This window comes from Carcharodon carcharias, chromosome 11 (genome assembly GCF_017639515.1).
Source record: "Carcharodon carcharias isolate sCarCar2 chromosome 11, sCarCar2.pri, whole genome shotgun sequence".
Lineage (NCBI taxonomy): Eukaryota > Metazoa > Chordata > Chondrichthyes > Lamniformes > Lamnidae > Carcharodon > Carcharodon carcharias.
This window is the reverse complement of record NC_054477.1, coordinates 148,543,159-148,831,516: the sequence shown is the minus strand read 5'-3', so window position 1 is coordinate 148,831,516 and position 288,358 is coordinate 148,543,159. Positions and strand designations below refer to the sequence as shown.

Here is a 288,358-nt window from a genome sequence, read left to right as displayed (position 1 = left end):
TACCTGGATGAGCACGTCATAACATTCAAGGCAATGGGCCAAGTGCTGGCAAATGGGATTAGGTAGGTAGGTCAGGTGTTTCTCACATGTCGGCCTCATCTGCACTGTGACTCTGTGATTCAGTGTGATTCTGTGACACTCAACTGGTATTTTCTTCGATTATGATCCCTTAAATTTAGGAATTTACTTTGAAGAAGCGTGAGAGGGACAGACATCAAACACAGCATCAAACCTTTTAAGGGGTGCCATTTAGTCGTAACCTGTGTTCTTTGAATTGCATTACCAGTACCCTGCAAAAGACTCTTAAACATTTTCCCCTGTATCAACATTGGAGTAATCAAGTTGTACTTCAATGACTCATTTCTTCCTTCATTCTTAAATATCAGGATGATAAGTGTATGCTGCTGGCAAGAAGCCTTCTAGCTTACAGCATGTCCTGCCTGTGATTTTCTATTGAGGCAACTACCAGTACTATCAACTTGGCCGTCCACGTCTCAAGCACTTGCTGAGCTTTTAAGGAGCTACAGTCCATTACCAGCCACTTGTCAATTGATAATTCAAAGACATGTTCCGCATGGTCCAATTGCCATGTAAAGAATTAAGAGTTTGAGGGGAAGGAATTCATTCTAGTAGTATCATTTGTTGACATCAAGGCTTCTGTACAAATAGTCGCTCCTAGACATAGGTGCACAAGTAGGCATTCTCCTTGGAATACAGGAGAACTTGGAGAATCAACAGAGCCCACACAGAGGATGCCAGGCTTTCTGGAAGAGGGTGGACAGGGAGCGGGGAGAAGGACTCTCAACAATTTGCTAGGTCTGCCCAGGGTGTTCAGTAAGAAACTCACCTAACTGAAATTTAGGAAGGAACAATGTGTGAGACATCTGTATTGCAGTAAGGGCGTTGCCACTGAAACCTGGCACCTGATACAGCCACAACTGCAACCTCAGAGCAGGGCAAGGAGCGTATTGCACACTGACTGTGAAGGTGAGTGTGGTGATGAACTTTTATGCATCTGGCTCCTTCAGGCTGGAGCTGGAAATATTGGCAACATCTCGCAGTTTGTTGTCCACTTTTGTGTTGTGAGATTCTCTACGCAACGAGAACTAACAACATTTCACTCTCTCTTTCCAGAAGTCAGCAGATGAAGTGACCATGTGATTTTGTCAGGATTTGATTGCATCGCTTTGTAGGTGCTGCATGTTAATCTGCCCTATATTAGAACTGAAAAGGATTCCACTCCCTCAATGTCCAGCTAGTGTCTGTGACCATAGGCAGAGAATCATGCAGGTCAATGCATAGAATTCTGTCAGCGGTCACAATGCCTTCATTCTGTGGAGTCTGCTGTGCTGACTGCATTTGAAAAGCCAACACAAAACCAAAGGGCAGCTATGGATGACAAGAACTATCTCCTCTCTACCTGGCTCGTGACTCTGGTGTTCAACCCACAAGCGCATGGGCCCTATACAGACAATAAAAACCAGGCTGCCATGTGAAATGTGATGGAGTGTACCACTGGGGCACTTAATTAATGCTTCAGCTGCCTGGATTGCTTTGGAAGAGCCCTGCAGTTCCTGGAAGAGTGGGTGTTAAGTCGCACTGAGGTCTGCTACAATCTGCACAACCTCACGATCATGAGTTGACAGCCCTTGCTACTAGCTATACAGCAAGCAGGAACGGAAAGAGGAGGAAACAACCTAGATAGCCCCTTTCTGGACCAACTTTCAGTGACTGCGATACCAGTAACCACAACCCAATTCCCCATTACCATCAGTCCCACACCTTTACTTCCCTCTGTCAAAGACCACCACAGTGTTTACTTGGCCACAATGTAAAAACAAAAAGCCACTGCAAAATGAATATTTCAAACCAAATTTATAAAAGAAATTATTCCATATAATAGCCAACTCATCACCCTTGTGCCTGTTCCGCTGCTCTTTTTCTTTCTTTATTCATTCACAGGAATTACCCATTGTTACCATTCCTAATTGCCCTTAAAACTGAGTGGCTTGTTGGGCTATTTTAGATTCAACTACATTTCTGTGGGCCAGACCATCCAGGTAAAGTTGGCAGATTTCCTCCCCTAAAGGGCATTAGTGAACCAGATATGGTTTTTAAGCAACAATCAATTATAGTTGTCATGGTCATCATTACTGAGACTAGCTTTATAATTCCAGATTTATATTAGCTGAGCTTAAATTCCACCAGCAGCCACAGTGAGATTTGAACCATGACCTCATATATTACCCAGGACCGCTACATGACTAGTCCAGTGACATTACCACTACACCACTTCCTGCAGCGTTAGCCTAGCAGCTGCAGGAATAGCTGGTGGTTAGCACTGACTAGCTAAATGCTGGATTATTTCAAACAGGAGACACCATCTAATGTTAACATGCTACCTGCATTACATTGAACAGAACCGCGTTAATTGAGCATCTCGATTCCTGTGTCCATTTTTGGGCCGTTGCTTTTTGCCTTCTTAGCACTTTGATTATTACTTTTGAAAAGATATAGGTTGCATATAGTTCTGTGCTTGAAAAGGTGAAACAAACATGTGTTTTAAAGGTGAATAGAGCAAAGAATTACATGGCAGAATTTTATGCCCTACAGGCGGGTGCACACCCAACCCAACTGGGCATAAAGTAGCGCGCGATGAAGTCTGGCGCACATCCCAGCATCATCGCACACTCGCATGATATTTTGGTCGGTAGGCACGTGTGGGAGTCGGCAGCACGCCCGCTGACAATTAAGAGGCCTATTAAGGTCATTAAAATAACGATTGACAGCGATTTTTTTCACTGCTCGTCCAACCTTACAGTTGGCGGGCGGACGAATCGGCCAGGTGGCCTTTGCGTTTTTAAGGAGGCCTCGACCAAGGGCGGGATGAGGTTTCCGTGATTAATTTTTTAAAAATTTAAACGTTTTGAAAAAATCTTCATCATCTGTATGTTGAGGTATCTCCTTCTGACGCGTGGACATTTTTTTTCCCCGGCTTTACATTCTGTTTTTATTGATTTTAAAGTTGTCATCTCCCTGAGGCAGCTCTCTGCCTTCGGGGAGATTTCCTTGCGCGCTCCCTCGCGCCCGCGCTGACTTCAGCGCCTGACCTCCTACCTCCCCCCCCCCCCCACCCCGGCAGCGCTGAGCCGATCAGGGGCCGATCGCTGTCGGCAGTCCGTTCCCTGCCCGCCGACCGGAAAATTCTGCCCACAGATTTAAATATGTTTCAAAATAGTTAAGGCCTTTAAAATGTGCACCATTTGTCCGACTGTTTTTCGTAAATGATTACGAGAAGTGTCAGTTTTTGTGCGGTTTCATCATTTTTTTACATTCTTGAATTTTACCCTTTGCTTCCCCTTTAGTTTTGACCTCATGCCAATATTGGCTGTATAGTTAACCTTGTCCTCTCTGTGGTTGGTAGACAATTGGCTGCCATTCAACAACTCAGCTTTGTAACGTAACTTGAGACTGGGAGCTCATTAAAATGGGAAATCATTAATACGCTTAAAAATTGGTGGTATTGATGGCTGGAAGATATCCAGTAATTATATTAGAAGATCAAAACTTGGAGGGATCAGGGGAACTGTTTGGATTTGATCAAGGAGTTCAACAATGAGAAACAATTGCACATGGGCCCATCTCCCCTCTCCTTTTCCCTTCGCCACCCAGCCCTCCTTTCCTCTCCTCGCTCAAATTCCCATTTATTCACTACTGGCTGCATCTTTTCCACCAGCTCTATGTTTAAAGACAGCAGCAGAACTACACATCCCTCCCTGAAGCAGCCTAGTCAATGGAGGGCAGTTTTAGTTAATGTGGATCCTAGGAGGAGATTGTGGTGAGGTAACAGCGTTCTAAATTGATAGGTATTAGAATTACATACGCCATTACAAATCTGCCAGTGGGAGGAAAATCCAAGCCTTTATCCAAGCTCTAAGCTTTTGGACCTTTGACATTTTCTAATTTGTTATCAGCTTAATAATGAATGCTACAAAATCTGTCACATCTGTGATGCATCTCTCTCTCATCAACTGGCCTATAACTTTCTGCTCCATTTGACATATTTGTTTCCACTGGATAGTCACACAACAAGGATTACATATGAGCATAAGAAATAGGAGCAGGCCAAAGGCTATTTAGTCCCTTGAGCCTACTCCACCATTCAACATCATGGCTGATCTGATTATGGTCTTAACTCCAGTTTCCTGCCTCCCACGGCCGACACCACGCCCCCTCTACCCTATAATCCTTGACTCCTTTGTAGATCAAAAGTCTGTCCAGTTCAATCCTGAATGCATTGAATGACCCAAGCTCGCTGCTTTCTGAAGAAGAGAGTTCCAAAGATTAACATCACTCTGAGAGAAGAAATTCCTCCTCATCTTGATCTTAAATGGGAGACCCTCTGGGGAGAATTTTCCCCATGTCGGGTGGGCCGAGCGGGAATGGGTGCGGGTGGGCACGGACCTGATCACCACCTGTGATCAGGTCCGCGCTGCCATTTTATGTGGGTGGGCCAGTTAAGGCCCGCCCAACGTCCTTCAAGACTCCCGTGCATTGCGGGAGTGGGCGGGCAACGGCGGGTGCGCTCAGACCGCCGGGTCGAATGGCGACCCAGTGGCCTGTATAAAGGAAGGCCTGGCAGCCTCAGAAAGGCTGCTCACAATGGCTGGGCGAAGGGCTCCGCAGAAGAGCAACGGAGGTGACACATGTCCAGAGGGTAGGCCATCGGGGCAGGCCAGGCCGGAGGGTAGGCCATCGGGGCAGGCCAGGCTGGAGGGTAGGCCATCGGGGCAGACCAGGCCGGAGGGTAGTCCATCGGGGCAGGCCAGGCTGGAGGGTAGTCCATCAAGGCAGGCCAGGCCGGAGGGTAGGCCATCAGGGCAGGCCAGGCCGGAGGGTAGTCCATTGGAGCAGGCGGGGCCGGAGGGTAGGCCATTGGGGCAGGCCAGGCCGGAGGGCAGGCCGCTGGGTCAGTGTGCCCTTCGTTTTCCAGACGAGTGCCTGGCTGCCATCCTGGAGGAGATGGCAGTGCGGAGTAAGGTCCTTCATTCAAGGGACAGGAGGCGGAGGCCTCCCCACCAGACCAAATGTGCCTGGGAGGAGGTGGCTGAGAGTGTGAGCTCCTGTGATGTGGTGCGGCGCACATGGCTCCAGTGCCACAAAAGATTCAATGACCTCCTGCACTCGGGAAGGGTGAGCGAGTACCATGTTGCCTCAAGTCCTTTAATGCAGCTGTCAATTTTTCACCCCAAACCTCCCCCCACGCCCCCACATCCCTACCAGCTCTGAGTACAGTAATGGCATTGAATCCCTCACGACATGGATCCCTCGCTGGGTGTGCCAGCAAATATTACCCATGCCCAGTTCACCCTGAGAGGGTTGAGCTAGGATGTTTTCTGCAACTGCAGCATGTGTGACACTGACACCCAGACTACTGAATGGGGTTGAATGTCAAGGGATGTATCCAGGCAGAGTGCTGGAACTGGGAAGCATGTCAAAGTCAAGGTGCTAACATGCTGGGAGGGGAGCTTCCAGTTGGTGGGGCACCAATCCATCTGCTGGTGTTTGTGCTCCACGTGCTTGTGCCCCCTGGCTTTGAAAAGTGGCACCTTGTGGTGCCACATGTGGAGGAGGCAGCATTTGAGCAATGGGCAGTGGGTGGTCAGCCCTGGCTTGTTTGGGTGAGTGTGCGGCAGCTGCCGGGTGACGAAGAACTGGAGTCCTGCAATGTCCCACTCTGGCTGTGGTGGCAGGGATGTGATGGGAATTCAGGTGCAGGCTGGACTAATCGATGCTCCTCTCTCCTTTTCAGGAGAAGATTGCGCACAATGCCTCTGAATGAATGTGGACTGGCGGAGGGCAGGCCCAGTTCGTCATTCTTACACCTTTCGAGCAGCAGGCCATGGACCTTAAGAGACGCCATGCCCCCAGGTCCACCAGTGGCGGTGAGGCTGGGGTGCCACAGGGAGGTATGTTTCGCGAGCAGTCAGGTCACCATGTGGGTCACAGAAGCCACAGCACTGCTGAATGCTCCGTGATTGAACTGAGCAACATGGGTTTACCCTTGATCATTGAAGGATGAGCGCATAATGATCGGGGGGGAACGGCATGCAAGTTGAGATTGTCTGCACTGTAACTAATCAAATGTCCTTTTCCTTCCTTTCAGCATCACCGGAGCAGGGCTGGGAGGTGGAGACAGAGGGCCCACCCCTCACCCCTGAAGCCCCAGGGCAAATCCACTCACCAGCATCACACCATCTCAGCCAGACAGGCATCAGAACATGTCCTAGCACCTCGGTGGGAATTAGATATTCGGCTAGTATCCCGCGCCACAGCAGTGAAGGGACTTCAGACTGGCTTGAGGTGCAGGCAGAGACAGAGAGTGTCCAGGGCGCCGGCAGTCGGAGGACTGGAGGACTGCTGGGGACTAGGTATTTGCTTGGTCGGTGGCTGATGATGGGCCTCTGGAGTCGTCCGGGAGGCCGTGAACGCTGGAAGTCCAGCAGGGTATGCGGGACGACCTGGCTGAGATATATGAGGCTATGCATGGCATGGTGCCCATGCTTGAGGAGTCCATGTGGAGCATCGCCGATGCAATGAGCCTCATGGGTGAGTGCCATGCTATCACATGGAGAGAGTGGTGACTCTCGTGCAGAGGCTCCTCCAGGAGAACAATCAGGGCCTCCTGGGGTTGTTCTTGGACCTGCAAGCCCTCACAGTGGCATTGGCCACAGTTGGTAAGTGCCAGTGTGGGAGATGGTCTGGGGACCAAGTATTCCAGCTCGGTGCCCATCCATCCACGGTGAGCAGGGAGGTCTGAAGTGACCTCACGTCAGCGCAGCAGCTGCCTTTCATCTCTGTGGGCTCTTCTCAGGGCATTCCACATGAGGGCGGCAGCTCCTCTGCCCCTCTGCCTGTGATTATAGGATCCGATGAGGCTGCAGCGACTGGGGAGATGTCAGTTGTGGAACTGGCCGCTCCCTCCCAGGCGGGGCCATCAAAGGCTCCACGGGCCAGAGGATGTCTGCCAAGGTCATTGAGGCCAACAGGACAGCGCAGTGAGCTGAGTGTCTCAGATGCCAGTGCCAGCGAGGGGACAGCACCTAGACGTAGCACCCATAAGTGCAAATTTAAGGCACCTTAGGCACACCATGAGTTTCTCACTGGTGCATTTATGTTGGCCTATAATACTTAGTCGAAGACTTGGTATGATGTCCAACACTGTTTGTTTTACTTTATGAAGTTACATTTGTTTACTCAATAAATTTTGACATGTTGCCATGCCTCAGGGTGATTCCTTACCACTGCAAGTGGACTGGAAGCCATGATGTTATGAGTGAGTCGTTTGACATTGAGCTTTAGTGACAAGCACCTTAGTTCATGTTAGTGTCCAGGCTGATTTATCAAGTATGGAGCCTGCAGCCCTGGCGTGTGTTGAAGGTCCATATGTGGTGTGCTAGCTGAAGGTTCTTTGGATTAAAGCCTCCCCCGGGTGTCCCTGCTTCCCTGGAGTATGCCTGGGTCAGCGTCTACCCCCTCAGCATTTCCCCATGCGTGCTCATCCTTGGACTCAGTGCTGGACTCATCGTGTGCAGCCACAGCCACTGCATCGACACCCTCATCGTCCACAGCGTGCCCCCTTTCCAGCGCCAGATTGTGGAGAGTGCAGCATGCAATCACTATCACCAACACAATCTGGGGGGGTACTGGAGTGCGCCCCCTGAGCGGTCCAGGCATCAGAAGTGCATCTTGAGAAGACCGATGGCTCACTCCACCACAGCCCTTGTGGAGGCGTGGCTCCTATTGTACCGCTGCTCAGCTTCTGTTCTTGGATGGCGGAGAGGCGTCATGAGCCTCCTTCTGAAGGGATAACCCTTGTCACCCAGCTGACAACTATCCAGCCGAGCCAGAGCACTGAAGAGCCCCGGCACCTGGGAGTGTCTGAGTATGTTGGGAGCTGCCTGGGTACCTTGCACAGACTTGTAGAATCAGCATCCTGTGATCACACACTATCTGCACGTTCATGGAGTGGAAGCTCTTCCTGTTGATGAAGGCACTGGGCTCACCTGCTGGTGCCTTGATGGCCACATGTGTACAGTCTATTGCACCCTGGATGCGGGGGGAACCCAGCAATGGCCACGAAGCCTCTGGCTCGCTCTGTTTGACTGGCATCGTCCCAGCGGTAGTGGATGAAAGTCAATGCACACCTGAACAGAGCACCTGTCACCTGCTTGACACAAGTGTGGACAGCTGACTGAGAGACTCCGCAAAGATTACCCACCGACACCTGGAAAGAGCCAGAGGCACAGAAGTTGAGGGCAGCTGTGACCTTCAGAGCCACTGGCATGGGGTGCCCACCCACACAGTTAGTGGAGATCTCAGGCCCAATCATCTGACAAATGGAGGTGACTGTCTCCCTTGAGAGAAGGAGCCTCCTTCAGCACAGCACATCAGACATATTAAGGTAGCTGCTTCGCTGCCTGTAAACCCTGGCAGCAGGATATTGGTGTCTTCTGTGGCCCTTTCAACCTTGGACTTCCTCTTGGCCCTGCACCCCTTGTGCCTGTGCCTCTCCTCCCAAAGGTGGCTCCCCTGGAGGCGGAATGTGGACTCCTGGCTTCCTCCCCCTTCTGGCCCTCCCACCTTCCTCAGAGGAGGTGCCTCCAGTGGAGAGAACAACTCCCATTCCCAGACTAAGAGAAGGTTTCCTGAAAGCTGCAGGTCCCAGAAATGATATTTACTGTCGAGTCCTGACCAAGGCTTTGACTCCTGTCCTAGCAGCTGGTATGAGTTTTGAAGTCTTTGTGCTCACTCAGGCGAGTAAATGTTACTTTCACACTTAAGTCCCTCAAACATCACATTCGCAACCTCTCTCACCCCTCTTATCCTTTTCGTGGATGAGGCTTATACAAATGTCTCCTACCCGCCTGCCCGTTGCGCCTATGCAACGTCCTGAAGATCGCACTGGCTGCGAAAAATCGAGATCAATTGCTGCTTCAAGGGCCTTAACTGGCCCGTTAAATGAGGGCGGGCGCACATCCAAACTTATAGTGCCCACCTTCCCAAATATCGCGATGGCGCACGATGGCGTTGGGTTTCTCGCCAGACGTCACCGTGCATCATTTCACATGCAGGCGTGCGGGGCCCATCTCCACTGGCCAACCAGAAAATTCTCGCCCTCATTTTGAATCTGTGTCCCTTAGTTCCCGATTCCCCCATGAGGTGAAAGATCCTGTCAAGCCCCCTCTGAACCTCTTATATTTCAATAAGATCACGTCCCATTCTTTTCACCTCCTACGAGTACCTCAACCTTTTCTCATAAGACAACCCCTTCATCCTAGGAATCAGCCAAGTGAACCTTCTCTGAATTGCTACCAATGCAAGTATATTCTTTGTGTGGTAATGAAGCCAAAACTATACAAAACTATATGCTTCAGGCCCAGCCTTAGCATTGCCTTGTACAGTTCCTTTTCATTTAAGGGATGTGGGCTTCGCTGGCTGGGCCAGCATTTATTGCCATCCCTGATTGCCCTTGAAGGTGGTGGTGAGCTCCCTTCTTGAACGCTGCAGTCTATGTGTGTGTAGGTACACCCACAGTGCTGTTCGTGAGGGAGTTCCAGGATTTTGATCCAGAGACAGTGAAGGAATGGCGATATATTTTCAAGTCAGGATGGTGAGTGGCTTGGAAGAGGGCTTCCAGGTGATTGTGTTCCCATGTGTTTGCTGCCCTTGTCCTTCTAGATGGTAGGGGTCATGGGTTTGGAAGGTCTAAGGAGCCTTGGTGAGTTCTTGCAATGCATCTTGTAGATGGTACATACTGCTGTAGCTGTGCGTTGGAGGTGGAGGGAGTGAATGCTTGTGGATGGGGTGTCAATAAAGCATGCTGCTATCTCCTGGATGGTGTCAAGCTTCTTGAGTATTGTTGGGGCTGCACTCATCCATCACACTCCTGACTTCTGCTTGTAGATGGTGGACAGGTTTTGGGGAGTCGGGGGTGAGTTACTCACTGCAGGATTCCTAGCCTCTGACCTGCTTTTGTAGCCATAGTAATTATATGGCTAGTCCAGTTCAGTTTCTGGTCAATTGTCACTCCTAGGATGCTGATATTGGGAGATCCAGTGATGGTAATGCCATTGAATATCAAGGGAAGATGGTTAGATTCTCTCTTGTTGGAGACGGTCATTCCCTGGCATTTGTGTGGCATGAATGTTACTTGCAACTTGTCAGCCCAAGCCTGGATATTGTCCAGGTCTCGCTGTATTTGGACATGGACTGTTTCAGTATCTGAGGAGTTGCGAAAGGTGCTGAACATTATGCAACCATCAGCGAACATCTCGATTTCTGACCTTATGATAGAAGGAAGGCCATTGATGAAGCAGCTGAAGATGGTAGCAAGGCTGTAGTTGTAGCAAGGCTTCCCTACTTTTATACTCCATCTCCCTTGCAAGAAAGCCAACATTTCATTTATCTTCCTACTGTCATTGTGTTTATTGTCAAACAGAATCAGGATGAGAGCTCTAATTCCCATTGTGAAAATATCTCTTTCCCATAAAATCCAGAAGCAATATCGATCGGCACAAGGTCTGCAGAGTGTGGGACTGATATAAATGAAGTTTGAAGTTTACATGTTTAAATGTTTAATCAGCCTTGCACCAGCTGCCAGCGCAGCGTTACAAGTCCTTTCATTTCTCTTCGGTGCAAAATACCTACATGACCAATTTTTTGACACATGCCCACACCCCACAGGATTTTTCTAACCTCCTGAACATTGGACAATTAACACTCTGATATATTAGATATCTCAGATAACACAGCACTAAGCACAAAGTCAAACAGTATAAAAAAAAATCATGATTGTTTACATATCTTACAAAGTCTGTTTTAAAATGAAGCCTGTGAAACTTTCTTAATTCTCAGGACATGGGGCACATGTTGTCTAAAATAATTCAGATAAGAGTTTGGATGTTCCCAGGGTTTTTCCAGCTTCCCAAGTTCAATTGTCTGTTGAAGCAAATGTCACTGTGGAGCCTAACCACAGGGAAGCTGTTTTATCCCGTGTCTGCTTTGAAAGCTGAACTGAGATGCAGGAATATTAAAAAAGTTAACTTTCACAATTTCATCAAGCTGGTAAGCACATTAGGATCAAAGATGAGTCTTTCTCAGTAATTTATCTTCAACCGCATGCACCCTTTCAAGATTAGCATTTGGACAAGTAAGATCAGCTGTGAATCCCCTTCATAGCCAGCTAATCAATCTGTAAGTGTTTCCGTATCTAGGTGGGTTTAGCAACAAACACACTTTGGCAGCCCACCCAGACAGAGTTGACTCATCCACGCCTTTGAAGTGGCAGCCTGCATACCAGCTCAGCAGTGTGGATTCCCTTCAGTACAGAGCTACCAGGCAGCTAAGGGAATCGCCCCTAAGTAAGAATTCACAGAAACCACATTAGAGCTGCTGCAATGCTGATGCAGCTAAAGAATTCTATAAAGGAATATTTGAATGTAAGTGTAGATTTAGATTGTGAATTAAGGAATGGAGATTCAAAGACCCCAAAAGCATTTCCATTAATTAAATTTAATCATTGTTAAATCACACAAGGTTGATTAACTCCACACCTAGATTCACAATATGTGTTTTCAGTGGACAAAGCTCTCAGCTAATGATACAAATTCAGAAAATTCACTCTGCAGGATTTATGGATGACTATTTTTATTGTTTCATTTTGGGACAAAAAACACTATTTCTTCCTCATTAAGCATTCTTGCACTCAAAATGTAGAGCTGTTTCCATGGAAACTACCGGGCTAGTTTTACAAAACTGTGCTCCAGGGCAGGGAGTCTCATCCACTCAGTGAACTCATGAGGAAATCGAGGCTAGTTTGCATTTGTAAAGTCAACGTTCATGCATAAGCAGGTACCTATACATGTCACCTTGGCATTGCTGTGAGGTGGCATTAGAGATTGTAAACGCCTTGATTGGTTCCCTCAGCAAGAGGATTATAGTACCACCTATGGATCAGTGGATAACATTTCCTCCTCCTGAGTCAGAAGGGTGTGGATTCAAATCTCTTCCTGGAGACTTGAACACAAAAACCCAGTCTGACAATGCAATGCAGTACTGAAGGAGTGCTGCACTGTCAGAGCTGCTATCTTTCAACAGAACATATAAATTAGGAGCAGGAGTAGGCCATTTGGTCCCTTGAGACTCCTCTGCCATTTAATAAGATCATGATTCTGGCCTCAATGCCACAATCCTGCCTGTCCCCAGTACCCAATGATTCCCTTGTTAGTCAAGAATCTATCCCCGTCCAAAAAATATTCAATTACCCTGTCTCCACCACTCTCTGGGGAAGAGAGTTCCACAGATTCCTGACCCTTTGAGAGAAAGAAAATTCTCCCCATCTCTGTCTTAAATGGGAGATCCTTTATTTTTAAACTGTGTCCCCTAGATCTATTCTCTCCCACAAGGGGAAGAATCCTTTCCGCATCCTCCCTGTCAAGCACCCTCAGAATCTTATATGTTTCAATAACCTCTCATTCTTCTAAAGCCCAATGGATACAGGCCCAACCTGTCCTACCTTTCTTCATTGGACAACCTCCTCATCCCAGGAATCAGCGGACTGAACCTTCTCTGAACAGCTTCTAATGCAATTATGCCCAATGAAGCATTAAATAGAGGCCATGTCTGCTCCTGCAGGTCAGCACAAAAGATTCCCTGGCACTATTTTGAAGAAAAACAGGGGAATTTTCCCTGGTGTCTGGGACAATATTTATCCATCAACTAACAGGGAGAAAAAAGGTGGTTTGGTGATGACCACTTTGCAGTTTGTGAGAGCTTGGTGTACAACAGACAACACTTCAACAGTATTCCAACGGCTGCGAAGCTCTTCAGGTTGTGTTGAGACCATCAAAGTCACTGTCAGTCGCAAGTCTTTCTTTATTAGGAGTTATTAAGGGGAAACTTTCCCGGGGTTACAGGGATACAGCAAACATCAGAAAATTGGGTATGTCAGAGTGCATGTCTTAGAGGCGGAGCCTGCCCGATTATCCCCAGTTTGAATTATACATTACTCTTGCAGGAAAGGTTAGCACAAAGTGCAAGAGGAGAACAGCAGGCTACAGATGGAAGGACCACCGCCCAGTGCCTCCTGCACCCCAACACCCCCACCAGACATCCTGACACACCAGGTAGCTGTCTGCCTCGGAAGGAGGGAGGGTAGTTGCTGGTGTAGTCCTTGTGTGTCTTGCTGTGGGACTGGGTTGCCAACTACTTCAGGGGAAGCTGCAAAGGAGTCAAGGTTTTTACTTCTTCAGTTTAAATTTAGTAGTAAGGCCCAAGGGTTGAAATAATAGCACCTGATATAGTAAAGCCACTCCTTCCTATTCTTGTGAAAAATATATCTAACTATAAATGGGTTCCAGTAGGTTGCTGATGGCTGAGTTGGGCAAAAGCACTGCATAGGGTAAAAATGAGCTGTACAGGGGCAGGAAGGTTTTTTGCTGATCCCAGCACAGTTAGCGGTAGAGGAGCTACAGTTAATCTCAAAGGCTCTTTATGAAGAAGAATCAGCAGAATTTCACTCCTGATCTCTGTCTGCAGGATAGAATGGAAACAAAAATAAAAACAAATATAGCTGGAAAAGCTCAGCAGGTCTGACTGCATCTTCGGAGAGGAATACAGTTAATGTTTTGAGTCCGAATGACTCTTCATCAGAACTTCTTCTGATGAAGAGTCATTCGGACTCGAAACGTTAACTGTGTTCCTCTCGGAAGATGCTGTCAGAACTGCTGAGTTTTTCCAGGTATATTTGTTTTTGTTTTGGATTTCCAACATCCGCAGTTTTTTGCTTTTATCTTAGAAAAAAATAGCTTGGCAACACAGAAGTCAGTAATAATACCTTTGTTTTGAATGTTTTCTGTGTGACAAAGGCTAACACATTGGGCAGAATTTTTAGGTCAGTGTGCGAGTGCGCACCCGACTCGATCGGATGTGAAATTGCACGGCTCTCATGATATTTCGGTCCGTGTATGAGTGCAAAAGTCAGGAGCGCACCAGCTGACAATTAAGAGGTCACTAAGGTCATCATGTACATGTTCAGGTGACTGATTGTGATGCCTGGGCATTTTTCTCCTGGTTTTCACAAACATTGTTTAACTGCTTTCAAGTCTTCAGCTCCCTGAGGCAGCTCTCTGCCTTCGGGGAGCTTTCATGCAGCGCTCGCCCGCGCCCGGGCTTACGTCAGCGTCCGCCCTCCTCCCAACCCTCACCCGGGCAGTGCTGACCATTTCAGCACACGCTTCGCGCTGGGCTGGCCGTTAATTGGCCGGCCTGCGTGAAATCGCGGGTGGGGGGGGATCGCGGTCAGCGGTCCGTTCCCCGGCCGATCCCGGACCCACCGATCGCGCCCGCCCGCCAACCTGAAAATTCTGCCCATTGTTTCAATTAGGCTCTGACAAGAGGTCGCTGCCCTGAAATGTTGAACCCCATATCTCTCTCCATGGACCCTGCCTCATATTCTGTGCTGGGACAATTCTGTGAACCTGTGTCCTTTTCTTCAGGTTGCTTGACTTATTTGACCTGCAAGTATTTCTAGAATTTCCTGAAGGATTTCCTAGGTATGCCGTTGAGTAAGTGGAAGCTGAAGTCGGTAATACAAATCCTTAGGTGCACCCTAAATTGTGTAAGAATTATAGCTAGTTTGGAGGCAACATGTCTACAATTCCACAGTTATCATTCTGTTAAGGTGTGGCAATTATAACAATGCAACGTGGTGATATCATCGACATACCTGACATTAGTGTTGCAATGAGAATGGGATGTATCTAGTGTGACATTGCCATCTAGTGGTGTAGTAGCAGATGGCGCATAAAGATCACATCACAACGAACTCTACTGAGAGGGTTGATCAAGTCCATCTTGATGTATAAATCAGCTCCCTTTCAGTAACTCTGGGAGGAATCATCCCAGATTTGCATTACGCGCAGTAGCGGGTGGGTAAAGTGACATTTTACCCACTGGCCGCAATGGTGACTTTTCACATCGAATTGTCCCAAACCTGCCGTATTAGTTATGCATTCCCGGGAAACACAGTTTCCATGGTGGGGGGGGGGGTGGGGGGGGGGTGGGGGGCGGACTCTCATTCACCTGCCACGCCATCATCTCACCGCCTCATCACGCTGGGCACCATACTTACAGTACAGCTGCGTGCACCTCTCAGTGCTTCCAGCCTGAGTCTGCTGCAAAGAAGGTATGGCCCTGAAAGGTAAAAAGATTGCAGCCCCCAGGTTCAATGGCATGTCCCTCGAGAGCCTTTTGGATGCAGTGGAGGCTCAACATGATGTCCTCTACCCCTGTTCTGGTTGAAAGATGGCAGCAACGTCTGGCTTAGGAGGCAGTGGCAGCGGTGGTCAGTGCCAATGCCCTGCAAAAGAGGGCAGCCACCCAGTACCGAAAGAGGATGAATGATCTCCTCCGTTCCGCCAGGGTAAGTCACTCTTCCCATCACTCTCAACTCACACACTCACAAACCCATCACACATCCACAGGGCCCTCACTCACTGCCAGTTCAAGGGACATCACCATCCACTCATTCACTCTCACTTCATTGTCCACACCCTGTCCATGGGACCACTCGCTACCCACACGTGCCAGGCATACTTATCATCTGGCCTGGCAGGCATCCTGCTTACACTCTTTCCATCTCTATTCATGTAGGGCAAGCTGGCACACAACAAGAGGGAGAGGTTGCAGACCAATCGTGGAATGTCTGAAATCAAGGTCCTCACGGACTTTGACAACAGAGCCATCTAGCTGGCCGGCGATGACCGGGACATGTCCTGTGCTGACAGTGAGGTCAGCGCTGCTCTACCAAGTGAGGATCCAGCAGTGCAACATCCATCAGACACTATTTCACCCCATTTCTCTTTTTTCCTTAGTTCTGATGAAGAGTCATATGTACTCGAAACGTCAACTGTATTCCTCTCCGCAGATGCTGTCAGAACTGCTGAGTTTTTCCAGGTATTTTTGTTTTGTTCTAGATTTCCAGCATCCGCAGTATTTTGCTTTTATCATACTGTGAGTTATGTGTCCTCTTTCACAGGCCACTGCCATGCACTAATTATCTCCCCTTGCTTCTGCAGGCACATCTGGGAAACAGCTGACAGAGTCCATGACCCACAGCCTCCAATTAAGCTCCGAAGAAACCTCTGAAGAGGAATATGAAGGCACCCTCCCTGAAGACCTGTCACAGCGTTCACTCACACCCTCCACCAGCACAGAGACACATACCTTGAGGAGACCTAGCTTTACAGTAGCCTCAGGATCACAATCTGGTGAGCACATTGCACTGTCTGATCCACAGTAGGCAGCGGCAGGGATATCTTGAGTGCCTGGCACTCGGAGGACTGCTGGACTTAGTCATGTCACAGTTGCTGGAGCTGCAAAGGCAAGCTCAGAAACATCAGGAAGGGATGTCTGCTCCACTTCTCAGATTGTAAGGCAAGATGGAGGAGTCCGTCCACCTTCAGGCTGGGGTGATAGTGCCGGCATGCCAATGCACCGAGGTCAACACTAGCTGGCTGGTGACTGCCATGGATACCTTGGTCCAGGATATTGCTCCTGCACTGTTGCGCGGGCTGAACTCCATCGCTGATACCATAGTTGGCCTCCAACAGTGTCTATGTGAGAGGGGTGCGGGGCAGCACGATCTCACTCCAGCTTCCCCTTCCCCTCGAGGAGTCAGCCAGGGGCTCTTGGGCACCCATAGGGAGGAGGATCAGCAGGTGCTCACCCTGGAGCCATCGACCCAGGTGACTCCGGGAGTGACCGGCCCATCCGAATACCCCCTTCCTGTGACCTCAGCAGCTCCAGCTCCACAGGCCGAGGAGAGTACCACTGCCACACAGCGGGACCCTGAAGCCAGGCCAGGGCCCTCCAGATCTCGGCCCTTCAGAGGACCCCCACCAAAGTCATCACAAACTTTGTCAGCAGTCAGTAGGCTGTCTCCACCTCTACTGCGGATGTTGGTGGAGCACCAAGATGTAGCAGCAGGGTTAGGAAGGTTAAGAGATGTAGTTGCACAGCCTGGCCATGATGTTAATCGCTCGTACAAAATGTTCACTATTGTCAATAAACTCCTAAGACTGTCTCCCTGCCTATGGCTCCTTGTTCTGATGAGCAGTGTTCATGTCACTCAGATGTGAAACGTTTCTGCACAAGATAAAGGCAGGTGTCTCAGTCCAGGGCCTCTTCCCTGTGCTCTGTGCAGCCTTCAGACCAAAGTGATGGCCCCATGGACATGTTGCTGATGCCTGCACCTCAATGGTGCTGGTCATTGCTGCCAGAATGTGGTGGGCAGGTGCCCCAGAGTTCTCTCATTTTCTCTGTGTGCTCTCAGCACCTTTAAAATGGGGTTGGTCCCGATCTTTACAGCATCTGTAACCAGTGACGCTGTGCACCAGCTCCTGAAGGGCTCAGGTGCTGAAGGCGGACAAAGAATCAGATGCTATTAAAGTTTCATGGCTGTGTCTCTATGATATGACCCTGATCACAGAGTGCAAGTGAGCTGCCCTTGGACAGACAGGAATCTGACATTCTCAAAGGTTATGTGAGGATCAATGGAGTGGGTTCACTGCAAGTTGTTATCATGCTCCCGGAATCGAGGGACTATCAAGGCCTCCACTGCATCTCCATGACAAGAACATTATCACAGAGGATATGTACGCTGCCATAAACCGGACTGGAGTCAAACGTTCATAGATGCAATGTGAGGATCTATGGGGTTTCCTCACTGCATGTCGTCATCATCCTCCACAAATCTAGCAGCTTTGAGGGCCTTCCGAGCATGTCTGCCTCACCTGGCCAGTGTGAGGACCTCATCCCTGTTATTGTCACCTTTGGGGACCTCCTCACCCTCATCCCCATCGACATCCTCCTCATCGGAGGAGATCTCCAGCTCCTCCATCTCCTCCTCAGCCAGCTCCTCTCCCCTGTTGCAGCACCAGGTTGTAAAGGGCACAGCAGATGACAATGATGCATGACACCCTCTATGGACTATATTGCAGGGCTTCACCAGACTGGTCCAGGCACTGGAACCTCATTTTCAGAATCACGATGGTCTGTTTCACCAAGTTGCGAGCTGCAGCACGAGCCTCATTGTACCTTCGCTCTGCTGCAGTCTGAGGCCACCACACGGGTGTCATCAGCCACATCGTCTGTGGGTAGCCTTGTCTCGGAGGAGCCATCCCTGCAGCTTGAGAATGTAAGAGTCGTGCACACTCCCTGGGAATCGTACACAGATCTGCAGGATGCGTTTGTACTAGTTGCACACCAGCTCTACATTCAGTGAATTGAATCCCTTGTGGTTGACAGTTGACCACGTGTTGTGATGGCGACCTGAGCGCCACATGAGCGCTGTCAATGGCACCCTGTGCCTGTGGGAAACCTGGGATCTGGGCAAATCCAACCACTCTTGCATCCTGGCTCTCCTGGTCCTGGGTGAAATGCACAAAGTTGTGTGCCCTCGCAAAGATGGCATCCGTAACCTCATGGATGCATTTGTGGGTGGAGGTTTGTGAGATCCCACAGAGGTCACATGTGGAGCCCTGAAAGGAGCCACAGGTGTAGAAATTGAGTGCCACGGTCACTTTCACAGCCACTGGCAGTGGATTCCCTCCATGTCCCCATGGTGCCAAATCCTGCAGTAGCTGGCAGATGTGACCAACCAGTTCCCTAGACATGCATAGTCTTCAGCGACACTGATTCTCGGTCACCTGCAGGAATGAAAGGAGGTGTCCATAGACCCTGGGTCAAGCTGGGTGCCTGTTATGATGCAGCAGGTGATATGTGCCAGGCAGCCCAAATCCATAAGGAAAACTTGGCCACGCTATCACAACGGTTTTGCAATTTTTACTTATTGCGAGAAGATTTGTGCACTGAACTCAAAAGTAATGAATCCACTGCACCTTCAGAGATTTTAAAAAATGAATTAAACCTATGAACTAGGAGCAGGAGTAGGCCACTCAGCCCCTTGAGCCTAGTCCGCCATTCAATAAGATGATGTCTGGGCTGAATTTTACCTCAATACCTCATTCCTGCCTACCCTTGATAACTTTTCACCCGCTTGTTAATCAAGAATCTATCTAGCTGTACCTTAAAAATATTCTAAGACCCTGCTTCCACTGCCTTTGGAGGAAGAGAGACCCAAAGACTCACAATCCTCTGAGAGAAAACATTTCTCCTCATATCAGCTTATTAACAATAAAAAAGATTTCAAGCACGTATAAGATTACAGTTCCTTAATAATATAACAAATCCGAAAATTCCTAACTAACCTAAGACCCAACTACACATCCCTTTTAAGGCAAAATGGATTTTAAATTTAAATAGCAAGTTTACCACAGCACCCACTCAACAGTGGAATTCAAAAAGCTTTCCTCCACCTTTGGTTACTGGAAACCAAACTTCTTCAGACTTCTTCAAAAGTGGCTGGAAGCTCCCCCAATGCTGTTTTACACAGTCCTCTTAGATACTACATGGTCCCCCAACATCACCTTCCTTCTTTCTTTATATATGTTTTTCTCTCTTTAATCTGTAAATTCCATTATCAATGTGTCTTTGGAAATGTACTTTTCCCATAATTTTCATGTTGCCAATACGGTCAGTATCTTTTGGGAAAAATAAACACACTGCTTGGTCTTGCTTATCTTGTTAGTTGTAAACATCCTATCATCCCTTTGAAACCTAAACAACCCCTTCACTTATGTAAAAATGCAAATTTCCTTATACCCTACATGCTGCCCTCATCCACGTTTACTCATTAGCATTTCAAATGCCTTTTACCCCTAACTTCTTTTGATAAATTCAAGATTGTAGCCTATCTGACTCTAATTCAATTAAATCACACAGACAGAATCATATATGCCCACACTCATAAACCTACTTTACAATAATATTATGAAAAATATTACAGCTTCGTGACACATTGACCAGCAACAGCTCACTGTGGCTCTTTGGCAGCGTGTGCTGGAGCCCCAGCCGCCTCTTTTTTCAGAGGGTGCTGCTCTTCCCTCTACACAGCTGGGTGCCCCAGTCACTCTCTTTTCTGTTGCCTTTGGTCTCTGTACACCATGGGTCTCCATGATCCTGATGTACTCCTGCAGGATGTAAGAGAGAGACGTGTGGGTTAGCTTGAGTGTACTAAGAACCTCTCTTGGTTAAGTCTGAAGGCCCCTTAACACATCCCGGAGAGGGCTGGCCACCACTTGATGGCCAGCGATTAGTGCGCTGCATGGCTGCCTGAAACCCCACCTTCTACCGCCCCACTCCACCTGACCGATTGGCAGCAGCTTTGCCCATTGGACTGCATGCTGTGCTCTCAGCTCAGGCACAGGCATTCTCCTAACCTGTGCTGCAAGGCTGCACTGTTAGCTTAAATCATGGGGGAGACTAGTCCAAATCGGGATGATGACATTGCAAGGGGCTGTGAGCACCACCACCAGTGACTGCTCCATGGCCAGCTTTAGCAAGGAGATTGTACAACGTGCCCCATCATCCAACTGTTGTGCAGTCCACTAAGATGCTCATTAGTTTGCAGTCTGTGCTCAAGGGCTGAAAAGCTTTCGAGCACTTGGTAGACTTTGATGCCTCTGTGTTGCTTGAGTGGGCAGAGAAGCTAGAGGCCTGACTCCAGTCGTATCAATGTGGCTGCATCTGAACTGTCTCAGCTGCAGAGGAATGGTCACTTTATACAGGGCGTCTCTAATGCGTGGCTGCTTCCCTCACCCACCACCTCCCCCACTCCGCACACGCTTGTGCGCTACCTTCAACCGCAAGCCTTTGCCCCCCACCCCGCCCAACAATATGCCTCAAGCTTGAAATCAAACTGGTGACCCTCACAGGCCCTGCGCAACATTACTGTGCACTCACCTCTGAGTTCCCCTCAAAGTGCAGCCCGCCAAGTACACGCTTTTTATACGCTGCTGTGATACATGTCAGTGTGCAATCACGCTGATGTGGGCGGACAATCCAGTGAAGGGTGGGGGTGGGTGGGGATGAGTCCTGCGGGCTGGCCTTATAATGATATACAGATGTATTACAATGAGGCCTCTGATGTCCGATGGTGGGAAACGCGGCGCACCATCGACGGGCAGAGTTGACGATCGCAAGCTGGTTTCATGACATCATGAAACCCGAATTTTGTCCTCCTCACCATATTGTCTCACTGAGAAGGAAGTGCCGCCTTAGAGAGCTGCCGGCCAATGTGACAAGAGCTGCAGTGGGCAGAAGAGGAAGTGCTTCAACATGCCAAAGCCTAAGTCTGGGACTGGACGGCAAGGTAGGTTTTGCAGGGGGTCCCTGGGCAGGGAAGGACGGTGGGGGAGCTGGAAAGTGGACAATTGGGATGCTGGGTGGAGGGAGGTCCAATGGCCACTGGATCTTCAGGGACAGTGTGCAAAGTCAGAAGGGGGCTTCTGATGGAGTTGCCCCGCCCCACCACTTCACCCCACTTCCTGTCTGAGATCTAAGCCTATTCATTTTCGGGCTTTTCCCACACTAGGTAAACCCTTCTGCCAACCTAAAAATTGAGTCTGGGAGGGAAAGGGCTCAGGGCCTCAATTCGGCCAAGAGCGGGCCTTGCCTGCCTCATCATAAAATTGCTGCGAGGTCGGGGAGGGTGGGAACCCAGAGGGAAGCCCGTTCCTTCAGTTTCATGCTCCCTGTTATGACACAGCAGTTATTAAAGGCTGAGTTATTTAAAATCCCAGAGGGAAACTTTAAACAACTATCGTAACATATATTTTCAATTGGTACGTTTTGAGTTGCAGCTCTAAATTCAGGAATAAGACCACCAATTCTTGAGAGGTTTTTATATCAAATTAAATGAAACATTTATTAATTTACAACAAAGTAAATACATACACATGGTTACAAATTACTACTATCATTTTTAACAAATTCCCAAATATGAACTGCGTTAGTCCATGTGGTGTAGGTACACCCACAGTGCTGTTAGGGACTGAGTTCTAAGACTTTGACTCAACCACAGTGAAGAAATGCTAATATAGTTCCAAGTCAGGGTGGTGTGTGACTTGCAGGTGGTGGTGCTTCCATGTGTCTGCTGGCTTTGTTATTCTAGGGGGTGGAGATCACGGGCTTGGAATGTGCTGTTGAAGGAGCCTTGGTGAGTTGCTGCAGCAGTGAGTGAACAGCCAAATTATCGTGAACATGCCCATTTTACCAGCATGAAGGCACACTGATTAGGATCTTGGAGTGAACACTCAAGAAACCTGCCAAAGAAATGGTGAACGTAAAACAAAACCAAACGAAATTCCTGCTCGCAGCAACTACCGGCCGATTGTTTTTAAGGCCCAGCTCCGAAGCTTTGGCTGCTCTGCCTGGACAATGACCAGAACTCCATTTACAATGAAACCGGGACCCTCCCAGCCCCCGGCCCTGAAGTTCTGCACCTTACGCATTCCCTCTCCTGGGCCCTGGTCAAGGGCAGTCACTCTCACCTCATGTCTGAAATTCAACTCTTTTGAGCATGTTTCAATCAAGGCTGTAAAGATGCAGCCTGGAGCCAAGTGGTCGAGCAGGAACCCAAACTGAACATTCCTGCATCTGGAAAAAAAATATCTGACTGCAAAAATATTCCTTGGAGCAATTCTTCAAAGGCTTCAAAAACAGAAGGACAATTAGTGTCCAGAAGGTGTCACTACGGATAGCTGTTGTGATTCTAATTGAATTATTTGCTCAACAGAAAGTGTTCACTAAAGATAATCAAAGTAGCAGTTAGCAGGAAACTTTGTATGACAATCACATTATCAATGTGCTAAACATACAACCATAAAGCTACAGTTTTGGTCACTGCATTACAGGAAGGATGTGATGGCACGAGAGAGGGTGCAGAGGAGATTTCTGAGGATGTTGCTAGGGTTGGAGAAATTTAGCTCTAAGGTGAGAATTAATTGAGTTGTATAAAACTTTGAGGGGCCTAGATAGAGTGGAGAGGAAGGACTTATTTCTCTTAACAAAGAGGCCACAACAAGGTTTAAACATAGATTTAAATGAGTTGGTGGAAGGATTAGAGGGGAGGACAAATTTTCTCACCCAGAGGTGGGGGGCTGGAATTCACTGCCCGAAAGGGTGGTAGAGGCAGAAACCCTCGTTGTGTTTTAAATATCAATTGGATATGCACCTTAAATCCTATAACCTACAAGGCAATAGACCAAGAGCTAGAAATTGGGAATCAGCAGGATAGATCATTTGTGGCCAGCATAGGCACAATGGGCCAAACTGCCTCCTTCTGTGCTATAAATGTCATTGATTCTATCCCAATGCATACATTCTACAGAAGTGATACAGTATCAGAGTAGATCCTGTAACATTTTTAATAGTGGTGTAACTTTTTGTTTAACATGGTACCCTATTTTCATTATTTTTGTGTATTTCGTGTGAAGTTTACTTCAAGGGTGTCAGTGTAGAGTAAGGTCACCAACCCTGGTTTTCCAGTGGGAAAGCTGCTTGAAAGGAAATGTGGATCACAGTTGACCTAAACCCTTGCCTGGGAGGATGGAACCTATGCTTATACAATCATCCAGCATGTTGAAGACACCAAAGAGAGCATCTTGATGACTGGAGATCAATTCCTCCTTATTTGCCTATTAGCATTAATGAGAGATGCTTCACTGTGCCTATGAAGACCTTGCTGTAGAGGCCAGAGAAATTGCTTGTTAGTCCATGGGGAACTGTGATACAGCTCACCCCAAACCGCATGGATCTGGTTTGTGGGCTCGAGTCTAAGAGCGCTATGATTCGAACCTAGGTTCAGGGGTCCAGCAATGCTTTGAGGAAGGAACCTCACCACGCAGCCCCCCAAAAATCTTGGGATGTCACTTCCTTAGCCGGTGTCTGGTGTTTATTGAAACAGCAGCTAACCATTTGGCCCTTTGAACCTGTTCCATTGTGTAATTAGGTTGTGGCTGATTTATATCCCGACTCCATTTGTCCACCTTGGTTCCATATCCCTTAATACACTTACATAACCAAAACGCAACAATCTCAGTGTTCAAATTTTCGATTGACCCAACCTCAGCCGTTTTTCGGGGCGATCTCCAGGTTTCCACTACCCTCTTGTGCGGAGAAGAGTTTCTGTGCATCACACCCAAACAGCCAAGCATCACTTTAAGGTGATGGCCCCTTGCTCTGAACTTCACCCACCAGAAGAAATAGTTTCTCTTTATTAGCCCTAGTTACGTGGGGGCACAGTCTCAGGATAAGGGACTGATCATTTAGGACTGAGCTGAGGGGAAATTATTTCACTCAAAAGGATTGCGAATCTTTGGAATTCTCTGACCCAGAGGGTTGTGGATGCTCCATTGGTGAATACACGTAAGGCTGGGATAGGCAAATTTTTGGCCTCTCAGGGAATCAAGGAATTTGGGGAAAGGGCAGGAAAATTGGAGCTGAGGCCCAGGATCAGCCATGATCGTAGTAAATGATGGAGCAGGCCCGACAGACCACATGGCCTAACCCTGCTACGTTCTGTATTCAAAGGGAATACAAACCTGGTCGAGGCAACAGACACTTTTAATTTAACTGTTTTAGCCACAACACCGTTCTTGTTAACCTGCACTGCACCTCCCACCAGGGCCAATCTATCCTGGTGGAGGAGCTGTGCCAAGAACTGAACGCAGTTACTCCGGATGTGGTCAAAGCAGAGCTTTTTACAACTGTAGCATGTTATATTCCAGCGTCATCAGATAATGGCTAAAATCCTATTGGCCTTTCTGATCATTTTTGGACTAGTTCATGAGCTTTTGGTCATTTCTGTACATGGACCCCTCTATCTATTTGGTCCTCCACACTTTTCAGTTCCTCATCATTTATAAACACCCTGGGTGATCTTTTAGGCCCAAAATGAATGACCTCACTTTTCTCCCCATTGAATTCTATTGCTTACAGCTTTGCCCACTTACTCAATCCAAAAATGGCCCTTTACAACCTCCTGCTGCCACCCACACTTTCACTGTGCAGCAAACTTGGATATATTGCTCTCTATTCCTCCATCAGTGTCTCTGATAATATGACTTGGCATAACACTTTGTTCTTACAAAACCTCAGACTCACCAACATCAATACCATTTATTAGAACTCTTATTTTAGAGTGTTCCTATAAAGTAATAATTAATTATTTCCTCCTGCCAAGCTAATTCACCATTCCTGCTTGTAATGCCTTTCCAATTAGGAACGTACTCCTTTCTCATGGAGTCACTCCGAGTATTCAAAGCTGGCCTCTTGCCTGACACTGCTGACTGCTGCCTTCACTATAATCCCCCGACTCAATGACCTTTGCAGTGATCTCAAGCTCCCACCTACCACCCTCATTGTAATCCAATTAATCCGAGCCAGATACTCGCTGCAGCAGCCCCAGTGCGCTAAAGAAAGAAGCATTTTAAGTTAAATAGATGCTTTTAAATGTTTTGCTCCCTCTTAAGAGTCCATAACCAACTTATAGCCAATGCCTGGTCATAACTTCTATCCTGGGGAACACAGTTCCCAAAATTGTTTCGACAGCGCTCTGCAAAGGGTTTATTGTTTAAATCCACGAGCAAATCTAATTTGATGCTTGTCAGTAAGTCAGAGGATTTGTTTGTTTTATAAAGTGGGGGGGCTTCTACCATGGAAGGAGGGGCGATATCAAAGCCTCTGATTTACAGTGATTGAATAAGTCAAATTCTGTTTTCATTAAATGGTATCCTGAGATGTTTCCTGGTGCCTTACGAATTGAATTCCAAGCTCCTGTCCGTTTTATTTTGTGAACAATGTGCATGAGTGTCCTTTCTTTGTTTAGCTCTGTATTTAATTCCTATACCAACTCTAAGATTGAAAATACACAGCAGCACAGTGAGCAAGAAAGCAAGGAAGGGGCATTGGGACAGTGTTGGGTAAGTGAAGTATGGGGGCAGTCTTGGGCTTTGAGGATGTTCTGAGCTATGGTAGCACTGGGGCATAATTTGGTAGGACTGGGGTTGACTCTGAGCTATGGTAGCACAGGGAGAATAGTATGGTTCTTTGACTTTGGTTACACAGGGGTTGGTTCTGGGTTTTGGAAGAACTGAGGTGGAGTCTCTGGATTTTTTTGGTAACACTGCATTGGCGCTGCAAGGGTTTGGGAGCAGAGTGGGGATCTTTCCATCTGTCATCATCGTAAGTGTGGAGTTGGATCTGGGATTTAATAGGACTGTACAGTGGGAGCATGAGGATTGACACAATTTGGGGTTAGGATGTTTATAGAGATACTCGTGGCATCTGTGAGGTGAAGGAGGGGGAGGGCTTTGGCCTGATAGCAAAGTGAATGCTGTTAGAATCATATCTCTCAAGTCTGATTTTTCTTTTACAAAATGGAAGGACATGGCATGAACTATATATTTGGATGCTAACCTGGGATTTTTTTAAAAAAGGTCATAAGTTCACCTTGGACCTGTCAACAAGCAGGCCTCTTCCAAGAAATCACCTCACCTTGATGGTACTTGAGGAAGATCTGGTTGTTTGTTTGAGCCGCAATCACTTTAATTGATGGGGGAAAAGACTGAAAAGGCAAAGGTTGGTAACTTGCTGGAAATCACATGGGAGCACAAAAAAATCTTAGGTTGTGAACCTGCTTGGTTTGAAGGCAGCCTTGTTGGGGAACAAGCTGAGGAAGGAAGGCTACCCTAACTGGCTCTCTCTCTCTCTCTCTCTCTCTCTAGCTTACTGAAAATTTTGTGTGGCTATCAACCTGTAGATAGGGAACCCTCACCTGAGTGTAACTGGCCTGCAATTGGACCTGCAAAACTGAGACCAGTTGGTGAGAACTTCCAGACGTCCATCGGGACCAGCAGCCTGTCTTCACATGAGGGAACTCCAGGTCGACAGCATCAAGACCATGCGAACTTTATCCTTTATTTTGTAACACCCGTCCGCTAAAGCCCATCTCTGCAGGTATTCTATCTGTTTGTCCTTATGTTTGTCTGTGTGTGTGTGTCTGTTTATTGTGTGTGTCTGCTGGAGGATTTCTTTTGGAGGAGATTAATAGTTATACTTCCTGATTACAGTTGTGTGTTGACCGGTACTTGCAACTTGTTAAAAAGAAGTTGTGTTTTATAATGAACAATTGATCTGAGTTTATGGAAAGAGGCCTGGCTGAAGACTCTTTTATTCTGGAAACCAGTCAGGGAAATAGATGATTGGCTATTTTGGTGAGAAAATTAAACCTTTAAATTAATGATATGGCCTGCGGAGTAGTGTGGCTGGATCATACGCGGACTCCTCCCATTGTGGTTGTAACAGTCAGGAAAGCAGGGTGCGGCATGGTGGAACTACCAACACTGATTTGCGGTTTAATCAGAGATTTGTACAAATATTAAATTTTTTATTTGTAGCTGGTTGTTAAAAGTAGATCTTGGAGTCTGCCTCTCTTTATCTCTCAATATGTATCTGTGTTTCAGTTGTTGGTAATCATAATGTTTACATTTTTTTAACAATAAAATACAGGTCGAATTGAATAATAATTAAACGATTTGTTCGTTCTCCTAACTCAATTTAAACACCAAAGTGTTACAGCAGATATGTTTTGTCTCTCCCTCTCTTGGTCTTACATGCACACTGTAACATAATGAATGTTACTTGGGGGAAAATTTTCCCCATGTCGGGTAGGCCATGCAGGAGTGGGCGCAGGTGGGCGTGGACCCATCGCCGCTTGCAATCGGGTTCGCACCGGCAGTTTACGCGAGCGGGCCAATTAAGGCCCGTCCAGCTTGGTTTACGACTCCCGTGCATTGTGGGAATGGGCGGGAGCACTCAGACCAGCGGTTCCGATGGCGACCAGGCGGCCTGTTTAAATGATTGCCAGGCAGCCTTGGAAAGGCTGCTCACAATGGTTGGGAGAAGAGCACATCTGAGGGGCAATATTGATGACGCAAGAGTGTGCCCCTCTTTTTACCGACGAGTACCTATCTGCCCTCCTGGAGGAGGTGGCAGCGCGGCAGGAGGTCCTTCTGCCGAGGGATGGGAGGCGGAGGCCTCCCCACCTGATCTAATGTGCGTGGGAGGAGGTGGCTGAGAGTGTGAGCTCCCATGAGGTGGTGCGGCGCACATGGCTCCAGTGCCACAAAAGGTTCAACGATCTCCAACACTCAGGAAGGGTGAGTACCATGTTGACTCAGGTCACTTAATGCAGCCGTCACCCTTTCCCCCCAACCCCCAGCCCCCTCCGGTAACTCTGAGTACAGTAACGGCATTGAATCCCTTACGGCATGGATCCCTCGCTGGTTGTGACAGCAAATATTACCCGTGCCCAGTTCACCCTGAGAGGGTTAGGCTAAGATGTTTTCTGCATCCGCAGCATGTGTGACACTGACACCCAGAGTATAGAATGGGGTTGAAAGTCAAGGGATGCACCAAGGCCGAGTGCTTGAACTGGGAAGCGTGTCGAAGTCAGGGTGGGAGGGGAGCTTCCAGTTGGCGGGGCACCAATCCATCTGCTGGTGTTTGGGCCCCACGTGCTTGTGCCTCCTTGCTTAGCAAAGTGACACCTTGTGGTGCCACATGTGGAGCAGGCAGCATTGGGGCAATGGGGTGGTCAGCCCTGGCTTGTTTGGGTGAGTGTGCGGCAGCTGCCGGGTGACGAAGAACTGGAGTCCTGCAATGTCCCACTCTGGCTGGGGTGGCAGGGATGCGATGGGAATTCAGGTTCAGGCTGGACTAATCGATGCTCCTCTCTCCTTTTCAGGAGAAGACTGCACACAATGCCTCTGAATGAACGTGGACTGGCGGAGGGCAGGCCCAGTTGGCCATCCTAACAGATTTCGAGCAGCAGGCCAGGGATCTGGAAAGGCGCCCCACGCCCAGGTCCACCGTTGGCAGTGAGGCTGGGGTGCCACTGGGAGGTATGTTTCACGAGCGCTCAGGTCCCCATGTGTGTCACAGAAGCCACGGCACTGCTGAATGTTCAGTGATTGAACTTAGCAACATGGGTTTACCATTAATTATGGAAGGATGAGCGCATAGTGATCGGGGAGGAGCTGCATGCAAGTTGACATTGTCTGCACTGTAACTAATCAAATGTCCTTTCTCTTCCTTTCAGCATCACTGGAGCAGAGCCGGGAGGAGGAGGCAGAGGGCCCACCCTTCATCCCTGTAGCCCCCGAGCAAATGCACTCACCAGCATCACATTATCAGCCAGACAGGCACCAGTGCAGATACTAACACCTCGGTGGGAATTAGATCTTCGGCTTGTGTCCTGGGGCACAGTGGTGAGGGTACTTCACACTCGCCTCTGAGGTGCGGACAGAGACAGAGAGTGCCCAGGGCGCCGGCAGTTGGAAGACTGCTGGGGACCAGACACATGCTCGGTTGGTGGCTAGCTGATGATGTGCCTTTGGAGTCGTCTGTGAAGCAGCAAACGCTGGAAGTGCATCAGGGTATGTGGGATGATCTGGCGGAGATACATGAGGCAATGAGTGGCATGGTACCCGTGCTGGAAGTGTCCACGTGGAGCATCACTGATGCAATGAGCCTCATGTCTGAACACCATGCTTCCTCCACGGTGATAGTGGCGACTCTCGTGGAGAGGCTCCTCCAGGAGAACAATCAGGGCCTCCTGGGGTTGGGCTCGGACCAGCAATCCCTCACAGTGGCATTGGCCTCAACTGATCAGTGGCAGTGTGGGAGATGGTTTGGGCACCAAGTATCCCAGTTCGGTGCCCATCCATCATCAGTGATTAGGGAGGTCCGAAGCGACATCACATCAGCGCAGCAGCTGCCTATCACCTCTGCGGGTTCCTCTCACGGTGCTCCCATTGAGGGCAGCAGCTCCTCTGCCCCTCTGCCAGTGACCGTGGCATCCAACGAGGCTGTGGCGATTGGGGAGAAGCCAGCTGTGGAACTGGCCGCTTTCTCCCAGGTGGGGCCGTCAAATGCTCCGCGGGCCAGAGCACGTCTGCCAAAGTCACCAAGGCTGACAGGACAGCGCAGTGAGCAGACTGTCTCAGATGCCACTCCCAGCGAGGGGACAGCACCTAGACAGAGCACCCGTAAGCGCAAATTTAAGGCACCTTAGGCACACCAGTTTCTCACTGGTGCTTTTATGTTGACCATAATACTTAGTCGAAGATTTGGATGTGATGTCCAATACCGTTTTTGTTTTACTTTATGAAGTTACATTTGTTCACTCTAAATTTTGACATGTTGCCATGCCTCAGGGTGATTCCTTACTTCATCAAGTGGACGGGAAGCCATGATGTTATGAGTGAGTTGTTTAACATTGAGCTTTATTGACAAGGGCCTTAGTTCATGTTAGTGTCCAGGCTGATTTAGCACTTGGGTATCGAGTGTGGAGCCTGCAGCCCTGGCGTGTGTTGAAGGTCCAGCTGTGGTGGGTTAGCTGAAGGTTCTTTGGATTAAAACCTCCCGGTGTCCCTGCCTCCCTGGAGTATGCCCGGGTCAGCGTCTACCCCCCCAGTATTCTCCTGTGCATGCTCATCCTCAGACTCTCTGCTGGACTCATCGTGAGCATCTGGAGCAACTGTGTCTACGTCTTCCTCATCCACTGTGTCACCCCTTTCCAGCACAAGATTGTAGATAGCGCAGCATGCAACCAGAATTGCAGCTTGTGATCACACACTATCTGCACGTTCATAGAGTGGAAGCCCTTCCTGTTGACGAAGGCACCGGGCTCACCTGCTGGTGCCTTGATGGCCACATGTGTACAGTCTATTGCACCCTGGACATGGGGGAAGCCAACAATGGCTGCGACGCCTCTGGCTCGCTGTGCCTGATTTGCCTGATCCCAACCGAAGCGGATGAAAGTCAATGCACACCTGAATAGAGCATCTGTCACCTGCTTGACACAAGTGTGGACAGATGATTGGGGGACACCACAGAGATCACCCACTGACCCCTCGAAAGAACTGGAGACATAGAAGTTGTGGGCAGCTGTGACCTTCAGAGCCACTGGCATGGGGTGTCCACCCACACAGTTTGTGGAGATCTCAGAGCCTATCATCTGACAGATGGAGGTGACTGTCTCCGTTGAGAGATGGAGCCTTGTTCGGCACTGGCCCTCAGACATATTGAGGTAGCTGCTTTGCAGCCTGTAAACCCTGGCAGCAGGATATTGGCATTTTCTGCAGCTCCTTCCACCTTGGACTACCTGTTGGCTCTGCGCCCCTTGTGCCTGGGCCTGTCCCAAAGGTGGCTTCCCTGGAGGCTGAAAGTGCACTCCTGGCCTCCTCCCCCTTCTGGCCCTCCCTTCCTCCTCAGAGGAGGTGCCTCCAGTGGAGAGTACAACTCCCATTCCCATTACTGTAGAGTCCTGACCAAGGCTTTTACTCCTGTCCTAGCAGGTGGTATGAGTTTTGAAGTCTTCCTGCAAGTAAAGGTTAATTCACACTTAAATACCTGAAAGGTCACATTTGCGACCTCAGTCACCCCTCTTATCTCACCCGTTAATGATTTTTATACAAATGTCTCCTACCGCCTGCCCGTTGTGCCAGTGTGATGTCCTGAGATCGCACGGACTGTGAAAAATCGAATTCAATTGCTGCCTGAAGGGTCTTATCTGGCCCGTTAATTGATGGCGGGCGCGCATCCGAACTTATAGCCGCCCCGGCTTCCCAAATATTGTGATGGCGCACAGTGACTTCGTGATGCCCGACATCACCAGACGTCATTCTGCCCTTGGAGGTTCCGCTCAAAAGCACTGGTTTTATCGATGTAATTCACTCTACTGGTGTAAAATATCACAGAATTTTAAGCACAAATTGCGTTCCGGGCAAGTGCAGTTGCCGTGATTGGTTTACGTACACCTCAATAGCATCACGCTAAATTCAGGTCCTGCATGAAACTGGCCCCCCTCCAAGGTGAATCCATCACTATTGGGAGTATCTGCTAGTTTCACTCATTTTTTAGACCCTCAAGGAGGCTCCAAAAATTAAGTTTGTATGTTTTGAAAGCCTTTGAATTATTTAAAAAAAAAACTATTCAGGAACAGACTACTGTATTCGTATATAATTAGGCAATGTTCTTTTTAATTTTCTTAAAGCCATTTTAAGTAGTTTAAAAATTGTGTTACTTACAGACGGTGGATTAATACTGTGAAGTAAAATGCCTATTTTTGTGATAATTGCATTTTCAGCTATATTAACCAATCTGCTCCGAGCTATCACTGCTAAATATTTCAAAGAATGTATTTTGCAGTCATTTTTTGAAAACATATTATGTTTCAGAACATTGCTGGTTGTCCTGGTTAATGGCATATTTTGCCTTTGGTAATTTAGAAGTGAGTTTCAGCAGAAACTCTTGGTGAAAGACACTTTATAAGGATGCAATTTGCACTGGAATAGCCAATTTTGTTGGGCGATTGTGTTGAGGTTAAACCTGATCTTACTATGTTTAATGACAGCCATATAATTTTACCTGTATAAAGTCACTGAGATCTGTCATCTAGCTATCTTTCAATTCATTTTGTTAGGGATTGAAGTGTTCTGGTTCCTGCTGGTAAATTATGTGCACTGAGCACTCTCAGACTCCAGGGTCTGTCTTCCCCCTCATAGAATCATCACACTGGGCAAAATTCTCAAGTTCAAATCCATCATCTTTCTCACAATTGCTCCCTTCCAGGATCTCTCGCCCAGCAGCTCTCCTCATCCATGCTCTCACACCCAAAAACCAACCTCACATCATTGCCGTGCTCTTACAGTTTCATTTTGGTTCACAACCAAAGCCACCTATTTTCCTCTCTGTGGCATTACTCACCCATATCCCTGCTGGTCTTCACCACCACAGAAATGGTCACCGACAGCTTCAGCGTCTCCTTTTCACTATGCTTAGGTCTTCCAGCCTTTCATAATCTCGTCACTGATGTCACATCCTCTGAGCTCCCATCCTGGCAGCACTCAAACTGCAACCTCCGTGAGTACTTCTGGATCTCAGGAATTCCCCCCACCCCTGCATTATTCACATGTCCCAACAATCATGCCCTAAACCACTCTTCAAACTTTGCTGTAAGCTGGAACATCTATCCTTGGTACATCTCTGTATATTGGACACCTCTTCCACAGGAATTCCCCACTACCTGCACTACCCCTCCACCCCACCATGCTCTCAAACAATGATATAAGTCCACTTCTGTCTTTTAGTCATCAGTAATGAAATACGTGACATCCTCCTATAACTATATTCATAATTGTAATGTAGTCCTTATCTACCTGCCACCTGGGACAATTTCCTTATCCTCCTCTGCCTTCAGGTACCTAGCCCTAAGAGGACATTGGTGACCATGAACTTCATCCTTAATTATGCTGGCAAAGTGCTGCAGCAGACTGTGGTTGCCTTTTGCACTGTGGCTGACTGGGAAACCCTCCCACTCTATATTGCCTGCCATTAGGCATACTGGAAGGGTTTACAGGCTGATATTCAACCTGTTAGGCCACATTATGCACACACCTTGCATGGCTACCATGTCCTGGAGTGGGACTTGAACCTAGAGCTTCTAGCCCAGAAATAGGGACACTACCACTGCACCACAAGACCTCCCTATCTTTTCAAAATCATTTCTAAGTATAAAAAAAACTAAGATCCTCAACATTCCTTGGGAGGTATGGTGACTTCTTTTGAATGTAGTGTTTACATGGTAGATAGTAATTGCAGGGAACTGAGGTATATTCACATCTTTAAGGATGGATGTATTTCTCCAATCTAGTCCATCATCAGAACCATCTACTGTCATGTTCCAGTATGTTATGAACTTTCAGTCAATGGCTTATATTTTTTTAAAAAACCACAAAAGGGACCAAAGGCTGTCTGCCTGAAGATCATCTGATTTCTCTTGTGGACTGAAGCATCACTCCTAACTCTCCCGCTGTCTCAAGAGGCAACCGAAGGAACTTCCCAGAATGGTGTTGACAATGCTTTTTCCTGAAATTAATTCAAAAGGCTAATTTCAAATTGAATGGATCATTCATATACAAAGACACCAGCTGTCTCAAACTCTCAAAGTGTGACCACTACTATCTAGAGGGACAAGGACAGCAGGCACATGGGAACACCACCACCTGGAAGTTCCCCTCCAAGTCAGTCACCACCCTGACTTGGAAATATTTCGCCGTTCCTTCACTGTCGCTGGGTCAAAATCCTGGAACTCTCTTCCTAAGAGCATTTTGAATGTTCCTACCCTCACAAGGACAGCAGCAATTCAAGAAGGCAGCTCACCACCACCTTCTCAAGGGCAATTAGGGATGGGAAATAAATGCTGGCCTGGCCAGCGAAGCCCACATCCCTTGATTTAATTAAAAAAAAGTTATCACCACAGGGTGTGTAATTGACCCAGCCACACAATTTATTTGGAAAAGGACCTTGGACTTGTTACAAGTCACATGATGAGACAAGCATGTTTGTTGCCTGCTTTTGAAACAACAAGAAACTGTTCTGCGAGACAGATTCCATTGAAAGCCATCAACCAACTGCAAGTCAACTGAGCAATCAAGGTAATAAACAGCCATACCTTGAAAGTGGGAGAAGGACTCTCCCCAATCTGTTCCAAGTTCACCTGAGAACCAAACTCCTAGAAAGTCGATTTCAAGAGGCTTGTCAGCTTACTGAAAATCCTATGCTTTACAGGACCTTCACTTCAACCAAAGCATCAAGACACCTAAGAAACTATAGGCCTGCTATGAAAGAGCAATCGTAAATTGTAATTACATTTTTTCCTTCATTTGTGTCTAATCTATGAGTGAGTGATAGTGTGAGTGAGTCGAGTGTATGAAACGACACATTTTAAACCCTTGAGGCAAGTGTGTGTCAAGTAACCTTCCTTATTTTAAAATTCACAGAATGTTTGCTGCTTGAATAGTTTAACTTGGGACAATTGCTCTCAGGAAAATAAAACTCAAATCCCTCATGTACAATACTCAAAAGATCTCTGGCAGTAAGAAAACATGTAAATTCTGTCTATGACACTACTTTCACCCATTGTAATGTCATTTGCTCATAACTTTACTTTGCCTCACCAGCATGGAAACCTTCAGCCATCTGAAGCTTGATAGTTCCACACTGCCCTCCTTACTCTGTCCTGTATCAATTACAACCCATCAGGAACTCTGGTGTTTTTCTCCCATTTTGTAAACAATTTACCCACTTCGCTCACAAACGAATATAGACTCCACGTTCCCCAGTGTATCAATTTTAAAATCATGTTCCTTATTTTCCAATTCCTTCCTGATTTCAATCCATCTTCCTGCTGAATCTGCACCAGCCTATGTCCCAGAGCCCACCCTCCATTTCTCCACCTGTGGCCTACTCTGCATCACCCTCCCCAGGGGTCCACTCTCAGTGACAGGCCCTTCAGCCTCTGCACTCTGGAATTGTCTACTGCAATCTCTCCACCTTGCCACTTTTTTGCCTGCAGTTAAAAGTCTCCCCCACCCACTTCCCTGTTTGGCATCCCCTAATGTCCTTTAATTTGCCTTGCAACATTTGTATTTAAAAAAATGTAAGTTATTATTGCTGTCATTAGGCAGTGAATTTTACAAGTGCACACTTCCATCAGGAATACATTTATTTGTTCACAGGATGCAGGTATTACTGGCTAGGCCAGCATTTATTGCTGACTCCAAATTGCCCTTGTTCAGAAGCAATTTAAGAGTCAACCTCATTAAGTGGGCCTGGAATCACATGTAGGTAAGGACAGCAGATTTCCTTCCATAAAGGACCAGATGGATTTTTATAACAATTGGCAATGGTTTCATGGTCATCATTAGGCTTTTAACTACAGATTGTTATTGAATTCAAATTTCACCATCTGCTATGGTGGGATTTGAACATTGGTTCCCAGAGCATTTCTCTGGAATATTAGCCCAGTGACAATACCATTATACCATCGCCACCCCCAGTGGGAAAAATAGGTACCATGAGGTTCCATATTAATTTCTTCCCTTATTTCCCCCTGGGTTATACTGTGTCCTGACTCCTTTTGTTCCATGACATTTCCTGGGCTCTTCTTTCATTGCCAAAGATTATTTTTGCAATTTCGTGGCCAAGAAACAGCACGCTTACAGACCGGATACTGAGAGTCTCTGCTACACCTGGTTGGAGGTGTCAGTGATTTGGGACTTCAGGTAGTTTCTTTTTCTGCAACCTCAATGGCAACTTCCGACAATGTTGGGAGCAGTGGTGATGTTTTACAGATCACACATGCTGTGGTAACAGGCACCTTTTACATGCGTGCTGTAGTCTGGCGAGGTGATGGTAGCGGCTCCAGCTTTCTTTCCATCACGTGGATAGCAGAGCCTTGGAACTGCTCCCCTCTGTTGCGGGTATCTTCTCAGGAAGTGTGAAGAACATTCTGTGCATGTGCATAAACCGAGTTTCCAGCAGAGTTATAACAACAAAGTGGGAGCAAATTCAAGGAAATTTCCAACCCGAACACGTGTCAAGTTATGTGGTAAATTTGAATTTTGTTTGATAAGGAAAAGTGGGTGATGGTAAGTTAAAAGAAAGGCTTGCAGTTATGTAGCTCTCTTCACAAGCACTGGATGTCTCCAAGCACTTTACAGCCTTAATGAAGAGCTTCTTTTGTAAGGGTAGTTACTGTTGTGATGTGGGAAATGCAGCAGCCAATTTGCACTAAGTAAACACCCACAACCAGCGCCATCTTCGTCGCCGGCTGTTCCTTGATTCAAGGATGTCATCCAATTAGGGTCGGACATTTCAGCCATGCGTTGTCGAGTAACTGAACAGGCCGGTTCTTTACCCACGGATCTTTGGGCACATGAAGCAGCACATCCCATGAGGGAGTGGGATCCAGAATGCAGAATTTGTTTCCTTTTCTTTCCTTCGCTACTGCTGCTCTGCCTCATGATTAAGGCGTTTAGGCTCTAAGCTTGATGGACAATTGTCGCCATATTGAATGATTGGTAACAAACTCCTCCTAGTCATCAATGTCAATGCTGCCACATTTCAAAGGCGAGCTACTGTTTTGTCCTGCCTTGGAATGCTGGCTATTTGAAAGATCAGAAAACAGGACCTAACAGGGAAGTGGTTTTCAGCCATCCAGACAGAATGTCCAGTCCAGTTGATTTTGCAGGAGTCTTGCCTGAACCTTGTGGGGCTGGCTTCAAGAAGGACATTAGCATTTATTTGACGGTCCTCCTAGTGAATCCAGAGGATGCAGCAGGGGCATTGTTAATTGAATTTTTCAAGCACTCTTATATGTCACTGATACACAGTCCAGGTCTCACTGGAATACAAGACTGTGGTGACAACAACTGCCCTGTACTCTATGAGGTTTTTGTTGTCAAACATTGCTATGGTTGGTAGAAGGCTGATCCAGTGTTGCATCTCCTCATCAGTGGTGGCCTTTTGAGAGAGATGGCTGCCAAGGAAAACAAATAGCAATGTGACAATGTCTTTTGAGGGATAAATATTGGCTAGGACAGCTTTCCTGTTCTTCTTCGAAATATAACCATGGGATATAATCCACCCAAGCCAGAAGATGTGGCCTCAGCTTAACAGCACCTCTGACAGCTGAGCACTACCTCAGTACTGCACTGGAGTGTGAGCCTTGATTTCTGTGCCCGAGCCCTGGAGTGGAACTTGAACCCAGAATCCAACGACTCAGAGACCAGTGCGCTATCAACTAAGCCACAACTGACAGCTTGCTTTTTTTTTTGCTCCATTGACTTCAATAGAAATATTTTGTAAAATTTTGGGAGAGATGGAAACAGGCTGCAACTTATTATCACTCCTGTTACAATGTTGCACATATGCAAAGTTGCACCCCTTAATTCCAATTTTTACTTTGGTGGAAAATCATTCTTAAAGAAGTTAAAGATTTTGCAACCAATGCAGTGTCAGTGGTTATAGCATTAACATGCCTTTTCTTGTGAATTTCAGCCATATCTTATGGGGTGACTGTACACCAGACAAAGTTGCCATCTGATATCAGTGCATTGTATTTAAAGCCTTTCTGACTCTGTGAAAGAAAATATCTAGTTAGAAGTGCTGGCATAGCTCAGCATTTTCATTGTATAATACACAACAGTTTGCATATAGCACTGTTAATGGAGTAAACACATTCCAAGATGCTTCACAGGAATGTTATCAAAGAAATTTTGACACTGAGCGGCATATGGAGATATTGGGACAATGTGAAAAAGAAGAGGTTTTAAGGACTGACTTAGAGGAAGAGACAGGGAGATAGAGAGGCAAAGAGATTTAGAAAAGTATACAGGCTACTCGTCTTTATTCAAAGTTGCTTATTTCAGACTGACTATTCCATTTGTACTTTAGCACCATATTCCCACTATGGTGCACTATTTATGGTGCTTAATTCAAATTATTGGATAATTCAAATTTCCTTTGTTATAGAGGTGCCCTAAGCTATCGATAGTCTGCTGCTTATGAGCGATGGTTTGACACACTACTCATCCAAACGTGTGGACCTAGTGTTTGTTCATGCTCTGCGCTGTTAGTTGGGGCCTCTTGTTTAAATGATGTCAGATACTCTTTCTTCAGCTCTACTGTAATAGATAAATTCACATTTCCTTTGGTTGTAATGAACACACTAACACTAAACTTGAGCAACATTAACAAACCACCCCATAAAACACACATAGCATTCCAAAGTATTATCTTTTAAAAAAATGAATCAGTCCAAACCACAAAATGCAGTTATATGTGTTAAGCTACTCCACCCACAAAGGCTTTCGCTCAACAACAGCCTAGAATGCAGGTTTATTGCAGCCACTCCTAGTTACAGGTCAACGTCAAGAAACTTCAGCATTTTTCACCTTCCTGTGAACAATAGTCAGTTTTGTTTCTGTAGCAAAAACAGATCAAGCATTCTCATTGAAAAACTGGTTAAACCTGAAATGCTTTGCTGCCATCATAACTGCAGAATGTTTTAAAGATTCAAACAGCACACCCATATCAAGTTACATACCCTTGTTATATTATTTGCACCAGATTCTTTCTCAATAAATCACAGGGGTTTCCAGCTAGAGTAATTTCTATTTAAGAATTAGTTTGATCCATATGTTGATCCCACCCCACCCTGCCCCACAGCCCGCCCAACCACTTCTCTTCCTTTGCTTTGACAAATGGCTCACGTGTAAAACAGATGTTAGAAACTGCAGTGCAGCATTATGCTCAAAGTGATCTATCTCAACCACTTCTGATACATTTCCCAGTGACAGCCCAACATGGGAAAATGCCCTGTGTGTTTGAGGAGAAATATGCTTTATTTCAAAAGCACACGCTGTCGTGTTCAAAGATGTTGGTTCCTTTGTGTTTTCTGCCGTCTAATTGGATAGAATTGCAATTGCTTTATTTGAAATTGCTTTTTTAAAAATTCTTTAAATGTGATCAATTAGTTCGAAACAAGAATCCATCATGAACATCAGTCATTTTATTGAATGGCCACAACATGAGAAATTTACTCTAGTAAACTACTGGACACTCTAGCAGGCTTTTCCTACAGTACTTGCATCATAGTCACCTCAAGCATGAACCCCAGACAGAAGCGTTTTCTTAAATTTGGAGGCAGAAGGTGTGTTGTTGGGGCGGGAGAGGTGGGGGGGGGGGGGGGTGGGTGGGGGGTGGGGGTAGCTGTTTTCTGTGCGCCATATGTGATAAAGCCAGAAACCTGTTATTTATAAATTGATCTGCAATTCTGGGGCACAAATAAATAGTTATGTATTCTCCTTGGTGAGTCAATTTGGTGTGAAAAAGGAAGGCTCAGAAAAAAGGCTGCTTGAAATGGAGGCTGGCATCGCCACATAACCTACTGAGTCATTCTGCGATATGGTCTTCATAGGCCAAGCTATCTCATAGAGAAGTACAAAGAGCTTCCCAGTTATTTGTTTCATTGCAGATCACAGTAAAAATAGAGAAAGGCAATGCCATTCAGCAAGAATGCTCCGTTCTGCGTAGTGCCGTTGAGCATCATGCAGAATCAAAGGCTTCTGCTGGAAGAGACCTTAGCTACTAAGGCAATGAGTATCGCCAGCCCACTGATGCTGCTATACTTAACACTATGATCAATAAAAGCTGACTCCTAGGGACAGAGGGACTCTAATATTATGCAGTGGTTAACAATTCTTTCACTATAACTCCGAACCCTGAGGGAAAGCACAGCAACAGCCGGATCGCAGAACTACAATCTAGAGAAGCATGAATGAGCGATTCACAAGCCTCACTTTAATTCAAAAATCTGTGCTCAGGCAGATCAATGGTTAATGTGAAGACTTGGCTTTCAACATAGGATTGTGGGAAGAAACACAGAAACATATTATACTGCAGCGCTATACTGCAGTATAGCACCAGTCTCTGTTCTGGACAAGTAACATGAGAAGTTTGTAAAACCACAGGTGCTACAGCTGAACTGGAATGGAATATTTATGGCATATGTATGCAACCTCCTAGTGCAAGTGACGTATTATGGAACACGATCAATTAATGAGCAACTAGAAGCCAATCCTCTGCAGAACTTGCAGGAGGCTCCAAACCTACTCCTTCCGGTAGAATATCACATGGAGCAATGCAGTAGAATGACCACAAGGAGCAACTACACACACCACATGGGGGAGGTACAGCAGCACATGCACAACACATTTGCCAGTATCTACAATAATCTTTAAAGTATTTAGCCTCGATAAGTATAGAGGCTCTAGGCTTAATTCCAGAAGAAATCCAGAGGGGCACATCAGAATGTAACAGGGCTGAGTTGTTTTGGCCATGATTCCTGGGTTTCTTGGCCAGCTTTTTAAGAAGGCAAATGTTTTTTTGCCTCTTTCAGGTCAAATAATGCCCAGGTTCCAGCCCTGGTGGTACAGCCAGGCTTGATAACCCCATACGCCAGGGGTTCCAGCTTTCCTGGCTTAGCTGGAACTCAGCACTAGACTAGAGTTCTATGTGTCAAGTGAGATGATGTGTTCCAACCTCCAAATGGTCAATGAGCATGAGGGGGCTAGTCCCACATGTAATTGATGCTATCCTGCTGATCTCCAGCAGGTTGGGTTCTGGAAGGCACCGTAATCAAGGCCCACAGATTCTTGGAGACCTATTTCAGTAATTCATTTATCCATATATTTGGAATTGCAAAAACCAGAAATGAAAAGAGAACAGCAAAGCAATGTAGCTTGATGTAATGGCTGCTCTTCTGTTAGGACCTTGACTTCCTCTTTCTCATCCTGTGCTATGATTTATAGCTGGTCTCGATCCATAAGCAAGAATATGCTTTTTTTCCCCCATTGCTACAGCATCAAACAAATTATAATAAAATGCATTTTTAATAATGCTGTTAACAAACTAAAACATATACTGAGACCAAAAATAGCAGATTATACTAAAGTGATATTAGGGCTGGTTGAGGGGGTCATTTGAAAGGAGAGAGAAGTGGCGAGGTGAGGGTGAGGGGGGAGGTTAGAGAAGGAATTACAGATTTTAGGATCCAGGTGACTAAAGTCTCTGCCACTTATTGTGGGACAAGGAGGAATTGATGCATAAGACCATAAGATGGAGGAGCAGAAGTAGGCTATTCGGCCCATCAAGTCTGCTCTGTCATTCAATGAGATCATGGCTGATCTGATAATCCTCAACTTCACTTTCCTGCCTTTTCCCCTTAACCCTTGATTCCCTCACTGATTAAAAATCTGCCTATCACATCCTTGAATATACTTAACGGCCCGGCCTTTACAATCCTCTGGAGGAACAAGATCATGGAGAGATTTAAAAAGGAGCAATGAAGATTTGAGGCATTGTGAGATGGGGGCCCAACGTCAGTCATTGAGTTTTGGGAAGATGGATGAGCAGAATTTAGTTTGGGACATGATTTAGGAGGATAAATTTTGGATAAGTTGGGATTTTATAGACATTAGGAACATATAGATATAGTAGTAAGCTATTCAGCTCCTCAAGCCTGTTCTGTCATTCCATTAGATCATGCCTGATATCTCAACTTCATTTACCTGGCTTTGCTCCATATCTCCAGGTGCTCTTTCCCAAGCTAAAACTCATTGACCTCAATTGACCCAGCAACTGCATCCTTTTGTGAGTTCCGGAAGTCCACTATCTTTTGTGTTAAAATGCTGTAAATCAGGTCAGGCAGCACCTGTGGACAGAGAAGCAGAATTAGTGTTTCAGGTCAATGACCTTCCATCCTTTCCCACTATTTTTTTCCCTCTCTGCTTTCCTTTCCTATCAGTCATTCAGGGACATGGTTCCCGGAGAGCAGCAGCCTTTCCAATTCTTATTCTTAATGCATAGGTTGAACGGTGAAGACCCACATATCACGGAACTGTCAACAGGACTTATTAGATAGCCATCAAGAATAAAAATACTGGCTGATTGTTTGTCTGCCTAGCTTTGTGGTGCTGAGGTCAATTGTGGTAACCCTCTGAATTAGCTGAAATCAATTTATTCAGCTGAGGCAAGGGTTGAAATCAGAGTCACTCCCGATCTCTGGGCTTCAGTATTGCACCATTCCAATGTAAGTGTTGAGAGTTTGAGGGGATGCCAGTGAAATGTTTCCATTAAAAAGTTGGAAAGTATAATTAAAGTTACGGTTGGCTATGCTACCACATTTCATTTTCTGTTTCATACAGTTCTTATGATAGAATCACAGAATGATACAGCATGGAGTGGTGCCTATGCAAGCTCTTTGAAAGGGCTACCCAATTAGTCCCACTGCTCTGCATTCATAACCCAGCAAATTTCCCCGTTTCAAGACTTTATCCAACTCCCCTTTGAAAGTTACCAGAGAATTTGCTTCCACTATTATTTCAGGCTCTGCATTCCAGATCATAACAATTCACTGTGTCATATTTTCCCTCATGTCCCTTCTGGTTCTTTTGCCAATTACCTTAAATCTATGTCCCCCATCCCAACGCCCGTCTCCCCCTCCACCTAAACACGCCCCCGCCCCCCCCACACCACCCCGCACACCCCCCCAACCTCCCCTGCGACCGGCAGCAGTTTCTCCTTATTTAGTCTCTCAAAACCCTTTGTGGCTTTGAATCTGTCTATCAAATCTTCCCCTAACCTTCTCCGCCGAGCGGAAGATCAGAATGCTGCGCAGTGACGCCGGGACACACGCACATGATTTTACACATCGGCAGGTGGGGCCCAGTCCCGCACACCAGCCAGAAGATTCTGCCCCGTTCTAGGATTTGGACCCACAATCTCCTGACTCAGAGAGAAGCTGACAGATCTGCCATGCCACCACTGCCCCTTTAATCCAACGGGGTTCAATTTATAAACAAATCTACTATGTGGTACTTTATTAAACACTTTTTGAAAACCCATATGCACAAATGCCAAATGCATTAGCCTCATTAATCCTTTCCATTACTACATCAAAGAACTCAGACTAATTAGTCAAACGCAATTTGCCTTCAACAAATCTGTGTGGCTTTCATTTACTAAACCATGTATTTAAGAGTCTATTAATTTTGTCCAGATTAATAAATTTCCTCACAACTCATATTAGGCTGACAGCTCTGCAGTTGCCAGGTTTAACTCACTCCCTTTTTTTGGACAGAGCTAAAACATTTGCAATTCTCCAGTCCACTGGCACCACTTCCACATGTTTTTTTTTTTAAATTCACTTACAGGATGTAGCTGGGGCCACCATTCCTTGTTGCCCTTGTTCAGGGGCATTTAAGAGGCAACCATATTGCTGTGGGTCTGGAAGTTACATGTAGGCCAGACCAGGAAGGACAACTGATTGCCTAATGAACCAGATAGGTTTTTATGACAATTGACAATGGTTTCACAGTCACCATTAGGTTTTCAAGTCCAGATTTTTATTGAATTAAAATTCCACTATCTGCCATTGTGGGATTCAAACCCAGGTCCGCAGAGCATTACCCTAGGTCTCTGGATTACTAGTCCAGTGACAATACCACTACACCTTCGCCTACTCCATATCTCTTAGGAGGTTTGGAGGATTGTGAACAGAACCTCCAGAATTTCCACCCTTGTGGTGGGAACAGCATTCTGGAACTGACACACCAGTTGGCACCAGGATATTCAGCCCCCTCCCCGGCCTCTATTCCCGCCTTCGGGGGGGCCCCCAAAAATTCAGCCCTTTTACTCCAAACTTCTTGCAATAGGGCAATGCAACTTGCCTTCCTAATTATTTGTTGTACCTGCATGCCCATGTTCTGTGTTCTTTGTACAAGCACTCCCAAGTTTCTCTGAACATCAACATTGAGTGGTTTCACACCTTTTAAAAAAATATTCTGCTTCTCTATCTTACAGCCAAAGTGAATAACCTCATACCTCCCACATTATATTTCATTTGCCACCTTGTTGCCCACTCACTTTATCAGTCCATATCACTTTGTAGCCTATTTGTCTCCCCTCACAGCTTACATTCCTACCTCTCTTTGCATCATCAGTAAATTTGGGTGCATTGGTCTCAGTCTCTTCATTTAAGTCATTAATATAAATTGTAAATAGCTGAGGCCCCAACACTGATTCTTGTGGCACTCCACTAATTACAGTTTGCCAACTTGAAAATGCCCTGTATACCTGCTCTGGGCTTTCTGTTAGTTAACCAATCCTCCATCCATGCTAATATATTGCTTCCAGCTCCATGAGCCCTTATTTTATGTATTAAGCTTTTGTGTGGCCATATCTCCTGCCTTCACAAGAAGATCTCATTTTGGTCCCTGATCAGCTCCACCTTTCCTTTAATTACTATTTATATATCTCTAAGCTTAATAATCACCGAGCGGATGCAGATTGGGGCCATAGCCAGTCTGAGGGGTTCCCAGTGTGTATTTGGAAGTTGAGTCGGCGTTGAGGGAATGGATTTTTTAAGACTTTTGAATTTCCTTTTATGTTACCTGCTGATCTATTCCCATTTACTTTCTTTGCCCCTTGTATTTTCCTTTTTCAGTTCTCCCCTGCAATTTGTGTATTCAGCTTGATTCTCTACTCAGCAATGAATCTGACCTTCATCAAAAATCTTCTTTTCTGTCCTGCTTTAATCTGTATATGTCTCGTCACCTTGCTTCGAATACTTTTCCTTTCCATCTCACGGGATCGTGTCTAGTCTGGGTCCGAGCTATCCCCTCTCTCTTTGAAGATCTCCCATTGCTCACTTACTGTTCAATCTTTCAATCTTAGGGCAGAATTTTTCTCTGGTCAGGCGGATGCGCGCCCGACCTGAATGAGCATAAAATGACACGCGGTGGCGCTGGGTGAGCGTCCTGATGTCATCGTGCACTCGCGTGATATGTCGGTCAGCAGGCACACATGGGAGTCGGCAGCACGCCCGCCGACAATGAAGCAGCCTATTAAGGCCCTTAATCAATTAATTGGCTAGAATTTTTCACTGCCCGTCCAATCATTCAGTTGGCGGGTGGGCAAAAAGGCCAAGCGGCCTTTGTATTCTTGGCGAAACCTCATCCATGGGCGGGATAAGGTATCGACCAGTGATTTAAAAAAAACCTTTTAACACTCACATTTAACATGTCTCTGCTCATGTGACAGAGTCACATGAGGGGACATGTTTTCATTATTTTTTAAAATCTTTTTTTAATTATTTTAAAAATCTTCAGCTCCCTGAAGCAGCTCTATGCCTTAGGGAGCTTTTACTACGTGCACCCTCGCGCATGTGCGAACCTCAGTGCTCGCGGCCCTCCTGCCCCCACCCCGGCAGCGCTGAGGCTCTGAGTGCACGATTCACACTGGTTGGCTGTCAATTGGCCAGCCAACGTGAAATCGCGGTCAGGGGTCCGATCGCGGGCAGCGGTCAGCTTCCCGACAGCCCCCGGGCCTGCCTGCTGAGCCCGCCCAATGACCGGAAAATCCTGACCTTAGATTCCAATCCATCTAGGCCAGACCCCTTTTCAACTCACTGAAATTAGCCCTCCTTCAGTTGAATCGAGTGTAACAAGATTTGTCCATTTATTATAAGGCAATCGTCAAGAAGGATTGGTCACAAGTGTTCATTCCTACCTTTCATTGCATAGTTGACAAGATATATCTGCATTGCGTATGTTTGAAAGCATCAGATATATTTGGGCCGGAGTTTTCTGGCCCCATTTTGCGTCAGGCATCATGACGAGCGGTGGGCGACAATATGTTGAGACAGTCAAAAAACATTTTTATGCCATTGTGAAACCAGTTTGCGAGTGTCTGCTTCACCTGTTAATGGCAGGCCGCATTTCCCACTACCACACATCGGGAACCTAATTTCAATACATTAGCATCTCAATATAAGCCCTGCTTGCTGGAATCAACCCCCTCGCACTGGATCATCTGTGCACGTCGTTGTGTTTCACAACTGTACATAAGCGACATGCACCTGGTGAGCTGCACTTTGCTTGGGACTTCAAGGTTTGTTTGCCTATCTTGCTTCGGGCAGCACTCACAGGCATCAGTACCAGGCTTCGCAGGCAGCACCACAGCACTTTTAGGGGGCTCATGGGCAGGTCTCTAGCTACCAGGCCAGCTGTAAGGCGGGAGTGGCTTTACAATGGCTGCTGAGCTAGAGCTTGCTTGGGGAATGGGGAGAAGTGGCCTCAGGCAAGGGAAGAGGCTGCAGGGTGAGGGCTGTACTTGGAAAGAGGAGCATCCCAGGGCGTGTGTGGGGGCACATGTTGACCTGTGCAAGTGGCCTCAAGATGGTGAGGAATGAGGAGGCAGTCTCAAAGGAGATGAGGCCAGATTGAGATGTGAGGGTGTGTGTGAGAGAGTGAGTGGTGATGTCACTTGAGCTGGCAGTGAGTGAGATGCCAGCGAATAAGCGATGGCCTTGCGAGTGTGTGAGTTCAGAGTGATAAGATGGCTGCCCTAGCAGCACGGATGAGTTCATTCATCTATTTTCTGAACTAGATGGCCAACCTCTTGTGTGCAGCATTGGCACTGACCACCTCTGCCACCGCTTCCCAAACCGGGGTGGTGAGGCTGATGGGCCTCCTGTGGCCAGAGCTGGGGTAGAGGACATTGCAGTGGGCCGCCGCAGCATCGAGAACACGTCCCAGGGATGTGCCACTGAATCAGGAGTCTGCACCCATCTTGGCTTTTGGGGCCATGTCTTCACCGGAGCAGTCCTGGGCTGCAAACATTGAGAACTGTGCGCATGACTGCAGTTTAAATATGGCTTCCTGAGTGGGGAAGCAGCGAGGTAACGGCGTGGCAGGCAAATCGGAGGCCGTCTGCCAGCAAGACAACATGTTTCCTGTGGCTGCATGATTAATGAGGCGAGAATGGGATGATATGGTGCGAAATTCCACCACTGCAGCCAGCGGGTAAAACAAATTTTTTCCCACCCGCTACTGCACTTTGTGCAAATCTGGGATGGTTCCACCCTTGGGTACATCCCTACCCCACGAGTTGTTCAAAAGGAGCAAAGCAAGAGCGCAAAATTTGATATTTCAGTCCCTAGCAAAAACAAGCAAAGAAGAATTTGCCTTCTGGAGTCCAATGAAAGAAATGGGCTGGTTCCTTTAAGGTATGAAAGAATGTGAAGCACTAAATATTCGAGTAGAACCGGTGTGTCTGATTGATTTACTAGGAGTGAAATAATAATCACAGGAACTAAAGGCAATGATCACCACTTCAGGAATGTGACGGAGGATCATGTGACTACAAAAATGCTCTTTGTTCTTCTGTTTAAAAATGCGATATCCTAGGTTATTCCAAATTTAGCAGTCTGAGCATTTTTATTAGTCTGTATATGCTGTTAAAAAGAACAGAATGTTAACACCACTGCTGTTATTAATTAGCAACTTGATCAGGAGTTCAGGGAATTAAGAGATAAAGCTTGAGTTACAAATCTCTAGAACTTGCTGGTCATTTTACGCAACTCTTACCTTTGTTACGATTCCTGTGGGGGAACCATAAACCAAAATAACCAGATTTACCCCCAAATGAAGAACTTGCCAACTAGATTTCACTTTTTGTAACTTTTACTTTAACACAAATCAGAGCCAACGCAAATTAATCATGATATAACGGGCAAATGATACTTCAAATAAAAAGATGAATTTCACTTTAGATAGCCAATACAATAAAGACATGTATTTCACAACCACAAGCATTCTCCTTCAGCATGATTGGGATTAGGTAGCTACACAGTCCCACAATATGCTGCTCCTTATTTACGCAGGGTAGGTCAGGAGTCCTATCCAACAACAACTTTTGCATCTGTATTTCATGGATATGATTAAGACCCGCAAGGCACACTTCTAATAATCCTCTCTCCCTTAGGTCACAACAGTCCTAGCTTTCCTAACAGTGTAGCTTTCCAGAGTTCCAGTGACATTACCACTGTGCCACCACCTCCCCTTCATCACCATAAGAATGAATTTTAAATTTTGATGCCAGCGCAGTGGAGAGGGTTGTGTGGGGAGGGGGGGGATGGGTGGGTGGTGGGTGGAGGTGGTGGAGGGGGTGGGTGAGGGGGGGTGGTGGCGCAGTGCTACTCTTCTAAGATTGAAGCCATGGCCTGCTTTGTGTGGTTGGATTAAAGGGAGCACTGCAGGTGGCTGTAATTGATATTGGCACCGGGCAGCAAAACTGACAAAAGTGTTTCACTGCCCACATTCTTCACATTGGTGAATATAAAATTCAGTCAAACTCAGGGGGCTGACCTGCTGGCCTTATGAATAAAGGCGCAGCTAAGTGAGCTACTAAACTACACACATGGGAAGTTCCCAGCCTACACTGAGTTCACATACCTCAGCTGGATCAGCAGTTAGGACAACAAACTTGACCTCATTGACCAGGTAAGTGAACTTAGCCAAGGTATCCAGTCCTAAATGTTACCTCGTGACCTCAGCTAGGATGTGTGTTTATAGATTTTGGATGAAAATTTTGGACGAATCTGATGCACTCCACATTGAAATAACCGGTTCACTTTTGAACCTCGCAAAAGAAAATTTGGAAAAAGAGATGGCAACTTACTTGCATGTTCAATTGTGAAACTTGCAGCACATAAATATGCACAAATATGTGACCATGCTGCATTCTAGGAAAAAAATAGCTTTACATTTTAAAATGCTCCTCCCAGAATATATCTGCCTACTGATCTAAGTAGTATCCAGAGTGAAAGCTTTCTCAATAATAGGTGTGATGTTATCTAACTTGGTTCATTGGTGTTCTATTTGCACTTCATTAAAGAAATTGGATCTTTCTAGTTACAACATTTCTAACCATATGAACCAAAGCTTTGGAGCCAGTCAACTGCAGTAACCCAAAACTATTCAAAATGTCTTTGAGTGACAGACACCATCCATTGTGACACCATTATTATAGTGGGCTGCAGAAGGGTGGTTCTCACTGAAAATCTATGTGAGTCGTCCAGAATTAGTTGAAGTAACACTGGAAAGGAATTGCATGCCACCTGTGGCTAGTTGGTTGCACTCTTGCCTGTGTGAGTTCAAGTCCCACTCCAGGAACTTAAGTCAAGGCTATTACACCAGCGCAGTACTGAGGGAGTGCAGCACTGCCAGAGTGCTGTCTTTCAACTGAGATCTCTGGTAAATGTAAGAAGAAAAATCCCACGGTACTACTTTGTGTAACTTTGTGGGCAAGATATCCGCGGTCAATATTTATCCCTCAACCAACATCTCCAATGCATATTACTTGGTTGTTATCAAAATGCTGTTTCTGGGGCCTTGCTGTGCGCAAATAGGCTACTCCGTGACCACACTTCAAAAGTACTTGAGCTGCGGTAGAGTGCTTTAGAATTCCTGAGATTGTGAAAAGTGCTCTATAAATGTTTGTCTCTTTTTTCTCACTCTTCCAGTCTTATTTCTATGCATATAAAATGGAGGACCTATTCACGCCTCCTCCCATCCCATTTTTTCATTTTTTTCCTGGCTGTGGCAAGGACAACATTCATCAATTATAAGGCACACCTTCATACATTGTAACACTCATGGTTAAATAAGGAAGGAATGAGGTATTTCAACCAGGAAGGGTGAGTGGGTGGGTGAGCTAATAATGAAAGGAAAAATAGTTTGGATAATGTGTATGCAGAAAGTATGAGGGATATGCAGCAGAGGAATAAAACCAAGCAGACTAGTTGCAAAAGGTGAAAAGGCTGAAATAAAAGCAAGCTCAACATAAATTTAAAAAATTAGAAGAATGTTAAATAAAAGGTTAAAATGCTTATGCTGCAATGCACAATGTGTGAAAAATAAATAGCAGAAACTGGGTGTAACTGTCTTACAGAAAGACCGAGACTTGTCCACATTAACAAAAATTTGATTGAACTGGAGAAGAATGGGAAATGAATAATTTGTGCCATATTTAGGACAATTAGAGAAGAAAGCAAAGGAGGTGAAGTTTAAGAAACGACCCCAGGATGTGGGAATTGATTGCCCTTCCCTGGTTGTGTTACAAAACTTGCTTGGCAACTTTAAAGTCACTCTCATTAATATAAGTCGGACACGGGGTAAAAAGAGTTGGTTTTCTTCCTAAAAGCACGTGAGTTGTTTTTTAAACAACAATCTGATAACTTTGTGATCAACTTCTCCCTACTTAAGGAAGGATGTCATTGCATTAGAAGCACTTTAAGAGTGTGAAAGTTACTCATACTTGCTTGAGTGAGCAGGAAGACTTCAAAACTCATACCAGCTGCTAGGACAGGAGTAAAAGCCTTGGTCAGGACTTGACAGTAAATATCATTTTTGGGGCCTGCAGCTTTCAGGAAGCCTCCCCTTAGCCTGGGAATGGGAGTTGTGCTCTCCACTGGAGGCAGCTCCTCTGAGGAGGAAGGGAGGACCAGAAGGAGGAGGAGGTCAGGAGTCCACATTCAGCCTCCAGGGGAGCCACCTTTGGGGGGAGATGCACAGGCACAAGGGACGCAGAAGACGCCACTATCCTGTTGTCAGGGTACACAGGCGGTGAAGCAGCTACCTCAATATGTCTGAGGTCCAGTGCCGAAGAGGACTCCATCTCTCAAGGGAGACAGTCACCTCCATCTGTCAGATGATAGGCCCTGAGTTCTCAAAATGCAAACTGTGTGGGCGGGTACCCCATACCAGTGGCTCTGAAGGTCACAGCTGCCCTCATTCTATGCCTCCGGCTCCTTCCAGGGCTCGGTGGGTGATCTCTGCGGAGTCTCCCAATCAGCTGTCCACACATGTGTCAAGCAGGTGACTGACACTCTATTCAGGTGTGCATTGACTTTCATCCAACACCGCTGGGACGAGGCCAGCCAGGGGGAGCCAGAGGCTTCGCAGCCATTGCTGGCTTCCCCCGTGTCCAGGGTGCAATAAACTGTACACATGTGGCCATCAAGGTGCCAGCAGGTGAGCCTGGTGCCTTTGTCAACAGGAAGGGCTTCCACTCCATGAACGTGCAGATAGTGTGTGATCACAGGATGCTGATTCTACAAATGTGTGCAAGGTACCCAGGCAGCTCCCATGATGCCTACATCCTCAGACACTCCCAGGTACCGGGGCTCTTCAGTGCTACAGCCCGGCTGGATGGATGGCTGCTGGGTGACAAGGCCTATCCCCTCAGAAGGTGGATCATAACGCCTCTCCACCACCCAAGAACAGAAGCTGAGCAGCGGTACAATAGGAGCTCTGGTGGGGAGCTGTGGTGGGGAGAACCATCGGTTTTCTCACGATGCGCTTCCGATGCATGGACCGCTCAGGGGGTGAACTACAATACCGCCCAGCAGATTGTGTGTCACTGATAGTGGTTGCCTGCTGCGCTCTCCTCAATCTGGCCCTGGAAAGGGGGGATGCAATGGATGAGGAAGACATAGACGCAGTTGCTCCGGGTTCTCACAATGAGTCCAGCAGCGAGTTTGAGGATGAGCATGCACAGGGAAATGCTGGAGGGGGTAGACGCTAACCTGGGCATACTCCAGGGAGGCAGGGACACCTGGGAGGCTTTAATCCAATGAACCCTCAGCTAGCACACCACATATGGGCCTTCAACACACGCCAGGGCTGCAGGCTCCATACTTGATAAATCAGCCTGGACACTAACATGAACTAAGGCCCTTGTCAATAAAGCTCAATGCCAAACAACTCACTCATAACATCATGGCTTCCCGTCCACTTGCAGAAGTAAGGGATCACCCTGAGGCATGGCAACATGCCAAAATTTATTGAGTGAACAAATGTAACTTCATGAAGCAAAACAAATGGTGTTGGACATCACACTCAAGTCTTCGACTAAGTATTATAGGCCAACATATAAGCAACAGTGAGAAACTTGTGGTGTGCCTAAGGTGCCTTAACTTTACGCTTCTGGGTGCTGCGTCTAGGTGCTGTCCCCTCGCTGGCACTGGCATCTGAGACAGTCTGCTCACTGCGCTGTCCTGTTGGCCTTGGTGACCTTGGCAGACATGCTCTGGCCCGTGGAGCATTAGATGGCCCCACCTGGAAGGGAGCGGACAGTTCCACAGCTGGCATCCCCCCAGTCGCTGAAGCCTCATTGGATGCCATGGTCACTGGCAGAGGGGCAGAGGAGCTGCCGCCCTCATGTGGAATGCCCTGAGAAGAGCCCACAGAGATGAAAGGCAGCTGCTGCGCTGACATGAGGTTGCTTCGGACCTCCCCGCTCACCGTGGATGGATGGGCACCGAGCTGGGATACTTGGTGCCCAGAGTTTCTCCCACTCTGGCACTGACCAGCTGAGGTCAATGGTGCTGTGAGGGCTTGCAGGTCCAAGTGCAACCTCATGAGGCCCTAACTATATTCTCCTGGAGGAGCCTCTCCACGAGAGTCACCACTCTCTCCATGGAGGAAGCTTGGCGCTCAGCCATGAGGCTCATTGCATCAGTGATGTTCCACGTGGGCTGTTCCAGCATGGGCACCATGCCATGCATTGCCACACGTACCTCTGTCAGATCGTCCCACATTCCCCGCTGTACTTCCAGCGTTCGCTGCTTCCAGAGGCACATCAACAGCCATCAACCGAGCATATACCTGGTCCCCAGCAGTCCTCCGACTACTGGCGCCCTGAGCACTCTCTGTCTCTGCTCGCACCTCAAGCGAGTGTGAAGTGCCCTCACCACCGTGCCCAGGGACACTAGCTGAATATCTAATTCCCACCGAGGTGCTAGGACCTGTGCCTATCAGAGATGGTGTGATGCTGGTGAGTGGATTTGCCCTGGGGCATCAGGGGTGAAGGGTGGGCCCTCTGCTTCCTCCTCCCGGCCCTACTCCGGTGATGCTGAAAGGAAGAGAAAGGACATTTGATTAGTTACAGTGCAGACAATTTCAACTTGCATGCCGTTCCCCCCCCGATCATTATGTGCTCATCCTTCCATAATCAATTGTAAACCCATGTTGCTAACTTCAATCATGGAGCATTCAGTAGTGCCATGGCTTCTGTGACCCACATGGTGACCTGAGTGCTCACCAAACATACCTCCCAGTGGCACCCCAGCCTCACTGCCAACGGTGGACCTGGGCGTGGGGCGCCTTTCCAGAACCCTGGCCTGCTGTTCAAAAGCTGTTAGAATGGTCAACTGGGCCTGCCCTCCGCCAGTCCACATTCATTCAGAGGCATTGTGTGCAGTCTTCTCCTGAAAAGGAGAGAGGAGCATCGATTAGTCCAGCCTGAACCTGAATTCCCATCGCATCCCTGCCACCCCAGCCAGAGTGGGACATTGCAGGACTCCAGTTCTTCGTCACCCGGCAGCTGCCGCACACTCACCCAAACAAGCCAGGGCTGACCACCCACCGTTGCCCAAATGCTGCCTCCTCCACATGTGGCACCACAAGGTGTCACTTTGCTAAGCAAGGAGGCACAAGCACGTGGAGCCCAAACACCAGCAGATGGATTGGTGCCCCGCCAACTGGAATCTCCCCTCCCAGCATGTTAGCACCCTGACTTTGACATGCTTCCCAGTTCCAGCACTCTGCCTGGATACATCCCTTGACATTCAACCCCATTCAATAGTCTGGGTGTCAGTGTCGCACATGCTGCAGTTGCAGAAAACATCCTAGCTCAACTCTCTCAGGGTGAACTGGGCATGGGCAATATTTGCTGGCACACCCAGCGAGGGATCCATGTCGTGAGGGATTCAATGCCATTACTGTACTCAGAGTTGCCGGAGGGGGGTTGGGGGTTGGGGTTAAGTGATTTGAGGCAACATGGTACTCAACCTTCCCAAATGTAGAAGATCGTTGAACCTTTTGTGGCACCGGAGCCATGTGCACCGCACCACCTCATGGGAGCTCACACTCTCAGCCACCTCACGTACGTTTGGTCAGGCGGGGAGGCCTCCGCCTCCCTTCCCTCGGAAGAAGGACCTCCTACCACACTGCCACCTCCTCCAGGAGTGCAGCCAGGCACTCATTTGAAAAGCGAGCGGCACACTGCCCCTCTGGCTTACCCTCCGGCCTGGCTTGCCCTGATGTCCTGCCCTCCGGCCTGGCCTGCCCCGATGGCCTACCCTCCGGCCTGGCCTGCCCTGATGGCCTACCCTCCGGCCTGGCCTGCCCTGCTGGCCTACCCTCCGGCCTGGCCTGCCCCGATGGCCTACCCTCCGGCCTGGCCTGCCCTGATGGCCTACCCTCCGGCCAGGCCTGCCCTGATGGCCTACCCTCCGGCCAGGCCTGCCCTGATGGATACCTTCCTGTGTCAGGCACATTGCCCTTCTGATGTGCTCTTCTCCCAGCCAATGGGAGCAGCCTTTCCAGGGCTGCCAGGCAATCATTTAAACAGGCCACCGGGTCGCCATTGGAGCTGCCAGTCTGAGCGCGTCCTGCTGCCGCCTGCCTACTCCCGCTATGCACGGGAGTCATGAACTATGCTGGGTGGGTCTTAATTGGCCTGCCCATGTCAAATGGCAGTGATGACCTGATCGTGGGCAGCGATCAGCTCCACGCCCGCCCGTGCCCACTCCCGCATGGCCTGCCCCACATGGGGAAAATTCTCCCCATAACCACTAGAACATGGTACCTGTACAGAGTGACACCATTGGTTAAAGAGGGGGCACATGCTATAGGGGGAGTTGATAAAGACAAGGAAGGGTTATAAATGGAGACAAGGTAGTCAGGACTCAAAGATAAGAAAAGGACATGCTACATTATTAGGACCATATTACAGATCTCCAAATTGTGGGAAGGAAATGAAAGATGAAATCTGTAGCTGGATTCAGGGCCAAATACTGTTTTGACTGTTCTGGAAGATCTTAATTATCTTTTGGGATGGCATTGGTTACATAAAGTGTCTATTAGAAAAGTCTTCTTGGTCTTTGGTATGTTAACCACAAGTCTTTATTAACCACTTGCAACTATATACAGATATACAGTTAAGTGTATAGGCATGGAGCTAACTCCATCTCTAGGTCTTAATACATCTTTGTCCAACATCACACTGGCCCTGGTTTAAGTCATGTGCCTTCTTCCATCACTGTGTAGGCGGTACTGTACTCAGTACCACCCTGTATGTACCAAACTCTTATACTACACCACCCCCAAGTCTTTATCCCATGGTTATAGAGTTACTTTAGTTTACTTCAAGTCTCACATTTTTATAAGTCTAATGTATTTACCTTATTGTTCCAACCTTAATGCTATTCCAACGTTATTGCTAATACACTATTAGCATTGAGAACATTCTCAGTACCCCATCTCCCACCTTCAAGTCCTTGAGGTTAGAGGTTCAGGCAGTCTGGTGGCCATATAGCCCTTCCACATCTTGTTCACCGTTCTGTTGGGAGAGTGGTACACTCTGTTGGTTTTGGTTCTTGTTGTGGGATTGGAGGTGGGACTGGCATTTATTTATCCTCATCAATAGTCCTCCAATATGCAATGGAGGGAGCCTGTCTAGGGAGAGGCTGGAGACTCTTTCTGTTGCATCTGACTGTGCCCTCTGGTATGCCAATCTGGTAGTGCTGGGATTGGTCCTCGTTCTGTTGGAGGACCATTCCTTGTCTCCCAATGGTCAAGATCCAGACCTTGTCACCTTGCTGCAGCTGTATTAAGTGTCTGGTGCGGTGCCATCTGTTGTAGGTAGAAGCTTGCTTCTGTCTGTAGGACTGCTTGCATGTCCTGGTCATTCTTGGCTATCAAACCTGGCAGGAGTTTCTTCGGCAGGATCGGGATTTGTGTACAAAGCTTCCTGTCCATCAGGACCTCGGAGTGGGACAGGCCGATCTGTAAGGGGGTGGACCTGTAAGTGAGCAGTGCGGTGAGGAAGTCCTCGTTTTTCTTCAGGAGGGCCTTTACCATACGGGCTCCTCATTCCACTTCACCATTTGATAGCTGGGAAGTCGGTATAGTGATGGAAACTGGCTATGGCTGCAAAGTGTGTGAAGCATTTGTTACAGAATTGTGAGCTGCTATCCGATATGAGCTCGTCTGGGATGCCATTGCTTGGAAACATCTTTTTGAGTGCTTTGATGACCATCTCCACGGTGATCATATGAAGTTGATTTACCTCCACCCCTGGCTGGATAAGTAGTCAATGACAATTAGGAAGGATTTACAGACAAACAGGTGTGCGTCCAGCTTTTCCCATGGCTTGTTGGGAAATTGTATGGGAATGAGTGGTTCCCTTTGGTCCTGGTGGTGCATTGCAGAAACCTGGCAATTTATGATAGTTGTCTGTATTGCTTTGGAGATACCCAGCCAGAGATGTTGGATTGGGCCCAGGCCCTGTATTTAGTGATGACCAGTTGACCCCAGTGTATCTTCTGAAGGATATCTGACCACATAGAGGCCAGGATGACCAGCCGTTTGTCTAGACCAGGAGGTCATCTATGACTGCAAAGTGACTCTGCTGTTCAAACCACATTTGGCTGAACACCACTTGGTCTCTGACGAGGCCACCCTTGTTGGCAGCAGGTATGGATGCGGGCACACTCTTCATCGCAGAGCTGCTCTTGGCAGAAGCGTAGTAGACGGGTTGCCAACTGCCATTCATTTGCTCCCGAAAGAGAACTGCTCCAAGGCCTGTGGACGAAGCATCGGCCACTATGGTGGTGGCAGAGCTGGGTTGTAGTGGGCCAGAATGTTGATGGAGAGCACATCTCCTTGATGCGAGTGAATGCATGCACTTGCTGGGAACCCCAGTACCACGCTTGGTCTTTCTTGCGCAGGTGTCTTAATGAGTCTATGACTTGTGCCAAGTGAGGCAAAGCCTTTGCCAGCTGGTTCACCATCCCTTGGAAACGCTGGAGATTGGCCGTGGAGGAAGGGTGGGGAATTCAGTGGTCGCCTTGGCTTTGTGTGGGTCTGCTTTGATGCCTTTGTTGCTGACAAGGTGGTCCAGGAACTGGATGGAGGTTTTGGTAAACTCTTAGTTATCGTTCAGTGTCAGTCTTGCCTCTTGCAGTCATTCCAAGACTGCCATGAGCCTTTCATTGTGCTCTTCCATCATGACCCTGTGAAACAAGGCATCGTCCATATGCTGAAGGCCTTGCAGGATGTCTGGCCTCAGGCACTGGAATATCTCTGGCGCCAACATAATCCCAAAGGACAGATGGTTGAAGTAAATTCTTCCAAAGTGGGGTAATAAATGAAGTTAGGAGTCAGGAGTCCTCATCAAGGGAAGTTGACAGAAATTACTGTTAGTATCTAGTTTGGAAAACACCATGACCCTTGGTTAGTCAGGTTCTCGTCCACTGAGAACATGGGATGGACCTGCCTGGCTAAGGCCTTGTTAAGCTGTGTGAGGTCTGGGAAGATGGGGAGAGACCTGTTTGGTTTTTCGACTGGGGTCACCCCGAGCACCATGCAGTAGTTAATTGACTGGGGAAATGACTCCCATGTTCACCCCCTTGTCCAGCTACCGCTGTGCTTCCTTTATGAAGGATGGGGAACCTTCCATCACACCGGCTTGGCATCACTCCTGAGCGTGATCCTGGCTGCATTTTTCAGGCAGCCCTGTCCAGTGAACAGCTTCAGGGACTCTCGTCTGTATTTGGAGCTAGACCCGTTCTTCTTGGCCTTATCAATCTGTTGCAGGAAGTTAAGTTTGTTACAGGCACTGCAGCTTAACTGAGAGTAGTCCTGGTTGTGGACCACGAAGAGGGTTGCTTGGATTGTTTTGTCCTTGCATCTCAGAATCCTCCTGCCACGTGAAGTGAAGTGTCCGTTGTTTGTTTGAAGTTGGAGGTCTTTGAGTCATGGTCCCTTGTCTGACAGGACAGTCACCCTGACACCTGAATCTAACTCAAGGTTTGTTAGATGTCCATTTACCAGGATGTCAGCATTCCAAAATGAAGAACCACAATCATTGACCTCACCCAAGAAGCATGGCTGCGTGTTCTCTGGGTTTTTTGGTCTCGACCTCGTGGATTAGCTTTGGGATATCTGAGCAGTGTTGGGCTTTTGACTTGCACAGTTTGCCAAAGTGTCCCTATCGGTTGCAGTGGAAGTTTCGGGTTTTACTCGCAGAACACTGATCGCTCCTGTGAAGGCACTTCGCACTGCAGCGCTGGCAAGGTCACTCTGCTGGGCGGTTCGGGAATTGCTTTCCCTGACTCGGATTGTCCCTGTGTCTTTGTGACCTGATAAACTGTACTGAGGACTGGTTCCTGCCTCATGTTAAATTCTCTCCCCGTGGGACTCTCCTGTGTAGTCCATGTACTTCAGACAGTCTAACTAGCTGGATTGCCTTGTCCAGGGTGAGACAACTTTTACCTTGCAGGTCTGCAGACTTTTTTGCTGAAGTCTGGAGCATGCTGTCCCATAAAAATATTTCCATCCAAAGACTCAAATTTTGTGACTGGTCTGGGTCTTGGATGAGTCCCAGTCGAATTGGAAGCGTGGAATTGTAATCCATGTTGAAGATTTTTAAAGTGTGGGTACAGCTTTAAGAGCTTACAGTCTTCCAAGATGGCGTCGCCGTTCACTGCAGCACAGTGGGTTTCCTGTACTTGCTGGTTTTGGCAGGCTTCACAGAATTGCGGCTGTGCTCTTTGGGAAGAAGAATTTCCAGAAAGGGCTGTACAACTTTGCGGTCTGCCGACTTGATTTATTCAGCACTGTAACGTTGCGAGTAGCGACGTGTTTAAATGAACTGCAGGCTTGCTGTTTACAGATTTGTATGGCCACGAGGCTTCGGAGAGTTGTGTGAGTTCATTCTTAATGTTTTTATTCCTGTTCAACTTGGAAACTGTGTGTCGAAGCTCAGAGTTGGGTGTTGGGATTAGCGACGGGTTTCATTCAAATGGAACTTTTGACTAAATTTAGTAAAAGGGGCTTCTCAGGACTGGCTGCAGCCTGGAAGTTAAATAAGATTTAGCTCATCTTTGCAGGTTATGAACTGTGTGCTGAAGCTGGAGTTCCAAGGGAGATCGTATGGAGTCTTCAGCTGCAGTAAAACCTCTGTCTTTAGTTTCCACACTCTCCTCTCTGGAGCTTTTTCTGGCAAATTTTCTCAGCACCTGTAGCTTCATTTGGGAGCTTCTTTCAGTTCAGAATCCATTGAAGACACTCAGTTTCTTAGCTTTTCAGCACTTCTGTGAGGCTGAGTGTTTTCGATCCAGAGCTGCCACCATGTTGGGATGGTGTTGGTTACAGAAACTGCATGTTAGAGAAGCCTTCATAGTCTTCTGGATGTTAACAGCAAGTCTTTATTAGCTACTTGTAACCATATACAGATATACAGTAAAGTGTACAGGCATGGAGCTAACTCCATCTCCAGATTTTAACACATCTCTGGCCAACACCACACTGAGTCTATGGCCGAGAATTTCTGGCCAAATTTTCCCTTCCTGCCTACGATAATGCCTGCCTGTTTCAAGGCCAGAAAATCCCGCCCTTATGGCCTGAGTTATTTGCCTTCTTACCTCACTGTGTGGGCGGTGCCATCCTCAGTCCCACATTAACCCTGTATATACCAGACTCTTACACTAAATTATTTACTTATTGATTGAGACATGGGGAGCAAAGATAATTGAATTTCTGAAATGTGTACAAGACTCTGTTCTCAATCAACAATCAGTCTACAAAGGCGACCTTGCTGGATCTGGTTCCAAACAATGAAAGAGATCAGGCAGTTGAGCTTATGAGGCCTTGTGGTGCAGTGATAATGTTCTTGCCTCTGAGCCAGGAAACTCCGGGTTCAAGTTCCACTCCAAGGCTTGATAACTGCGGAAAGTGTGCTCATGATGTGGGCCAAACAGGTTGAGTATCAACCTGCAAATCCTTCCAATAGACACCAATGGCAGGTGGTAATAGTGGGAGCGATTCCTGGACAGCCATGCGATGGAAGGAAAATTGGAGCCTCTACCATCGCTATTCATAGGTTTGGACTACAACATGCATGTTAAAAGCCCATGTTGTGGTAGCAACTCGGACTCCTTGGGAGGCTGGTTGGCTGGATGGCTGGTGTGGATTAGTTTGCTGCCAACATCTTGGGGTTCGATCCCCATTCTGGCTGGGGTGGATTCGGCACCTGCCTCTTTGCCTCACCCTTGGTGGAGGTAATAGTGCCATGGGTTGGACCTGTCTGAAGACAAGGAACTAAGCTTAATGTGAATGAGCAGCTTGGGAACAAAGTACCACAATAAGATGAGGTTTAAGATTCGACTGGAAAAGGAAGATAAAACTAGAAGGCCAGATTGGATTAGAACAAGGAACAAAGAAAAGTACAGCACAGGAACAGGCCCTTCGGCCCTCCAAGCCTGCACCGATCATATTGCCCGTCAAGTAAAACATTTTGCACTTCCGGGGTCCGTATCTGTCTATTCCCATCCTATTCATGTATTTGTCAAGCTGCCTCTTAAACACCACTATCGTACTTGCTTCCACCACCTCCTCTGGCAGCAAATTCCAGACGCTCACTACCCTCCATAAAAAACTTGCCCAGCACATCTCCTCTATAGTTTTCTCCTCTCACCTTAAATCTATGTCCCCTAGTAATTGACTCTTCCACCCTGGGAAAAAGCTTCTGACTATCTACTCTGTCCATGCCACTCATAATTTTGTAAACTTCTATCAAGTCGCCCCTCAATCTCCGTCACTCTAGTGAGAATAATCCGAGTTTCTCCAACCTCTCCTCATAGCTAATAACCTCCAGACCAAGCAGCATCCCAGTAAACCTCCTCTGCACCCTCTCCAAAGCCTCCATAACCTCCTGGTAATGTGGCGACCAGAATTGCACCCAATATTCCAAGTGTGGCCTAATCAAGGTTCTATACAGCTGCAGCATGACTTCCCAGCTTTTATACTCAATACCCCTGCCAATGAAGGCAAGCATGCCATATGCCTTCCTGACTACCTTATCCACCTGCATTGCCACTTTCAGTGACCTGTGGACCTGTACACCCAGATCCCTCTGCCCGTCAATGCACTTAAGGGTTCTGCCATTTCCTATATAATTCCTGCCTGTATTTGATCTTCCAAAATGCATTACATTGCATTTGTCTGGATTAAACTCCATCTGCCATTTCTCCGCCCAAGTCTCCAACCGATCTATATCCCGTTGTATCCTTTGACAATCCTCTTCACTATCTGCAACTCCTCCAAACTTAGTGTCGTCTGCAAACTTATTAATTAGCCCAGTTACATTTTCCTCCAAATCTACAAACAGCATGTATACTACAAACAGCAAAGTTCCCAGCACTGATCCCTGTGGAACTCCACTAGTCACAGCTCTCTATTCAGAAAAGCACCCTTCCACTGCTACCGTCTGTCTTCTATGACCAAGCTAATTCTGTATCCATCTTGCCAGCTCACCTCTGATCCCGTGCGACTTTACCTTCTGTACATTCTGAGGATGAGTGCAGGTTTCAGAAAATTGAACCGGTTTGCTGAGATGATAGGAGAAGTTGACACACGGGACTATAGAGGACAGTGGGATGATTTTCAAAAGAAATGACTAAGGTACAGAACCAATATATTGCATTCCAAAAGGAGAAAAGATACCAGTACTTTTATATTTACATGGATAAATAAAGAGATTAAGAGTGTTGGAACATAAGAAATCCTGAAGATGCAGAGAAAGACACAAATCCCACACTCCCCAACACCCCACCAATAAAAACAGAGAAGTAAGGTATTTTGCAAGTTTTTAAGGGTGACACAGGACCCTGAGAAGAGAGCGTTGTCAAGTTGCAAAAGAAAGGGGGAGTATTTATTAAGGTTTTACTTACAGTGGCCTTTACAAAAAGGGAAGATGTTAGAGATATAGAGATTTATCCTGATATAGATGAGGCCACAGAAATGTCTTCAGAGGCATCACTATGTATTAGGAGCCTAATTAGCATAAATTTTATAAGGCTGCTGCCCAAGTTAAGCAGATGCCTCAGCCCAGCTTTAAATTAGCTGAGGGCTGGAAAAAAGACAGTAAGTGAACCATTTTGATTTCAACTCCATTACCATCTGGTCTCTGTTGGTTCAGTGACTTAAAATCTCTCCCTATATTTCAGGGCTATATCAAATGTGGATATGTGCCAGAGGATTGGAGAATAACCAATGTAGTACCCATTTTCAAGAAGGGGGACATTGCTGAGGTGGGTGATTACAGCTCAGTTGGCTTAACGCCTGTGGGAGGAAAATAATTTAGAGTTTATAATTAAGCATAACGTTGTCATACATCCAAGAGAAAATAGCTACAAATACTCAGCATATGCTTGATAAACTTCAGAATTCTTTGAGGAGGTAACAGGTGTGGTGGATGAGGAATTGCAATGGATGAGATGTAAATAGATCTTAGGGAAGCCTTTGACAAGAAATCACATTGGAGATTAAGGCATATGGAATTAGGCCGGGCTGATGGCAAACTGGATTAAAACTTGGCTCAATTTTACTGTTCACCATGTACACCAATGATTTAGATATAGGGTTAGAAGGTGTTGAGTCAGAATTTGCAAGTGGTACCAAGATAGGATTTCCAGCATCCGCAGTTTTTTTGTTTTTATCTCTGAATACATTTAAGGCTGGAATAGATAGATTTGGTCTCTCAGTGAATCGAGAGATATGGGGAGTGGGTGGGATAGTGGAATTGAAACCCAAAATCAGGCATGATCATATAGAATGGCGGAGCAGGCTCGGTGGGCCATATGGTCTACTACTCTTCCTATTCCTTGTATTCTTGTGTTGTATCTTGAAAAAATTCTTCAATGCCAGGATGAGTTGCATGGAATTTGTAGTCTCAGCTTGCTCCTGCCCCACAGAACTCATTTCTCGTTATCTTGACTCCCTTCTCTCTCCCCTTGTCCAGTCCCTTCCCACCTACATCCGTGATTCCTCTGACACCTTACGTCACATCAACAATTTCCAGTTCCCTGGCCCCAACCGCTTCCTCTTCACCATGGACGTCCAATCCCTCTACACCTCCATCCCCCACCAGGATGGTCTGAGGGCCCTTAGCTTCTTCCTCGAACAGAGGCCCGAACAATCCCCATACACTACACCACTACTCTCCTCCGTCTGGCTGAACTTGTTCTCACGCTGAACAATTTCTCCTTCAACTCCTCTCACTTCCTCCAAAAAAAAGGTGTGGCTATGGGTACCCGCATGGGCCCCAGCTATGCCTGTCTCTTTATGGGGTATGTGGAACATTCCTTGTTGCAGTCCTACTCCGGCCCCCTTCCACAACTCTTTCTCCGGTACATCGATGATTACTTCGGTGCCGCTTCATGCTCTCGTCGGGACTTGGAAAAATTTATTAATTTTGCTTCCAATCTCCACCCCTCCATCATTTTCACGTGGTCCATCTCTGACACTTCCCTTCCCTTCCTTGACCTCTCTGTCTCAATCTCTGGTGATAGACTGTCCACTAATATCCATTACAAACCCACCGACTCCCACAGCTATCTCGACTACAGCTCCTCACACCCCACTTCCTGTAAGGACTCCATCCCATTCTCTCAGTTCCTTCGCCTCCATCACATCTGTTCCGATGATGCTACATTCAAAAACAGTTCCTCTGACATGTCCTCCTTCTTCCTTAACCGAGGTTTTCCACCCACGGTCATTGACAGGGCCCTCAACCGTGTCCGGCCCATCTCCCACGCATCCGCCCTCACGCCTTCTCCTCCCTCCCAGAAACATGATAGGGTCCCCCTTGTCCTTACTTATCACCCCACCAGCCTCCGCATTCAAAAGATCATCCTCCGCCATTTCCGCCAACTCCAGCATGATGCCACCATCAAACACATCTTCCCTTCACCCCCCTTATCGGCATTCCGTAGGGATCGCTCCCTCCGGGACACCCTGATCCACTCCTCCATCACCCCCTACTCCTCAACCCCCTCCTATGGCACCACCCCATGCCCACGCAAAAGATGCAACACCTGCCCCTTCACTTCCTCTCTCCTCACTGTCCAAGGACCCAAACACTCCTTTCAAGTGAAGCAGCATTTCACTTGCATTTCCCCCAACTTAGTCTACTGCATTCGTTGCTCCCAATGTGGTCTCCTCTACATTGGAGAGACCAAACGTAAACTGGGCGACTGCTTTGCAGAACACCTGTGGTCTGTCCGCAAGAATGACCCAAACCTCCCTGTTGCTTGCCATTTTAACATCCACCCTGCTCTCTTGCCCACATATCTGTCCTTGGCTTGCTGCATTGTTCCAGTGAAGCCCAACTCAAACTGGAGGAACAACACCTCATCTTCCGACTAGGGACTTTACAGCCTTCCGGACTGAATATTGAATTCAACAACTTTAGGTCGTGAGCTCCCTCCCCCATCCCCACCCCCTTTCTGTTTCCCCCTTCCTTTTTTTTCCAATAAATTATAAAGATTTTCCTTTTCCCACCTATTTCCATCATAAAAAAAACCCCACTAGAGCTATACCTTGAGTGCCCTACCATCCATTCTTAATTAGCACATTCGTTTAGATAATATCACCAACTTTAACTTTAACACCTATGTGTTCTATTGTACTATTGTCGTTGACATCTTTTGATGATCTGCTTCTATTACTGCTTGTTTGTCCCAACAACCACACCCCCCCCTCCACCTCTCTGTCTCTCTATCTCTCCGCCCCCCACACACACACCTTAAACCAGCTTATATTTCTGTCGAAGGGTCATGAGGACTCGAAACGTCAACTCTTTTCTTCTCCGCCGATGCTGCCAGACCTGCTGAGTTTTTCCAGGTAATTCTGTTTTTGTTTTAAATGTATTCAGTGATGGAGCATCCACAACCCTCTTGGGTAGAGAATCACAAAGATTCCCAACTCTTTGAGTGATGTAATTTCCCCTCACTTCAGTCCAAAATGATCGGCCCCTTATCCTGTGACTCGATGTTTTCCCTGACCAGTGAAAACAATCTCTCAAGCCCCTTCAGAATCTAGTATGTTTCAATGAGATTACCTCTCATTCTTCTAAATTCCAGAGACAGTAGGCCCAATTTACTTGGCCTTTCATCATATGACAACCCCCCCATCCCAGGTACCGATTTATGGAAATCTTTGCTGTATCACCCCGCCTTATATATGGAGATAATAACTGAACACAGTATTCCAGGTGTGGTCTCACCAAAGACACTCATAAACCATCTTCATCTTCATCTTCCTCTCATTATGGTAAAGCTATCTTTCTTCACTTAAATCAGGAATCTGATCTTTTTAATTTGTTAATGTTCATTGCACTGAGTGGCAATTAACCCCTTATGTTAAACTCTATTTAGGCTCCTGGTCTAAACATTACCTATTGAATCCTGCATTGTATTCATATGAGGAAGGCTCATTCCTAAACGGCCATGGAGAGGAAAACAAGGTAGACAGCTCTGGTGTGGAGTCTCTACCCACAAATGCCCATGGGAAGAACTGGACCTTTGACTACAATAGGTGTAGACCAAAATTATGGTAACTGTAGCTTTAAGGAATGTGGTAAATGTAGCTTTAAAGAATGTAGTAGCTGTAGCTTTAAGGAATGTAGTGACTGTGAATGAATCAGCCCTAAGCATGGGAAACTATAGGGATGGAATTAGTGTCTAGTTGCTCTTCTTGATGGAAGCATATAACTGCTGCTGAAGCCCTGTTCATTGTTTCTTATGAGAAACCTGTCTGGAAAATCAAGTCCATAACAACTGGTGACAAGGATAAACTAGTTCTGGTGCTGTCCCTTGCCTAGTGAATGTCAATATCTTGTTTTAAACAGGAGAAGGGAAATATATGCTCACCAGATGTGCCACTTTTTGGCAGGATCGACCCCTTCGACTCATCCACAGAGGACTGGAGTCGATATGTAGAATGCCTTGGTTTCTTTCTCCAAGCAAATGAAATAACAGTAGAGGAAAAAAGGAACGCAATTCTCCAAAGCGTCTGTGGGAGTAGAACTTACAATGTAATCCGTAGTTTGACGCCCCGAATGCTCCTGATTCAAAGGCCTTCAGTGAATTGGTAGCCATTGTAAAGGGTCATTTTCAACTCAAACCCTCCGTAATCGTGCAGAGGTTCAAAGTTAATTTGAGAGTAAGATCCTTGGGGTAGGCCGTAGTAATATATGTAGTGAAGTTGAAACAGCTAACTGACTATTGCAACTCCAGGGAGACCCTAAATGATGTGTTAAGGGTCTGTGGTGTGCACAATGACACCATTCAACAACGGTTATTAGCTGAAGTAAATATCGATTTTTAGAAGAGCTTTGGAAATAGCTCTTGCGATGGAAAGTGCTGAACGGGATCTGCAGCCTTACAGAGTGTACAAAGTGGTACTGTTTTCCAGTTGGGGTGGCAACAGACTGCAGGGCAAGGCACTAAAACCAGGGAGTGAGCTGCGAAGTGGGAGACAGTCCCTGTTACCTGAAAAGTTTTTAAAAATTCAGGAGACAGCTCAGCAGCAAATCTAAAAATGAATTGTTACCGATGTGGAAGTGACCATATCCCTGAAACTTGCCATTTTAAAGAGGTGGATTGCCATTATTATCATAAAAGAGGGGACCTACTGAAGCAATGTAAAGCAAGATTGAGACAGGTTCCCAGGCAACAAACTAAACTGATCAAAGTAAATCATGTGGAAGAACCAGAAACTACTAATTCTGATGTTTTTCTCTATTTAATGTGAAAGGAGGGAAAACCGAGCCAATCACTGTTACTCTGCAGTTCAATGGAAAACCTTTAATTATGGAAGTGGATACTGGTGTATCAATCACTGTACTGCAGGAGCACACATTCAAATATTTAAACAAGGGCACTCAACAATTGCATTTGGAGCAGACTTCAGCCAAATTGAAAATGTATACTGGTGAAGCCATACAAGTGAAAGGTATTACCTATGTACCTGTTTATTACAAGCACCAGACAGCACAGCTCCCTCTAATTGTCATGGAAGGTGAAGGACCAAGCCTTCTAGGTCATGACTGGTTGAAAGAAATTAAACTAAATTGGTCTGAAATTTTGCAGCTGAGCGCTGAAGGACTGCCAGAGCTGCTAAAGAAATATGACAAAGTCTTTTGAGAGGAACTGGGGAAAATCAAGGGCCTGCAGACTAAGATCTATGTTGACTCTGAAGGAGCTGCTCATTTTTTTAAAGCCAGGACAGTGCCTTATGCCCTGGGAGAGAAGGTTGACGCTGAATTAAACCTTTTAGGGAAGCTGGGTACCATTCAGCTCGTTCAATTTTCGGAATGGGCAGCACCCACAATCCCTGTTTTGAAACCTGATCAGACCATCCATAACTGTGGGGATTATAAGTTAACAGTAAACAAGGCTGCCAAGTTTGACAAGTATATCCCCAGGATTGAGGATCTCTATACCAAATTAGCAGGAAGGAGAACTTACACAAAATTAGATATAAGTCACACATATCAGCAGCTGGAACTGGATGATATATCCAGAGAATTTGTAACCATAAACAAACACAAAGGGTTATGTCAATACACACGCCTGCCTTTCGGTATTTCTTCCGCCTGCGTGATTTTCCAAAGGACGATGGAGAGCTTGATGGATGGACTACCTCAAGTCGTAGTCTACCTGAATGATGTCCTAATAACTGGGTTAACAGAAGCGGAACGTTTGGCTAACTTGGAAGAAGTTTTAAAACGATTCTTCGAAGCAGGGGTGCGCTTGAAAAAGGAAAAGTGTATCTTTCAGGCAAGTGAAGTCATTTACTTGGGCCACCGATGGTTGCCCAAGAGTTACCCTCAGTAGAAGAAAAAGTCAACATTTTTAAGGAGGTGCCCTCGCCTCCAAATGTCTCTGAGCTTAAGCCATTCTTGGGTATGGTTTATTATTATGATTGAATCCTACCAAACTTATTTAATGGTCCTGGTCCCCCTATATTCATTATTAAAGAAAAACCAATGTTGGTCTTGGAAGTCATCTCAAGAAGAAGCCTTCATGAAAGTTAAACAGCTCTTGCACTCTTCAAACTTGTTAGTAAACTATGACACGATGAAAGAATTGGTGCTAACTTCTGATGCATCTGCCTATGGCGTGAGAGCAGTAACATCTCATATGATGGACGACAGTTCAGAAAAGCCAATAGGTTATGTAGAAGCTCAGTCATCAAATATGTTTAAAGTAGAGATTGATAGATTACTGATTAACAATAAAGTAAAGGGTTATGGGGATAGTGTGGGTAAAAGGCATTGAAATGTTTGATCAGCCATGATCGTATTGAACGGCAGAGCATGCTCAATTGGCTGAATGGCCTTCTCCTGTCTACGTTTGAGAAGGGTTAATCACAAATCACAAGAGAGAAGGATTATCAATTATTTTTGGAGTTAGAAAATTCCATCAGTATGCACATGGCCGACATTTTACCATATTTCTGATCACAAACCATTCTTGGGTCTGTTTAGCAAAGAGAAAAACCATCCCTCCCCCGAGCTTCCGCAAGAATTCAAAGATGGGCTTTGATTTTATCAGCATATGAATATAGTTTTATGCACAGACCAGGGATGCACATAGCCAATGCAGATGCCCTAAGTCACCTTCCTTTGTAGGAGAGCACTGAACATGCTCAAACTCCCCAAGAGATCATATTAGCCATGAATTTGCTGGATTCTTCACCAGTCTGCGCAAGACGAATATGAAACTAGATGAACTGTGATCCAGTCTTGGTCTAGTGTACAAGGCCAAGTGTTGAAAGGATGGTACAGGAACCAGTCCCCGAAGAATTGAAGCCATTCTTCACTCAAAGGAATTAATTGAGTAGTCAGGATGATAACCTGTTAAGGGGGGCATGAGTCATCGTTCCTTCACAAGGAAGGGGAACTTTCTTAACTGAGTTGCATAGTGCACATCCTGGAATTTCCAAAATAAAAATGCTTGCAAGGAGCTATATTTGGTGGCCAGGTATAGACAGTGACATTGAAAAAAATGAATAAACACTGTCTCCAGTGCCAGCAACTGCAGAAGTTGCCTGTTGCAGTTCCACTGCACCTGTGGGAATGGCCTGGTTGACCCTGGGTGAATCTGCATACAGATTATGTAGGTCCATTTCTAGGCACCATGTTTAAACTAATAATTGATGCACTTTCCAAATGTTTAGACGCGTATGAAGTTAGATTGCCAATGTCAGATGCGACTATAGAAAGGTTATGCCAAAGTTTTTCTATACATGGATTGCCAGGAGTCATTGTCTCAGACAATGATACTGCATTTACTTGTGCTGAATTTCAAAGATTCATGAGCCTAAATGGCATCAAACACATAAAGGTAGCACTGTATCATCCATCATCTAATGGATTGGCCTAGAGAGCAGTACAAACTTTTAAAGTTGGGTTGAAAAAATTATTAGGAGGATTATTGGAGGCTAATCTTTCACGTTTCCTGTTTCACTAGAGAATGACCCCTCCCACACTACTAGGGGTTCAACACCTTCAGAATTACTTCTGAAGCACCACCTTTGAATGAGATTAAGCCTGGTACTCCCCAGTTTGAAGAGGAAGGTAGAGAGCAGTTGAGGGGATCAAAAAGTGATTCATGATTTGCATAGTTGAGAGTGAGAATTTAATGTTGATGAAACAGTATTTGTGTGAAACTTCGGTAGTGGATCAAGTTGGTTACCTGGTGTAATAGTTACTGTGACAGGACAGTTGTCATACCACATAGAAGTGGAGGGCCGGACCACCCGAAAACACAGGGGTAATTTGAGAAGATCGGAGATACCCCAACAAACTGATGTTCCACCTGTAACCATGTATGCCTGTAGCCCCCGTTATGATTGATCAACCGAGGATAGACATACTATATGTCTCAGTTGGAGTGGGTAACACTGAACTGCCTGTGCCTAATGTGGTACTTGATGTTGCTGCAGTTCCAGAAACTGAAGATTCAGTAAGAGGTTCTAAAGTTGTGGAGCTACGACGCTCCACCTAGATCAGGAAACCACCTGAGAGACTGAACTTATAATTTCTTAACCCGTGTATATATTTGTAATGTCATGAATGTAGTTGTTCTTATAAATATAAATTGCAAAATAAAATGTAAAGGGGGAGGAACGTAGTAACTATAGCTTTAACAAGTGTAGTGACTGTAGCTTTAAGATTTAGTGTACTGTGTAGTATCACGTAACAGTGTGAACGAATCAGCCCTAAGCGTGAGGAACCTTAGGAGTGGAGTTGGTGTCTAGTTGTTCTTCTTGATGGAAGCATATAACTGCTGCTGAAGCACTGTAAATAAAGCTCACTGTTTCTTATGAGAAACCTGTCTGGGAAATCAAGTCTATAACAAAAATTTCCATAGACAGGAGACCACAGGGACAATCCCGCCCCTCCTTCCCTACTTTTCTCTTGCTAAAGCCAGAGAGTATCTAGAGGCAGCCCAAAGAATGGCAGTACACAAATCTACATAGAAATTCCTGCATGGAAACGGTTTAAGTCAGCCCAGTTTTGGAATTGAGCATTATTTCTTTGCATCTTGACTCCCCTGTTGAATTTGTGATTTTTTTGGAAGCTGAGTGACTAACCAATTGGCTATGCGTAATGTGTAATCAATGGAGTCAAAGATCATGGGGCGTAGGCAGGAAGGTGGAGTTATAGGCACAATAAAATCAGCTATTACCTTACTGAATGGTGGAGCAGTCTCGGTGGGCTGAATGGTCCTACTCCTGCTCCTATTTCTTATGATCTTATAATCTTATGATGATGAATGCCAAAATGTGGAAATCCACACACTGTCTGCAGAATAAATTGTGCAAATGTGAATTTTGATGTGGGGCATATTCATTGAATATGCGTCCTGCTACAGTAGTGATAAGCACAGCAAATAATGAAAGACCTTCAAGATCGAGTGCTTTAAATGACGAGGCGGTAAAAGAGAAACAGGTTTATAGGTGGAACTTGGGATATGCAACCTCCAGCCATCTGATGGGCACCAAACACTTTTAGTCTTACCTCTGACTTTCTTTGTGTCTACTAACTTATGCATTTGTTTCCAAGTCCTGCCTAACAGGAGAAGGAAACTGGACTTTTGTAGCCATTATCTCCTGGGATTTCTCCGTTTCTGTCCTCCAGGGAGGTTTGCCTGGAATGCCCCAAAAGTGCAATCTTTCTTGTATTTATCACATTTGCACTAACAATTCCGATAACTGGTGCACCTCGGGCCTACCTGTTCTGGCACATGCAGGGAACAATCCTATTGATGTAAATTAATTTCTAGTCCTGTGTCCATAGATAACAAAGGCTTGGAGGGGATTTCAGTGGTGGCAGACAAAGATAGTGCAGAGATCGTTGCTGTTGCAAAGGTGGCACTCGATACAATGATGAGATGAGTTTCAAGCTGAGCTCTGTCAGTCCTGTGCAAGGTCTGGTTCATCCTGTGCATGTAATAAGGAAAGGAGGGACTTTAAAACTGAGTTCCTCCAACCTGAGCCTTGTGCAGATTTTAGACCCTTCATCCGAGCATTGTCAGATGCACCTTCTGCTGCCAGACCCTAAGACCTGCCCAGAGCCCTCTCTGCCTCCCAAACCTCCATCTCCTTTGAAACATTTCTTAAAACCCACCTATGTGACCAGGCTTTTAGTCACTTCTGCTAATCTGTGCTCGGTGGTAATTTTTGTCTGATTATGTGTCCATAAAGCTCTTGGGAAATGTTAGACATTAAGGTTGCCATAGGAATACAATTCCTACTGTTGTTGTCAGCAAAAATTCACGAGTGTGACACTGCTATCAAGAAAGGGTAAAAAAATAATCTTTGTTTTTACTGGAATGGGGAGGTTGCTGGGAACCTCCTGGAAGTTTTCAAAGGTTTCGAAAAATTGAACATTGAAATATTGTAGCCCTGAAAGTAAGTTGGTCTGACATTCGGGCCTGTTCCTCTTGGCTCCACAGGTTAAGTGAAAAAAGGAATTCCTCTTTGGGCCTTTTCTGTTGGCAGTTCCCCTTCCTGATCGGTTGACCTGGCAGGTGAGCCACAACAGCTTCCCTGCCTTGGGTCCAGGGTAAAAATAGTAGCCAGACACCACATTTCTCTCCTGTTCAGAAGAGCAGGTTAAAATCGCAGCCTGCCAGACACCGGTGGGTGAATCACCTGGAAGATTTTAAAATCACCCTTTGTTTCCTCTGGTTGGCAAATCAGTAGCAACAGGGTATAGACTCGGGAGTACTACTGAATAAACAAAGGGCTGGTAAAGAGACATTTTTTATAGGAGAGGTCATTTGGATATGGAATTCTTGAGCATAAATGATGAATTAGTCAGGGGCTTTAATGTCATTTAAATTTGAATTGGTTAGGTACTTGAAAAGGTGCGATATTAAAGTGTATGGGGGAAAGGACAGGGAAATAAAGTAGATAGCTCTGCTTAAAAATTTGGCACTAGTAATGTCTGCTTCTTATTAGTACACATGTGAAAAGAATCAACAGTTTGTAATCTCATTTGAAATTCCAGGTGCCTGTTTAACTGTTCCTCTGGTTTCTGACTTGTATTCATTCTTGGATATCAGTTATTCTCTTTTTCTTTAAATGGTATCAACAAAAGGGCTCTGTCAGGAGCAGAGATAAAAACAAAAAAACTGCGGATGCTGGAAATCCAAAACAAAAACAGAATTACCTGGAAAAACTCAGCAGGTCTGGCAGCATCGGCGGAGAAGAAAAGAGTCGACGTTTCGAGTCCTCACGACCCTTCGACAGAACTTGAGTTCGAGTCCAAGAAAGAGTTGAAATATAAGCTGGTTTAAGGTGTGTGGGGGGAGTGGAGAGAGAGATCTCTCCCCCCCCCACCACCACACACACACACCTTAAACCAACTTATATTTCAACTCTTTCTTGGACTCGAACTCAAGTTCTGTCGAAGGGTCGTGAGGACTCGAAACGTCGACTCTTTTCTTCTCCGCCGATGCTGCCAGACCTGCTGAGTTTTTCCAGGTAATTCTGTTTTTGTTCTGTCAGGAACAGGTTGATTCTCACTGTACCTTGCAGACAGGTGTATACAATGGCTACATTGCAAATACGTTTAGGTGGTGGAATCTGCTCAGGTGGAGTTGCACTGATATGGAAGGAATGCAGTTTAGTTGACCTGAGAGGGAGTGGCGGAATGTGGAAACTCTGCTGCCAATCTAGTGTTTTTTAAAGTGCTCTCTGCTTGACGGAGGTTACAACGTACCCTCCCTTTTCTCCACCCAGAGGGAGTGAGAGTGTGAGTCAGTGCCACTGGGGTGGAACCCTGTCAATACAGGAACAATTAAACTGGGAGTTAGCTCTGCCAGCATTACCTTCACCATTACTCTTGTCAGCTCCCTGGGACACGGCAGCAAAGAGCATTCAGCGCATAACACTGGAAGCAGAGAAGAAACTCCAAAGGAATTCCTTTAGAGAACAAAAATCAAATAGGTGAGTTCAAGATATTAATGTTTGTATTTCTCTTAATCGACCTGACACTTTGATAATTTTGATAAGATATGCTCCAAGTTCAACTAGCAACATACATGTGTCCTCTTGTATGTAATATGTAAAGAGACTAAAGAGAATCTGAACACTTTTAAAATGGCTCAGATGACAATATTATTTACCTGGCAGAGGAACCTTTCTTTTCTACTTGGGGGCATTGTTAGCATTAATCCAGTATCTGCTGATGGATTATTGTTTTGTTGGATGTGAAAAGTGTTTCCCTCTTCTTAAGATGGCATTGTATAGGTTATAAATTTTAAGATAAACTTGAATGCTGTGTAAACTAATGAAATTACGGAATTCTGAGGACCATAGTCCTCTAAGCCAAACATATACTTGGTCCAGATATTCCCAGTAGACTTGTCAAGGAAAGTGAAATTTAATTTATTTTTGGAATTGTAATTGCTTTGAAGTACTTGTTCAGTCGAGTAGTATGACTGTAACTACCTTTCAAATAAGTTATGACATGGAAAGCCTCTGCCTTTATTTTGGTATATCCTTAATCATTTTGGACAATTGAGGAAACAATTGGAAAACAGGTAAATAATAGCAGTGCTTGTGAAATAGCCATAAAGCTAAAGGTGATTTTTATGTTCAGGTGTGTCTGTGTTTGATCGGGCAGGAACAAAAATGTGTTTGAAAAGAAAGGTTCTTTTTTATGTTGATGATTAATCATGGATTCAGTGGGCATGCATAAAGTAGCTCAGGGAAGAGATGATTTGGGCAGTCAGGTGCCTAACATGCATCGACATCCATTACAATGGTTAGCGTCTCCAAACCATTCTGCTGGGAGAGCCAGATAAGTTGAATTTTCCAATATGAGGTGAACGCCTGCATACCTCAGTTATCTCTGCTCAGAGATTATTGGCACAGCTGGAAGGAGACAAACCTTAAGAACCTCAAGCATACAACATACGTTGGAGTTTAACTCACAGCATGTGGCTAAGTTTCTTCCTGATTGCCCACCTATATCAGGACCACCATATCTGTTTTTGGAGTTAGCTTACAGGGTGGAACAGAAAGGGAAGAATTTTAACTGCAGTAATACGTCTGCCCCTCCAAATTCCCATCATTAAACTGGTCAGCCATTAGAAGCAGCCTGGAGTGCTGCCTACCTGACTCGTTCAGGTATTGGATGACTGAGGGTGTCACTGAGTAACAAGTTAGTTGTAATCTTCTATCACAAGTCATGCCATCTTGGATCCAACTTGATCCTAAAGAAATCCGACTTACACCCTTATCAAGGAAGATAGTCACTAGATGGTCGCTAGTGACACATATGGGTTCAAGACTTGTCAGACATACAGAAGCTACTGGGAACTCTTTCCAAGAAACATAGTCAGCTTAACCAAAGTGTGAATTCCCTACATACTGAATGCCGGTGGCAGTAGCTGGAACTGCACAAGTTCAGCATTAATCAAATACCAAACCCTGAACATGTTAGCGTGAGTTTGCGCCTTGGAGACTCCAGTGCAACTTCATGCAAATGGGTTCCAAGCCTCAGAGCTTCCTCATCAGTTATATGTTGGAGATTTACCTTCAGCAAAGGACCCATGCAAGACAGCTTGTGAGGTGTCAGCCACCCTGATGTTGTAGCTGCCCAGGTCCAGAGGCAGGTGTCAGGTTTGCACATCAACATCTGGTCATGATGAAGGTCCTTATGGAAGAGGCTTGGATAAGGAAATGTTTCCTCCATGAGACTGACTCCTCCTCTAGAGCACTGAGAGAATCCACACAAACCAAATACCTTCCCTCCTGAAACAGTTTCCAGTTTTGACCATAAGTTTACTTCACAACTTGCTCCTGTTCTGAAAGAATAAATTATAAGTCTGGGGTCTTTGGGATTGAGGAGCTGAGAAAGAGATTCATTTTAAAAAAAATAAATGATACAAGCTACAATTTATGAAAACTAGCTTCCAGTGTCAATTGATTCCTTCCTTGTTTTTTTCATTTTGAAACACTATTTTGCAGTCCACTCCTGACAAGAGTTCCATGTACTTTTTTTTCAGTTTAGGTACAATGTCACTCATATCACTGTAAATGAGATGTGACGTGAAACAAAGTTGAAAATAATTTAGGTTTACATATTCCAGAAGAAAAGCTTTGGACTTTAGAAGGGTGGAATGTTTTAACTCCACCCCGTATTGAGAATAAAATAAAATGGACAGCTTGGAGGCAGTGTGGTTGTTCAGTGGGTTGGATCCTATTGGATGTAAGTCCACAGCCTAACTACTCTAAATTTGCCACAGGGGAGCTGGTGTCTATTAACATGCTGAAGCTCACTGGGTAACACTCTTGCTTTTGAGTCCAGATTGTTATGGATTCAAGTTCCACTCCAGGACTTGGGCATGTAAATCAAAGTTGATGCTCCAATGAGGTGTTGCATTTTGTGTGGGACATTAAACTGAGGCCCCCATCTGCCCTGCTAGTAAACGATGTAAAAGAACCAATGAACTATTTTGAGGAAGAGCAGGTGAGTTATTTCTGGTTCTTGACTAATATTTATTCCACAATCAACATCACAAAAACAGAGTATCTGGTTATTACCATATTGCTGTTTCTGGGAGCCGCTGTGTGCAAACTGGTTGCCACATATCCTACATAATAACAGTGACCGCACTTCAAAAGTACCTCACAGCTGCAATCTGCTTTGGGATATTCTGTGGTTGTGAAATAGGTGCTATTTAAATGCAAGTCTTCCTTTTTTGACATCATTGCGTGAGTCAGTGAGTTGGAGACGGGCCAGGACTTACAGCTGATTGTGCTCAAATCAAACAGTGCATTTTATAGCATGAGTCTATTCAAAAATAATGTCTATGAGCTTCAGCAAACAAAGCTCCTGCATAAAATCAATTCCAGTTATTTACAGCACTGCAGGCTCCAGATGTGATTGGAAAAGAAGTTACCCAATTGTATCCATTCAGCTGGGAATATTGGTAACAGTTTAGGCAGATGACAGAGGGGTGTCTAATAGGCAATCTCAATCAGAGAGAGAGGTGTGAGAAATAAAATATGTGACCATGAGCAGACTACCATTGTGACTGGGGAGTAATTCTTCCATCTGTTAGTCATATTACAAAGAAATGCTTAGGGACACCAGGCACCTTGTCTCTAAAATGAAAAATTGCATGGAGCACCTTAATGTTGCTGCATCCAATGGAAATTCTGACCAGGGTGTGAATACATGTAAGAGACTGAAAAGATTTCTTTATTTCTGTTGCTGATGGATGAGACTCTTGTTGGATTATTTTTCATCATCAGAAAATAGTATAGCTCTGAATTGGAAAATGGATGAGACATAGGTTGATGGAGAAAGATTATGTGGAGAGTAGAGTACCATATTATGCCAAGGACTTAGGTATGAATCCAGTGAGATGGATTGGAATGCTGTTTCCTTTCTCCTGTAGGCTATAATAGCCCAATTTTGCCAGCTGGCCAGATATGCATTAGACTTATACCTAGACCCTGGCCATCATTTGCCACATGGTGGCTAGCTGCAGCCTTGTGCAGAGATGCAATAAACACGATGGTGTGGAAAATGCAAAATGTTTCACTGGCACAGGAATTGTTGGTCTCGATTTGAAATCTCATACCTTTGTCTGGAAGAGAGTAGAATAGTTTACTTTGCACTTGGAGCTCCACTTGGCTCATATGGGGCATAAATGCTAGTTGGAATGGTTAGGCCAAATGCCAGTTTCAATTCAGTTTATCCTATATAATTCAATGTTAATTACTATACCTGTGCGATTGATACTAGCACTGAGTGCTAGAATTCTGTTTCTCTCATATGGTTATCTCTCTCAAAAAAAGAACTTGCATTTACACAGTGCTTTTCATTACTTCATAATTCCTAAAAGCTTTTCACAGACAATGAAAGACTTTTTGCAGAGCAGGAAAGACAGCAGCTAGCATGTGTGCATCATTTATTTCTCTGCTGTTTGCATTCACAAGCTAGCAATGAGATAAATGATCACCTGATGTATTTTGGTGGTGATTGATCAGGGATAAACATTACCTGGGACATATCAGTAGATTTCTCCTGCTTTGTGAATAGTGCATGGGTTCTTTTATATGGTAAAAAGGGCCTCAGTTTAACATCTTTCACATCTGAAAGATGATACAATTTTTAAAAAGTATTCTTTTATGGGTTGCGGGCAAGGCCCAGCATTTTTTGCCAATCCCTAATTGCCTTTGTGAAGGTTGTGGTGAGTCACCTTTTGACAACTGATTCACTTCTGTGGCCAATTCAGAGGGCAGTTAAGAGTCAACCATAGAGTCATAGAGAGTCACAGAGTCATAGAGTTATACAGCACAGAAACAGGCCTTTCAGCCCATCATGTCCATGCTGGCCATCAAGCACCTATCTATTCTAATCCTAAATTCTAGCACTTGGCCCATAGCCCTGTTTGCTATAGCGTTTCAAGTGCTCATCTAAATAGTTCTCAAATGTTGTGAGGATTGCTATGGGTCTGGAACCACATATAGGGCTGGCCGCTTTCTTTCTGTATAGTGGCATTGGTGAAGCAGGTGGGCTTTTAACACAATTATTTTTACTAAAACCAGCTTTGTATTCCACAATCATTTAATTAATTTTAAATTCCTCAGCTACCATAGTGAGACTTGAGCTTTTCCAAATCATCAATCCAAGCCTCTTACTAGTCCAAAAACAAAACCACTATGCTATCATTTCCCCTTTCAAAAAATAAACATGGAAAGTGTAAATCTACTGCAATTAGAAGCATACAGGTGATAATGGCCTTTAGCGTCAAAGCAGGAAAGTGTTGCATAATAAAGCATTTCTGTCAAAGCCCTGTTAATTTGTAGTTTCAATTAACCAATGTTCCTCTGTAATTAATGCAACCAAATGCAATTTACCTTGATCCAAGTTAAGAACAAACCCAACAGAATTTAATAACAGGGTAATAATAACAGAATAAAAAAATTAACAAATTGATTAGATTTAATGAAAAATTTGCATTGGCTATTAGAATAGGGGAATAAAGGTGTACCATTGGTGTCATTCTGGTGTGCATATAACCCCACCCAAAACTTGCACAACCGGTTTAGATAATTTGCAAACACCCACACACACACACAAACAAACTAACTAACTCCTTGTTTTAAGTTTTCATTTTAAAGAGACAGTTTTTCATCACCCAGATAATTTTACTGCATGGTTTCACATCGATTGGATATGTAAGCACAATCTCTGAATTTGTTGTCACTGACTGGAAGGGGTTTCAGATGAAACCAGTCCTGAATACAAAGCAGGATATGTGATCAGAGCAATGAGTCCTAAACATGTGTTTAAGTGTCAGCCTATTAACTAATGGCCCTTTTCTACTGTCCGTCAGGGTTTGAGAGAATAGTTTTCAAGTGGAGAGTTGTGGCTCCTCAGCACAGTGTCACTTGTTCTCTTTTTAGAGTTTTTGTGTACCTCTGCTCCTTGTGTTGGGTCAGTTGAAAGAGACTTATGTTTTCTATGCTTCTGATTCTACTGATTAATGGGAAGCTCCTTGGAGCCATTGAAAGAGCAATTCTTCTTTATCTTATGGAGGTTAAAGCTCGGCTAGGAAATTTAAAATTATTTTTCGTGAGAAACACAAGCATTGTTCTACACCTTGCCCTAGTTTTAGAGTTGACAAAACAAAGCTACTTTTAATCTAGCGGTAGGGGGCAAACTGTACCTTTAATTGTTCATGTTCAACAGTCTAATGGAATCGCAGAGGTACATTTTAAGTATCAGTTCTCTTCTGCTTGTGAAGAATCTAAGCTCACAGGCATTCTATTCATGATATGCTGGGCCACTTAACAATTAAATACTAAAAGTATCATCCAATGTTTGTGGTGGAGAAACAATAACTCATTATGATGAAAAAATAATGCAGACCTGTGTTTATACCAGTGACTTACCCCTAAATTTCTTCATTTGGATGCTGACCATTTATACACAGTGAAATAGATTGTTGGGCCTATTTTTGCTGGAGCGGGTCATCTTGTGACATATGCCGTTAGACATTTTCCTGCTCAGCTCAACAACAGCAACAACAAATTATTACATTTATATAGCACCTTTAATGTAATAAAGTGTCCCAAGGCATTTCACAGGAGTATTATAAAACAAAGAATGACATTGAATCGCATTAGAAGAGATCAGGTCATATGACCTGAAGCTTTTTGGTCAAAGAGGCAGGTTTTAAGGAGTGTCTTAAAGCAGGAAAGCGAGGTAGAGAGGCTGTGGGGTGACGGGAGGGAATTCTAGAGCATTGGGCCTCGGCAACTGAAGGCACGGTTACCAATAATGGAGCAGTTTGATTGGAAATGCACAAGATGCCAGAATTAGAGGAGCACAGATATCTCAGAGGGTTATGTGGTTGGAGGAGATGATAATAGGAAGGGGCAAGGCCACGGAGGAATTTGAACATTTGAACAATTAAGCTCGAACGTTATTTGCAGCGTAATTTACTGGAAGTGTGAGCTGATAATGATACAGTGATGGCAAGGGAGCATCTGGAACCTTAGTGCACAAGGAGACTGACAGTCTATTCTCTTAGCTAATGTGACTGAAGGATTGAGAAAGAAATAGGAATGATGGACATGGAAATAGGGGTGAATTAGTGTCTAATGAGGTTTACGAAGAGAAATAAGGTGAATGAAAGAAGGATTGGACTAAGTAAGAGAGAAAAAAAATGAGAAGGAAAAGTCAGAAAAAATGTAAACAATTCAAATATTGAGTTTTTTTTAAATTTGCAGGAGTGAGAGTCAAGTTTAAATTGTTCCCTTTCTGGATCAGAGAGATTGATTGGCATTATGTTGCTCAAGGGGTACCCATGCTGTTAATGATGAGCCCTAACCTTGTGTGACATGTTTAATGGGCAAGTTCTAAGGGCGAGACAACATTTGTGTGAAACAAATGGCAGAGTGGCATAAATTGACCAGAAAGTTTGAGAGATTTGCAACTTAAGGGGTATCTCTTTTTCCCCTAAACTTGCTGACAGCTTTATGCATTAAGAATGGCGTATGTCTTGAACACAATGTTACCTTCTGCAGGAAGATTTGACCCATCCTAGAGTATCATCATCATCGTCATCATGTGTGCTCTGCCCGAAGGTCCTTGGCTCATAGCGGTCTTTCCATGTCTCTCTATCCTGTACCAGTTTTTTCATTTGCCAATAACTTCAGTTTTCAAGCCATCCAGCACTGATATTGTCTTCCTCTTTTTGCTTGAAATCTTCCTTCCATAATGTTCCTTACTAGTCCGTTTCTTCATAAAATGTGCCCACCCAGTCTCCCCGCTTTTTGCTAATTACGCTTAGCCAATTTCTTTGTTCATTCACTCTCCTCTGCATCTCATCATTTGCTACAGTTTTCTGTCCAGCTGATCCTTTCCATTCTCCTCCAAATCCACATTTCAAAGCTATTTAGCAAGTTTATCTCCTCCTTCCGTTAGGCCCAAGTCTCACGCCCACACAAACCAACAGTCCAAATCAAGCTCTTTAAAAACTCACTTCTTGTTGTTTATTCAGCTTTCTGGTTAGCAACTGTCTCTTACAAATACAGCCTTTCCCATTGTTCCTATTTCTTTGTTGCATCTTCCATCTGCAGATATGCTTCTTAAATACTTTAATTCTTGAACCTGTTCTTGTTCTTTTCCATCTCTGAACGTATGCTATGAATATTTCTTGGAAATTTGTAATTGAAAAAGACATTTGACAGGTGTGTTATTTATCACTGGTCCTCTTCAACTTCAATGCAGAAGTGCATGTAGGAAGTGCATGAAGACACAGAACTTGGCATTAAGATTGGGTGGGAGAGGGATGATAACATCAGTTACATTTGCAGATGACAAAGCACTTGCAGCAAGCACAAAAGAAGGATTGCAAGAACTAATAGACAGACAAGTAACAACAGGCATGAACTTTGGAATGAAGGTGAACATTGGCAAAACCAAAGTGATGTATCCCTCAAAGTCAACAAGGAATATTCATATATTCATGGAGGAAAAGAGCTAGAGCAGGCATAATTGCTAGAATAATTCTGTTTACATCCAAATCAAAGTCTTATAAGCAGGCAGAGGATGACACCAGGCTGAGCATTTGATTGCCTGCCAATTTCCTCCGAGCAGTGGAATGCCATTGTGGAAAAGTGCATGTGTAAATGATACAACTTGTAACCTTCACCTAGTAACTCCTTCCTTAACCAGTTGCGCGGGAATGGAATCTGAACCTCTGCACTAACTGGTTTAAATACTCCCAGCTAATGATGTGGCTCAAATGTTTTCACTTTGTTTCATGAGCTTACCAGAAGAAAAAGCTTCTGGCAACAGAAAAATTGGCCGTGGAATTCATCTTAGACAGTTGTGCAAAATGAGCGGCAATGCCTCAGCAGCACTTTTGACGCTGGAATTTCGTGTCCACTGACTGGACATGAAGAAGAAAGAAAGGCAGATTATAAAACAGGCTGCCCATGCACGACAATAAAAGCAAAATACTGCAGATGCTGGAAATCTGAAATAAAAATAGAAAATGCTGGAAATATCCAGCAGGCCAGGCAGTATCTGTGGAGAGAGAAACATGGTTAATGTTTCAAACTGAGTATCACTCTTCTTCAGAACCTATTCAATTTGAAATGATAACTCCTTTTCTCTCTCCACAGGTGCTGCTGTATTTCCAGAACTTTCCATTTTTTCACACTATAGTTCATTTTGCATTAACAGCAAAGATAAGCTTCACCTGCATAATAAATAATCCAGCTTTCCTAATCCATACAAATGATAAAGCTTCCATTATTTAAGGTCAACAGCATCTGAACAATTCAATGACAAAAGTCAGGTTTCCTTTAACGGCACATAGTCTTTTCACAATGAAGTGTGAAATTAATCTTCAGTGGCACTGTGAAATACGTCATATCATAGCCCATTTTTTCCATTGATAGAAATTGCATGTATTTAAATTGTAAAAACACAAAAAACACAATACTTAATTTACATCAGCTGGTAAAAACCACCCCTGCTCTTTTATTTGAGTTCTTTAACTTAAATGTTTTTCAATAGCTCTGTTTACGTCTGAACAGTGATTGAGCGAGCGCTGACAACAGCTTGCATGGGCTGCAACATAAAACAATCATGTACTATAATGAGGAGCTCATCATATGTTCATGATATATTCTTTAACTCAGCTACCCACCCCAACAGAATTCCTCATTGCTGTTTGATGACCGTTTGCATTACACATCTCAATACTGAAACAGATCAGGTTCTTTAAAAAAATTAAGAATTGGGGCGCGGGGATTGCTGGCAAGGCTTATTTTTGTCCATCTCTAGTTGTCCTGGAATAGGTGATAGTGGGCTTCCACATAAACCCTTACTGTCTGTCCGTGTTGTTAGGTAGAGAGTTACAGGAGTTTGATGTATGTCCAATGGTGACATATGTCCAAGTCAGGAGAGTGTGTGACTTGTAGAACTTGGAGTTGATGGTGTTCTCATGCACCTGCTGCCCTTGTCTTTCAATGTGGTGGTGGTTGCTGTTTTGGATGTACTGCTGAGAAGCGTTGGCAAATTGCTGCGGTATATCCTGAGACTACTATACACTGCAGCCAGCGTATGCTAATGCTGGAGAGAATGGCTATTAAAGCCAGTGTATGGGTGCCAATCAAATGGACTGCTTTGTTCTGGATGTTATTGAGTTTTTTGAGTATTGTTGGAGCTGCACACATCCACGAAAATGGGTGTATTCTATTATATTCCCGACCTGTGTTCCGTGGATGGCGAGGATTTGTAAAGTCAGGGGGCGAGTTACTCACAGTGAAGTAGTGAGTCTCTGATCTGCTACAATATCCCAAACATTTATATGGGTTTCCAGTTCAGTTTCTGGTTAATGGTGACCCCTATGGTGATGATGGCTCCAAAACCACAAGCCTTCATAAGGCCCAGAGTTAACGATGACGACTCCCACCAGACTGTATACCACTGTGGTCCTACCTTTAGTGAGCCCGTCCTGCTTGTGTGACAAAATATAACCAAGGATGGTGATAGAGGAGTCGGAGACATAGGTAGGGATTTTCTGGCCTTGTCATGGGTGGGACCCTCTGCAGGCGAGGCGGTGCCCCAGCCAGAAATCCATTGACTTGCGGCGGGTCTGGAAGATCGCGGAGGGCAGGTGTGGAATATCCCGCCCTTTGACTGATCCCGATGTCAGGTTATTGCTTGAGTAGCTTTTGAGGGAGATCTCTCAACTCTGGAGCCAGACGCAGATGTTAGTGAGGAGAATTTTGCGAGGTCATCTAGGCTGAGTGTGCTGTTATTGTGTCCTGATTCAATACCTAGGTAGTAGCCAAGTGTCCAGGTTTTATTCTTCTTTTTTCTGGTGGTTTGATATGACTGAGTGGCTCACTAGGCCACTTCAGAGGGCACTTAACAGTCAACCATGTTGGTATGGGGTTGCAGCCTCATAAAGGCCAGGTTGATTAAGGATGGGCGGTTTCCTATCCTAAAGGACATTAGTGAAACATTTTGGTTTTCAGTGTGAACCATCCAGTTTGTAAAACAAATGAATCACTCCCCATGTAGTTGATACATCCTCCTGCCCTCGAGCCTGTTCCACTAAGACGAGCACCATTTGTAAAGCATAGAACAAAAAAAGATACAATTGTTTTCAGTTGTTAATTTGGAAATGTCAACCTTAAATTTTGTGTTGCAGATGACAGCTTGTTATGTGAAGTGTTGTTACAAATGTGCAATGCTTCTACTGACCATCAGTTCATTAATATTCAACTGCTTTGCCCAAAAGCACAGTCATATTTTTAGCACCTTAGATCTGTTACTAGAAATTATCATTATTAATAGTGTTCAGAATATAGTAGAATAAATTACTGTAGCTATTATTCTTTTGTCCATTTCAGCATTAAAATGCTACTCTGACTCACATTAGTCTTATAACAAGAAGGATGTCTTAATAGGGAGTTGAGGGAAAGAAAGACTTGCATTTATAAAGCACCTTCTGCAACTTCAGGATTAGCTTTACAGCTAATAAAGTACTTTTGAAGGACAGACACTGTTGTAACGTAGAAATGTAGCAGCCAAATTGCACGTAGCAAGCTCCCACAAAAAGCAACGTGATAATGATGGTACTCTATTTATAGTGATGTTGATCGAGAGTTAAATATTGGCCAGGGCACTAGGAACAACTCCCCTGTGCTTCTGCAGAATAGTGTCATGGGATTTTTAAAATATCCTCCCGAGAGCCTCAGTTTAACCTCTCGTTTGAAAGATAGCACCTCTGACAGTTCAGCACTGTCCAGAACTGGAGCACTGCCTAGATTTTTGTGCTCAATTCTTTGGAGTGGGACTTAAGCCCACAGCCTCCTGATTCAGAAGTGATAATTCTCCCAATTGAACCATGGCTGAGAATACAGCTACAAGCAATTCCTTTTAACATATTTTAGGTGAAAATAGGTTGCCACTCTAGTAGCTCCAGTTTCAGCAGTGAGGGCTGTGATGTTAAAAAGGTAATGCTAACAACTCCAGTGATGTGGATCTCTATATGGGAGGGGGTTTATTTTGTTTTTACTTGTGGTGCTGGCTGTAACTTTAAAATGACCCCTTATCATTACTGGATGTTTCTGATGGCTATGCTTTCAGGCCTGTATTGATTTTTTCCTGACATTGGGAGGTTTCCTACTCTGACATTGTGGAGTATACCTGGACAGGATGTTACATTTACAAATGCAACTGCTGAACGGTTGCCCACATACAATATAGCAGATCCCGAACACTGGCGCCCTGAATCCAGCAGTGCCGTGCAAAAGGGACAATCTAGCATGCCCAGAGCCAAAACAAATAGAATGTGTCCATCATTCCGATAAACCAAGTGGAGTATCCTCTATAATGTCTTTGTCTTTAGTTCTGATATCAATAGTCAGAGCTGGATTTTACCCTCCCTCACTGACTTCAAGGCATGGGGGTGGGGGGAGGCAGGGCTTGTTAAATCCAGTGGACGGCCTGCTCGCCGCCTACTCACTCGCCCCTTCCTCCGCCACAATTGTACCAGCAGCAGGGGTGGCTTTGGGTGGCTGCCCGCCAGTGGGCCAACTGAGGGATTTAACTGCAGGCGGGGTGGGCCTTGGTACCTGACTTGGTACTAAGCTGGCAGGTTTCCCCTGTGACAGCCGGTGGTGGCCATGGGGTGTGGGGGGGTATGGGGTCTCTCCTTAATGGGAACTCTGCACCCATTCCAGGCCCCCCTCCACCAAGGTGTTACCCCTCCCCAGGTTGCTGTCCCACTATGGCCTGTCAAAGCCCCCCCCGCCCCACCAACACTGCCCCCCCTGGCTCACTCATCAGGGCCTGCTAGCTGGACACTTGGTGAAACCCTCAAACACTGACCCACATCCCGATCCAACATTGCACCCCTCTGTCCCAAAGTGTTGGAGAGTTCCCGGTATCTGATTGATTGGCAGATATCTGAGGCAGGACTTCCTGATCCAGAAGGGTGGGGGAAGTCCTGCCTCAAGTCTTCTAATGGCCAGTTGGCCGTTAAATGATTGCGGGGCAGCTTGTGTTCTGTCAGGGAGCTCCCCACTGACTTTTTTAGCTGGGGGGGGCAGGCAATCCAGCGCCTCATATTATTCAGCCCTAAGTTTCTTTAACCTTCTAGCTTGGATATTGGCAGAAAACACTTAATTTCTTCACTGAGGGAGGTAGCACCACATGTTGCTCTCACAGGACATCCTCTAGACCTGATCCTGCTTAATTGAGTTTGAAAGTGCAGCACGTAGCTCATCAGAAGGCTACATGCCACAACCTCAGGACTGAAGCTGCATTATTGGCCCATGAGCAAAAGAATAAGGAAACTCGCCAAGGCTCCTTCAACAGCACCTTCCAAACACATTACCTCTTCCGCCTAGAAGGACATGGGCAGCAGACGAATGGGAACACCACCACCTGGAAGTTCCCTTCCAAGCCACACACCACCCTGATTTGGAAATGTATCGCTGTTCCTTCACTGTCGCTGGCTTGCAATCCTGGAACTCCCTCCCTAACAGAAAGAAAGGCCAAAATATCTGTGAGATTAGGAAAAGAAACAATCATTATAATTTTGAAGTGATGTGGTCTCCAGGGAAAAAAAATAATATTCAAACTTTTATTTTGTTTGGAGTGGCAAAAGTTTGACAATTCATGTCTCAGTTTGGTTCTCTACTGGTATGCGCAAGAGATGTGTTTCGTTGAGACTTACCTCCATGCATTGTGCACTTGGACACATAAACTGAAGAGGTTTGCTGAATGCTTTTCACTTGATGCTTGTACTTTAATTACAGAAAAATCAGTTAAAAATCAGGTGCACATTTGTGTGAATATCTGAGATACGGAGTTAGAGATATTTATCCAATGCTTGAAACATTACCTATTTTGAAACTGATCTGTAAACTCTTAGAGTTTTGCAGAAATGTGCTTTTGTTTGTGCTCAGAATAGTTTGTCTGCATGCAAAAGACTGAACAGTTTTTTTGTGACATAGCAAAAGTGACTATATGGATAACATTGGTGTATTGCATTCTAAAGGTATACCAGACAATATTGGAAATGGAGGGTAAAATTGAACACCAATCTCCTGACATTCTTCCTGCAATGTGTAATTTGATATACAGGGATAATTGCTAATATATAGCTACACTTCAGATAAAGGACAGGTAACTTTGCCAGGGTTCACACAACATGGAACATTGCCCAAAGTTCAGACAACACATAATGCTAACACTTCCTATAACTCAAACAATGCACATGCCAACACTCCCTGGACAAAGCACAGTGCTGACGCTCACACAATTCAGACAATGCACAGCACGAACAGCCTCAACAGTTTGGACAATACACAAAACAAATGTTTTAATTTTGAAAGTAATAACAGAGTAGAGGCACTAACATAGCTACAACACTGGCATCTACCCAGCAATGTGGAAAATTGCCCAACGTATGTCCTGTACACAAAAAGTAGGATAAATCCAACCCGGCCGATTACAGTCCCGTTAGTCATCACTATAGGAGTTCCTCAGCATAGTGTCCTAGACCCAATCATCTTCAGCTGCTTCATCAATGACCTTCCTTCCATCATAAGATCAGAAGTGGGGATGTTCGCTGATGATCGCACAATGTTCAGCACCATTCACGACTCATCAGATACTGAAGCAGTCCATGTCCAAATGCAGCAAGACTTGGACAATATCTAGGCTGAGGCTGACAAGTGGCAAGTAATATTTGTGCCACACAAGTGTCAGACAATGACCATCTCCAGCAAGAGAGGATCTAACCATTGCCCCTTGACATTCAATGGCATTACCATCACTGAATTCTCCACTATCAACATCCTGGGGGTTACCATTGACCAGAAACCGAACTGGACTAGCCATATAGAGACTGTGGCTGGAAGAGCAGGTCGGAGGCTAGGAATCCTACAACAAGTAACTCACCTCTTGGCTCCCCAAACTCTGTCCATCATCTGTAAGGCACAAGTCAGGAGTGTGATGGTATACTCTCCGCTTGCCTGGATGAGTGCAGCTCCAACAACACTAAAGAAGTTTGCCACCATCCGGGACAAAGCAGCTTGCTTGATTGGCACCCCATCCACAAACATTCACTTCCTCCACCACTGATGCACAGTGGCAGCAGTGTGTACCATCTACAAGATGCCTTGCAGGAACTCACCAACCCTCTTTAGACAGCACCTTCCAAACCCACAACCATTACCATCTAGAAGGGCAAGGGCAGCAGACACATGGGGACACCACCACCTGGAAGTTCCCCTCCAAGCCACTCAGCACACTGACTTGGAAATATATCGCTGTTCCTTCACTGTCACTGGGTCAAAATCCTGGAACTCCTTCCCTAACAGCACTGTGGGTGTACCTACACCTCATGGACTTCAGCAGTTCACCACCACCTTCTCAAGGGCAATTAGGGCTGGGCAGTAAATCCTGGCCTAGCCAGTGACACTCATATCCCATGAATGAATTTAAAAAAAACACAGCTAGCCATTAGAAGCAAGAACCACTCTGTGCTAGCTTGATTCCCAACCTTATTTGGCTTTGGCTCAAAAAACTATTGCCCGTTTTTCCAAAAGCCTTGTGTACTGTCTGCAGTAGCTTTTAAAAGAAATCGTGGTGGTGACAGAAAAAAGTTGATTAGGCATTCACAAAGGTGCAGGAGAGATATATAACTAGAACTACTCTCGATGCTGAAGTGTTGCAGTTCCTGCTGTAAGAGGTTTACCAAAACAGGCTGTGGCAGAAGACTACTTTCCAGTCAAAGTATAGATGCAAACTGTACTGAGTAAGGTTACTGAATGAAGCAGTGCAATTGGTCCGATCTCAACTGAGGAAAATGTTTCCATTTAAATGTAACTGTACTCAATTTTGATCACACTTCTAGTATGGTATGTGTGCTCTGCCTGAAGACAGCTCCTTGGTTCATTGCCTACTGAAGCTTCATCCTGAGCTGTTTTTCCTTTGCAGTTCTTGTCACTGGTGATTTGCCGTTGTTTTCAATAGAGGCAGGGTGAGGAGGCATGTCCCAAGTCCACCTCAGCCAGAACAGGAATCAAATCCCTGCCGTTGGCATTATTCTGAACCACATGTTAGCCATCTAGCTAATTGGGGTAACCAGCCGTCACACTTCTTGTGGGGCCCAACAAACATGAAACCCTAACTGGGAACTCTTCACCCGCTGGCAGGAACCATTTGGAACAATGTACCATTAGCCTTTTGCTTACATGATCTCTTTAAGCTTGCACATACTAAACAATAGCGAGTATATGAATCCAATTACTGCATAATCAATTTGTTTGGTCAGGGCTTAGGTGGGGCAAAGTAAGCTGCAGTGAGCTACAATCAGATAGTCAGGTAGGTGAAAATTGAGACCTATAAATCAATTTAGCTGATAAACCTAAGCATGTTAATGCAATTAAGTTAACACTGTTTGTACATCTGCTTAGAATATACAGTTGTATTATTCAGGAACACTGAAGAAAAGTTGTTTGTTGTCAAAGTTTATACATTAAATATTGTAATCTACTAAAAAATTCAAGGTGTAGAGAAATAGATACCTTAGGGTATAAAATTAAGAAAAACAATTCCTTTACAATATGTTGTTTGTGGATGTGTTTTTTTTCTACAACCAATATATTTACAATAATTCGTGGCAAAGAGTTAGTTTACTCTTGAACTTGATTGTCTGCTTTTACAGATTCATTATCTGTTGACATTCACGATTTTTTATCTGAAATGAGACTCCCACATCATTTTCATTCCAATTGCCAAATTCTCCCCATTGTGTCTAATCTTTCCTTTTCCCTTCAACTCTTAACAGGCTATAAGCCCCAATTTATGCAACACCTGAATCATATAGTTAGATTTCTAGACTCTAAAAGCGTCAAGAGGTATGGGGAGAGAACGGGAGTAGGGTCTTGAGTTAGAGGATCAGCCATGATCATATTGAATGGTGGAGCAGGCTCGATGGGTCAAATGACCTACTCCTGCTCCTACTTTCTGTGTTTCTATGATCCCATATTTAGGAATGTAATCTCTCAAATTCGCAGATGGATTATCTGGTGGGCAAGTCTTCTCTCGCAAAGATAACATCCAATCTCTATGGCTGTTGCAACCTTTTAGGCTTTTCTTTCATTGTCAATGCTACATTTTCCATTTGATTTGTACTAACATTGTTCCTCTAAAGTGTATCCTGTGATTCATAAATTGAACAGATAGTGGACTATGAATTTTGGCTAAACTTTGCCTTATTTGCTTGTAGGTGAACCTGTCGAAGAGTTTATCTTCATTGAAGAAGTGATAGCGAGTTCAAACCTTTGAAAATGTCAATATTTCGCAAACTAGCAGACTCTTTCTCAGATGCAAAAACCACTCGAGCAGGTTTGTAAATTTGATATTTCTTGCTAGGATTTATGCACGTATACACGATAGGGCAGAATGTTATGGCCCCATCGTGGCGGGCTCAGGGCCTGAAATTCGGCAAGCATTCAAAAGTCCATTGACTTTGGCAAGACCGGGAGGAGTCGTAACATTCCATCCATTTTTGGATCCACTTGTAAATATGTAAAACAGAAATTATTTTCCCTATTGCTCGCCAATGAATGTCAGTAGGGATGTCATTGAATGATTAAGTAATGTAACAAAGCATCTAAAAGGTGATAGAACACAAGGACCACCACTTAATGGATAGTGTGAGCATTGATGCACCTGATAGTCTCTTGTCATCCTTCTCTTTAGCTATTCTTATGTATACCCTGAGTTACGTCAAGAGTAGAACAAGCAAATATTGCCCCTATAATAGTGAGGCAAAATCTAAGGATAAATGAAAAATAAAATCGTCTTTTTGTTGGTCTACATTTTTTGAAAGCTTTTGCCCACTGATGCATTATAACAAAGTAATATACAAAGAATTGCAAAGTGATCAAAGACGTTCCAATGATTACGTTTCCTGTTTTATAGAATCACCGTTCAAAAATTATGGGCTGGATTTTCAGTAGTAGATAGTGGGAGTCGGGAAAGTTCCTGGCTTGGACCGCCCGCTTCGGGGGCAAGTGCCTGCAGGGATGTGATTTTCATCGGGCGGGGGGGGTGAGGGGAGGAGGGGGGTTAGTGGGGGTGAAGGTGGTGGTGGGTGTGGGCTACTGTCACATCAGCCGACCCCGGGGAAAGAGTTTGCAGGCAACCACAGGGGCTGTTGGGTTCCAAGATGGCTGTTTTAAAGCCCAGCCTCGATGTGCTGGGACTTGCTCACATTTAAAATAAAAATTGAAAGGCCCTTCAGCCGTCATCCCTCACACCCCCTCACACTCCCCTATGCCCCATTCATGCCACCTCAGGCCCCACGCACCCCCTATGGTCCCTCATGCCAAGCCAAGCTCTCCAAACAATTGCTAAGGCCCCTCTTGCACCACCATGCCAAGCTATGGCACTTCTATGTCAATTCATCCACTATACACTGTAGAGAAGAAATGAATCCTATCGTTACAGAGGAATGGTGAAGAAACCTTTTAAAGACAGTCATTCATTGATCACTTTCCACTATCTTAAAAAAAAATTCCTTTTTATTACAGCCTAATACAGCCAAGAATACATAAGAGCTCAGACATCCATTAGCCTGGGGCGCAAGGGGCCCTAGGGTTTGTTTGGATTGGCATAGCTTGACTTGTGGGGCATGAGAGGACATTGGGGTTGTTTAGGAAGCTTTGTTTGCCATGAGGGTGGGGGCTTATAGGGTTTGTTTGGGAGGCTGCACGTGGTGCATGAGGAGGACCCCTTGAATTTACCTTTCCAGAGGTTCCCTCATGCAGACTATGGTTTACGATACCTCCTGAGTTGCCATGAACCATGCACCTTTGAAAAGCTGGCCCTGTTCCATGAAGATTGAGGAGAGCCAGGCCTATCGCCTAATGGAGCCAGCCATGTTGGGAGTGCAGTGTGTGGGCTATTGACCTGAACCAGCCTGCACACTTAGAAGGCACTTCTGAAAATCAAGAATCACTGGGAATGGGGTTGGCTGTTATTTTTAAAAGGCTTCCAAGTCATCCCTGTCATGTGTGTTATAATGATATAAAAGCACCAATCACTCATAAGGGATTGTGCAAACACACTGTGGGTATATTTACAAAAAACAGGCACACGCGAACTTATATACATGGATATAACGCTTGAGGACATCAGCAGGAGGGTTCTACTCCAGGCCAAAGTGAAACTGAGGGTGGATCACATGACATGCTTTCCTTAAAGTGATAGCATGCTGCTATTCCTTAAAGACACATTACAACATCCCTCTTTCTTTTTAAAGATACTTTCCCTCTTTCTAAAAATGTATAAATATTTACAATACATGTTCATGTTTGGTTACAATTACATGAGTTTATAGGACTCATGAATCTATAAAACATAGAGGTAATCTATTGGTAGGTCCAGATCTTGTAATGGTAACCTTGTCTGGAGGTTTCTTTGATTGCTCACGGTGATCTGTGGGATTGTCATTCTTAAATGTTGTTCCTGGTTGCATTTTGGATCTTGTCCTAGATGCAATAGGGCCGCACGGTGGTTGAGTAGCTGGAATGGATCTGATTTGTCCTTGGTTATGTCTCCCCGTTGCGCCTTTGTGTGATGACTTCATAGGGTCTTGGTTCCGAAGAAATCCTTGCCACTTCAGTTGGTAGCCATGTAACTTCTGTGGGATACTGGATGCAAATTTGTTATCCCAACTGTAAACTTGGTAATTCTGTACCCACATTTTTATATGGCATGTTGGTCATCCTCTTTTGCAGTTTTAACAGTTGTTTTCTAGTTTCTGAGAGAGTAGAATGGGTAAGAGAAGGTAAATTGGTACATGCTTGTATGTCAAACATAAGCCCTGCCGGTGATGGAATAGCTGCACTTAAAGGTCACTCTCAGATGTAACATTGCAATGTGTAGACCCGGATTGGTGTGTCTACATTTGAGAATTAGGGATTTCACCATGTGAATTATTCATTTGGTCTTCATGCCATAGGAAAGGCACATCCTTAATAATTCCCATAGTGAGGACAATTTTTGGGCAAAATTGGTAATGTATGGATACAGGAAATTAAAGAGACCTGGACGTCTTCGAAGATCATCCTTATCTTGAGGAGTTGGCATGGCTTTAATATCCTATATTTTGCCTGTATCGGGACATATGCCAGCAGTGGAATAAACAGAACCAAAGTGATTGAGATGCTGCACATTAATGGCACATTTCAGCCCGTTGAATACCACTCCTTCACTCTGAGCCACTTGCATTAATAAGTGCAGATCATGGTCATGTCGTTGCTTTGTTCTTCCCACAACGGCAATGTCATTGGCGATACAGATGCATCCTGGCACAATGCATCTAATACAGTCCATTTGAGTTGAAAGAAATCTTGGCTAACAGCCTGAAAAGAAGTAATTGAAAATAGTATTGTCCAAACAGGGTACGAAATGTGATAAGTTCTTGGGACTTCTCCGCGAGATATACTGACCAGTAGCTATAATTCTCATTAAGTTTTGAGAACAATTTTGCCCCTGCAAATCTTGGATTTAACTCTTCTAATGTGGGTATTTTGTAAGGACAATGTTTTAAAGCTGCGTTTAAACATCATGGATTGAGGCATAGTCTCAATGATCTGTCCTTCTTTATGACACACATAATTGAGCTACACTGGTCTGTGCAATCTTACACTGTTCTAGTGATTCTGTCTTTCCCCATTTTGTGAAGTTTGATCTTCAATTTGTTTTGTAAGTGGATGCCACAGTTACACAGTGAATCAATGGACAGACTTGCATTCTCCTGCAAGTGTAATGTTGCAGCTTCCTTGTAACTGCCAATTTTGTCAAAACTATTCTGGATATTTTGATGTTCGGTTGTGAATTGAGATGATAGGAGTAGTTTCTGAGTTTGATTTGCCATATGAGGTCTGACTAATTCGGTGGATTGTCATTATTGTGAGGCCTTGGCATGCTGATAGACTTGCACTTGCCAACTTTTAGCCTCCATGATGTAGAATATCTGTGGCACCAAGGAGGATTAATTATACTTGCATTCCAGGGCTATGGAACCTTCACATGGAATTAGTAAACTGTTGTAAGTCAAAAATTTCACAGCAGCTGTTTTCACCACAGCCCTCCATGTCTGTGAATATATGTTTTTAGAATTCACACGGATAATGTGTTGGCACTTGCCCCTGCGTCAATCTTGGACAATAAAGAATAGTTACCAACTTTCTTAGGCCGGGTATTTTTAAGCCAGGATTTCCCTGTCGGCGAGTGGGGGGGTGGGGGGGCAGGGCCCACTCACCGACGCCTAAAATGAGGTGGGATGATGCTGGGTGGAATTCCCGATGTCACTCCGCTCCATTTAAATTTTCAGGTAGGTGGGGGCTCAGCAAAATCAGTTGTCCAACAGCCGACTTGTCAATGGCCAGTTGAGGCCATTGACAGAGTTATTAAAGTAATTAATGGACCTGCCCGTCCAACCTTAAGGTTGACGAGCAGGCCAGGAGCCTTGGCGGGCATTAGAAAAAGAATGAAACCTCATCTATGGGCGGGATGAGGTTTCACGTAGGTTTTAAAAGATGCAGTTAAACAGTATTTAAAAGTGATGGACATGTCCCAACTCATGTGACAGTGTCACATGAGGGGACAAGTCAGTGAATTTTCTTTTTCTATTTTTCACGATTTTTACTGTAGAGCCGATCTCCCTGAGGCAGCACTTAGCCTCAGGGAGACGAGTGTGCTCTTTTGTGCACATGTGTGAAACAGCACACCCTCAGCTCAGGAAATCCCACCACACCCCCCCACCCCCCGCCAGCACGGGCAGCGCATAACGCTTCTGTGCAGATGTCACACTGGGCAGGCCTTAATTGGCCAACCCACATAAAATGGCAAAGCGTCCCCAACTGGGCACGCCTCCACACACCCGCTCTTAAACTTCTACCCCACTACCCCCTGACGAGGGGGGGGGGGGGTGGAATTCTGCCCTTAATCTTGGTGTGATAGTATCTATGTTTTCTACAAAATTGATTGTGTGAAACATGTGTTCACTGCTCTTCAGCTTGTCATGCACGTCATCGTCATTTCCTGGTTTGTCAATCACCTCACGTATATGTTTCTGACAGGATATCGGATGGTCATCCTTACTGCTTGAAGACACCCATTGTATACGGTCTGTGTGGATCACCGCGCGGTTCTTTGTAGCTGCATCAACCTTTGTTCTGGTGCGCTGCTACCTCCAATGCCCCTTTCGGCCACATGCTTTGCAGTTCTGATGGAAAGCTAGGAATTTCCCTGCTGCATGCAGAAGGCCACACCTTCCACGTGCCTTGCTAGGTGTGCGTCTTTTATTAAGTACATCAACAATTGAGGCTGTACCTAGGACATGTAAGCTCTGCCGACCTGTGAGGACCGCTTCATACTTGTGCCCCTCCTCGAGTAGCTCTTCGATGCTGCCCTTTTTGGGCTTGTCAAGCAGATCTTGCTGGGATGCTTCCATGGGAGTGGATGCGATCACCAACTCAACAATTCTGTCTGCTAGTTCTGCATCTGAAAAATCACAGCATGTACCCTTTTCTCTGCATCTGCTAATGAAATGGCCTATGGATTCTGTAGGCTATTGTGGAAATGAGATGAACTCTAGTCGATGAATATAGAAGTTTAACCTGATTCTGAACTGGTCTTCCAAAGTAGTCCATATCTTTTGGGGATCCTTCAGCTCTTCTGCTGTTAATCCTGATGTGTTCAGTCTGTGCATAACGAATTGTGCAAACACAGTGTGGGTTCATTTATTAAGAACAGGCACATGTGTACATATATAATGGATATAAAGCTTGAAGGCATTAGCAGCAGGGCTGTGTGTCTGTGTTCTACTGCAGGCTGAAGTGAAACTGAAGCTGGATCACATGGCACACTTCCCTTAAAGTGATAGCATGTTGCTATAGCTTAAAGGCATTTTACAACAATCCTGACTCATTGAAAACCCAGCCCTATTTATTTTAGCACCTGGGACTTCCACTGTTAGGATAAAGTGATCAAGACTCACAAGGTGTATCTGATGTTTGTATTAGCAACAGTAGCAGAAAGATGGATTATTATTGGATAAGCTGAAATGTCACCTTCCAGAATCACTGGCAGGAATGTTTATTTTAATTTCTGAGCAATTCATTTTCAAAAGTATGGAAGAAGTGATTCTCATAGATCACCACCTTTTTGAGTAGGTTTTAATTCCTGCTCTCTCAAGATTTGACCAAATGGCATCCATGTTCAAAGTGAAAACACCTCAAGGGTTGGACCTCTTTAATTACTCTTTTGATCAGAAATTGTATTTGTATTAATTATAAGCAATTGAAAAAGATCAATTGACTTACTTTAGACAGGTGTGCAACATGGTAGGTGAATCTGACACTTGTACTCTATAGCTAAAAGCTAAACATGTAATTTGGAGCACAAGTACTTTGGGTAGATTTTATGAATCAGTGCTCCTGGGATACCAAGACGACATCTTGGGAAATCGGGTAGGTAGGGCAATGTGGCCTACAAAATTTACCCCCCATTTAAACTCTGTTCTGATTATAATTTATTTCGCTCTTCCAATAGGCTTGTTGACTGGGCCTTTCAGGGCAGGCCTTGTGATTGAATTTTTAGGATTGTCTCATCACTTCACGCCACAACCTGATATGTTCAGTCAACAGTAAATCATGCTGGTGTTTCATATGAGTTTTGATATTGTGCTGCTTTTTGAGTTTTTCCACTCGGGTCATTTCAGCATTCCTCGGGATAACTTATCTCATTTGTTTTGTCCTTTTAAGCATGCAAATTCTAAATTAAAAAATTTCCTGATTACGAACTGGAAAATATAATTCCATCAAATACAACAGCGTTTTTTCTGGAAATCATGAGGGGAGGGCTTTCGTTGTAATGCCGAAATTGCCAACAGTAGCCAGTTACATAGCTGCTTGCTCTCCGTTGAATATGCCATCCTCGTTTGGCTGTTTATATCTCATCGCAACTAGGTGAAAAGCAACGTGCTTGCCTCATTAAAAGCACACAGTTCAACTGAACCAGTGCAGCACACTTGGAGAGTCATGGCAGAAAAAAAAACAACTCATAAAAGCTACAAAAAAAAATGAGAACCCTGGAAGTGGGGCCATTTATTCCAGAAGGCGCTGTTGATGACATGTCTGCCATTGCCCTCTTATGACAGAACTGCTCAAACAGAAGTATTAGTTTGAGAGGCCAAGTATATATTATCATTCACCCTGGCTCCTTTGCAAACAGTGGATGTCTGCTGGCATCCCCATGCAGGCCAAAGGAAGATAACATAATTTATTCTAAGTCCTCCAGGAAAAGAAATGGACATGCTCTTGGCTACTAGGAAGAGGCAATCCTGAAAGCCTTATATCTCGATGTAAGAGCTGGGGTTCCCTGGGCCATTGGGGAAGGTAAAGGTATGTGTAGCTGCCTTCTCACAAGCACCGTCTGCCGGACAAGTGCCCAGAGGGGAAAATCTATCCGAGTGACTCAAGTGAAACAGTAGAAACTAAATCGTACAGAGTCCTTATCTAGTAGAGCTAAAGAGGCTATTGGAATGTGGACTGCTAAACAAAGATTTATAAGTTATGGTTTGGCTGTACAGAGCTCTGGTTAGACCCCATTTGGAGTAGTGCTTTCAGTTCTGGGTACCGCACCTCAGCAAGGGTATATTATCTTTGGAGGGGGTGCAGTGCAGATTTGCCAGAATGTTACTGGTGCTAAATGGGTTAAAATTATGATGACAGATTACATAGACTACTCTCTTGAAAATACAAGATTAAGGGGTGATCCAGTTCAAATGGCTAAAAATACTAAAGTATTTGATATTAAAGGATTTATGGAGAGAATTATTTCCATTGGTGGGAGAGCTCTGAACAAGGGGGCATAAACCTTAAAATAGTAGCTACAACCATTCAAGGGTGATGTCAGAAAGCCCTTCTTCATACAAAGAGTAGTGACTGCTCTAGAATCGGGAGCTCTCTCCTCCAAAAAGCTGTTGAGGCTAGGCCAATTGAAAATTTCAAAAATGAGATTGACAGATCTCTGCTAGGCGAGCGTATTAAAGGTTACAGAACTAAAGCAGATAGATGGAGTTTAGATCCTGGTTTATTTGTATCTTACTGAATGTCAAAGCAGGCTGCTCCTGTTTGAATGTTCCTATTAGAATGGAGGGATTGCAAAATGCAGAATAGGAAAAGAATAGAAATAAAAGTGGTTGGTGTAAAAGAGGATCTAAATGGGATGAACCTGATAGTTTAATGGCTTTTTCTTTTACCTACCTTGTTACTTTCTGATGATAGACCTTTGCTTTCATCTGTTTTGTCTCTTTAACCATAACTATTGACAGAGTGTAAAACTTCAATTTCAGATGAAGACAGGGATCAGGTCATTCGGGAAGCAAAGAAGAGGACTCGCTTATTAAATGATGGCGACTGGATTAAAAGTAAACCAGAGGAATCTCAGTAAGTGTTGAACCACATTCTTGAAACTATGGTTAAAAAGTAAAAGTAAAATGCTTCAACATGTGCCACTTTCAATTCATTATTCTGCTTGAAATGAGCTTTAATAAGTTATACTGATTGATTAAATTAATAGGAAATTATGTATTTTTAAGAACAAAAAAATAAGAAAGCTGTGTATGCCTTTTTGTTTTAGACATAAACTTTTTTTGGGGAAAGGGATTCCTCAGGATGTCTCCTTAGTCCCTGCACAAGCTCTGGCCAAGAGGACTGGAGGTTGAAAGGAAGGGGGCAGCAGCTCACAAGTCAGTTCGCTAGCATCTATCAATGCTACTGATGAACCAGTCGTTGGCAGGCACCTGTCAGCACATGTCACGGTGACTCTCAGTCCAGTTTTGTAGCACTCCTCCTAATGAGTGGTCTGGCCTTTAATCCGATATCACCCCACAGCAGCAAACCTGTGTTTGGCGTCTCAACTCATTTTCATATACTTTACAGGAAGAGATTTACAAGGGCAGGTTGAGGGTTGAGAAAGAAGCTGAAGAATTTTTACAGAAGGAAAAAACAGTTTGGATCCGTACTCTTATTTCCTAGTTTTACTGGTCTTCCATTTTAAGATATACAAGACCAATTCAGACCAGTATCCCTATTTCTGAGTTTTTACTGTTTTTTCCTTGTGGGTTGGGTGCAAGAAGAATTAGCAGACTCAAAGAGACAGGGTTATAGGAAGCATTTGAAAGCAGGGAGGTGGATAGCAAAGGTAAAACTGGTTGGGGAATTTCAGAACACATGGCTGATAGTTCCATGAATAATGGTGGAGCTCAGGTGGTGAGATCAAGCTGTAATCCAGAGCTAGAAGTCCTGATGATGTAGGGCTGGAAAGTATTTCGCCAGTATAATGGAGATTAGGTAACAGAGATGTTTGAAGGCAAGGACAGGTGAAGGCACACACAGCCAGCAGTTGTGGAGCTAAGGGAATGGGAGATGCATAAGAAGCAAGTGTTGGAGGGTATAGTAAATAAATTGATCAGTGTGGCTGCCAATCACATTTAGAGGGTAAGAATTCAGCTCAATAAATTATCTTGTTCTCCCTTGGGCTACGAAGTTGATGATTTGGTTAATTAATACAAGATCAGACATGTGGCAACCAAATTATTTTCAACCTGTGCATAAACGGACTTCAGCAACAGGCCAATGTTTGTGCAGCAGTTTTTACTATACTGAAGATACTCACTCATCTAGGATTTATGGACATTTGGTGTCATTATCTACATATACCACTGAATATTGCTCTTCTAAAATAGTTGTATTTTCAAATCGCTCCACCTGGGCTTCTGATCTTCCTCCATCAACTCAGTCCCTCAGGCCCCCATCATATCTCCCATTTTGTTTCTTTACCATGTCAATGACCTCCTAAAATCATCATCCTATTCACCTTTTTGCTGAAGATTCCACTCTACATTTTTTTAATTCCATTCTGATTTCCCGCACTCAGTATTTACAATGTCCATTTCTCCCTCAGGGCAATATCGCTGGATGTTGATTTCTGCTACATCCTAGTATGGGGCAGTGAAAATTTTGTTTTCCTTAGTCCTTGACTGTACAATCCTTTCATGTCTCTCACAAGTCTAATCAACCAATTTTTTTAAACCTGTGTCAGTTCCTTCATTATAATGATTGACATATTCACAATCACCTCTGACCTCCAATGGAACTTCCACTTATCCATTGCTAAAGCTTTAAAAACAATCTCTGCCATTTGATGACTGACCACCCTGTAGCAAACATCATCCCCTCACCCACCCCCCACCCCCAAAAACTATGCTTCAAAATTAAGGGGCAACTTTTATTCTGAGGTGTTTATACATGCATATTCAATAAAAACTATGTTCTTTGTTAACAGACATATGGCAGCTGATGTTAACTATGGCAAATCTGCATTAAACCAAGTTAAACCTGACGAAAGCCTGAACAGGTAGAAATGTTCTGCTGCTCGAAATTTTGCATCAGAAATTTCACACAGAAAATTGCTGCTTATTTTCTGTGAATGACTTAATGGTTCTACACTTGTACCTGCTTCATGTGTGTGAATCCTCATAACTCTCCAGGTTTTTGTGAACTGCTTTTGTATGTTTTATTTTGTTATCCTTTGTCTTTTTCTCTCAATCTCAATTTTGTCCTTTATGAAAGCTAACCAGAAACAGCTTCATGTAACCCCTGGCTTGACTGATGTAAGCATTAGACTAGGTTGCTGCACATTTGCTTCTACGTGTACCTAACACCTGGTAGAAAATGCTTTAAAAAACTGACCTTGGTGCATGTTTAAAGGAGCTGTATGTTATTGGAGCATGAACTTGGCACTATGAGGGCAAGTTATGAAATATTGAAATATTGTTGGCTCTGCAAATATCATAAATGCAGGGGAGCTAGGGCACTTAGGGATGGGCAATAAATGCTGGCCCAACCAGCGAAGCCTGCACCCATTGAATGAATAAAAAAAAATTATTACATCTCAATCATCATTTAACAGTATCACTCTAACAGTGTTTGTGTCCTACATCTTTAGCAAAGCTAAAGAATTTCTCAAAAGTGTAATGTAGCACTGCTTATTCCATTGACAAAAGTCTGACCACCTCAAAGATAGAGGGTTATTTTTGCCTTGCATCATCATTGCTTTGAATGCTTCTCGTTTAAAACCTGCTTTTGAATAATTAATTTATTATTAATTGATGAATTATTTTAAAACTCATCATTGGTGAAAAGACCTGAGAGTCATCAGCACTTTTATCAATAAAAGTATCTCTGGCCCACGGAGAAGCTGAGCTCCACGTATCCACGTGAGTGTGCAAGCGTGGAGTTCTGACTTACCCACTCCTTAAAGGGAAGGTGAGAGGACAGACTATGAAATGTAGAAACTTTTATTTAAAGTTACTGTTTGCTTTTCTTCTCCTTGCTGTCAAACGCAGGTCTTGAATCAATTTCAGCAAGTGCAGAAGGAAATGTTCATTTAATGAAAATAGCTTTAATTCTTTGCCTTTTCTTCCTATCTTCGGTTTAATAGCATGGTCCCAATAGCATACAAATTTACAAAAGTTACAACGCCTGTGCCCCTCATGAAAGGCACTGATCCCATAGTGAAGCCAAAATGAATAGCTGTGCCTCTTAATTCGTTAGTCTGATTATGCTCTTTAAAATTCTATGTTCTTTTTCAGCAAACCCTTTTTTTGCTTTGCTAGTTGGTGTGTACAGCACATTAGCTGAATCGTGTTTCTCTTAATGTTTTCTGAGCCTGCCTTTCATCTTGTTTATTCAGGGATCCGAGTAAGACTAGCAACCTGAGATCAACAACAAAATCCGACACTATAGATGGACGAAAACGGTATGAATTTATTGAATGTTTTCCCAGGCCAGGATTTTACGGCTCCTCCCGCTCGGTGGGATATTATGGCCCCACCGAACTGAATGGAGATTTAAATGGCTTGCTGCATCTGTCGGGGGAGGGGGGGGAGACACACCGCGGCGGGGCCATACAATCCTGGCCCTAGTATCATACATATTGCTGTGTTTTTAAAAAAAATAAACAAGTTGTTATGTTAGGGTGGTTTGCCAATGTAAATGACGATCAAAGACTTTAGCTTAGAAGGGCTATTGTCTCATGAACTCACTTTCTCAGGTTGAATAAGTTTCAACAGGTTCCCACACGGAGTTCCAAAACCTGTCATTCCCACATTGATAAACGGAACTAAACCAACCTTCCCTACTGGAATCATGACTCCTGCTGGGCAAAGGTAGAATAACATTAATACTGATGTAATGAGAAGTCTGTGGCCTAGAATATCTTACCTTCCTTTCATTAGGAGTGAGCAATTTTGCTATGTTAGGACATTTAGAAAGGTCGTGTCTGTGAATTTTGCTGCACACAACACAGGAAATCTTCCCAGATGTGAGTAACAGTGACGATGTTCATTCTTGTTTAACAACGTTGGATATATATTCTGACAGACAGCATGACACAATCGACAAAGACTATGTTTTGACATTATCCTTTCATTTGTGGCAAGTCCAGCGAGGTGGAATGAAAAGATCTGTCTTTGCACTGAAAGTCTAAATGTGAGTCTGGAAAATTGAATTTCAAGTTGACAGCAATCATACTATCAATTCCAGTGTGTCGTAGAGAGGAACAGAAGACAATAATTTGGAAATTTTGTTTTGTCAGCTGATATATCAACTATACAGTGATCTCAAGACCAGGCTTATAAGCAATTCTGTATAAACAACTTGGTAAATGCAATCTCTTTGTCAATAATTATCTATCATGTAGCGTGCCCAATTTGAAATTAAGCTATCGAGAAAGAAATCTGGGGTTCAGGACTAGTTGAACTGAATTATTAATGTAAATAGGTTTCGGGGGCAAGGCCAGGCAGCACCTGTGGAGAAAATTGTCACATTAACATTTCAAGATCAGAATCTTTCGATAAAAACTGTTTCTTCACTGAATTCTGGGAACAAATTGATTAAAAACCATGTTTATATTAAAAAAAAAGTTCCTTTCACTGCATTGAGAAAGGTGTACATTTCAATTGTTAATTTGCCTGCTCTCCCCACACATGTTGCCTGACCTTAGTGTCTCCAGCATTTAGGGAACTTTTTGTGGAATTTTGAAGGGGGATTATTTTTTAAATAAGAATTTATTTTATTTTATAAGAAGGAAGACGAGCAGGGCATCTGAGGAATGCTGACGCTTTCATAAGCAAATATGAGATTTGGAAATTTACTAGGAGTGGTGAGCAGGGTGTGGTTTTAATGGAAAACCACTATATTAAAACAAAATCTGGAATGACAAGTTTGACAAAATAAGGAAAAGAGCATAGCTGGTAATAATGTGTTGAATGGCAGGCTTTTCTAACCTTCAAAGGCTGACTTAAAAGGGAGTTGTTATGAGATTGAGGAGTTTTCTGAAACTCACAGATACAGGCATAAGCCACCTGGATATTGTCATTTTTGTTTATTCTTTCATGGGATGTGGGCATCACTGGCAAGGCCAGCATTTGCTGCCCATCCCTAATTGCCCTAGAACTGAGTGGCTTGCTCGGCCATTTCAGAGGGCAGTTAAGAGTCAACCACGTTGCTGTGGGCCTGGAATCACATGTAGGCCAGACCAGGTGAGGGTGGCAGATTTCCTGCCCTAAAGGACATTAGTGAAGCAGGTGGGTTTTTACAACAATTGACGATGGCTTCCTGGCACCGTTGCTGAAACTAGCTTTCGATTTCACGTTTTAATTCATTTTATTTAAATTCCACCAGCTGTCGTGGTGGGTCTGAACCCAACAGAGCATTAGCCTAGTCCTCTAGATTACTATCCCGGTAACATTACCACCATGCCATTGTCTCCCCGCCATTTGTATCAAAGTTGGCAGTCTGAGCTGCACAAGATGCTATAATGGTTGTTGAGAAAGATATCATGCTGCTCTTTGAAGGTCTCATTGGAGGTTATTTCCATTAGCGGCTGCAGATTCATATTTGTAAAATGCTGCTCACATCACTTAAGATGTGAAAATAAACGTCTGAAGCTGGGTATCGTCATTTTTGTGCTTGTGCCGAATCTTGTAATAGTTTTTTCCCGTCAAGCAGGAACCTTAATTAAGCCAAAGCGTGGGAATTTTTTCATTAAGTAAGGGGTTCTAATGCAGATCGGAGTTGCTTTGAAAGATAGTTAAAATGGGGTTGAGTTCTTCTTCGATATCAAAAATCATTTGTAAGAAAGAAGTGTGAAGAATGCTCCAAAGATATAGTATGGTTGAACAAAGTCACATAGTTCTGAAGATTCAGTGAATGGCGCCCAATGATTTTGTGTGCAGGCTGAGTTAGGTGTACATACGCTGATTTGTGCATTATGCACTTGATGATTAGAACTCAATTTCCAGGAAAAGACACTGGAACAGGAAATTATTGGAGAGCACTAAATAGCTGGGGAATAAATGAAGATTTTCCAGTGCTCAGTACCCAATAAATTTGCAACGGTGTTCTGTTTTAAAAAAATGTTTCAGCTTTCTAATGTGAAGATAATCGACGTGGAAAGAGTTCAAATCCGTTCACATTCCATTTGCGTGAATGGGATCGCTGAGGTTAATTAGTACGTACGTAGAACCACCATCGATGAATTCGGCACACAGGGATCAAAGCTGGGAACTTCCTGTTTCTGTTTTACTTGTCTTCTTTCCACCCTGCTCAGTTCATTTGCCATCAGGAGCATTTTCCTTCCTGGTATTTGGATACAGTGGCTGCAGATTACAGTTTCTGGCGGGGTGAGGGAGTCTGAATGGTAAGTGAGTGGTCCACTCGCTCCTGACCCCGCCATCTCAGCTCAGTGAATCGAGGGCGGAGTTTTCTGTTCGGCGTGTGGTGGGGGCGAGCCCTGCGCGCCGAGGCTTAAAATGATGTGCGGCAACGTTGGGTGTGTGACCCGACATCACTGCGCGTCATTCCGATTTTCCAGTTGGCCGGCACGTGTTGGAGGCGGCTGCGCGCTCGCCGAACTGTCAAAGGCCTGTTAAGGCCATTAATACACCAATTAAACTAATTGACAGGGCAGCCAGTCCAGCCTTAAGGTTGGCGGGCATGCGAAGAACCCAAGGGGGCTTCACGTTTTTCATGGAACCTCACCCACGGGCGGGACGAGCTTCGTGAAGGTTTTATTAAATAAATAGAAAATTTTCTGACCGTTCATAAACATGTCCCAGCTCATGTGACACTATCACGTGAGCTGGGACGTGCCTGAATAATTTTAATCTTTCCTTTTTTTTCAATCATTAAAACTGAACTTAATCTCCCTGAGGCAGCTTTGTGCCTCAGGGAGATTTCTGCGCTCTTTTGTGCCCGCAAGAGCGCAGGCCCTGACTCTCCCTCCTCCCCCCGCCCGCACAGGTATCACTGAGCGCCACCGGGTGCATGTCAAGTTGGCCCACCCAGGTAAAATGGCGGTGTGCAAACGATCGTGGGCGGCGATCGGCTCCGCGCCCGCTCCCAACTGGCCTGCCCAACAGGGAGAAAATTCTGCCCCAAGTGTCAGATGGCCAATTAGCGGCTACCTGGTGAGAGGGCGGACAGTTAGCGGTGCGAAGGGGATGCCAATTGGGAGTCTAGCCTGGGATGCCAGGGGTTATGCCGTGAACAGGAAGACTGTCACAGTGACAAATTTAAACGCCCCATGTTCTCTCAGTCTCTCTTTGAGCCTGCCATAAGAGAAAAAAAAAGATTCATAACTGGAAGTCCAAAAACATACAGACAGTGTCACCTTCAGCAGTATAATCTGCTGCCACATGCAGCCATTGTCCCAGTGGCAAGCCTTTTCTTCTGGCCCCCTCATACCCGCCGTAAAAGACTCCCAAATGTTTTCCCATCTGATGCCCGTATATTGGAGTGGGCAATGGAAAAATTGCCAGCAACTGACTCATTAACAAGCTCGATCGCTTGTTAATTGGTTATTTCACAATGGCGGGTGGGCTCCTGAGTTTGATGCCCGCTCGCCTTCTGTAATATCTGAGACGGACGTGGTCATGCCGAATTGCCAACCTGATGTCATCACGCTGTATTTTTCCGTTCACACAGGTGACCTGCCCGATTTGCAGCCGCACAATCCAGCCCAGTGAAATGACTATCATATAAATAGTGTTGAGACTTTCTCTTCATTTCAGGTTTAGTGATATTTTTGATGGAAAGGACGATTACAAAACAAAAAAACACTTTTAAGTGTTGCGTTATTGATATTTTAACAAAAGGCCAGATTCATCCCATCAAAGATAACCGTGGATTTAAAAAAAAACAGATTTTAAGGCCGAGCTATTCTCTTTATCAGCAGCAGCACTTGGGTAATTAAAGGTGGCCGTAACAAAGGTGTTCTCAGCCGATTCGGATCTGAAGAGTTCCTGGACAGGTAGAAATGCTGGTGGTACCAGTACAGTCTCTGGCCAACCTCCGCCTGAGTGGCATTGATGCACATGAATTCCTGAAATGATTCTGGCTTGCCCGATCACTTTGAATCAGCTTAATTTCATTGGATGATTACTTATAGATCAAATTTCCTTCTTTCTAAACATTGAATAGAAATGACCAGATTTAAGCCATGCCTTCAAATGACATTTGCTTGTTGATTTGTCCTGGTTCAGATAATTTACTTCTGTTCAAAGTATACCTAACAGGAGTAATTAATGATCTTGAAATTAATTGAATGAATGTTAAACATAAAACCCTGCAAAATTTGTAACATGAACATCTTTGGATTAGAGTACCTCGTCGTGAATGACACTGGATAAAACTGCTTTCATTCAGGTTAGAATAGGGCTCAGGTAGCCAAATATTTAGATAGCTGTGACTATCATGTCCTACTTTGGAGTATTTGGAGATAACTATATTTGAAGGAAGGGAACTTTATTTTTTTCCTTTGCTAGATTTAAAAAATGTATAAATATCTACCTTGTTCCTCAAGCCACAAGCTCCCATAAATACATAAAAATGGTTTGTCATTGTAACTCTAATCCAAAGGAAGTGACTATAGTTGAATAGTTAAAGAATAGAGTGTCTGGAAATTCTGTGGCCATTTTGGTAAGCGAGGCAAAGCACAGCTGGGATATGCTGGAATGGCAGAAATAAGATCAGATCCAAATATTCTAGATCCCCTGATCTTTCCTGCCAGCTTTTATGGGGCCTTGTTTGAGACAGACCCTTTGCCTGTTCCAAACAAGAGCATTTGTACCAGAGAAGGTAAGGCTGGGAGCATGAGAATCCCAAGCTGGAGTATCCTCATTCCGGCCTGGCAATGTGCTGGCAGACTGGTATGCCCGGCTCAGTGAAAGTAGGTAAACCAGCCCATTAACTAGCAAAACTGGAGTCTACCTGGGACATGGTGTGTGGACCATTTCTTTCTTGATCTCTTACAAAAAAGGCCAATGAATCATGTTGAAGAGCCAAAGCTCTTAAGGGATATGGGGAAAAGGTGACTAAATGGAGTTAGGTTGCAGACATGATATTGAATGATGAAACACACTTGATGGCCTACTCCACTTTCTATGTTAGGATGTTTCTGGGACCTCTCCCAACCCCTGCCCCCACCCTTTAAAGAATCGTTCCTTCTATTGTGATTCCTGACTTTTTTTGACTGGCTGGCTGGCTCCTGACATTTCATAGGATAGAAGGCCCAGAAACAGGCCATTCAGCCCAATCAGCCCTTGTCCCTAGTGCGCTCACTGACTATATTCAACTGAAATGATCTTTTCTTGATGCCAGATATTCTCATAGGGTCAGGAGACTTGAAGATCACCAGTGGGTTGATCCAGGCACTGCCCTCGAAATTATAATACTGTAGAATTTGAGGCCAGAATGCATCGCAGATCAAAGCCCTGCCCCCCAGCTCAAAAATATAGATTTTAGAGTTTATATATAAAACCAAGTGAAGACAATGATGACATTCCTTACATCATTATGGTCAAGGTTAATACTGTGCCATAGAGATAGAAGAAAATTGCTGGTGATCTGAAACAAAATCAGATAATGCTTGAAATGTAGAGTAGGATGGATTAGGTGAAAGAGAAGGATAGATGAAAGGTTACACCTGAAATGATAACCTGTCTGACATACTAGACACTTCCAATTTTTCAAGGTTTCTAGCACTTTGGATTTTTGCTTTCTTCGTTTCATTACTGCAGGCTGCAAACCTGATGAATTAGTATGAAAATGTACTAACAGCAAAATCTCCTTTTTAACACTGACAGTTTTATTTTTGCATAGGGATACGAGCAGTACTACTGATCTCAGCAAGACACAGCGGGCTTCAACTTTGGACAGACCTACAAGGTGAGATCGCAGCAGCAACTGTAATAATACATAGAAAAATGGAGGTTACATTGATGAAGCCCATATGGTTATATCCTACAGCATTGGACTGACCCAATAAATCAGGAGTGAAAGGCTGCACTTGAGTTATGGTCAGTGGCGCATGTGGATTAAATAGAGTAAAAGCCAGGCCCGCAGTTCATGGGAGGCAGGGAATCAGCCACAAAATTTATGGTAACCTTTGGGAGGTATGAATGGTTTATCCTTTATCCATTAGATTTTTGTTCTAGTTTGACAATGTAAATTATTGCTTCAAAAACAAAAGTAAATACAATTAACTTTTGCTATTGCAGATTTAGTATGAAGCCGTGGAGAAGCATTGTGGGGACATCGTGAAGGGTTAACAGTACAAAACTGTTCATAATTTGCCACGGGAAATTCTTCCCCTCATATTAGAAATGGGTGTTGTGGAAAAATAACCTCTGAATTTATATAGCAGTTGTGTAAGGGCACTGGTGCTTCTGCTGATGAATGCGCTCTGTTACCGCAGAGTGGATACAGCAAACAAGCATTGCAGCTGTGCTGTTAGTGCCTTTGTCATTCTGGCTGAAACCTTCCTCTTTGCTGTGAGATGGACTCTATTGGCTAGATATAAATGACAATTGTGATGTTGGAAAGCTTCACTTGAGCTGGAATGAGCGTCCTCCACATGATCAGATGGTATCTCTCTGCCTGTCCACCTCCCTCTCCTTGTTTCTCATGAAAACCACCTCTTTCACCAAGCTTTTAGACATATCCCCCTCTCATACTCTTTTGGGCATGGGATTGATTTTTGTCTGATCACTCTTCCGTGATGGGCCATGGACTGTTTTGCTATGTTAGCAGGGCATTTTAATGCAAGTTGTTGTTGTACAGGTACCCTAACTGCCAAGATGGCTGATCCAACTAAAGCGTCAGTGCCAATGCCCTGAAAAGCGTCCTTGAGGAAGGCTTGCTGTTATGACATGTTTTATTGCTTATTTCAGGGTTGCCTTTAATGCATTCGAACCAGTGAAGGCAATCTGGTAACATAACTGTGTATGAGGGAAGTTTCACTAACGCCTGGTTTTCAATTAGTGTTGATATGGTCTGACATTATGCAACAAGACAGATATTTTGTTATAGTGGCGAAACAAGGAGAAGACTTGCAGCATCTTAAACCCCGAAGATATGCGCAGTGTGAGGTCAGAACCTTTGAGTAAATTTGTTTAGCTTTGTATGTTTCAGGTATAGAACTGTTCTTTGTGTTAGCAGCTCAGAGCCAGCTCATGGACATCATGAGAATGTTGTGCTTAGCCGACACAGATCTGAAGAAATCCTGAACAGGTAGAAATATCAATTGTGATACTGGCCAGCTCCATCTGAGCTGCAGCGAGTCTCCTGCGCCATGATTGAATGCAAGAAATTGACCCAGCAGCCTGAATCACTCTTAAAATAGAAGCTGCATGGTGAGAATGATGGAAACATGCTGTTCATTATATGACTATGGTGGGCTTGACAATACAGCGTGTTTTGGTTATTCATGCTGTATGCCTGCATCATTGGCTAATAAACAACATGCTATTCCCATTTCGAACAAAGGTAATTTATACAACTGGTGTTTTTTGAAAGGTCTATTTTAGGGTGTTTTCTTTTTAAGTAAACCCTTGCTGACTTCCAGCAATGAACTCTGGTGCATTTGCAGCACACTTGCGTCATTTCAGAGCTCCTGTTCTGATCCAGTAGCACATTAGGAGTTCCTTTTCCCATTAATGTTATACGGGAGCTGGGTTTCATGGACAATGCATGAGCTACGACTACACTGGACCTACATTGGGGGCTGGATTTTTACTGGTGTGAGTGGGTTGGAAGGGAGGTGGGCAACCCTCAAAAAATTACACCGATGGCCTGCGTGCCGGGTCTGTCGACTCCACTCCCTACCCGGGCGATTTTCAAGAGGACAGGAGGAGAACGGGGTGTTGGGGGTGGGGGTGGGGCGGGGGTGGGTCAGTGAACTCACCTGCAGCAATGAGCAGGCCAATTAAGACGCTTAAGGAGCTCATTCGGAGTTCACCTTTGATTCTTTACAAAGTTTCACAGGGGAGGCTGGCTTTTGGGAGCTCCTGAATGCAGACCAACTTAAGGGTGGCGAGAACAGGGAGGACATGGGGAAGGTCAACTTACAAGTGGCAGAACAAATTCTCAAGTTCCTACCCTATCCCGGATCCCATATCTTCACCTACCCTCAGAAACGTGAAAAGTCTGCGCTTTTCATTTTGCAAAATCTAAAAGTTGCTGCTGAAATGGCAGCCGCAGCAATGGCCTCCGAGGTGAGTCAGAACGTGGCACATATTTCCATTGACCTGCCTCCTTCCCTGCCTCACTGGCCTCTAATTGGCCGGCAAACACGTCCCTGACCCGACTGACCGCTCACTTCCACCAAAACGCTGCAAAGTTTCCACTTCCCTTTGGGATGGGGGTTGCAACCTGGAGATAGCCCACCTCCTGATTCAGGCCGCCACCACGAGAGTCTGGCCCTGGGTCTGAGAATCCCGAGCACACCAACACCAAACAATGTACGCGCTGAGCACAATTCCCTGTGATTACCATTTCATATCTTCACATGCCATTTATAGATTGGATGGTATTTCTTGTGGAGTGTGAAAATGGAGTGCGAGAGAGTAGAAGTTGACAATTGTGCAATGATGTTGGGGGGCTTGGTCAGAGGTGTTTTGTTATCACTCCATTGACTAGCAGATTAAGTTGCCATCTGTAGTGAAGACAAAGGCTTCAAGTCTGCTTATTACTTACCATTTTTGGTGGGCTTCTTTTGATAAACTTGCAGCCTGACACTATGTGGGTAAATCTGGGGGCAGAACACATTCCAGGTAGGTTTGGGTTAGTACTCGTTTAACCATAGAGCAGTGTAAAAAGTTATTTGTGGAACTTTTAATTTTACAGTGAATAGTGTATTCATGCCTATGGAAGTTAGGAAAGAAAAGGGAGAGTAGAGAATGGGCAGCATATTAGGGTTGTGAAGGGGTGGGGGTGGGTGGCAGGTGAACAGATCATGCCTCCTGGCAGGAAAGTCTTTGTGGAGTTGACCTACTTCACACCAGCCCACCCCATCGCCATAATAGGCTGCAGGTGGGCTAAATTGGTGTAGTTTGGGATTGCGGCCCCTCACTGGGGCGGAAGTCCCGTCCTTGGAAGCTACCAGTCAATCTGATTGGCCGCTGGCTCCAGCAGTCTCGGCAGTGCCAAGAGCGCATTAGTTGGGGACTGCAAGCAGGCCCAAGAAAAGAAGGCCCATGGATCCCGGAGCAAGGTAAGTCCGAGGTGTTTGGCGGGGAGGGATTGGGTTGTTTAGAGAGGGGAGTGGGGGTGAGGATGTGGGAGTGGTGGGTTTTACAGAGCAGGGAGGGGTATTATCTCAGGGGTCTGCCCCCAATGCGCAAAGGCAACTTCCCAAAGTTAGTACCTCGCTTCCTTCCTACTAATTAAGAAAAATTTTGAAAAAAGTGGCCTGCCCCCTTCCACCTGACTGCCAACATGAGCCATATTATGGCATTGGCAGCATATTATCGGGGTCAAAACAAAAACAGAATTACCTGGAAAAACTCAGCAGGTCTGGCAGCATCGGCGGAGAAGAAAAGAGTTGATTCTGTTTTTGTTTTGGATTTCCAGCATCCGCAGTTTTTTTGTTATTATCGGGGTCAATTGGCTTGTTAACTAGCTTAGTTGACTCTTTATTATTTAGTTAAATATGATTAGCAGCCTGTCCATGCTCCTGTATTATGGGGATGAGCTCAAGGGTGGGTGAGAAGGTGGTGGAGTGGGCACCTACCCTATTGTACATGCATGCTTGGCGGGGGCACAAAAAATGCAGCCTGTTGTGTTACCTTCACTGCCCTCATCAGGCCATTGATTTTTTTTCCTGGCACATATCCGCAGTTCTGGAGATGTGACAGTGCCACTGCTACCTCCCTTTACATGACAATCGGGATATGCAGCCGTCAGTCTTCCTCTCTGTTGTGTCGTTTTCTCCAGGGGCTTTTGAACACCAATCTCATTGGAATCTATGAGCCCTTCTTTTATATTTCCTGCAATGTTTTGCTCCCTTCTGTGGGTGCCTCTGTCGGGCCCTCCAGAGAGCAGCCTTCCACTCCCATCCAAGTGGTCAATGGAATTTTTGGCCGCAATTTTAAGATGACCTTAAATTTCTTAGCACGTTGGGGTGCAGTGAGGTCAAAGAGTTTTCAACACAAACACCATTTGTATGAATCAAAGTAATTGGATCGCTGATTTCAAATCAGAACGTGTGCTTTTTTGTTTCTTGAATGTTAATTTGAAGTTTATGACAATGCTTTCAAGTGACATTTACTTACTGATTTGAGCAAATTTGTATCTGATGAGCCTGCTACCAAATTGCTTTCCTTCTAGCACAAGTTTTCATGGCATTGACTGATGATGCGTGTTGATATGCTTGCTGAGTAGGTCATTTAGCTCCTGAGGATGGCCTGCTGTTTTTGTTAGCTTTTGGATCTTTATTATTTAATCTCGTATCCCTGCCTCTTCTCCACACTTATTAGGACCATCACTTCTCAAGTAAATATCTCTCTTTTAAATCCTTCAATTGGTTTGGCATCAGTGGCTTGTAACCGCTTTCATTTGAACCATAAGATAACGTCCTTATGAAAATCATATGTCGCAGTGTCAGTAAATTTTGACACATTCTGGGAAACCAGACAGGATTACTAATGTGTGCCTTTTGACAACATTAGCATGATAAAATGCTGGTGTTGTTGCCTAACACATCTCCCATAGCAGCAGTCTTGAGAGAGTCAGCGATATCATGCAGAAACAAACTTGTTAAACTATGGTCACACCTCAAGGAAGTTTAGGCGATGATATCATGCAAACATCCTAAGTCAAAGAACTTGTCAACAGTCAGCAAATGTTGACTAATTTGAAGTACTTGTCTGACATTTGAAAGTGCAAAAATAAGGAAAAAATACTTGTGATTTTAAAGTTTCCAGTATGTCAACACCTTCTTATTTACAATGTCATGTAAATACTTGTGGTTTTCTCAATAATTCAAATTTTATTTAATAAAGTAATTCTAAATTATGGATAAATATTGTTTTATGAATTGAAATTCCGAACAGCCTATAGGGGATCTGCACCTGTCTCCACATCAACTGATTTTCCTTTCAGTCAAGAACCCGGCCATTAAAGTTCTGTAGACATTGATAGCTGTCAGCCATCAATTTGGAAATGTTTTAGAATTATTGCAATAAGCATTATGACCTTAGTTCAAACTAATAGTGTTCATTGGATATATCAACAAACTATGTCCCTGACCCCACCAGTTAAGTTTGCTACCATGTTGTGTGAATCAGCAAGTCAAAATGTTTATTAGAAAGACACTAAAAGTTAATGCAGACTACTAACAAAACAGTCCTTAGAAAGTATACCTTATTGGCTCTAGGCATGCACTGTGACTATAGTTCAGCTTCAGTTTCAGCCCTGGTTTTTTTCGATCAGGCGGGTGTCCTTGCACATGGAAACCCATGTTTAAAAATCTCAAAATCACACGGCTGAGAAACTTACAACAATTTGTATCTATATAGCGCCTTTAACATAATAAAATTTCAAAGATGCTTCACAGGAGCATTATCGAACAAATTTGTCACCAAGCCAGGTAAAGATCTATTAGGGTGGGTGACCAAAAGCTTGGTCAAGGAAGTAGGTTGTAAGGAATGTCTTAAATGAGGAAAGCGAGGTAGAGAGGTGAAGAGGTTCAGAGAGGGAATTCCTGAGCTTAGGATCTAGGCAGCTGAAGACATGCCTGCCAACAGTGGAGCAACTAAACTTGGAGATGGTCAAGAAGCCAGGATTGGAGAGTTGCAGGGCTGGAGGAGATTACAGAGCAAGAGAGGGATAAGGTCATGTCGGGATTTTAAAACCAGGATAAGGATTGTAAAATTTCTTTACAAGAAACCAGGAGCTACTGCTGGTCAACGAGTACAGGGGTGATGGGTGAAGGGAATTAGATGCAAGTTAGCACACAGGTAGCAAATTTTTAGATGACTTCAAGTCTGTGGAGGACAGAACCTGGGAGGCCTGCTAGGAATGCATTGGAATAGTCAAGTCTAGAGGTAATTGAAGAGGGTTTCAGCAGCAGAATGCTGCTAACATCCCCCCCATTGCAGCATCCAATTTGTTTTAGCTAAATTTAGGATTTTTGCTCCACCTGGCAATCAATTCTACGCAGTGATCACCCTTTTCCTGAGAGGAACTTGCTGTTATCAGTCCTTAAATTAAACAGTTACTATCATTGACTATGTTATATACCTCTGTTGGATCAATTCTCAGATGCCTTCTTTCAGTTCTGTAGAGCACAAAATTTTCCATTACAAATGATTCTACCAATGCAGCAAAAATGATCGCATTTAATCAATGCTGATAGCTTTCTAATCAAGATGCCTTCTAAATTTTATGTCTTAGAATTGTGTTTTGTGAATTTTTCTGATCTTTGTTGAAAACTGCTATGCTCGTAGTGCTATAAGAATACTGCTTTACTTTCATGTTAACTGAATTTCTCTGCATTTTTGTTCTTGATGAACACAGAAACACAGGCAGCACTGACATCAGCCCTACAAGCAAGTATTCAAGTTTGGAGAGAAACACCAGGTAGGATGGAAATTCCACAGTAACGTGGAAAATGTTTTACCCTAAAATGGGGTTTACTTTTATATCACATCAACAAATATTTATAATCGCACCAAATATAACACTTTGGGCTTTGGAATTAATACTAATCAATGCAGTTTATGGCTGGATAATTATTTGGTAGGCATAAAGCTAGTATTGCAGCTCAAGGGACCATTATAAAAATAAATGAATTATTTCAGTTCCAATTGATTTCATTTTGCTTAAGCTTTGCCAATGTCTTCTGTGGTGAGCAAATGGATAGAACGCTATACCACAGGCTAGGTTATATTGACTTATTTTCCATACCCCTGCTGGTCAATGCTGCAGCACTTGCTTGGCAAGTCTCTCTGCTTGGTACAAGTCATTTGTAAAAAATTTGTTCTTGTGGTGTGGACATCACTGGTATTTATTGCCCATCCCTAACAACCTTGAGAAGGTGGCAGTGAGCCACTTTCCTGAACCGTTGCGGTCCGTGTGCTGTAGGTACACCCACAGTGCTGTTAAGGAAGGGAGTCCCAGGATTTTGATCCAGCAACAGGTAAGGAATGATGATATATTCCAAGTCAGGATGGTGTGTGGCTTGATGGGGAGCTTGCATGTTCCCATGCATCTGCTGCCCTTGTCCTTCTAGGTGGTAGAGGTCACAGGTTTGGAAGGTGCTGTTGAAGGAGCCTTGGTGAGTTGCTGCTGTGCATTTTGTAGATGGTACACACTTGCCACTGTGTGTCGGTGGTGGAGGGAACGAATGTGGAAGGTGGTGGGTGGGGTGCCAATTAAGCAGGCTGCTTTGTCCTGTGGGTTCCAGTCAGGTGTTGGGCTCCCTGAGCGTTAGCTGCACTGATCCAGGCAAGTGGAGAGTATTCCACCACTTGCACCTTGTAGATGCTGGCCAGGCTTTGTGGATTCAGGAGTCAGTTACTCTCCACAGAATTCCCAGCCTCTGTCCTCCTTTTGTAGCCACAGTATTTATATGGCTAGTCCAATTCAATTTCTGGCCAATGGTAATGCCCAGGATGTTGATAATGGGTGATTCAGTGATGGTAATGGTAATGCTAAGGGCAGATGGTTGGATTCTGTCTTGTTGGAGATGGTCATTGCCTGGCACAAACGTGACTTGCCACTTATCAGTCCAAGCCTGAATGCTGTTCAGGTTTTGCTACACATGGACATGGACTGCCATCTGAAGAGTCACAAATTGTGTTGAACACTGTAATCATGAGCGAACATTCCTACTTCTGACTTTATGATGGGGGGAGGGTCATTGATGATGCAGCTGAAGATGGTTGGGCCTTGGACACTACCCTGAGGAACTCCTGCAGTGCCTGGGACTGAGATGATGGATCTCCAACAGCCACACCATCTTCCTTTGATCAGATGCGAATCTAAGAAATAATAATTTTTCACAACCTTATGATTCCTAAAGCACTTCACACCTAATGAATTACTTCTCTGAAGTGTAGTCATGGTTGTTGTATAGATGGGTATAGTAGTAAAAGTACACAGATCAATGACCCCAAGCAACAGTGAGATAAATGACTAATTATAAATACAGAGAATGCTGGAAATACTCAACAGTTCTGGCAGCAACTGAGGAAAGAGAAACAGAGTTAATGTTTCAGTTCGTCGAGCTTTCAGTGTCAGGGTTCTGAGTGGGGGGTTGCTGACCTGCAACGTTAACTCTGTTTCTCTCTGCACAGATGCTACCTGATATACTGAGTATTTCCAGCATTTTCTGTTTTCATTTCAGCTTTCCAGCATCTGCAGTACGTGGCTCTCGTAAATGGCCACTTAGTTTGTTTTGGTGCCATTGGTTGAGGGACACAGAACTGGCAAGCTGACTGGAGGGGCTATTTTAACTCCCTTTCCCAACTCCAGTGGTCAAAATCCTGCCCCTGATCTATAATCGGGGTACAATAATCACACGATCAGGTCAATAAATTGCACTGCTGAAACAAATTTGAAGACACTTGTTAATGAATAATGATGGCACAACATGTCCCATTCAGAATTTGCCTTGCAAACATGGAACTGGGTGTGAAGTCGGCAAAAATGATCAAGGCAGATAGACTGGGTAGAATAGGTGCAAAGGCATGAATAGGATTCAGGAGAAGCTTTATTGTAATATCAGAGATTGCTTGCAATAATGAATTAGCTTGGTAGCTTTCTCAAAGACTAGCAGAATGGATGAAGAATACAGTAATGTACAATGTTTCATGTTTCAGAAAAATATGTTTCAGAAAACATACGAGTTTGGAGATGATTGTGAGCAGAAGTAAGAAGATAATTTCAGTGATAGTTGGTTACAGATGAGCAAAGTCTGCAGGACATTTTAAGCGAAGTAATGGAACAGCACAGATGGGAGTAATGTGAAAAACATGACAGTGTCTAGTTTTGTTAATCAGCTGCCCTGAATTTGAGTCCTTCTCTGAGGAATTATGGGCTTCCTATTTCCATATGGAAATATTCCCTATAAAGGAGCTTTGTATGCTAATATTATATTTACCCAAGGTAAATTATATTGAACGCAGTGCACAGAATGAACCATATAATGAGGTGTCTTTACCAGAGCTTTTACCAATTTTTACCTGAAAAATTTTACCAAAAAATTTTACCAGAGTTTGGTGAATTGTTTGAGATGAGCATTCGGTGGTGGACGTTTTGTATTGATTGAGTTTCCACATTAAATGTGACATTCAAATGGTGAGACTGGTGGACCCCATGTTATTTAGATAGTAGTGATCTGGCCAAACTCAGAAAACTGACACTTTAAGTCCCTTCATCAAATACTAATAGCCAGTGATAGGTAGCTTAGTGCAGCTTGATTTATCTTCATGAACTATGGGGCAGGATCTTTAGGTCAGCGAGCAGGGGGTGGGGCCACTCACTGACGCGGAACTCCCAACGTCACCCCTCCTCGTTTCAATTTTCAGGTCGGCGGGGGCGCAGCCGAATCAGCTGTGCACCTGCCAACCTGTCATAGCTTACTGAGGCCATTGACAAAGTGCTTAATGTCATTAATGGACCAGCCAGTCCAACCTTAAGGTTGGCAGGCAGGCGGGCTTAAGAAAAAGCATGAAATCTCATCCACGGGCAGGATGAGGTTTCATGAGGGTTTTAAAATTTTTTAATAAAGGTTTCACTGAAAGCGATGGACATGTCCCAACTCATACGACAGTGTCACATGAGGGGACATTTCAGGGAAATTTTGCATTTGTCTCTGTAACATATTTAAATTTGGAGCCAATCTCCCTGAGGCAGCACTTAGCCGCGGGGAGATCAGTGCGCTCTTTCGTGCACATGCGCAAAAGAGCACACTCTCGGCTGAGGGAATCCCCCCGCCTGCATAGAGAGCACATAGGACAGGCCTTAATTGGCCCATCTACGTAAAATGGTGGCGGGGTGTCGATCGGTGCCTGCCTACGCTCCCCTCCCACCCACCCAATCCCCCGCAAAACAACGGGGGGAATCTATTCGTGACAAACATTTTGTTCAGCTAAACATTGGAAAGACAGGAGCCATTGGCTTTAGCCATCATCACAAGCTCCATAACATCTGCACTGATTCAATCCCTCTACTTGGCCTTTGTTGCAAGGGGGATGGAGGATAAAAGTAGGGAAGTCTTGCTACAAATGTACAGGGCATTGGTGAGAGTACCATGTACATTTTGGATCTCCTTACTTAAGGAGGGATAAACTTGCGTTGAAAGCAATTCAGAAAAGGCTCACTGGCTGATTTCCCAGGATGAGGGGATTTGTCATATAAGGGAAGGTTGAGTAGGTTGGGCCTATACTCAGTAGAGTTTAGAAGAATGAGGGGTGATCCCATTAAACGTATAAGATTCTGAGGGGGCTTACCAGGGTAGATGCGGAGAGGAAGTTTCCCCTTGTGAGGGAACTTCGAACTAGGGGACATGGCTTAAAAATAAGGCGTCTCCCATTTAAGATGGAGATGAGGAGGAATTTTTTCTTTCAGGATATTTGGAATTCTCTTCCCCTGAGAGCAGTGGAGGCTGGGGTCACTGAATATATTCAAAGCTGAGTTAGACAGATTTTGGATCTTACAAGGGAGTCAAAAGTTATAGGGGGGGTGGGGGAGGGGGGAAGGTGGCAGCAGGAAAGTGGACTTAAAGCTACAATCAGATCAGCCATGATCTTGTTAAATGGCAAAGCAGGGTCAAGGGGCCGAATGGCCTACTCTTGCTCCTCTTTCTTGCGAAGTTATGACCTTACTTGGTCACTATTTTATACTGCGCTGGGATTTTTGTTCTCTTGATATTCTGTTTGACCTTGAGCTGAACTTCTGACCTCAGACCTATCAGAAAGACTGCCCACGCACGAAACCCTAACTCCTGACTCTCTCACCTGCCGGTTCAGTTATTCCATTACTTTCCTGGCCATTTGCACATTACCCATAAGCTTCAGGTCATCCGAAACTCTGCTGTCCATCCTCTAAACCACACCGAGTCTCGCGCACCCATCGCTTTTGACTTTGCTGATATACAGTGGCCCCTTGTCCACCAACAGCTCAAATTTAAAATTTTCATCCTTGTGTTTGAATCATTCCACGGGGCAGAATCTTCTGCCTGTTGGACAGGCCGGTCGGGAGCGGGAGGGGGTCTGATCGCCACCCTCGACCGGCTGCCTGCCACCATTTTACATGGGCAGGCCAATTAAGGCCCAGAGTCATGCTCCACGCAGAGGGCGGGGGGAGGAGGGAGATTCAGGGCACGTGCCCGGAAGAGCGCAGAAATCTCCCTGAAGTCACGGAGCTGCCTCAGGGAGATTAAGTTCATATTTAAACTTTGAAATAAAGAGAGAAAAAAATTATTCAGACATGTCCCCTCATGTGCCAGTGTCACGTGAGCTGCGACATGTTTATGAAGTAAGCACAATTTATTTATTAATTTAATAAAATCTTCATTAAATCTCATCCCGCCCGTGGATTAAGTTTCATGAAAAATGCAAAGGCTGCTTGGGCTCTTCACCTGCCCGTTATCAAGTGAGCAAAAAATTAAGAGATTCACCTCCTAGTTCTCAGACGTCATTCAGCCTGTCTCTTTATGGGGTACATGGAACATTCCTTGTTCCAGTCCTACTCCGGCCCCCTTCCACAACTCTTTCTCTGGTACATCGATGATTACTTCAGTGCTGCTTCATGCTCTCGTCGGGACCTGGAAAAATTTATTAATTTTGCTTCCAATCTCCACCCCTCCATCATTTTCACGTGGTCCATCTCTGACACTCCCCTTCCCTTCCTTGACCTCTCTGTCTCAATCTCTGGTGATAGACTATTCACCAATATCCATTACAAACCTACCGACTCCCACAGCTACCTCGAATAAAGTTCCTCACACCCCGCTTCCTGTAAGGACTCCATCCCATTCTCTCAGTTCCTTCGCCTCCGTCGCATCTATTCCGATGATGCCACTTTCAAAAACAGTTCCTCTGACATGTCCTCCTTCTTCCTTGACCGACGTTTTCCACCCATGGTGGTTGACAGGGCCCTCAACCGTGTCAGGCCCATCTCCCACGCATCCGCCCTCACGCCTTCTCCTCCCTCCCAGAAACATGATAGGGTCCCCCTTGTCCTCACTTATCACCCCACCAGCCTTCGCATTCAAAGGGTCATCCTCCACCATTTCTGCCAACTCCAGCATGATGCCACTACCAAACACATCTTCCCTTCACCCCCCGTCGGCATTCCGTAGGGATCATTCCCTCCGGGACACCCTGGTCCACTCCTCCATCACCCCCTACTCCTCAACCCCCTCCTATGGCACCACCCCATGCCCACGCAAAAGATGTAACACCTGCCCCTTCACTTCCTCTGTCCTCACCGTCCAAGGGCCCAAACATTCCTTTCAAGTGAAGCAACATTTCACTTGCATTTCCCCCAACTTAGTCTACTGCATTCGTTGCTCCCAATGTGGTCTCCTCTACATTGGAGAGACCAAACGTAAACTGGGCGACCGCTTTGCAGAACACCTGCGGTCTGTCCGCAAGAATGACCCAAACCTCCCTGTCGCTTGCCATTTTAACACTCCACCCTGCTCTCTTGCCCACATGTCTGTCCTTGGCTTGCTGCATTGTTCCAGTGAAGCCCAACGCAAACTGGAGGAACAACACCTCATCTTCCGACTAGGCACTTTACAGCCATCCGGACTGAATATTGAATTCAACAACTTTAGGTCTTGAGCTCCCTCCTCTTTCCCCACCCCCTTTCTGTTTCTTCCCCCTTCCTTTTGTTTTTTCCAATAAATTATATAGATTTTTCTTTTCCCACCTATTTCCATTATTTTTAAATATTTTAAAATCTTTTATGCTCCCCGCACCCCCACTAGAGCTATACCTTGAGTGCCCTACCATCCATTCTTAATTAGCATATCTGTTTAGATAATAGCACCATCTTTAACACCTATGTGTTCTTTTGTTCTGTTGTCTGTGACATCTTTTGATGATCTGTTTCTATCACTGCTTGTTTGTCCCTACAACCACACCACCCCCCCTCCACTTCTCTCCCCCCACCCAACCCCCACCCCCTCCCCCTCCTCACCACCCCACCCCCCCCCTCACCCCCCACACACCTTAAACCAGCTTATATTTCACCCATTCCTTGGATTCACCTAGTTCTGTTGAAGGGTCATGAGGACTCGAAACGTCAACTCTTTTCTTCTCCACCGATGCTGCCAGACCTGCTGAGTTTTTCCAGGTAATTCTGTTTTTGTTTTGGATTTCCAGCATCCGCATTCTTTTTGTTTTTATCTCTGTCAAGTCAGGCTGCTGCATACCACATTTTATAGTTTTAGTTCATTTTCTGTACTTTTGACCTCTAGTGTTATTTTTAGAAGCTTTTGCCTTTGTCAAGTGAATTAACAAACAATAAAACTTACTGAGAACAAGTGTGACTTTGGGCAATAGTGTGAAACAAGCAATGTTGGATCATTCGCCCATTATGCATCTCTCCTACTTTTATTTTCAATAATCATTAGTGAGCTAATCCTTTTAGCAAAAGTAATGAATTATTACCTTCTGATGTAATTAATTCTTGCCTATTGTTGCATAACTCACAGATCACCAAGCCAATAAACCCTAATTTGAAAACCTATGATGTCGTGCTAAGGCTGGAGATTAATTAAAGAGACTCAACAGACCTCTTGTAACAAGTAATTAAAATGGGATACATGAAAAAAAATCATTAAATCATAATGATTAAACTAGCAATAATAAAAAATTATTACCCCCTGTTATCATTAAGTCCTGTCTAGTTCCTGGACAAAGGCTGCGAGAAAGCATTTTCCACAAGTTGAGCTGAAAGTCATAATGAAATCCATCCTGAGTTCAGTGCTCACGTTATAACCAGTAAACGATTTGCTGCTTAGGGTACAGAAGTGAATCTGGCTGTGCAGCTATTCAAGACGCTGATGCACTCTCGCATCATCAATAACTTATTACCACAGCCATCAACCATGGTCAGGTTTTGCAAACATATCACTGAATTACGTTTCTGTGAATCATGTAGGAGGGGGTCTTGTGGTGCAGTGGTAGCAACCCTACCCTTGAGCTAGAAGTCCCATCCCGGGAGTTGATGGCCATAAAAGGTGCATTTATCATGTGGCCGATCAGTTTGACTATCAACCTGCAAATCCTTCCAACACACCTATGGCAGGCGGTAAGAGCAGGAGAGTCTCCTGGTCAGCGAGAAGCATGTCGTAGCTGCCGTGCAACAGCCTCCCCATGTTTTTTTTAAAAAACTCCATGCACAGGTTCTTGCCACAGTGTGTGTTCTGTGTCAAGTGTCCTCCTCGCTTTGGGGGGCTACCAGAGAGAGAGAGAGAGAGAGAGTAAATCATACGCATGGTTGATAAAATATCTTGGGCCTGAATTTTACCTTTGGTGGGGCACGGGCGATCAGCAGGCCCAGGAGTGGTCAGGAAAGGGGTCCGCCAATGGCGATTGGCACCTGACACCGATTTCACACTCGCTGCTGGCCCATTAACAGCCGGCCAGCATGAAACCCGCGCTGAGAAGCTCAGGGCTGCTGGGCTGGGTGGGGGCTGGGGAGGGTGGTGGTGGTGTGGCGGCAAGAGGGCGGGCGATGACATCACCGCGAGCACGGGTGTGCACCGCGAGAGAGCTGCCTGTAGGCAGACAGCTGCCTCAGGGAGCTGCAGACCTGAAAATGACCAAATCAAGGTTAAAAAAAAAACGTGCAAAAGAAAAAAAAAAATGCCTCTGTGTCACAATCAATCACCTGAAAATATAGCTGATTTTAAAAAAATGCTGTCCACAGATATTTATTTTAATTTTATTTCGCAACGTGAAAGCCCATCCTGCCCTTGGATGTGAAGGCGGCCTGGCCGATTCACCCATCTGCCAACCTTAAGGGCCAGGAAAAATCGGAGATAACTGCGCCCGTTGATGGGCTTAATTGCCCTCTTCATTGTCGGCGAGCCTGCTTCCGACTTTTGCACGTGCCCATCCAGCGAAATATCGCGCGAGCGCGCGACGATGCCAGGACGCTCGCCTGATGTCTTCTCGCGCGGCTTTACGTCCGATCAGGTCAGGCCGGTGGGACGTAAAGTTCGGCCTTTTAGTCTTTCCTAAATTTTCAGTGTTAATATCCCTGACGTAAACTGAAACCTGCCCTTATATAAAAATAAACTACATAGATAAAGCCCAAGCTAAAAGACTCATTTGCACAGACTTTGGTTTGGTAAGTCTAAGAGCAATATCTCGTCACTGAGATTACCGAGATAAAGGAAGGAAAGTGCTTTGAAACTTAACGTTCGTTCACACCCAGGGCCAGCAAAGCACGAAGCACACTGGTCCTCTCAAACGTTACGCTAATAAAACACCCAAATTACAGCAGCCACGACCTCATCCTCCCTCCTTGTCTGTCCCCCCCATTGTCAAGTGACAACACCAGCAGGTGGTATTTCCTTACTTTAACTCAGCTGTTTATTTTCAGATCTTATCTGTATTGGTTTGGTAAATGAATTTAAAAAGTCATTGCTGTGAAACACTATTATGCGGTTCATTTATCTTAATTCTCTGTACGGGCCACATTTAGCGCTTGAAATCTGAACATAATCCTAAATGCACTGAAATCAGAATCCCAGTGATTTGGGCTGCACTGTAAAGGTCGTTTCTCTAGGTGTCACTAGAGGGTGCTGCCTTCTGCAGTGTCATGACAAGTGAATTTTAGTGATTTTAATTTTACATTTTCAACCGAGCTTTCCTGTGTATAGCATCAGTAGGTTAAACTGCTTGTTCTTCAGCTTTCCTTATGATTTAGAATATTTCTCAATTTATTTTGCTGGAAAGACTTTACCCAACCAATTTGGTGCAGGCTTTCCACTCTATTGTCCAGGCTTTTGAAGTTGTCTGAGATTTAAAGAATTTTATTTGAACAGCGGTTAAGTATAATAATTCTCAATTTGAATAAAACATCCAAATAAAAGATCAGTAGGTAATCTGAGAGCTATAATATCAATTGCAATTGATACGTAGCCCTCAGATTACCTACTGATCTACCCCTGCCACTTTTAGTTTTAAACCATTTAATCTGATTGCAACAGATTTGCAAGATTGTGAATTGAGCATTTGATAGGGTGATCTCAAATGATTTGAGCATTTCATTATTCACATTCTTTATAACATTAAGCAATGTTCTTGCAACCAGCAAATTTAGGCTGATTATGATTGAAACCAATGAAAACATGACCTGAAAGTTTGCTTCTTTTTGCACCAATTACAGGACCTCTTCATACAAAATAGATGACTTGCCGAAGATGTGAGTGTTTGATTCTTATCTAACTACACATAAACTGAAGGGATTGGGTTGGATATTATGGGGAAGGGGAGCAGGAGGAAGCGGAACAGAAGCGGTGGGGTGGGGTGGGGTGGGGAGTGGGGAGGGTGGTGGGTGCTCACACCACAACCATTTAATGGTTATCAGACATTAATTGGCTTGAGGTGGGACTTCCTCCCCATCTGAGGACGAGCTAACAGCCAATCAGATGTCCTGCAGCCCTCTGTTCCCTGCAGCACCACTGGGAGCAGTGACCACTGCTGGGATTGCAGCCTGTGCTGAAGGAAGTGTTCATCAATGGAGTCTGGGGATTATCGGGTGCAGGGCTGAGGAGGGTGTAGTGCCAGGGTGGATGGGGCAGGGAAGGGGGAGGGGAACCATGGTGTCAGAAGGCCATGAAAGGGGGAGGAGGGTCTCTGACGGCCTGTAAAGGATGTCCCCACCCCCTGCTTACTGGCCAAATTAACTGCTGAAACCTGTAGGGCTGCACATTTGGCGTGTGCCTCTCCCACCTTGGTTGAAACCCCTACAGTCAGCGGGAGGAGACCCTCAAGTGGCCATTTAAGGGCCTCAATTGGCCCACATTTGCGCCTCCCCCACCGCTGGTAGAATTGCAGGGGTCAGGAGTGGGTGGCATGTTGCCCAGCTTTACAGCCCCCGCTCTCCCCCCACACCCCCAGCCCGCGCCTGCCAACACACCCCCAGGGAGCCGCGGTATCCAGACCTATGAGTCACTTAATGCTGACTTTCTGGAGACCTTACTGACTGACAATATTATTAGTCATCATGACTTCACTTTAACAGCTCACATTTCTTTTCACTATGATCTCAACAGTAAAAATAAAGCAGCCTGGCTGATCATGCTGATGGGGCACAGTAATCTTATCTTGAATTTTGAACTTACATTTAACCCCATGAGTTATGGACACCTCTTGCTGATGAGTGCATTTTACCACACACTGGTCCACAGTGATTATTTTACTAAACTGCGATCGCCACCCATTGGTATTGCTAATTATTTAATTACTTTGAATCTGATTACATTATTTCCTATTGTTTGCCCTGCATCCTGCTTTGATACCATCGGCAGACATGCAGGTTTAGCATATGCTACTCTCACCAAGATATTAATATATTAAAAGCAGCACACCAATATTCTCTCCAACGTATTAACAAACTTTCTCTCAGAACATAGGAACAGGGGCCAGATTTTTCAGGGTGGTGGGTGTTGACCCTGCCATCCGAAGAGTTGATGGAGAACATATCCTCACTGACTCCAGCAGCCCCAGTGCTATTTCATGTCCCAACGAGCGTTGATTGGCAGAAGGTGGGACTGCCGCCCGTCACTGGGAGGATGTCCCACCTTGGAGAGCTGGTTGGCCGACAGCTCTCCACTCATCCCACAAACGGTGCTGCAGTGGCCAGAGGAGGCGCTGCAGCTAGCTGCCTGGAATTAAGTGCTGGGAACCGGAGGGGAGTTAAGTGGCAGGGGTCGGGGTGGGGGGTGGGTTGTGGGGGTGGGTAGGGAAGATGATCGGGGTTTAGGTCGGGACGGGGGAGAGAGGTCAGGAGGGGAGCACACCCCCCCCAGTCACAAAGGGGCTTCCGATGGAGCCGCTCCCACCCCTCCCCCTCTTCCTGCCCGAGATTGTACTTTGTTCAATTTTGGCTTTCGCCCTTGAGCTTCGATCTGCCCGCCAGCCTAAAAATTGAGGCTGGGTGGGGAAAGGCCATTAAGTGGCCACTTAAGAGCTTTAACTGGGGGATGGGCAGGCTTCCCATCCAAGGACCTATCTGCCCCAAGGTAAAATTGCTACCAGGTCAGGGCAGGTGGGATCCCGAAGGGAATCCCATCCATGCAATTTCACATTCCACCTGCCCAGAAGTAGGCCATTCAGCCCCTTGAGCCTGCTCTACCAGTCAATTTGCTCATGGCTGATTTCACATACTGGTATCCATCGTTGATCCATGTCCCTTGATTACTTCATCCATCAAAACTCTATCAGTCTCAGTGTTGGATCTAGCATCCTCACTGTTTTGGCGGGGGGTTGGGGGGAGACAATTTTAGATTCCTACTACACTCAGTTTGAAGGAGTACCTCCTGATTTCACTCCTGAGTGGCTTGGCTCCAAACTTAAGATTACTCCTACATTGTTCTAGATAAAGAAATGTTCTTAAATTATTCATCTCCCCAAGCCAAGCACATTTTGAAAATTGCATTATTTTAGTTTTGCAAATGCATTTTCTCTAACTTCATGTTTGTTACAGGACCATAATTTCATCAGAAACAAAACTCGAGAGTCCGACCAGCAAGGGGTAAGGCCGCGACTTGTATGACTTTGCATCAGCTGAAGTTTTGGATAGTTTGAATTCTGTTGTATAATTATTCATGGTGACACAGTTAATGGCGACTATCTCTCAGTTCTATTATTCACACCAACATTCCAGCCCTGTAGATTGATGTGATAATCTTGTTTTTTGGTGTGCATACCTTAAAAAAAAATGCTCAAGTCATGTCAACTCTTTGCACCAATAAAGACCAGCGCACTGTTAAATATTTTCTGCATTTTTTTTTTACGTTCATTGTGACTTGTGGAATTAATGTTGTTTCTGTGATCAGGAATTCAGAAAGTTTAACCTCAAGGGCTTGAATTTATCTTACGCCATGTTTCAATGATCGCTTTCTTTTTCTTTTTGCTTAGCATACAGAACAGGCCCAGTCCTGATGGTCAAGTAACAAGACAGGAAAAATCACCTGCAAAGTAAGCAGTGGGTTCTGGTCACTGTATAATTTGCTTCACAAAACTTTAAATACATTCAAATGTTTGTTTGTCTGAATTCCTTGTGGTGTATCTGAAGCTTTAGGACAGTGCTTGGATGTTTCTGCAGGAGGGATTTACTTTATGGTATTGTATTTGCATATTTTTTTTATGTTCATTCATGAGATGTGGGTGTTGCTGGCTAGGCCAGAGTTTATTGCCCATCCCAAATTGTCCTTGAGAAGGTCATGGTGAGCTGCCTTCTTAAACCACTGCAGTCCATGTGGTGTAGGTACACCCACAGTGCTGTTAGGAAGGGAGTTCCAGGATTTTGACCCAGCGACAGTGAAGGAACGGCGATACATTTCCAAGTCAGGATGGCAAGTGGCTTGGGGGGTAACTTCCAGGTAGTGGTGTTCCCATGTATCTGCTGCCATTGTTCTGCTAGACGGTGGTGGTCATGGGTTTGGAAGATGCTGCCTAAAGAGGGTTGGTGAGTTCCTGCAGTGCACCTTTTAGGTGGTACACACACTGCTGCCAGTGTTGTCGGTGGTGGAGGGAGTGAAGGTTTGTGCCAGTCAAGCGGGCTACTTGGTCCTGGATGGTGTCAAGCTTCTTGAGTGTTGTTTGAGCTGCACTCATCCAGAAAAGTGGGAAGTATTCCATCACACTCCTGACATTGTCCCCTATAGAGTCCCCATTTTAAGTGTCCATGTATTTTTTCTCCAATAATTAGCTCCTTAACCTGTCTCAACCCATAATTGACCTCTCCACTACCTAAAGTCATGACAGACTTTATTTGCTCTAAAATAACAACCTGTCAACTTGTAACATATAAAATTCCAAAAAATATTATGGTTGTTGTCCAAACACTTTGACTGGGCCTCTGGGCAAGGCTTTATCCTAGAGCAGAAGCATCCAGGCATCCTGGCTTCATGGAGCACGGTGGTGTGTACCACAAAGCCTTCCAGCAAAGTACAAATCCATGTCCCACTAGTATTCACATCTCTCAAAGATCTGGTATGAACAAATCTCAACCAGAACCTTATGGTCCTCCACTGGTGGGAATTTGGTGGGGGGCGATGAGCATGAAATTGAAGTGATGGGATTGCCTCTGGGTCCCTGCCCACTCCAACCACACAGCAATTTTATGCTGGGGCGGGCAAGGCCTCAGACAGGAAACCTGCCCTTGCCCCAATTGAGGCCCTTACATGGCCTATTATTGGCCAGTAAGGATCGTCTCCCGCCCAGCCTCAATTTTTAGGTTGGCAGGAGGTTTGAAGCTGCGTGGGGGAAGCTCAAAGATTAATGGAGTTAGATCCCGGGTGGGGGGGAGGGGGTGGTGGGGGCGCCTCCATCAGATGGCCTCTTCTGAAGTCAGGCACCCCCCCGCCCACTTAAGGACCGGTGGCCTCTGGACTTCCCTCCTCCCCCAGCCTCTTCCCCCAGACTCTGATTGCCCCCTTCACGTGCCTTCCCCCCCAACCCATGCCTTCCCTACCCTCCCTGTCCTGGGACCCTTTAAACTCACCTGGTCCTCTGGCACCTGGAGACTTAGACTCTGATGTCCTCCTGCATCTCCCCACCAGTCCACTGCTGCCCTTGTTGCTGCAGGGGCTGGAGATCGGCTGGCCAATCAGGTTGGCCGTCAGCTCTGTCCAAGGCGGGGCTTCTTCCTGAGTGACGGCGGAAGCCCCGCCTGCATCCTCTAAACGCTCACTCGAGTGAGAAATGGCTGCGGGGCGCTCGAAGTCAGGAGGGACATGGTCCCCACCGACTCTCCAGATGGTGGGAAGGAATGCCTCAGTGTTTTGAGTTAAGATTGATTCACAGAAGTGCTAAGAAGAGCTCTTTCCAAATCTCTTGGCCCATAAAATACAAACAGGACAAACCAACGAGCGAAAGTAAGATTTAGCGGAACTGTCAGGGTTTTGAGGGCTAATCGATCACGGCTTGGGGCACCACATGTTACCCAGAGGCCACAGTTTGGAGGTTACTGATGTACATTATTTTATAGCCACTGGACTTTTCCTTTAAAGTTTCCCCATGCTATAAATCATTTCTCTGGTGAAGAGAGCTGCTAGGTGAGTTCTGATAGCTCCGATGTGAAACTGCTACTGGGATGTGTGTGTGCAAATGGCCTAAAACAGTGGCCCATGCCTCCTTGGAGGAGAATAAGGGCTGCATTTTACATGCCCCCCATCGGGCATGTTGTTGGCAGTGGGGATATGTAAAACAGAGCAAGTGCCCGCCCCACCACCTTCCCTCTCACGCTCAAAATACGGGAAGTGGGTGAGCGCTGAAATCGGCAGCCCGCCCGCCATATTTAAGTAAATAATCAAGGGTTATTGCTGGCTTGTTAACAAGCCTGTTGGCTCTGATAATAAGCTGCCCGCTCCATAAGTTGGTTGGCGTGGGCAGTAGGGTGGGAGTGGGCAGGTCCTTCTTAAGAAAATATTTCAGAGGGTGGGAAGGAAGCTAGGGTACCACCTTTGTGGATTGGCGGGTGGTACCCCTAAGATTGAAACCCCCCTTTCTTCCTACCCGCTTGGTACATTAACGCACACCCTCCCCCCCTCCCACCGCTCCCCCGACACCTCCCCGCCCCCAACACCATGCTGCCACCCCCACCCCCACCTCCCTAACCTGCACAAAGCTCCCCCCTCCCGCCCCCTGCCCAAGACCTTTGAATTACCTGGCTCCGGGATCCACTGGGCATTCTCCTTCTTCCTGGCTTCAGTCCCGGTAGTGCCCACCTTTTGGCACTGCCGGGACGAATGGAACTGCTGGTGAATCGGATCGACCAGTCCCACATTGCTCTTATGAGCCTGTCCCCAACACATTAGAGGTTTGGGGTGGGGTGGTACGGAGTGGGTCAGATCCATGCTGGCTTTGCTTGGGGCTGGGGGTTGAGCATTCCGGTCCCCCCACCCCGCCCCCCAAACTCCCCACCTGCCCCACCACACCGGCCACAATATCTGCCCACCCTCTCTTCCCTGTCACCCTCACCTCATTTTTAAAAAAACAGCTACAGTGAATTAGGAGGCTCATGCAAATATAACATCAAATTTATAATGTTAGAGATTTTAAATAAAGTAGCTCTGGACAATTTTAATCTCTATCGTTGAACCTGTACTTATCAGATCGAGAAAGTGACATTCTGATATTTTTGATTAACAGGACAATTTTGAAATGGGGTAGCCAGAAAGATGTAACTTCAGGAAATAGCTATGTGCCAAAGACTTCAACACCGGAACGAAATACTACAAAGTGAGGAGCCTGCAAACTTTCTAGGAATAATGATTGATATTTTTCTTACGGCATGGTTTTGAAAAGAGTCTAATGCTTTAATAACAGAAAACAAGATGGTGCTTTATTCAACATAACCCCTGTGGGGAGTAGGAAAACTGGAAAACGCCTACTTAAAGGGAAAGGAAGTTCTATAAGAATACTTCTTACTTAAAATATTGCCTCTATGGCTGTGCGTGTGTCAGTGTGCGTGTGTGTGCATGAATGTGCGTGTGTATGTGCGTGCACATGAGTGTGCGTGTGTCTGTGTGTGTGTGTGTGCTTGAGTGTGCGTGTGCATGTGTGCGCATGTGTGTTTGTGTGTGTGTGTGTGAAAATATTTCATAGCCCAAACAAGTCTTTCCATTTCAGACATTCTTCCCTCCAGACTGGTCTGGTAAGGTCATGGTGTTGGGTGGATCTGCATATGTCCCCTGGTCCATTATCTTCATTGTCATGCATTTCAGAACGTGAAGTTACTTGATTTGCGACTGCTTGTCAGTGCAGCTCATGGCCAAGGCCTGTAATGTAAACTCAGCAAAGTACCATTGTTATGATCACAAGATAGGTAATTATGGATCAGGAAAAGGAGCTTCCCCTCTCTCTTCACTGAGGGCAATTATCCTGACCAATGCTCTTGTAGGGCCGAGCTGCTCATTGGATGAACTCATGAGGCTGGGTTTTTGGGCCCCGCTGATGTTGGGACAGAGGCGGCCGAAGACTGAAAATGACAAGGCAGGCTGGCACGCCAGATTCCTGACCCCATTCCCGATATCGGCCATTTTGGTCAAAGTGGGTTCAGGCCCTGGGAAAGCGGCTCGCTGCCAGGGTGCAGGCAGATAATTAGGTTCATTGGGAGCCTTGCTGAGCAGGGATTAAGTTTCCTGATGTACGGGGGGGGGGGGGGGGTGGGGGTACATGGTGTGGGGGGGAAGTGGTGGGCAGATCAACTGCCTGGAGGTAGGCACCCAGCAGCTGTCTGGTGTGCCAGCAATCTTGGCAGGCATACCAGCCCTCCCCTGGGTGCCTGGGTGGGGATGAAGCCAAAGGCCGCACTATATAAGGGTGAAGAGCTCCCCCTCCCCCGCACCTTCCTCACCCTCCTTCTCACAATCGTAGCCCGGCTACATTTTTTTAAATTAAAGTTACTAAAAGGTGGCTGAGAGGGTGCCTTCTTGTTGAGGCATCCTGCCGGTTACCTGCCATGGACTGCAGCCATGTACTCCTCTGAAGCTGGAAGGAATCTAGTTGGCTCTCGAGGGCCTCCTCACCAACCTTAGATGGATAGGAAACCCATCTCCGTGTGAATTAAAGGCTCATCGACACGAAAATCTTGACCTTACTCAGTTTCCCACGCGAGGGGGGTTTGGGGTCACACAAAAAATGCCGACTCCTCTTTCCCATCTCGGTGCAGAAAAATTCAGCCCACTACTCACTACTGGAACACCAGTTAGAGTTAAGCTGTCATTGACTTGTATTAAGTGCCAGGGCTGTATCCATAACCCAATTTGCTCTCCTGTTTAAAGAACATCAACGAAGGCTGAACCGGAAAGTCTGATTGATTTGACACCTACTACTGAGAGTACAAGCAAGGGGTAAGTACAGTGGCTAACATTTTGGTGGTGGGTTATTATCAACTTGACAGCTTCACAAGTTTTCCCAGGCTCAGATTTTGGTGCTTTCCTCTTTCAATCTTTTTGTAAATCTCTGAACGTACTACCCTCGTGTCCTGCTTATAATTTCAATTGCCCAATATGACTGAAGAAATAGACAGGTGATCGAAGGTTTCCATCTTGCGCTCATCAGGACAGATGCAAGAATGCCAAATTTCAAAAGGAGCAACAGTTTGTACTGTGTGAGAAAAGTGCGCTGATTGGTTGGCCAATCAGCTCTGATTCATGGAGGCGTTGCCATGGAGAATGCAGCAGGGAGCTATTGCCTTTGTTTAACTCAGAAAGGGTGCAGTATATCTGTGATAAGCACAAATGAGAAGCTTCAACGGCATCTCTCTTCCTCAGAATTATTCAAGCTCTGCGCTACCCAGCAACTAATTGTCCAATACTTGTTTAAGGTTGTGTCCTGCTGCACAAAACGTTATTTCCTCCACCCTCCGATTTTCTCTCCTCTCCTCTCTCCTGAAGGTGTTTCCTCTTGAGTTTGTCATGGTTCCATGGGCACTGCCCATCCTCAGGTACTTCAACTGAGCGTCAATTCTTCATGTCTGAACAGTATGAGTTGGCAAGCAATTCACTATGGGGCCATTCCATAAAGATCAGCACAAGTGGAGGCCATTTGTATCGTCCAATCTACCGAGGTCACCGGGTTCCTGTTTAGGACGTGCATCAGTCCTGTTTTAATATGCAAATATGATATTAATGCCAATGAAGAAGAGTGTTTACATTCATGTGGCATTCAAAAAAATCAGTGTCACCCATTAAATCAGCCTGCAAAACAAACTGGGGAGTGGGGGGTGGTGGTCACTGGGAGCAGTTAAAATTGATGTCCAAATATGCATTGTACGGCTACTGGAATCTGTGGCTGTAGCACAACAATTTTTTTCTGTTTTCAGATCCGATCTTATATCTAAGGCTGGAAGCAAAAGTCTAATTGATCTTTCATTCACTCCAGAGAAAACAAGTACAGGGTAAGATCACCAGCCTGGCTAACAGGCCTGGCTGTGTTAGTGAACATACAACAATTGACAACATTTTGCAGTTTCCTTGCTTTTGAAACTTGTTCTCGAGAAATTTTCAAATTCTTACCATCTCAGACATTCTGCCCCTCTCAAACTGTTGTTGCCATATTTGATTAAACTATCTTGTTGAAGAGAAAATGTTACTTCGTTTTCTTTGTCATGACCCTGCTCCAGTCCAACAGTTAATCACCAACCATACATTCTATTGCTAACATTAGGGCTGGGAGTATACTCATAATGGCCACCCCAATTCTGCTAATAGTAAAACTTAGTCTCAGTCCAGCAGCTGATTAATGACTAATTACATGCGAACATATTTTAACGAGCATATTTCATATAAATTTACTATATATATGCAATCATACTTATGCTTATATGATTGATTACGCCTCACTGGAGTTCAAATTTATGTCTCTCTAATGCTTGAGTGTGTGGAGTCACCCACAGCCAAAGATTTTTGTTGACAACTCCATGCATTGCTCCTAGGATCTCTAAACTGAAATGTTTGCTTAATTCAGCCATTTCCAGCATGTTCAGAGAAGTCTCTTAATCTACTTTCACTTGCCACCTGAGTCACACTTGGGCTGGCTCCTAATCTGCTTGTTGCCACCTGCATGAGAGAATTTTCCAGTTGAAGGAATATTTTTGCAACCAAGCATTGCACTGAGCAAGTGACCTTCAACCCGTGAAGAAAACCCGAATTTATTCTGGTTTCAAGTAAAAGCAACTCTGCTCTGTATGCAGGTCGAATATCCTGCTTGGCGTATTATTCTGTGCACAGCCATAGAATTGCAAGTACAGTACTCTGCCCGTACCTGAAGTGCAGTTGACTGTACCTGAAGCCAGAATAAAACTTGTGGTGTTCTTTATCTAAACTCTCATCCTCCAGAAGCTGCAAAGGCTGAGTTTTAACTGCAGAAAACATTCTGCAGATTTAAGGGATTTGGTGGAATGTATGTAATAACAATTGGCTTTATAGAAGGAGGCAGAGATTACAAATATTGGCAAGTTAAGAGAAACTTCTATGAAATACTGGCTGGAGTACTGTGTCCAATTGTGAAGACCACACTTTAGAAGGTACGCCAAGGCTTTGGGGAGAGTGCAGAGGAGATTCACTAGAATAATGTGAGAGATGAAGAGTTTCAGTTAACTGGGATTATTCTCCTTAGAGCAGAGAAGGTTAAGGGGAGATTTAAATGGGCCGTGCAAACTTATTACAAGCTTTGATAAGATTAGATAGGGAGAAATTGTTTCCACTTGAGGGAGGTCCAGTCACCAGAAGGAATAAATTTAAGGCAATTGGCAAAAACAAAAACAAGGCCGGGTGTTGATGAGGAGGGCCAATTTATTAATTGAATGCATTGTCTGTGAAGGTGGTGAAAGCAGATTTAAAGGCAACTTTCAAAAGGGAATTGGATAAACACTTGAAACTAAATAAAAGTACAGGCCCTTGGGGAAAGAGTAGGGGTGTGGGGCTAATTTGCTAGCTATTTCAGATAGTCTAGCACAGCCACGATGGGCCGAATAGCCTCCTCCTATGCTATATGTTTTTATGACTCTATTCTATGGGGCAGAATTTTGCCCTCGGTTGGCAGGTGGGCCCCACTGGCTCGGCAGTGGGCGGGCAGCTGAACTCTGCCGCTGAAACGGGGCCCGCCGCCATTTTGAGGCAAAGTGCTGTCTCAGGGAGATTAGTGACAGTCTAAAAAAACTTTAAAAACAGAAAAATTAAAAAATTAAAAAACACGAGATGAGACATGTTAATGAAAACACATAAAATTTATTAAAGTTTTTTAAAACAGACATGAGACCTCATCCCGCCAGTGGATGAGGGTTTCATGTATTATCAGAAGCCCGCTGGGGCTCCTGGCCTGCCCGCCAGCCTTAAGGTTGGACGGGCAGATCTTTAATTAACTTAATAACCCTGTCAATGGCCTCAATTGGCCATTGACAGGTCGGCGGTTGAACAGCTGATTTCGCTGTCCACCTGCCTTCCTAAAAATTTAAAGGGACCGGGATGACGTTGGGGGTTCCTCCCGAAGTCATCCCGCGTCATTTTCCCGTTGATGAGTGGGCCCCACCCCCAAATCGCCGACGGGAAAATCCTGGCCATGATTACATCTCAGGCATTTCACTGAATTTTATTAGGTAGACAGAACCTTGGGTCATTTCTACAAAATGCAAGCTCTCTTTTTCCTTTGTGATAAAGAATAAGATTAATAGAACATTGCAGTAATGTTGGAATTGTGGCTTTTGCCAATTTTGCTCTTATTTAAGAAGTCCAGTTGCCACTACAACTACTCCAGTTAGAACTTCAAGTCTGATTGAGCTGTCACCATCCACTCCAGCCAAATCTAAGAGGTAAGCTCTGAAGTGCTCTTCCCACAGCTGACATTTTTGGGGTTGGATTATTTCATATCCCTTCAAATTCATGTTTAAATTAATGGTGCTCTGCCGCTCTTTGTTGACACATTGCAATTCCCCCAGTATGATGATCTGTTTATGACCTTATTATTCTTATACCAGCCCTGGATATAAGGGCTATTGTCGTCCCTTGGCTGATCTGTTTTGTTTTGGCTGAACTGAGGCAGTGATTGCACCTGAATCATGCATCATGGTGTACCTGCTCATTGTTAATCTGATACCCTGCTGACAAGGACCAGACACTTAACAATATGTCTGCCTATTTGTGGACGGGTGTATTGCTAGCATATGCATACTAGGGTACTGACAGGATTTAATTTAAAGCAAATAATTACCCTTTTAAAAATTGATATATTTTGCAGTGAAACCTTTAGAACAGTCTTTAATTATATCTTTTTAACAGGAACAGTGGTGAGTGGGACAATACCAGCTATTCCTCAACGACCAGCACAAAAACAACCTTTGACCCGACCTCAAGGAAGTCAAGGTATCACATAACACAATCACGCTCTTTAATACAATGAACTCTGCCTAAATAAAGTAACCATTTGCATTATTCTTTGAATGGAATGAAAATCAAATGAGCTCCATAATGGGTTGGTGATCCACTTCCCTGATTGCCACCTGTGTAAAAATCATCTCCCTGTGATCCTAGATCACGCCCGGGCCTGAATTTTACCCGAGGCAGGCCCGGGAGCAGGCGTGAAATAGACCCCCAGACCGCGATCGGTGCCCGACTGGGATTTCACGTTGGCTGGCCAATTGCCAGTCAGCGTGAAACACACACCCTGAAAAGCTCAGCGCTGCTGGGGTGCGGGTGGAAAGAGGGCGGGTGACGACATCTCCGTTGGTATGGGTGGGCACAGCGAGAGAGCTCCCTGAAGGCAGACAGCTGCCTCAGACTGGCAGATAATGAAATAAAGGTGTAAAAAGCTACAAAAACGTGCCCATGCATCACAATCAAGCACCTGAAAGCATACCTCGTAAAAATGCTGCCTGCCGATATTTATTTTTATTTTATTTCACAACGGAGGTTTCATCCTGCCCTTGGATGAGGTTTGATGAAAAACGTAAAGGCCGCCTGGCTGATTAGCCCGCCCACCTGCCAACCATAAGGTTGGACGGGCCTCAAAAAACACCGACAATTGCGCCATTAATGGGCTTAATTGCCCGCTTAGTTGTCGGCGGATGCACTCCTGACTTTTGCACCTGCTCACCCCATGTCATCTCAGTCTTACAGTTTTATAGCCAATCGGGTCAGGTATGTGCCCACCCAGGGGGTGTAAAATTCTGCCCTCATTGTCCTCCTCAGCACTGGGTCTTCGCTCAGTAATTTTGACCAGGCAAAGGTGTGCGATGTGGGGCACTTTAGTAGGGAAAAGATGGAGAAAAATAAAAGTAAACCGAGGACTTTTAAATGTCAGTAAAATTTACAGCGTGGTGTTTGAAACAAACTTTTTTTTTAACAGGAACGCTGGAGACAGGGATGAATCCAACTCGTACACCGTTACAAGCACACAATCAACCCTTAACCCAAGAAACTCCAGGTATCGTGACAGCAACTTCAATATGGTAAAACTAGCCAAGAAGCTTTTCTTGTATTTGCCCAAGAGAGTGAATCAGTGTAAAGGTTTGCCCCGACATGGGAGCAGTTTTCAAGATTGGATGGTCTGAACGGACATAGGCTTTTGGAGACCAGTTGCTTCAACTTTTGAAACTCTGAGCCAAGCGACGGTAGAACCTGGAGCTTGTGCCTGATTACTGATGCCCCGAATTCATGACGCCAGCTGTTACTTTGGCACCAAAGCAGGCCAACATGATCCCAAGAGGAGGGAAAATGTTCACGAGATGGGGGAAAAATAGTCCAGCCAGCCACCCTAGCCTTACATTGCAAGGTTCCCAGAAGCCAAGGGTGGGATTTTTCGGCCCCTCCCCCAGCCAAGATCACCCGGTCCCACCAAAAGTCAATGGACTTTGGGCTGGGCTGCCGAATCTCCCATGGTGGGTCCCACCACGATGGGGCCGGAAAATCCCAGCCCAAATATGGAGAGCACGGCCAAGGTACGGTAGAATATTGTACCGCACGGCATGGGCTGGAGTGACTCCAGGAAAGGGATTAAATCATCCTTTTTAAGTCACTGTGCTTTTCACAGGGCTGTTTATTAACACTGGTTTTATGTTTCCCTTGATAAGGGCAACAATGATGTTTGGGTCAATGCCTGATTTGGTTCTCACTGATGTCTACATGTGGGTCATTGAATGATTATCAGGGCAGAATTTTGCCCTTGGCTGGGGGGGGGGGGTGCTCGGTGGGGGATGGAGGGCCAATTAAAGGCTCGCCCTGCGTGGATCGCGAGCAGCAGCCCTGAACGCAGCCTGTGCGGGCGGAGGGAGAATGGAGGGCCAGGCCTAGCGCGCAGTTTGCACTGGCGTGGTAAAGAGAGCTTCAATCTCCCAGAGGCATGGAGCTGCCTCAAGGAGATTGGAACACTGCGTAAAGAAAAAAAATGAAGAAAATAAAAATGTCATAAAACATGTTCCCTCATGTGGACGCTGTCACATGAGCAGGGACCCGCTTTTAATTCAAGTGAGAAATTTGTATTTTATTTTCATTTGCTTTAGGAAACCTCGTCCCGCCCTTGGACAATGTTTCCTAAAACGTGTAAAGGCCGCTTGGCCTTTTCGCCTGCCCACGGGCAGAGTCATTTTGAAATGAATTACCCTTTTAATGGCCTGAATCGGCCTTTTATTTGTTGGTGGGCATGCTGCCGACTCCAGCACTTGCCCGCCAAAACGAAATACCGTGGGACTACGTGATGACATCGGGACTCTCGCCCGACATCATCGCGCTTAATTTTAGGCTTGACCAAGTCGGTCGCGTGCCTGCCCGCCGGGCTCAATATTCTGCCCCAGACGTAGTAACCCTGGCTGATTTTAATCTTTCTCCAAAGGTTTTGAGGCCAGTTTAAGCAACCTCAACTCCTTTCCTAGCCAAGATTTTTTGGTGGATTTTTAACCTTTGTTAAAGGAAAGGAAGATGTTTTATAGCCTTTATTGTTACCAAACTAAATTTATTGTCTTCTCCACATGTGCAGTAGTGTAGCAAATGGATCATCTGCCTGCCATGGAACCCGCTTAACCTTTTTTATTAATTTAAATCAATGCGATGATATTCAGGCAAGTCACCGAACAGCTGATGATCCATTTTACAGTTTACCGGCTGTGTAAAAGCAACTTCCCTGTTACCCCTGGCTCACTCTTGTGGTCCTCCTAAGCAGTTGGTCAAAATCAGTAATTTTGACCACAAAGGTGTGTGGCTGAGGTGCTATGAGCCGGGAAAGTTAGAGAAAAATAAAAGTGAATGATTAATTTTTTAAAAATCTCTATTGGCAGTGTGGTATTTGACACATTTTTTTTCTTTCTCATACGCTTAGTGGAGACTGGGATGAACTCAATTCCTACACCACGACAAGTACTAAAACAACCTTTAACCCAAGAAACTTGAGGTACTGTGACACATGATAATGTTCATTAATACAGCTAGTTCCTGCTAAGGGAATTTGCAGTTTGTAACAAAATTGCATGTACTTGTCGAGATTGCAAAGGAAAGTATTTAGGGCATTTTTTTTTGTAATTGTTTAGGAATGTTCCAAACATTTTATGTCTTATTTCTGATTTTTCTCCTCTCTTTTCTGGAAGGTATTGGCCTTCGCTGGGCAGCAGGTTCCATTGTGAATGGAACCCTTCACTTTCTTGCTCAAATGGCTGGGCAGTGAGTGGGTGACAGGTTAAGCAATCATGGATGATTTCAAAAAAACCAAACCTGGTGCCACCCTCAGTTTGTTATTTTACAATAGATAACAGTCCAGAGTGGGAGCCCTGGCTGATTTCCTATCACTATCCCAAGTTGCGCCTGATTGTATTGTCCTACCTATTTCATTTGCTGATGCGTATATACAATTTCCATCTTGACCTTGTACGTGAACTCTGTGGGACAGAGAGAACCACGTTGCTCCATTTTTCAAAACACAGTTGGTTTGTATCTTTTGCAAGCCCGACCAAAAGCTGCAACCTTTAGTGGCTCCAGCCTTGGTTCATTTGCTTGGTTCATCTCCCGCCTTCATTTGTCAACATAAGTGACCTCACTGACCTCAGATGGGACTGTTCTATCTCTTGCATTTCAAACTGTCTCCAAGAGGCCCGGGTCTTCTTTTATGCCAAATACTGCTTTCCCTTAAAAGCTCATTTTCGTTTTATATAAACAAAAATATATGCCAATCTCTTTCTAGTCAACAGCAGCTTGCATTTATACAACAGCTTTAACACTAAGGTGCAAACAATGAGCTTTCCTTGTATCTTGTACTGTGTATCAGTTTGTAAAGGTTTCTCCAGATATGAGAACTGTATTTAAGGTTTGATGAGTTGAATGGACTTGGGCTTTGCAGATCAGTTGCTGAAGTACTCTGAAGTTGCAGGACCTTGAGCCAATTGATGGCAGAACCTGGAGCTTGTGTCTGTGACTATCAACCTCCTGAATTCCTGACCTCAGCAGATACTTTGGGACTTTGGGAAATATGTGCCCAAGAAAAGGGAAAACAGTTCAGCCTGTCACTCTAGCCGTATACTGTGAAACTCCTGAAGCCAAGTATAGAGAACATGATGGTCAAAGGTGTAAAATTGCATGGTGGGGATGAGATTCAGCAAAGGGAATGAGTAATTTAAAAAAAAATCACTACAACTTTGCAGTGAGCTGTTTGAAACACAATTTTTATTTTTACTTTCTCTTTTGAACAGCAACAGTGAGGACTGGGGCAATGCTAACTCTTACACCACAACAAGCACAAAAACAATCTTTGATCCAAACTCAAGAGCCTCCAGGTATTGCTCAATACAGTCAAGATAGTCATTTCAAATAATATCGAATGTCATTAATTCTTGATTTTTATTAATTTAATTCACTTGTTAAGAACAAACAGCCAAGTAATGGGAAAAATTTCTGCTACATAGCTTTCTTTATAATTTGACTTCAATTAAAATAAGAATCAGAAGAGATGTAAGACAGGCTGATGATTGGCTATCGTCTGTTTTATCAAAATGCACAAAGTAAAAGTATCCCTTTGTTTCCTTTCTAAATGTCTCTCTCCTCTTCTGAAGGCATTGACTTTTAATGGAATATAACATGGCTATTGCAGGTCTTGTAGGGTAGTGGTAGTGTCACTCCCTCTAGGCTGGGAGCACTGGGTTCAAGTCCCATTCCAGAACTTGATGGCCAACCAGGTTGATTCTTAACCTATAAGTCCTTCCATTGTGCTTGTTGGCAGGTAGTAAGAGTGAGAGAGTTTCCTGGTCAGCTTTACTGCAGAAGGCAATGGCAAACCACTGCTGTATTTTGCCAGCATAATCATGGACCAATCCAATGGAAGTCCATGTTGCATTGGCATTGCTTCAGTTCCTTGATCTGGAGGACCACTTTCTTAATTATTGAGTTTAGGCTGAGTGTCAGCAGGCAGTTTGATCATGGAGGGCTTCAAAGCCAAATCCAAAACTGTCCTCAAAACATGTCCACTGTTCATTAGAAGTCACTGGCTAATACCTTAGAGTAGGAGTAGTTTCAGGTTACGAACTCTGGACCAATTTTAGACCTTGGCTGCTCCTCTGGCTGAGATTTTGAGATTATATTTAAATTTAGTCTTCTCCATGAACTGTGGTGCAAAAATAAAATAAAATTGGCCTAAAAATATGTTTAGGCTACCTTTCAATTGTCCTGAAGGTGAGGTCCTGAGGATTGTGAGAAATTGGTACTTGGGGTCTCATCTAAATAATGACGGCCAGACAGCTGGCCCAATGAAGGAATCAAATTTTGACCAGCTGTCTCGTGAGCAGTGGCTGTCGGGCTACCAGTGCCCCAAAGGCTACCAGCTTGGACCCTACTGGAGTTTGCAAGGTCAGTGAGGGGGCAATTTTTTGTAATGGGTAGGTGGACTCAAGCGCTATTTTTGGAAAATATACAATACTCACCTTCCTCGTGTGACTGGAAAGTCCAGTGTCCGCCCACCATTTGGGGCAAAGTTACCCAAGCAGCCCTCCTGACCTAACCATATTGTCTCATCTTCCAGGACAAGAGGGCTAATCAGAATTTTCTTTTTCTCCTGTCAAATCTTTCTTCAGGGTTCCAGAACACTTTGCTGGTCTATTCTTTTTGTGCCAAATTCCATTTGTTTGTCTCCAACAGCTTTTAACTTTCTAAAAACTACATGTCAACCCAAAAGTTTAATTCCATTGCATACTTCAAGAGGCATGTTTCTTCAGCAGACTCTTTCTTCCTTCCTATCCAATTAAGGCAGAAGACTCTTTAGTAGTGCTAGAACAGAGAATTAAGAAATATGTTTCATAGTTTACACTTTATCTCTTTTTTTTACAGGAGGAGTGGAGACTGGGAGAATACGAGCTCTACTATCACTACAATCACAAAAACGTCTCCTGATCCCATTTTGAAAAGCTCCAGGTATTGTTAAGTACCACAAAGGATTTTTGCAATTCATATTATCTTTAATTCACTATTCAGTGAATGTTTCAAATAGGTTGAAGCCCAACACTTAATGGTGTAAGAATTATCTGTCTGTCAAAAAGAACATGGTAAAACAAGCAGAAATCTGTAAATGATGGGGGCCCAAGGAAAGTGTGGAGATTTTGCCATATTCCTTTTTTATGCTGGAAGATTAAAAGCTTGAAGCCTGTCAATACATCTTTCTAGAACATGCTTAAGGAAATGCAATCATGGAAGTCTTTCATCTTTTTTTATAGTAACACATTCTGACGGTGCAGTAATACTTATAATGACAAAGGTAATAAAATGTCAGTCTCGGTGAGGAGCAATAAAACAGTACTTTAAAAATCAATGTCATGCACCAGAAGTATGACGTTGGGTCCTGCTGTGAATGAAATTTGAGGCGTAAATTTACACTCGTTCATAACTGACATAAATGCAGGAAACTCATATTCACCAGTCTTTCGCATGGGGGTGGAGTGTGGTTAATAAGCAACAGAGCCGCCATGGAATTGGCACAAAAGATCGAGGGAAAAGCAATGTAAAATGGGTGTAAGTGGCATTTGTGCTCAAAATCAATGTTACACAACGTTGTTGCAGCATAAGAGATCGGAAAATTGCAGGTAAATTTTGTAAGCAAAATTACAGAAAAAAATCACGAATTGTGTTTTTCCCTTAGTTCCACGAGCGAACAGGCTCTTCCTGAAGATGATTCTTCAGCCTACAAGTCACCCATCTCTTATACCAAAACAAGAAGGACCTCCAGGTACTTACTGTGCATCTTTACCAACATTTCACTGGGGATCAGCTACAACCACCCTGCCTTCATTTATGATCCAAAATTATCTAATTAGCATCTGCTTCAAGGACACCAAGTTAATGTTCGATTTAACTAGTGTAAAATCTGTATCGAGGTTAGTTGTGCTGCAATTTGGTGGTGGCACACAGAGAACAGGCCAGAATTTTTGCAGAGTCAGGCCATTTAAAAATGATGGGTGGGACTTGATTCCGGGACTCCTGCTCTCATTTCTGGCACGAGCAATTTTAGCTGGCATGGGATAGAGGTGCGGCTCTCTCCAGACCTGGCCAGCTGCATTGCGGGGATAGACATTGAAGCTGGGCCAGCTTCTGAAGACTCATGGTTCACAGCCTCTCTGAGGAGTCATACACCTGGATTTGGGAACCTTTTTGAAAGCTAAGTTTAAAAAGTTTTTACCAATGCTCCTTCCATGCCTCCATGCCTTCTGCATGCTCAGCATGCCACCTCAGTGGCCTTCATGCCAGGCCCATGCCAACTCCATGTCTTCCATTACCCCTCCACAGTCTCCATGCCATCTCCATGGCCTCCATAGCCCTTCCATGGCCACTTACCCAGAATGCACTATGTACAGAGCCAATGAGCCATATAATAATTTAGAATGCTGAGGAATAAAATGCCCATTCAAAAATCTGCTTTGAAAAAAAATGTTCCTACAACCCTATAAAGTGTTAATCAGATGGGGCCTTTATAGTATCAGTAACAGAAGCTTTATTCACTTCATACTTCTTAATCCTGTCCAAATAAACATACAGACATTGACAAAAGAGATCACAGAAATAATAACTTATTATAACCTCATAAAGAAGGCAATCAAACAAAGAATTAGACAGATATCTGCTTAGCTAAAGCACTTGTTAATCACAGATAAGGGTAAGTTAAATAATCTTTATTATTATAGTTCTATTTCATGCCCTCAGTTAATCTGACTTTTGGGGTGGAGTCATCCCAGATTTGCACACAATACAGTATCGTGCGGTACCCGCCGGCCGCAATGACAGCTTTTCATGCCATATTGTCCCAATCCCACATTGTTAATTATACAGCCACAGAAAACATACTGTCTTGCTGGTACATGGCCTCTGAATTGCCTGCCACACCATTGCCTCGCTGTTTCCTCACTCTGGGTGCCATATCTAAACTGCAGCTACACACACAATTCTCAATGCTTGCAGTCCCGGACTGCTCCAGTGAAGACATGACCCTGAAAGCCAAGAAGATTTCAGTGACGCTTCACTGGAATTCCTTTCAGAGGCCTGCCGTGATGTCCACCACTCCCACAATGGCCGCAGGAAGTCCAGCAATCTCACCACTACAGCTTGGGAGGCGGTGGCAGTGGTGGTCAATGCCAATACTGCACAGAAGAGGTTGGCCATCCAATGCAGAAAGAGGATGAATGATCTCATCTGTGCCACCAGGATAAGGCAACCATCTCATCACTTTAAACTCTCACACTCCCAAGCCCATCATATGTTCACTGGTGTATTGACCACAGTCGATCTTAATAGCTGCGCAAACCAAATCCCAGAGGACAACTTGGCTTACGGGCCATGACCTTGTTTTTGTACTCTGAAAATGAGAAGACATACTGATCTCAGCAGTATCAGGTCCAGTAACACTTTTGGGATTTTAAAAATTCTAAGTGAAAGTTTTATTAACAAGAATAAAAGAAAACTCAAACACATAAGATTACAGTCGCACAACTAAGTTTAGTCTTACAAACATTTCCCCAAAAGACCCTCCACTTGGTCAGGCCCACAAGTAACACCTTCGAGGCAACACTCCCTTATTGATGTTTAATGATACTAAATCCAGCAATATTACCCAAGGCTACCTGCTGTCACTTCAGTAAAGGCATACCACGTGACCCGTAACTCACTTCCATTCTGCTGTGGAAAACGAATCTTCGGAATAAAACTCTTCATCACTGGATGGTTGGTTCAAACTGCATCTCCTCCCAGCCCAGAGCTAACATCTCCCAATTCAACAGTTCAAACAGATCCAGCTGCTCATCTCACAGCTCAAACAGCAGCTCCAGCTATAGCTACTCTAAAACATAATTTTTCACCTTTCACCTCAGGTTCCATTGTTTTCACACCTCCTCCTTGAACCTCAAACTTTTCCAAACATAAGATCTTTCATGTTATCATCTTGTCTTTGCTTTTGGACCATTAAAAAAAATGATACCCCCCCTCCCCACCCCCTATTTACCTATGGAACACCTGCAAGATGCAAACATGTTTCTTTGTACCTCTTACTCACCTTTGATATTCAAACAAACTTTCCACTTATCTAAGAACACAAGTGTTAGAACTAACCTATTTATTTGTATCCAAAACCTAACACCTATATCCTTTTCATGTTTTAAATCCCACAGATAGTCTGTCTCCTATTAATCCCTGCCCAGCTTAATTAAATCATACACACAGACATACACAGCCTTTTCCACAGAATAACACAATATTCCCCAAAAACATTCAAAAAAATCTATTTCTCACACTATCACCTCACTCACTGCCAGCTAAAGGGACTCTCACACAGATACTCACATTTCCATCTGGCCTCATCCCCTCTGTAGACCGTCGCTTCAACCTTCACAACCTTGAGGCCGCTTGCACAGACGAACATGTGACGCCACACACACCCTGGGATAACCCCCCTTTCCCAGTACTGTCCTCATCCTGCAGCCTCTTCCCTTGCCTTAGGCCACTCCTCCCCTTCCCCAAATAAGCCCTAGCCCTGTAGCCACTGAAAAACCACCCCTGCCTTATGGCTGGTCCGGTAGGTAGAGACCTGCCCAAGAGCCCCCCTAAAAGTGATGTGGTGCTGCCTGCGATGCCTGGCACTGATGACCATGAGTGCTGCCCGAAGCCAGGTAGGCAGACAAACCTCGAAGTTCCAAGCCAAGTGCAGCTCTCCAGGTGCGCAGTGCTTATGTACCATTGTGAAACACGGCAGTGTGCAACCACACCAATGTGTAGGGATGATCCAGTGCCGGGGGGATGATTACAGGGAGCTGGGCTTATAATGATGTGCAGATATATTAAAGTGATGTTCCCAATGTGTGGCATCATGAGACGCGGCCTGCTATTGATGGGTGGAGTGGACTATTGCAAAGTGGTTTCACAACCTCGTGAAACCAATTTTTGGCCTTACCGTCATATTGTCTGCTCAAGCCCCCATGATGCCTGATGCCAGCGGGCATGGAAAATTCCACCCTTGGTAAATCCTTTAGCAATTCATATGTGGAACATAGTGAAATTTCATCAAATTAAAGAAGATGTGTTCAGTGAGATGGATTCATGGAGTTAGCGTGAAAAAATCTTCATGGATGTTTGTCTGTTTCAGCTCCAGTTCACTCAATGATAAAAGCCCAGTTGGAGAACCGGAACGGAATAATTCTCAATCATCCTACAAGGAAAACAGGTAGTTATATCAATCCCAGCCGGCTGTTTCGCTTTTCCTCCCTGTGCGCCTTCTCCATTCTGGAGACTGTTTACCAATACAGCCCATCCTTTCTGGTGGGTCGGTGGTTTTTATGGAGTCAGCAGACTACCTGGAGTGGTGAAGACCTCGTTGTCCCTGTGCTGTAGAAAAGTCTTGTTTGTGTCATGATGACCCCTTGCTATGTGACCTTCTTGTAAAGACACAATCAGTGTTATAGACAGGAGAGGGATTAACTTAAACAGTCCTGATTTCCCATCTCACTACCTCTCCGTAAACAGAAAATTATTTTTGATTTCTGATTTCCCCCCCTTTATAAGCGGTGGTGTGTTTCCCCCAGCCCTTCAGTTTGGAGCAATCCCGTCCTCTATTAATAACCCCACAGCAAACTGGAGATAAGGTAAAATAAGAGGTTTGGTTTATGTTACACACACACAAAACACGGGAAGGGGTTTTCGCAACATCCACCCCTTTTCGCACTCATACAATAAAAGAGGGATAAGGGAAAGAAAGGGGTACAGGGCAAGATCACAATAAAAATACGAGTTAGGGTTTCACAGGAGTCCCGAGACCAGAATCAAAAGTCCAGTGGTGTATTCCTTCAGAGGATAGCAGGGTGACTGTTGCAGGGAGATCTGTTTTTCCAGAAGTGAGGACTTCTACAATGGGAGAAGGCATGTAGAGATGAGTTAATCTTGAAGGCACAGTTACAGGAGTTCCAATGTTCCAGAAGTTCACAGTGTAGATGAGGGCCAGACAGAGTTATCTGGACAGTGCTCTTTCTGCTGCTACCTGTTAATTCTGGTTTAAGTTCCACAAGGCAATATTACATGTTCTAGCAGCTTCTGAGAGGCCATGTGGCATACCTGCCACTTCTTCTCCTGGGTGTTGGACAAAGGATGTATTTTCCCAGGTCTGGAATCTTGAGGTGTTTAATAGAGGAGCCATTGCTACTTTTGTCCTTTGAAGGCATACCGTCTCCGTTGGCTAGAGGCCTGCCTGAGAAATGCAAAAGGTGTTGGTGCATTTCTTTGGAATTTGATTGTCTGCAGTCACAGAGGGCATTATTACCTCTTTAAAGATAGCATGTTCCCTGCTGGCTTCTGAAGGTTCGAAATTCCTCTGGTATGAGTCATGGCTAGTCAGGGTAAAGCCTTGTCCATTTTTGAAATAAAAATAATAATTTTATAAAGCAGCCAGGTTGATGTAGTCTTCTGGCTGGGTCATCAGCCTTATTCTCAGTACTTCTCCATGTTGGAATAATCTGATGAAACTCAATGTCTAGACTCACACATGAAGAATGACCACTGGACTGCCAATAAAACCCGTAAGATATTTTGATAAAAAGCCAAATGCAGCAGATGCAGGAAATCTGAAATAAAAATCCAAACATACTGGAAAAACTCAGCAGAGCTCTGAAGAAGAGTCATGCGGACTCTAAACGTTAACTCTGTTTCTCTCTCCATGGATGCTGTCAGGTCTGCTGAGCTTTTCCAGCATTTTCTGTTTTTATTCCAGAAAATGCTTTGTTTCTTACGGGTTCAACCCACTGCCTTTTGCCTAAGACATTAGGATCCAATTAACAGCCCAACCATGGCAGAGTGTGTAAATAGAATTTTGAACTCATTGCTATAATGATTCAAAATCCTGTTGATAAATCATAACTCTTCATTCAGAGCTGATACCATGTTCAACAGGTTAGCGTTTCTGTGGAGATAAATGCTATAATCATTTACTATTGCTGATGAGGTACTTCACAAAATGGGAGCCTACAAAGGAACTAAGGTGCAGCGATTTCTATATGTTGGTTATCATTTAACCGCTACTGGTGTTCAGATCACTAAAGTGTACCAAAGAATGTGTAGTGCACAAAGCAATGACCTTGGGGCCATCCACATTTCTTAGTGTAGGTGGAAGTTCTGTATGCCCATGTGGTATTACTAATGTGAAGGGACGGAAGTAAGCAGTGCCAGAATTGACAGATAAGCAATGAATGGTGGAAAGAAGGCAATAAATAGGAGTGATGAATCTTAAACAAAAAAGATGAATGGCTGATGTTAAAGATGCATTGTTAATACTGTAACAATTCCTTGGACTACGTTGAGGGAAAGTTGTGTTATACTTATATCACTCAGAGAGGGGTATATTAAGCACACAAGGCAAACTCCGACTGGTTCTGTGGAGAGATGGATGGGCAAGGTCCCACGTGGTAGACTTGTTAACAAATAAAAGTCCATGGGATCCAGGGGAATATAACAAGCTGGATACAAAATTGGCTCAGTGGCAGGACGGAAAAGGTATTTTTGCAATTGGAAGGCTGTTTCCTGTGGGGTTCCACAGGGCCCAGTATGCGTTCCCCTGCTTTTTGTGGTATATATTAACAATTTGGACATAAAGGTTTGCAGACGACGCATAAATTGGCTGCATGTTGATAGTGAGGAAGATAGCTGTAGACTGCAGGAAGGTATCATTGGAATGGTCAGGTGGCAAATGGAATTCAACTCAGAGAAGTGTGAAGTGATGCATTTGGGGAGGTCAAACAACAAATGAGAGGACACTGAGAATTGTAGAGGAAATGAGGGACATGGAGTGAATGTCCACAGATCCATGAAGGTAGCAGGAAAGGTCAATAAGGTGGTTAAGAAGGCATATGAAATCGTTTCCTTTATCAGTTGAGGTATAGAATATAAGAGCAAAGAGGTTATGCTGGAACTGTATAAATCATCAGTAGGGCTAAAACATGAGTACTATATGCAGTTCTGGTCACCTCATTACTGAAAGGATGTAATTGCATTCGAGAGGATACAGAGGAGATTTACGAGGATGTTGACAGGATTGGAAAAATTGCAGCTATGAGGAAAGATTGGATAGGCTGGGGTTGTTCTCCTTGGAACCGAGGGGAGATTTGATTGAAATGTACAAAATAATGAGGAGCCTGGATGGAGCGGATGGGAAGGGCCTTTTTATCAAAGGGGAGAGGTCAGTGACTAGGGGGCACAGATTTAAAGTCATTGGTAGAAAGATCAGAGGGGAGATGAGGAAGATTTTTTTCACCCAGAAGGTTGTGGGGGTCTGGAACTCTCTGTCTGAAAGGGTGGTAGAGGCAGAAACCCTCAGCTCATTTAAAGGGTGTCTAGATGTACACCTCAAGTGCCGTAACCTTCAGGGCTATGGACCAAATGCTGGAAAGTGGGATTTGGCTGGGTGGCTCATTTTTCAGCTGATGCAGACACAATGGGCCGAGTGATCTCTCTCTGTGCCGTAAAATTTCTACGATTCTACGATTTCTATGAAGCTGGCACACTATTGCAGTTGTTGATTTGTGTCATTATAAGCTTTGCTCTCGATACATAATCATGTTTGAAGATTTGTCTAGGGAAATTTGCAAATTATATTATTGGTGCTTAGCGATAAGCAGGTAAATATTAGGGAAGTGAGAATGGACTGATATGTTGCATGCATTAAAGACGCAAAGAATAATATGAAAATTAACAAGAGGAGCACTGAGCAGAATATATTTTACTGAGTTGCAACAAATGATCAATTGTGTTTTTATCCCAGCTCACCAACTCAGCAAATTTCTGATGATGATGCACCACCATCCTACCGACCACCAAGTTATACTCCACAAAAGAACAGTTACTCCAGGTACTCCCTGCCTTTTACAAGACTTTATTGGGATAGTCGTTTGGTAATACAGAACTTGAGTATTGCAGAAAAGAGAAACATTTCAAGCCCTTCTTCTTGCGCTCATCAGGATACTTTGCAAGATTATCAATATAAGGGGAAAACAACAATTTATACTGTATGTAAAGAGAGTGGTGATTGGTTGGCCAGTGGGCTCTGATTGGTAGAGGTGTTGCCATTGAGGATACACCAGTGATGGTGACTGACTGTTGACTGCCAAGCATTGTTTGAAATTTAAACCAGGCAGCTTGACCCTGATTGGTCAAGGCATTGCCCTGAGGATCGAGCCAGCAATGGCTGCCACTTATTTTATTTAGCTGAAACAGGTGCAATGCGTGTACACATTCTTTCTGTCCGCAAAGAACAGGGCCCTGTGAATTAATATTTGTAGCCTCCAGTACATGCAAATGTGCCACACTGCAAGCCCAAATGATAATCTTAAATTGGTTGACTCTTAGTGCACTGAGGATTATTTATCAAATATTGTCCATTCGCGGAATCACATCTACTGCTGGATAGTGTTTTGAATTTTGCATGCCCGGGCTGGTTGGGTATGGTCCCTACCTTGCCCATTGTGAACAGTGGCTGGGACATGCTGTTTGTTACAACCTGCCAGTCTTTGGGATGTACGGTTTACAGACCTAGCATAACACCGACACTGAAATTCATATACTACATTGTCTCTTTTTTCAGCAATACTTTATTCAGAATTCTCTAGCCACTTCAGAATGCTTCATTTATGATCATAAACAAATATGGTCTTGCAAGGCCACAGAGTGGAAGCTTGACAGAGGATGAATTGGCCGTACAGGTTGAAGTTTGTAGTAGAATTTAATGATGCCCACAGAAGAATTTGTCACCGGTTAAAAGTACCATATTGTATTTCTCGTGATCTAAAATGTGCTTTTAAAACGAAAGTCAACACTGCTATATTTCTTTGTGAGGTATTTTTGCCGACATATCAGCTCCAATTTCTTAGGCCGATTGCACCCCCCTCCCCCCAACCGCACTCCCTCCGTGGGGCCTGAAATTCCTCCCACCGCACTCCCAAGACCCTTCACTTAACTCAAGGACACCAGCAGCAGCCCAATTTCTGTCCTGCTTTGCCCCACAAAGCCGATCTCATGGTAGTGAGTTATTGGGCCCGATGGGGATTCCTCCAATCACTGCACTCTGGTTCAGGCTCCTAAATGTCTAGGCCACTGACCTCTCTTGGAGGTAGATGGCTTTAAAGGGGACAATTTTAGATGATTAGGCCTAGGTGGCTTTCTGTTCAAGAGGTAAGAATCTGACGAATGGAAATTCATTGGCGTAAGAATTAGATCATGCTGTGCCTTTTTTTGGGTGTAAAAAGTCCCAAGTTCTCAGACCTGTGCCCCAAAGAACCCTGGAAAGTATCTGATCTGAAATTGGATCAGGACATTTTACACCTCGGGCTACACTCAGGACTCTTACACTGCCGCTGCTGATAAACTCTCTAATCCCGCCCCCGAGATCCCACCCTATACTTCAACTCCTCCACTACCTACCCCAACATCTCCCCTCCCATTCCCCATCCCGCCAAATGAGACATACCTTCTGACATTTTGACTACTGCTGGTGGAAGAAGCAGCCTTTGGGAGCTCACACGGTTGAATTCTAACAAGTTCAGAGACCCAATTTAGTCCTGGCCTTGGGTTTCTTGGTGAGAACATGCGCTGTCTGCAAGGTGCCAAATTTAGGCCCAAAGACAGGCCCAGAACTCCAGATGCGCTGGGGAGCAATCCCCCCCCTTTCCAAGGAAGTCTCCAGGTAAGGTTTGCACAGCAGCTGTCTGAGCAGTGCAAACCTCCCCTTGGCAATTGCCCTGCACTGAGAACCATCAACAAATGCGATTTAAATCGCAAACTTCAAATGGTTTCGACTGTGTTACATCAATAGTTACCCAGAAAAAATTAGAATAATTAAAACCAATTCTAGCTTCTGCGTAACTATTGTACAGACCCACATCAACCCCCCACAGTACTCTCCCCACCCCCAAGGGACTACATCCCTTGATGGGAACTCCCCAACCCACAGAATTCCCTCCACTCCTCATGAGACTCCCCACCCCCATGGGGACTCATTTCCCCCTCCCACCAGGCCTGACTCTCACCCCCACCCAACATCCCCACCCCCGCAGGCTTGACCCGACCCCCGACACTCCCCCACGCACTTGCATCATATGCTTCGCTTCTCCTTGGCTTTTCAAAGGCCTTAAAACCTGGCTGAACTGGTAAACTTAGCTGGTTTACGGCAGCTAATGGCGTGAAAAAGGGGGTTTAGCTTACTTACCTGTGATTTTACGGCCCTCGATGCTAGGCCTGGGGGACACACTGTACCACCCTGATCTCGCCCGGCATGAGTCGGAAGGTCAGGTGACATGGGATCGCCTGGATTTCAAGGTAAGAGCTTTCGAGCAGAGTGGCAATCTGACTCAATTTGCCACTCCATCGCAAGTTACGGCCCAAAGATTTTAAGAGATAATCACAGGATAAGTAATGCAATTCTGTGTTGTTTGTTTCTGCAGCTCATCTCTTTCAGATGGCAAGATTCCTGCAAAAGTGATAAGTTTAACTACTGCCTTCACCAGTGCTCAACAGTAAGAAAAAAAAATTACTTTTGAATGTGTCGATTTTGTACAATAGAGATTTTGCCCGACTTTATTGATGCATATGTTTAACGTTGATGACCTACTTCTCTATGGTTAATAAGAAAATAATTTATGATTTGGTGCACAGTCACACCTGACGAAAGTTGTCTGAGTTCAACCTATGGGAGTGACTGTTTTGTGGGGCACTTGAGATTTTAAAGGTTTTCTTTGGGCCATTAGGTGCTGTCATTCCGATGCATGAAAATCAAGAATTTCTCAATAACTAATGATGCTCATTTTGAGTTTGTCTGCCCATGATGTTGACATTGGGAGGGTTAAGAGGCAATGGCCCTCTAGTAACTGTAGCTTTAAAGAATTTAGTAACTGTAACTTTAAGGAATGTAGTGATTGTAGCTTTAAGACTTATTGTACTGTGTAATATCACATGACAGTGTGAGCAAATTAGCACTAAGCACGGGGAACCTTATAGGTGGAGTCTGTGTCAAGTTGTGGATCTTGATAGAAGCATGTAACTGCTGCTGAAGCCCTGCAAATAATGTTCACTGTTTCTTACGAGAAACCTGTCTAGAAAATCAAGTACAGCTAACGACAAGGATACATTGATTCTAATGCTGTCCCTCGCCGAGTGAATGCGAGTATCTTGTTTTAAACAGAAAAAAGGGAAAATATACTCAGCGGGCATGCCACTTTTTGGCAGGATCAACCCCTTCTTCTCATCCACAGAGGATTGGAGTCAATATGTAGAATGCCTCGGTTTCTTTTTTCAAGCAAATGAAGTAACGGTGGAGGAAAAAAGGAAAGCAATCCTCCTAAGCGTTGGTGGGAGTAAAACTTATAATTTAATCCGTAGTTTGACAGCCCCAAATGCTCCCGATTCAAAGACCTTCAGCAAATTGGTAAGCCTCGTAAGGGGTCATTTTCAATCCAAGCTCTCTGTAATGGTGCAAAGGTTCAAATTTAATTTGAGAGCAAGAGCTCTGGGGGTGACTATAGCAACATATGTAGTGGAGTTGAAACAGCTAACTGAACATCGTGACTTCAGGAAGACCCTAAACGATGTGTTAAGGGATCGTTTGGTCTGCGGTGTGCATGATGATGCCATTCAACAGCGGTTGTTAGCTGAAGTAAATATCAATTTTAAAAGAGCATTGGAAATAGCACTTGAGCTGGAAAGCACCGAGCGGGATTCGCAGGCCTTAGAGTGTACAAAATGGAGCCATTTTCCAGTTGGAGCGGGAACAGACTACTGGGCATGGTGCGAAAACCAGGCAGTCAGTCCCGAAGTGGGAGACAGTCCCTGTTACCTGAAAATTTAAAAAATATACAGTAGACAGCTCATCAGCAAATCTGAACATGAATTGTTACCAATGTGGAAGTAACCATATCCCTGAAACTTGCCGTTTTAAAGAGGTGGATTGCCATTATTATCATAAAAGAAGGGACCTACTGAAGCAATGTAAAGCAAGATTGAGACGGACTCCCAGGCAGCAAACTAAACTGATCAAAGTACATAATGTGGAAGAATCAGAAACTACTTATTCTGATGTTTATTCTCTATTTAATGCGAAAGTAGGGAAAACAGAGCCAATCACTGTTACTCTGCAGGTAGATGGAAAACCTTTAATTATGGAAGCGGATACTAGTACATCAACCACTAAAGTGGGGGAGCACACATTGAAAACTTATACTGGTAAAACCATACAATTGAAAGATATTACCACTGTATCTGTTTATTACAAGCACCAGACAGCACAACTCCCTGTGATTGTAGTGGAAGGTGAAGGACCAAGCCTTCCAGGTCGTAATTGTTTGAGGGAAACTAACCTTAATTGGCCAGTGAAATTTCAAAAGGAAACAGAAAGAGTTCCTGAGTTGGAAAAGGAATAAGGCAAGGTACTTCAGAATGAGTCTGGAGAGTCAAAGGACCTTAATAGGATACAAAAGGAGTGTGCAGCCATTTGGCAACATGAGGAGATGAAGATTTTCTTAAACAGAGGCATGGAAAAACAGCAGGAGAAACTCAAGGAGGCTCTGCTGAATTACAGAATTCAAGATGAAGCAAGTGAGGTTCGCAAAGAAAAGGAAAACCCATTGAAAGACCTTCACACACTACAAGGATCCCTCAGCTCAAAGTTTGTATCTCTGGAAAATTATGAAGACAAGCAGGATGAATTTAATGTCACTCTGAACAAACTGTTGGCAGACAGAAGCGCTGAAGAGTCAGCTGTGTGAAACAGTAGAGGCATTGGAAGGAAAAGTCATGGAACTTTCCAAAATGCAAGTGGGTGATGACGAAGCTATGGGTAGCTCAACCCCTGAACTGAACCAAGTTGAGATTTCGCCTGAGAGAAGTCCGACCGACCGTGAAGTCAAAACAAAGGACGAGACTAAACTCTATAGTAGTTAGAAGAAGAAGACAAGATGGAAGATGGTTCAGAAAAGACAATGTGCTGCATTTACTGGTGCTGAATTTCAAAGATTCGTGAGGCTAAATGATATCAAATATGTAAAGACAGCACTGTATCATCCATCGTCTAACGGATTGGCTGGGAGAGCAGTACAAACTTTTAAAGTTTGGATGAAAACATTATCGAGAAGATCATTGGAGACTAAAACTTCATGTTTCCTGTTTCACTATAGAAGAAAGCCCCACACTACTACAGGTTCAGCACCTTCAGAATTATTTATGAAGCTCTGCCTTTGTACGAGATTAAGCCTGGCACTTCCCAGTTTGCCGGGGAAGGTAGAGAACAGTCAAGGGAATCAAGAAGTGACTCATTATTTGCATAGTTGAGAGCGCGAATTTACTGTCAGTGAAACAGTATTTGTGTGAAACCTCGGTGGTGGATTGAGTTGGTTACCTGGCGTAATAATTTCTGTGGCCAGACCATTGTTGTACCAAGTAGAAGTCCAGGGCCAGAGGGTAGTGGGCCCACAACCTTCACTCCCAACCTGCCTGGCTCCATCATGAGGGTAGGCATCTCCTAGCACCCGCCACCCCCAGCCCCAATTTTCATAGAATCGAGTTAGCATCTCCAAGACTCGTGGTTTATAGGCCTCAGGGGGGTTGTGAACCACAGTCTAGATTTGGGAACCCTTTGAAACGTAACTTCAAAAAGTCTTACCCACGTCTGCTCCATGTTAACTCAATGCCAATTAATGCTGCCACCCAATGATGCCTGCTTGTCTGAGGGCCCAGACTCATAAAAGGATCAGTGAGTAGAGTTTGTTTCTACAGCTGCAGAGAGCTGTTGACTTGATTAACATCTTCATGTTGTGATAAAAAGTTATTTTTCCTGTGATATCTTTTGTCAGTGTTGTAATGTTTATTTGCATAGGATTAAGAGCTGTGAAGTGCTTAAAGCTAGTCATTGATACTTGAATAGTCTGACAATTTTAGAGGATCAAATAATTACGAATGGGCAGTATGTTTAAGCAGTTTCACACATGTCATTGTCACTACAGAGTTCATTGGTTTCATACATAATGTATACTGGGATAGGCCATGAGTGGCATGGAGGGTATGAGGGGCCATTGAGGGTGAGTGGGGTCATGAGTTGGCATTGAGTTGACATGGGGCCATAAGAGGCAATTGGGAGTGGTATGAGATGGCATTGAGTTGGCATGGGGGCATGGGCAGTAGACGGGGGAAGTGGTGATGGGGTATGAGGGGTAAGGGTTAGAGAGCCTAAAATGTAACCAAACAACTGAGATAAAATACCAGAAAACCAAGCCAGGCTTCTAACCAACCCACCTCAGTACTCAACCGACCCCATGGCCGCCTCTGCTCTACTGCAGGGGGCAGAGGGCCTGAATCCATCCGACTGCCCCCACAGGAAAGATCACACCTTTTGGGGCACTTTCTATCGAGATGGGTGCAGCGAGCAGGGAAATTTCCTGGCTCGGGCTATCAGCCTCCGTAGCGAAAATTTAGCTCTTTGTCTTTATTATGTGGGTAACTTTGTTCTCTATTTCCTGGATTTTTTTTTTTACTTCCTTCTCCTTTGTCCACCTGAAATGATGCTTGAAACTGACAGGGTCAGCACATGATATGTGCCAGTGCTGCCAACTGATCAGAGAAGCCAGGGACTTCCCAAGCATGATTGCCCCACCCTTATGGTTTCTCTCTTTTGTTGGCAAATGCCACACCCTCTGCTTTGCACTTCCAGCTCAGATAGGGAACAGTCTGAAGGTTCATATCAGTGGCCAGCACAAGGCAATGGCAAATGTGTGGTGCCCATGTGTTTTCATTTTTAACGACATTTTACAAAAATATGTTGCAGTTTATTAATTTTTCACCCTATACTACTAAATGTGACACCATGCAGGATGACAAACATTATTAGAAAAAATAAAAAAGTATCATTTTGTTCCTTTTCACCTTTGCTTTTCTCTCCTTGCTCCTTTTGTCTTGGAGCCGGTGGCTCATGTTGAGTACAAGGGCAGACAATAATAGTGATCTTCCAGTACCTTGCCAGTAATTTTGAATACGTGTTTAATTGTCCTCGTGTGTTTGGTTTGCAGGAGATCCACGGATAAAAACCTGTGCAGCCAATGCTACAAACCCATCAACCAGGGTGCAAAAATGATCTTGGAGGAACTGAACATTAATTGCCATGCAGCATGCTTTAAGGTATAAGACACTGTTGTAGAGTAATAAAAGTGCTTCTTATAGATTAGTGCACTGCAATAGCTAACACTGACAAACAAATAATGTAATTTGAACCTTAGCATTGTTTTCAAATAATTTGCTAAGTTGTACACAGCAGCGTGGTGAGTTGTGTCAACCTTTTCCCTATCACTCAAGGAATATCCACTCTGGATTAATCTTTCCCTCAGCAACTTGGTCAATGTCAAGAAACCCTCATGTGCGGAGTCACACCCACATGCACAGTCTAACATTCTGCATAATTTTGACTTTGGCTGATAGTATATAACAAGAAGCAGAATTTGACCCAAAGTCAAAATTAACCCCTCCATGTCTATTTAACCATCTACATCAGGCTTGCCCAACATTTCTGCATGGTGCGGGGGGGGGGAATTTTTCCATTTTTTTACCCACTCAATGGGCCAATGAGCAGATTTCAGAAAGATACATGAATTTCAAAAAAAAGTTGAATATGAAGAAAAGAAACAACTTCTGAGCAAAAAGAAAACAATGTCAAAGCAATAACTGATAATTTTTAAAAAGAGTAATGAATAAATAATGATCATTAGCGTGTAAGAGAGTAAAAGTGTGTGTGTCCAGCTCACTCTGAGTCTCAAGGGTGTTTATTCACTCACCCTCACCCACTGTGAGAGTGGGTGCGAATATGTGTTGGTGTATGGGGGTGAAGGTGACTGAGAATCCTGAGACTGGGAGTGAGCCAGACACACACACTTACTCCCTCCCTCACACGTTCTATCCCTCACTCACATGCTCACTCTCTCCTCCTCTCTCGCATGCACTACTAGTAGTAAGTCTCTACACCCCTCACCCTCGCCTCATGGCCTCTCTCTCTCTCTCCCGCAGCAACTTCTCTCCTCCGGCCCCACAGCACCTTCTCTCCCTGGGCTCTAATATCCTCTCTCTCTCCCCAGAACAGTTAGTGCCACAGGTGATTGCTGCTTGCCCAACCAGAGACTGTTTCTCTCCCACATGTGCTGTTGATAGGCTCACTAGTACACCTATCAGCAGCAAACATGAGGAAGTAATGGCCTGTGATTGGACGAGGAGCCAGAAATCTTCAACTTCACTTACCTATCTCACTGTCATTTTGAACAGTGGTTCCAGGGGCCACATCGAATGGCTTGGAGGCCAGAATCCCAGCCGTGGGTTGGACAAGCCTGATCTACATGAAAGATTTACGAGTCAAGTGTACATCTGTCCCTCTTCAGACATTAAACAGCAGACATAAATTAGAAAAATTTTCTCAAATAAAAAAGAAAACAAGCCGGGTATTTCCTGACAGTTTTTCTCACCATGATAGTCTAGTCACTTCCCAATAGATTGAAACAAAAACAAAAATAGCTGGAAAAACTCAGCAGACTTCAAGTCATACAGACTCGAAATGTTAAAGGTATTCCTCTCCGCAGATGCTGTCAGACCTGCTGAGTTTTTCCAGCTATTTTTGTTTTTATTTCATATTTCCAGCATCTGCAGTATTTTGCTTTTATCCCAATAGAATGAGTTGGGGATTTACAACCATCTGCCAATCCATAGATTCTCTTCCCAACTATTAACCAATAACTGACCTCAATTTTTTTTTGTTCTTTAATGTGATGTGGACAAGGCTTTGTTGTCCATCCATAATTGGCCTTGAACTGAATGGTTTACTAGGCCTTTTCAGAAGTGTCTCTGAACATGTGCATGAGGAATATTAATATTTGATTTCATCAGCTGGTTACATATACATTGAACTTCTATAAAAGAACTTCTGCAAAGAAAAGGCACCAACTTCAAAATGGCTGCAGAAATCAAGTGACTTATAAATTGGCCAAATCTGCAAACTTCCGAACATGGATTTGCTGGGAGATATGGCTATAGGCAGTTTTCCTGCTGGACTTCACACCTTCCATTGTGGCTCCAAAACACAAGAGCAATGGGCAACTAGACTTTCTGACTACAAAAACTTCTAGGAACAAAGATAAACTAACAAAGCTCTACAAGAAGGGAGCTAAGGACGCCTATCTGCTTCAATGGCATCTTGATTAGCTGAAACACTAATATTTAATCACCTTTGGCTATCACAATGGCTAACAGGATATAAGGAATTAATCATCTGATTAGTTGAAGGCCACCCTTGATTTGTAGAGCTTCTAAAATTAGCCGAGAGAGAATCCCACTGCCAGAGGGGACAATGACTGTTCAGTGAAGGCCAGTCACATGACACAGCACCCATCTTACAGATGTAGATATAGAAAAAGCAACGAGTCTGCAGAAGAAGAAATATGCAGAATGGACCAGTAATACCATCTCTCTCAAGTTCAAGACCCTATCTCTGTTACATTTTGGAATTCATCACTGAGATAGGGAATTTCAATTGAAAGGAACTCTGCCTGCTTACGTCATATTGGGGACAACAGCCAGGGAAGTTCTAAAGGAGGATTCAAAATTCCAAAACAGCATTTCCAGGGGAGAAAAAAACAAGGGCCATCTTTAAAGAACTGCCTCAATCACAAACAACAGCGAAGGACTCATAAACAGTGAACTCTCTATTTTTTGCCTTTCAGTATTGAATCTAATTTGGCAAAATGTTAATCTCCTCTGCTGTATAACTTACAGTTTTGCATGTTTGTGTGTGTGTGTGTGTGTTGCGATGGTTGGGATGTGTGTTTATCTTCTTAACCTTTCTTAATATACTTACCTTGGTAGGTTTTTAGTACAACAAAACCTTACCCCTTTTGTGTTTATACTCAAGAAAGCCTGTCAGACCGAGTCCTTTGCAATCAGCACAAAAATAGTTAAGTACATATACTGAATTGACACATTCACACTAAAAAAATTTTTAAAAACTCTCACGATCAATCGAGGAGTGGAAAAAATGGGGAAGTCCTGGCACCTGTCCCCACCAGGTTGTAACAGAGGGCAGTTAAGAGTCAACCACATTGCTGGGGGTCTGGAGTCAGATATAGGCCAGACTGGGTAAGGACAACAGATTTCTTTCCCTAAAAGACATGAGTGAACCAGATGTTGATGGGTTCATGCAACAATTAATGATTGTTTCAATCGCCATTACTGAGACTAGTTTTCAATTCCAGATTTTATTAATTGAATTTAAATTCCACCAGCTACTATTGTGGGATTTAAACCCATGTCCCCAGAGCATTGACATGTTTCTCTGGATTCCTAGTCTGGTGACATTACCATTACTCCCACCATCTCCCCCAAATAGGCTGTGCATTTTAAGCCTGTCCCCGCCCCCCCACCCACCCCCCCCACCCCAACCCCCCCCCACCCCCCCACCACCTCCCACTTCCCCCCTTGGTGTATTTGAACATCGGTGCTATAGGAAAAGGTTATAGACAACTCCACCATTGTAACTAAATATCACAATTACACTTCGACTTGCACCGGATGTGAGTGACATAATAGGAGATCATTCAGTTCCAGTCTGTGCCTCACACGAGAAAAAGTGTGCTCATATTTAATTTGCCTTTGCTGGAATGGTTTAATTGATTGCAAAGAAGTTCACTGCAGTTCACAGAATAATTATAATTACGTTTTATTTCACTGCAGTGCCAAATTTGCAACTCATCTCTTGAAAACCTGAGTGCTGGAGACAACTTCTGGGTTCACCATCGTACCGTCCACTGTGAACCCTGCTACGATAAATTAAAGAGTAAGTGGCAGAGTTAATTGTCATTAATAAAAATATTAAATCTTGCTCTTTTAATTGTTGAAATCTCAGTAAAAACTCCAGCTGTTGTGGGGCAGTTTGCAGAAGCTGGTGCTATCCCAAATCACAAGAATGGACAGAAAGCAAAAAGCTAAATGTTACATTGGAACAGGAGGAGGCCATTCAGCCCATCAAGAAAATAAGATCCTTGCTGATCTATGTAAACTTTTGTTGATCCAGTGCCATTTTCAATGCAAGGATGTCAAAATTAATTCTAGTTTAGGAAATGCGGGCAGCCAGTTTCCACATAGCAATCTCCCACAAACAGCAATGAGGTGCTGACCATGTAAAATCTTATATTGATGGTGATCAAGGGATAAACATGGCCAGCACACCAAGAGCTTCCTCGCTCTTCTTCATAACCGTGCAATGGGGTCTTTTATGTCCGTTTGAGAGGTTCAGATGGGGCCTCAACATTTGCAACATTTGCTTCAGCAATGGTAGCTGCCATTATTGACCAATTGCTCTGAGGTTGGATATGTTAGGCAGACCAATGGCAGGAGCATGGGACGGGGGGCAGGGTGATAGGAGGCAGGAGGCCATGTGGTGAAACCTCCCGGAAACGCAACCTACCAGATTGGCCAACCCTAGCAGTCGGCAAGGTCGTTGCCTTTTCCTAAGCCCAGAAGTGGTTGAGGACTTGGATGGAACCAAAATCTGGGACATTGACTTCAGATCTAAGGGCTGGTTTGAACTTTCGTCAGAGGTGGAAAACGGGCCTGATTTTCCTGTCACTGGGCAGTCAGCCCACAGATGCCTGTATCCCACCATGGTGGAACTTCAAATCGACTCCTTGATGTTTGGTTTGCTGCTGGTAAAAACTCTTTGAAAACCTTAATGTTAATGGAGCAACGTTTCTGCGACATAAGACACAGACATGACAGAAATGAAAGAAAAAATTATGGCCAAGATTTCCCGGTCCCTCCTGCAGCGAGAAGCATCACAGGCAGGACGGAAAATCTGAGAACCAGCCAAAGGTCTGTCGACTTTGGGCGGGAATTTCCAGTCCTGCAGCGGGCAGGTTTTTTAAAAAGAAAACTCAGACTTTGTACACTTTGAAATTTCTGGACAGTTCATTTAAAGTTCAGAACTAGGCTCGGGGCTGCCATAGTTGGACACCAACTACACACTTAGCCCAATATACATTGGCCCAACATCCATGTTTTTTTTGGAAAGAAAATTAAATCAACATCTGACTTTTGGACTCCTGCTCTGCTGCTACAAACGTCCATTGATCTTGTTTGTAGGAACAGTTAAAAATTGTTGACAGTAGAGAACATTATTTCTTTGCATCGATCCCATTGTCCATACTTAAAAAAGAAAAGCTAGGGAAATTCTATACTCCCCTGCTTTGGCTGACCAATTTGAAATTTCAGAGCAAATATGTTAGTTCTCTTGTGAAAAATATTATAACCCCTCTTAAAGATCCAGTTTGCTTCATGAGTTGGGCTAAAGGTGACCCTGCATTGCCACAAAGACTATTCTCTATTGAACCAGGCTGGAATCCTGTGCCATGTAATGATATTGCTGACTGCTGCATGCAGAAAAAACACAAAACACAGTCGCTGCACATACAAAAAGCTTTCTATTGATCTAGTGCTATGATACCTTTTCAGCATAATATAACAATAGGCCACAAAGTTCATGGAATAAGTCTAAGCCAAAGGTTATTCTTTTTATGTGTTTTTCTAAACACATTTTATCTAATTAAAACCAAGGCCTATTTCATAGTCTCCTAATTCTACTCACTGGAGTAGACTTTGACTTCTGTGTGGTAGTGTAAAGTGGGTGTCAGTGAATTGGTCTCCCATTTTGCATCTCTCCCCACCCTTATTTCCATTAAAGCTAATGGAAATAAAAGCTGGAAGAGACATAAAATGAGCTGCTGATTCACCATTACCTGTTTTACACAAAATCAAGATCTACCCCATTCTTTCCAAAAATTGTGGAATCCTTTGCCATTTTGCAAATATATAGTGAAGATCAATGCAAAATATCTGTTTGTCTGCCATCTCTTTATTTTCCATTAGTAAGCCCCCAACCCCTCACTTTTGATATGACCAATGCTTATTTTGTTAAGTCTTTTTAAAATATCTATAGAAACTCTTACTATCTGTGTTTATATTTCTAACTAGCTGTGTCTCGTGCTCTAGTTTCTCTCTCCTTATTAATCTTTTAGTCATTCTTCACTGTTTTTTATATTTCATCCAATCTTCTGACCTGCCACCCAATTACCAGTTCACTTTCACTAAATTGCCAGTTCATTTTCACTAGCTCTGCTTTCATGCCACATAAAATTGCCCTTATTTAGGTTTAAAATGCTAGTCTTAGACCCATTCTTCTCTCCCTCAAACTGAATGCAAAATTCAACTATATTATGATCACTGCTGCATAGGGGCACTTTCACTGTGAAGTTATTAATTAATCCTATCTTGTTGCACTAGCAGATCCAGTTTTTCCTCCCAGAATGTGCTGATCTAAGAAATTATCCTGAAAACATTATGTTTGTCATTTACGCTACCTTGGCCCATATGTTTTTTCCAGTCTATGTGTAGATTAAAATTCCCCATGACAATTGTCATACCTTTCTCACAAACACACACTATTTCTTCTTTGAACCCCATTCTACCATGTGATTACTGTTTGAGGCCTGTACACTACTCCGAAAAGTGACTCCTTGCCTTTATCATTCCTCATCTGTACCCAATCCGCTTCTTTATTCTGGTTTCCTGAACTTTCTAATATGTTAAAGTTGTCTTTGATTAACAGAGCCATCTCTGCACCTTTTCTTAACTTGCTGTCCTTCCTAAAAGTCACATACCCTTCAATATTCTGGTCCCACTCGAAGCTACCCTGCAGGGGAGGTGGTGGTATAGTGGTATTGTCACTGACTAGTATTCCAGAAATCCAGAGTAATGCTCTGGGGACTCAGGTTTGAATCCCACTATGGCAGATGGCGAAATTTGAATTTAATAAAAATCTTGAATGAAGCCATTGCTGATTGTCATAAAACCCATTTGGTTCACTGATGTCCTTTAGGGAAGGAAATGTGCTGTCCTTACCTGGTCTGGCCTGCATGTGACTCCAGACCCACAGCAATGTGGTTGACTCTTAAAAATGCTCTCTGAACAAGGGCAATTAAGATGGGCAATAAATGCTGGCCTAGCCAGTGATGCCCAAATCCCATGAATGAGTAATTTTTAAAAAAGCCAATATTGCCTATTATTATCATACTCTATATATATCTCTATACTATCTATTATATCTCTATACTGTCAGTTCATTTGTTTTATTTTGAATGTTACGTGTATTCAGATACAGTTGTCCTTTTATTATTTTTGTAATCTCTAGCCTTATCTGTTGGTTTACTCTTAGAATTGTATTCTCTGTCCTTCCTGTCATGGTCTGTTTATTATTTCCCATATTAATAATATTAATCTCTTATCTTGTCTCCACTCTTTGATATACCACATCTTCTCACATTTGATCCCCTCCCCCCACGATTTAGTTTAAAATGCTCTCTTCTTCCCTAGTTATGTGATTTGCAAGAACACTTGTCCCAGCATGGTTCAGGTGTAGACAGTGCTGGTGGTACAGCCCCCACTTTCCCCAGCCCTGGTGCCAGTGTCCCACTAGCCAGAACCCACTTCTCCCACACTAGCAACCAATCACATTGAAGCATTCTCACAGCAAGCTAAGAAGTAAAATGCACTTCACTTTGTAATACCAGTTTATGGAGAGTGATGGAAATGATTGGGACAGACACATGAGATCAAGGTAGAAGCTGAATTATCATAAACAAATTTGGAAAAATAATATTTTTAAAAATGTGCATTGTTTCATAATGGAGAAATTTGATATCCTTCAGGGTCAGAGATTAGTCCTTCAGGGTCAGAGAGAATGTTCGTTCATAATTCTGAACTTAAGTACATTGTTAAAAAACTAGCTACACTTCATTCAATAACTTTTTCAAGGATTTCTACAGCGAGGTTATTAGCATAAAAAGGCAAGGATTCCTCAGTTCAGTGATTTATACTAAATTGAAATCTATGGTGACTTCAACAGTGCACCCATTGCAGAAGCACAGGCTCACAGAAAACAGTTTCTCGCTTTCTGTGTTTAATTCCACATGTGCGGACTCCAGACAATGTTGTCCTTTCCAGAGGAGCAGCAAATGCTGATAGTTTTGCCTTCATTGGTGCTGCAAAATCCAGACCATTATGTTTATCCCTTAAGATAAAATGTGTTTATATTCCATTTGCAAGTACAAGCATGCACAAAGGAATATTTTAATGGTTTTTAAATCTGAAGAACATTTCTACATTTTTTGCAGTGCAACGGTCGTACTAAATTGACTCTCAGACAAGAGTATCAACCGAACAACGACAACTCTACAGTTTGAAATTTATTGGGGTTAGGAGGATATATTTACACTGCTTTATGAATTTCAGAAAAATCTCTTATACAAATTGTAATTGTTTTTTCTAATTATAATTTCTGGATTTTATTTCAAAATAAGGAATATATTTCCTAAATACTCCTTATATATTATGTTCTGGAGGCAAATTGCTACAAAGAACCTGCATCATGTGAAAGTGAAGTCACTGCTTAAAGAACAGCCATGAAATAATTTCTCTATTTGATCACTGTAAATTTAAATAGGCACAAGAAAATCCAATGTGGTTTCTTTCGCAAAACAATGTTCACCAGCCTATGTCATTGCAAATGGATAACTATTCTGTGTTTTTTTTTTAAGCATTATGCTCTACCTGTATCTAGAGAGTAGCATGCGTTCCCCAAATGATAAAAGATCTACAGGTTAGATGACAAAGTAAAATGACATGTATTAAAGGAACTGAAATCTTCCATGTGTTATGTGTAATGCAAAAATAAATTCAGTTTTCCAAGGCAATATTACATGATTTGAAAATAAAACGGATCCAATGTATTAAATGCATATTAGTGGAGGGTTCAAGCCTACTCAGTTCTTGAAGTAACAACTCGTAACTAGTGTGCTACAGAAATGGTTTGTTTAGCACCACAGTTTATTTGGCAATATGATTTTTTTTAATTTCAAAAATTTGCGGTAAATATGGTATTGCTCCACAGTAACAATGGGACATTGATGATTGTGTCAAGCACTACCCCAATTAATATGACAACACAGCATCTTTAAGAAGCTGGCACTGTTATGAGTAAAATTTTATACTGTTTCTGAATTTTAACTATTAGCTTTCAGGTAAACTGAAGATTTATGAAATTCTTCTTAAGTATAATTTGAAAAAAAAGAGTTCTTTAACAGCAGGCAGCAGGAATTCAAAAGGAACATCTCTTTTATATACAATTTCTTTACTAAATTGTGGCTTTAGGGAGGTTTATATTTCTATGTGGTAAAGAAAATCTATAAATGAAATAAGCATTTTATTTCGATTATTATGGATATCTATGTGACAAACAATCCGGGCCAGATTTTCCTCTTGCAGTAATAGTTTTACAGCTGATTGTACTGACAGAAAACCTTTTTCTTCACATCACTGACAAGATCGTTCAAAAGTGCTCACAAAAAATGCCTACCCAATGAAGTTGTGGTGACGTTTTCATCACGTAACTGATAGGGATGATTCTGATTTCAGAGAGGAGTAATCAGGACCAGGTGGCGGCCTTGAAAGTGATTTGAGCTAAAATCACCTTCTGTTTTTCCTTGTTCCTGCTCATGGTAGCAACAAGCAAAATAAGAAAATATTCATGGCTCTGCTATTTGTAACACCACACCTGAATGCTGCATGCAAGAAAATCTGGCCCACCATTTTTAACATTTTTAAAGATAGTTTAGATTTCAATGTACAAAAATATGGTTTAGATTAGTTGGGATTTTAAAAGAAAGTGGAATCGATAGATCCATGAGAATCATATGTTCAGAATTCTTGAATATCACATATATATTACATCATCTGTAGAAGTGCAAACTTTTATATTCACTGGAGAGTTAACCTGAGATGCTCAATTGTCATTTATTACTTTATCGAACTGTTAGTTTCACAATTGCATCACAAGAAATATGCAGTGAAATTGAAGACCATAGCTTTTATAAAATCTTTGATAGCTCAACCTGCCTTAAATTCTCAGCACCTCATACAACTGACAGTGAATTTAGATCTTAAAAAATCCCGTGCTGAGAATAAATGCATTAGCAGGGATAATATTCTGATGAATCTAACTATCACTTTGTCGGAAGCAAGCAACAAGAGCTCCCATATGAAATGATATTTTGCATGTGAGGAATATGTTAAGTAAAATGTGTTATGTATTAATGCATGAATATTTAGCAAGAGAATATGTTGGTACAGAGCTATTTTATTAATGAACTGTAATGTTGTGTTAATAAAAAAAGAAGGAATTGACCAATTGGGAAATGCTGTTGTTCTCAATTATGCATGTATTCCATTAGTTACTTGAAAATCACTATTTCAATTTTTTTTAAATTTTTTAAAGTTTTATTTGACATTCAAAGTCTTTCTAATACCTTATATTCATGCATACACAAAATTATATCAGATCATTTGGTCACTTTTATGCTTTGGCCTAACTTACATATCTTTCCCTTCCTCTTTTTTATACATCATCCAGTACTTTTTTAATGTTTTCTTTCTATTCATGCATATTCAATATCTCAAGAAAATTTGGTTTCAACTCAATGGTATTTTGCGCACCATTCCAATATATGCCCCTGATGGGCGAGACTACTTATACTACAAGCCCCAAACCTTGTTGTTCTCCTTTGGGCAATTAAAATTTTGAGACCAAGTTCCTTCATGTCTCTTGTAAATCTAACAAGTTCCTGTCATCTATTTCCAACAATGGCTCCAGCTTCAGTCATCTTTCATCAACTCCTGTCCTCACTGTGGTAGTAAAATCCCTTCTTTGAATAATTCTATTGGAAAGTATCTGGTAAAATGATCAATTTTGACCTCACATGGCACTTTCGCATCTCTTGATTTATGAATGCTGCCTCCAAGAATTGCAGTTATTTCTTTTGTGACAAACACCTTTTTTTTTTCTCCATAACATAGCTCCTAAGTGCAACCCTGACAAAGACTTGATTATTGCTCCCATATCTTAGGGAGATTCTGTTGGCAACTCTTTCTTGTAATACTGGACAGAATGCTAGAAAAGGCTTATAGTTCAGTAAGCAATCCCTATCAGCTTCAGCCTCCACACTCGTCTTGCTTTTCACTTTTTATTACTACCACTGTAGCCTGTGTTCTTCTGAACTTTCCTCTGTTCCTTTTGATCTCTTTTGAGCTCAAAATGCCTTTCCTCTGTTCTGCATCCTCACTGTGTTGAAATCAAGGATTATATACAATCTTCCACAACCATCCCCTTCTTTTCTCAGAGCTCAAAACCGTGTAACTACTTACTTCTAATAGTTTTCCTTCCACAATTTTCCATGCTTTTAACATTTAAGTTTAACATTGGCTAGCCCATGATATCTGACTTACTACTTCTATTTTGTTCTTTCCAGACTTGTCGGTATTCTTTATAATTAGTCTTTATACCTCATCTTAGATTATCAATTTACTATACAAAAATATATGACACATGTAATATATAAATATTGTATATATATGTAATATATAAATATTGTATATATGTAATATATAAATATATATATACATATATAATATATAATACACATAGCTGATCAAATTGTGATCTGTGCATGCTAGGAAATGCAGCAGTTTATACTTCAGGCCCTAATGCAACACTGGAACCAAATACAACATTAAAAATTTTTGATTTTGACCTAGCTAAGAGCATTCACTCATTTTTTGATTTCATCTACAACCCGTCCTGTGACATTTTTGAGTAAGATTGCCAATCTCTGCTAACTTGGAGCTTGCTTTACGTCAACAACACAAAACAAAATACTGCACATGCTGGAAACCTGAAGTAAAAACAGAATCCTGGAAATACTCAGCAGGTCTGGCAGCATCTGTGGAGAAAGAAACTGAATTAACATTTCAGGTAATGACCTTTCGTCAGAACAGGTAATTTATGTCATTGGCATCATGGAACTGGATTGAGACTGGCAAACTCAATTCATCAGAATCTGCTAAGTGGTTGTAGAAATTGAAGTATCTATACGTGTGTGTGTGTGTTTTGTGTGCACGTGCGTGTGCATGTGTGTTGAAACATATTGAAGTATGCATACACAGGGAGGCCCATGGTGCAGTGGGTAGCATCCTGGCCTCCAAGCCAGAAGCTCTGAGTTTGAGCCCCACCCCAGGACTTGATGGCCAAAAAAAGTGCATTCATAACATGGCCAAACAGGTTGAGTATCAAACCCTTCCTCCAAACCCTTTAAACACATACCAATTGCAGGGGGTAAGAGCGAGAGAGATTTCTGGTCAGACATGTGATGAAAAGAACATTGAAGCCTCTACATATTGAAGTATATATACACAAGTATGTGTGCTCTAATTTGTTGTGACAGGGCATCTAATGGTGTCACTGTTAGTTAGGCTTACCCTTGTATGTTTAGGTTTTTAAAATATTTGAGAGGCAAGTTGCTGAAAGTGCAAGTTGATAACATTGCAGCAAAGGAAACACAACATTAGAGGCTGAAATGAACAACACAAGCAACAGTATACCTCCTTAACCGATCAGGTTGAGCAATTGAGAAATTAACAGCACTAGGATAGAGAAGAAGGTTGAAATTAAAGTGGGTGAATTCAATGCTGAACCAGGTACAGAAAAAGAAAGAAAGGGAGGCTAGCAGAATGGGCAGGCAAGGGGCGGATGGAACTTAATATAGACAAGAGTGAGGGGATGCAATTTGGCAGAAGGAATAGGGAGAGGCAAGATTGACATAATGATATAATTCTAAAATGTGTGCAGGAACAGAGGGACCTGGGGGTGCAAGTGCATTGAACTTTGAAATGGGCAGGATATACTGATAGAGTGGTTAGCAAAGCAAATGGGACCTTAGGCTTCATAAATAGAGGCATTGAGTACAAAAACAGGGAAGTTATACTGATACTTTCTAAAGCTCTGGTTATGCCACAACTGGACTATTGCACTCAGCTCTGGTCACCACACTTTAGGAAGTGTGTGAGGGTGCTTGAGAGGGTGCAGAAGAAATTTGCCAGAATGGTTCCAGGGTTGAGGGATTTTAGCTACAAGGTTAGGCTGGAAGAACTGGGGTTGTTTTCCTTGGAGCAAAGGAGACTGAGAGGAAGATTTAAAAGAGGTGTATGAGATTATTACAGGTTTGGATAAGGTAAATGAGGAAAAACTGTTCCCATCAGCTGATTGTGCAAGGAATAGGTGGTCACAGATTTAAGGGTTTGGGAAAGACATGTAGAGGGCGAGGGGTGGCGGAGTGAGGAAGAACTTTCTTAGACAGCAAATGGTAATGACCTGGAGCTCACTGCCCACAAAGGTAGTGGAGGTGGAAACAAGCAGTGATTTGAAAAGGAAATTGGATAGGCACTTGGGAAAAAAAAATAAACAAGCAGGGCTATGGAGATTGTGGGTGAATGGGACTGAATGGATTGCTCCACAGGGAGCCAGGGCAAGCTTGATTGGTCAGATGGCCTCTTTCTGCATTGTAAATTACTTTAGGGCTCTATGAAAGAAGGATAGAATCAAGAGAGAGAGAACTTAATTTAAAGTTTTACATTTTTAAATCTCCAAAAACAATTAAAAGTCAAAGGAATGAGACTTCACATTTGTAGTTATTAATTTTCAGTACCAGAGCGATTGGCTAACAGTAATTAACACCTAACACTTTACTAAAAGGGTACTTAGATTGAATTAGGCACAACGTAACATTCTGTGGTGAGTTTAGTTTATTTATGCAACTTCACACCAATGGCATCAACTTCATACTGTTCAATACATATCAATGGTGAGCTAGACAATGAGATGCTGTTTTCATGAAGTTCATGTCACTGCGGCATGTCTAGCGGTAACTTTTTGACTTCTGCAATTAACCGTGCATTTGCTGTCTCCAGAATTTGGTGATACCAACACCAACATACGAATTAGGAGCAGGAGTGGGCCACTCAGCCCCTGCCTGCTCTGCCATTCAATAGAGCATGGATGATCTGATTGTAACCTTCGCTCCATATTCCTGCTTACTCCCGATAACCTTTCACCCCCTTACTAATCAAGACTCTATCTAGCTCTGCCTTAAAAATATTCAAAGGACAGAATTTTCTGCCTGTTGGGCGGGCTGGCCCAACCCAATCTCCAGTGGGCGGGGAGCCGATCCCCGTTGGAGAAGCGGGCCCCGCCGCCATTTTACAGGCCAATTAAGGTCTGTCCAGCGAGATGTCCAGTGGGAAGCGCTTCCTGTGCGTGGGGGGGGGGGGGGGGCAGGGGGGATTCCCCAAAAGCGAGAGTGCGCTCTTTCGCACATGCGTACGAAAGAGCGTACATCTCCCTGAGGCTAAGTGCTGCCTCAGGGAGATTGCTTACACTTCTAAAAAGATTAAAAGTAGAAAAAAAAAATTCCCTAACATGTCCCCCTCATGTGACAATGTCACATGAGATGGGACATGTTCATAAATTACAGTAAAACTTTATTAAACTTTTAAGAATCCTGCATGAACGGGCAGGTCCTTTAATTGTTTAAATGATCCTCTCAATGACCTCAATTGGCCATTGACAGGTCAGTGGGCCCGCAGCTGATTTTGCTGCGCCCTCACCTTCCTGAAAATTTAAATGGGGCCGGATGAATTCGAGGATTCCGCCCGACCTCATCCTGTGTCATTTTACGCGTCTGCGAGTGGGCCCCACCCCCTGCTCGCCGACCGCAAAATTCTGCCCAAAGACTCTGCTACCACTGCCTTTTGAGGAAAAGAGTTCCAAAGACTCATGATCCCAAAAAATTCTCCTAATCTCTGTCTTAATTGAGCAACCCCTTATTTTTAAATCCTGACCCCTAGTTCTAGATTCTCCCATAAAAGGAAACATCCTTTCCACGTCCACCCTGTCAAGACCCTTCAGGGTCTTAAAGGTTTCAATCAAGTCACCTCTTACTCTTCTAAACTCCAATGGATAGAAGCCTAACTTGTCCAACATTTCCTCCCATGTATTCCTGGTTTGAGTCTAATAAACCTTCTTTGAACTGTTTCTCATGCATTTACATCTTTCCTTAAATAAGGGGACCAGTACTGAACACTGTACTCCAGCTGTGGTCTCATCAGTGCCCTGTAAAAGTGATGCATAACCTCCCTACTTTTGTAATCTATTCCCCTTGCAATAAACAGTAACATTCTCATAATGTTCCTAATTACTTGCTGTACCTGCATATTAGCCTTTTGTGAGTCATGCACTAGAACATCCTCTGCACCTCAGAGCCCTGCAATTTCTCACCATTTAGATAATAAGTTTCATTTTTATTCTTCCTGCCAAAATTAACTATTTCACATTTGCCCATATTATACTCCATTTGCCAGATCTTTGCCCACTCACTTAACCTATCTATGTCACTTTGTAGCCTTCCTATGTCCTCTTCACAATTTACTTTCCTACCTATCTTTGTGTCATCAACAAATTTAGCCACCATTCCTTCGGTTCCTTTATCCAAGTCATTTACATAAATCGTAAAAAGTTGAGGCCCCAGCACTGATCCCTGTGGCACACCACTCATCACATCCTGCCAATCAGAAAAAAACATCCATCTATGGCTACCTTCTGTTTCCTGTTAGCCAGCCAATCTACTATCCATGCCAATATGCTACCCTCTACACCATGAGCTTTTATTATCCACAATCACCTTTGATGGCACCTTATCAAATGCCTTCTGGAAATCTAAGTACAGTACATCCACCAGTTCTCCTTTATCCACAGCACATGTGACTCCTTCAAAGAACTCCAATAAATTGGTTAAACATGATTTCCCTTTCACAAGTCTGCGTTGGCTTGACTGATTGCCTTGAATTTTTCTAAGTGCCCTGTTATAACCTCTTTAATAATATTTGTGCAATTGTGCATAAATAACCACCCTGCTGTTTTTTGACAGCAAATTGAGGTTTACTGGAGTATAACCGTGTGTGTTGGAACATACTAAAGCGTACACGCAGACTTGTGAAAGGGAAATCATGTTTAACCAATTTATTGGAGTTCTTTGAAGGAGTCACATGTGCTAGACATGTTGAAGCATATACATATTTGCAGCAATAAAACTAACAGATTAAAACATGCATTAAAAACATTCAGATGAAGGAACGATGCGGCAATAAGCTAACAGGAGGGTGTTTACAAACGAGTTGTGGTTCTCTTGCAAGACGACATTAATCCTTTGAAGTGGGCGGCGCTTTGGTGGGACAGCAACAACCCCCTTTTTTTAAAAAAAAAACCTCTTGGAATAAAAGCTTTCACGCATTGAGGAGAGAAAAAAAAATAAGTGTCGCCTGATGGTGTTATCCAGAAAAAAAAAAGGAAAGCAGACACACACTGACATGCAGAATAAGTGTTGCTGTTTGAGAGAGAGTTGGCACGGATTGTAATGGAGAGGAGGGTTTTACAGAACCCGAGTCGCAGTGTTCGCCAGCTCTTTGTTGTGTAGGAGAGAGAGAGAGAGAAAGAGGGCAGAGAAGGAGAGGAATCTCGGGAGGCAGCAGTAGCTCCTGTTCGTCCTATCGAGACAGGGAGGGGGGGAAACAAAAAGGCACCAGGAGGTTTTTTTTTATTTTTTGGCGAGGGTGAGGGGAGAGGAGAGTAGGATGGAGGCGCCGCTGCTGAAGGTGATGGGGGCTGCAGCGGGGGATGTCAGCTCCAAGGTGAGCGCCGAGCTGGAGGTGAAGAAGCTGCAGGAATTGGTGAGGAAGCTCGAGTGGCAGAACGAGCAGCTCAAGAGCCGGGCGAGCGCTGCTGCCGCCGCCGCCGCTGCCGCTGCCTCTGCCTCCTCCTCCTCCTCTCCGGCTCTCCTCTACCCTCCTGCCAGCCCGGCTTACTGCCCTCCTCCCCCGGGCTCGGCTGCTTACCCCAGCGCCAGCACCACCAGCAGCAGCAGCTACCACCACCTCCCCCCGGCTCCCAGTCACTGCCGGCCACCTCCCGGCAGCAGCGAAGCGGCTCCCCGGACATTGAGCTGCTCCGGCTCGGCCAGGCTGCTCCTGGAGGAGGTGGACACCCTGGACCTGGACAACGGCCGCTGCAGCGGAGACGAGGACAACTGGTACTGTTTGCCTCCTTTTCTTACTGCCTTTGTCGTCCGCTTGCAGATAGCCATTTTACTAGTTGATGGGCGAGAGCTCAATGTCTTTTCCTCTCATCTTCTTCCCCATCCCTTTCCCCTTCTTCATCTCCTTCGCTCTTTCTCATCCTCTTCCCTCTCGATTCCTTCTTTCTCTCTCTATTCCTTCTTTCTCTCTCTCACCCCTCTTCCCCATTCTCACCCCTGTCCATCACCCTCTTCCCCCTCTCTCTCTATCACACTCTCCCCCTCTCCATCACCCTCTTCCCCCTCTCTCTCCATCACCCTCTTCCCCCTCTCTCTCCATCACCCTCTTCCCCCTCTCTCTCTCCATCACCCTCTCCCCCTCTCTCTCCATCACCCTCTTCCCCCTCTCTCTCCATCACCCTCTTCCCCCTCTCTCTCCATCACCCTCTTCCCCCTCTCTCTCTCCATCACCCTCTTCCCCTCTCTCTCTCCATCACCCTCTTCCCCTCTCTCTCTCCATCACCCTCTTCCCCCCCTCTTTCCATCACCCTCTTTCCCCCCCTCTCTCCATCACCCTCTTTCCCCCTCTCTCCCCATCACCCTCTCCCCATCACCCTCTCCCCATCAACCTCTTTCTGTCTCCCTCTCCCCATCAACCTCTTTCTGTCTCCCTCTCCCCATCAACCTCTTTCTGTCTCCCTCTCCCCATCAACCTCTTTCTGTCTCCCTCTCCCCATCAACCTCTTTCTGTCTCCCTCTCCCCATCAACCTCTTTCTGTCTCCCTCTCCCCATCAACCTCTTTCTGTCTCCCTCTCCCCATCAACCTCTTTCTGTCTCCCTCTCCCCATCAACCTCTTTCTGTCTCCCTCACCCTCTTCCCCCTCTTCTCCTCATCCCCACTTTTCCCTTCTTATCTCCTTCTCCCCTCTTGCTCCTCATCCCTTTTCCCCACCACTTGTTCAAACTCAGTGCTTCATCACATTCTACTAGCATTTGACAAGTTGCCATTTCTACCTTGCTGTATTCCTCAAGATTTACCCTTATGTTTGTGCCACTAGTCTACACAGTGTACAAGTCTGTAATAATTGCTGAGATTTAGTGTCTGTTATGTTTTATACCATCTGCCAATTGACATGAGACTCTGTAATAATAAAACAGTTTCATCCTGGCCTGAGTCTAGGTTGACTGGTCTAAGGTGTATTTTTCTGATCCTTTAATGTTGTGCCATATGATGTTAATCTTCCTTTTGATTGAAAAGGAGATCAATGACCATAGTGAAATCAGATTATTATTTACCAGTTTAACTTTCTCATTAAAAATTAAAACACAATTTAAAACCATTGTGTGTTGGAAGTGGTTTGCAGCCCATCACATTTTGACGTGATGATATAGCAGTCCTTGGTATTTATAAGCCTATAGTGACTGACTTTATGCTTGACTGTAATGGAAAATGAGAATGCAGGAATCCTTTAATTAACTCCAGACCCCCAATTTCTGTGCTCAATATACCTGCTGTTGCACAATAACCACTGGAATATAGTATACCAGTTGTGTGTTATTTTTTAAGATATTGATGACACTCAAGTTGCTCCAATGTCATCAAACAAGAATGCAAAAGCATTGTGGCGAATGCCCTATAGCACCTCTAATATAATAAACAAGCAAAGTCTGATTAAACAGTATGTTTAATAAAGCAGCAAATCTCTAATTACGTGATATGATTGCATTTAAAATATACACTTTATCCCACAGTGCCCGTTGATCGCGAAACATTCCTGTTGATCATTAAAATGTTACTTTTCAAGTTCAAGTGGATCTTCTGCCCAACACACTATAAAATAAGTTTTAAAAAGAGTTGCTGTGTGAAAATTGGCTAGGAACATAGGTTCCAGCACCTACAGTATAACTATTTTAAACAGTACATAATCATCAACCTCAAGCAATACTGCCGGCTGCATATCATTCTCTCACCAGGGAGAAACAAAAAGATCACTCACTAACAGCAGATGCTGCTAAATTTTAATGTTATTGGCAACAATGTTGACAAGGGACAGAAGAGACCCACCAAAATAAGTTTTTAAATTTTATTTTCTGGATTTCCTTGTGGACTAGGAGGAGCTGTAATTTCCTTTGGGTTCCACCATGAAACCATGGGTCTCCCTGTTTCAGGCTTCAAAGCCACTCCTCCACTGACTGGAAATCTCTCTGAACTGTTTCCTTGTGCCAGCGACTGTTTCCTGGATTCTCCAGCCACCTAACTTTAAAGCCTAGGTAGCTGTTTCCTGCTGACTTCTTGGCCTAGTCTGTAAAATTAACCGAGCTGACCTGTAACAACACCTGGATGAGGTGACTGCCATTTCCCACCTCCCAGCCCAGGAGATAAACCTGAGTCTGACACCTGTAATGTTACAGTGTTACCTCGGTGCTGGCTTGTGAATCTATAACTACTGGTTTTGGGGCAGGAGGGCGAGTGGGGGGGGAGATGACAGGTGGGTTTAAATCCACTATCGCTCGTGTCAGAAGGTGGAAGTGTTACCATTGAGCCAAGCTGGCAGGAAATAGCTTCAAAATGGTGCTAGTATTTTCAATGGCTGATTGTTTTCTTGAGAAATGGCACAGAAACTAAATAAATCAACTGGGGGGCTGATTTTACTGCTATTAACCACACACTGGTGGGCGTTTTTGGAAACAGTACCAAAGCTGTTCAGAAAATTGGATAAAGTGCTGAATGGGTGGAAATCTGATGGGAAGAGCCTCTGCTATTTTCCCCATGTTATGCCTGTTGATCAGATGCTATCATTCATAAAATTTGTTGTAACATGTTTCTAATATCCCTTAGTAAAGTACAGACATATATTGCATTTCTAGAAGCTTGGGCCAGAATCATGAGTAAAATGTGCCTGAACAGAAGTACAATTGAAAAGAAGCAAACATAATACATTTTAAAAACCAGGAGTATTTTAGTTCCAGAATAAAAGGCGCAGTTATTTCCAGTCTTTCAAAACAAAGGGTTTGCATTTGTAGTGAATCAAATGAATTCCTGTCCAATGCATTTTGTTTTATTTTATTATTTCTCAATAGCATGTCTTAAAAAATCACTTAGTGTTACAGGTTGCTGTTTTTAAGCTAGATTTATGACCATTTAACATTGTCTGCTTTCCCACAACAATAGCCAATGGAATTTTTACAAATGAGCAGTGGCTCTTGAATAGCTTTTTAGTGAAAATAAAAAAAAAATGAACTTGGGGAATGTATGGTGTATGGACTGTTTTTTTGGATCTTGGATTGAATCCAGACCAGATGGATGGAGAACAATTTCCCCTCACTGCTAACTGTTACATTCGTATATGAAACCAGTGTGGGCAACCTCAGTCAAGTTTCCAGGACCACAGATTCACAATATGGTGCAAGTTGACAGTCTTATTGAGGGGTTATATGGAATAGTTGGTATGACGATATGGAAAAAAATCAAAATGTGGTTGTTACTCTGATGAGGTAGTGCCTAACACATTTTTGTGGCTATTTGGAGAGAACTTCACTTCAGTTTTGTCATTTGGTTAGGTTTGCTGATTTCAGGCAGTAACCTCTCTTTTTTAAATAGGTGGTATCCTATGACCCAATTAGTAAGCTGATGGCCATTTTATTCCAGAATTTGGGCTCCATGGGAGATCACAAAAATAATCTGGGTCTGTGCACCCACACCCTTTGCAATCGCGACTCCTCCAACCTGATTTTCAGACCTCTGTTTGGTGAGCTGCATCGAGATGCCTATGTTCGTTTGTCAGATTTAAATGTAAAGTGTGAATACTTTAATTCATCTTCTAAAACATCCCACTGTCAGCAATTGATCTGTAATAATAAACATTGCAGCCAAGTTTTTCACTGGGACAACCCATATCTGGAGGGACAAAGCTATAAGTAAATGTAAAAAAAAATGAATCGTAGAAAGTTACTACCTACTTTTGTCCGTAAATCTGATAATATTTCTCTAGTGATTCAGCTGTTTTGTTCTGCAAAGACCCAAAAACAGAATCTTCAAATCTTTTCTGAAAACCCAAAGAGGTATTATAGATTTTTTTAAAATCCTTGTGGGGAAATGGTAAACCAAAATAAACAAATTTGTTTTATGACACCCCCCTAAATGAAGAAATTATCGAGAAGATTCCACTTTTTGCAACTTTAACTTCAACGCGAATCAGGATTAATGTAAACTAAACATGAATTCACAGGCAAATGAAACTTCAAAGAAAAACTAGCTTTCACTTTTAATAGTCCATACAACAAATATACATCTGCAACCATAAGAAGTTGCATCACTTCCATGGACATTGGCACTGTGTAGCTGCACAGTTGCATAATATGCTGTTCTTTGTTAATGCAGGGTAGGTCTAGAGACCTGTCCAACAACAGCTTTCACATTCAGTTTCACAGCTACAATTATCATCAGCAAGGCACGTTTCTACAAACCCTCTCTCCATTTTATCATAATTGCCCTGATGGTGTAGCTTTCCAGACTCCCTTTTGAACTAACCTGGTTTGTGGTTTGGCCACTTCTGGGAAAACACCCAGCTTTTTCATGTCTCCAAGCTATTCACATAGCTTTCCAGATTTTAGACCTTTTCAGCCATCTCTCACAGTGTCTTCAAGAACTCCCATCTCCTTTTCTGCCGAATAGAAAAACTGACCTTTTCCTGAGAGAGATTTGCTTCATCTCCTCACAAGAGTCCTGAGTTTCTCTTTCTGCCTCTTTACTTTCTGCTTGTGTCCGCATCTGTGCATTGATTGCCTTCATCCTCCAGCTTCTCTGCTTGTAAACCTCCTTTACATCTGAAGCTCTCCTTAGTGTCTGCCAGCCACACAGTTTCTGGTCTTAACTTTCTTCCTGTTGGTACTGGTTCCTGGCCAAATGTCACCTACTCATATGGACCTGTATCTTTTATTATCTAAGAAAATTACAATTGATCCCATTATAATTGATACAAACTCTTAAAAGTACTTTTCAAACATTCTTAAAAACAATTTGATTCTACAAACGTTTTAAAGAAATTACAAATTTTCCTTGCTGTACTGCTTCCAAGTCAAAAGTCACTCCAATATTAAAATCTGCATTTTTTAATATATGTTCCTGGGATGTGAGTGTTGCTGGGAAGGCTGGCATTTGTTGCCCATCCCTAATTGGCCTTGATCAGGCCGTGGTTAGCCACCTTCTTGAACTGCTGCATGTTCGTTTCATTGAACTGTTTCACAAATGTTGTCATATACCTAAGGGTTTTTAGGAGATACTTGTCAGTTGGGAAAGGGTGTTTTTTCCACTGTACATTGAACAGTGCTGCCAGTCCTTGACTGCTGAAGGATCCCAGGTCTGTTTCCTGAGGCCTGCCAGCCTCCACTATCAGCCTTCAAGCACACCTGCCAGGCTTCGGGGCTGCTGAGCGTTTCCAACCTGCAGACTGCCTTCTATCCCCTTGCGAGTTCCAAAATGAGCACAGTGCCAATCAGCAGCAGCATCCCACCAGCTTCAATCTCTCCATCAAGGAAGAAAGAAAAAAAGAAGGAAGAGGACAAAAAAGTGTGTGACAGCCATACTAGAAATGAAAGGAGCAGAGTAGGGGGCAATCAGTGAAAGATGCACAGAATGAACTGCGTGTGGCAGTGAAGTGGATGAACAGTTAAAGAAGGAATGCGACCACGGAGTAGAAATTTAGATTTTTGAGGTTGGGAAATGGTTTTCAAATGTCAAAATAGAATACTTACACGGTGACAATCTGAAGCACAAAGCTTTTTCCTTCATCTTATTTGGGGTTTTCAGCTGGTACAATATTGCCTTACCCCCTACTTGCTTTCTTCCACATATTCATTTCCACTTTTCTTTTGAAGCCTGTCTCCCTAATTTTATCATAAATAACAGGACCATTCCATTGGTGAAAGAAAAATTTTCATTTTGTCGAATAGGAATTTAAATGATTTTGAAGCAACTTTTTTGTTCGAATGGAAGCTGTCTTTTTTGACCACAGTTGAAAATGAAGACCAAAGTTCAGTTGTCTCTGAGAATGCAGGCAGAATCTTTTGATCTTTAGCTAAGGTGGATTGTGGAAGTTTGATTCAAAGTACTAATCAAATAATAGCTCCTTTGAAGGACAATGCTGTAATATATTTTAACTCCAACGTACATCAGTCAAGCACAATAGTTTCAGTTGCTGGTAAACATTAAAAATAAATGGAAGTCTATAGACATCTGTTACATCTTAAAATGATTGGCTGATTAAGGAGGTTTTATTCTAAGAAGATTTCAGTTGTATATTGTTCAGAAACACCCACCAACTCCAGTGCAGCACTGAGGGAGTTCTTTCATTGTTGGAGGTGTTCTCTTTCTGATGAGTTGCCCTCTCAGGTGGGCACAAAATACTTTGTGGAACAGCTTGCAGAAAAGAACAATGTGCATTTAGATAGTACCTTTCATGACGACAAGACGTTCTGAGGCACTTTGAAGCCAATCAAGTACTTCTTTGTCCATTAGTAGTCACTATTGTAATGGGTGGAGAAGAGTGGAAGAGTTCTGCCTGGTACTCTGGCCAACTTTTATCCGTCCACCATTGTTACTAACAAACGGATTACCTGGTCATTTTCACACTGCTGCTCCTGGGCCATGCTGCATACAACTTGACTGCTGTGTTTCCTACATTACAATGGTGAGTATATTTCAAAAGCATTTAATTGGCTATAAGATATTTTGGGGTGACATGAGGCAGTGAATGGTGCCATATAAATGCAAGTTTTTTCAAACATTTGGTTCTGTGCCCTTTGCATCAAAGAATAGCATCAAATACAATTTGCAGTTCATCCTGTAGTTTTTTGGGTCTTTGAATGGCTTCATTCAAGTGAGGGTGCTTACAGGGCTTTGTATAATATCTTCTCCCATTTAAGGTCTATCGGAGAGGCTACTGAAAAGAACTAGGCTATTTTGAGCTGTCTGTCTGCTCCTTCAGAAAAAAATTCAGAACTTTGGAGCCGTGCCTCCTATGTTCTTTGTCTGCTTAAGTTAATGGATGGACTGTCATAGGGAGTGGCTTCTCAAATGCCCATTATGTACTCCCCAATGAACAATGTTCTGTGGCCGGAGTGTAGATGTCTAAAATTATGCAATTTTGTAAATCTAATAACATACAGTTTAGTCTCTTGTGTTTTTATTTTTCTATTTCAATGTAACATATTGCTTATCAACAAATTGAACTATTTCTTTTCGACTGAATATAGTCTAACAGTGTGATGTTTACTGCTTTAAATGTTGTCGGACATCTCACGTTACATCTGGTTTTCTGTAGTGAAAGATTAATTGTTTGTTCTGTAACAAGTCACCCCAGTTCCTGCATGTGCAAGGGTACAGGCTTTGGTTCAGAGGGGACTGACTCTCTGGTAGCTGCTTTTTGTTTTGGACACAGGTATAAAGTTTTCAGAAAAAACTCTACTTGTAACAGTTCCTGATAAGTATGCTTTACAGTTCAAGGAAATCCCTTTCATATTCTTATTAATAGCAACTGTTCTTCCATTGAAAATTTGTTTTAAAGAAAATATTCAAAGTTATGAACAATTTAAACCCGTCATATGGTGATAGCGCTCATGCTGTCCATAGTGGCAATGGAATTAAATTATAAAGGAATAACCTGGAATATTTTTTAGAGAACACCTTATGAAAGGTGTTAAAGGATATGATTTATACACCATTTTTAATGCTGATCATAAGTTTTGAGCAATAATTCCTTGGGATATCCAGTATGTGTAGCACTTTTCTCTACCTCTCAATGTCTCGTACAGTACTGTATCTGATTTTACCATGAATTATTTAAAAAATCGATTTTCTATAAAATGTACCCCAGTGGCTTAAAATTAATGTGGGCAACAGTGCAACATAATGGACTATTCTTTGAATGTGAGAAAGTCAGGAGTGAGAGAATGCCATTTGGCACATTGTGCCTTTTGCCATTCCGGATTTTGAAGGTGTCTGCTTCAGATTCCCCGCTCAAGACTGTTGCAGTCATGTCATCATGAAACAGTTGCAGGATTGTGATGAAGTTTCTTGCACCTCCATATCTTTCGAGCACAATCTACAGAGCCTTGTGATTTACTGAGTCAAATGCGTAGGTCAGGTGGATAAATGTACTGAAGGGTTCCTGGTGGTGTTCTTGACATTTTTCTTGGATTTGTCTGGCAACAAAGACCATGTCAGAGGTTCTTCTGAAAAGTCTAAGGCCACATTGTGTCTCTGGGAGGATATCACTGGATGTCCAAGTGTACAGGATGTCTGAGTGTTAGGAAAAATTTGTAGTCACAATGTCCCTGTACTGCAGTGAGGCATAGGAGCACTAGAGAAATTCCATCAACAATGCCTCTGCCATATCCTTTGGATTCAATAGGAGGATCATCGTACAAGTGCTAGTGTCCTTCTTGAAGTCAGCTCCAGAAGCATTCAGGTAAAACTCCTGCAAAACCAACTTTGATTGACTGGACACTGTGTCCGGATGGCTGAAAACTATCTCCCCCGCCAGGTCCAGTTTTCTCAGCTCTCAAATGTCAACATTTCAGGGGAGGGCAACGAAAATACTTCAAAGATGCTCTGGAGCTCTCCTAAAAGCATGGTAGCATTGACATTAATAACTGGGAGGAGATCGCTAACAATCATTCAGAATGGTCTCAACTTGTCCATCAAGCTGCACCACGCTTTGAGTCACAACGTCTTAGTGATGGGGCAGAGCGGCTGCAGAGAAGGAAAGAAAGGGAAAAAAATCCTGCAATCCGGATCACATTACCTCATGGGATGTCCCGCCCCATGTTCTCAAAAAGCTGTGGGTCGAGAATTGGCCTGTTCAATCACATGAAGACCCATGGGAGAAACTCTCAACCCTGAGTAGATGGCCTTTGCCATCCATAGTTCATGCTTGCAAATTTGACCTTGTCTTAATCTGAACCATTGTCACCGGTGTTGATCTCCTACTTTACAGAATGATAAATTCCTCTGCTAGGTTGGAATTCTAAAATAAAAACAAAAATTGCTATAAATAGGCCAGGCAGCATCTATGTAGAAAAACAGATAGGTTATGATGTTTTGAATGTGTATTGATCTGAAATGTCATAATCTCTCTTTTCCCTCTTTGCAGTATTTTCTATTTTTATTGACCTACAACAATGTCGGTTAAACCTGATTCAGTGTTCTCCTCTGTCATGCGCCCATTATCCATTCAAGCGATCAAGGAAGTGGAGTGTTTTTGTGATTTGCGTATAAATGTTCTAAACTCATGTAAACATGTACACTTTAGCCCCCTAGGGGGCATTGTCCAAGTTCAAGGTGTTTGGTTATCATATTGAATCTTTCATTATTTTAAAGACCTGTGTTACTTTTCCTTGACTGAACTAATTTTCAATGGAGAACTGACATTTTTGAACCTCTTTTCATAATTTAGACCAATGATTCCTAAAATCGCTCTGACCACCTTGTTAAATAAATATTTATGGTTGCCCAACATTGGACCCCATACTGTACACTTGGTCTCACCCTTGCACAATATTGGGGTAACTAAAAACTGTAATCAAATGCCCTGTAGATGGATCCCAGTACTTGACCTGCTTTTGCAATAACTGTTCCGCATGAGCCTATTGCTTTTGGGATATGATGAAAGACCCATTTCCTGTTCAGCCTCAGCCATTGGGCTCGAGCTGCTTGTTTACTGTGCATTCGGAGCACAGGACAACCTGATTGGTAATTTGTTCATTAACCCAGCAAAATGCTGGAACTCCCTCCCTAACAGCACTGTGGGTGCACCTAAACCACATGGACTACAGCGGTTCAAGGAGGCAGCTCGCCACCACCTCCTCGAGGGCAATTAGGGATGGGCAATAAATGCTGGCTTAGCAGTGATGCCCATATCCTATGAATGAATTAAAAAAAAAATCACCTAAGTGCAGGTCCGTGATTCGTTAGATGGTTGTGTCATATCGTATAACAATCGTAGAGTTTTTGACTTTGCCAGATGACAGAGTACCAATCTGCAGTGTCTACTGATTTGCTGAATTTCTTTTTGTTTTGTTGAAATCAGTTTGAATAAATCAGCTTCCTGAATTTTTCATGATGCCCTCCTTTTAAGGCGATGTATCCCGTCAATGTATCCTGCAAGCTAGTGGCTGATGACAAAATAAAACTCCTGCATGTTATACATATTTATAATTCTTCTGTTTTGATGAGAATTATCCTACATTTATCCGCATTAAAATTCTCTTGGGCTTTAAATAATTATTTACTGCAAACCTCCACCGAAATAATATTGTTAGTCTTAGCTTTTTAACACCTGCGGTTGAAGAAATTTGTGTTTGTTTGCATGCAGGATTTCAATCGTCTTCAAACCTATAGACCTGGATTTTTGCCGAATTGGGATGACTCGGGAGCCTTTTAAAAATGGCTGGCGGGTCCCGTTTCTGGGATTTGCCACCCCATTTCTAGGTTGTCCGATTTTCAAGAGTGCCTTTTAAGGGCGTGGACTGGTTTGGGTTGAAAGCCCGGACCCTGCATTGCTGACCTGGCCGGCTGCTTTGCGGGGATAGACACGTCCTACTGCTCCGCAATTTTTGTGGAGTCAGGCCTGGCCTTGAAGGACCCATGGTTCACAGCCCCTCAGAGGAGCCATGAACCGCATGAGGGGACCTTACAAAAGGTAAGCTCGAAAGGTCCTTCTCATGATTGGGTATGGCACCTCATGCCCCCGTGCCAAGCTATGCCACTTCCATGCCAATTGGCGCACTATACACCGGGCCCCGCCTGCGACAGGTCCGGAAAATCCCGGCCACTGTATGGACACAGTGAACCCAATAGTGATGGTAGGATGTGTAAAAGAAAATCTTAAAAAAAAATAGTCATTCATTAATTACTTTCCATTACATTAAAAAGCCCTTTTGCTACAGCCCTATAAAAGTGTCAATCATCCAGACCCTTTAAAATTTCAATAGCTGAAACTGTAGGCTTTAGAAACCTCATAACCTTATGTAAGTAAACATTGTGAATTTGACAGAGATCAGAGAGCCAGAGCTGCCAAACAAGTAGTGTTTTAGAACCTAATGAATTTCTGGGCTCCTCATTATGTATTCTTTGCTGCGAGCCCAGAAATCCATTAGAGTTCTAAAACACCTAAGCCCCAGAGAAAACATTGCCAGGTTGACAGCTCTGGCTCTCTGATCTCTTCTGTCAATTTCACAGTGTTTATTTACACAAGGTTGAGAAGTTTCTTGGGCCTGCAGTTTTAGCTCCTGAAACTTTAAAGGGTCTGGATGATTGACACCTTTATTGAGCTGCCCTGAAAGGACTTTTTAACATTGTGGAAAGTAGCTTCTTAAAGCTATTTGTACACATCCTATTATCAGTATAAGGTTTGTTGGTTCTATATGGTGTATAGTGTGGAAGTACCATAGCTTGGCAGAGGGGGTAAGAGAGGCCATGGAGTGGGTCAGTGAGTGGGGAACATAGCCTGGCATGGAGGGCATGAGGTGGCATGGAGGGGGCATAAGGAGTGTCTGGGGGATTAGGTGTGTGAGAAATGAGGGCCAGTGGGCCTTTCTGTTTTTACTTTAACAGGGGCAAAGTCCCACAGTATCTTGATAAGCCTTTCAAGCAGCCTGCCTCAGCACCCGGCAGCCCGTTTGGCTGTCCCTAACCTCTTTCCTGAATCGGCTGGCTCGAATCCAGTCCTTCTGGGCACTTTCACCGAGGCGGGCCAGCTGAGCCGAGAATGTTCCGGAATCCTGCGACCCGCCTTGGTGATAAAAATCCAGGCTATGGTGTATGTATGAAAACTACTGTGAAGGGAACTATCACAGGTTTGAGCTCAGAAAATTGGTGATACCTACAAAAATGAGGCAGATAAGATTTTTTTGCTAATGGTTCTGAAGAACCACACCATTGCAGTCAACAGCATTGTGACATCTCAATTTTCTTTTGTGTCTTCTGTGTGTAAATACTGTTATGTTTTAAGACTTTAGCTGAAATACTTCCTTTTGGAAGAATGGGTAAGGTACCAATGGACACTACAAATTGCTTCACTTGCACAATATTTAAGCAAATGCAGCAAGACTTGGGCTCCATAACAGCAAGCACTTGCCACTGTATTCTAGTTTCCTGGAATACATCAAGTTGCCCTGTGTTTGTCTTGTTTTCATTGAGCACTAGAGTATATAACCCAGCAGTTTGTGGCACAGAATTATTATTAAGATTAAGATTAATTAGGAACCTTATTGAACATCAAACTGGCAAATGATAGTACTTGGCACAAATACTGTAGTCTCTGGTTGCTTGTGCAAAAGGTCAAGGAATTTCGAGCGCGAGTTACACCCGGTGTAAATTAGCTTGCTGCAATTTTGTGGTGTTTTTAAAAAATCATGGTGCTAGAAACTAGCTGTGCCACAGATCAAGTTGTGGTGAGTTTCTGCTAAGTGTACTGGTTTGTGGCCGCATAAGAGGCTCTTAATTTTAAGCATTTTTTTTAAAGGTGCATGACCACTAATTTACTAAAAAAAACTGACTACTGTATATCGATTAAACTAGTAAGTGGTTTTATATAGCTTTTAAAAGACATTTTCAGTTATTTGAAGTCAGATTTTTTTTTGCAGGTGCTGGTCCTTGTGAGGATAAACCTATTTTCAGCTGTATTTATAAAACTGCACCAGGTTATCATTCTTAAATATATTAACCTTTTAATGCGAGAGAAACCTATTGCTAATTCTTGGAATACATTACATTGTGAATATGCAATTTTTTTGAGCAATAGTTTAAAACATAAATTCACTTTGGAAAATTAGTGCAATTTTGAGTACAATTTGCACCCATTGCTAATTATGCTAAATAGGAAATGCTATCCCTGTTAATTAATATTCATCAACTTTCCAAGCCTCCTGAGAATCCAAGAAAATACATAATGATGCTTCTTGAGCTCTCAAGATACACAACTCCTTGATGGTTTCTCCTGTCATTAAGTTGTCAACCTGCAATTTAAGGGGTATTTTCCATTCCAAAGACTAAATCCGGTGGTGTAAGCGAAAGTCTCATGTGTTCAGCCGCCCCGCTCTCTAGCGAAAGTCAGAACAATATGCAGGTGTATTACAATGAAGTTCCCAAGGTCCGATGGTGGGAAACACGGCCCGCCATTGACGGGTGGAGCAGACAATCGCAAACTGGTTTCATGATGTCGTGAAAGCAATTTTTGGCCTTCTCGCCATAATGTCTGCTCATGTCACCGGACACGCCTGACATCAGCGGGCACGGAAAATTCCGCCCTCTGTCTTACTCTGTCAAAACATTTCATAATATTAAAGATCTCTAATTGGTCTCTACTGCTCTGCTAACCATCCCCCCCACCTCCCCCCCCCAGCCCAGCCTGTTTGTCTTGATGGGTATAACTTCACAGTTCTGGTATCACCCTTGTAGGCACTTGTCTCCAGTGCCTATTCCCAATACGGTGAGCAGACTGTACACTGCGGATGGCCTAATCAAGGTTCAATAGAGTTCAGCTTAACTTCTCTACTTTCAATTCTATTCCTTTAAAAAAATGAATTATAGTTCATTGCTTTTTTAATGAACTTATTCACTGACTTTAATGATTTGTATATTTGTACTCCCAGATCCCTTTGTTCCACATTCCCATTTACATTTCTTTTTTCCAAGTTTCTTGTGACCGCCTTGTACCAAAATGTACTAACACTAACCACATCTGCATGTTAATGACTGTAAAATGATCTGTATTGTATCAAACTGTAATAAAAATACAGGAAACACGCCACCGAACGCTGGGAGCCTCATTGTAATACATCAGCATATCATAAGCCCAGCCCGTCGGAATTGTCCCGTGCATGTTGGCAGGAAAACATGCTGAAGCGTTTCACAACAGCATATATAAGGCATGCACCTGGCAGGCTGCGTTATGCTTGGGCCTGCAAGGTTTGTTTGCCGACCCTGCTTCTGTCAGCACTCGCAGTCATCAGCGCCAGGCTTCGCAGAGCCATATGTGGGCGGCTTTTCAATGGCTGCAGGGCTATGGCTTGCTTGGGGAAGGGGGAGAAGTGGCCCCAGGCAAGGGAAAATGCTGCAGGTCAAGGGCTGTCCTGGGGAAGGAGGGTAACCCAGGGTGTGTGTGGGGGGCACATGTTGATCTGTGCAATTGGCCTCAAGATGGTGAGGACTGAGAAGGCAATCTCCAGAAGAGAAGAGGTCAGATGGACATGTAAGGGTATGTGTGTGAGAATGGGTGGTGATATCCCTTGAGCTGGCAGTGAGTTAGATGCCAGTGAACGTGTGATGGGCTTGAGTGTCTGAGTTTAGAGCGATGAGATGGTTGCCATACCCTGACTGCATGGATGAGATCATTCATCCTCCATCTGCGTTGGATGGTCAACCTCTTCTGTCCAGCATTGGCACTGACCACCACTGTCATCGCCTAACAAGCCAGAGTGGTAATGTTGCTGCCCCTCCAGTGGCCAGAGCGGGGCTAGACGGCATCACAGCGGGGTCTCCACGGCGTCCAAAATGTGCTCGAGGTTTGCAGTCTTCTTGCCTTTCGGGGCCATGTCTTCTTTGCTGCGGCCCTGGGCTGGTAGCACTGAGTGTGGCTGTACTTTAAATATAGTGCCTGGTGTGATGAAGCGGCAAGGTGATGGTTTGGCGGGTGAATGAGAGTCTGCCTGCCATGGAAACGGCGTGTTTCCCAGGAATGCATAAGTAATGTGGCGGGATATGGCATGGAAACCCACCATGGCGGCCGGGAGGTAAAACGTCGTTTTACCCACCCGCTACTGCACTTGGGCAGAATTGTCCCAGATTTGCACTAAGGTCTGTGGTGGAAGGCAGGGCTGATTAAATGACAAAAAAAGATGAGGGGGCAGTGGCAAGGCAAAAGGGTTTGACAATAGGACAAGTGAGGAAACGAAAGATGGGTCAAGAAAGTCTTCTCCGTTTGCAGAATCAACCTGCAGTAACCAGTTTTAACTTTATGGATGCTGAGACCAGCAAGAATGGATCCAACAAATAATCTATCACTGATTCAAATATTGCATTTTTGGCACAATATACAAACGAGCCTATGTGTGTTTGTAAAAACAAAAAAACTGCAGATGCTGGAAATCCAAAACAAAAACAGAATTACCTGGAAAAACTCAGCAGGTCTGGCAGCATCGGCGGAGAAGAAAAGAGTTGACGTTTCGAGTCCTCATGACCCTTCAACAGAACTCAGTTCTGTTGAAGGGTCATGAGGACTCGAAACGTCAACTCTTTTCTTCTCCGCCGATGCTGCCAGACCTGCTGAGTTTTTCCAGGTAATTCTGTTTTTGCTATGTGTGTTTGTGTCTGTGTGAGTGTGTCCCCCCGTGTGTGTGTGTGTGTCTGAATGTTGTTTTAATTTTTATTTGCCTTTTAAAAAAATATAATGGTGCAGCTGCTTCTTCCAATGGCCAATTTGGAGAGTGACTGCATGAATAATTCAGTACCTATGAGCTTTGTATTTTGCCTTTACGGTAGCTTGAAGCTAAAGACAATAATACGTTGTTCTTGAAGTAAATGCACACTATCTGGGTTGAAGATGACATTTTCTTTAGGTGCACGAAATATATATTGCATGCTTTTGCATAATGTATAATTCATGTAAAATCTGACAGCATTGCTAAATTGTTCACTGTAGATCATGAAGTGGATTTTTACAAAGCAACCAATTTTAATCTTATAGCCGCACCAGTAGTGCTAGTGGGTGGCCCCATGGTGGCCGAAGCTCAATGCCATGCTGCTAGGTGAGAAACGGGTGCCTTGCTGCAGCTCACTAGCTCCGGGCAGTGCAATATCAGGCAGCCTTAACCCAGAGGCCGAACTCATTGGCAGCAAAGCAAGTTCCGTATAGGCAATTGGGGAGGGGGGGGGACCAAATTGGAGGGGGGGTTTTGGGGAGCTCACTGGGGTGGCAGCTGTTCCTGGTATTCTTGTGGAGCCAGGTCGAACACTGTTTGGCCATGCTGCCAGGTAAAAGAGGGCAGAGAGTGCATGCCACGTGCTGTGCCTTTATATCTCCGCAATTGGTAGTCATAGTGAATATATCATAGGATTTGCATATTAGAAGGTCCAACTGCCTGAAATGGGCAGGCAGTCCGGATGCTCAGTGACCCACCCCCTTGTAGGTTGGTATCAGTCCAATTGGACTGTGAATATTTTCCTTACCATTTTCAGGTTATTATCATTGAATCACAGAATACAGCCCATTGTGTCTGCACTGGCTCTTTTATAGAGCATTCCAGTTTGTCCCTCTTTCCCTGTATTCCTGCAACTTGTCCTTCTTCAAGTATTTACACAATTCCCTTTTGAGGGCAACTATTTATTCTATACGTGTTACTGTCCCATTTCTAGGTGCTCAAGTCAGTGAAAATCTCCCTCTGTATGTCATGGTTTCTGTACTGTCCTCTTTTATGGTGAATATTAAGACCTTGAGATCTTACAAACTATGGGCGGAGTTTTCCATTCAGGCAGGAAAGTCTGCCTGACTCCCGCTGGGCAACAGGGCGGGTCAGCGCGCATGATCTTCAGCTGTTCAGATCATTAATGCATCTACGAGGCGGCTGGCGAATCTCGTGGTGGGGCGGGCAGCAAAGTTGCCCGCCCAGTTATTACCTCATGGGGTCAAAGGTCCTGGCGCTATATTTACAGGGTGCCCGGACAGACATTTACTCTTTGCAGGCCAGGAGCTCCGCACTGCGCCTACCGTGTCTTTGCAGCCACAGCTCATATTGGAGAAACTGGCAGACGCGAGCAACTGAGACATACGAAGGCCCCTCCAGCATTGCCTGATGCTCATGTCTGGATAAGGGCACCACCAGTGATACACCCATGGTTGAAACAATGTTCACCAACCCCTTGACCTTATAGATACCTCACTGCCTCTTTCTGCTCAGGCACTTGCTCCTCATGGCCCTGTGATAACTGATAATGGGCCCTCATTCCACTCATCTGGATGAGAGCCATTGCCAAGGCAGGGTTGCCTGCAACTTGCATCATCGATGCCTCAGTGGATGTGTGAACGAATTGAAGTGCCATATTAAGTGGGCATGAACTTTTACAGGTTTCTCTCCATCTCAAAGCCAGCAGGCAAGTGCCTAAGGCTTCAATCTGGCCTCCGTTGAGACATGGCATCTCCATACCACCCATTCCAGGTAAAGGATATCCTGGAGGACCAGAGATGGGTTATTCCTCCTCATACATGAACGCGTATGGAGACATTTCTCTTTGACCAGGATGATGACCCCATGTGCAAGAAACCTTGAGCAGACATTTTTCCTCTTGTCTCTGATCCCCTTGAGATTCTGTAGAGAGACCGTTGCCTTGGCAGCACAGAAACACTAACCACATGATCCCTTGTCAGCCAGAGGCATTCGCCCGGCAGGATAGAGGTTTGGAGTTGCGAGCCGGCTGCCTTCCACCAGCCATGCCCCTTGGAGGCATTTCACCTCCCTCCCTCCCTGCCTCTGACTTCAGCCATTGGCAAATGGCACAGAATGAACGGCAGCTGCACACCTTGCTGGGGTATCAATTTTTGAGACCCATGAGTCGGGAACACACCTGCTGCAATGCGGGTTTCACCACAGAGAGAACACAACTGAGCACAGTCGACATTCAGTTGCCACATAATTAAAGGTGACCCTTTAGTCGGCCACATGTGCTGTCCTTGAACTCCACCTACCCAAAAAGACACACCGCGCCCCCCCCCCCCCCCCCCCCCCCAACGTCAAAGAATCTCACTGACTATCTGTGATAAAAGTTGATGAAATGGTGCACGTCACCTTTCAAATTGCTCCAACACTTTCTACCTTCCCCCGGTCACCCACCAACTTCCTGCATCACCATAGACCCATCCAATATCCTCTCCCCTCTGTCACTTTCAAACCCCCCCCCCCCCCCCACCCACAACCCATTACCCTGGACCCTATCACGATCCACCTCCCCTCCCCTCATGCCTCCCCTCAAAGCTGACACCCGTTACCGTCCCCATGCCTGCACTGACTCTGCCCCTTCTCGTTATCCGAGCCACCTGTCTTGTCCCCCTCCGTCACCTACCCAGTGAGACCTGCCTCCCTTGCCCAGCTTTTCTGCAGCGCTTGCTATTGGCACTCCATGCAAAGTCCCCAAGAAGGTGAAAGCAATCGCTATGGGCCTCGAAGTCATTGATGAAATGAAGCTCACCAGGTGCAAGCCTCCTATTAAGGTCAGAATCTTCTGGCTCTTCCCGCTGGCGGGATCTTCCAGTCCCGTAGAAGTGAATGGGCATTAGAATGGCTCGCTGCATCTTCAGCAGGGCTGGAAAACTCTGGCCGTATAGTCGGGATACAGACGGTTCTAATTATCCACCGACGGGACACTTAATTTGGAGGGGGAATGCAATTCCGGCCAGTTCTCTTTTTAATGAGCGTTCATAAGATTCAAATAAATGCAAATTTAGCTCCTGACATAGATTAGCAGGAAACAAGTGTCGCCTTTAACCCTCCATCGAAGTCAGGATAACAAAATTCCAAACTAATTTCCTGCCAGCGGGTAACTGACTTTTTCCATCACGCCGAACTTAGTGTCCCCGCCCGCCACAATTCCCACTCTTGGAGGAGCAGAAAATTCTGCCCTATGTTTTAGCTGTTCTATCATGACCCTCACCCTCGCTTAATGACAGAACTTGCTGTGATGCTAAAATGATGAGATCATTCTGAGCAATAATGTTAGATAATAAAAGGTCACGTAAGTTCACATTAGGATTACTTATCTTCTGTGTTAGGGCTGATTTTCCAAATTGTAAGCTCCGGGCAGGGAGCTTTGTCTGTCAACTATGCACACCAGAAATCGCAAGCATATTGGACAGGAAATCATGGACAACACATCCATAATTTCTCGAAATTTGCAGCCAAAGGACAATGTTCCTCACTGGTAGCGAACCTGACGTCATTTTGCTTTAACTATTATTGTTAAACTGATTTTTATTAAGCGCAGTTTCTAATATAAGTTTAATACTTGTTTTTCTTTTCAAGTTTTACTTCCTTCCTGGTGCAGATTTTTTCTTTGCCTGAAATGTAGCTGTTTAAGCTTAATTTGAAACTGCGTATGCACACTCATGCATTTGTGCAGCTTTAGATATTTCCTTGCTTGTTGCACAGTGATTAGTTGATTAAATGAGCCATGTGGTTGTTTATGATAAAACATGTACCACAATTCATGCCTCCCAGTTACTTTCTAGTTATGAATTCTTATGCAGGGCAAACATGATCTGGCTGTGTGGCTTAATCATAGAAATACTGTGTGCACTATTGAGTGGCAGGAAGTGGGTTTCCTTCAGATTCCTGTTTGAATCCCTCTGTTTTGATTCCCCCCCAATCCAGCTTCCACCCCACTCCCCACATCGAGACAGCCCTTAACGCAAACCATTCCCTGGGGCTTTGATTTTCATATAACAGTGTTTATTGACTGAGGTTGCATTAAAAACAACCACTTTTATACTCCCCACGTGTTTGTAGAAATGAGAACTAAGTGTGGCAAGATTATTTATGGTGTTGAAAGATGATAAATGTTATACTTTTTCATTACAGGTTGTATGTTTCACCAAGGAAGCAACCCACTGTGGAACAGAAAGCTCGGAGTCCTTTAGAATGGTGCAGACAGGTGCTTGACCACCCAGGTCATGAGATTGAGGCAGCAAAACGCTCATTGTGTTTCAGACTTGATCAAGGTAGGAACAAAGTGCACAAAGACTTCCTAAGGCATGTTGCTAACATCGATCTGATCTTTAAGTACACTGTAACCCCTGACAGGGATTGGCCAGGCACCAGGAACAGTCGCTTATACGCGCTCAGCTCACATTGCGTTCGTCAGTGCGTGCACGCTTTCTCCCACCGCTGCAGACATTGGTGTGCACCCATCGGCCGGTGCCAGTACTGGTGTGTGCCTCCCGTCTGCTTATTTCCTGTTCTCCCCTGGCTCCTTCCCATCACCCTCACCCTCGCCCGTCCTCTCTTTTGCGCCTTTGCTGCCCGGTGCCGCCCCATATCCGGCCGTTGCGAGCTGTGATCTACCTGGAATCTCATTTTGGGGTTATACAAGCTCTCTCCCCTTTTACATTATCTACACTCTTCTGGGCAACTGCGTGTTTCGAAACATTTTCATCTATCAAAATAAAACAGTTCACCTGCCAAATAAAAACGCAAGTAAATCTTCACCTCCGCTAAGGTCTATCAGAATAATAGAATAATCTATCAATATGTATATCAAAGCACAAGTTTTGGAAGTTGCAGGTTGCAGTTCCAGGCACCGGATGTGACACCACCACAGGCTGTGCAAATACACATGTGGGAAGTGCACCCCAACCAGTTGTGGTGTCACCTAACTCAGCTGGTTAAATAAGCCTGTAATCGTAAAAATTGTTTATTCTGAGCACAGCATTTGTTTCAGTATTCATGAGCTAGAAGACAGTTTCTACTCCCTCCCTCCCTCCCTCCCTCCCTCCATTATTCTATATGATCCTTTATTAAGGTTTTAATGGGGAAGTAAAGTTAAGAAAATGAAAAGGGGGAACTTGCAATAATATAATGTGCATTGATGTCACTTAAAGCAGCTTATAGGTTACACAGGTTAACAGCAGTCCTGAAGTGTCTGCTGTTGTAGAGTCCTTGTGCTTTCTACCTCCTGACTAATCTGTCCCGATTTGATTCAGACCTATTTTTCACAACCTTTGATGAGAACTTTGTTGATGATGTGTTTGATGAAACACTTCGTCTGCTTTGAGAGGAAGTGAAGGGAAGCTTCCACTGGTGCAATCGTATTGTTAAAGAGCATGATTCTTCACAATGCCCAGGACCCTAATTTCTCCGTGGGTCCTTGAAGGAGTCTGGAGCAGGGTATTTGCCTTTGTAAGTGAAAGTGAGATTGCAAATGTTGTGAGAAAAACTATTTTTTCCTAAGTATAACTAAATTGGTTGTGTTTAAGAAGATGCAGCATCTGGTTTTTAAGCATCTATTTTGGAAGTATGGTGACCGCAACTGGTTAAACGTGCAGGATGGTTTGAATTCTGAGCGTCAGCAGCAATGCATTGTGACAGACGGGTCCTAATAGTCAATCCCTAGATGCCAAATTCAGAAAATGCTGGAAATACTCGGTAGGTCAGGCAGCACCTACGGGGAGAGAAACGGAGTTAATGTTTCAGATCAATGACCTTTCTTCAGAATTAATCAATAGAACAGTTTAGCCTTCAGAAACCCAGAGGTGGCAATTTCTAATGCTCATGGGCTGCTTTTGTTTCCTGAAATATCAAACTTAAATTTTAAATATTAAAATCAGATAGGGTAGCAATTCTGGAAACGGCGCAGGCATATTAGCTTTTGACCATTAAGGGTTCACCTAAACCTACAGAAAGCAGTTCTATGACATTAACGCTGAATAGAATGATCCAAAATTGTTCATATTTGTAAATTTTAACCACAATGACACAAGGGCCTTCACAGTCTCTTGCTATTTGAATAGCAGTGTTGTTGTTTGGCATCATTAGTTCTCTGTGAAAGGCTGAAACTACAGGCTGCTGTTTAGTGGATTAAATGAGCTATTGTGTTTTTATAAATTTAGCCTTGCCCCTTGCTGTGTTGTGTAATAATACATTTATATTTTAAGGCACATTAAAGTCATTGTGCTGTATTTCGACTACAAGGAAAGCTGGGATAAAAAAATGCTCTTACGTAAGGAGAGATTGATTAAAGGTATTCAGTAGCAGTTGTGGTTGCTGAGTGCTTTAGATTCTCCAGCAAGCTAGCCTGCCTCCATCCACGCCACAAAGTTTGACTATTTATATCTGTAGGTGCTCAGTCCTGTATTACGGAACTGTGATAAGTCATGACACCTGAAGCACATCATATGGAAGAGTTCAGAGATTTGATTTGTTGACTCGTTCTGTTTTACATAAGATGTTAAAACTAGCATTCATTTCTTGTGGGAGATGACAGTAGCACAGTTGCCTTATATTCCTATCATGTTAGGCAGCAAACATGCCGCACTAACAGTTGATGTTCTGGATGTTTCATGGCAGAAGTTTGAGAAACAGTACCCATATGGCATAAGTTGTGGAGTCTTTGGGGCCGGGTTCTGCTTCAATACTGTACCAAAATGGGGCAATAAAGAGAAAAAGATGGGGAAAGGAGAAAAAGTGTTAATTAATTCTGAGAGTCTGACTTTTCCAAAGATTTGAGTGGACATTGAGGAAGGGGAGCTAATAAAGTGCAGCTGGTCTGAGACCAGATAGGAGGAGGCAAGCTTACAGAAATCCTTATGCTTCCAACAGGGGGTTCTCTGCATATGAAGAAGCCATACTGTTCAAGAGAGGCCGTTGTGGATTTGTATCGCAACCCACGGGCACACTCACCTGTCAAGGTCACTACAGCTCTGAACTTCTTTGCTTCTGGATCCTTCCAGGCTAAGCTAAAGACACTCTTAGCATCTGTCAGTTTGCAAATTCTGACGGTTTGTAATTCAGTTACGCTTTAAGAGGTGCCTGATGCCACATTTGCTAAAGCAAACACAGGATTCTAGTATTACACAGCACAGAAGAAGGCCATTTCGATTGTGGAAGCAGCTTCTCCTTAGCTGTGAACACAATGAAAATACCTCAAAATTTTGAACACCTCTATTAACTTTCACTTAACTTGTCTGCTCTAAAGATAGCAACCACAGCCATTACAGGATGGGCTTCACAGCACCAAAGACAACAAAGCATCACTTAAAGACAAGAACTACAGGAACAATTAGCGTCCAGGCATTTTTCTAAGTCAGTAAAATTATAAACTTTTTGAAATCTTTATGTGCACTGCATTCCTGTAGCACCTGGTGATCCTGCAATGTTTGGTATCATGTCTATTGATGTTTGTCTTTGGGACGATGCAGTTTTTGAAGTGGGCAGAAAGGAGTGGGCCTGACTTTGGATGTGTCTGTTAAATGTAAGGGAACATGGACAGATCACCTAAGCTCTGACTACAAACAGGTGTTGTCCCCCTGCTTCTTGCTGCCCTCTGTCATCACTGTCAACAACTTCAGCTTACTGATGGTCCTCTTCTAATAATGCCTCCATGTGCTGTCCTAGTTGCAGGGCAAAATTATGCAGCATACATCAAACCATTATCATTCGAGACAATCCTTTGTAAGCTGAATTGTAGGAAGCTTAAGAATTCTAATGATCTGCTAAAACTGGACTCCAGTTGACCCATAGGTCTCATTGTAGTACAGTTTTGCCAATGAGCATGAGGTCCTGAGAGAAGGCATGAGTTAAATGTGCAAGCAGCCAGCCTCTCACTTGTTGTGCAGGGGCAAAGTCATATTTGTGGATTGCTGTATCATAAATTTGCCAGGAAGGCAGGCATAGCAATGGCATATTAATGGGTGGGAAGCTATCATTCAGGAAAGCAATGGGCTGGTCTGAAGGAGCATGTGAAGTAGTATGGATACAGTCAATGACTCTCTCAAATTGGGGGTGGGGAAGCCTGCAATCTGCGCAAACTCCAGACTCTATACCGACTACTTCTGGCTGTCCTTGAGGATAGTGCATTAAGCAGTGTGGAGCAGAGTAGCAGACACCACGAAGGCATAGATTGGTGAAATAGGCAGACACGTAGCAGATTAAATTTAATGTGTAAAGTGATGCATTTTGGAAGAATGCAGAGAGGCAATGTAAAGTAAATATCATAATTTTAAACAGGTGCAAGAACAGAGAGACCTGAAGGCTATATGGAATCAATCTATGAGGTTAGCAGGATGAGCTGCGAAGGCTGTTGAAAATTCTTATGGGATCCTTGGCTTATAGCACTAAAGCAAGGAAGTTATGCTAAATCTTTATAAGCCTCTGTGAGAACATTGCAACCAATTTTGAGCACCACATTTTAGAAAGGATGTCAAGGCCTTGGAGTGGGTGTAGAAGGGGTTTACTGAAACAGTATCAGGGTTGAGGGATTTCAGTCCTGCGGAGAGATTGGATAATGATAATGTTTTGATGTATGCTGCATAACTTGGCCCTGCAACTAGGACAGCACATGGAGCCATTATTAGAAGAGGACCATCAGTAAGTTGAAGTTGTTGACAGTGATGACAGAGGGTAGCAAAGACAGGGGGACAACACCTGTTTGTAGTCAGAGCTTAGGTGATCTGTCCATGTTCCCTTCCATTTAACAGACACATCCAAAGTCAGGCCCACTCCTTTCTGCCCACTTCAAAAACTGCATCGTCCCAAAGACCAACATCAATAGACATGACACCAAACATTGCAGGATCACCAGGTGCTACAGGAATGCAGTGCACATAAAGATTTCAAAAAGTTTATAATTTTACTGACTTAGAAAAACGCCTGGACACTAATTACCACACAGCTTGCAGTTCCTGTCTTTAAGTGCTGCTTTGTTGTGAAGCGCATTCCTTAATGGCTGTAGCATAGGAGGCTGAAGGCAGCTGTGGCTCAGACAAGGGGTAGAATCATCCCAGATTTACACTAGGTGTGGTAGAGTGCGGGAAAAACAACACTTTACCCACTGGCTGCAATGGGCGGCTTTTCACGCTGTATTGTCCCAAACCTGCCTGTAGCCAGAGCTTAGGTGATCAATCCCCAGGATACATGCCGTTTCCATGGTGGGCGGGCTCCGATTCGCCTGCTAAGCCATCACCTTGCTACTTCATCACGCCAGGCACCACGTTTGAAGTCTAGCCGCGCTCAGTACTTCCAGCTCAGGACTGCAGCAATGAAGACATGGCCCCAAAAAGCAAGAAGACTGCAGCCCTCGAGCACCTTTTGGATGCCATGGAAGCTCGCTGTGGTGTCCTCTACCCCTGCTCTGGCCTCAGGAGGGGCAGCTACATTACCACTCTGGCTTGGTAGGTGGTGGCAGTGGTGATCAGTGCCAATGCTGCACAGAAGAGATTGGCCATCCAATGCAGATAGAGGATGAATGATCTCATCCAAGCAGCCAGGGTATGGAAACCATCTCATCACTCTAAACTCACACACTCAAGCCCATCACACATTCACTGGCATCTCACTCACTGCCAGCTCAAGGGACATCACCACCCATTCTCACACGCACACCCTCACATCTCCATCTGGCCTAATCTTCTCTGGAGAACGTGTCCTCTGCCATCACCATCTTGAGGCCACTTGCACAGATCAATATGTGCTGCCACACACACCCTGGGATACCCACCATCTCCAGTAAGTCCTCATCCTGCAGCCTCTTCCTTTGCCTGAGGCCACTTCTCCCCCTTCCCCAAGCAAGCTCTAGCCCTGCAGCCATTGGAAAGCCACCCATATATGGCTGACTTGGTAGGTGATCTGCCTCCTAAAATTGATGGGGCATTGTCTGTGAAGCCTGGCGCTAATGACTGCGAGTGCTGACTGAAGCAAGGTAGGCAGACAAACCTTGAAGTCCTGGATAAAGTGCAGCTCGCCAAGTGCATGCCTTATATATCCTGTTGTGAAACACCTTGGCGTGTTTTCCTGCTGGTGTGGGCGGACGATCCAGTGCGGGGATATGAGTCAGGCGGGCTGGCCTTACAGTGATATGCTGATGTATTACAATGACGTTCCCGAAGTCCGATGGTGGGGAATGTGACCCGCCATCGACGGGCTGAGCGGATGATTGCAAACTGGCTTCACGACATCGTGAAACCAATTTTTGGCCTTTTTCCATATGGCCTGCAAATATGTCCGATGCCAGTGGGCACGGAAAATCCCGGCCAAGGGCTCTTGATTTGCTGGTGGTTAGTGTCTTCTTGGACTTTGGACCTCAGAGGGATCGGCTGAAAACTTTAGCAACTTGGCTGCCAAAGCAGTCTCACCCAGCTGCCTTCCTGGTATTGGTATGGTGGTTGGCAAGGGTCTAGATGTGCTGTTATGTTCCAATCTCATTATCTCACCTGCTATTTGGCTCTGGCTGACTGCTCCTGTTGATCTGCTGGCAAGCAGACTGTTGGATCTCTGTGATTTGGCAAACTCTTTCCCCCTCACCAAAGGCAGAGGAGATAGTGAATCACGCATCCTCCATGCTCTCAATATGGGCATCTTTGAGAGATTCTACTGTTGCTTCCAGAGACCTTTTTATGGAGGAACCAGGAACAGTATCCGCTGAGGTGACCATATGCTCCACAGTTAACTACTGTTGGTTCCAGAGACCTTTTTATGGAGGAACCAGGTACAGTATCCAATGAGGTGATCATATGCAGAATGATAATGCCAAGTGCTGGAATCTCTCTCAAGTTGTCAGTAGACTCCTGCACCATCTCTGAGTAGCTTGCAGGTAGACACTCCAATGCATTCAGCAATTGCTGGAGATCAATTGATATTTGGAACCTAAGGGAACCAAGACCTGGCAATGGGTCGGGAAAGTGGAGTAGAGGACAAGGACCAGCCGTGAACTTATTGAAGGTGGCGCGGGTTCAAGGAGTATTTGTCCTCCTTCAGCTCCTATTTCAAAGCATTTATTCATTTTGTTCTCCCATAGTTGGCATCACAGGCCGGAATTTTCCGACCCCGGCCATGGCGAGATCAGCCCCGGGGGGTTGCGGCAGCTCAGCCAAAAGTCTAAAGTTCATTGACTTTCGGTGGGGCCCACCATCCCCGTGGTGGGTGGGGCTGGAAAATCCCGCCCACAGTGCCCGAATCAGGGGTCTAATTTTTGAGCCAGGCAGATCACCAGCGCTGAGTATTGGCCAGCTAGCTGAGCTCACTAATGGGACCCACAGGGAGTTGGGATTGTTTCCACTCAGCTGTAGAGAGCATTGCACGTCAATCCCCTATCATTGATCTTGATAAAGAAAGAACAGCGGAACGTTTGCCAGTAAAAGGAAAATACTGCAGAAGGTGAAAATGAGAGTTTAAAAATAGGAAATGCTGTAACCGCATTGTAGGTCATTCAGCATCTATAAAGTGAAAAGACAAATTAATCCTTTGGTCAGAACTGAAACCCAAAAGATAAGCAGGCATTTTAATGTTGGAAAGATAGACAGAAAAAGGGAGGGGCAAGTTCGTATCCTGTTGCAAAGAGAGTTATTGGGTTGTATGACTTACAAACTATTAAATAGAAGACTGTTTGGTCATATACAAAATCATGTCACTGAAGCAATGAAAAGATATTAAAAGTAAAATAAATGCCCAATTAGTTCAGAGGGTAAAAATAATACAAAAAGGCATCTGCAGATCAAAAGGCGGGAAATCCCAGAAAGAGAGAGAGAAGTTGTAATTGTAATTAATGGTCCAGATTTGAAAGCTATCTGGTTATTATAGACTTCTGGTAATTCTGGGCTATTTCTTTTGTTTTTTATTGATGTTTCAGCTATCTTTAGCATATGTTGCATTATGACTTTGAACTGCTCTCCCTCTGGCAGTCTACAGAACTGTAAAATACAAATCCAGCCACTCGACCAACCAACTAAAACTGAAATTTTTGTGATTTTAGTCCCGTCATCATGTGTAACGGGAAAATTGCAGTTGTACAAGCACATCCGCTATAAACCATGGGGATTGCACTCGGGGATCACTTAGCCTCTGCTCTTGCTCTACAGCATCTAAATGGTTTAGGCTAGCAAAAGTAGGCTCAGTCCCTGTGGGGGCCGGGGGGATGATGTATTCCAGCACAGGCAAACAGAAACTCTGCTTGTGCAGATTTCTCAAGTAGCTTGGCTTGGAGACTCCTACGTGTGGTGATGGATTTCTGCTTGTGTCATATACCCAGCTGACTAAAACTGTTTCATACATCAAATGAATCTAAAACTGTGGGATTCTTTCTTTTGACTACTTTGCCAGTATTTTCTTCACTATATAGTAATGCATTTATTATGTTGGTAAGGGATTTAATCTTTGTTAATAATTGAAGAATATCTTGAATTGGGACTATCGGACAAATGTCAACTGCCCAATCAATCAAGTTGCATTTAATGTAGGAATGTGCACCAAGGCACTTCACAGCGAAAAATGAGAAAGCGCCAAGCCTTTGACACAAGGCTGGAAGCAGTGACTGGAAACTGCTTTCCTTATAGAAGAATTTTCAAAATGGGGGAGGATGTAGCGGGATCAAGGGACTTACAAAAAGTAGAACTGAGAAAACTAGAGGTCCTGCAAGTGGAGGGAATATACAGCATGCCAGAGCTAGAGGATCAAAGCACATGAAAGGGAAATAAAGCTGGTAATGGTGGGGCAGTGGAGGGATTTGTAGATAAGAATGAGGATTTTAAATTCACTCCATTGGGGACAGCAGGGAGCCAGTGAAGGCCTGTGGTGGAGAGTAACCAAAGTTTAATGTGGGATAGCATAGTAGAAGGGTCTGGTATCTACTGGGTTAATGTGGACTGACTACGGTACAGCCCACACAGTGATGTAAGAAGGCACATGACCTAGGGTCTGTGTGATGTTGGCCAGAGATGTGTTAAGACCTAGGATGGAGATAGCTCCATGCCAGTAGCCTTTACTTTATATATGTATCTAGTTATAAGTAGTTAATAAAGACTTCCTGTTAACATACAAAAGACTACAAAGACTTCTTTAACAGACATGTTCTGCGACAAACACCATCCCAACACAGTGGCAGCAGTGGGTTTCAAACACATGCCTCAGCAGAGCTTGGAACCTGAATCCAGCAACTATTCATTGGCATAACAGCTGAACTAACCAGACGTAGTTCAACATAAAACAATGGAAGAAAAGAGTGAAAGCGTACCCAAATGCAAGCCCAACCTCCAAGCCAACAACAAGAACCAGATCCAATGGAGTGTACTACTCTCCCAACAGAGCGGCGAACAAGATGTGGAAGGATTATAAGGCCTCCGTACCGATTGAACCTCTAACTTCAAGGGCTTGAAGAGGGGAGATTGGATACTGAGGATGTTGTTAATGCTAATAGTGTAATAGCAATCATGTTGGCATAGCAGTAAAGATGTAACAATAAGGTAAATGCATAAGACTTATAACAACGTAAGCCTTGAAGTAAACTAAAGTAACTCTATATCCATGGGATAAAGACTTAGTGGGAGGTATAGTAGAAGGGCTGATACATACAGGGTTACTGTGGGACTGGGTACAGTACCATCCACAAAGTGATGGAAGAAGGCATGTGACCTAGACCGAGGGTCAGTGTGGCTTTGGCTAGAGATATGTTAAGACCTAGGATGGAGATAGCTCCATGCTGGTACCATTCACTGTCTATTTGTATATAATTTCAAGTTGTTACTAAGTACTTGCTGTTAACGTAAATAAGTCCTCGTAGTCTCCTGTAACAGACACGTCCTGCAAGCAGCACCATCCGAACAGATAGGATGGAGCACTGGCAATTTAGACAATTTAGAGCTAATGAAGGGTGGAGATTAGGAGACAGTAAGTAGATCATTAGGCAGGTTTACAGAGAGCTTCATTGGTGACTTTAAGTTTGGGTTTTATATTTCTCAATTAGATGCATTAGATGCAACACCTCATTGTATATTGACAGAAAAAAAAGGCTAGTATTTAGATAGAGATTTTCATGACCACTGGATGTCTCAAAATGTTTTGCAGCCAATGAAAGTGCAGCCACTGTTGTAATGTAGGAAACCCGGCAACAACTTGTGCCCAACAAACCCCGACAAACAACAATTTGATAGTAACCAGATAATCTGTTTTTTTGTGTGATGTTGGACAGCACTCCAGGGATAACTCCCTTGCTGCACTTTGAAACAGTCCCATGGGATCTTTTACATCCACCTGAGCAGGCAGATGGGGCCTCAGTGTAACATCTCATCCGAGAGATGGCGCCTCCGACAGTGCAGTGCTCCTTCAGTACTGCACTGGAGTGTCAGCCTTGACAGTGCTTAAGGATGTTTTAGTCAGAACCATGGTCAACTTCTGTGGCAGCTGTAATTGTTGTCCTGTAATCGCATCTTAGGTTTCACTGCCCCATGCATCTGCCTCTCCTCTTGATCCTTTTTCAAACTTGGAAAAACTTACCTTGTTTTTCAATTAGATTAAATTTAAAACCCAATTTTAACTTGAGGCAGAAATCAGGGGCTGCAGGGTGTGAACGAGGCTGTGATCCTCCAGGCGTGCGAGGCCCAAGAGACCTTGGTTCCCAGACCTCCTTACCATGGTCCAACACTGGCTTCTGCCTGAAGCTGGCAAGAGTAACAATGCTGCTGCTGAGCAGAAATCTAGGCTCGTCAGGGTCAGGCGGTCATTCAGGGACCCTCGGAAGCAGCTGTTGACAAGGTACCTCAGTAGCGGAGGTGGGGAGGGTGGAATCGGAAAAGTTAACACAGGGGAAAACCTGGGGGAAGGGAGTCTCAAGATATTCACGTGGAGCTAGGAGGAGCTTGACGTTAACTTTATTTTTCTTGGGAAGCAGCTGCTGGGAGACAGAGAAAGGCAGTAGAAGAAATACTTTGCCCCCTGATTTTCATTGCTCCCCCCCCCCCACCCCACTGTTTTGAGGGTACGAACTTGGGTCTTCCTTTCTTTAATGCTGCAATAGCGTGTGAGGGGGAGGGTGGAATTCTGCTTTCAAACTTTCATGGTAGAGTTGGAACACAGATGGTTTGGTGCAAAGCAGTTTAGAGCAGTGTGGATTAGTGCATACACCCAGCCTTGTTACTGTTGAATGCCAACCATAAACCATCAGAACTTCTGACAGCGTAATTGTGAAATGGAAGAAAGCATCTCTGTCTTAATGCTTTTCATTTGTGCTGATGAGGCCCCGCTTTTTAATTTAAGAATTTAATAGGAGTATGTGAAGCGTTTGTACCTGCAGTCATTTCTACAAAATAAATTTACAAATGTACATTTATTGTTGATTATTGTGGAAAAGCTGTCAGTCTTCCAGAGCAGGAATCATGTTGTATGCTTATCATTACTAAATATAACCTATTTACAGATAATGTGCAGTAAGCTCTGTGCTCATTCGTTCACTGATTATTCACTGCAACTATATGTTACCCAGTTTAATTACAGATTTTTGTACAGTGCATGCAGGAATGACATAATAATCACTGTCTTTCTTGGCTTTGCCCATTTGCAAACAAAGGAACAGATGGTGAAAGACTGTTGAAGACCTCAACACTTTAACTAAGATTTGTATTGTTGTGGAAAGCATTCATTGTCTATATAGATGTTTCTCTTTCATATTACAGCTGCCTCCCAAATGACAGACTAAATGTAACCCAGAAAGTAATGTTATTATTTATTGCTTGTTTCATATTTCTAAATTTTCTGGGTTTACCTTAGTTAGGAGTATTTTCATAATGCACTAGTTCATTTTAATGCCTGTAGTATACGCACTTAGCCTTTTACAAAGGACTTGTGAAATGCAATACACCGTTGCCTTGGCCACCAATATAAATACAGTACATTTTAAGTGCAGTAATGGCATGTGCGATACTATTGGAATGGTTGAAATTAATAGCTAGTAAGTTAAAGAATTTGCAAAGGTTATGTTTTATAATGTCTTGAAGCCATTTCATCTGAATAGTATTCTAAGACAGTGGCCTGACAAAGTTGTACCTCAGCTTTGAAGGCACATATTTTGGGAAACAAAGGCTGGTATAATATATTTTAAGATGCATCCTTGACTAGAAGCATGATTTTTTTTAAGTGCTTGAGATTTAACTTTGTAAAGGAATATAGTATATTTGTGGACTAAGGCTGTAGAAGCAGCCAAATGAAATACAGGATTGTCTAGATTTTGACAGTTTCTGTGCAGCAGCGTGGGACTAATATGCAATGCTTTAAAATCAGGTTGCAAACGCTTTAGATGAACTGGAACCAGTTTTTAATAACTGATTTTTCTTTTGCAACCCTCTGATGGCTTAACACAAGGTGAAGTCTGATTCATTGTTTCATTGTTGAAATCAAAATGAGGCTTTCTCCCTGCAACGCTCCTTCAAACTGGCTTCACAGTGCAATCATGAGCAGCAAATGATTTGTACCTTTTGTACTACTTGTATTAAAAGGACCAAAGGTGTCATTTATTTTATTTGATATTAAGTATGCGAGCAAATTAAGCACTTGAGTCTAAACGTATCAAAATATTTTGGTGATATTTATTCAATAGGTTGAGGGTGAGGGGACAATTGGTGCAATAATACTTGGGTTGTATGTTGAAATGTTTAGAAGTGGAATGCATCTGTTGTAGTGTAGCCTTGTTGCCTATTTGTAATAGAGTTGATCTGTAGAGTTGATCTAAGTGGGAACATTAGGTTTATTTACAATACAGCCAGCAGCAACTACATGTGTGCTTTCAACTCCATCTTTATCCCCACACTGACTGTGGAGGTAGCCCATGCTGCTAACACATTGGTTTACACAGATCATGTGATCTTACATCACAGGACTATTCTTAAAGGTATAGTCCAACATTTAACAAAACCATGATTACCACATTCCTCCCCATTTAACTTTGTACTGTTGTATTTACGAGTATATTTATCTCATAACATTATAATACTTACACAGGTCGTGAAATTTACAAGTTTAGTCTTTCAGGTGCTTTCCTGATTCGTGTGGAAGCTCCACAACTTCAGATTCTTTTTCAGGGACCACATTCTCTGTATGAACATTGGGTACCTCAAAGGGCAATTGCAGTTCCATGCCTTCCTCTTTGATAGAGACATCAGACATCTCAGTCCTTGGTTGAGCATCTTCAACAGGAAACACTGGTTCAGCAATGGTTACAGGTGGAACCATATCTTGATGTGGCATCTCTTTTTCTTAAATAGTCCACAGTCTTACGGTTGACCTGGCCTTCCACTTCCGCATGGTACGATAATGATCTGGTCACTGAACTTACTTTACCCGTTAATCACTTTGGTCCTCCACTGAAATTCTTCACATATACTGCTTCGCAACAGTAAATTGTGTCTCGTGACTATGCAAGTCATGCGCAGCTTTTTGGTTTCCTCGACTCTTCTCCACCTTCCCCTCCAAATTTGGAAATATTAAGCTCAGTCTTGTCCTAAGATGGTGCCTCATCAACAATTCTGCAGCTGTTGCTCCTGTCATCGTGTGGGGGGTCGTTCTGTAGTGAAACTGAAAATGTGCAAGCTTGGTCTCCAATGAATCACCCATTAACTTCTTTATGCCCACCTGCTCTTTCCGCCAGAGTGTTTGATGACGGATGGTATGGTTGTCACACAGGTGAGGCTGATAAATTGTTGGAACTCAGCACTTGGGAATGCAGTGCCGTTATCGGATATTACTACTTCTGGTAGTCCTTGGGGGGCGAAGCACTGGCGTGGTCTCTCTATTGTAGCACCCAACGTTGGTGGGATTTGAATGCCAGGCCAATGCACAAAGATGTATTCATGAGCCACCAAAATTAGGGTCCATCATTGTATTATTGCTGAGGCTACGGATGGTATAGCCTTTTCCTTGCTAAACAAGCCCAATAGTGGTTTGTGGTCTGATACAATTGTGAAATGCTGGCTGTGCACATATTCATTAATTTTTTTTTACACCAAAAATGATCAACAGATCTTTTCAATCTGAGAATATCCTTTTTCAGCTGTGGTAAGGGTCCTGCATACATAGCCTATTGGCTGCTCTGTGCCGTCGTCCATTCTATGAGATAGCACCACTCCCACTCCATACACTGCTGCATCGCATGTTAGCACCAAGTCTTTTGTCTGGTCATTATGTGCTAACAGATTGGATGATTGTAAAAACTGTTTCACTTTCAGTTTCTCTGTTGATGGTTAGCTTATAGTCCCCACAAGTTCAGACGCTTTGGTCTGGTTTAAAGACAGGGACTATGGGTGCTGCCCGCTCTGAGAACTGAATGGCTTTTATGACATCCAACCTCTCTAGCCGGTTCAGCTCAGCATCAACCTCCTCTCTCAGGGCGTATGGCACCGGTATTGCTTTCATGAAGCAAGGGGTTGCTTCTGGATGCACATAAATCTTGGCCTGCAGACCTTGGATTTTTCCCAGTTCGTCCTTGAAGACAGTGGCATACTTTTTAAGCAGCTCTGGTAGCCCACTTGCTTTCAACTGGAAGATTTCGGACCAGTTTAATTTAATCTCCTTTAACCAATCTCGTCCAAGAAGGCCCTTCATCTACTACCACCATCACAAGTAGCTGTGCCGATTGGTTTCTATATTTGACGGTTGCTCTGCTGATACCTCTTACTTGGATTTCTTCACCTGTGTATGCTTTCAACTTGGCAGATGTTTGTTCTAAATTTAATTGTTGATCACCATTATTTAAATATCTGAAAGTGTGTTCTCCAATTACAGTAGTGGAAGCTCGTTTGTCTATTTCCATTTTTACTGGTTTACCATTCACTTGTACTATCCCAAATATTGACTCTGTCTTCTCCACTCTCATGTTAAACAGTGAATAGTTGTCAGAATTTGTTGTTTCAGGCTCTTCTACACAGTAGATTTCATTGGGCTTCTTCTGTTGTTTACAAGCCTGTTTAAGTGTCTCTTTGCACTGTCTCATTATGTGTCCACTTCTGTGACAAAAGTTACATTCTACTTTTTAAAACTGCCAATCGCTGAAAGACTGTTTCCAACGCACTTAAAGTTGTTTCTGATTTAGCTGCTAAATTATTTCTTATTTTTCAGTTAGCGGGGGCTGATTCCCACTTTGTGGCGGAGTCTCACATTTTTGATCCACTTTCGGTGGACTTTTCCCGCCCAATGTGGAGTACGGCGCCATTTTGTGCCCCTTGTATTCTTGTGAATGTCTTAGTGCTTTCCGTGGCCAGTGCTGTTTCTAACGCCTTCTTAAAATCCAGATTCACTTCAGCCAGCAACCTTCTCTGAATAGTGCCGCCTTTCACAACACACACTAAACAATCTCTGGGCATGTCGTTCAGAGTCTCACCTAATGTTCCATTAGTTGCTTCAGATTCGCCACGTAGCCAGCAATTGTCTCAACCGGGGCTCTATTTCGCAAATTGAACCGGAACCTCTACATCATGACTGAGGGCTTGGGTTGAAAATGTCCCTTTGTGAGGTCCACCAATTCTCTGAAATTCTTTGAATCTGGGGCACTGGGGGCCGTCAAACTTCAAATCAAATTGTAGGTTTTGCTCCCACCAGTGCTCAAGAGGATCGCTCGCCTCTTCTCTTCCCCTGTGATTCTATTCATTTGAAAGAACACGAGGTGTTCTATATACTGAGACCAATTGTCTGTGGCTGGCTCAAAGGGATTAATTCTCACAAATTGTGGCATTTTCGGTGAGTATATCTTTTATTTTAAATGCACGTTGATGCTCTTAATTGATAGGTGAGGTACAATACTGATTCTGATTTATCTTGATCTATCCTGATTTAACCTCATTGCCAGTTTGTTGTGGTGTGGCCTGGTCACCTATTTGTAATAGAGTTGATCTGCAGACAACTTTCTAAGCGGAAAGGTTAGGTTCATTTACAATACAGCCAGCATCAACTACATGTGTGCTTTCAACTCCTTCTCTATCTCTACACTGACTGTGGAGGTAGCCTGTGCTGCTATCACATTGGTTTACACAGATCATGTGATCTTACATCACAGGATAATTCTTAAAGGTACAAGTTCAACATTTAACAAAACCATAATTACTACAGCATCAAATGTTAGGTAGACAGAATGTGATGGCTATTGAGCAGTAGCATCTCAAGTACTCCTGAGATTAGTGAAAAAATAAGACTAGTATTTATACTCTACCTTTTATACCTCTGTGCACTCCAAACTGCTTTACAGCCAGTTGGATTGCTTCTGAACAGTCACTGCTGAAATGTGGGAAGGGTGGCACTCAATTTGCACACAGCAAGCTCTCATGAACAGCAATGTAATAATGATCAGATAATTATTTTTTCTGACATTGATTTGAGGGGTAAGTATTGGGCAACACACTGTGGATAGCCCCCCTATTCTTCTTTGAAGTAGTGTCATGGGATCTTTCATGCCTGCCTGAGAGGATGGATGTGGCTTCCGGGCATCAATTTAATTTTTATTTTTGGTGATATCCATTGGAATTTGGGCCAGTGGACCAGGAGAACATTTTAAATAGTGCCATGAGATTTTAATAGCCACCTGAACCACTTGATGTTTAGAAAGCGCTATTTACGGGGAGGTGGAAATGGATGAGGGGTAGTGTCTTTGCCGGGGGAACCCAGGAATGCTGAATTCATGCCTACAGCTGGGGAGGAGATTGTTCTGGCAATCAGGAGAAGAGGGTAGCATAGCAGGACTGAAGGGGGAGGGGTGATACATTGTGGAAGTGAGCAGAGGCCAGTGTTGGCAGGATATTTGTTTGAAGCACTAATGAGAGCATTCCTGCTCCTTCCGGTTCATAAGTAGTGCTGTAAAAACACTTGTCTGCTGGACCAGACTATACCCACCTTTATTAGGAAACCTGACCAGGGTGACCAGCAGTAAAATTCAATCATGCTCCCAGCACCACTGTGGGAGATTGAACTAATTAATGTAAAGAGGTTTTCCGTCTCTTGCACATGGATACAGTCTTGGCCTGCAACCCGCCACTATAAAAATGGTGGCAGCAACATATGTGTTGGATTGGGGATGCATTTTGTGATCATTGATGTCTAAGCATTTCCCTCACCCCCATCTCCCCACTGCCGAGGGAGGGAGGATTTAATGTCAAACCTGTATGCTACTCTGTCAAATGAAAGGAAGCTTAAAGTTTGATTGCACTGATGTGAAAACCACAGACATTGGCCTGAATTTTCCCGTTGGCGATTTGGGAGTGGGGCCCGCTCACCGACGGGAAAATAATGCGGGATGACTTCGGGAGGAACCCCCGACATCATCCCGCTCCATTTAAATATTGTGGAAGGCGGGTGGACTGCAAAATCAGCTGTCCGCCCGCCGACCTGTCAATGGCCAATTAAGGCCATTGACAGGATAATTAAGGTAGTTAAAGGCCCTGCCCGTCCAACCTTAAGGCTGGCGGGCAGGCCAAGAGCCCCAGCGGGCAATAGAAAAAAACATAAAATCTCATCCACTGGCGGGATGAGGTTTCATGTCCGCTTTAAAAATTGTTAAATAAATTTTATGTGAAATTTATTAACATTTCCCATCTCGTGTGACATTGTCACATGAGGGGGTCACGTTAATAATTTTTTTTATTTTTCTGTTTTATAAGTTTGTAAAGCTTTTGCTGATCTCCTTGAGACAGCACTTAGTCTCAGGGAGCATTGCGTGCATGCGCAAAAGAGCGCACTTTGACAGATGGGGAATCCCTCCCCCCACTCCCTGCACAGGACGTGCATAGCGCTTCCCGTTGGGCAGGCCGCCCACTTAAAATGGCTGTGGGGCCCGCTTTGGCGCAGAACTCGGCTGCTCGCCCGCTGCCAAGCTGGTGGGGCCAGCCTGCCAACCTAGGGCAAAATTCTGCCCATTTTGTCTGTTCTATCAACTGTACTTCAGCAAGTAAAGGTTCAGTCCAAGTTTAACCATGAGTCCATGAGTTAGAGCCTGTAAAGCCATTCACATTTAGCAGAAGTGGTGTGGGCTTCATGGCTGCCATTTTTACAAGCTTGGGTTAACACTGAACATTGCGATGCAACTGTCCAAAGAGGGAATGTGCACAATCAAGCCTTCAGCTCTGAGTTAAACGGATGTGTGTAATTAAGGGCAGTGCATACGGGGTCAAATGTGCATTCAGCCTTTAGACAGCTTCAAAGTGAGCATTTGTCAATCCCTGCCAAGGGTGTGGGGAGTGGAGGAGAAGTGCAAGGCTGAATTTAAGCAAAAGTGTGAAGCTGTGGGCGAGGGTGTTTTGAGAGCTGGCAAAGTGAACCTGCTGCTGCTTCTGGCGGGCACAAGGGAAGCTGCCTTGCCTGGAACCTCACCAGCCCTCTCCAGCTTGCCAAGCTGTCATGAGGTGGCAGCCAGGCTCAGCGGCCTGCCTGGTGCTCTGGTTACCATTTGCTACATCTTACACACAGGGGAATCCCAGCACTCAGGGAATGTTCTGTGTCCTGCTGAGCTCATTTCTCCATTCCAAAGGGAAAGCAATTAATATTGTGACCTTTAGTAAATTAAATCTTTTTCGCTCGATGTAGCTGTGGACAAACTGACTGACTGACTATGGCACTAGTTACTAGTGGTAGTTTGGAAGGAACCAGTGGTGTAAAGGTTTAATTTATACTCCTGGGAAAAGCCATAACTGTGGTGGAAGTTGTCATCGGGTGTTGGCGCTCTTGCTTTATAAAGGAACTTGTCATCAGGTTGGCTTCAAGAATTGGTATAACAATGCGCCGGTTCCTTTATAAAGCAAGAGCGCCTACACAGGAAGAACCATCAGGGCATGTCACAGTAGATCTGCTTTTAGCACTTTCATTTCATGAGTGGTCTGCCATTTCACTGTGGCCTTCATCCCAAGTGCCCAGAATAGCAAACCCTCTGCAAGTCTGAACATACAGTATGGGCTGAATTTTCTGGCTCACTTGCAGGTAGTAGAGCCCGCATGTCAGTGCTTAAAATGTCGCACGAGTGTCCCGATGTCAGCGCGCGGCATTGCGATGTTTAGGTCGGCGGGCACGCTATGCAGCGTGATGCACGCCCACCATTGATTAAAGGCCTTGTTAAGGTCATTAAGTCAGCAATTGTCGACGATTTTGAGGGGCCCTTGCGAATTTCGGCTTGGCGCATGGGCCCAGCAGGTAGGCGGGTAAGTGATATTTTTATAACAAACCTCATCCACTGGCGGGATGAGGTTTCATTTCGGATTTAGAAAAGTTTAATAAAGTTGTTGCGCACCTTATTAACACGTCCCATCTCGTGTGACGTTTTCACATGAGGGGGACATGTTAATGATTTTTTTTATTTTTCTTATTTTTCAACTTTCACCACCTTTTGGTGATCTCCCTGAGGCAGCACTCAGCCTCAGGGAGGTGTGCGCTCTTTCATGCGCATACGCGAAAGTGCGCACTCTTGCAGTTGGGGAATTCCCCCCATAGTGCTTCTTGTCGGGCATCACGCTTGGCGGGCCCGTTTCGGCGGCAGCGATCGGGTGCCCGCCCTCGGCCGAGTTGGTCAGGCCCACCCGCCCATCAAGGGCAAAATTTAGCCCCCTGTCTTACCTCATATTAGCAGTGTGCTTGATGTTTGCTGCTCGTCACTATTCCTGGGTCACAGGCATTGTCACTACAGGGAGCTATGGTTTAAAAAAAAGTCACGCCTCTGCATTTGAAAAGTACATGAATAGTTGCTGGGGTTGTTGGACATAATTTAATGCCCTCCCCCTGTGGTGAGTTTGGTGGTGAGGTTGGGGGGTGGGGGGGGGGGTGGCGGTGGGGGGGGTGCAGGACGGAGGCATTTAATCAGGCGGGAGGGTGGTGGGTGGGAGCTCTGCCTCCTTCCTGTCTCCACCCTGATTAAGTCCATGGTGGGAAGGCCCCTGGATGGCCTTCACGTCCCACCATCAATTGAGGCCCTTAATTGTGGCAGTCTATGCGGTATTTGACTTTCTGGAGTGGTTTGATACGACTGAGTGGCTTGCTGGGCCATTTCAGAGGGCAGTTAATAATGAAACATATTATTCGGGGTTTGGCCAGACCAGGTAAGGACAGCAGATTTCCGCCTCTGAAGGATATCAATGAACCAGACGGGTTTTTAACGACAATCTGGTAGTTTCACGGTCACCATTACCTGGATTAGGGCTTGAATTTTACGGGTAACCCGTGCCTGATTGGGAGCCTCATCCCATTGCTGCTCCAATGTAATGGACAGTGGGAGAGGTCTGTGCCCAACATGTAGCCCCAGCAGATTTAATCCCGGGGGATGTCTCCTTCCTGGGCCCCCTCAGCCAATCGGAGGCCGCCCTTCACCAAAGTTTCCCTCCCCGCACTTTATCAGCATGATCCCCAACCCCCTCCGACTCCAGACCCAGAGCAATATGTTTGATTATTAACTGCCCCGTGAAATGGCCCTAGCAAGCCACTCAGTGGCATCCAACCACTACAGAGACGTCAAATACCACACATGGACTGCAGCAATTCAAGAAAGCTGCTCACCACCACCTTCTCAAGGGTCAGTTAGGGTTGGGCAATAAAGGCTGGAGCCTGTCAGCTTAGCTCCGGAGAGATGATCTCGGAATTACCTCAATGTCCGGGCCGATTGCTGACCACCACCTCCTGCCCTCCCTGCAGCCCCCAGCAGTGGCCAAAGCTCCTCTTGGAGGCGGAGGGAAGTCCCACCTCATACTGATTAAAGGGCTATTGTTCAAAAATCTGAAGAGGGGTGAGCCGGCTAAGTGGAGAGGGGCTCGGCCCCAATATTTATGCTGGGGCGTAGGCAATCCACCCTCAGCATGAAATCCAGCACTAGCTTTTTATTCCAGATTTATTAATTGATTGATTGAATTTAAATTCTCCCAGTTGCCATGGGGGACTCGAATTGAGCAGTAGCCCAGGCCTCTGAATTATGAGTTCAGTAACAATACCACTCTGCTCCTTGTCCCCAGTGATAGTTCCTGTGATTTTTATTTTTGTAGTTCAAGACCATAAGGAACTCCTTTCCATTCACTTTGTGACTGCCTTCCAAAACCTGCCAAGGATCCAGTGAAGTCTTGGCCCTTGGACAACATTCCTCATGGGTGTGATTATTGTCAGGAAGATGTAATAATTTTCATAATGTTATTGGAATTTATTGTAAAGTAGAGTAATAGTGGGGTATGTGTCTATATTTATGTGTGTGACTTAGCTGAATTAAAGACAACTGCTCTGAAGGCTTTGATGTATTAGAAGATAAGCTGGGTTTGAAATGTTAGGTAGCTAAACATAAGGTAAGTATTAGAATGTGAGAGGTAAAGGGAATATTTGCATTTCAAATAAACCAGACTTGTTTGAATTCAAAAGAGGAGTGAAATGTTTCACCCAGCCAGGAGAAGTTAAGAAACAAGATTTTTATTATTAGCGAGGTAAAGTCTAAAGACATAGTGAAACAATGGGAATTTGCATTCAAAGGGGCAAATATGTATAAAGGCTGTGTGTAAGGGTGGGCATTCTAAGATCAAAACGAGCGTGAAAAAGCCTCCAGCATTTAAGCTTCAAGCTGCGGTCTACAAAGAACTGAAGTTAAGAAAACTTTCTTTGCATTGGATTGTTCAGGGTATCCTGTTTCTTTGCCTGGGTCTATTAAAATCTATGTGCCTTACTGTTTTCTTAACGAAAGTGCAACTGGGAGTTAGATTAACTAAGGGATTTAGAAGTTGTCATAATAGTAATTTGTAGATCTGTGTGTGTACTTGAAATAATTTCTTCTTTTAATAAAGGTTTAATTTAGTTTTGTAAGAAATCTATAAGGCTCAGTAGCCTTATTACTACTGAATTCAAGGCATGCATCACAAAATTTATAGAAATTGCAAAAGAAGTTGTGGCAGTTGTCTCAAGTTTCCCTTTGGGATTTGAGCAGCTCAGCATTTACCATCGGCTGTGCCAATGGTTGGTTAATCTTGTGAGGAACAATATTGCTGTTTGCTGGATACTGACTGGTGGGAAGCAAAGTCCGAGGGGGAAAAGTCCCTTGGGATTGATCAATCCTGTTGTTTTCCTTCTGATGTTTGTCAGGGCTTCCTTTGGTGCAGGTGTTTTCACCCTCTGAAGCAATCTTCAAACCATTCTGTTCAGGTTTTACCCAGACGTGATTGAGGTTCCCCAGTCACTATCGTTGGTTTTCTTGATTATACCCTTGCAGTTCATGAAATTTAATCCCTCGGACATTCTTTCTCATCTTTCATCTCCAATTTCCTCTGTCAAAACCATTTCTCGCTCTGATTGATGTAACAATGGCCAGTTGTCTTCTGAAGTTTCCTGTCTTCATCCTAGTCTACAAATCTATCCTCCTGCAAGCTCTTCTTCATTTTTGCATTATTATTGTGCATAACTCTATTGCAGAAATAGGTCTCCTTCGCTCTGTAAAGATGATATGATTTTTGGCATCAATGGCACATTGCAAATTGGATGCTAGTTTTCTGTCTTATCAGGGACTGAGGTTTACAGAGCATGTGACAGGCTTTAAATTAGCATGTAATAAGATCACCTGGAAACATACAATCCAATTATGTCTGTGTAGGAGTTTGCATCTGGATCATTAAGATTCCAAGTCCCATGTCGGTTAGACATTTTACCCGTGATATAACTAGAGCACTTCAAATGCACTCCATAGTTTATGAATATACATTGAATTGGACTTTAGGGTATCTGCCTTTACTCCTTTACCCAAGATTTAATTAAGGAACAATTAGATTCCACAATTGTTTCTTTTTTGTGACTGAAATTAGATGGACCAGAGGGATGGAGATTTTATGGTCAGAAAATTATGGACTGGGTACTATGAGGCCAAGTGCTTAACTTTGGCAACTTGTCAAGTGAGGGAGTTTTAAGGGTTGATTTCTTTCTAAACTCTAGTTATTTTGCATTTGGTACTCTACTTAACTGTGACAGTAAATTGTAATTTCTTTCAGTCTTAGTGATATAAATAAGTTCAGCGCTATAGAGGCAGCTGTAGTTAGTTAATTAGGTAGGTTATTTGAACTGGTTCCCTAGCTAGCAGTAGCTGACTTGGCTCACTGGAATTTCAGCTAGTATGCAAGCATGAGTTTTAGCAGAGGCACAAACTAAGTCAATGAAGATACAACTGGAGACTGAGTTATGTGACACTCAGTGCTTAATTTTGGAATTTGGTGAGTGAGGGAGTTTGGGGCAGTGAGGGAGGAAGTGTTTTTCTGGCCTTTTACAGAAAATGAGTAGTCTAAATAAGGGAGCCAGAGACAGTTAAACTCAAGATCTGAAACCCGGGGGCATACATTAGGTGTTAAGGCACAACAGATGGTAAATGCCAAGCAGGTCAAATCCCAGAGGGAAACATGAAGCAGTTGTCAAAATGATTTTTGCAATTTGTATAGTATATGGAGCGGTTCTGAAATCTCAAAATGATTTCCCCGACTACTTGTGATTTTATAGCAAAGTAAACATTTATTAAAAGAATAAAGGAAAAAAATAAAACACAAAAACAAAATTTAAACACAAGAATGACTTCTCACAGTAAACAGTACTTCAAAACAACCCCACAAATCTTATATTAACTACCCTCAGAGCTAACATTTCCCTTTTCTGTTTAGCAACTATCCTTATAGATTTTAAAATCTATCAAATACCAGTAATTTTACCACACAGTGGTTTGTCCTTGGGATGTCCTCTGAGGCTGACAGTAACTGGGTCTTCAGGTCTGGCCTTGTTCACACTGTCTTCAGGAGTCTTAACCAGCTACCATAAGACATAGGAGCAGAAATTAGGCCATTCAGCCCATTGAGTCTGCTCCACCATTCAATCATGGCTGAAATACCCTGCTGTGTTCTGGGAGATCTAAGCAGCTACCCCCTCGCATAGGCTTCAGTATTTCCTTAAATGCGTTCCTTCCCTTTGATCTCTCTATTGTCTCAACCAGTCTCTTCGGAAATGCTTTCTTCCTGGAATTGATTAAATCATTCTTTTCTGCCCGACAAGTCTAAGAGCAAAGTATTTTACGGCAGTGGGATTTTACACTCCCGCCACAGTCAATGGAGTTTAGAATGTCTCGCCGCATTTTATGGCCCTGTCCCTGCCAAAACGGGACTGTAAAATTCTGACCGTAAAAACAAACTTACCCTATCTTTACCTCACTTCCTTTCACCTTTTTAACAACTTGCATATATACCCCTTTCGAACTAAAACAACTCTATTCAAACTATTCCTGTTATCGCTTTATGTAAAACTCTGATTGAAGTTCCTCTTGGTTCAGTAACATATCCATACTGCTTCTTACTGTTGACTTTAGACTCTTGCCGTCGCTCTAGCTCTTAATCCAATTACAGCCTGACTTCCAGTCCATAAAATATGCCAGGGTTATTACTAGCAGAAAAATATTACAATTTCTTGTATTTTTTAACATAGGTGAGCAAGTAGGTGATTGGTGCGATTTTTTTTTTCTCTCACTAAACTGGGTCAGTAGTTTAAACTGGCACTGGAGAGATACGAGTATTGTATTAAATTTATCACATAACTAGTTAAATTTCATAAATCCTTGAGTGATATTTCTGAACTGGAAACCTAATTAGATAAATTAAACTGAATGAAGATGGCAGGAAGGGTGGATCTTGCAGCTTTACCATGTAGAGGCTGGTGGACACCTGTGTGATTCAAGGTATCCACGTCTACAGTAAGTATCTACAGCTCGAGGGACTTCGGCTCAGGGTTGATGATCTGGAGTCTGAGCTCCAAACATAGCGAAGCATTAGGGAGGGGGAGAGCTACCTGGATACTTTTTTTCCAGGAGGCATTCATACCCTTTAGGCCCTTCAGATTTGGTCTGTGGTCAGGGTCAAGAGGTTGTGACTGCAAGCGAGGCAGGTATGGGCATTGAGAAGGTAACACTGGAGCATCCTCGGCCCTTGCTGAGGTTCTTACTGTAGCTTGTGTGGACGAGAACAGGGAATATAAGGAGGATGAGCAAACAGACGCCAGCACCATGGCGCTGGAAAATATTCAGTGGGGGAAGCAAAAAAAGTTGTAGGGGACTGTATAATTTCTGCTCTAGATGTGTCAACATCACAGACTACTATCTATATTCCACCAGCATTTATATGGGTAGTGCTAGCTAAACCAGGGATGACCTGTTGAAATGGTAGACCGGATAATGAAAACTGTTATATGGACATAGTCTAAAGATTGGTCTTGAAGGCTTCAAGTGATGGGGCTGTGACTGTTTCCTTTGGTAGCTTGTTCCATTGTGGGATTGTCTTTGGGAAGAAAAATTGTTGATACACTACCTTGGAAATACATGGTCATTATAGGCTACTTCATGTTTGTTATTGTCATAGTTAGAGGGATATGCAGCTGAGCATGCGTCCTCAAGGCTGTGTTTCCTGCCTGGTGCCAGGATTGAGGATATCTCTGGGCTGGAGAGGAGCTTGGAATGTATGGGGAAGGATCTAGCTGTTGTGCTCCACATGGGTGCCAATGACATAGGTAAGACTAAGTAAGAGGCTCTGCTGAGGGAGTATGAGCAGCTAGGGACTAAATTTAAAAAGCAGAACCACAAAGGTGGTAATCTTTGGATTAATACATGAGCCACGGCTGAATTAGCATTGGGTAAATAAGATTAGAAAGCTGGATATATGGCTAAAAGATTGGTGTGGGAGAAATGGGTTTGGATTCATGGGGCACTGGCACCAATACTGGGGAAACAGGGAGCTGTACGTTAGCACAGCCTTCACCTGACTCATGCTGGGATTGGTGTCCTGGTGAATTGTATAACTAGGGTTGAATAGTTGATGTGGGGGAGTTTGGAGGGGAATGTGTGTGGGTAGATGGGTTCACATGAGAGGAGATTTGGAAAGTTAAAGGACAAGGCAAGAGTGCAGGGTAGTGATGTGCGTAATGATAACTAGAGTGTGACAAGAAGGGATAGAGCATACAAGCATAAAAGTGTACCAGCAAATAAGTTCAGAGTAGGGTAAAAAGAATTGACATAGTGTTATGCCACAGCATATGGTAAATGCTGAGCTATTCAAATCCCAGAAGGAAACTTGAAACAACTGTCAAAACTAATTTTCAATTTGTGTGTTTCAAGATGCAGGCTTTGTATTCAGTAATAATAAGACCACTGAGTCTTAAGGGGTTTTTATAAAAATAAATTAAACATTTATTAATAAAAGCAAAGATTGTAAGCACATACATATGTCTACATATTACAGTTGCAATAACTTTTAAATCCTTAGGTTAATCTGATTCCCAGTTGCACCTTTGTTAAGGCAACACATAGATTTTACAAGACTCAGGCAAAGTAAACGATACCCTGAACAGTCGAATTGAAAGCGAGTTTTCTTAACTTCAGTCCCTGAAGGCAGCAATTTGTTACATACAGGCTGAAGGCATTTCACACTTGTTGAAGCTTAGACTGCCTACCCTTACACACAGCCTTCGCTCCTTTATACATACTTTCCCCTTTGAATGCAAATACCAATTCTTCACACTGTCTTTGGTCTTTACCTTCCTGATAATAAAAATCTCTCATAGTACTAAGTTTTACCAGTAATTTTGGGGGAAAATAAACACTGTTTCTAAACTTTACCTGGCTAAGTGACACATTTCATCCCTCCTTTGAAAACAATTGAGTCTAATTTATTTAAAAATACAAATGTACTTTTACATGTTATGTTCTAAACTTCCCCCGTGTTTACATCCAAGCCTTCAGACCGGCTGCCTTAAATCCAGTTAAGTCTCTCTCACTCACGCACATACAGACACAGATACTACTATTTTGCAATAAATTCCAATAACGTTATGAGAGTTATATTTTCCTGATACATTGGGTCAACAAGTATTAATGCCTCTTTATTTGAATGCATGCAGCATTTGTAACAAGATGGATGAATTGATAGCATGAATAGAAATAAATGGGTATGATATGATAGCTATTACAGAGACATGGTTGCAAAGTGATCATGACTGGGACCTGAATATTCAACAAAAATGTCTGGAAAAACTCAACAGGTCTGACAGCATCTGCGGAGAGGAATACAGTTAACGTTTCGAGTCCGTATGACTCGATTTGAAATGTTAACTGTATTCCTCTCCGCAGATGCTGTCAGACCTGCTGAGTTTTTCCAGGTATTTTTGTTTTTGTTTCGGATTACCAGCATCCACAGTTTTTTGCTTTTACCTGAATATTCAAGGTTATTTGACATTTTGGAAGGACAGGAAGAAAGGAAAAGGCAGTGAGGTGGCTCTGTTAATAAATGATGAGATCAGCACAGTCGTGAGAAATGATCTTGTTTCAGAGAATCAAAATGTAGAATCAGTTTGGGTGGAGTTAAATAACAGAGGAAAGAAGTCACTGGTGGGAGTGGTTTATAGGCTCCCTGACTATAGCTACACTGTAGAATAGAGTATAAATCAAGAAATAATGGGAGCTTGTAAGAAAGATACTGTAATAATCATTGGAATCATTGGGGATTTTAATCTTTATATGGATTGGAGGAAACATTGGATATAGCTAGAGGATGAGTTTGTGTGTGCTTTGGGCAGTTTCTTAGAACAATATGTTCTGAAACTAACTAGGGAACAGGCCATTTTAGACCTGGTAATGTATAATGAGACAGGATTATTTAATCACCTCATAGTAAAGGGCCCTCTAGGTAAAAATGATCATAACAAGTAGTAGTTTTTATTCAGTTTGAGGGTGAGAAATGTGGGTCAGAAACTAGCAACTTAAACTTAAATAAGGGCAATTACAAGGGTATGAAGACAGAGTTGGCTAAAATGGACTGGGAAAATAGGTTAAAAGGAAAGATGGTAGAAAAGCAGTGGCAGACATTTAAAAAGATATATTCCACTGAGAAAGAAATACTCTACAAGAAGGATGCACCATCTGTGGCTGACTGAGGAAGTTTAGGATGATATCAAATTGAAGTAAAGGATGTACAATGCTGCAAATTTTAGTGATAGGCTAGAAGATTGGGAAATTTTAGAAACCAGCAAAGGATGGCTAAAAGATAATGAGGGAGATATTGAAGTATGAGAAAAAGACTAGCAAGAAATATACAAAAAATATTAAAAGCTTTTACAAGAATATACAAAGGAAAATAGTAGAGAAAGTAAGTAATGGTGATCCCTTGGAGGGTGAGACAGGGGAATTAATAATGGGAAACAAGGAAGTGGCAGAGGCTTTAAACAAGAATTTTTTTCTCCTCCTTCACAGTAGAAGATGGAAAAGCACCCCAAGAGTAGTAGAAAAGTAGGGGCAAAAGTGAAGGACATACTTAAAATAACCCCAATCACTGGAGAAAAGGTACTAAAAATGGAAGGCTGAAAATTCTCCTGGACATTATGGCCTGCACCCTAGGGTGTTAAAGGAAATGGCTACAGAGATAAGGGGTACATTGGGTGTAATCTTCCAAACATTGTCAGATTCTGGAAAGGCCCCATCAGATTGGAAAACAGCAAATGTTGTGACATCACTATTCAAGAAAGGCAGGAAACAAAGCAGGAAATTATCGGCCAGTTAGTCTAACAACTGTCATTGGGAAAATGCTGGAATCCGTATTTAAGATGGCGGTAGCAGGACATTTAGAAAATCTGGCAGAGTCAGCATGATTTTGTGAAGCAGAAATTGTGTTTGACGAATTTAGTAGAATCCTTTGAGGGTATAATAAACAGGGTGGATAAAGGGGAACCAATAGATGTAGAATATTTGGATTTCCAAAAGGAATTCAATAATGTGCCACATAAAAGGTTACTGCGCATGATAAGAGCTCGTGGTGTTGGGGGTGATATATTAGCATGGAAAAATAATGGTTAACTTACAGGAAACAGCAAGTTGGGATAAATGAGTCATTTTCAGATTGGCAAACTGTAACTAGTGGTTTGCCACAGGGATCAATGCTGTGGCCTCAACTATTTATGATTTACATTAATGATTTGGATGAGGGGACTGATTGTATTGTTGCTAAATTTGTTGATGATATAAAGATAGGTTGGAAAGTGAGTTGTGAGGAGTGTACAAAGAGTCTGCAAAGGGCTATAGACAGATTGAGTGAGTGGGCAAGTTTGGCAGATGGAGTATAATGTGGGAAAATGTGAGGTTGTCCACTTTGGCAGGAATAATAGAAAAACAGGATTTTATTTAAATCGAGAGAGACTGCAAAATGATACAGCACAGAGGGATCTGGATGTCCTTGCATGAATCACAATGTTAGTTTGCAGGTACAGCAAGTAATAAGGAAGGCAAATAGAATGTTGGCCTTTATTGCACGGTGGATGGTGTAGAAAAGTAGGGAAGTCTTGCTGCAATTTTATAGGGCATTGGTGAAACCACACCTGGATTACTTTTTACAATTTTGGTCTCCTTACATCAGGCAGGGTATAATTGCATTTCAGGCAGTTCAGAGAAGGTTCACTAGGCTGATTCCTGGGTTGAAGGGGTTGTTTTATGAGGATAGATTGAGCAGGTTGGGCCTATACTCATTGGAGATTAGAAGAATGAGAGGTGGTCTTATTGAAACATAAGATTCTGAGGGGGTTTGACAGTAAAGCTGTTGAGAGGATGTTTCCCCTTGTGGGAAAACCTAGAACCAGGGGGCACAACTTAAAAATAAGGGGGGTCTCACTTAAGATGGAGATGAGGAGGATTTCTTCTGAGGGTTGTCAGTCTTTGAAATTCTCTTCCCCAGACAGCAGTGGAGGTTGGGTCATTGAATTTATTCAAGGCTGAGTTATAAAGATTTGTGATCTGCAAGGGAGTCGGGGGTTATGGGAATAGGCAGGAAAGTGGAGTTGAAGCCACAATCAGAGCAGCCAAGATATTGAACGGCAGAGCTGGGCCAAATGGCCTACTCCTTCTATTTCTTATGATTCTATATCTCAATAGAGTTAATAGCCCCAGGCTTAAATTGAGAGAGATATTAGTTCTTATTATGATTACCTTGGGTTTCATCTTATTTTACTACTGTGTAATATGTGGAAAATCGTTTAAGATCCCATTTCTGTAGTCTTAAGTGTTTGGGTGTGAATTTTTAGCAGGCCTTGAATTTTCAGCAGAATAATGAATGTATTATAGCATGTTAGTGTAGGCACTGTTCTAATAATTTATTTAGAACAAATGGTGAGTATGGAGCTGTGACTTAATTGGTGTTATGTTGAAGATTTAATGACTGTAGCATTGTGTTTGGAAAATTAAATACTAGACATTACAAGTTGTGGTGAATAGTGCTTACTATGCTAGTTTTGCACTTAAAGAAATTGGAGCATTTATGTGGTAAATTTTATGGTTCGGTGTTCCTGGTGCAGAGTGGCACAGCCTAGTTTTAATAGACAAGCTAATCCTGAGTTTCCAATTTGCAATCTGGCCATGTACTGGACACAGCAAAACTGATCAGAAGGCTTTATGCTTTCAGCACATAATGTCACAAGTCAGAAATACGTAACAGAAAATTGGGCTTATTCTGCCAGTGACCAATGACTTTCCATCTATTTCAATGAATAGATATAGATTAGTGAGCAGCAAACACCCAGTTTTTGGAATACAGGCACATGAATCTCTGAGCTGCGAGCAGTGTTACCAGTACTAAACTTCTGTCCATCAGTTTGGTAATGACAATGATGATCAATAAATTCACTCTACCGTTGTTGGTTCTGAACCAGCTTGGCTGCCTCAGTCACCTGCATCGCTTCCTGTGACAAGTCACTCTTGACATTGTCCACGCAACTACTCTTGGACTTCCTTGTTGTCTTGCAGTTTGCTCTATACTCAGAGTTGCAAAAGATGTCCTAGCTGCTTCCTTACTTAAAGGGCGCTAACCAAATGTAGTCAGCTTTCTTGGATCGTCTGTATAAGCATTTCTTGTCTGTATAAGCCATGTTCTTACATAATTCTTGATTCCTTGAATCCTAGATACTCTGAGTATTCCTCTTAGCTATCTACTATGGCCAGGGTATTTCGGATGACGGGGTTTCCTGTCCCACCATCCGAAGAGCTGGCGGGGAACGCACCCCTGCTGACTCTGCTGTCCCGCAGCCATTTCATTTCAACTCTTCATGTACGCTTTATCGGTTGCTTTACAGGTGGCAGGCAACCTGAGTTCGTGGTTCTCTATTTTTGTGTCTCTGTCTGAAATCATGATTATCATCCAATTCCTCCCATGAAAAAGGAGCTCCTAAAAATCAAAAAGTAACCCGCAATAAAATTAATCTAGGCAGTTTTTTCTTGAAAAGAGCCCTCGAAAGAAAGAAAGAGAATTATTTTGACCTCCGCTCCAACCAGTTTTACCTCTAAGCTGCATGGCCATGCAACAGCCCAAGTGCATCGCATCACTTAATTATTACATCCATGCACATCCTGATGGTTAAATGACTTTTATTGCCACTCTAATTGAAGGAAGTGGTAGACACCCCCCATGACAGGAAATTAACAGATGAGAGCCAAACCTGGCATGATTAATCAGGTGGAGTTAGCTGCTGAGATTCACTCTTGTTCATTCCTGGAGCCTGAATGTCAGCACTTGTCTTTCCTGCGGCCTGCTCACCATCTCGCCGCCTTCCCCTGGCTTGCTGCCTTCCTCCCAAACCCTTCTGCTTGCAGCTTCCTTCCCCACTCGGCGCTCCCCTCCCTGGCCTCCCGCTTGCAGCTCCTCTCACTCCTTCACTCACTTCTTCCCTCTCCTGAGCCCTCGTTCACACCCAGGGTTCGAGAGAGGGAAGCGGTGAGCAGGGGTGAGATGAGGAATGGGAGAGGTGGCAAGAGGGAGGAAGGTGGTAAGGCGGTGAGCTGGGGGAGAAGGTGGTGAGCAGGAGGGTTGGAGAGAGAGGCAGTGAGCTGAAGGGTCAGGGAGGGAGGGAGGCGGTGGGTTGCAAGAGGCGGCAAGTTGGAGGTGGGAAGCGGAGAGCAGGAGGTCATTTGAAAAAGCTATTAAGAGTTAATTAACTAATTAGCATTTCTACCTAGATACAAGGTTAATGTGTTTCATGTTGCCATGGGGAAAAAAGCAGAGGAAGCCATTTTTAAGATCAGGTTACAGGCCTCCCTATGAATCAGTGAATGTCGTAGAGAGGTAGCAGTTCAGTGTGGACAGCAGAGAGAAGTGGCTGTTTGGCTTTGCGAGCTACCACAACTGGTTGTGGGAGGGAGATGGTCTCTTGTCAGAGACATATTGTGCAGCCATATAAGGATTCTGGGAGATTTGTCCTGATTCAGCTGGGGGAAGAACACTCAGACCTTACTGCTGGTGGTGGATTTAAGAAAGTACCTGGAGATGATTACTCAAAGTTGATGCTCGGTGAAGCATGGATGCAGGAATCCATTGGAAGCTGGGAGCAACTGTGGACTGCTTGCTACATGAACTGTAATTCTGTAGTGAGTGCAGTGTGCGATAAGTATAAATAGGGAATGTTCCTCTCTGTAGTTTAAAGTTAAGCTGGCCAAAAAGAGAAAATCATGTTTAGTCATTTGTTATAATGAAATTTTTAAAATGTGATGATTTGTTGAGTAATGATTTCAGCTATGAGCTGGAAGTTCGAATTTCTTTTTAAACGTTTTCTAGGTGTCAATGGGATTGTCACCAAAGGTTATTGTGAGGTTATCTCATGGGACATTATAAACCGTGCATTCTTCCAAATACTACCTCTGCCCTATTCACTTTTGTGTGCATTGTGAGATACAGTTTTCTTCAAAAATGGTGAACTGTTTACTAATTCATGATTCATAGATATTTAATCTAAAAAAGACAGTAGGTGGAATAAATCACACTACTCTCCCAAAATGAACTCAAAAGTCATTCTGCTGGGATTCCATTTGATGTTTACCACAGTGCTCTCTTCCCCAATACCCAGATGTTGTTTTCCCCCTTTAATATTCACTTACTTTGCAGGGACACTGTGGGCAGTATGTGACAGAGGTGCCAGGGACCTTGCCCAACAACCCTGTGTCACCTCTGTTCGGGAAAGCCAGCAATATTAAATGCCCCTCAGGCCCTTAACGGCACAGCATTGGGCCTTACTCGGAATCAAGGCCCCCTGGGAATGGAAGTCTCACCCGCCAATCAGAAGCCAGCAGCTCTATTGAACGTCAGTGCCTCCGGGGAAGTGGTAGCTGCTGCTGGTACTACACTCATCTGAGGCCCAGTGTTGCTGCTGCATCCCAGGTCATTGATGGTGGGTGAGGGTTGTGGGGGAGGGAGGAAGGCATTAAAGGCATGGGGGCGGCGCACAGCACCCCCTCCCCCCACCCCCAACGCTCACCATCCCCATTCCCGATCAGGCACTGAGTGCTTTCGAATGAGGGACCTACTCCCTCCCCCAGAGACCTGCAAGCAACCCTGCGCAGGTTTGCTTGTTGAGCTCCCCGCGTTGTGAGACCACCACCCTCTCCCCTCCCTAACCTCACCCGCTGCTAGGTTACTATTAGTGGCGGTAGTTCACGGACTTAATTGGGATGGAATTTTGAAGTTCGGGGTGCCTCACTGCCATCCTCCCGCCTGAATAAACACCAACGCCCACCATCAACCCCGCAACAGATGAGGGCATTAAATTCCACTGTGTCTCCCTGACCTTCACCCTTCAGTTCACGAGAGCCAACCTGTCTCCGAATTCACAGCGACACTCTACCTCTGTCTGTTTGTTTGTTTGTTGATATGAAGAAAGTACTGAGCTATTTTCCCCCAATATTCATAGCAGTTTTAAATAAAGAAAACACTCAATAAGCTGAAAAACAATAAAAGTTGCCACTTGCACGTTTTCTCTCAATTCAAAACGCAAACCTCCTTAGCTCTTTCTACTTTGAGCTTGCCATATTGAAACAAAAGACCCTTGTCTTGAGCTATTGCTCTAAGCTCATCTTTTCGCCTGTCAAATGGCTAAACTGCAAGAAACAATGTAAAAACTAACAATTGCGTCTCTTGTGCATGGTATTGTAGTGTCTTTGGTACTGAACTTAAAACCTAGAGGTCTTGAGTTCAGATGCCACCATTGTAAATTTAAAATTAAATTCAGTAAATCTGGTCATTTGTGAACTTGCACGGTAGCATGTCAGTGGCTGGGGTGAGTTGGTATTCTTTCTTATTCTTCATACCTCTAGTAACTTTTGTAAAATGTATTTTATGTGTTAAGTTCTTTTGTTTCTACACTTGGTGCACATCCACACATTACCTTCGATATGGGTGCAGGTAACAAAATTCATTCCGCTCATGGATGGAAAATAATTAGAGGTAACATTGGCTCCACCTTTGTCATTCAGTGCAAGACTCATAACTGCTTCCAGTGTTAGATCAAACGAATCAGGCGACAGTGTGTACCCTTGTCTTTTCCCCAACATTGGCTCTAAACTATTCTATTAGTTTCCTATCCAATCTAACAATGCTTGGGGATTTGTTATTGATTCATGCTATAAGCCTGACAAGTTTCTCAGGAAAATTGTACATCCTTAAGACATGACATATCACTTCTGTCATTCATTGTCAAAGCCCTGCTTAAAACCTATGAAATTGTTGTGACAGTAGGTGTTGTGTTCTATAAATTTCCCTGTAATCTGTTTTATGACAAATAGTTGAGCTATGCTACTTCACCCTGGTCTAAAACCGACTTGTTCTTAACGCAGTGCCATCTCTATATATCTTTTTATTCTCCCCTGCAGTATATTTGTAAATAATTGAGAGAGACTCAGTAAATAGATTCCACTGTGGTGTCCATGTTGACTCGTCTCCTATTTTTGAAGCTTGGTGTTACTTCCGATTTGCTCCAGTTTTCATAGCCATAAAGCCAGTGTGGCACAGAAGGAGGTCATTTGGCCCATCCAGTCCACGCCAGCTCCCTGTGTAGCAATCTAGCCAGTCCTGTTCCCTGCTTTATCCCCATAACCCTGGAAGCTTATTTCCCTCAAGTGTCCATCCAATTTCCTTTTGAAGTCATTGATTGTCTCCCCTTCCACCGTCCTTGGAGGCAGCGAGTTCCAGGTCACAGAATATTTACGGCACAGAAGGAGACCATTCCCTCTGTCACGTCTGCGCCGGCTCTCCGAATGAGTGATTCACCTCGTGCTATTCTCTCTGGCCTTCCTCCCATGACCTGCACGTTCTTCCTTTTCAGATGATAATCTAATTCCCTCTTGAATGCCTTGACTGAACCTGCCTCCACCACGCACTCAGGCAATGCATTGCAGACCTTAACCACTCGCTGCATGAAAGTTTCTCCTCGTGTCTCAAGTTCTTCTTTAGCTAATTACCTCAAATTTGTGCCCCCTCGTTCTTGATCCTTCCACCAATGGGAACAGTTTCTCCCTATCTACTCGGCCCAGACCCTTCATGATTTTAAAAAAAACCCTATCAAATTTCCTCTCAACCTTCTCTCAAAGGAAAACAGCCCCAACCTCTCCAACCTATCTATGTAACTGAGGTTCTTCATCCCTGGAACTATTCTTGTAAATGGTCATGACCACACACTACATAAAATTAAAGTTCATCCTCATAGCAATTGCGTGTTCTTCACAAATATTGCTGGGAGCATTAAAGATAAATAGAATATATTTCCAAACCGATTTTCAGCAGAGTATGCAATTAATTGTTGAAAAATTTACCACGTCAAATGTTGTCTTTCTTGTCGGAGTGGGAGGAATATTTATAATCTCTAATTTTTAAACAGATAAATGCCAGATGCTATGAATAAATTTTGCAATGCTGCAGTGTCATGAAAGTATCATAATTCTCATATTATTATGATTTATTGTAAAAGTAGGTTAATAGTGGGGTTTGGATAGTTTCTGTGTGTGTGTGTGTGTGTGTGTGTGAGATTTAATTGAATTAGAGACAGCTGGTCTGGAGGCTTTGACTCATCAAAAGAAGTTACATTTGAACTGCTAAATATGTAAACATGGCTAAAGTCTTAGAATGTAGGGTGAGGAGAATTTGCATTTTTAGATAAATCAGTGCAGTTTGAATTTCAAAGAGATGGTAGGATGTTTGCACCTAGTGAGAGAAGTTAGGCCAAGTAGTGTGTTTATTTTTCCCAAAGGTTACTGACAATATTAGCACCATGAAAGGATTTGTATTATGAGAAAGACATATGGGAACAGTGGGATTTACATTAAAAGGGAGAAAACATGTATAAAGGAGAATGAGGTTTTGTGTCAGGGAAGGGCATTGTAAGATCTAACAGGAGTGTGGGAGGGAAACCTCCAGTATTTGTGCATTAAGCCTTCTGTCTACAGAAACCAAAGCTGAGAAAAGCCACTTTGAATTCTACTGTCCAGGGCAGTGTGTTGACTTGCCTGGATCTGTTTAAAATCTTTTTTTTTACTATTGCCTTAACCGGGATATAACTGGAAGTCAGAATAATTAGGGGTTTTAGGAGTTATTATAATAGTAATTTGTAGACCTATGTGTGTGCTTGAAATCTTTTCTTTTGTTAATAAATGTTTAATTTAGTTTTTGAAAAAAAGTTTCTGAAACCTTGGTGGACTTAACACTTCTGAATTCAGGGCACGCACCTCAAAATAAATACAAATTGCAAAACCATTGTGATAGCGGGATCAAGTTTCCCTCATGGATTTGATTCACCTGGCACACATCATCTGTCACGCCATAACATGCAGCCACAGCACAGAGTATCAGTGGCATCATAACAGTGACAAAAGTGGACACAGGGAAACTATACCTGATTCGTGGTGCCTTTGTTGTTATGGCAACAGCATTTTCATGTTTGTCTGGGTGCAGTGGTGCTAGCAAATATCTCATCTTTTTGCACTGTTCTCTCCCCTGCAGCTGGCGGAGCTCCCTACACACTCACACAAAACAGGCACCAGTGTTTGTCTGGCTTTGCCTTTAGAAATGTTTTTCACAGACGTATTGAAGTTTTGACTGCATTGTCCACCCGCCCCACTTTCTGGCCAACTTCACCTGCACTTTCATTATTGCTACTCCCTGAGTGTACCTGTGTTTTCTTTTGCACCGCAGAAGCTTTATTCACCACTCCTCTTTCTTCAGGTATTTCGGTTGCAGATCCAATTCCACTTGCACTAAGAATGTTATTTCTTGCTGCGTTCGAATGCTGCTTTGAGTTGGAAGAGGAATCCATAAGGGGACAAGAAAAGACCAACACGCCTCCGCATTTACAGGGTCCATTTTGCAAGTTTGCACTCTTGATATGGAACTTGCGCAAGAGCACAAATATGTGCAGTCTTTCCGATTGTGCATACCCGTTCATTACTCAGCACCCACATTTACAGAAGCGGATAGTCCTATTTGGACACCACAGATAGGAATTGTCTTTCATGCCTCCACTTCCGAAGACAGGCTGTCATTGAGTTGTACGAGACCGTCAAGGCAAGGGGATGCAGGAAACATCTGCCTTCTTGTGGACAGCTCTCCCAAAGATATGAATGTTGGTGTTGCATTCAGCTTTTGCGTCATCAGTTCTTTCTTAGCGATCACTGGCGATAAATGCCAAATTGTGGATCTGTTCGCAGGTACGTTAAGTAAAATGTCCAGCCTGTTTGCAGGTGGCACCCCTCTCCTGAAGAGAAAGACCTCAGTCCAACAGGGCACAGGACCTTTTCTGGTGGCAGAGTACCCAAGATTGCAGGGCATTGTCAAGTACACACTTGTGGCCATCTAAGCACACTACAGGTTTAAGTTCTCAGGACAGCACAAATTAATCGCATCTTTGCTCTTTGATTTGTCCCATTATCGAAAACAAATATTTGGGGCCAAGTGTTAGCTTGGAGATGTAAAATACTTACGTGCTCCTTTGTTTGCAATATAAAGCCGCTCTAAGTGTAAACTGAGACAAAAGTCTAAGTTTGCCACTATAACCCTAGCTAGCATAGTATTCTGTGGATCTTTCAATCTCAGTTCTTGTTTCCACAAAGCGCAATTGTCTGAATAAATGTTAAGATATTTCAGAAATTGTGACTCTTGACCAGATATGCAGATGTTTCTAGTAAAGGTTAAGAATTTTATGGTTTCTCAGACTAAACTATGCATGTGGGTATTTTCCATATGGGTGAAGGCTTGCTGCTAACCATGCTCTGCTTGTTCCAAGTGTCTACATAATTGTAAATGTGTTTCTGTTTCAAATTATATAAAAGCTGCAACCAGTTGTTTTAAGACCGAGAAAGAAAAAGCTTTCAGGGAAGCTAGTAGCAGACTGGAATCTAAGTCAGCTGTAAGAGGCTTGGCTATGTAGCAGGCGTTTGTGGAGCTCATTACATATCGTCACCTCTTTGCATTGCCATGGTTACCTTAGGTGCTGGAGTGCACACTGAAACTTGAATGCCTTCTAATTCACGTCCATGCCACACCATCTCGGTGCAGTCTTGACTCCTGAGAAAAGCCATCAAAATGCCCATCACATGGAGCAAGGAAGGAAAAGCTGTGCATATTTTAATTCCAGTCACCACTAAGAGGCCATTGCTCCCTGTGGGTGTGGGGGGTGGGGGGGGAACGAAGGCTGTGACGTTGTGGTTGTACATTGGAATTTTGGAGATTGTGTTTTCTCTGGCTATTGAACTGTAGTGGCTTGGCAGAGGTGATTTAGTGGAATTGGAGAAATTGGCTTCCCAATTCTATTGGCAGAAACATCCTAGATTTGCACCACGTGCGGGTAGCGGGTGTGAAAAAAAGACGTTTTACTTGCTGGCCGCATTGACAGATTTTCTCACCGTATCGTCCCCTTCCTGCCCCGGTCACGGGAAACATGGCGGATCACTGGCGGCTAGCCTCCGATTTGCGCGCCATGCCGTTACCTCGTCACTTCCTCACTCTGTGCGCCATATTGAAATAGCAGCTGCGTGCACACTTCGCAATGTTTGCAGCCCATGTCTGCTCCGCTGAAGACATGGCCCCAAACTCCAAGAAGAGTGCAGTCCCCTGATTCTGGGATGCATTTCTGGGATGCCTTTTGGATGCTGTTGAGGGCCACTGCAATGTCCTCTACCACCCACCCCCCCCCACCCCCCCCCCCCCCCCACCCCCCCCAACTCTGGCCGCAGGAAGCCCACCAGTCTCACCACTCCGGCTTGGGAGGTGGTTGGAGAAGTGGTCAATGCCAATGTTGCACGCAAGTGGTCGGCCATCCCATGTAGAAAAAGCATAAATGATTTAATTTGTGCCACCAGGGTTAGTCAACTATTTCAACACACTCAACTCACACACTCAAGCCCATCACACATTCACTAGCATCTCACTCACTGCCAGCTCAAAGGACATCACCATTCACTCTCTCTCACACACCCTCATATCTCCATCTGACCTCTTTTCCTCTGGAGATCGCCTCCTCATCCTGTACATGGCCACACACACACACCTCCACACATACATACACCTCCACACACACACACCTCCACACACACACACACCCACACACCCCTACCTACATACACACACACACCTACATACACCTCCACACACACACACACACACACACCTCCACACACACACACACACACACACCTCCACACACACACACACACACACCCCTACCTACATACACACATCTACATACACCTCCACACACACACACACCACACACACACACACACCTCCACACACACACACACCTCCACACACACGCACACACCTCCACACACACACACCTCCACACACACACACACCTCCACACACACACACACACCTCCACACACACACACACACCTACCTACATACACACACACCCCTCCACACACACACACACACACCTCCACACACACACACCTCCACACACACACATGCACACACACACACGCACACACATGCACGCACACACATGCACACACCCCTACCTACCTACACCTCCACACACACACCACCACACACACACACACACACACACACACACACACACACACCCACCCCTACCTACATACACACACACACCTACACACACCTCCACACACACACACCTCCACACACACACACACACCTCCACACACCATACACACACCACACACCACACACACACACACACACACACACCTACACACACACATACGTGCACGCACACCTACATATATACACACAGACCTACATACACACCTACGCACACACCTACGCACACATGCGCGCACACACCTACACATACACATACACACACGCACCTACATATATACACACACACATACACCTACACACACACCTACACACACACACACACACACACATCTCCACACATACACACACACACACACACACACACACACACACACACACACACACACACACACACACACACACACACCCTACACCTACATACACACACACACACCTACACACACCACTACATCAGTGATGCCTATGCCATGGTGGTGCTCGGTGTTGCTGCCAGAGTGTTGTGGTCAGGCATCACAGAGTTCCATCATTCTCTCTGTGCTCTTAGCACTTTGGCAGCAACACCGAGCACCACCATGGCATAAGCATCACTGATGTGCCCTGTGAGTGTGAAGCCAGACCATCACTTTGCTCTGAAGGTTCCACACTGCACAAGGAAGAGGTCCTGGACAGAGGCATCTGCCTTTATCTTGTGCAGGAACCAAGTCTTCCCATCTGAGTGACACGAACACTGCTCATCAGAACAAGGAGCCAAAGGCAGGGAGACATTTTTGGGAGTTTATTCACAATAGTGAACAGTATGTACAGGTGATTAACAAGTGCCCAGGCTGTGCACAAAGTGCTGTGCCTTTGTGAAGAAGGTGTCCGTGACCTCCTGGATGCACTTCTGCATGGAGGCTTGCGAGATCCTGCACAGGTCACCTGTGGAGCACTGGAAAGAGGTCCTGGCATAAAAATTGAGCACCGCAGTCACTTTCATGATCATTGGCATGTTCCCATGGTGCCAAATCCCGCAGCAGGTGGCATATGTGACCGACTAGTTTCCTAGACAAGTGCAGCCTTCAGCTACACTGTCTCTGAGTCATCTGCAGGAATGGCAGGCATCGCCTGTAGACCTTGGGTCTAGTGAGGCACCTAAGAGCGATGGCTCACTGTGGATCTTCAGCTGTGTGCGCAGAAGGCCCTGCTGCCCCTTCATCTTGAGGGAGGTGCTCCTCCCCTTGTCGAGCCTGGTGCCTCCACCGCACCTTTCCTCCTCTTCTCTGCTCCCTGGAAGCCATGAGGCATACTGCTAAATCACCAGGCTCCATGGTCCTGATGGATCGAAGAGAGAGATGTGTGGGTTAGCATATGTGTCCTAAGAGCTTCTCTTTGTTAAGTCTGAAGGCCCCTCACGCATGATGGAGAGTGCCGGCCACCACTTGGATGGCCAGTGTGTAGTGCACTTCATGGCTGTCCGAAGCTCCACCCACCTCCACCCCATTCCAATTGACCGATTGGCAGCAGCTTCAGCCGCTGGACTGCAGGCTGTGCTCACAGCTCAGGCCCGGGCATTCTCCTCACCAACACTGCAAACCTGCGCTGTTAACTTGAATCGTGAGGGATACTGGTCCAAACCTTAATAAAGACATTGCAAGGGGCTGTGAGTGGCTCCACTAGTGACTGCGCCATGGTCACCTTTCACAAGGGTTTCCTACAACTTGCCCAGTCGGCCAATTATTCGGCTGCCCCCTAAAATACACATTAATTTGCAGTCTGCACCTGAGGGGTGAAAGGTTCTGGAGCACTTGGTGGCAAATTCATGCTTTTGTGTTGCTTGAGTGGGCAGAAAAGCTTCAGAGGCCCAGCTCCAAGCATGTTAATGGGACAGCAGCTGAATGGTGTCGGGTGCAGAAGAATGTTCATTTTTGACAAGCTTTCCCAAGTGCGTGGCTGCTTCCCTGACCCACTCCCCACCATCCGCTCCCCCCCACCACCCCACCCCCCCCCCCACCCCCGACCCTGCCCCTGGTATGTCCTTGTGCACTTCCTTCAGTCTGTGCAGCCCGCTTCCCACCTCCCACCCCCCCCCCCCCGGCCTCACCTGCACTGGAGCTCTTGCCCCAGCACTGCACTGAAAGCCAGCCTGAAAAAAGTGACTTGCCTGTGCCCCCCTAGCTCCCACCCCTGAATTACAGTGGGCTCAGACTGTGCGTGTGTGTTGTGTGTCCATGTTTATGTATGTCTATATTGGGTACACTTTGCATCAAAAATATTAATGCTATACGAAAGTGTAACAATTGGAGTATTATAAGAGAAAACTGAAGAGCATCATAGATCACATCTGTCGCTTCAGGACCTAGACTATGGCAGAATTTTCTATGCCTGTTGGTGGTGGGCATGTTTGGTGCATGAGTGGACAATATGGCGAGAAGGCCAAAAATCGGCTTCACGATGTAATGAAACTACTTTGCAATGGTCTGCTCTGCATGTCAATGGTGGGCCACATTTCCTACCGTTGGACATCGGGAACTTCATTATAATAAATCTGTATATCATTAGAAGCCCAGCTTGCCGGAATCATACTCCCACGCTGGATCGTCCGAGCACGTTGGCGTGATTGCACACCGACAAATTTCACAATTGTACATAAGCGACATGCACCTGGCAAGCTGCACTTCGCTTGGGACTTCGAGGTTTGTCTGCCTACCAGGTTTCAGGTAGCACTCACGGTCATCAGTGCCAGGCTTTGCAGACAGCACCACATCACTTTTAGAGAGGGTCTGTACCTACCAGACCAGTCATAAGGCGGGGTTGGCTTTTCAATGGCTGCAGGGCTAGGGCTTGTTTAGGGTAGGGTTGAAGTAACCTCAGGCAAGGGAAGAGTCTGCAGGGAGAAGGCTGTACTGGGGAAGCGGGTGGGGGGGGGTATCCCAAAATGTCTGTGGGGGCACAAGTTGATTTATACAAATGGCCTCAAGATGGTGAGGGCTGAAGAGGCAGTCTTCAAAGGGGATGAGGCCAGATGGAGATGTGAGGGTGTATGTGAGATTTTGAGTGGTGATGCCCCTTGAACTGGTAGTGAGCAAGATGCCACTCACTGTGTGATGGGCTTGAGTGGGTGAGTTTGGAGTGATGAGATAGTTGTCATACCCCTGGTGACACACACACATCCTCTTTCTACAACACTGTAGAATTTCAAAGGAATAAAAGCTGAAAAGCTGTCGAATCTCACCAGTTAAAATGATTGTTACGTCTACAGTATAAACTGTAACTGTGCGGAACATAAAGAAAAAAGCCGCCATTGTGGCCATCGGGTAAAGTGTCCCGGCCGCTACCCCACCCAGTACAAATCTGGGACGATTCCGCCCTATGCCTGCTCAACTTACCCAGTAAGTCTGGCTACAGGTAAATAAAAAGAGAAAATACTGGAATTGTACAGCAGTATTGTCAGCAAAGTCCCAGTTTTTTTTCTTTCAATCTTTATCACAGATGCAGCATTTGCAGTTTTCATTGTACCTGTTTTGAAAATTTCTTTGTAAAGAAAAAATGCCATATGTTGTTTGTGGCTTTGTTCACAAGACAATTTTAAAAATATTTTTTTTTTTCATTGGTGTATAGAATATGCAGCACAGAAACAGGCTGTTCAGCCCAAACAGTTCATGCTGGTGTTTATGTTCCACTTGAGCCTCTACCTGTCTTTCCTTCTCTCAGCATAATCATCTTTTTCCTTCTCCCTCATATGCCTATCCAGCTTGCCCTTAAATGCATCTGTGCTATTCTTCTGGGCATAGCTGTGTGTCGCTAGCAAGTTTGATCCATGGTCTTTGACCGCAGTTTAGTAATGCAGATAAAATTGCAGAATTACGTGGTAAATCTTGGCATCGTAACTGCATGTTGTTGTGGAGGCTGTCACTGCATGGTTACTGCAGTAAAACAGAGATGACTTTTAGACAAGGCTATTATTATAGTGATATTGCAGAAATTCAATGGGGAAGAATATCTTTCAATCTGTGCTATGGCAGAATGGATTTGGGACAAAGAGCTGCTATAATTTCTGGGTCATTTATTTTTGTTACAGTCTTGAGTCAAGAGAATTACACATGTACTATTTTTTTTTCTTATGTTCCGCACAGTTACAGTTTATACTGTAGATGTAACAATCATTTTAACTGGTGAGATTCGACAGCTTTTCAGCTTTTATTCCTTTGAAATTCTACAACATTATCCATTGGTTTTAAGGTCTCTGTTCATAGCTGAGTAATTGTGGAGGACATTTGAGTTTAATAATTTTTTAAATTAGTAATCACTTTAAAAAAAAATACAGTGTAGTGGATCCTGAATTTGTAATACCCTACTTAAAATCTGTTACAAAAAAATACTCAGGTATGCTTACTCCATTCTAAGTTACAACAGAATCTTTGGAACACATGCAAAATGCTTTTAGCAATGAATGCTGGCTTAATCAGCAATAGCTTTTTTTAAGATATGCATATGCACTTTAAAACTGCTTTGTTCATAATTCGATTCTTTGACCATTATTCGATTTTTGTGTGTCTTGTGTGACTTCTGAGCCTGGCTTCCTCGCGTAATGTTCTATATGCGATGAATGACGCACCCCCTGTTACTTGAATCTGGCTGTAATTCAAATTGTGTGTGTTCCAAAGATTCCGTTGTAAGTTAGAATGGAGTAAGCGTCCCTGAGTATCTTTTCTTGTCACGGATTTTAGGCAGGATATTACAAATTTAGGATCCGCTAAACTGTATTTTTTTAAAAGTGATTATAAATAAGGAAATTTGTTAAACTCAAATGTCCTCCATAATTACTCAGCTATGAACAGAGACCTTAAAACCAATGGATAATGTTGTAGAGATTCAAAGGGAAAAAAGGAGCTGAGACAAGGCAGTTGCATACAATTGGAACGCAAGGTTTCTGTCCTGAGACTGCAACTTCTGTGCACCAGTGATTTGGATTTTGGATGAGGGGAATTGGTTACCAAATTTTTCAGAAGATCTTCAAATGGGAGGCATAATAAACAAATCTGAGAACTGAAGGAAGCAACAAAGAGACATTACTAAGGATGTGAAATAGACAAAGGGAAAAAATGGCAGATGGGATTCTATATCAGTAAATGTGGGCTGGTACAGTTTGTTTTTTTAAAAAAGTAAAAGAAATGAGGAGAGCTGGATCATGTGAAAGGGCAGAGGGGGCTGGTAATTTGGGTCCGTGTGGTATTAGAAGCGGAACCTCAAGCAGATAAGGCCATTTTAAAAAAAAGATAGAAAATAGTAGGCTGGGTTTTCTAGGTCTAGAATATAAAAGTTGAAGAGAATTGATATCTTGGGGAAAGGCTGATTGGAGGAACTGGAGAACATCTATTAGTCAAAATTGAAAGCTAAACCAAACTTCACACAAGTTATTTATTCCTAATGATTCAATTGTAGAATAGGTTAGCACCTAATGTAGTAAATGCTAATTAAGTTTTTTAAAAACACAACATGATTAACATTTTTATTTATTTATAGGATGCAAAAGAAACATAATGCAACACTTGCCACACTTAACTGGGGAAAAGCTTGATAGTGTATGGTTTAGAGATTGGGTGCCTTGTGGTTACTTTAGTGTTATGAACTCATCTTGGCTATCTCCATTACATATCCATTCCATCTCTCTAAGGTCAGTCTCAGGAGAGCTGTGATAATGTACTGAGAACATCTGATCCAGTTCTTTTTCGGAAGCGAGACCCTTTATTGGATGTCAGAAATCCCTGATAGATGTTTGGTTTCTCTGGGAAGTGAGAAAGAGAGCAGTTTATTTTGACCTTTTACTCAACTCATGTGTCATAATTCATATTTATTTAGTAAAGAGAAGTCAAGTCACCTTTTTTATGTTATAATATCAGCCTGGGTAATTAGCATTTTTGGTACCTTTAAAACTCCTGATGTTAAAGGAGGAACCATCCATTGAATTCGATACCAAAGTACCTCTAATTTGCTTGGTGTGAGTCACAACTAAAATGAAGCCCAAACTTTATACACAGCTCCATCTGCAACTTTAGTGTATGAGTTATTTCTCCTCATACATACTACAGCAAGGTCTTGAGCCTGACATTTAAAGGGTGGGATGGTTTTAGGATCTTCATGAATATGAATGGATCATTGCTGCTGTATCCATAATTTGAATTGGTTTGCACAAGGTCATGTTTAATTGCTTGTTCTTTTAGGAAAACCAGGATGATGTGACAGATGGGCTTAGGAGACGCTCTTTCGTCAGTTGTGTACAGGACATTACATTAGAAATGTCTAATCCTGGAGTAATCCCAACATATGTGATTTGGTCCTCAGCCTGCACATTTTGGACAAAACAAAGAGAACTGTGACCCTTTATGGGCATAGGGCTAATGAGTGTCAACAGGAAAGAGGAGTTATTTTATAAGTGTGCACTCCCAATGCAAGAACACGCTGGACTTTGTGGGGAGAGCAGCCCAAGTGATTTTATTTTCTACCCATCAGTGGGAGCTCAAGTTTACTCCTCAGATGTAGCATTTTCGTGCCAAGAATGCTCAACCTTTGAGAGAACCTTTTCCTTTTATTGCGTTTGAACATAAAGGATTACATAAGATCAGCACAGAGAGGAAATTTTGGTGGGAGAGGATTGCACCCATATAATGGATGGATGGAAAGTTGTGTACACTCTATTTTATCCATGTACAGTCCTTGCTACCTGATTTTTCTGTGTGCTATGAGCAGCTAATCCTTAATGCCTTACCATAATGAGAGAAAAATCCAGCTGTTGATGTGAATTGTAGGTTGCTCCTAAAGACTAGATTTTCTGGAGAGCAAGGGAATTGGAAGGTATAGCAGGTTAGAAATCAACCAAAAAGGTCCCTGAAAATCCATTCTGTTCTTTATAGATCACTGGCATATTTTGGCATTTAACCTGCTAAGAATAAATGAATACACTGTCGTTGAAGCCAATCTTGAAAATGTCCCACCACCCCACTCCCACCCCCGCCCGCTCAGAATCTTTCTTTATTAACACAGCATGAAAATCTGAGGGAATTTTCTGGGAGTTACCCTTTTCATTTAAAAATAAAGAACTGAAAAATCATTTCTGGGAATTCCCTTCTCTAACATTAAGTGGCTACATTGCAGGGGAGTTGCAAATAATGGAAGGGCAAGTGTTAGTGTCTCAATTGAAGGAATAATATGGGGGTGTGGTGGGAGAGGCTATAGGAGAATCAATTGTTTTTTTGTGGAAAAAGAGGAAAGCTTTGCACATTAATTTTTCTGTTCATTTTCAGGATAGACGTTCCAATTTGTTTAGTTGGCAGTTTTTACGTCTTGGGTAAATGAGTTTGTGGGCCAACCAAATTCTAACTGCACACCTTCTTATGTTCTCCTCAATTTCTGCTTGCAATCAATAGCTGAGAGTGACTGATATAATAATAAACAGTGATGGTTTATTGAAATGTAGGGCTGAGCACCAGATCATACATGCTCACTCAGAAACCTCCAGAACTAGACTTATAATTCCCAGTTGCCCACGCTGTACAGTGATTCATCAGTGCCGTCACATGATCAGTACACTTGCAATCTCTTAAAGGGACAGGGTACCTCACTTTACCATAGCAATGCTAGTAAGCACATTATCGAAGGCCATTGCAAGATTAGATTCCCAGACTTTAGGGCTACTATTCATGAATAGACAAAGGCTGCCAGTTTCCAGTCAAATTTTGCCGATGTTATAGGAGGCTTGTCATTACTGGTGAACCCTCAGTAACAGTTTAAAAATTATGTGTATTTACTAACACAGTTGGTCCTGTTGATTTCCTTAGAATTGTCCAATAAATATATAGCAATGTTATATGCCCACCTGAAATGGGTGCATTTGAGGAGTTACTGCTTGGCATTTGAACGCTGGGGCTGGATGTTCTTTCTTGGATAATAGAGTAGCAGCATGACGGGACTTCCACTCTGCCTCTGTGTTAACCCATTGCTAGTGTAGAAATTAGTCAAAATTGTGACAGACATGAGGGAAGTGGGACAATTACCTGAACCTTGCCTGATTTTTGTACAGGACCACTGAGGTAAATTAAGCCTCCTCCCTACTCCTCTTAATTCAAAGCCTGTTCAATTCCAGTGGTCTGATAATTCAGATTTTGTTTTAGCATTAAACCCCAGTGACATTCCCTTGTCAAGGTTGGGGCATTAAAATTCGCCTTGACAACCTTGGCCAATGGAGGGGACAAATTGTTCTGGGTGCCTGTCCCCTGATCAGCATCCGTTGACTTCCACAGAACAATGTGCAGGAGTTGACATTGGGCAAGGACGGGATGAGGCTCAGCAATGGTGCTACAACCTTTGAATAGCCTGTGGATGATCATTGGGACAAGATAATAGACGGTGAAGAGCACTTCAGTCAGTACCTTCAGGGGTGATGGAGAGAAACTAAGTGATAAAAGCATTTCATCCTCTACAGGTAGAAGGATGCCATATCTGGTCTGGAACATTCTGAAGCATGGTGTTCATTGTCACTTTTGCAATTATGAAATTGAACACCAAGTTTTGTTGAATTTATAAATTATTGGTAAATTTACTAAAACTTCAGTGTGTACATATGTCATCCTGGATCTTAAGAATTGGAAACCAGGTAGTTATAATTGGCTGTTGCCATTGAATATTCTGCTGCATGAAGCTACTCCATGCTGTAATGTATATACTTTATTGTTCTTTATTTAAGCTAACGCTTCAAGCAGAGCTTTGTCAAATCTAATTGTGTCTTTGCTTCTTTCCCTCAAAAGCCAATCGATGGAAAAACCTCTTTTCGAATTCTTACACTTCTGGCCTTCCATGTAGCTCGTTTGCAGGATATAGTCCATATACCAATGGGTTTAGCTCTCAAAGCCTCTACAAACCTGTTACTAAACAATTACTAATCCCTGAAAGAACAGGTAGAGTATAAAACTGGAACAGCTTGAATGTTTGTTTCTCTTAATGTGAGCATTGCACACATACTGCCACCTGCATGCACCGCTTAATATAATTCTATAAAGGAAAACCTGGGTAATCTGTGAAAAATCATGATTTTTGGATTCTGAGTTCTGTAACAAAAAGTAAAGTATGAAGAATATCTCCTTCATTAGAGATATTCAAGATGAATTGAAGCACCATAAAAAAATATTTGGTAGTGATGTTAAAGGTAAATATCCTCTCTTCTAGGATTCTTCCTGAGGAAAAGCTACTCGAGGTATGCATGGTTTTAGATGCATTAAACTGCTTTTGACTATAGCCGCTGTAAATGGTGTTACTACTGTAGCCATAGCAACTAGTTTAATTGCATTCCTCCCCCACTCCCTAAAGTAGAGACTTTAAAGAGCTCCTTCTGTTATGTGTTTTCTGGCAAGGCATTTGATCAGCGAGGGCATAATGTAAGAAATTGAAACTCAAATGACTTCACGTGGAGGAATACTAGTACAACACATTGGTCTAAAATTTCTTTTGTCTGCTATTTTAAGTGAGACATTAACCCATTTATGTTAAAAGGGCTAGAGTAGCACATGAAAGGTTTTCTGACAAACACGTGGGCCCAGATTTTCATCCTTGAGGCAGGAATCACGAGTTGAGCCATTTTACTCACATTGCAATCCTGGCTGCAACCCAGCAGGACCCGCCCATGCTATTTTTATGGGGGGAGGGGGGTGTGGCGATGGGGCCTCTACCTCCAGAAACAGGCTTGAAGCCAGCAGATGCTGAGGTGGGCAGGTTAGAAGGCCCAACTCAATTCATTGGGACTTCAGCCCGGTTCTATGAATTAGTTTTAGGCACCCTAACCCGTAACTCTGAGCACCAACCATCCGCCATGTTTCTCCCCACCACCCCCCCCCCCACCCCCCTCCCCCCCAACTCCCCCAATGCCCTCTGCATACTTACTCACCCAGTATCCACCATGGACAGAACTCATGAGCCCAAAATAACAATCTTTGAAATGCCCATGCAATAAATAAATAATCATCGATTGCAACTCCGCTTGAAAAAAGATTGTTCCTCTTAAGAGTTCATAAAACTGTCAATCAAGCACATAGCCATTCAGTCTCCCCTTGAACAAGCTCATTCATTTAAATGCTCATAAATCTGTCAAAATAAGCAAACAGCCTTTCAAAACCTTCTTCAAAACGCAGCCCTATTCATTTCTGATAAAATTGTCACTCAAACAAACTCTCAGTCCCTTTCACTACCATGTGAACAACCCCTTTTGAGTGAAATCCATTAGTGGGTCTTGGAGCCAAGCATTCACACTGAGATTCCATTGAAAAACTGAATAAACAAACTCTCCAGAGCTCAAAAAATGTGCCTTTGAAGTTGACTGAACAGTTGGCCATTTGTTTAAAAGCGCAACAGATGGACTTTTAATCAAAGAAGTCAGGTATCTGTTCAAAGATTGCAAATACTCAACATATGTCTGGACTTTAAATCAATTCAAAAATCAAAACAAAGGGTCCCAATGACTTGGCAATATCTGATTTTCAATACTGTTGAATACAGAAGAGCACTTTATCCACTGGAGAAGTTACTTCAATGCATCTCAATGCCTACACAATTTATTGGCCACCTACCTTTTAAAGACAGAGGCCTATGATCAATCACTGCATCAGGAACATACTTAACTTATCACAGAGCATCTAATTATGACACTTGAAGTTGTCGGTATCTTTTAAACTTATGTGGCAAAAGTTCTCGACTTCAGACTAGGCTTTCCCCATGGTTCACGACTTCTCTGAAGTGCCGTGAACCACATTTCCTTAAAAAATAGGCTAGAATCCATGGAAATAGCAAGGGAGTCTAAAATGGTTACCCCCAAAATGGAGTTGGCAAGGGCAGGATTGTAATGTGTGGGCTTGCTATCTGCATTCTTATCTGAGACCATAAAAATTCCACATGTCGGGAATGGGGACGGGAATCGTAGAATCGGGCCCCGCCTGTCATTTTTAAATCCCCCTGCCTCTGTTCCAACACAAGCGGAGGCATGAAAATTCAGCCTTTGGTGTGTTCGCATGCAGTTATTCCACAAAATAAATTTAAAAACCAAAGCTTTCTGTACTTTATACTGGACTACGAATGACCATTATCTGAACTGACAATGATGTTGTTTGTCATTGAAAATTATGCTGAGTCTCACCAGTGTAGCTTCACATGAATGTTTTGTTTCCTGGCTGAGTCGAGTTTTTTAATTGAGAAACTTTGGTAAAGAGCCAAACTTGATATTGTACGCCATCACAAAAATGTAAAAAGAGTTGGGGAATAAAAGAAGATAAATCCAGAGTCAGTGATTAAATGACATGAAGTTCAGGTTTCACAAACCTACTGATTTTTAGATAGCGAGAGTTGTTAGAGGTGAGGAGCTCCAGAGTTTGAAGGCTTTGGAAAGAACGGGGCTGATTTTACTCTGTGCTACTCCCAGGTACCATCTGAAGAAGGGTGCAATGCAGAGTGCTAATCCTTTGGCTTCCCATTCAGCTCCTGAATCGTACCACATAGAATTTCCTCGATGGCTCTTTTGGCGTTTACATCTGAAGAGCCAAAGATGTTTAAATATTGTTCACGTAACCATCAGAGGCCCCTGCATTCAGATTTACCCCAATAACACTGAATGCAAATCAAGAGCAAGCTGGCCCCATGGTGTGACTGCTTCTGGAACTGCCATTTCAGTGCAAGCTGTCTTCAGGGCAGTGTCAAAAAAGGCCTTTACTCCTGGCTTTCTTTTTGCATTGAAAGAAATGTTTTTTGCTGCTTTTTTACTTGTTGCTGTTAATTTTACATTTTAATGATCTGGGGGCCATGTTCAGTAGAATGCTGCGCTTTCCTCTCTTGCAATGTCAGTCATTTCAACACAAATGAGGGGAAACAACCACAAGTCCTCTTGTTAGCTGCTGAAAGCATGCACCTGTGTTTCTCCTGAACCACTGACTACGCTTTCCCTATCACAGATGTAAGAACACCTCCTTCCCTTGAGCTACACATCTGCCTGTTCCACCTAGAATAAATTGAAGACTGCCAATAAAGCCAGTGCCTTCCTCCTGCTCCTGCACCATTATTCTTCATACCAAGGCTTACTTTACCGGCGCCTCCACCTGCTATTGGCACCACTAACTCTCAGCAAAGTAGACAGCAGGGGTACCCGCATTCTTGCTCTGCATGCTGCTGCTGTCCCAGCCATGGAACAGCTGCACAAACTCATTCACAGGGATAGAATTTTTGTACGGACGGCCACCGAAATACAAATAGCCTCTGGCAAATTAAATTGCACACATGCCACAACTTATCTTTACCTTTAAAATAAGATGAACTTCACGAGCCATTCATTTTGCCTGCCCCTTTAACGTTCTGCTCCCTTTTAGGCTCAGGCAGCATCAGGACTCAATGCCAATAGAAGATCTCCAGCAGTGTCCGATATTTGCCTTCCTCACAATAACAAACCAAGCAGGAAATCCTACAGCTAATCTTCTCTGAGCGCAATGCACTTCTTGCATGCTGTGCCCTTATTGCTTGCAGTCAATGCCTGGAATGGACGATCAGCCCCCATGTGTTGACTTTGGAGATAATAAAATGATTGTTCTCCTTAGAGCAGTGTTGGTTTAAGGAGAGATTTAATAGAGGTGTTCAAAATCATGAAGGGTTTTGATAGAGAAAATAGTGAGAAGCTCTTTCCATTGGTAGAAAGGTCAGTAAGAAGACACAAATTTAAGGAAATTAACATGAGAAGCCAGAGGCAGTGGAAGAAGATTAAATTGCACTTTTTAAAAGGAACTGGATAAGCAATTGTAGAGGCACGTTGTAGGATTGGAGGGAAAGAACCAGAGAGTGGGATTAATGAGATAACTCTTTCAAAGAGCCAGCACAATCATGATGGGTCGAATGGTCCCCTTCTCTGGCATAAGATTCTTTGATTCTATTCTATGAATCATGATTCAAACCTAGTGTGGGTGCAGGGAGGAGGAAGGAGCATGTAGGCTGTACTTGAGCTTAAGTTGAATGAGAGGAAAATTTAAAGGACCAATGATCATATTGATAAAATGAATAACAAAGATTGAGAAGAAATAGTTGGACAATAAGGGAGACCTGTACTTCAACAAAAATTCAAAACAACAGCAAAAATCCGTGGCTAATTTGCTTCAAACTGCTTCAAATCCTGTCAACGGCAGTTAGGTCTTGCCATTAAACCAGTCATGTATTATGTGAATTTTGCCTAAGTCTTCAGCGACTTGAAGATCTAATCCAGTCCAGAATGGCTGAGGTAGCAAAGGCCTTTTGTGACAATTTGGTAGTTTAGTTCACAAACCTTCCTTCTCCTGAGGTGCCAAAAGGAGTTGCGAAGGAGGTGCACCAGACACAATACTGACTTTAAAAAAATTTCTCCTGATCCATAAGTCTGCAATATTGTTAATGATGATTACAGAATTTCTGAAGTATGTACATAAACCTGCACAACCTGATGACCCAATGCTGGCTTACATTGTCAGCCATTGTGCAGACTTCAGCGCGGTAGAGCTGTCTGTTGTATCAATAATAGCTACAGGTCAAGCAGAAAGAAATCAAGACGAGCTCCTGGACACTTCTATGATTGTACAGGTCCGAGCAAAGCAGAAGTTCCAATATCAACGGTTAACTGTTCTGCTTCTACTCTGCTGTGAACAGCTAATAATGTTAACTTGTATTTTATCTCTGCGCAGACATGGGCTGGAGCATTTGACTTTGGCAGGGGTGTAAAATTGAAGTCAATGGAAATTAAAATTAGGTGGGGTGTATAGTGGACAGCCAGGGTTTACCACCCTGCCAAGGTTGAAAGTTCATCCCATGAAATTTTACCGTATGATTACTTTGGTTTTCCTGTCACCTTGTTGCTCACATCTGCATTTTTCCCACTTCATATTGGTTTCAGACTGAAATGTAATCTATGCTTGGCTTCTTTGCATCAACTTCTGATAGGTCTTAAAGGCTTTCATAGTTTTTTTTGTGTGCACACAGATAAGGCTAGTATTTACTTCTGGCAATACTGATAGTGAACCTTCAATAGGCTTGAGTGGTATTTCATTGTTTTTTATTGCGGGTGGTAACTCATCTATTTTACGTGTGTAATGCTTTTTCTGACAGAGGACAGAGGAATGTCAAATGAACATCTTAAATGTTTTTCAGTTAATCTTGGCTACAGGAATATCTAATGAATATATATGGGCCTCTGCATGCATGAAAACTTAGGTTTCATTTATTAATCTGTTTTGTAGACTATAAGGATGCATTTATACTATGTCTACTGGTCTGAAGCTGAAAGCTGCCTCATTTATCCTGCTTGCTTCCAATTGTAATTCTCTTGCTCCGGAGCGATTTTGGCCCTGGCATGTTCAAAACGTCTCTCCTTACAGCCATGTACCTTCAGAACTTAGTTTTGTATGTGAGGTGGCCTTAAGGGAGCAGATCAGCCCTCATTATGAAGCTTTAGCATCCATCAACACTGAAGTTGCAGGACAAAGGTCAAGGAAACATCTTTAGGCATACTTCACTACCGTGGCAATTTTGAGAATAGGTTCACATTTTGGTATTGTTTTTCTGAATCCCAAAACACCCAATATCTCTCATTGTTTTTTACTGAAGCAGCTAATACTGATCAAACCTGTGTTAGTGCAGAAACATGGTGGCCATTAAGAGTTGTGTAAGAGTCGTGTGGAATGGCTGATTTAAAAAAACTAATTTTCGACTTTGCTCATCATTCTGGCTGAGATCAGTTCCATTGTTGAGATACACTGGACTCCAAAACAGCAGACATGTGTCTGTTACCCAATACATCAAACTTTGAGGCCTGCAATGACTTGCAAATTTAAGTTGCAGTACTTGGAAAACTGGGGGAAAAAGATCCGTTAGTGGTGTTTATTGACTGAAAAATTAATTGTCCTTGAGAATTGGGAGGGGGGAGGACGGGCCATGGTAGGGGGTGTGCGGAATGCACAAAGTGCTTTTAATCACTCTCCATAATCCACAATGCCTCTGGGCCTAGGCTAGCTTCTTGTACTCTGTTACCAATTGTCTAATTTCTCTGGCAGGTTGAGCCTGCAATTCTGGTCAGGTTCCTCCTTTTCCAAGTCAGTTTTCGAAAGGGGTTTAAAGCTATCCATTTGTACAGTTGGGAGGTTTTTTTTTCGTGTTTCAGTTAAGAAGTTTAATTATCCATAAAACAGTCACACCCGTTTTTGTTTGCATGTGCTTACAGGCTACGCAAGTAGAAATCTTCCACTCAGCCCACAATCATCAATTGACAGTGAACTGAGCACCTCTGAGCTGGATGATGAATCTATCTCCATGGGTTATAAACTACAGGACTTGACAGATGTCCAGATCATGGCAAGACTACAAGAAGAAAGTAAGCCTGTTATTAGCTAAGGATACAGTGAAACATGGCCCATAGTAACACGTATTGTCAAAGAACGTTAGCAACTTTTTCAGGTACAGTTGTTCAAGTAACTCCCTTAGGTTGGAGCTTGACCTCATTTCACAGATCTAGTCATGGATGAGCATCAATAATGGATTTCTCCTGAATTACTTTTCATTAAAACTCACTGTGGAGCACACTAGAGAATATTTAATATTCCCTACAAATCGTAATCTTAAACCTCCTCTTATCAGGTGCAGCTCTGAATTTGGACTACGAATTGCTTACTTTGCTGGGCATAATTCAAATTCCACTCAGCAGGAGTGAAACGATCATTTCTTCATATAGGCCGGGAATTTTATGATGGCGGTGTTAGCCTTCCCGCCATCTGAAGAATCAATGGGAAACACGTCCCTGCCGACACTGCCTGCCCCGCAAAGATTTCACCCTCCAGTGAGCGTTAATTGGCTGGGGGCAGGAGAGGCCTTAGAGCTGCCAGAAAATCTGATTGGCCACCAGCTGTCTAGTTCCTGCAGCGCCAAGAGCTGCAGTGGACAGGACTGGGACTGCATGCAGTCCCGGAGCCTAAATCCCAGGATTCCAGGAAGAGGTAAGTTTTGGGGGTCTCAGGGCGGGGAGGGAAGGGGGTGGGGGGGGCGGTGTTGGGGGGGTGGGGGGGGTGGTGGGGGGTGGGGGGAGTGGTGGGTGGTGGGTGGTGGACAGTGGGGATTGGGGTGTCAGGGAAAATGCCGAGGATGGGGGGGAAGGTCCTTTGGTTTCCAGACCTTAAGGGAGGGGGCACCCAAAGTTAAAAGAGAGCTGCTGATGGAGGCCTCCCCCCCCTACTCCTGAAGCCTGAATCCGATTATTTTCGGACTTCCCTTAACCTTCGAACTCCTCCCATCAGCTTAAAAATGGAGGCTGGGCGGGAAATGGCTCTTAAGTGGCCAATAATTGGCCTTTTAAGGGCTTCAATTAGGTCACGGGCGGGCGGGCCACTCGAGGCCTTGCCTGCTCGAGCATAAAATTGCAGGGAGGTCGGGGCAGGCAGGAACCCAGCGGGAAGCCCATCCAAAGAATTTTGTGCTCACCATCTCTCCCCCCGCCCCCAAACCCCTCCTCAGCCTACAAACCCATCGGCAGGGGAGCATGAAGTTCAGGCCATTGTCTCTGCAGTCCTCTACTCTGGTCTTTTTTTTTGTAAAAGTCTTTTTTACGTTTTGAACCAAAAACAAAAAACAATTGCCCCACGGTGGTGATTACAGCTCAATCTCACACTGTGGAATCAATTAGAATAGTATTTATTAATTTTAATTTAATTAAGAGTTTTGAAATAAAGCCTCCCCTTAATTCAAAGTCTCCAGTCAGATAACTTGATGATTTTATATATTTTAGCACTGAACTCCCACTTGGCTGTGTTGTGTACATTGCTTACTTCAGATTATCGGCTACAACAGTTTTATGACGTAAACCTTGGGCAGGATTTTTTAGTCGGCGGGTGGGGGCGGGTCTGACACGCCACGCATAAAATGGCGTGCGATGATGTCATTACGCAGTCCCCTGATATTTTGTTCGGTGGGCGCGCGCTGGAGTTGGCCGCACGTCCGCTGAGATGTAAACAGCCTATTAAGGCCATTAACAAAGCAGTTAGTGTAATTGTTAACACTGCCCACCCAACCTTAAGGTTAGCGGGCAGGCGAAAAGCCCAAGCGACATTCACAGGATGAGGTTTCCTAAAGCTTTTATTAAATAAATAATAAACGTTTTCATAAATATAAAAGAGGGGACACGTTTAAATAAATGTTTAAACCTTTTATTTAATAATTATAATATCGATTCAATCTCCCTGAGGCAGCTCCGAGCCTCAGGGAGATTGAAGCGCTCCTTCATGTGCATGCGTGAAAGAACGCTGGCCCCGAATCTCCCTCCTTCCCCCGCTACGGCTCGGGTATTACGTTGGGCGGGCCTTAATTGGCCCACCTGCGTAAAATGATGGTGCGGAGCCGATCGGGGGCAGCGATTGGCACCGTGGCCACTCCGGCCCAGCCCACCCGCCATGTAAAAAGCCCTGCCCCTTGTTTTGAATGATCAGGAGTAGATCCTGCTTGCTTTTTTTTCTTCAGATGACCTTAATAAAGCACAGTGTGCTACAATTCCAGTGGATGAATGCCTATGGAACCAATGCTACTTCTCATGTTGCATTCCCCCCAAACCGAGGTCTCCTAATAGCTATTTGCAGTTTTCTCCAACTTTGTTTCGTAAGTGCTTGGTAGACCCAATACCATGACCTATCAGATTTCTGCCTCCGATGATGCTTATTTCTGTTCAAAGTATCCCTATGGGAATTGTCAGAATAGACCTTTTGCTGTAAGATCAGCTATTGGCTAGAGAGAAAATTGACCATAAACAAGATTTTAACCTTGATGGGTTTTCCCAGGTTGTTCACTGGAATAATGTAGATTAACAAATCACTCACTTGCTGTCTGTGAGTGTTCCTTTCATAAATACAGTCTGATTCTCTGCCTTTCTCAAAAGAAGCCCAGTCACGTGTCAGTACTCAGGGCATCGATTTAATCAGGCAGAAAATTCAGTCTTAAAATCTTAAGATTCTTAAAATTTAATATTTTATAACTAAGCATTTTTAAAGTTATACATTACCTCATGTTAAGTGCCTTTAATGACCTCAATGCCCCCAAGCACTTCACAGACAATGAAGCACTTTAAAAGTGTAGCCACTCTCGCATATAGGAAATACTGCAACTGGTTTTGCGCACGACAAGATCTTGAACAGCAGTATTTTTTACTGATGTTGATTGAGGGATAACCATAGGCCAGCACATTAGGGAGAACTCCCTTGCTCTGCTTTGAAATAATGACTTGGGATCTGAAAGGATGGACAAGGCCATGGCTTAATGTCTCATCCAGCAGATGGCACCTCCAACTGTGCAGCAGTCTCTCAGTACATCCCTGGGAGTGTCAGCCTAGATATGCTCGGGCCTCTGAAATAACATTTGAACTCAAAACAGTCCGACCCGGAGGTGAGAATGCCACCAGCTGAGCCATGGCTGACACTCTAGATATGTTATTTATTCAATAACATGCATTTTTATGCAACATTCAGTGAGCAGTCTGCTCATATTTTAATACTATAGATCGTGACTTTTAAGTTGACCGTTAAAACTTCAAAAAATCCTTTCAAAAATGGGGTTGAATTGTACGCCAAGTATAAAATGTGAACCCCCAGGGCTGGTGTAGGTGGTTGCTATTTTGAAATGTTTGGGCTTGTCTTAAACTTGCACACACCTTCTTGGCAACACCTGCCTGATGGCTTATAAGGTGTGTATAACCTTAAACACGTATCTCTATGCTGAAAAAGTGAGGCTGACTCCTAATGAGAATATGTAGCCCCAAGGATGCATTTATTAGCTGAAAAACGTTGAATTCGAGTTATGTGCCAAGTACTGGCCTAGACATGCATTTTGGCAGTGTAAAAAATGGGGTTGATTTTTATGCTGGGTCAATTTATATGCCTCGATCTGTGGTAATTGTTTTGCATGTTCTATTTTAGTACTATGTGCGGTATGTCAGGATTTAGTCTTTGGAATGGATACATTTATTTTATGTTCAGTTATGAATCTGGAGTTTTTGCCAACAGCAGCAAACTACTTCATTATTCTTTTTGTACATTTTTTCCCCTGATTTCTAGGCCTGCGACAAGATTATGCTTCCACTTCAACAACAATCTCTCAACGCAGCTCCAGTACATCATTATATTCGGCAAAGCGAGGGACAAGCAGTGACCAGGAGTACGACTGCTGCAGTCTAGAAGATGAAGAGGAATTTGACCAACTTCCTCCACAACCTCGACTCACGAGATGCTCCCCACCGTTGCGGAGTATGCCACATTCACAGACTTTTGCCAGCATGAGAGAATGCAGAAGAGGCCCCACCCCTTCCTCCTACTTGCAATCCAGTGCTTACCCATCCTATTACTCACAGGGTCACACACCTGATCAACATCAGTACCGAACAAGTGCAGGTAAATTGCTTTTTATCCTGAACTCGTATTTTCAGTTCAGGTGAAGATGTTTGAGTTGGAATTTAGAAATGCCTTTGCCATTCAGTGCCACCATCCAGACAACCCAAATCAGGTATCGCATAGATCAGATGCTGAGTAAAACCTCCCCCCTTTCTGCCTCCTGCTTGCAACAACTGCTGTTTCCCTGTCTCCATCTATCTCTCTCTCTCTCTGTCCAGGGCTTTTAAAAAAATCAGACGGCCTGGGAATGTGTAAGTCTGCACAAACCAAGAACAGCTTCCTCAGAGTCTGTAAGTCTATCCAGGGCAAAGCCAAGTGCTCTGTCCTTTGTTTTCAGGTGTTAAATCTAACACATAGGAAAGAATTTTTGGGCCCGCTTGTCGATGTGTAAAATAACGCACAGTGACGTCGGGCAGGCATCCTGACATCACCGTGCATCATTTAGATTTTCAGCTCGGCGGGCATGCAGCTGAGTCAAAGGCCTATTAAGGCCATTAAGAAAATAATTAACGTAGTTAAGAATGCTGCCTGTCCAACCTTAAGGTTGTCCGGGAGGCAAAGAGCCCAGGCGGCCTTTGTATTTTTCATGAAGCCTCATCTACGGGCGGGATGAGGTTTCATGAAGGGTTTATTAGTTAAATAAAAAAATTGGTATTTCGCACATGCGAAATGGTGGTGGGGCCCGCTTCTCCGGTGGGGATTGGCTCCCCGCCCGCCGGAGATTGGGTCGGGTCCGTCTGCCCAACAGGCAGGAAATTCTGCCCAATGTATCTTTTAATCTCAACAATGCGTAGTGGATGCTCTCTCTCAACCCTATAAATGCACACCTTCAGTTATTGTTTAATTGTTGGCCACTTCAATGAAGAAACCACCAGAGCTAGTCGAAAGTTAGCTTCATTCTAATTGTAGTTATGAATTATGATATTCTTATCTAGTAAGAATCGTTGTTCAGGTGGAACAGCTATCTCTGGCATAAACATTGAAATAGATTTCATCCCAACACAGGCTTACGGTGTCATGCCCTGAGAGTACACACTGAGAATCCAGGCTAACCAGAAAACTGTGTGGATACACTGACTTCCACGCTGGAGTTCTTGATATGTCGGCCTGTCCCTTGAAGTTTGATAGTTTACAAAATTGATCTAAATAACCATCAAAGGATAATTTTTTCAACTGCATTCTTCCAGCAAAGGTCAGGATTGTTAGGGGGGCAGATTATGAAATCAATCACTTGCAGTCTGCAGTTTTCTAAGTTGTGGACTGCATATACCATGAATCCCAATATTGGCTCTTAGCCAGGCTCCGTGCGGGGAACACAGATTCAGAAAGTGTATCCTCTAGTATCCAAGCTGAGCATTGATTGTATCCAAGTATACAGCAACTTGCATTGGTATTACTACTTTTAATGTATTGAATGCCCCACGGTGTTCACAAACATGAAACGGTTGAAATAGGTAACTAAATACAAGGAGGTTTTGAGGAGGCCTTCAAAGATGAGCGAAATTACAAAGAGGAGGAGGTTACAGCAAGATTTCAAGAGAGCAGAGCAGAGGTTGAACTGCCAGTAACAATATGGTGGGGCAATGCTACAGAGGGATTGGTAAAGAAGGGTGATGCTATTGTGAGCTAGGGAGTAGCTGGTCAGCAATTGATGATTTGAACCAAAAAATGCTTCTGTAAAATGTTCATTTGCAAAGAAGCTGAGATTCCTGTGTTTCTTTTTTAATCAATCATGGGAGAAATAATGAAAGAAAGGCTTGCAAATTCATTTAACACTTTTCGCAACCCCAGGGCATCCCATGGCACTTTATAGCTAAGCACTTTTTAAGTGTATTCACTGTTGGAATTTAGGAATCACATCATCCAGTTGGCATACAGAAAGCACCCACGAACTGCATTGTGATAACGTACGTTATTTGGCATGTTGGTTGAAGAATAAGGATTGGCCAGGACACCAAGAGATAAGTTAGAAGATTTACAGAGCAGATCTAAGGGGAAGTTGGAGGCTTGGATGTGAATAAAGATGCATTTATAGCACCTTTTACAACCTTGGGACACCCCAAGGAGCTTTACAGAACAATTAAGTACTTTTGGTTGATAGTCACTGTTGTAATTTTTGCACAGCAAAGCCTTACAAACAGCAATGTGTTACGAATGTGAAGTTTTATAAGGTGATTCTGTTTTGAATTGTCTCTTTAATTCAAGGTAAAACTATATAATGAAAAGGGACATGTGTCTTGCTATTAGTTCTGCGATAAGCCAATGTGAGCTGGGTACCCTGGAGACAGGGGGGGCCCAATTCAAGTGCTATTGAAATCTATGGGTAGAAGTTTCACCCCCGTTGGGTGGGTTGTGCGGGGGCGGGCGCAAACCCGATTGGCACCCCCAATCGGGTCCACACCGCCATTTTACATGGGTGGGCCAATTAAGGCCTGCCCAGCGTGATGCGTGCCCGGAAGCGCTGAGTGCTCACTGTGCGGACAATGGGGGGGGGATCCCTGAGTCTGCACCTACGGTTTTTTTGCGCATGCATGCGGAAGAGTCCAGAAATCTCCTTGAGGCACGGAGCTGCCTCAGGGAGATTAAGTTCGGAATGAAAGTTTTTATTGAAGAAAAAAATTATTTAGACATGTCCCTCATGTGACAGTATCACACGAGCTGGGACATGTTTATCAAATTTTTGAAATTTTTAAATTTAATTAATAAACCCTTTGTGAAACCTCATCCCGCCTGTGGATGAGGTTTCATGAAAAATACAAAGGCCGCCTGGGCCCAAAAATTCTTCCCTATGTGTTGGATTTAACACCTGAAAACAAAGGACAGAGCACTTACAGACTCTGAGAAAGCTGTTCTTGGTTTGTGCAGATTCTCAGGCCGTCTGAATTTTTTAAAAGGCCTGGACAGAGAGGGAGAGAGAGAGAGAGAGGGAGACAGGGAAACAGCAGTTGTTGCAAGCAGCAGGCAGAAAGCTATTCTCTGCTAGCTACCAGGTAGAATGCTTATGAATGCTTATCCTTTGAGTGAAGAGATAGAGCCTGCAGAAATTCATGTTCACTAGAAGATTCTCCCTGGTGAGGCCAGGAGAAGGAATCAACACCAGAGTGAGCCTTGTTGCTTTAAGTCAGTTCTGGAATTGATGTAGGGAAACAGTTTTTGGTGGACACTGGACATTACAGCTCAGTGAAATGGAGAGAAGTGAATTTGTTGGAAGTTAGGAGTGACTTTGGACTTTTTTCTGTAAAGACTGCAGTTCTGCAGAGTGTGAAGTATAAGTGCCATGTGGGGTTTTCGAGTGTGGTAAAACTAATAATGGATATCTTTTCCGTAGTTGAGTATTGGCTGCCTACTAAGTAATGGTTAGTCAATGTTGCTTTTAGTTTGCTTGTTACAGTAAAAGTCTTAAAGCTTGAAATCTTGTCGTGCAATTCCTTCAAGTTGGTCACTGGATATTCAATTTTCTTTTGTTATCGATCTCATCAGGGATTGTAAAAAAATATGTTTGTGACTGAATAGTCTGTTTTCGTGATGTTGGTTGAGGGATAAATAATAGCCGGGACACTGGGGAGCACTTTATTCAAACTATTGCTGTGGGGTCTTTGACACCCCCCTGAGAGGGAAGATAGGGCCTCAGTTTAATGCCTTACCTGAAAGTATAGCACTCCCCCCTAGTACTGCATTGGAATGTCAGCCCAGATTTTGTGTCCCAAGTCTCTGGTACAGCTATCGAGTATTTGAACCCACAACCTTCTGACTCAGATGTGAGAGTGCTACCAACTGGGCCATAGCTGAAGATATAAATAAGTTACTGCTGGAAGCTGGGAAATTTAGGAGTTATAATGAAAAGCATTAAGATAATATGTCTAATGAAATCACCTTGCTTCTGTCTCACCAGAAGTTGACGGCAATATTCTAGATGAGAACATTGTAAGGTTCTCACTGTTTTGGGAAGAAAGTGGTGCTCGCCATATCCTGGAACTGATTCTCTGCCTACCTGTGTAGTAAGGACCTGGCCTGCAATTTATACTTTGGCAGCGTTTAAAAAGATTGGCTTTCTAGTGTCTCCAAATAATGAAGCTTATGTTCCTAGACCTGTTCCTTGAGATGGTTTCAAGCGGAAATGTACAGCATTAAAAGACTAAAGAAAAGTTTATTATTTCCTTACTATAAATTTCTGGAAAGAAGTGAACTAACATCTTCTGTTAAAGAAGTGAATCATTTGATTGGAACTGGGCCAGAAAATCTGCTGAATGAAAATTGGAAGAGTACACGTTTTTCTGCGTAACCAGTAACCTAGTCATGAAATTGTAGAAAGAGGCAACTTTGAAATGTGTACTGTCTGTGCATGTATTAATTCAAGAGAAGAAGGTCATATTTCCTTGATTATTGGGAAATTTTGCTCCCAACTAATGATTGATAATACTTGAGAAAATGATTTCAGCGTTTAATTTTTCCGATTCCATGACGCTCAGAAATTTGTTGGCCATATATTTTGTACCTCCTACCTTGCTGCTGCATTCAGTCTCCAAAGAACAAATTAATGGCCATGGTTTGCCTTTGAATTTTGCCAAACTGTCTATGTAACTGAAACTTGATCTATATTCAATACTACCCTCCTTCATAGATCTGAACTGTGCTTTCAATACCCTTGACAAATATCCCAGTAGAATTGCAATAATAGCAACCTGATATTCGCTGTGGGTCAAATATCATTGACATATTTTACATAACTTAAATGCTATTTGCAACTACATTCATAATAATATAAATTAGCTCCCAAGATATATTAATATTTCAATGCAAGGTGAATGAAGAAAAGTTGTAAACATCAATTCTTTCTCCAGGTTAAATAAGGAGTTAAGATTTTGTACTAAATTATGCATCCACAATTTTATGTGGATGTGATTGAGCTGACAGTAATGAATTTAATTCCAGTCTGCATCTTAGATTAACACAAATGCAAAGTTAAAACCAGAGGAACTAGTGTAACCACTTCTGCAGCCTGTTTGATATTTTCACATCTCTTTTCCGAGTATGCTTTTTACCAACCAGATAAATAGTTGTCATCTGAGCCATTATGTTAACCTTGCTTCCAATTTCAATTTCCACTAGAAAAATTGAAATCTCTTTAAAACTAATGGTAATTTGATATTTTCTGTAAAATGAGCTGCTTTCTGCCTGGGCAGGGCCACAGAAAATTAAGTAAGGGTGCTGGAGTTTTAAATTTAACAATACAAGCTTATTCTAAAACTAAACAGAGCTGCTATTACACATTTATCTCTCCTTTCATGAATTCTGCTCTTGACAAAGAAAAACATTGAAACACTCTATTCAACATTTTTACTTGTAGAAATATTTAGCGCAGTAATAGTTAAAACATAGCTTCAATATAGTGAATTTTTATGATTATCTTAACATTTTAAGAATTGATATACTTTGCTTCCTGGCAAGACTTTTATAATTCATTACACCATCAGTGAATGCTGAATTTCCTTATAAGTGGTACATTATAACCTTTTTATGTAATGAGTAGCCTTGGCAGAAACCTCTTGTATCGCATTAATGAGACTTTTATTGCTTTACTTTCTTTGAAATATACCACTGTCATCAGAAGAATAGGATGAGGCTTTTTATGTAAACTGCATCTGTTGATTATATTATATTGGCCCAGATCGTCCAGTCTCTGGATCATCGGGGACCAGATTTACCCCAGAAGATGTGCTACGGGACCTCTCAGAAGTCCCAACATGCTGACTCCATGGGAATTGCCTGGGAAATCTGAACTTCTGGTGGGCAATTCCCTTGCTCCCAAAGGACTTCTTTTTGACAGTTCCGACTTACTTAACTGAATAGCTACCAAAGAAATGTTAAACAGAAAAATCCTATTCGAACTCCTGGGTAACTATACAACTGAACCCCCAATCACTCATACTGACACCTCCCCACCTCCCAACTTCCCCCATTGACCCCCGACTCCCACTTCTACCACCCCTGACCACCTGACACCCCGAGTTGACCTGACTAGTCCCGACCATCCCCTGACTTAGCCCCGACTCCCGCCTCAAACCCCGCATCCCACAACCCCCCCCACCCCCGACTCCCTGACTTGACCTGAGTAGACCCTGCCACCTGCCTAGCCCCTGACCCCTTGACATCCCCCCGACTCCACCCCATCCTGACTCTTACCCCATCACCGCTGCCTACTGGTGGATGTCCCGCTACATATATTACATAAAAATTCGCACAGCTGTTCTGAACATAACTTCCATTTTTAATTGGAAGATATCACAAGCTTCCTCTTGTTTAAAAGAAGTGATAGGAGGACTCCTTTGCGACTGACCTGAGACACTGGCTGCACGTTTCTGACCTTGTTTATAAAAGTATGCACTGGTGAACGTGATGGGTGTGCCGCCATACTTGTTGTTGTGTCTGATAGAGGATGCTTCGAGCTGCACCATGACCATAGTATCAGATAAGACAGGTGGATAGCCAACATATCAGGGAAACCTGCTTCCTTGATAGACAGGGGATACTGAAGAAACTTAAAAAAAAATTGTGATGAATCTAAACTATTTTTTCCACTGGAATTAAAACAGAAAATAATGAAAATGCACATCAGTTCCTGTAGCAGCAGATGAGAGAAAAGGTGGGCTTGTGTGTGGGAAGTCTACCTTCTACTAGAACCATTCCGATGAAGGGTCACTCATGAAAATGCTGACCTGTTAATTCCTTCTCAGAATCTGAGAGAATCTCTAGAGCTGTGCTCCAGAGCAGTTATTAGATTTCCAATATTTGCATTTTGTTCATTTCTATTTTTAGAATATTAAGTAGAACTGATCCTTTTCTGCACTCTGAATGCAATTGCTCTAGGTGTAAAAGTATGTGGTTACATAAATTTTAAGTTTGTAGCTTAATTTGATTTTTTTTTTTAACTTTCAGAAAAACTCAGACGCAGTATGCCAAACCTGGCTCGTTCATTCAGTGCTACTAGTTCACCGGACTCCTTTAAGAATAGCAGAAGTTTTGATTCAAACCTACAGAATGGAATTTCACGACTCCAGTCACCAGCATGTGAGTGTAAACTGTGCCCATGAGAAATCTTTATCACGTCTCCGCATTTAAGAAAGGATATGCTTGCAATGGAGGTGGTGCAGCGAAGGTTCACTAAATTGGGCCCTGCGATGAAGGGATTGTCCAATGCTGAGAGGCTAAGTAAATTGGGCTTATGTTCTCTGACGTTTAGAAGAATGAGAGTTGATCTCAGTGAAACCTCCAAAATTCTGAAGGGGCTTGATAGGGCGAATGCTAGAGAGATTGCTTCCGTTGGTTGGGGAATCTAAAACACGGGAGCAGCTCCTCAGAACGAGGGGCCAATCGTTTTAAGACCAAGATGAGGAGAAATTTCTTCACTCAAAGGGTTCTGAATCTTTGGAATTCTCTACCCCTGAGGGTTGTGGATGCTCCGTCATTGAATACATTTAAGGCCGAGACGGACAGATTTTGCTCTTTCAGGGCTTTAAGGGAAATGGAAAGCTCGTGGGAAAATGGAATTGAAGCCTAAGATCAGCCATGATCATATTGAATGGCAGAGCAGACTCGGTGGGCCGTGTGGTCCACTCCTGCTCCTGTTTTTTATGTTCTAATGTGAGGTTAGTCCAGCTCTCCACTGATTAAATTCCTTATTTGATTTCTTGATATATAGGGCAGAATATTATGCTTGACATGCAGGAACCCATGAGGGGACATGTTTTATTAAATTTTTGTTCTCTTCATTTCTTTTATACAGCGCTTCAATCTCCCTGAGGCGGCTCTGTGCCTCTCTCGTGCATGCATGAACAGCGCGCTAGGCCCAGCTCTCCCTCCTCCCCCCTGCCCGGCTGCACAGGCAGCGCTCAGCGCTGTGACTTGAGATCCGTGCAGGGCAGGCCTTAATTTGCCTGCCCGCGTGAAATCGCAGTGCGGAACCGATCACGGGTGGCGGTCAGCTCCCAACTGCCCTTGCCTGCTCGGCCCTGCCGAGTACCCGCCCCGGCCAAGGGCAAAATCCTGCCCATAATGTTGTCCCAATTACTCTGAATAAATTAGACTTCCCTTTATCTTTCAGGTTTCTTTCCATCTCTGGTTTTTAGATTTTTACCTTGTTCAGCCAAGTGCCATTCCTGGACTGAAAGGATGAGTAATTGAGCTGCTGGCAGGCCTCTCTCAGGGATGGCTCACTAATATTTTCTAAGAGGCACACAGGAATAGAAAGATCGGGAGAGGCGTTTTCTCTTGTTCATGGAATAGCCAAAAATCGGATGAATTGTGGGTGTGAATCTCTTGACGACCTTGTGGTTGGCAGAGCTTGTGTTCGTGGATTTGAAAGTTTGTTTCCCAGTTTTCTTCACCTATCCGTTATACCCAAGACAAAGATAATAACGTGCTCAGTCAGGAGAACTTTGTACTTATTGCCATAACCGGTGTTGCAGTTAGCCACACAATGCAGAAAATGTATCAGAAAAGTGACCAGATCTTCCATATACAGCATTTAAAATCTTTTAAAGGGAACTTTGTCTTTGAAGATAGTGAGAAAGCATGAAATCTGAGCTAATAGATCCTGTAGGCTTAAAGTCATATCGAAGAGTGTAAGATCAGTTCTAGGACAGAGGGTCTGGAATGCACTGCCTGAGAGTGTGGTGGAGGCAGGTTCATTAGAGGCATTTAAGAGGGAATTAGATGATTATTTGAAAAGATCCAATGTACAGGCCTACGGGGAGAAGGCAGGAGAATGGCATAGTGGGCCGAATGGCCTCTTGCGCTGTAACTGTTCTGTGATTCTAAGAATACTGCTATTAAAAAGGAAATTTTAGCGGTTGATAATTATCGCTTACTTAAGGGGTTATCATCATTTCTTAAATTCCATTATTCTGCTTAAAACATTCTTACATGCTCCTGGTGATTCATATTCTTCAAACGTTTTTAAGATTTTCCACCAAATACAAGGAATCTTATCAGTTTGATTTGAAACATATTCTCCCATTCCAGAACTGATTTTTCCCTACTGCCATCGATTTTCAGTTTCCAGTGATGATATCTCTAACCTGTGTAGAGCACAAAAACAAGGAAGTTATGATAAACCAACATAAAACTCTGACTGGGCTTCAAGTGGAATATTTTGTGTCCAGTTCTGGACACCACACTTTGGGAAGGATGTGAAAGCATCAGAGAGGGTGCAGCAAAGATTCATGAGAGTGGTTCCATATCGCTGAGGAACTTTAGTTACGTGGAGGCTAACCTCCAAAGAAACTGGGACTGTTTCACTGGTAAATAGAAGGTTGAGAGGTTATTTAACAGAGCTGTTCAAAATTATGAGGGGCCTGGACAGTGTAGCTAGGGAGAGGGCACCAATTTAAGATGATTGGCAAAAGAAGCAATGGTGGCATGAGGAGAAGCATTTTGTACAGTGAGTGGTCAGGATCTCAAATGCCCTGTCTGAGAGTGTGATAGTGATACATTCAATCTTGGCTGTTGGAAGGATATTGGAAAGGAAAAAACCTGCAGGGAAAAAGGGTCAGTGGGACGAGGCGAGTTGCTCTTGCAAGAGCCAGCACGTTCACGACTGGCTAAGTGGTTACAGCACAGGAGGAGGTCATTCTATCACTTTGTGATTCTATTAATATTATCATTTAAAAATTTCTGAACTTATATTTTTTCACTTACAAATGAAAAGCTTTTGATTAATATATTTTCATTAAAATAATCACTAAACAGTTAAACCTCTTTAATCTTGTTAGACTGTCTTCCTGAAGGTCTTGTTCTGTGAACTTTAGTGATAAATATTTAATGTACCCTCAATAGGTTAGCTGGCATAACTGGTAAGTAACTGAACCTAGAAGGGTTCTCAGTTGGATTTGGTGCTAATTTGGCTGAAGTCAGCTGGGGTTGCATTAGGACCAAGATAATCTGTTTCCCTGTCCGAGGGTGGGACAGGGGAGTTCTTGAATTTATTTGCATATGTGCTCATTGTAATTGTTGTGTCTGATAGTCTCATATTCATATAGGAGTTAGATTGTTTCTGTACTGTAACTCATTCAGCCAAGGAGGCCTATGTCAGTGTTTGTTCTCCACAGGAGCCATTTCTGTGTGTGATGGACTTACATTTTTAAGGGTATGGGAGCCTCACTTTTGGATGTTTTGCTTTTAGTATGCATTGGGGGCGGAGGTTATTTTTTTTTTTTAGTGAAGGGGGTGTCTCAATTTTTGCATATGAGGGCTTCCTATGAAATCAAATGTGCCCTACTCCCGGGTTTTAATGCATGCACCCAGTCCCTCAACTCCAAGAGGTTGGGCATTTTCATTATAGACAACACCTGGCATTTTTAACAGCTTCAAGACAAACTGGACGTTGACAGGCCAATGTAGGGATTCCATGCAACTAATGCTGTTGATGCCCTGTCTAGTTATCCTGGGAACTGAAAGGAGCAGAAGCTCAGTCCAGTCACGGAGACACTGTTAGCTCCAGTTGCTGAATTTGTTTTTTGAGAAGGTGGATCTTGCTATCACACGGTGCGGCTGAGATGAAGAGCATAGATGCATTTAAGGAGAAGCCATGCTAGGGAGAGTGCTGGTAGGGTGAGATGAAGAGGGGTCGGAAGAGGCTGGTGTGGAGCATAAACACAAACCCAGTACTCCGTTTTGCAGTTTAAGGTATTCGGCTATAATCAGATGTCGTTTCTAAAGTTGGGTGAGTACACTAGGTTTTGGCGGAGCTACTTCCTGAAGCTGAAAGCATTTGAGCCAATTTTTGTGCTGGTCTTCTAGCAACGGCACACCTCAGCTGTGAGTCCTGCCAGTTCTGGCTGACATTCCTTTTGCTGTGAAGGAATTCATATTGTCGTTGGGGGAAGGAAGCAGTAATGAAATGATAGCACAGCACAGTGCATAAAGCTGGCTGCAGTTTTTCTTTTGTTCCAGGCAGCTTGCTGTTTGATTCAAGCGACCTTTCTAGAATGGAGATGGATTTACTCATTGTTTTCCTTTATGCAACATTGAGTTCTACAACCAAATGTTTGAAAGGTCGTATTTTATGCAAAGGAGATCACGTTAAGTGAGAAGATTAAGAGACGACTTAATAAAGATTTTTTTAAGGTGAAAGGTTTTGATTCCACAACAGAGCTGTAAAATTCTGGCCATGGATTCAAAATTATTGGAAAAGTATCGGGAGGGAAGATGAGGAGAGACATTTTTTCACTCTGACTTATTGGGAACTGAACGCACTACCTTAAAAACTGATTTCATAGAAAATTTTAAAAGGGAGTCGGGCAGGTATTTGAAGATGCACAATTTACTGGATTACGGACAAAATGCAAGGCTGTGGAACTAAGCCCAACTGCTTTTTTGAAAAGCCAGCATGCCTGTCGGACTGCAGGCCCCCTCTGGTGAACTACATTTCTATGATTCCATGATTAAATAAAAATTGGCTTGTAAAGTGCAGATGAGCACGAATTGTACGCCAAAACAAAACGCTGGTAATTGGGTAGAGCATGTTTACCTTTAATATAAAATGGCGAAAAACTGAAACAAACACACAACGTGCTGGAATCACAGCTTCTCTGCGAACATCCATGGGGAGAACAGATAAGTGAGTGTTTCAGTCCTGCATCAGAATCAAAAACAAGACTGACGCAGAAGCATTTTAATATAATCAGAACAACAGAGGGAGAAGAGAAAGGAAGGACTGCTGTAATGATCTGCAACCTGATCAAAAGAAAACTGGAGATAGATAAACAACTGAAACGAACTTTACACTGGAACAATGGAAAAGTGCATAAAAAAAAAATTGAGGAAAAAATAGCTAACACAGTGAGATGCATTCCAAGGCAGAGATGAGATGGTGGGAACATTGAAATAAAACAGGAGAAGGGGGTAAAATAGGAAGGTGTCTTCTAGCTCTGAAAAGTGTTGGCAGGGTGCGCTGTCAGCAGGGAAACAGGCGCCCATCAAGGGTATGTACCCCTGTGCTGTTACTGTGCTCTGCCTTGATGTTAACTCATGACTAATAACATCTCATATCACCGGCACATACTGCTGAAAAAATATGGAAGCTAAGGCTAAGTGACTGAATTCAGTGTACAAACCAAAGGGTTGCAGAGAAAGATATAGTTGTGTTCCTGCAATTTGCGTTAAACTTCATTGGAACGGTGTAGAGGGAGTGATAGGAATGGTAATGGGATGGAGTATTGAAGCGACAAGCCACAGGGAGCTCAAGGCTATGCTTGCAGACAGAAGAGGTACTTGGCAAAGTAGTCATCTAACCTGCATTCGGTCTCCCTGGTGTAGAGGAGATTGCAGTGTGAGCAACAAATGTAGTATTCTATGTTGACAAAAGGGCTCGCTTCTCATGGAAACAGTGTTCGTGGCCCTGGAGAACAGTATGGGAGAAAGTAAACGAACAGGTATTGTATCTTCTGCATGTGCGGCAGAAGGTGCCGGGAAAAGGCAGCTGAAGGATGCGGTGGTAGAAGAGTGGAATAAGATGTCATGGAGGGAACATTCTATCTAAAAAACAGGGAGAAGGGAAGCAGGAGTTAGGTTTTGTGGTTGGATCACATTGTAGCTGGCAGGAGTAACAGAAGCCGATGTGGTGAATGCACAAGTTTACCTTACATGTATCTAAGAAGAAAATAACCTTTCTCTTTGTGGCACTGAGAGCAGGAATTTTATTTTAAAGTAGAGCAGTTCTCTGATTGGAGCACAGTTCTCATCCTATCCATCTCCGTGGTAACACAGTGGATGGCAGGCTCGTTTGCCATCCAATCCAAATAAAGTTCACCTCCAAAAACCCCACTGGCAGAATCAGCTGATTTGCCAAATGAAACAAACTCAGCTCTCTTTCTCGACAGCTGCGTGGACAATTAATATTGTTCCACAAGGGGGGAGAGACACATGTCGACAATATGTGACCTGCTGATAGAGGCTGCTTATGGCTTTGTTTATTTTATTCTTTACCAGTTTGTCAAAACTCAGGATGGCCAGGCAGTGAAAGATAGAACACTGATGTCAAATCTTTATCCACAGATACTAATTATATATCATGTGCCGCAAATAGCACAGCCCTGTTTCAGCCTGCTTGTATATGTATGAAGACAGATAAATCCTGAGTTAAACACTCCACCTGAATGCAACTAACACCCAATTAATATGCAATTAACAAGTAGCTTAGCTGCCAGCATGTTTTAAGGGAAACTATGGACAAATTTGGGAATATTTTAATTCCAGTGGGGAAATGTCCAATAGAATGGCCAGTCATGCAAACTAATCATCATGATCTCGCTTTTTTAAAGTTATATTTGACTTGCTACTAAGTTGCTGTAAGATTTATGTTTATTGTGAGTTGCAGAAGGGTGTATGATAGCAATTTAGCTTCCTGTAGTAATTCCTAATGTGAAAGAGAAGTTTGAGTGCTTTGCAGGAGTTGACACTACACCATGGCAAGCTGCAAAACAGAAAGCTTTGGGATAAGTGCAAGAGACAGTTGAAAAAAAGGTTTCTTAGGAACCTTTCAGAAGTGACAAGGGCTGAGGTGTTTAGGGAGGGAATTTCAGAAAGTAGACACCCCATCCCCAGCCACCCCCTTACTAAGTAACATGAAGTGATGCTATATGGGCACTTGTTTCTATGTTGAATTAACAATCTCACTTTGTTTGACTGACTGTGACCTATTGTGACCAAAGCAATCACAAATATAACTGGTGATTTTCTAATATTCAGTGTACCTGCTCCACAGCTCAAATCGTTGCAAATGATGTGTGAATTGGAACTTCTTCACATTCAGTTTAGATTTGCCAGGCGGAGCTGCATAATTATTTTGCATTTTTGATCCTTGTACCTTGTTGCCACCTTAAAACATATCGGGGCGATATAGAGGCTGAATGAGCTTGCTAGACAGCGGTTTGGTTCGTCTTAACTTTCAGACCAAGCCTTACAGCTTGAAACAATGTGGTATATGTTGTCAGGGCAATGCTGCAAACGTGTACTAGTGTATGGCAATCACTGCTCTGCACTGAAGCTCATTGAAGGACAACATTTCAGTTTGGATCAATGCAGTTGAGTTGAATGCCCATCTGTCTTAAAAATGCACTAACCGAAGGTTAAAGCTCCTACTGAGGGGGAAATAAATAAATGTGTTGTATAGGTAATCCTAAACCTCACTTCATTTCTAGGCCCTTCACTAAATAAGCTTCAGCACCGGGTCAACAGCGTTGGCCATTTTCCATTGTCAGTCCGGCAGCCACCTAAAGCAACCGCGTATGTGAGTCCAACCGTGAGCAACACAAACGGGATCCACACGTCTGTCAGTTTGCATTCCATTTCGAGCACTGGCATCCCTTTACCAAACAGGCCTGGAAACACGGGAATTCCAGGTCGGAGTGGCCTTCCCAGACCAACATCCGCCATCGGAGGTAGCGGAATACCCAGAAGCAAACTGGCGCAGCCCGTTCGAAGGTAAGCCTTATTATAATAAGTACCTTTTAATCTGTGAAATAAAGGGTTTTATTCATTTCCATGCATTTTCTACTCTTGGCAGCGTCAGCTGTTAACTCTTGTTGACTGCTGTTTTGTGATTTGTCCCGAGAGAGCTGAGGATCAGAGGCTTGTGTGGAGCTTAGTTTCTTTCTGCTCCACCTCGATGAAGTAATCCCATTTTAATGTGTGTTTCATGAACCGATAAAACCTAATCCCTGTTCCACATGTCTGTTTCATAGACCATATTTTACAGAGTTTAGCGGAGTCTGTTAAATATTTCACTCTATCTCGTGATGCCAACTTGAAGGCGTCTTTGTGTATGTGCACTCGCCCCTCTTACCTTACGTTGTGTCGCTTGCACATGCACACGTGCAGTTTTCCTTGTCGGGTACGTGATATTAGTTTCAAGGTGAGTTCAAGTTTACCTCATTGTTTTTAATCAGCCCCACGCGGAAAGTAAATCTTGAGACGATCAAGCAGATTTGCTCAATTATGAGGGAATAACCATACGAACATACGAGTTAGGAGCAGGAGTAGGCCTATCAGCCCTTCGAGCCTGCTCCACCATTCAATAAGATCATGGCTGATCTGATTGTAGCCTCAGCTCCACATTCCCGCCTGCCCCTGATAACCTTTCACCCCATTGCTAATCAAGAATCTATCTAGCTCTGCCTTAAAAATATTCAAAGACTCTGCTTCCACCATCTTTGAGGAAGAGAATTCCAAAGGCTCTCGACTGCCTGCGAGAAAAAAAATTTCTCATCTCTGTCCTAAATGGGCGACCCCTTATTTTTAAACAGTGGGTCCGAGTACTAGATCCTCCCACAAGAGGAAACACCCTCTCAACATCGATCCTGTTTGCCCTCTCAGGATCATATATATGTTTCAATCAAGTCGCCGCTTACTCTTCCAGCAGATACAAGCCCAGCCTGTCCAACCTTTCCTCATAAGGCAACCCAACCATTCCAGGTATTGGTTTAGTGAACCTTCTCTGAACTACTTCCAATGCATTTACATCCTTCCTTAAATAAGGAAGCCAATCCTGTACACAGCACTCCAGATGTGATCTCACCAATGCCCTGTATAACTGAAGCATAACCTCCCTACTTCTCTTTTCAATTCCCCTTGAGATAAATGATAACATTCCATTAATTTTCCTAATTACTTGCTGTACCTGCATACTAACGTTTTGTGCTTCATGCACTAGGACACCAAGATCCCTTTTCATCACAGGACTGTAATCTCTCACCATTTAGATAATATGCTTTTTATTTTTCCTGCCAAAATGGGCAATTTCACACTTTCCCACATTACACCCCATTTGCCAGGCCTTTGCCCACTTACCTAACCTATCTAAATCCCTTTGTAGCCTCCTTATGTGCTCTTCACGTCTTACTATCCTACCTATCTTTGTGTCATGAGCAAATTTAGCAACCATATCTTCGGTCCCTTCAATTACAGTACAAGTCATGTATCCTATATCTGAAACCCTCAGGACTGATTGAATTTTGGATTTCAGATTTGGTTTTTGGATAATAAACAGGCTACCTGGAAATAAGTTTCTTTCTGACACATTCAGCAGAAAAATCACAAGGTAATTAGTGCAGACAAACAACTAGACTTCCACGCTAAAGGTCAACGAGGTTCAAACAAAGTATGGTTTTTGGATGTTTTCGGATTTATGGATAAAGGATACTTAACCTGTACCATAAACCATACAGAATATGTCATTTAACAGCAAGATACGGGCTCCTTACCAGCCTGCATAAGTCATTTTTAAGACGGAACACTGAGGAGGAAAAATAATATGGAATGGATATTGTTGATTATAGGCTTATGAGGATTAAGCATAGAATATATTGATGCCATGGAAAATATATTAATGAGCATTAAACTTAGCATGTTATGGTGTATTGGAATATAGATTAATGAGGATTAAACATAGTAAATGTAATGGGAATGGGGAAGAGAATTATTGGCCTGGATTTGTTGTGCCTGCCGGCATCGGGAGTGTTCAGTGGCGTGAAAGGATAATATGGCGCGATTGGTTACATGACAGTGTAAAACCAGTTCGCGATTGTTCGCTCAGCCTGCCAATGGCGAGCTGCATTCTCCGCCATCAGATGCCGGGAACCTCATGGTAATACATCATCATGTCATTATTAGGCCTGCCTGCCAGACCCCCCCCCCCCCACCGGCTCCACCCATTAGCGGGAAAGCACGCCAGTGTAGAACACAAGTGTAACATGCAGAAGTCGACCAGGGCTTTGCTCACATTGCGGACAGTTGAGGAGCAGAAGATCCTGGAGCCCGACACCAACCATACTGGAGCAATGTCCATGGCATGCTGGGTGGATTCTCTTGGATATGGTTCTGCTGCAAAGCAGCACATTGGAAGTTAGATAGTCACCGTTGTTGCTTACAATGGGTGATGGTCGAGGGGGTAGGAGAGGAAGGGTTAGGATCGCCTTGGGGAGGAAGAGGTGTCGGTGGGGGGGCTGAGGTTCGGATGGGGGGGCAAAGAAGGAATCGGTGGGGTGACGTTGGGAGGGGAGGAATGAAGGTGTCAGGATGGGGGGGAGATTGGGAGGGGGAATGAAGGTGTCAGCTTGGAGCGAGATTGGGGGAAGGATGAAGATGTTGGTGGGGGGGAGTTTGGGAGGGGAGGAGAGAGAACGGGGGAGGAGGGGCTAACGGGGGAAGACTGCAACTGAGGAGGTTGGTGCAAGGTGGGGGGTGTGGAAGATGCAAGGGATGGAGTATAAAGGGGGAAGGGTGCCCAGGGGGAAGAAGGAGTGCAGAGAGTGTCCAGGGGATCAAAGGGGTGTGGAGAGGGGAGGCTATCCAGGGGAGGAAGGGGTGTGGAGAGGGAAGGGTGTTCAGGGGAGGAAGGGTGTGGAGAGGGAAGGAAGTAAGGGTTGAGGAAGAAGCAAGAGTGAAGGAAGGAGTCAGGAAGGGGGTAGGAATGAGGCTGGAGGAAGGAGTCAGGAGGGACTAAGGATGGCTGAAGAGGTAAGGGTGGAGGAAGGAGTCAGGAAGGAGGAGTGACTAAGTGGGAGGGTGGGAGGAGTTGGGAGGGAGGAGGGGTTCTGGTGGGGGAAGGGGGAAGAAGCGGTGCAGAGTGAGGGATGTGCAGGTGAATGTTGGGAGGGGTTGGATAGGTCCATGTCTGTCTCCTGGGGAGTGAACTGAGGGTGGGAGGAAGGATGAGAATGACTGAGGCAGAGTGCGGCAGTAGGTTGGGAGGGTGAGGGTTCGATGGTAGCGATAGAAGGGACGGTGGCGATGGTTGGTGGGGACTTGGAGGCAGACACGGACCATGGGGCTGGGAAGGAGGAGGTTGGGGAGGTGAATGTGGATTGGGGTGGGATTTTCAGGAAGGAAGGGAATGTGCATGTTCACTTGGACATCCCCAAAGGAAAAAGGTTGTGGCTGGTAGGTCATGGAGTGGGGGAGAGGAGATGGGTGACTGGGGGAGGGTAAAAGAAGGGGGAATGTAAGTAAAACCGAATTATCACCATGCTGTCCAAATTGAAAGTGAAAGTCGTGGTGGACGAGATCAGGTGCTGCATGGGAGTGTGATCAGTGGGTGGGTGGAGATGCAGGTCAGCTCAGATGGACAACTGAAAGTGAACCCCAGCATAAAGCATTCAAAATGCGCGGGACATTGAGATGAGTGTGAAACATGAAGGATTTATGTGCTTGGGAGAGTGCTTGCATGAGGCTCTGAAAGGCCTTGCCTCCCACCTCTCTCTCTCTCTCTCTCTCTCTCTCACACACACACACACACACACACACACACACACACACACACACACACACACACACACACACAAACACACGCACTCACACTCACACTCCACGCTGCAGAATCACTCGCGGGCTGGCTTCCCCCTCTGTGGTGAAGGGTCTTCCAGGCTGCTTATTTCTACCTCTTCACTGGAGGAGCCCTGTTGGCTGCAGATGAGAATGTGGATGGAGCTGAGGGACTGGCTGGTCCGAGGGTGTTAGCCCCTTGGCAGAGATCCCTGTGATCCAAAGCACAGATAAGTAGTGCATGGCATCAGCGTCAAAAGCAGGGGAGAGAGCACGCACAGTTGAGTTGAGGGAGGGATGATGTGGTGCAGGGTCCTCAGGCAGTGTCCACATCCTCACTAGTCAGTGCGATGGCACTCACCTCAGAGTGAGCGAGGGGCCTAATATGGGCCACTCCACCCCTGGTCTGGGACCTCTTCCTGCTGTTGTGAGCCAGCTTCTCCTGCATGGAAACAGATGGAGTGTGTGTGAGCATGGGACATGGCACTGCGTGGAATGTTTGTGTGGGGACCAGCGCCATGGACAGGAATGAGGATGAGAGTTCGAGAGGGTATGAGCCTGATGGAGATGTGAGGGTGTGTGAGAGAGTTAGGGGTCTTGTCCCTTGAGGTGTGAGATCCCTGTGGATCTGTGATGGGTTTGTGACTATGTGAGTTGAGAGTGATGAGAAGAGTGTGCTAACCTGGAGGAATGGATGAGACCATTCATCCTGTAGTGGCACTAGGTGGCTGTCCTCTTTTGCAGGGCATGGGCACTGACCACCGTCTCCTAAGCCTAGTTGGCAATGCCACTGCCCATCCTGCGGCCAGAGTGGGGGTAGAGGACATCGCGGTGGGCCTCCGCAGCATCCAAAAGGCGTTCCAGTGACGCATCATTAAACCTTGGGGCTGCAGTCTTTTGCCTTTCGTGGGCATCTTCCCTGCAGTAGTCGTGGTCTGGACGCATGGAGCTGTGTGCGCGTGTCTGGACTATAAATGTGGCGCCTGGCATGACGAAGTGACGAGGTGATGGCAGGCGGGCGAATGAGGGCCCGCCCGCCATTGAAATGGCATCTTCCCCGGGAATTCATAAATAATGTGGCGTGTTTGGGTCGATACGGTGTGAAAACCCATCATCGCGGCTGACGGGTTTTACCCGCCCACTGTCTCACTGAGTATAAATCTGGGGCGATTCCACCCATTGGAGATTAGTCATAGTGCAAGGTACATTAAGTTACATGGGCTAATCATTAACACAACCCCTGCAATTGCGTAGGAGTGAGAAGTGCACCCTCTGCAATGGCGGCATCACCCAATGTAGCCTACTCAAACTGAAGCCCAGTTTCACTTGTTCCACTTGCCCTCTAATACCATGCCCAAGTGGCCAGTCATTTTTTGATAGTTATAAAATGGGCCATAGCTGAGTATAAATATAACATCTGTGTGTGTGTGTGTGTGTGTGTGTGTGTGTGTTGATTAAATATGTCATGTCAGTGCATACTTCCTGTCAACTTTTTCCAGTTAATTGTTCTTATGCCCGCGATTATAATGGCAACTACCTGTGCAAACTTGCCATGTAATTATAGCCTCTTGTCAGTGGAACACTTGGGCGTGGGAGTGTATAATTATTATGCAACAGATTAACATCGGCGTTTGCATTATAAATGTGGTCATAACAATTTATAATGGCAATGCAAAAATAAGGACTAACTTATTACTTTAAAATAGGTGGTGAATTATGCCTGCACACCCTGATCTAAGTATTTGTCACCCTGTTAACCCCATTCCAATTGAAGACTATACTTGGCCTTGATTCTCTAAGTGCAAAACCACAAGAGATCGATGACTCTTCTATAGAAGTCATTACTTACCAAGCATGAGATCACTGGACTGAAGTGTTAGGTTCAATTAGTAGAAGACCCGTCATGTGTTGGAAATAATTTATTTCATTGTCAGTAAATTGACTTCAGTGAGTCATATTAGACAATAGTGGACATGCGGTTAAGTCTCAACACAATGTTATTCTAGAAATGGCTGTTCAGAATATTAGCAGATGAATAGAATGTACTTCTATGATATTCGTGTTGTTTACATTAAAGTTTTGTGACCTGTGATTTAACCTATTGTACCTTTCATTTTATTTCCAGCTTTCTTCAGCCTCCAAAGCCCCTTACTGCACTCAGTTCTCTTAAGGATGGAAGCTGGAGAGATGGCTGTTACTGACGTTCGCTGCCCCAGAGACTGTTTAAGCAGAAGGAGCTGTTACACAATGATGCCCAGCTGGCTGGGTTTAGACATGTCACAAGATGTTTGTACCTACAGTTGGTTTCAGTGAAAATGCTAAAAAAAATCTAAGTGAGGCACACAATTACATAAGTTTTGTTAATAAGTAATATAAGCGAACTAACTGTTGTAATAGTGTGCTTTTAAACCTTGGCCCCGCACATTGTAATAATCTCAAACTTGCAGATGCAATACTATCAGTGCAAAATGCCTCTTGACCAAATTCAATTTGTTTACTGTTAGGTTTGCATTGTTCACGTTTCAAACAGCAATCAACATTACAATTTGCCATAAGAGGGTTTTTTTTCTTAGAAAATGAAATTAACTTTGCCTTTATTGATTGCATTTGAACAAAACTGCTAACTTCTTGAGTTGGGAACACTTCATTTTCAGTGTGTGCTGCAAACTAGCACTTGTTAAGCAAAACTGTCATACCTCAACTAAAAACAATAGTTATAAAAACTCCAATAATGTTGCAAATGGGATTTAATAATCTCTCAAACTGCAGAGAACTTATTCTCCACAGATCACCCTTGCTATATTGACGGACATTTAGTCAACACTTGTGTTTTCTTTCCTAGCAGGACCATGTGGAGGTACAATTCTCTATGGCCCAGAAATCTGATAGGCCACAGCTAATGTAACTAATACCCCAAGCACAATACGACTACCGGTTATTTTAATTCCATGGTAGGATGGAATGTTCCATCCTAGGGTGCATTTTGTGAGTCTTTACAATGCTCGTCCATGGGGCGTGTTTAACCAGCCATGACAGGCAAAAGGTGGACAGCAGGTACTTGGATATTAGGGATGACTGGGTAGACCTTGTTTCCGTGTGACAGATGGCCTTCCAATTCACCAAGCATAAAATCCGCCAGCAATGGAGAGAGACAAGTTATTGTCAAAGGGTTAGTGACCATTAGACCAAACCCAGAAATATGATCTGATGCTTTGCTTTATTATGGTAAATACACATCAGCAACAAATCAGAATAATAAGAACAATTGAACTCTGCATTAACTCATGGTTACTGAAATTAGTAACTGAGGCTCTGCTGTATCAGTCTTACTTTCCATTCCCATAAATTGGGACTCTGATGTTACCTAGGTGGATTATTATCAGATTACATTGTCTCTCTGGTTAGATAACAAGAGGTGCTTCCTTCAGTGTCCAATTTGACTTCACCAGCTAGAAAAGTTCTTCATGTCCCTGGGTTCCTTACATTTGATCCTGAGTTACCCAATTTGGTTGATGGCTGGGCACGTGTTTGATATTATAAGACGTAGGAGCAGAAATTAGGCCATTTGGCCCATCAAGTCTGCCCTGCCATTCAATCATGGCTGATAAGTTTCTCAACCCCATTCTCCCACCTTCTCCCCGTAACCTTTGATCCCCTTACCAATCAAGAACCTATCTATCTCGGTGTTAAATACACTCAATGACCTGGCCTCCACAGCCTTCTGTGGCAATGAATTATAAGATCATAAGACATAGGAGCAGAAATTAGACCATTCGGTTCATCGCATTATCTTGCATCATCTTGCTCTTAACCTTGTTACCGATGTTGTAGGTTAAGGTCTTGTTGCCAACCCTCCAGGTGTGGGTCGTCCTATACAGATCTCCCCAAGTCTTCCAGTTTTATGACTTGTAGATAATCAAAAGAATTTCTATGCTGCCTCTGCCTGTAGGGAATTGATCTATACAGGTAACACTGCTGTGTGTCCTCTGAGCAGTAATTTTAGCCAACATTCAATTGTTTTGTTAGTAGGACCATGTAGAGGTATGACTCACTGTGACATAGAACACACCAGGTGGTCATGGTTACAGTAACTAGATCTCTCTTGCCATTTGAGGCCTAATGGAGGAATGTTTTAATAGCCATACAAACCAATGAAAGGTGTATCAAGGGCCCATAGGAATTTGTGAGTCAGATCCAAAGTTCATATCCCCTTTATATGAGTCATAGTTGCCCCTGTCTTAATAAAACACCCACAGGAGTGTGCTTTCCGAGTATTAATGTGGCCCATTTGTGGTGCTCATTGAAAAGCCTAGGCAAGTAAGGACAGGAGGAGGGGACAAGGGATGGGAGAAAAAAGGAATAAAACAAGGGCGACTTAATATGAGATGTAGACTGTGGATTCACTATCACTAAATCTACCACTGGGATTATCCTTGTCTTTAACAATCAACAACCTCTGTATAAGCTTTCTTGTAGTCATGGATTTAGTATCTTTATAGGCTTTCAAAAAGGTCTTATACACAAGCTTATGAGGTAGATTTTACGTGAGGGTTTCAGGAACTGGCAGAAGCAACTCTAGCATCCTCATGGCTAATATACTTAACATCTATTTTCATTGGAGAAAGGCTAAAAATGACATACCTGGGTCCAATTGGCGAGGATCAATTTTGCAGGGTGGTCCAGTTGTTTTGCTAGAGAATTTGTGCATCGCATTCTGCCGGGGACTTGGTCTCTGCAGACTGCCATGACAATACAATTTCTGTGCAACATCATTTTAGCCAAAGCAGATATATTATTTCTAGTGAAGTAGCAAAGAGATACAACTTACTATGGGTGAGCATGCAACCCAGAGTGCCAGAACCAGCCCCATCAAAGTCATAAGAGAATTGTAGTTATTCCCACCTATTCCTAGCTCTGGTCTCCCTTGTAAGTGGAAATATTTTCAATACATTGACATCAACAAACCCTTTTCATGTTTTTTTAGGAGCTCTATGAAGGCAACTCCGTTTTCTCTTTTCTGGAGAAAAGGGCCCTAGCCTGCTCAAACTTTCCTAATAGGTCAAACTTCTCAGTTCTCGTATTATCCTTGTTAATCTTTTTGAATCTTCTCCAGTGCCTCTATACCCTGTTTATAATCTGGAGACCAGAAGTGTTCCTGTAGCCCAAGTGTGGCCTAACCAAGATTCTATACAACTTTAACGCAACTTCTCTGCTTTTCAGTTCTGTCCCTCTTGAAATGAGCCTCAGAGCTTTGTTTGCATTTCTGTCAACCTGTTAACCTACATGTAGTGATTTTTGTTCCTGTACTCTCATATCCTTCTGCTCTTCTACCCCATTTATGACACTTATTTTCTGATGCACTGGTAAAGGCATTGCACTGGTAAAGGCATTGCACTGAACCAGAGTCTACATGTCACCCATGTCCCATACACTCAAACTCCCAGTACTTCACTGGAAAGCTTTTACTTCAATTGTCAAATTTCTGCTGCCAGCTTAGCTGACCCTTTTGGTCTGTGTGGTTCCGCAATTTATTGACTGAATCCACTGCAGGGGAGTTTGCGTCATTTCAAGTCTCTCGTATAATTAAATGCTTTTATACGTAAATATCAAAACTTTGACCGCAGTAATCACTTTCAATAAAGCACTCCAATTTTATCATTAACGAGAAGGCTCTACTATGGCAAAGAGAAAAGTGCTGAACTCTGAACACAGAATCCTGGAAGTTGCCTGGCATCTGAGAGAGAAGGCTAGCTCAAGCTATTTCTAGCATTCCTGCTCTTATTGCGATTTCTGTTCCAGGTGCACAAGTTCTGAACATGTTCTGCTCCTCTCTCCATTTTGATTAATGAAGGAACAGATGTTGATCAAACTATTTTACATTTCTTTCAATATTCATCCCTATTGATTTAAGTTCCTCTGGTGTAACTAGATGTAAAAGGGAACATTTATACAGTGCTACTAAGTCAATTGTTACACATATAAACTGCACATTTCAGAGTGTTCCCAGCCATTTAAACACAGGCTATACGATCATATTTAGAAGTGTACTGGAATATTGACTATGAAAGTCAAAATGCTTTTAATAATTGGTCTATTACAGTTTTGTTAAACAAGTATAGTTTCGGAAAGCCATTTGAGATGAAGTAACTGTTGACTAATGGAAAATCTGGCCTGCAAATTTGATGTCGAGCCAATTACATTGAGCACTGCAGCAATATTTTGTTTCTGTTTTTCACAATACCTGTATGGTCAGCATGTCTGTGAAAGTCAAATACGAACATCTTTTCTTGTGCCATAGTTCAAATGATAAAGCCAGTAAAAATTGACAGTAATGGAGTTTCACAGCATTTAGGGGTAAGGAAATTCACATCATCACTGACTACTTGTTTTTTTTATGTTAATTTATTATTCATAAATTATTTGTTCTATCAGTTGTGATGAAGCACATTGCACTTAAACCCAGCAATGACCATGTATGCGACAGTTTGAGCTGAATTTTTTTAGAATAATAAGTGAGCATTTTGAAAAGTTTTATTAATATTAGTATTGAGAAAAAGGTGCACTTTTTAACGGACACTCAACAACATAATTTTTATAAAAGTTTTACAGGACTACTTAAAACACAAATTCATGTAATAATGCTGTACAAAGGTATTGCTGAAATGCCAAATACATTAAGCCAATTACTCTTGCATTTTACTAAATATTGCTTATAAAATATAATACATTATTGCCATTTGATGTAGGAATGTATTAATGATTTTATGCAATAATTTTTTTTCCTCCCCTTTTGGATGAGTTATGCTATACTTTTAAATAATAGCTTAACTTGACCAGGACCAACAAAGAATGTTATTACCAACATCATTTCACTTTTGCGGTTGATGGATCTGAATCATTGAAAATAAAATACTTTCCATGTTGCAAATGTAACTTGCTTGCATTGTTCAATGATTTATTTTCCGTAATCCTCTGCCTCTTGGGATCTTTCCCCTAGGACACTTCCAACACAGATTACATAAACTCATTGCGCTCTTCCTTTAATTTTTTTTTACATGGATAATATCAGGTGAGAGAGATCTTAGATATCAGGAAAGGTTTAACAGCCTGGAGCTCTATACCTCAAGAAAAGAGAAGGCTGAGGGGTGATCTGATGATGGCCGTTAAGATTATGAAAGGGTTTGAAAGGGCAGAAATAGAGATGATGACTCCACTTGCTAGGGAGAAAAGAACATTGGGCTATTAATATAAGATTGTCACTAATAAATCTAATAGTGAATTCAGGAAAAACTTCTTTACCCAGAGAATGGTTAGATTGTGGTGTGATTGAGGAAAATAGCATAGACTCGTTTGTAAAGCTTGGATAAACACACGAAGAAGAAAAGAATAGAAAGTACTGCTGATAGCATGAAGGTAAAGAGGAGACGTGTGTAAAGCATAAACATCAGCTGGACTGGACAGCCTTTCTCTGTGCTGTGTACTCCATGTATTTTTTATGTAATGTACGGACAAATCATAATTTTATGTAATGAGACATGGATTAGATTGGGTATGTACAGCCTACAAATTCTAGGTGCTTGATAGTAGTATGACTTGAGGCTATTCTATCAATATTATCCCAGGACTGAAAATATCAGGAGTTCTTAGACATGAAGCAGGTGACCCAATTGTCAAACAGATGTGTGCAGCTGCAGCACCATCACACACAGCTGCCCTCTAGTGTAGAAGTTGTTGAGAACAAATAGCTGGTGTTTCATGATGCAGTGTGCAAAGCTGCTGCAGACAATTGGCTTCTTCCACAGCTGGCTTGATAAGAATCAATTTGAGTGTTGCTTGAGCAGAAGTATAGAACACAACAGGGGACATTTTAACTCTCAACGGGTCTTGGGTGGGTGACGGAGGCAAAGTGGTTTTTAATAGCTGAGTTTCAGTCTCTCTTCTTAGGCAGCCCCTCAGGGTTGAGGATGAATTGCTGCCATGCTAAAAATTAGTTCTCAAGTGATTTAAGAGTCCAATGCGCGACCTACAGTCTCTGCCGCAGGTGGGGCAGACGGGGGTGGGGGGAACGGGTGGGTGGGGTGCCTGGGTTGAAACACGCTCCTTTTGCTGTCGACGCTTGGCTTCAGCTAGCCCTTGGCAATGAGACTCAAGGTGTTCAGCTCCATTCCTGGATGCTTTCCCCCCACTTCAGGTGGTCTTGGGCCAGGGTTTCCCAGATGTCGATGGGTGTGTTGCACTTTTTCAAGGAGGCTTTGAGGGTGCCCTTGAAGCATTTCCTCTTCCCTCCTGGGGCTCGTTTACCATGTCGAAGCTCCAGGTAGAGCACTTGTTTCCGGAGTCTTGTGTCAGGCATGCAATGGAGCTGATTGAGCGTGGTCAATGCTTCAATGCTGGGAGTGTTGGCCTGATCGAGAACACTGACGTCAGTGCACCTATTCTGCAAATAGGTTTGCAGGATCTTGCGGAGGCAGCACTAGTGGCACTTTTCCAGAGTTTTGAGGTTCCTGCTGTGCATAGTCCACGACTTTGAGCCATAGAGGAGGACGGGTATCACTACTGCTCTGTAGACCATGAGCTTCGTGCCAGGTTTGAGGTCCTGGCCTTCAAAAACTCTCTTCTTCAGGCAGCCGAACACTGCGCTGGAACACTGAAGGCACTGTTGGCCCTCAGTAATGTCTGCCCTTGTTGACACTTGGCTCCCAAGGTATGGGACGTGGTCCACATTGTCCGAGGCCTCGTCGTGGATTTTAATAACGGGGCGGGGGGGGGTGCGGGGCTGGAAGTGTGGGGCAGTGCAGTGTGAAGAGGGCAGGTTGATAGAGGACCTTTGTCTTACGGATATTTATTGTAAGGCCAATGCTGTCGTACGCCTCAGTGAAGGTGTTGATGATGGCTTGGAGCTCGGCCTCCAAGTGTGCATAAACGCAAGCATTGTCTGCCGACTGTAGTTCAATGACAGAGGATGGGACGGCCTTGAACCTGGCCTCTGGAGGTGGCAGAGGTTGAACAGGTTGCTATTTGTTCTGTAGTTTAGCTCCACTCCAGCAGGGAACTTGCTGAGGGTAAGATAGAGCATTGCAGCAAGGAAGATTGAGAAGTAAGTCAGTGCGATGACACAGCCTTGCTTGACCCCAGTCTGAACGTGGACTGGGTCTGTGGTGGACCCATTGATCAGGATCACAGCTTGCATGTCATCGTGGAGCAGGCAGAGGATGGTGACATACTTTAGGGGGCAGCCGAAATGGAGGAGGATGCTCCATAATCCTTTGCGGTTGACAGTGTCGAAAGTTTTTGAGAGGTCAAAGGAGGCCATGTACAAGGGTCGGTGCTGCTCCCTGCATTTCTCTTGCAGTTGCTATGCAGTGAAGATCATGTGGGTGGAATCCGCACTGCGACTCAGGGAGGAGCTCTTCAGCCACAGGGAGAAAAAGATTGAGGAGGATTCTTGTGATGACCTTCCCTGTAGTCAACAGCAGGGTGCCTCCTCTATCACTACCACAATCAGACTTGAGACCTTTCTTGAAGATGGTCATGATTATGGCACCTGTGAGATCTCCTGGCATGCTATCCCCCTTTCAGGTAAGGGAGATGAGGCTATGTATTCATGCCAATAGTGCTTCTCCACCATGCTTTAGTGCTTTGATGGTGATTCCATCTACTGCTGATGTCTTGATGCTCTTTAGCTGTTGAGTGGCCTTTTCTATCTCGCGCCGGGTTGGGGTTGTGCTAAGATGGTGGCAGGTAGCCTACTGCGGGATGGAGTCGAGGACACTCGTGTTGAAGCAGAGTCTCTGTTAAGAAGATCAGTGAAATGCTCCTTCCAGCGGTCACTGGGTGCCTCTCTGTCCTTGGTGAGCACCTCTCTGATCTTGGCCAGCAGTGGAGCACTTGGATGGTTGGGCTGTAGATGGTCTTGACTGAGCTAAAGAAATCTCGCAGGTCCTGGTTGTCGCCTGACTGTTGAATCTCCTGTGCTTTCTCCACCCACCAGCTGTTCCTTAGGTCGTGGGCTTTTTGCTTGACCTCAGCCTTCAGCCGTCTGTAAAACTGCTCTCTTGCTCTCGAGTTGGGTTGCTGTTCCAGGTTCAGAAATGCCTTGCGCTTGCGGCTTATAAGCTCTTGGTTCTCCTGGTTGTTCCCATCGAACCAGTTTTGGTGTTTCCTGGTCAAGTGACGAGGAGTGGTCACTCGCTTGGGTGTCCTTGGCTTGCAGTTGACAAGTTACTTGCAGGGTGGGCTTCTGCCAGGTTTGCAGAGAGCTACTTGCAACACAAATACTCTTCAAGGTGGTTGGATTCACATTGCTGATGTTGGTGCCTGCATTTACTGGAAAAATCTCAACCTGTGAGATGAACCAGAAGCAAGCCCCAGGTTTACTGGTACGATTGCACAGATTTTAATCAAAGACATAACGGCATGCAAGTACATCCTCTTTCCATCAGACAGAAAAAGATAGTAAAACAGAAGCTTCAACATAAGAAAAGTTGCAAAGGCAGCCAACACTTAGGAGTACTAGTCTAGGGATCTGGGTCAATGACCTGATCAGAGCAGCAAGGACGAATACAGCTCTTTACATTATGGTCTACCTTGACTTCTAGAAGGCTTTTGACAGTTCCACATGAAATACTTTGGTAGGAATTCAAAGTGATCCCTCGAGTTGGCTGATAAACTGATTGAAAGGTAGAAACCAATGAATATTTATTATAGGGGATATGTCAGATGAAGAGTCCCAAATTAAAAACAGCGCTGGACTCCTCTCACTATTCCCTAGTTTGAACCTCTATTCCCCTAGTACTATGCCCACAGTTTATTATGAATTAATATTTTAATATTTAACATTTTCTTTACCATTAAAACTTGCTTGAGTTGCCATTTGCTAGTCAGGCTTTCAATCTAGTTAATTATCAGATGGGAGACTGCAACGTTTTATTTAAAGGAAGCCCTGCCATTGAAGTTTGGTAGGGCCTCCAAGTTCATGAACCTGCTGGGCCTGCTTCATTGCTCTTTGCTGTATTACCTAGTGGACATGAATATCTCCCTTTTTCCTTGGTGAACATAACCAGATGCAGTATTCAAGATTTAGTATCATTTACAATTTGAAACATTTTTCATTGGGTATCTGATTCTACATCATTTATGCAGATTAGAAACAGTACTGAACCCCTCTCTATTCCCAAACTATTCGCTAGTTTGAACCTCTATTCCCTTAGTAGGAAACTCTTCACACAAGGAGTGATCAACATTGTATGGAAAGGGTTAATGGACTGGCTACATGCTCAACAGTATTTGGTATGTGGAAACAGGATGGGTGCAGTACCATGATGTGTGCTGAATTGAAGGAGATAATTTAAATTGAAATAGAAAAGTTGATCACAGCAGGGCAGGAAGAAGTCCATATATGGCTAAGCCAATGGGAGACAACTTGGGTATATGCTGACCAATCAACAGCTGATCACACACCAACAAACCAATCACATTCAGAAGAGGGATCATGAATGAGCTCTTTTACAAACTGGTGTTGTACATGAAAACCCCTGGAAAATGTTCCCCCACAGGATGCCCAAGAAAGAAGACTGAAGATACGTATTGACAGAAAGAGTCCAGTGAAACAAGTAGGAAGATCTTCATCACAGATCACTCCTAAGGGACTGACAGCCATCTCAGATCGACCACCTGTGTGGAGTTGCTATGATTCAACTGAAACTGTTTTCTTTAAAATTCTCAGTAAAGATGTTGGATTTAGTGAGAGATTGTGTAAGTAGGAAATCTCGGCCTACAAATCGCTTGTGGAAGAAACATTTGGATACAAGAAATTGCTGGATCCAATAATGAGGTGCAGTTTGGAGATCTCTGGATGAATGAAGGTATGCTGAATTATCTTCCTGTTCTGTGATTATCCGTAACCTTATGAATGGCAACGTGGAATCTTTGAATATAAATCAGACCTCATTGCATTTGTTTATGAGGAAAAAATGGGTACAAGGACCAATGTCCTGGGCCCTGCATATCAATGAGAATTCTAATGCCTGTTTTAAGGTCTCTCTACCGAATTGGGCAGCACAGCATGGAGCCCAGCCTTAACCGTAAGGATTCTTCAACAGCTATAAGCAACCGCCATCAAAAGGTCAGTTTAAAAAAAAAATAATTTAAAAGAAATTCCTGTAAGTGGGAGTGATCCATTAACTCCCAGCCTGCCTCCCTCCTCCAAATTAGTGGTTCAAAATTCATCTCTATAAATGGGCCTAGGGCAGCATGACAATTTTTGGTCTATTTCAGAAACATGCCACCTACACTGTGACTTTCAACCTTGTGGACTGATGATCAATGTGACACTACAAATCTATGTAAATACAGATCAACTGGGATCTAATTCGATACTGGAACAGGCTCAAGGGACTGAATACTCATATTTTTATTGTCCTCTCAAGTTAGCACTCTCACCACAGCCCTGGCTTGCTTTGTTTAAGTAAGGATGCCCTTGCCTGTATGACTCAGTGTCATATCATGTGATGCATATTCACACGAAGCTATGGAGGAGCCAGATATGTCAGGGCAGAGTTTCCATTGGGTTGCATTGGTTTAACCAGCGCAAGTTACCTGAAGTCGGCCAAACCCCATGTAAAAGATTGTGAATTTTTTTATCACAAGTGTAAATCAAATTTCACAATCTTTAATGCTGAATTTATTTCAAAAAAATCAAGTTGGTAATCGGCCATTCCCCAAGTCAATATAAAGAGATTGAGAAGCTAGCTAGGAATGTAAAAATGGATAGCAAGAGTTTTTACAGGTATTTAAAAATGAAGAGTAAGTAAAGTGAGTGTTGATCTTCTAGAGAGTGACAGTGGGAGTTAATAGTAGATAATAAGGAAATGGTGGAGAAATTAACAAATATTTTGCTTCTGTGTTCACCATAGAGGGTACAAAAACATTCCAGTGATAGCAGGAGGTGAACAGGAGAAAGGAACTTGGTGAAACTGAAATCACTAGAGAAGCGGAACTGAGCAAATTGATGGAGCTGTGGGCTGGCAAGTCTCTGGGTCCCAATAGATTACATCCTAGGGTCTTAAAAGAGGTGGCTAATGAGGCAGTCGATGCGCTGGTGTTAATTTTCCAAAATTCGCTAGACCCTGGAAAGGTTCCATCAGACTGGAAAGTAGCAAGAAGGCAGAAAACAGGGAACTATAGGTCAGTTAGCTTGACTTCTGTCGTGAGGAAGTTGTTAGAATTGATCATTAAATAAGTTATAGCTGGGCGCTTAGAAGACCTCAAGGCAATTGGATAGAGTCAGCATGGTTTTGTGAAAGGAAAATCATGTTTAACCAAGTTATTGGAGTTTTTTGAAGGAATAACATGCACAGTGGATAAAGGGGACCTGTAGCCATACTGTACTTGGATTTGCAGAAGGCATTTGATAAGGCACCACATCAAATGTTATTATGGAAAATAGAAGAACATGGCGTAGGGGGTAAAATATTAGCATGGATAGAAGATTGGCTGGCTGGCAGAAAGCAGAGAGTATGCATAAATTGGTCTTTTTCAGATTGGCAGGATGTAACGAGTGGTGTCCCACAGGGGTCTGTGCTGGGGCCTCAACTTTTTACCATTTACATCAATAACTTAAATGAGGGGAGTGAAGACATGGTAGCCAAATTTGCAGACGACACAAAGATAGGTAGGAAAGTATGTTGTGAAGAGGACATGAGAAGGTTGCAGATAGATGTAGATAGGTTGAGCGAGTGGGCAACAATCTGGCAAATGGAATTTAATGTGGGAAAATGTGAAGTTGTTCACCTTGGCAGGAAGAACGTAAATGGAGAATGGCTGCATAATTCTTAGGTGCAGAGGGTTCCAGATGTTCTAGTACATGAGTCACAAAAAGTTAGTATGCAGGTATAGCAAGTAATTAAGAAGGCTAATGGAATGCTATCCTTTATTACAAGAAGGATGGAACCTAAAAGTAAGAATGTTATGCTTCAGTTATACAGGGCATTGGTGAGATCGCACCGGGAACACTGTGTGCAGCTTTGGTCGCCTTGTTTAAGGAAGGATGTAAATTCATTGGAGGTTGTTCAAAGGAGGTTTACTAGATTGATACCTGGGATGAATGGGTTGTCTTATGAGGAAAGGTTGGACAGAATGGGCTTGTTTCCATTGGAGTTTAAAAGAGTGAGGGGTGATTTGATTGAAGTATACAAGATCCTGAATGGCCTTGACAAGGTGGGCGGCGAAAGTATGTTTCCTCTTCTGGGTAAGTCCAGAACTAGGGGGCACTGTTTTAAAATTAGGGGTCGCATTTTTAGGACAGAGATGAGGAGAAATTTTTTCTCTCAGAAGGTTGTGCAACATTGGAACTCTCTGCCTCAGAAGGTGGTGGAAGTGGGGTCATTGAATATCTTTAAGGTAGATATGTTTTTGTTAGGCAAGGGAATCAAAGGTTATCAGGGGTAGATGGGACTGTGGGAATCAAAACACAAGAAGATTAGCCATGATCTTATTGAATGGCAGAGCAGGCTCGAGGGGCAGAATGGCCTATTTCTTATGTTTATCTTTAGAGGTTTCTGCCAATTTAGCACAAATTAACTTTTTTGCAATCTTTAATGCTGTTTTTTCAAAAAATCTCATTGATTGGGGAGTGACCAATATAAATGAGCATATCTGCCAGCTGTGAACTTCAAGAACGCCCTTCAAATTGAGCACATTTATGTACAAAGACACTCATAGAGACATTTTTGAAAAGATCTTAAATATTAAAAGATATTTAATTTACGAAGGAACTGAACTGGTTATGTCAATGTGACAAAAGAAATGATCCAGTATAATTTATTTAAAGGCATCTTCAGTAGTTTAAAATCAAGTAACTCACAGGTGTTTAACTTGGCACTATGGCTACAAAATGCTTATTTCTTAATGATGATCCCACTTTTAACTGTGTTAATCAAATTGAACCATACCATTCTTAATTTTTTTAACGCAAGAAAAGCATTGACATTGTATTTCATTGCTAGATTGTGGTAGTTCATGGGAGATTTTACTCTGTGATTTGGCACTCTGGACCCTTTGAAGTCTCATAGCATCAAGTTGAACATGGGCAAGGACACCTGGGGGTTACCATGTGCCGCACCCACTCAGCTGAAGAATCAGTACTCCTCCACATTGAACACCACTTGGAGGAAACACTGAGGGTGGCAAGGGCACAGAATGTACTCTGGGTGGGGGACTTCAATACCCATCACCAAGAGTGGCTCGGTAGCATCAGTACAAACTGGACTGGCCAATCCCATAGCTGCTAGACTGGGTCTGCGGCAGGTGGTGAGGAATCAAACAAGAGGGAAAAACATACTTGATCTCAACATCACCAAAATAGCTGGCACAGATAACAGTATCGGTAGGAGTGTCCACCGCATAGTCCTTGTGGAGATGAAGTCTATCTTCACATTGAGCATACCCTCCATTGTGTTGTATGGCATTATCGCCATTCTAAATGCATCAGATTTTGAACAGATCTAGAAACACAAGACTGGGCTACCATGAAGCGCTGTGGGCCATCAGCAGCAGCAGAACTGTCCTCCAACCCAATCCGTAACCTCATGGTCTGGCATATCTCCCACTCTAGCATTACCATCAAGCCAGGGGATCAACCCTGATTCAATGAAGAGTGTAGGAGCACTCAGCACCAGGCATATCTCAAAATGAGGTGTCAACCTGGTGAAGCTATAACACAGGACTACCTGCATGCCAAACAGCGTAAGCAGCAAGTGTTAGACAGAGCTAAGCCATCCCACAACGAATGGATCAAATTTAAGCTCTGCAGACCTGCCACACCCAGTTGTGAACGGTGGTGGACAATTAAACAACTCACTGGAGGAAGCGGCTCCACAAGCATCATCGTCCTGAATGATGGAGGAGTCCAGCAAATCAGTGCAAAGGATAAGGCTGAAGCATTTGCAACAATCTGCAGCCAGAAGTGCCAAGTGGATGATACATCTCGGCCTCCTACAGAGGTCCCCAGCATCACAGATGCCAATCTTCAGCCAATTCGATTCACTCCACTTGATATCAAGAAATGGCTGAAGGCACTGGATAGTGCAAAGGCCAAAGGCCCTGACAATATTCCAGCAATAGCACTGAAGACTTGTGCTCCAGAACTTGCTGTGCCCCTAGCCAAGCCTTTCTAGTACAGCTACAACACTGGCATCTACCCAGCAATGTGGAAAACTGCACAGGTATGTGCTGTACATAAAAATCAGGACAAATCCAATGCGGCCAATTACA

At 43.9% G+C, this 288,358-nt stretch overlaps 2 protein-coding genes across 13 annotated transcripts; both read left to right on the top strand.

Moving 5' to 3' along the window:
• The first annotated feature begins 58,919 nt into the window (after positions 1-58,919).
• scel (sciellin) lies at positions 58,920-168,186 on the top strand. 11 transcript variants are annotated; one of them, XM_041199940.1, is made up of 27 exons: positions 58,920-59,051; positions 90,506-90,624; positions 98,651-98,744; positions 100,645-100,716; positions 102,055-102,120; positions 108,525-108,590; positions 109,836-109,934; positions 115,221-115,283; positions 125,061-125,096; positions 127,383-127,430; positions 127,817-127,876; positions 131,054-131,143; positions 132,688-132,756; positions 133,731-133,805; positions 136,134-136,217; positions 136,684-136,767; positions 137,750-137,827; positions 139,715-139,786; positions 141,075-141,158; positions 142,702-142,785; positions 143,507-143,593; positions 146,993-147,070; positions 150,650-150,736; positions 153,324-153,395; positions 157,932-158,040; positions 161,626-161,728; positions 166,119-168,186. In XM_041199940.1, the coding sequence occupies exons 2-27, from the start codon at positions 90,567-90,569 to the stop codon at positions 166,133-166,135; spliced, it is 1,935 nt and encodes a 644-aa protein (XP_041055874.1). In that variant the 5' UTR covers positions 58,920-59,051; positions 90,506-90,566; the 3' UTR covers positions 166,136-168,186. The 11 variants fall into 11 exon arrangements, with proteins under 11 accessions (XP_041055874.1, XP_041055875.1, XP_041055877.1 ...); XM_041199941.1 differs by lacking the exon at positions 58,920-59,051 and adding an exon at positions 73,464-73,652 and having other exon boundaries at positions 141,081-141,158; XM_041199943.1 differs by lacking the exon at positions 58,920-59,051 and adding an exon at positions 73,466-73,652 and having other exon boundaries at positions 109,860-109,934.
• A 5,974-nt stretch (positions 168,187-174,160) lies between these two features.
• Positions 174,161-279,019, top strand: slain1a (SLAIN motif family, member 1a). Of its 2 annotated transcripts, none has more exons than XM_041199785.1 (7): positions 174,161-174,974; positions 194,587-194,726; positions 249,571-249,720; positions 253,436-253,768; positions 260,705-260,836; positions 267,967-268,249; positions 274,212-279,019. In XM_041199785.1, exons 1-7 carry the CDS (start codon positions 174,520-174,522, stop codon positions 274,285-274,287), a joined length of 1,569 nt encoding a protein of 522 aa, XP_041055719.1. In that variant the 5' UTR covers positions 174,161-174,519; the 3' UTR covers positions 274,288-279,019. The 2 variants fall into 2 exon arrangements, with proteins under 2 accessions (XP_041055719.1, XP_041055720.1); XM_041199786.1 differs by lacking the exon at positions 174,161-174,974 and adding an exon at positions 194,248-194,321.
• The last annotated feature ends 9,339 nt before the right edge of the window (positions 279,020-288,358 follow it).

What these genes read in the sequence shown, in the direction of transcription:
- scel (XM_041199940.1), top strand. Translation starts at nt 90,567, where the DNA reads ATGTCAATATTTCGCAAACTAGCAGACTCTTTCTCAGATGCAAAAACC. An exon ending in ACTTTGGACAGACCTACAAG is followed by an intron (nt 108,591 to 109,835) that starts GTGAGATCGCAG and finishes TGTATGTTTCAG; the next exon opens with GTATAGAACTGTTCTTTGTG. An exon ending in CCCATTTTGAAAAGCTCCAG is followed by an intron (nt 142,786 to 143,506) that starts GTATTGTTAAGT and finishes TTTTTCCCTTAG; the next exon opens with TTCCACGAGCGAACAGGCTC.
- slain1a (XM_041199785.1), top strand. Translation starts at nt 174,520, where the DNA reads ATGGAGGCGCCGCTGCTGAAGGTGATGGGGGCTGCAGCGGGGGATGTC. An exon ending in GGCAAGACTACAAGAAGAAA is followed by an intron (nt 249,721 to 253,435) that starts GTAAGCCTGTTA and finishes CCTGATTTCTAG; the next exon opens with GCCTGCGACAAGATTATGCT. An exon ending in TCAGTACCGAACAAGTGCAG is followed by an intron (nt 253,769 to 260,704) that starts GTAAATTGCTTT and finishes TTTAACTTTCAG; the next exon opens with AAAAACTCAGACGCAGTATG.